Raw genomic sequence first — 288,358 nt, forward strand, 5'->3', positions numbered from 1 at the left:
CAGCCAGTCCCCAAGGCTGTCTTCAACCCTTGAGACTCCCAGCCTGTATCCAAGCCACAAGCCTCAGGATGCCCAGCCTGTCTCCAAGTCTCAAGCATCAAGACGCCCAGCCTGTCTCCAAGGCTCAAGCATCAGGACACCCAGCCTGTCTCCAAGCCTGAAGCCTCAAGAACCCCATCCAGTCTAAAAGCCTTAAGCCTCACGACCCAAAGACTCTCTCGAAGCCTCAGACCTCAAGATCCCCAGCCTGTCTCCAAGCCTCAAGCATCAAGACACCCAGCTTGTATCCAAGCTTCAAGCATCAGGACACACAGTCTTTCTCCAAGCATCAAGCCTCAGGACGCCCAGCCTGTCTCCAAGCTTCAAGCATCAGGACACACAGCCTTTCTCCAAGCCTCAAGCCTCAAGACCTCCAGCCTGTCTCCAACCCTCAAGCCTCAAGAACCCCAATCCAGTCTCCAAGCCTCAACTTTCAAGACCCCCATTCCAGTCTCCAATCCTCAAGTGTCAAGACCCCAAGCCTGTCTCCAAGCCCAAGCCTGATGACCACACCCTGTCTCCAAGCCTCAAGCATCAAGACCCCCATTCCTGTCTCCAAGCCTCAAGCCTCAAGACCCCCATTCCTGTCTCCAAGCCTCAAGTTTCAAGACCCCCATTCCTGTGTCCAAGCCTCAAGACCCCTATTCCAGACTCCAATCCTCAAGTTTCAAGACCGCAAGCCTGTCTCCAAGCCTCAAGCCTGATGACCACAACCCTGTTTCCAAACCTAAAGCATGAAACTTCAAGAACCAAAGCCTGTCTACAAGCCTCAACCTTCAAGCCCCCCAGCTTGTCTCCAAGTCTCAAGCCCCACACCCTGTCTCCAAGCCTCAAGCATCAAGACCCCCGTTCCTGTCTCCAAGCCTCAAGACTAGACCCCCATTCCAGTCTCCAATCCCCAAGTGTCAACACCCCCAGCCCGTCTCCAAGCCTCAAGACCCCCAGCCCATCTCCAAGCCACAAGACCCCCAGCCTGTCTTCAAGCCTAAAGACCCCCAGCCTGTGTCCAAGTCTCAAGACCCACAGCCAGTCCCAAAGACTGTCTCCAATCCGTGAGACTCCCAGCCTGTATCCAAGCCACAAGCCTCAAGCCCATCAACTGTTCTTCAAACCTCAAGACACCCAATCTGTCTCCAAGTCTCAAGACGCCCAGCCAGTCCCCAAGGCTGTCTCCAACTCTTGAGACCCCCAGCCGGTCCCCAAGCCTCAAGCTCAAGACCCCAAGCCTGTCTCCAAGCCTCAAGCCTCAAGACCCCCAGCTTGTCTCCAAGTCTCAAGCCCCACACCCTGTCTCCAAGCCTCAAGCATCAAGACCCCCGTTCCTGTCTCCAAGCCTCAAGACTAGACCCCCATTCCAGTCTCCAATCCCCAAGTGTCAACACCCCCAGCCCGTCTCCAAGCCTCAAGACCCCCAGCCCATCTCCAAGCCACAAGTCCCCCAGCCTGTCTTCAAGCCTAAAGACCCCCAGCTTGTCTCCAAGCCTCAAGTTCAAGACCCCCATTCCTGTCTCCAAGCATCAAGCATCAAGAGACCAACGCGTCTCCAAGCCTTCAGACCTCCAGCCCATCTCCATTCCTCAAGACCCCTAGCCTGTCATCAAGCCTAAAGACCCCCAGCCTGTCTCCAAGTCTCAAGCCTCAAGAACCCCAGCCTGTCTCCAAGCCTCAAGCCTCAAGACCTCCAGCCTGTCTCCAACCTTCAAGCCTCAAGAACCCTAATCCTGTCTCCAAGCCTCAAGCTTCAAGACCCCCATTCCTGTGTCCAAGCCTCAAGCCTCAAGACCCCTATTCCAGACTCCAATCCTCAAGTTTCAAGACCGCAAGCCTGTCTCCAAGCCTCAAGCCTGATGACCACAACCCTGTCTCCAAACCTAAAGCGTGAAACTTCAAGAACCAAAGCCTGTCTACAAGCCTCAACCTTCAAGCCCCCCAGCTTGTCTCCAAGTCTCAAGCCCCACACCCTGTCTCCAAGCCTCAAGCATCAAGACCCCCGTTCCTGTCTCCAAGCCTCAAGACTAGACCCCCATTCCAGTCTCCAATCCCCAAGTGTCAACACCCCCAGCCCGTCTCCAAGCCTCAAGACCCCCAGCCCATCTCCAAGCCACAAGACCCCCAGCCTGTCTTCAAGCCTAAAGACCCCCAGCCTGTCTCCAAGTCTCAAGACCCACAGCCAGTCCCAAAGACTGTCTCCAATCCGTGAGACTCCCAGCCTGTATCCAAGCCACAAGCCTCAAGCCCCCCAACTGTTCTTCAAACATCAAGACACCCAATCTGTCTCCAAGTCTCAAGACGCCCAGCCAGTCCCCAAGGCTGTCTCCAACTCTTGAGACCCCCAGCCGGTCCCCAAGCCTCAAGCTCAAGACCTCAAGCCTGTCTCCAAGCCTCAAGCCTCCAGACCCCCAGCTTGACTCCAAGCCTCAAGTTCAAGACCCCCATTCCTGTCTCCAAGCATCAAGCATCAAGACGTCCAGCGCGTCTCCCAGCCTTCAGACCTCCAGCCAATCTCCATTCCTCAAGACCCACAACCTGTCTTCAAGCCTAAAGTCCCCCAGCCTGTCTCTAAGTCTCAAGCCTCAATACACCCAGCCTGTCAGCAAGCCTCAAGACACCCAGACATTGTCGACAAACATCAAACCTCAGGAAACCCAGCCTGACTCCAAGCCTCAAGCCTCAAGATGCCCAGTCTCTCTCGAGGCCTCAAGACCCCCAGACTGTCTCCAAGCCTCAAGCCTCAAAACCGCCAATCGGTCTCCAAGCCTCAAGCCTCAAGACCTCCAGCAGTGTCCAAGCCTCAAGCGTCAAGACCCCCAGCTGCTCCCCAAGCCCCAAGCCTCAAACACCACAACCGGTCCCCAATACTCAAGCCTCAAGACCCTCAGCTGGTCCCCAAGCCTCAAGACTCAAGACCCAAAGCCTGTCTCCAACCCTCAAGCCTCAAGACCCCCCAGCTGTCTACAAACCTCAATTCTCAAGACCAACAGCCTGTCTCCATGCCTCAAGCCTCAAGACCCCCATTCCTGTCTCCAAGCTTCAAGCTTCAAGATCCAAAGCCTGTCTCCAAGCTTCAAGCCTGAAGACCCCAACCCTGTCTCAAGACGCCCAGCCAGTCCCCAGGGCTGTCTCCAACTCTTGATACACCCAGCCGGTTCCCCAAGCCTCAAGGCTCAAGACCCCAAGCCTGTCTCCAAGCCTGAAGACCCCCAGTTTGTCTCCAAGCCTCAAGTTCAAGACCCCCATTCCTGTCTCCAAGCATCAAGGATCAAGAGACCAGCGCGTCTCCAAGCCTTCAGACCTCCAGCCCATCTCCATTCCTCAAGACCCCAGCCTGTCGTCAAGCCTAAAGACCCCCAGCCTGTCTCCAAGTCTCAAGCCTCAAGAACACCAGCCTGTCTCCAAGCCTCAAGCCTCAAGACCCCCATTCCTGTCTCCAAGCCACAACAGCCCCAGCCTGTCTCCAAGCCACAAGACCCCCAGCCTGTCTTCAAGCCTCAAGCCTCAAGACACCCAGACGTTATCTACAAGCCACAAGCCTCAAGACACCCAGACTGTCCCCAAGCCTCAAGCCTCAAGATGCCCAGCCTCTCTCTAAGCCTCAAGACCCCCAGACTGTCTCCAAGTCTCAAGACTCAAGACCCCCAGCTGGTCTCCAAGTCTCAAGACCCACAGTCAGTCCCAAAGACTGTCTCCAATCCATGAGACTCCCAGCCTGTATCCAAGCCACAAGCCTCAAGAAGCCCAGCCTGTCTCCAAGCCACAAGCCTCAAGCCCCCCAGCTGTTCTTCAAACCTCAAGACACCCAATCTGTCTCCAAGTCTCAAGACGCCCAGCCAGTCCCCAAGGCTGTCTCCAACTCTTGAGACCCCCAGCCGGTCCCCAAGCCTCAAGGCTCAAGACCCCAAACCTGTCTCCAAGCCTCAAGCCTCAAGACCCCCAGCTTGTCTCCAAGCCTCAAGTTCAAGACCCCCATTCCTGTCTCCAAGCATCAAGGCGACCAGCGCGTCTCCAAGCTTTCAGACCTCCAGCCCATCTCCATTCCACAAGACCAACAGCCTGTCTTCAAGCCTAAAGTCCCCCAGCCTGTCTCTAAGTCTCAAGCCTCAAGACACCCAGACATTGTCGACAAACCTCAATCCTCAGGAAACCCAGCCTGACTCCAAGCCTCAAGCCTCAAGATGCCCAGCCTCTCTCTAGGCCTCAAGACCCCCAGACTGTCTCCAAGCCTCAAGACCGCCAATCAGTCTCCAAGCCTCAAGCCTCAAGACCTCCAGCAGTCTCCAAGCCTCAAGGCTCAAGAACCCCAGCAGTCTCCAAGCCTCAAGCCTCAAGACCTCCAGCCTGTCTCCAACCCTCAAGCCTCAAGAACCCCAATCCTGTCCCCAAGCCTCAAGCTTCAAGCCCCCCCAGCTTGTCTCCAAGTCTCAAGCCCCAGACCCTGTCTTCAAGCCTCAAGCAGCAAGACCCCGCTTCCTGTCTCCAAGCTTCAAACCTCGACCCCCATTCCAGTCTCCAATCCCCAAGTGTCAAGACCCCAAGACTGTCTCCAAACCTCAAGCATGAAGCTTCAAGGACCAAAGCCTGTCTGCAAGCTTCAAGCTTCAAGCCGCCTAGTTTGTCTCCAAGCCTCAAGCCCCCCACCCTGTCTCCAAGCCTCAAGCATCAAGACCGCCATTCCTGTCTCCAAGCCTCAAGCCTCAAGACCCCCATTCCAGTCTCCAATCCTCAAGTGTCAAGACCCCAAGCCTGTCTCCAAGCCTCAACACCCCCAGCCCATCTCCAAGCCTCAATACCCCCAGCCCACCTCCAAGCCACAAGACCCCCAGCCTGTCTTCAAGCCTAAAGACCCCCAGCCTTTCTCCAAGTCTCAAGACCCACAGCCAGTCCCCAAGAGTGTCTCCAATCTGTGAGACCCCCATTCCTGTCTCCAATCCCCAAGTGTCAAGACCCCAAGACTGTCTCCAAACCTCAAGCATGAAGCTTCAAGGACCACAGCCTGTCTGCAAGCTTCAAGCTTCAAGCCGCCTAGTTTGTCTCCAAGCCTCAAGCCCCCCACCCTGTCTCCAAGCCTCAAGCCTCAAGACCCCCATTCCAGTCTCCAATCCTCAAGTGTCAAGACCCCAAGCCGGTCTCCAAGCCTCAACACCCCCAGCCCATCTCCAAGCCACAAGACCCCCAGCCTGTCTTCAAGCCTAAAGACCCCCAGCCTTTCTCCAAGTCTCAAGACCCACAGCCAGTCCCCAAGAGTGTCTCCAATCCGTGAGACCCCCATTCCTGTCTCCAAGCCTCAAGCCTCAAGACCACCAATCGGTCTCCAAGCCTCAAGCCTCAAGACCTCCAGCAGTCTCCAAGCCTCAAGGAACAAGAACCACAGCAGTCTCCAAGCCTCAAGCCTCAAGACACCCAGCGTGTCTCCAAGCCTCAAGCATCAAAACCCCCAACCTGTCTCCAAGCCTCAAGCCTCAAGACCTCCAGCCTGTCTCCAACCCTCAAGCCTCAAGAACCCCAATCCTGTCCCCAAGCCTCAAGCTTCAACCCCCCCAGCTTGTCTCCAAGTCTCAAGCCCCACACCCTGTCTTCAAGCCTCAAGCAGCAAGACCCCGCTTCCTGTCTCCAAGCTTCAAACCTCGACCCCCATTCCAGTCTCCAATCCCCAAGTGTCAAGACTCCAAGACTGTCTCCAAACCTCAAGCATGAAGCTTCAAGGACCAAAGCCTGTCTGCAAGCTTCAAGCTTCAAGCCGCCTAGTTTGCCTCCAAGCCTCAAGCCCCCCACCCTGTCTCCAAGCCTCAAGCATCAAGACCGCCATTCCTGTCTCCAAGCCTCAAGCCTCAAGACCCCCATTCCAGTCTCCAATCCTCAAGTGTCAAGACCCCAAGCCTGCCTCCAAGCCTCAACACCCCCAGCCCATCTCCAAGCCTCAATACCCCCAGCCCACCTCCATGCCACAAGACCCCCAGCCTGTCTTCAAGCCTAAAGACCCCCAGCCTTTCTCCAAGTCTCAAGACCCACAGCCAGTCCCCAAGAGTGTCTCCAATCCGTGAGACCCCCATTCCTGTCTCCAATCCCCAAGTGTCAAGACCCCAAGACTGTCTCCAAACCTCAAGCATGAAGCTTCAAGGACCAAAGCCTGTCTGCAAGCTTCAAGCTTCAAGCCGCCTAGTTTTTCTCCAAGCCTCAAGCCCCCCACCCTGTCTCCAAGCCTCAAGCCTCAAGACCACCAATCGGTCTCCAAGCCTCAAGCCTCAAGACCTCCAGCAGTCTCCAAGCCTCAATGCACAAGAACCCCAGCAGTCTCCAAGCCTCAAGCCTCAAGACACCCAGCGTGTCTCCAAGCCTCAAGCATCAAAACCCCCAACCTGTCTCCAAGCCTCAAGCCTCAAGACCTCCAGCCTGTCTCCAACCCTCAAGCCTCAAGAACCCCAATCCTGTCTCCAAGCCTCAAGCTTCAAGCCCCCCCAGCTTGTCTCCAAGTCTCAAGCCCCACACCCTGTCTTCAAGCCTCAAGCAGGAAGACCCCGCTTCCTGTCTCCAAGCCTCAAACCTCGACCCCCATTCCAGTCTCCAATCCCCCAAGTGTCAAGACCCCAAGCCTGTCTCCAAGCCTCAACACCCCCAGCCCGTCTCCAAGCCTCAAGACCCCCAGCCCATCTCCAAGCCACAAGACCCCCAGCCTGTCTTCAAGCCTAAAGACGCCCAGCCTTTCTCCAAGTCTCAAGACCCACAGCCAGTCCCCAAGAGTGTCTCCAATCCGTGAGACTCCCAGCCTGTATCCAAGCCACAAGCCTCAAGAAGCCCAGCCTGTCTCCAAGCCACAAGTCTCAAGCCCTGCAGCTGTTCTCCAAACCTCAAGACACCCAATCTGTCTCCAAGTCTCAAGACGCCCGGCCAGTCCCCAAGGCTGTCTCCAACTCTTGAATCTCCCAGCCTGTATCCAAGCCACAAGCCTTAAGACGCCCAGCCTGTCTAAAACCCTCAAGCAACAGGACACCCAGCCTGTCCCCAAGCCTCAAGCATTAGGACATCCAGCCTGTCCCCAAGCCTCAAGCATTAGGACACCCAGCCTGTCTCCAAGCCTCAAGCCTCAAGCACCCCATCCAGACTAGAAGTCTCAAGCCTCATGACCCAAAGCCTGTCGCGAAGCCTCAGGCCTCAAGACCCCCAGCCTGTCTCCAAGCCTCAATCATCAAGACGCCCAGCCTGATCCAAGCCTCAAGCATCAAGACGCCCAGCCTGTCTCCAAGCCATTCCTGTTTCCAAGCCACAAGACCCCCAGCATGTCTCCAAGCCACAAGACCCCCAGCCTGTCTTCAAGACTCAAGCGTCAAGACCCCCCAGCTGGTCCCCAAGCCTCAAGACTCAAGACCCAAAGCCTATGTCTAAGCCTCAAACATTAAGACCACCAGCCTGTCTCAAAGCCTCAAGACCCCCAGCCAGTCTCCAAGCCTCAAGACCCCCAGCCCATCTCCAAGCCACAAGACCACCAGCTTGTCTTCAAGACTGTCTCCAACCCATGAGACTCCCAGCCTCTATCCAAGCCACAATCCTCAAGAAGCCCAGCCTGTCTCCAAGCCTCAAGCCTCAAGTCCCCCAGCCTTACTCCAAACCTCAAGACACCCAAAATGTATCCAAGTCTCAAGATGCCCAGCCAGTCCCCAAGCCTGTCTCCAACCCTTGAGACTCCCAGCCTGTATCTAAGCCACAAGCCTCAGGATGCCCAGCCTCTCTCCAAGTCTCAAGCTTCAAGACGCCCAGCCTGTCTCCAAGGCTCAAGCATCAGGACACCCAGCCTGTCTCCAATCCTCAAGCATGAGGACACCCAGCCTGTCTCCAAGCCTCAAGCCTCAAGAACCCCATCCAATCTAAAAGCCTCAAGCCTCACGACCCAAAGACTCTCTCGAAGCCTCAGGCCTCAAGACCCCCAGCCTGTCTCCAAGCCTCAAGCATCAAGACGCCCAGCCTGTCTCCAAGCTTCAAGCATCAGGACACACAGCCTTTCTCCAAGCCTCAAGCTTCAAGACCCCAAGCCAGTCTCCACGCCTCAAGCCTCGAGACCTCCAGCTTGTCTCCAACCCTCAAGCCTCAAGACCACCAGCCTGTCTCCAAGCCTCAAACCTCAAGACCCCCAGCCTGTCTCCAAACCTCAATTCTCAAGACCACCAGCCTGTCTCCAAGCCTCAAGCATCAAGACCCCCTTTCCTGTCTCCAAGCCTCAAGCTTCAAGACCCAAAGCCTGTCTTCAAGCATCAAGAATCAAGATGACCGGCGCGTCTCCAAGCCTTCAGACCCCCAGCCCATCTCTATTCCTCAAGACCCCCAGCCTGTCTTCAAGCCTAAAGTACCCCAGCCTGTCTCCAAGTCTCAAGCCTCAAGACACCCAGCCTGTCAGCAAGCCTCAAGCCTCAAGACACCCAGCCTGTCAGCAAGCCTCAAGACACCCAGACATTGTCTACAATCCTCAAGCCTCAAGAAACCGAACCTGTCTCCAAGCCTCAAGCCACAAGACGCCCAGCCTGTCTCCAAGCCTCAAGACCCCCATTCCTGTCTCCAAGCCTCAAGCCTCAAGACCCCGAGCCAGTCTCCGAGCCTCAAGCCTCAAGACCCCCAGCAAGTACCCAAGCCCAAAGCCTCAAACACCACAGCCAGTCCCCAGGACTCAAGCCTCAAGACCCCCAGCCGGTCCCCAAGCCTCAAGGCTCAAGACCCCGAGCCTGTCTCCAAGCTTCAAGCCGGAAGACCCCAACCCTGTCTCCAAGCCTCAAGCCTCAAGCTTCAAGACCCCAAGCCTGTCTCCAAGAATCAAGCATCAAGACGACCAGCACGTCTCCAAGCCTTCAGACCTCCAGCCCATCTCCATTCCTCAAGACCCCCAGCCTGTCTTCAAGCCTAAAGTACCCCAGCCTGTCTCCAAGTCTCAAGCCTCAAGACACCCAGCCTGTCAGCAAGCCTCAAGCCTCAAGACACCCAGCCTGTCAGCAAGCCTCAAGACACCCAGACATTGTTTACAAGCCTCAATCCTCAAGAAACCCAGCCTATCTCCAAGCCTCAAGCCTCAAGACCCCCAGCAGTTTCCAAGCCTCAAGACTCAAGACCCAAAGCCTGTCTCCAAGCCTCAAGCCTCAAGACCCCCCAGCTGTCTACAAACCTCAATTCTCAAGACCAACAGCCTGTCTCCATGCCTCAAGCCTCAAGACCCCCATTTCTGTCTCCAAGCTTCAAGCTTCAGGACCCAAAGCCTGTCTCCAAGCTTCAAGCCTGAAGACCCCAACCCTGTCTCAACCGCAAGACTCAAGCTTTAAGACCCCAAGCCTGTCTCCAAGCCTCAAGAACTACAGCCCACTCCAAGCCTTAAGACCCCTAGCCTGTCTTCAAGCCTAAAGACCCCCAGCCTGTCTCCAAGCCTCAAGCCTCAAGACCCCCATTCCTGTCTCCAAGCCACAAGACCCCCAGCCTGTCTCCAAGCCACAAGACCCCCAGCCTGTCTTCAAGCCTCAAGCCTCAAGACACCCAGACGTTATCTAAAAGCCTCAATCCTCAAGACACCCAGACTGTCCCCAAGCCTCAAGCCTCAAGATGCCCAGCCTCTCTCCAAGCCTCAAGACCCCCAGACTGTCTCCAAGCCTCAAGCCTCAAGACCCCCAGCCGGTCTACAAGCCTCAAGGCTCAAGACCCCCAGCAGTCTCCAAGCCTCAAGCCTCAAGACCCCCAGCGTGTCTCCAAGCCTCAAGACCCCCAGCCGGTCTCCAAGCCTCAAGGCTCAAGACCCCCAGCCTGTCTCCAAGCCTCAAGCCTCAAGACCTCCAGCCTGTCTCCAACCCTCAAGCCTCAAGAACCCCAATCCAGTCTCCAAGCTTCAACTTTCAAGACCCCCATTCCAGTCTCCAATCCTCAAGTGTCAAGACCCCAAGCCTGTCTCCAAGCCTCAACACCCCCAGCCCGTCTCCAAGCCTCAAGACCCCCAGCCCATCTCCAAGCCACAAGACCCCCAGCCTGTCTTCAAGCCTCAAGCCTCAAGACACCCAGACGTTATCTACAAGCCTCAATCCTCAAGACACCCAGACTGTCCCCAAGCCTCAAGCCTCAAGATGCCCAGCCTCTCTCCAAGCCTCAAGACCCCCAGACTGTCTCCAAGCCTCAAGCCTCAAGACACCCAGACGTTATCTAAAAGCCTCAATCCTCAAGACACCCAGACTGTCCCCAAGCCTCAAGCCTCAAGATGCCCAGCCTCTCTCCAAGCCTCAAGACCCCCAGACTGTCTCCAAGCCTCAAGCCTCAAGACCCGCAGCCGGTCTCCAAGCCTCAAGCATCAAGACCCCCATTCCTGTCCCCAGGCCTCAAGCTTCAAGACCCAAAGCCTGTCTCCAAGCATCAAGCATCAAGACGACCAGCGCGTCTCCAAGCGTTCAGACCCCCAGCCCATCTCCATTCCTCAAGACCCCAGCCTATCTTCAAGCCTAAAGTACCCCAGCCTGTCTCCAAGTCTCAAGCCTCAAGACACCCAGCCTGTCAGAAAGCCTCAAGACACCCAGCCTGTCAGCAACCTTCAAGACAGCCAGACATTGTCTACAAGCCTCAAGCCTCAAGAAACCGAACCTGTCTCCAAGCCTCAAGCCACAAGACGCCCAGCCTGTCTCCAAGCCTCAAGACCCCCATTTCTGTCTCCAAGCCTCAAGCCTCAAGACCCCAAGCCAGTTTCCGAGCCTCAAGCCTCAAGACCCCCCAGCAATTACCCAAGCCTCAAGCCTCAAACACCACATCCAGTCCCCAGGACTCAAGCCTCACGACCCCCAGCTTGTCTCCAAGCCTCAAGCCACAAGACGCCCAGCCTGTCTCCAAGCCTCAAGACCCCCATTTCTGTCTCCAAGCCTCAAGGCTCAAGACCCCAAGCCTGTCTCCAAGCCTCAAGCCTCAAGACCCCCAGCTTGTCTCCAAGCCTCAAGTTCAAGACCCCCATTCCTGTCTCCAAGCCTCAAGCTTCAAGTCCCAAAACCTATCTCCAAGCCTCAAGCCACAAGACCCCCGAGCTGTCTACAAACCTCAATTCTCAAGACCAACAGCCTGTCTCCATGCCTCAAGCCTCAAAACCCCCATTCCTCTCTCCAAGCTTCAAGCTTCAGGACCCAAAGCCTGTCTCCAAGCTTCAAGCCTGAAGACCCCAACCCTGTCTCAACCGCAAGCCTCAAGCTTTAAGACCCCAAGTCTGTCTCCAAGTCTCAAGCATCAAGACACCCAGCCCGTCTCCAAGCCTCAAGACCCTCAGCCCATCTCCAAGCCTCAAGACCCCTAGCCTGTCTTCAAGCCTAAAGACCCCCAACCTGTCTCCAAGTCTCAAGCCTCACAAACACCAGCCTGTCTCCAAGCGTCAAGTCTCAAGACCCCCATCCCTGTCTCCAAGCCACAAGACCCCCAGCCTGTCTTCAAGCCTCAAGCCTCAAGACACCCAGACGTTATCTACAAGCCTCAAGCCTCAAGACACCCAGACAGTCCCCAAGCCTCAAGCCTCAAGATGCCCAGCCTCTCTCCAAGCCTCAAGACCCCCAGACTGTCTCCAAGCCTCAAGCCTCAAGACCCCCATTCCTGTCTCCAAGCCTCACGGGTCAAGACCCCAAGCCTGTCTAAAAGGCTCAACACCCCCAGCACGTCTCCAAGCCTCAAGACCCCCAGCCCATCTCCAAGCCACAAGACCCCCAGCCTGTCTTCAAGCCTAAAGAACCCCATTCCTGTCTCCAAGCCTCAAGCTTCAAGACCCAAAGCCTGTCTCCAAGCTTCAAGCCGGAAGACCCCAACCCTGTCTCCAAACTGCAAGCCTCAAGCTTCAAGACCCCAAGCCTGTCTCCTAGCATCAAGCATCAAGACGACCCGCGTGTCTCCAAGCCATCAGACCTCCAGCCCATCTCCATTCCTCAAGACCCCCAGCCTGTCTTCAAGCCTTAAGTACCCCAGCCTGTCTCCAAGTCCCAAGCGTCAAGACCCCCAGCTAGCCCCCAAGCCCCAAGCCTCAAACACCACAACCGGTCCCCAAGACTCAAGCCTCAAGACCCCCAGCTGGTCCCCAAGCCTGAAAACTCAAGACCCAAAGCCTGTCTCCAAGCTTCAAGCCTAAAGACCCCAACCGTGTCTCAACCGCAAGCCTCAAGCTTTAAGACCCTAAGCCTGTCTCTAAGCCTCAAGCATCAAGACGCCCAGCCCGTCTCCAAGCCTCAAGACCCTCAGCCCATCTCCAAGCCTCAAGACCCCAAGCCTGTCTTCAAGCCTCAAGACCCCCATTCCTGTCTCCAAGCCACAAGACCCCCAGCCTGTCTCCAAGCCACAAGACCCCCAGCCTGTCTTCAAGCTGTCTCCAAGCCTCAAGCATCAAGACGCCCAGCCTGTCTCCAAGCTTCAAGCATCAGGACACAGTCTTTCTCCAAGCCTCAAGCCTCAGGACGCCCAGCCTGTCTCCAAGCTTCAAGCATCAGGACACATAGCCTTTCTCCAAGCCTCAAGCTTCAAGACCCCAAGCCAGTCTCCACGCCTGAAGCCTCACGCCCCCAGCGGTCTCCAAGCCACAAACCTCAAGACCCAAAGCCAGTCTCCACGCCTCAAGCCTCAAGACCTCCAGCTTGTCTCCAACTCTCAAGCCTCAAGTCCACCAGCCTGTCTCTAAGCCTCAAACCTCAAGACCCCCAGCCTGTCTCCAAACCTCAATTCTCAAGACCACCAGCCTGTCTCCAAACCTCAATTCTCAAGACCACCAGCCTGTCTCCAAGCATCAAGCCTAAAGACCCCAACCCTGTCTCCAAACCGCAGGCCTCCAGCTTCAAGACCCCAAGCCTGTCTTCAAGCATCAAGCATCAAGACGACCAGCACGTCTCCAAGCCTTCAGACCCCCAGCCCATCTCCATTCCTCAAGACCCCCAGACTGTCTTCAAGCCTAAAGTACCCCAGCCTGTCTCCAAGTCTCAAGCCTCAAGACACCCAGCCTGTCAGCAACCCTCAAGACACCCAGACATTGTCTACAAGCCTCAAGCCTCAAGAAACCGAGCCTGTCTTCAAGCCTCAAACCACAAGATGCCCAGCCTGTCTCCAAGCCTCAAGACCCCCATTCCTGTCTCCAAGCATCAAGCCTCAAGACCCCGAGCCAGTCTCCGAGCCTCAAGCCTCAAGACCCCCAGCAAGTACCCAAGTCCCAAGCCTCAAACACCATAGCCAGTCCCCAGGACTCAAGGCTCAAGACCACAAGCCTGTCTCCAAGCCTCAAGTTCAAGAACCCCATTCCTGTCTCCAAGCCTCAAGCTTCAAAACTCAAAGCCTGTCTCCAAGCTTCAAGCCGGAAGACCCCAACCCTGTCTCCAAACCGCAAGCCTCAAGCTTCAAGAACCCAAGCCTGTCTCCAAGCATCAAGCATCAAGACGACTAGCGTGTCACCAAGCCATTAGACCTCCAGCCCATCTCCATTCCTCAAGACCCCCAGCCTGTCTTCAAGCCTTAAGTACCCCAGCCTGTCTCCAAGTCTCAAGCCTCAATACACCCAGCCTGTCAGCAAGCCTCAAGACACCCAGACATTGTCAACAAACCTCAATCCTCAGGAAACCCAGCCTGACTCCAGGCCACAAGCGTCAAGACCCCCAGCTAACCCCCAAGCCCCAAGCCTCAAACACCACAACCGGTCCCCAAGACTCAAGCCTCAAGAACCCCAGCTGGTCCCCAAGCCTTAAGACTCAAGACCCAAAGCCTGTCTCCAAGCTTCAAGCCTAAAGACCCCAACCCTGGCTCAACCGCAAGCCTCAAGCTTTAAGACCCCAAGCCTGTCTCCAAGCCTCAAGCATCAAGACGCCCAGCCCATCTCCAAGCCTTAAGACCCTCAGCCCATCTCCAAGCCTCAAGACCCCAAGCCTGTCTTCAATCCTAAAGACCCCCAGCCTGTCTCCGCCTCAAGCCTCACAAACACCAGCCTGTCTCCAAGCCACAAGACCCCCAGCCTGTCTTCAAGCCTCAAGCCTCCAGACACCCAGACGTTATCTACAACCCTCAAGCCTCAAGACACCCAGACTGTCCCCAAGCCTCAAGCCTCAAGATGCCCAGCCTCTCTCCAAGCCTCAAGACCCCCAGACTGTCTCCAAGCCTCAAGCCTCAAGACCCCAAGCGTGTCTCCAAGCCTCAAGCATCAAGATCCCCAGCAGTCTCCAAGCCTCAAGCCTCAAGCCTCTACCCCAAGCGTGTCTCCAAGCCTCAAGCATCAAGACCCCCAGCCTGTCTCCAAGCCTCAAGCCTCAAGACCTCCAGCCTGTCTCCAACCCTCAAGCCTCAAGAACCCCAATCCTATCTCCAAGTCTCAAGCTTCAAGACCCCCATTCCAGTCTCCACTCCTCAAGCCTCAACACCCCCAGCTCGTCTCCAAGCCTCAAGACCCCCAGCCCATCTCCAAGCCACAAGACCCCCAGCCTGTCTCCAAGCCACAAGACTCCCAGCCTGTCTTCAAGCCTCAAGCCTCAAGACACCCAGACGTTATCTACAAGCCTCAAGACACCCAGACTGTCCCCAAGCCTCAAGCCGCAAGATGTCCAGCCTCTCTCCAAGCCTCAAAACCCCCAGACTGTCTCCAAGCCTCAAGCCTTAAGACCTGCAGCCGGTCTCCAAGCCTCAAGGCTCAAGACCCCCAGCAGTCTCCAAGCTTCAAGCCTCAAGACCCCCAGCGTGTCTCCAAGCCTCAAGCATCAAGACCCCCAGCCTGTCTCCAACCCTCAAGCCTCAAGAACCCCAGCCCGTCTCCAAGCCTCAAGACCCCCAGCCCATCTCCAAGACACAAGACCCCCAGCCTGTCTTCAAGCGTAAAGACCCTCAGCCTGTCTCCAAGTCTCAAGACCCACAGCCTGTCCCCAAGACTGTCTCCAATCCGTGAGACTCCCAGCCTGTATCCAAGCCACAAGCTTCAAGAAGCCCAGCCTGTCTCAAAGCCAGAAGCCTCAAGCCCCCCAGCTGTTCTCCAAACCTCAAGACACTCAATCTGTCTCCAAGACTCAAGACACCCAGCCAGTCCCCAAGGCTGTCTCCAACTCCTGAGACTCCCAGCCTGTATCCAAGCCACAAGCATCAAGACGCCCAGCCTGTCTCCAACCCTCAAGCATCAAGACACCCAGCCTGTCTCCAACCCTCAAGCAACAAGACACCCAGCCTGTCTCCAAGCGTCAAGCTTCAGGACACCCAGCTAGCCCCCAAGCCCCAAGCCTCAAACACCACAACCGATCCCCAAGACTCATGCCTCAAGACCCCCAGCCTGTCTCCAACCCTCAAGCCTCAAGAACCCCAGCCCGTCTCCAAGCCTCAAGACCCCCAACCCATCTCCAAGCCACAAGACCCCCAGCCTGTCTTCAAGCCTAAAGACCCCCAGCCTGTCTCCAAGTCTCAAGACCCACAGCCAGTCCCAAAGACTGTCTCCAATCCGTGAGACTCCCAGCCTGTATCCAAGCCACAAGCCTCAAGAAGCCCAGCCTGTCTCCAAGCCACAAGCCTCAAGCCCACCAGCTGTTCTCCAAACCTCAAGACACCCAATCTGTCTCCAAGTCTCAAGACACCCAGCCAGTCCCCAAGGCTGTCTCCAACTCTTGAGACTCCCAGCCTGTATCCAAGCCACAAGCCTCAAGATGCCCAGCCTGTCTCCAACCCTCAAGCATCAAGACGCCCAGCCTGTCTCCAACCCTCAAGCAACAGGACACCCAGCCTGTTTCCAAGCCTCAAGACCCCCAGACTGTCTTCAAGACTCAAGCCTCAAGACCCCCCAGCCGGTCCCCAAGCCTCAAGACCCAAAGCCTATGTCCAAGCATCAACCATTAAGACCACCAACCTGCCTCAAAGCCTCAAGACCCCCAGTAAGTCTCCAAGCCTCAAGACCCCCAGCCCATCTCCAAGCCACAAGACCCCCAGCCTGTCTTCAAGACTGTCTCCAACCCGTGAGACTCCCAGCCTCTATCCAAGCCACAAGCCTCAAGACACCCAGACAGTCTCCAAGCCTCAAGCCTCAAGCCCCCCAGCCTTTCTCGAAACCTAAAGACACCCAACCTGTCTCCAAGTCTCATGACGCCCAGCCAATCCCCAAGCCTGTCTGCAACTCATGAGAGTCCCAGCCTGTAACCAAGCCACAAGCCTCAGGATTCCCAGCCTGTCTCCAAGTCTCAAGCATCAAGACGCCCAACCTGTCTCCAAGGCTCAAGCATCAGGACACCCAGCCTGTCTCCAAGCCTCAAGCATGAGGACACCCAGCCTGTCTCCAAGTCTCAAGCATGAGGACACCCAGCCTGTCTCCAAGCCTCAAGCCTCAAGAACCCCATCCAGTCTAAAAGCCTCAAGCCTCACGACCCAAAGACTGTCTTGAAGCCTCAGGCCTCAAGACCCCCAGCCTGTCTCCAATCCTCAAGTGTCAAGACCCCAAGCCTGTCTCCAAGCATCAACACCCCCAGCCCGTCTCTAAGCCTCAAGACCCCCAGCCCATCTCCAAGCCGCAAGACCCCCAGCCTGTCTTCAAGCCTAAAGACCCCCAGCCTTTCTTCAAGTCTCAAGACCCACAGCCAGTCCCCAAGACTGTCTCCAATCCGTGAGTCTCCCAGCCTGTATCCAAGCCACAAGCCTCAAGAAGCCCAGCCTGTCTCCAAGCCACAAGCCTCAAGCCCCCCCAGCTGTTCTCCAAACCTCAAGACACCCAATCTGTCTCCAAGTCTCAAGACGCCCAGCCAGTCCCCAAGGCTGTCTCCAACCCTTGAGACTCCCAACCTGTATCCAAGCCACAAGCCTCAAGACGCCCAGCCTGTCTCCAACCTTCAAGCAACAGGACACCCAGCCTGTCTCCAAGCCTCAAGCCTCAAGCACCCCATCCAGACTAGAAGCCTCAATCCTCACGACCCAAAGCCTGTCGCGAAGCCTCAGGCCTCAAGACCCCCAGCCTGTCTCCAAGCCTCAAGCATCAAGATGCCCAGTCTGATCCAAGCCTCAAGCATCAAGACGCCCAGCCTGTCTCCAAGCCTCAAGCATCAGGACACACAGCCTGTCTCCAAGCCACAAGCATCAGGACAGCCAGCCTGTCTCCAGGCCTCAAGCCCCCCAGCCTGTCTCTAAGCCTCAAGCCTCAAGACCCCAGGCCAGACTCCAAGCCTCAAGCCTCAAGACCACCATCTAGCCCACAACCCTCAAAGACCGCAGCCGGTCCCCAAGACTCAATTCTCAAGAACACCAGCCTGTCTCCAAGCCTCAAGCCTCAAGACCCCCATTCCTCTTTCCAAGCCACAAGACCCCCAGCCTGTCTCCAAGCCTCAAGACCCCCAGTCCATCTCCAAGCCACAAGACCCCCAGCCTGTCTTCAATACTGTCTCCAACCCGTGAGACTCCCAGCCTCTATCCAAGCCACAAGCCTCAAGACGCCCAGCCTGTCTCCAAGCCTCAAGCCTCAAGCCCCCCAGCCTTTCTCCAAACCTCAAGACACCCAACCTGTCTCCAAGTCTCAAGCATTAGGACACCCAGCCTGTCTCCAAGCCTCAAGCCTCAAGCACCCCATCCAGACTAGAAGCCTCAAGCCTCAAGACCCCCATTCCTGTTTCCAAGCCACAAGACCCCCAACCTGTCTCCAAGCCACAAGACCCCCAGCCTGTCTTCAAGACTCAAGCTTCAAAACCCCCTAGCCGGTCCCCAAGCCTCAAGACTCAAGACCCAAAGCCTATGTCCAAGCCTCAACCATTAAGACCACCAGCCTGTCTCAAAGACTCAAGACCCCCAGCCAGTCTCCAAGCTTCAAGACCTCCAGCCCATCTCCAAGCAACAAGACCCCCAGCCTGTCTCCAAGCCTCAAGCCCCAAGACCCCCATTCCAGTGTCCAATCCTCAAGTGTAAAGAGCCCAAGCCAGTCTCCAAGCCTCAAACCTCGACCCCCATTCCAGTCTCCAATCCACAAGTGTCAAGACCCCAAGCCTGTCTCCAAGCCTCAAGCTTCAAGCCCCCCCAGCTTGTCTCCAAGTCTCAAGCCCCACACCCTGTCTCCAAGCCTCAAGCATCAAGACGCCCGTTCCTGTCTCCAATCCTCAAGTGTCAACACCCCAAGCCTGTCTCCAAGCCTCAACACCCCCAGCCCGTCTCCAAGCCTCAAGACCCCCAACCCATCTCCAAGCCACAAGACCCCCAGCCTGTCTTCAAGCCTAAAGACCCCCAGCCTATCTCCAAGCCTCAAGACCCACAGCCAGTCCCCAAGACTGTCTCCAACCCGTGAGACTCCCAGCCTGTATCCAAGCCACAAGCCTCAAGAAGCCCAGCCTGTCTCCAAGCCACAAGCTGCAAGCCCCTCAGCTGTTCTGCAAACCTCAAGACACCCAATCTGTCTCCAAGTCTCAAGACGCCCAGCCAGTCCCCAAGGCTGTCTCCAACTCTTGAGACTCCCAGCCTGTATCCAAGCCACAAGCCTCAAGACGCCCAGCCTGTCTCCAACCCTCAAGCAACAGGACACCCAGCCTGTCTCCAAGTCTCAAGCTTCAGGACACCCAGCCTGTCTCCAAGCCTCAAGCCTCAAGCCTCACGACCCAAAGCCCGTCGCGAAGCCACAGGCCTCAAGACCCCCAGCCTGTCTCCAAGCCTCAATCATCAAGACGCCCAGCCTGATCCAAGCCTCAAGCATCAAGACGCCCAGCCTGTCTCCAAGCCACAAGCATCAGGACACACAGCCTGTCTCCAAGCCTCAAGCATCAGGACACACAGCCTGTCTCCAAGCCTCAAGCCTCAGGACAGCGAGCCTTCCTCCAAACCTCAAGAATCAGGACAGCTAGCCTGTCTCCAGGCCTCAAGCCCCCCAGCCTGCCTCTAAGCCTCAAGCCTCAAGACCCCGAGCCAAACTCCAAGCCTCAAGCCTCAAGACCACCATCTAGCCCCCAACCCTCAAAGACCACAGCCGGTTCCCAAGACTCAATTCTCAAGAGCACCAGTGTGTCTCCAAGCCTCAAGCCTCAAGACCCAAAGCCTATGTCCAAGCCTCAAGCATTAAGACCACCAGCCTGTCTCAAAGCCTCAAGACCCCCAGCCCATCTCCAAGCCTCAAGACCCCCAGCCCATCTCCAAGCCACAAGACCCCCAGCCTGTTTTCAAGACTGTCTCCAACCCGTGAGACTCCCAGCCTTTATCCAAGCCACAAGCCTCAAGACGCCCAGCTTGTCTCCAAACCTCAAGACACCCAACCTGTCTCCAAGTCTCAAAACGCCCAGCCATTCCCCAAGCCGGTCTCCAACCCTTGAGACTCCCAGCCTGTATCCAAGCCACAAGTCTCAAGATTCCCAGCCTGTCTCCAAGTCTCAAGCATCAAGACACCCAGCCTGTCTCCAAGCCTCAAGCATGAAGATACCCAGCCTGTCTCCAAGCCTCAAGCCTCAAGAACCCCATCCAGTCTAGAAGCCTCAAGCCTCACGACCCAAAGCCTGTCTCCAAGCTTCAAGCCGGAAGACCCCAACCCTGTCTCCAAACCACAAGCCTCAAGCTTCAAGACCCCAAGCCTGTCTCCAAGCATCAAACATCAAGACGACCAGCGCGTCTCCAAGCCTTCAGACCTCCAGCCCATCTCCATTCCTCAAGACTTCCAGCCTGTCTTCAAGCCTAAAGTCCCCCAGCCTGTCTCCGAGCCTCAAGCCTCAAGACGCACAGCCTCTCTCCAGGCCTCAAGACCCCCAGACTATCTCGAAGCCTCAAGCCTCAAGACCGCCAGTCGGTCTCCAAGCCTCAAGCCTCAAGCCTCAAGACCTCCAGCCTGTCTCCAAGCCTCAAGCGTCAAGACCCCCAGCTAGTCCCCAAGCCCCAAGCCTCAAACACCACAACCGGTCCCCAAGACTCAAGACTCAAGCCCCAAAGCCTGTCTCCAAGCCTCAAGCCTCAAGACACCCAGCCTCTCTCCAGGCCTCAAGACCTCCTACTATCTCCAAGCCTCAAGACCGTCAGTTGGTCTCCAAGCCTCAAGCCTCAAGACCTCCAGCAGTCTCCAAGCCTCAAGACTCAAGACCCAAAGCCTGTCTCCAAGCCTCAAGCCTCAAGACCCCCAGCTGTCTCCAAACCTCAATTCTCAAGACCACCAGCCTGTCTCCATGCCTCAAGCCTCAAGATCCCCATTCCTGTCTCCAAGCTTCAAGCTTTAAGACCCCAATCCTGTCTCCAAGCCTCGTGCATCAAGACGCCCAGCCCGTCTCCAAGCCTCAAGACCCCTAGCCCATCTCCAAGCCTCAAACCTCAAGACCCCCAGCCTGTCTCCAAGCCTCAAACCTCAAGACCCCCAGCCTGTCTCCAAACCTCAATTCTCAAGACCACTAGCCTGTCTCCAAACCTCAATTCTCAAGACCACCTGCCTGTCTCCAAGCCTCAAGCATCAAGACCCAAAGCCTGTCTCCAAGCTTCAAGTCTGAAGATCCCAACCCTGTCTCCAAACCGCAAGCCTCAAGCTTCAAGACCCCAAGCCTGTCTTCAAGCATCAAGCATCAGGACGATCAGCGCATCTCCAAGCCTTCAGACCCCCAGCCCATCTTCATTCCTCAAGACCCCCAGCCTGTCTTCAAGCCTAAAGTACCCCAGCCTGTCTCCAAGTCTCAAGCCTCAAGACACCCAGACTGTCAGCAGCCCTCAAGACACCCAGACATTGTCTACAAGCCTCCAGCCTATCTCCAAGCCTCAAGACCCCCATTCCTATCTCCGAGCCTCATGCCTCAAGACCTCCAGCGAGTCCCCAAGCCCCAAGCCTCAAACACCACAACCGGTCTCCAAGCCTCAAGCCTCAAGACCCCCAGCTTGTCTCCAAGCCTCAAGTTCAAGACCCCCATTCCTGTCTCCAAGCCTCAAGCTTCAAGACCCAAAGCCTGTCTCCAAGCATCAAGCCTGAAGACCCCAACCCTGTCTCCAAACCGCAAGCCTCAAGGTTCAAGACCCCAAGCCTGTCTCCAAGCATCAAGCATCAAGACGACCAGCGCGTCTCCAAGCCTTCAGACCTCCAGCCCATCTCCATTCCTCAAGACCCTCAGCCTGTCTTCAAGCCTAAAGTCCCCCAGCCTGTCTCTAAGTCTCAATACTCAAGAAACCAAGCCTGTCTCCAAGCCTCAAGCCTCAAGACGCCCAGCCTCTCTCTAGGCTTCAAGACCCCCAGACTGTCTCCAAGCCTCAAGCCTCAAGATCTCCAGCAGTCTCCAAGCTTCGAGCATCAAGACCCCCAGCTAGTCCCCAAGCCCCAAGCCTCAAACACCACAGCCGATCCCCAAGACTCAAGCCTCAAGACCCCCAGCTGGTCCCCAAGTCTCAAGCCTCAAGACACCCAGTCTGTCTTCAAGCCTCAAGCCTCAAGACACCCAGCCTCTTTCCAAGCCTCAAGACCCCCAGACTGTCTCCAAGCCTCAAGCCTCAAGAACCCCAGCATTTCTCCAAGCCTCAAGCTTCAAGACCCCCATACCTGTGTCCAAGCCTCAAGCCTCAAGACCCCCATTCCTGTGTCCAAGCCTCAAGTCTCAAGACCCCCATTCCAGTCTCCAATCCTCGTGTCAAGACCCCAAGCCTGTCTCCAAGCCTCAACACCCCCAGCCCATCTCCAAGCCTCAAGACCCCCAGCCCATCTCCAAGCCACAAGACCCCCAGCCTGTCTTCAAGCCTAAAGACCCCCAGCCTCTCTCCAAGTCTCAAGACCCACAGCCAGCCCCCAAGACTGTCTCCAACCCGTGAGACTCCCAGCCTGTCTCCAAGCCTCAAGCGTCAAGACCCCCAGCTAGTCCCCAAGCCCCAAGCCTCAAACACCACAGCCAGTCCCCAAGACTCAAGCCTCAAGACCCCCAGCTGGTCCCCAAGCCTCAAGACTCAAGACCCAAAGCCAGTCTCCAAGCCTCAAGCATCAAGACGCACAGCCCGTCTCCAAGCCTCAAGACCCCCAGCCCATATCCAAGCCTCAAGACCCCTAGCCTGTCTTCAAGCCTAAAGACCCCCAGCCTGTCTCCAAGTCTCAAGCCTCAAGACACCCAGCCTGTCTTCAAGCCTCAAGACACCCAGACGTTATCTACAAGCCTCAAGCCTCAAGACCCCAGCCGGTCTCCAAGCCTCAAGCCTCAAGACCCCCAGCGTCTCTCCAAGCCGCAGGCATCAAGACCTCCAGCCTGTCTCCAAGCCTCAAGCCTCAAGAACCCCAATCCTGTCTCCAAGCCTCAAGCTTCAAGACCCCTATTCCTGTGTCCAAGCCTCAAGCCTCAAGACCCCCATTCCAGTCTCCAATCCTCAAGTGTCAAGACCCCAAGCCTGTCTCCAAGCCTCAAGCTTCAAGCCCCCCAGCTTGTCTCCAAGCCTTAAGCCCCACACCCTGTCTCCAAGCCTCAAGCCTCAAGACCCCCAGCGTCTCTCCAAGCCTCAGGCATCAAGACCTCCAGCCTGTCTCCAAGCCTCAAGCATCAAGACCCCCATTCCTGTCTCCAAACCTCAAGCCGGGACATCCATTCCAGTCTCCAATCCCCAAGTGTCAAGACCCCAAGACTGTCTCCAAGCCTCAAGCCTGAAGACCACCACCCTGTCTCCAAACCTCAAGCATGAAGCTTCAAGGACCAAAGCCTGTCTACAAGCCTCAAGCATCAAGACCCCCAGTTTGTCTCCAAGCCTCAAGTGTCAAGACCCCCAGCCTGTCTCCAAGCCTGTCTGCAAGAGTCAAGACTCCCAACCTGTCTCCAAGTCTCAATACCACCATCCAGTCCCCAAGCCTCAACACCCCCAGGCTGTATGTATATAATAAAAATAATGAGAGGTATAGATAGGCTGGGCAGCTGGTACCTATTAATAGTGCGAGGTATAGATAGGCTAGACAGCTGGTACCTTTTAATAATGAGAGGTACAGACATGCTGGACAGTTGGTACCTTTTAATAAGGAGAAGTGCAGACTGGCTAGACAGCTGGTACCTTTAAATAACAAGAGTTATAGATCAGCTAGACATCTGGTACCTATTAATAGTGCGAGGTATAGATAGGCTAGACAGCTGGTACCTTTTAATAATGAGAGGTACAGACATGCTGGACAGTTGGTACCTTTTAATAAAGAGAGGTATAGACAGGCTGGACAGCTGGTTCCTTTTAACAAGGAGAGGTATAGATAGGCGAGACAGCTGGTACCTTTTAATAAGGAGAGGTACAGACAGGCTAGACAGCTGGTTCCTTTTAATAAAGAGTGGTATAGATAGGCTAGACAGCTGGTACCTTTTAATAATGAGATGTACAGACATGCTGGACAATTGATACCTTTTAATAAAGAGAGGTATAGATATGCTGGACAGCTGGTTCCTTTTAACAAGGAGAGGTATAGATAGGCTAGACAGCTGGTACCTTTTAATAAGGAGAGGTACAGACAGGCTAGACAGCTGGTACCTTTTAATAATGAGAAGTACAGACATGCTAGACAGCTGGTACCTTTAAATAATGAGAGGTATAGATAGGCTAGACAGCTGGCACCCTTTTATAAAGAGAGGTATAGACAGGCTAGGCAACTGGTACCTTTTAATAATGAGAGGTATAGACAGGCTGGACAGCTGGTACCTTTTAATGAGATGCTGGGTGTGAAGATGCTGTCATAAGAGTTAGTGTTAGTAATTGGTTTATTATTGTCATGTGTACTGAGATACAGTCAGAAAGCTTCAGTTTGCATGTTATCCAGACAGACCGTTCCACAATAAATGCATTAAGGCAGTAAAATGGGTAAACAGAAGGTAGAATATAGAAATACAGAGAAAGTGTGTTGCAGCACAAACAGCCAAGATGCAAGGTATTGTAGATTGGTGTCATAAGGGCACAACTGGGAACGGACACAGACACTGAAGTACTAGGGACAGGACAAGGATACAGGGCGATAGCAAGGACATGGACAGGAAAACCAGGAACCTGGAACAGGACTGGACAAGAGAGCAAGGAGCCTGGGCTTGAACTCCAAGCCAGAGACTGGACAAGGACCCAGTACCTCAGTCTTGCCTGTGGCTCGGACCCCAGAACTAGGCAATGATGAGGCTTGGTAGGCAGGCAGGACGAGGCAGAATTCTACAGGCTTGAAGCTTGAGGCTAGAGGCTAAAGACTTGGCTTGGCTTTGCAAGAGGCTGGAGGCTAGAGGCTGGAGTCTACAGGCTTGAGGCTAGGCAAGAGACGAGGCGAGGCTTGGCAGGAGGCTGGAGTCTTGAGACTAGAGGCGAGGCTGCAGGCTGGAGGTTTGAGACGAGACTAGAGGCAAGGCTGGAGGCTGGAGGTTTGAGACGAGACTAGAGGCGAAGCTGGAGGCTGGAGGCTTGAGGCGGGGTGATGCTGGAGACTTGAGGCGAGGCCTGACAGGCTCCTCCTGGGCAGGGCGCGGATCACCTGGGCAGGGCGCGGATCTCCTGGGCAGGGCGCGGATCACCACCCGACAGAGGCAAGGGACAGGAAGGGACAGAACCAACCCCAGGTAACGGCAAGATGGCCTGGCTTACCTGGGCGGCGGCAAGGGACAGGAAGGGACAGAACCAACCCTAGGTAACGGCAAGACGGCCTGGATTACCTGGGCGAAGGCAAGGGACAGGAAGAGACAGAACCAACCCTAGGTAACAGCAAGACAGCCTGGCTTACCTGGCCGGAGGCAAGGGACAGGAAAAGAGCTAGGAACAGGGTGGCTCCGGGACCAGACAGCAAGATAAGGCAAGGTTACTGGCAAAGCAAGGCAAGATGAAAACTCAGGTGAGGCGAGAGTTACCGGCAAGACAAGGCAAGGCTTCAGACGAGGAAACAGAAGGCAGGGGAAGGGATACGAGGAGTAAGGTCAAGAACAATCCAGCGGCCACGCCCTGGTCTCTGCAGGTATTTATGCAGCCAGCCCCAATGAGCATCAGCTGACTCAGTTAGAGCTCAACAAGACAGAAACAGGGTAGATAGGAAAAACTGGAGCAAGGGTCAATGGACCGGACCGTGAACCAGAATATAGACTTCACGGACCGGACTATGCGAGGGGTATAGATCGGCTAGACAGCTGGTACCTTTTAACAAGGAGAGATACAGACAGGCTAGACAGCTGGTACCTTTTAATAAGGAGAGGTATAGATAGGCTAGAGAGCTGGTACCTTTTAAGAACGAGAGGTATAGATAGGCGAGAGAGGTGGTACCTTTTAATTAGGAGAGGTATACACATGCTAGACAGCTGGTACCTTTTATCAGGGAGGAGAGGTATAGACAGGCTAGACAGCATGTACCTTTTAATAATGAGAGGTATAGATAGGCTAGACAGCTGGTAACTATTAATAATGAGAAGTATAGATAGGCTAGACAGTTGGTATCGTTTAACAACGAGAGGCAGAGGTAGGTTAGACAGCTGGCACCTTTTAACAACGAGAGGTATAGACAGTCTGGAGAGCTGGTACCTTTTAACAAAGAGAGGTATAAACAAGCCAGACAGCTGGTCCCTTTTAACAAGCAGTGGTATAGACAGGCTAGACAGCTGGTACCTTTTAATAATGAGAGGTATAGATAGGCTAGACATCTGGTAACTTTTAATAATGTGAGGTATAGATAAGCTAGGTAGTTGGAACCTGTTTATAATGAGAGGTACAGACAGGCTAGACAGCTGGTACCATTTAATGATGAGAGGTATAGATATGCTAGACAGCTGGTAACTTTTCATAATTAGAGGCATTGCCAGGCTAGACAGCTGGTCCCTTTTAAAATGGAGAGCCAGAGACAGGCAGGACAGCTGGTACCTTTCTATAAAAAGAGTTATAGACAGGCTAGAAGTCTGGTGCCTTTTAATAATGAGAGGTATAGATAGGCTAGACAGCTGGTACCTTTTTATAAAGAGAGGCATATTTTGGCTGGACAGCTGTTACCATTTAATAATGAGATGTACAGACAGGCTGGACAGCTGGTACCTTCTGATAATGACAGGTATAGACAGGCTAGACAGGTGGTACCTATTAATAATGTGAGCTATACATAGGCTGGACAGCTGGAACCTTTTCATAACTAGAGGTATAGACAGGCTAGACAGCTGGTACCTTTTAATAATGCGACGTGTAGTCAGGCTGGACAGCTGGTACCTTGTAATAATTAGAGGTACAAACAGGCTGGGCAGCTGGTTCCTTTTAATATGGAGAGGTATAGATAGGCCAGACAGTTGGCAGCTTTTAACAAGGAGATGTATAAATAGGCTAGACAGCAGGTACCTTTTAATTATGAGAGGTACAGACAGGCTGGACAGCTGGTAGCTTTTAATAATGAGAGATATAGACAGGCTTAAGACAGCTGGTACCTTTTATAAAGAGAGGTATATTTTGGCTAGACAGTTGTTACCATTTAATAATGAGATGTACAGACAGGCGCGACACATGGTAACTTCTGATAATGAGATGTATAGACAGGCTGGACAGCTGGTACCTTTTAATAATGAGAGGTACAGACAGGCTGGACATCTGGTACTTTTTAATAATGAGAGCTATAGATAGGCTAGGCAGCTGGAACCTGTTTATAATGAGAGGTATAGATAGGCAGAAACCTTAGCCGCAACTGCTAAATTAACGGATGAATACGCGTTAACGCACAAAGCGAAGTTTACCCCGAGTAAAAGCTACCAGAAGGGGAGTCAAGAGGGCGGAGAAAGTCCGCCAGAAAAGTCAGAAGGTAAGTCGGGGACTAGTCAGAAGGATAAGGAAGACCGGGAGCAGTTTGGTAGGAAGTCTCCTGGGGTCGTATGCTATAATTGTGGAAAAGCAGCTCACTTTGCGTCCAGGTGCTTTGCCCCAAAGAAGGAGATGGGGAAAGGAAAAACGACGGTTCCGACTGGCTGTATTGAGCTGGCAAACAAACCGCTAGGGGAGAAGAGGTCTGATAAAGTTCAGGAAGAGCGCGAGAACTTTATTTCGGCCGGATTGGTGTCGGTGAAGGAGGGGTCAATCCCAGTTCCAGGACGGATCTGGAGAGACACTGGAGCTTGTCAGTCATTGATCTTAAAGAGTGTATTAGACTTTAGTTCAGAGACCCGGACTGGGGAGGTCAGGGTGATAAAAGGCATTGGGAAAGGGACTGAAGCAGTACCTTTGCACCAGATACACCTAAAAAGCGACTTGGTCTCCGGACCGGTCACGATCGGGGTGAGGCCCGAATTACCGATGGAAGACATGGAGGTCTTACTTGGTAATGACCTTGCAGGCAGAAAGGTGTTCTCAGCAGTAACACTGACAAGCCAGCCTGCCAGCATTGAGGCCCCGCCCATGGACTCACAGGTTTACCCCGTTTGAGCAGTGACTCGGCGCATGTCTAGAAAGGCTGCCGAAGCGAATATAGATTTAGCTGAGACGTTTTTACCAACCTTGTACTGGGGAGGGGGGGGGTTAGAAAGTGAGAAGCAGCGTAGTGAAACGGAAGCTGAGGTAGACTTATCATTAGCAAGAAAGGAATTTATACAGGCACAGGAGCGAGACGAGGAGCTGATGGTTTTGGCGGAGACAGCTCTCTCCGAAGCAGAATTATAAAGGGAGCCAGTGGGCTATTATGTGAAGGAGTGAGGACTAATGAGGAAATAAAGACCACGTACCGTGCCTGCAGATGAGGAATGGGGAGGTGGTACACCAGGTGGTAGTGCCGAAAATTTATAGGGGTGAGATTTTTAACCTGGCCCACAAGATACCCCTCGGTGGACATTTTGGGGTGAGGAAGGCAGTCGATATAATCATGAAAGAGTTTTACTGGCCGCACAGGAGGAAGGATGCTATTGACTATTGTAGATGTGAGCTAGCACAGTTACAGGCTATTGATATGCTAACAGCTTACCACGATCAGAAAACAGACCTAGTCGGTGTTATCACGAAAATTAATGAGGCTAAGGTGCCACCTGATAAGGGGAAAACCCATTTTGAAAAGATAAGTGTGGTGCCGACCAGATGGGAGAACAATAGTTTTGGCCAACTTTGCTGATGAGTTCTTTCACTTAACCCCCAAACAGAGCGAGCCACTGAAGAAGCTAATTAACCGGCACGCAGACGTATGTCCGGACATCCCGAGGTGATGCAAAGAGCTGGGACATGGTGTTGTTGTCACATCAGGTCGGCCTAGTAAGCAACACCCCTATAGGATGATTAATTCAGTGACCAAAGGGCTAAGGAACGCAGAAGAGTATATTGATGATTTAGTGGTCTGGAGTGACACGGGGGAGGAGCACATTGTGGCAGTAGAGGAACTGTTTGAAAAACTGTTTGAAGCCAGCCTGACAGTGAACCTCGCAAAAACAGGGCAGCTGGCTCCGATGCAGGCTAAGGTGCGGGCTATCTCTGAAGTCCCCACCCCGACAGACAAGAGAGCCCTGAGAAGGTTCTTGGGGATGGTGGGGTACTATCGGAAGTTTTGCAAAAACTTTGCGGATATTGCCCTCCCTCCTACTAAGCTCTTGCCAAAAAATGCAAAGTTTGTGTGGGACGACCTTTGTTATATTTGTCCGGGACGGAAACCACTGATAATTTACACTGATCACAACCCATTAGTGTATTTGTCCACTATGAAGGATAAAAACAAAAGGTTGCTAAATTAGAGCATGGTCTTAGAGGATATTAAAATAACACATATAAAAGGAACGGAAAATGTGATTGCTGACTCTTTGTCGAGGTTTTGACAACTTAAAGTTCTCTGTATTAGCCGAACAGCTGATGACCATGTATATTAGTGTGTATCTAATAATGTATTCATGCCCATAATTTTTACCCTGATAAAAATCATTTGAAGGATAAGGGTGTGACGAAAAACCAAGTTATCAGAAGATTGATGCTAATGAGAGAGAGATAAGCGAGACAATGGAGAAACATTCAAAATGCTAATAAGAGAGAAGAGAGAGATTGACGAGAAAGAAACACATTTCAGAATATTGACAGAGCGGTTGCTTTGAACCTGAACTGTTTGAAGTTTGATGCACAGGCGATACCCCAGCAGGGGGATACAAAGAACAGGTCCGCTAAGGCAGGCCACACACCACGAGATCACGAGGTAACGAGACCCTGGAAGAGTGGTGTGCCCCCATAAGTTGATGAGAGTTGGAGGCCAGGTCACGGGAACCGACCATAGACTGACAGGGTGAAAAGGGACGATAGGCGGGAACCTGGTGTGTGTGTCCGCCCTTGCCTGGGTGCCGGCTTCACCGCGGAAGAACGATCGTATCTGGAATGGAGGGGTCACAGTCGGTGATCACAGAAGACATAAAAGGGTTCGCCCGAAAGCTAACTGCGAAGAAAATCAAAGGTCTGTTTGAATCAAAATTTGCATTCTCTCTCTCTCTCCAACAGCACAACAGTGATTACTGCGAACTGTACTAAGCTGAACTGAACTCTGCGTCACTTGAGACTGATCATTTTACCCCTAGACTGCGATAGAATTTGGTTGATTCCTATTACCCTAGTTCTGTGTACATGTGTGTTTTATCATTGCTATCTTGTTGCATTTATATCCTTACGATTAGAGTACTGTGCTACTTATTTCTTTAATAAAACTTTATTAGTTTCTGTTAAACCAGACTCCAACTAAGTGGTCCATTTCTGCTGGTTTGAATAACTTTTAATAACGAGAGGTATAGATAGGCTAGACAGCTGGTAGCTTTTAACAAGCAGAGGTATAAATAGGCTAGATTGCTGGTACCTTTTAATAATGAGGGGTATAGATAGGCTAGACAGCTGGTGCCTTTGTGTAAAGAGAGGTATAGATAGGCTAGACAGCTGGTACCTTATAATAATGAGGTATAGATACGCTAGACAGCTGGTTGCTTTTAACAAGGAGAGGTAAAAATAGGCTAGACAGCTGGTACCTTTTAATAAGGAGAGGTATCGATAGGCTAGACAGCTGGCACCTTTTAACAACGACAGGTATAGATAGGCTAGAGAGCTGGTACCTTTTAATAAGTAGAGATACAGACGGTTGAGACATCTGGTACCTTTTAATAAGGAGGGGTACAGACAGGATAGACAGCTGGTACCTTGTAACAATGAGAGGTATAGACAGTCTGGAGAGCTGGTACCTTTTTACATGTAGAGGTATAGATGGGTTAGACTGCTGGTACCTTTTAATAATGACAGGTCGAGATAGGCTGGACAGCTGGTACCATTAAATAATAAGAGGTATAGGTAGGCTAGACAGCTGGTACCTTTTAATAATGAGAGGTAGAGATGGGCTGGACAGCTGGTACCTTTTAATAATGAGCGGTAGAGACAGGCTAGACAGCTGCTACATTTTAATAATGAGAGGTATAGACAGGCTGGACAGCAGGCATCTTTTAACAACGAGAGGTATAGATAGGCTAGAGAGCTGGTACCTTTTAATAAGGAGAGGTACAGACAGGCTAGACAGCTAGTACCTTTAATAATGAGAGGTATTGATAGGCTAGACAGCTGGTACCTTTTAATAATGAGAGGTATTGCCAGGCTAGACAGTTGGTCCCTTTTTATAATGAGAGGTATAGACAAGATAGACAGCTGATACCTTTTAATAATAAGAGGTATAGACAGATACCTTTTATAATAAGAGGTATTGACAGGCTGGACAGCTGATAGCTTTATACATGTAGAGGTATGCATAGGCTAGACTGCTGGTACCTTTAAATAATGCGAGATAGAGATAGGCTAGACAAATGGTAGGTTTAAAAAATGAGAGGTATAGATAGGCAAGACAGCTGGTGCTTTTTAATACTGTGAGGTAGAGATGGGCTGGACAGCTGGTAGCTTTTAACAATGAGAGATATAGATAGGCTAGACATCTCGAACCTTTTAATAATGAAAGGTATAGACTGGCTGGACAGCTGGTCCCTTTTAATAAGGAGAGCTATAGACAGACTAGACAGCTGCTACCTTTTAATAATGAGAGGTATAGACATGCTAGACAGCAGGAACCTTTTAACATGGAGAGCCAGAGACAGGCAGGACAACTGGTACCTTTCTATAAAGAAAGTTATAGACAGGCTAGACAGCTGGTGCCTTTGTATAAAGAGAAGTAGAGATAGGCTAGACAGCTGGATCCCTTTTATAAAGAGAGGTATAGATAGGCTAGACAGCTGGTACCTTTCAATAATGAGAGGTACAAGCAGGCTGGATTTCTGGCAGCTTTTAATAGAGTGAGGTATAGACAGACTAGACGGCTGGTAGCTTTTAATAATGAGAGGTATAGACAGGCTAGACAGATGGTACCATTTAATAATGAGATGTATAGATAGGCTAGACAGATGGTTCTATTTAATAAGGTGAGGCACAGACAGGCTAGACAGCTGGTATCTTTTAACAACGAGAGGTATAGATAGGCTAGAGAGCTGGTACCTTTTAATAATGAGAGGTAGAGGTAGGCTAGACAGCTGGTGACTTTTACTAATGACAAGTATAGATAGGCTAGACAGTTGGTACCTTTTAATAATGAGATGTATCGATAGGCTAGACAGCTGGTACCTTTTAATAATGAGAGGTATAGCCAGCCTAGACAGCTGGTAACTTTTCATAATGAGAGGTATAGCGAGGCTAGACAGCTGGTCCCTTTTTAGAAGGAGAGGTATAGACAAGCTAGACAGCTGGTACCTTTTAATAATGAGAGGTACCGACATGCTAGACAGCAGGTACCTTTTAACATGGAGAGCCAGAGACAGGCAGGACAGCTGGAACCTTTCTATAAAGAGAGTTATGGACAGGCTAGACAGATGGTGCCTTTGTATAAAGAGAGTTATAGACAGGCTAGACAGCTGGTGCCTTTGTACAAAGAGAGGTATGGATAGGCTAGACATCTGGTGCCTTTTAAGACTGTGAGGCAGAGATGGGTTGGACAGCTGGTAGCTCTTAATACTGTGAGGTAGTGATGGGCTAGACAGCTGGTACCTTTTAACAACGAGAGGTATAGATAGTCTAGAGAGATGGTACCTTTTAATAATGAGAGGTAGAGGTAGGCTAGACAGCTGGTAACTTTTACTAATGACAAGTATAGATAGGCTAGACAGCTGGTACCTTTTAATAATGAGATGTATCGATAGCCTAGACAGCTGGTAACTTTTCATAATGAGAGGTATAGCGAGGCTAGACAGCTGGTCCCTTTTTAGAAGGAGAGGTATAGACAGGCTAGACAGCTGCTACCTTTTAATAATGAGAGGTACCAACATGCTAGACAGCAGGTACCTTTTAACATGGAGAGCCAGAGACGGGCAGGACAGCTGGAACCTTTCTATAAAGAGAGTTATGGACAGGCTAGACAGATGGTGCCTTTGTATAAAGAGAGGTATGCATAGGCTAGACTGCTGGTACCTTTAAATAATGCGAGGTAGAGATAGGCTAGACAACTGGTATGTTTAAAAAATGATAGGTATAGATAGGCAAGACAGATGGTACCTTTTAATAATGACAGGCTAGACAGCACGTACCTTTTAACAAGGAGAGCCATAGACATGCCACAGAGCTGGCACGTTTTAATAATGAGAAGTATAGACAGCTGGTACCTTTTAATAATGAGCGGTATAGCCAGGCTAGACATCTGGTAACTTTTAATACTGAGAGGTATAGCCAGGCTAAACAGCTGGTCCCTTTTTATAAAGAGGGGTACAGACAGGCTGGACAGCTGGCCCCTTTTAATAATGAGAGGTATAGACAGGCTGCTCAGCTGGTACCCTTTAATAATGAGAGGTATAGACAGACTAGACAGATGGTTCTATTTAATAAGGTGAGGCATATACAGGCGAGACAGCTGGTACCTTTTAAAAAGGAGAGGTAGAGACCAGCTAGACAGCTGCTACCTTTTAATAATGAGAGGCATAGACAGGCTAGACAGCAGGCACGTTCTAACATGGAGAGCCAGGGACAGGCAGGACAGCTGGAACCTTTCTATAAACAGAGTTATGGACAGGCTAGAAAGATGGTGCCTTTGTATAAAGAGAGGTATAGATAGGCTGACAGCTGGATCCTTTTTCTAAAGAGATGTATAGACAGGCTGGACAGCTGGTACCTTTTAAAAAGGAGAGGTAGAGACAGGTTAGACAGCTGATACCATTTAATAATAGAGGTATAGACAGATACCTCTTAATAATAAGAGGTAAAGACAGGCTGGACAGCTGGTACCTTTATACACGTAGAGGTGTGGATAGGCTAGACTGCTGGTACCTTTTAATAATGCAAGGTAGAGATAGGCTAGACAGCTGGTACCTTTGAATACTGTGTGGTAGAGATGGGCTAGACAGCTGGTACCATTTAATAATGAACGGTATAGACAGGCTGGACACCTGGTACCTCTTAATAATGAGAGGTATAGACAGGCTAGGCAGCAGGTACCTTTTAACAAGCAGAGCCATAGACAGGCTAGAGAGCTGGTACATTTTAGTAATGAGAGGTATAGCCAAGCTAGACATCTGGAAACTTTTAATAATGAGAGGTATCGCCAGGCTAGACAGCTGCTACCTTTTAATAATGAGAGGTATAGACTGGCTAGACAGCTGGTGCCTTTAAATAATGTGAGGAAGAGATAGACTCGACAGCTAGTACCTATTAATAGTGCGAGATAGATAGGCTAGACAGCTGGTACCTTTTAATAATGAGAGGTATAGATAGGCTAGACAGCTGGTACCTTTTAGTAATGAGAGGTATAGCCAGGCAAGACAATTGGTAACTTTTCATAATGAGAGGTATTGCCAGGCTAGACAGCTGGTCCCTTTTTATAAGCAGATGTGTAGCCAGGCTAGACAGCCGGTCCCTTTTAATAATGAGAGGTATGGACAGGCTAGACAGCTGATACCTTTTAATAATGAGAGGTACAGACAGGCTGGATATCTGGTACCTTTTAATAACGAGAGGAATTGAAAGGCTGGACGGCTGGTACCTTTTAATAATGAGAGGTATAGATAGGCTAGACAGCTGGTGCCTTTTAACAGCTAGAGGTACAGATAGGCTAGACAGCTGGTGCCTCTTAACAGTGAGAGGTACAGATAGGCTAGACAGCTGGTACCTCTTAATAATGAGAGGTATAGCCAGGCAAGACAACTGGTAACTTTTCATAATGAGAGGTATTGCCAGGCTAGACAGCTGGTCCCTTTTAATAAGGAGAGGGAGAGACAGGCTAGACAGCTGCTACCTTTTAATAATGAGAAGTACAGGCAGGCTGGACAGCTGGCACCTTTTAATAATGAAAGGTATGGACAGGCTAGACAGCTGGTACCTTTTTATAATGCGAGGTAGAGATAGGCTAGATAGTTGCCACGTTTAAATAATAAGCGGTATAGATAGGCTAGACAGCTGGTAACTTTTAATACTGTGAGGTAGAGATGGGCTGGACACCTGGTACCGGTTAATAATGAGAAGTATAGCTAGGCGAGACATCTGGTAACATAATAATGAGAGGCATAGCCAGTCTAGACAGCTGGTCCCTTTTTATAAAGAGAGGTATAGCCAGGCTAGGCAGCTGCTACCTTTTAATAATGAGAGGTACAGGCAGGCTGGACAGCTGGCACCTTTTAATAATGAGAGGTATGGACAGGCTAGACAGGTGGTACCTTTTTATAAAGAGAGGTATAGACAGGCTAGACAGCTGATTCTATTTAATAAGGTGAGGCATAGACAGGCTAGACAGCTGGTACCTTTTAATAAGGAGAGGTATAGACAGGCTAGACAGCTGATAACTTTTAATATTAAGAGTTATAAACAGATACCTTTTAATAATCAGAGTTATAGACAGGCTGGACTGGTACCTTTATACACGTGCAGGTGTGGATAGGCTAGACAGCTGGTACGTTTAAATAACAAGAGGGATAGATAGGCTGGATAGCTACTACCTGTTAATAATGAGAGGTATAGATAGGCTAGACAGCTGGTACCTTTTAATAATGAGAGGTATAGATAGGCTAGACAGCTGGTACCTTTTAATAGTGAGAGGTATAGCCCGGCCAGTCAGCAGGTACCTTTTAACAAGGAGAGCCACAGACAGGCTAGAGAGCTGGTACGTTTTAATAATGAGAAGTATAGAAAGGCTAAACAGCTTACCTTTTAATAATGAGAGGTATAGCCAGGCTAGACATCTGGAAACTTTAAGTAATGAGAGGTATAGCCAGGCTAGACAGCTGGTCCCTTTTAATAAAGAGAGGTATAGATAGGCTAGACAGCTGGTGCCTTTTAACAGCGAGAGGTACAGATAGGCTAAAGAGCTGGCACCTTTTAATAGTGAGAGGTAGAGATAGGCTAGAAAGCTGGTACCTGTGACTAATGACAGGTATAGACAGGCTAGACAGCTGGTTCCCTTTAAATAATGAGAGGAAGAGATAGGCTGGACAGCTGGTACCTATTAATAGTGCGAGATAGATAGGCTAGACAACTGGTACCTTTTAATAAGGAGTGGTAGAGACAGGCTAGACAGCTGATACCTTTTAATAATAAGAGGTATAGACAGATACCTCTTAATAATAAGAGTTATAGACAGGCTGGACAGCTGGTACATTTATACATGTAGAGGTGTGGTTAGGCTAGGCAGCTGGTACCTTTCAATAATGAGAGGTACAGGCAGGCTGGACAGCTGGTACCTTTTAATAATGAGAGGGATACATAGGCTAAACATCTGGTACCTTTTAACAACGAGAGGTATAGATAGGCTCGAGAGCTGGTACCTTTTAATAATGAGAGGAAGAGATAGGCTAGACAGCTGGTAACTTTTACTAATGACAAGTATAGATAGGCTAGTCAGCTGGTACCTTTAAATAGAGAGGTATAGATAGGCTAGACAGCTGGTACTTATTAATAGTGCGAGCTGTAGATAGGTTAGACAGCTGATTCCTTTAAATAATGAGATGTACCTATAGGCTAGACAGCTGGTACCATTTAATAGTGAGAGGTATCGCCAGCCTAGACAGCTGGTCGCTTTTTCTAAAGAGAGGTATAGCCAGGCTAGACAGCGGCTACCTTTTAATAATGAGAGGTACAGACGTAATAATGAGAGGTACTGGATAGCTGGTACGTTTTAATAATGAGAGGTATTGAAAGGCTGGACAGCTAGTACCTTTTAATAAAGAGAGGTAGAGATAGGCTAGACAGCTGGTACCTTTTAATAATGAGAGGTATGGCCAGGCAAGACAACTGGTAACTTTTCATAATGAGAGGTATAGCCAGGCTAGACAGCTGGTCCCTTTTTATAAGCAGAAGTGTAGCCAGGATAGACAGCTGGTTCTATTTAAGAAGGTGAGGCATAGACAGGCTAGACAGCTGGTACCTTTTAATAAGGAAATGTATAGATTGGCTAGACAGCTGGTTCCTTTTAATAAGGAGAGGTATAGACAGGCTAGACAGCTGATAACTTTTAATAATAAGAGTTATAGACAGATACCTTTTAATAATCAGAGTTATAGACAGGCTGGACAGCTTGTACCTTTATACGCGTAGAGGTGTGGATAGGCTAGACTGCTGGTACCTTTTAATAATGCGAGTTAGAGATAGGCTAGACAACTGGTACGTTTAAATAACGAGAGGTATAGATAGGCTAGATAGCTGGTACCTTTTAATACTGTGAGTAGAGATGGGCTGGACAGCTGGTAGCTTTTAATAATGAGAGGTAGAGAGAGGCTAGACAGTTGGTACCAAATAATAATAACTAGTATAGACAGGCTGGACACCTGGTACCTGTTAATAATGAGAGGTATAGCCAACTAGACGTCTGGAAACTTTTAGTAATGAGAGGTATAGCCAGGCTAGACAGCTGGTACCTTTTAACAAGTAGAGGTACAGACAGGCTGGAGAGCTGGTACCACTTAATAATGAGAGGTATAGATATGCTAGAGAGCTAGTACCCTTTACTATTGAGATGTGTAGATAGGCTAGACAGCTGGTGCCTTTTAACAACGAGATGTATAGATAGGCGAGACAGCTGCTAGCTTTTAATAATGAGAGTTATAGACAGTCTAGAGAGCTAGTACCTTTATAGAAGGAGAGATATAGATAGGCTAGATAGCAGGTACCAATTAGTAATGAGAGGTATAGATAGGCTAGACAGCTGGTAACTTTTAATAATGACAGGTATACATAGGCAAGACAGCTGATACCATTAAATAATGAGAGGTATAGACAGGCTAGACAGCTGGTAGCTTTTGATTCTGAAAGGAATAGATAGGCTACACAGCCGGTACCCTTTAGTAGCGAGATGTGTAGATAGGCTAGACAGCTGGTGCTTTTTAACAACGGGAAGTATAGATAGGCTAGACAGCAAGAAACTTTTAATGATGAGAGGCATAGACAGTCTAGAGAGCTGGTACCTTTATAGAAGGAGAGGTATATATAGGCTAGATAGCTGGTACCATTTAATAATGAGAGGTATAGATAGGCTAGACAGCTGGTACCTTTTAATAATGAGATGTAGAGATAGGCTAGACAGCTGATAACTTTTAATAATAAGAGTTATAGACAGATACCTTTTAATAATCAGAGTTATAGACAGGCTGGACAGCTGGTACCGTTTAATAATGAGAGGTATAGATAGGCTAGACAGCTGGTACCTTTTAATAATGAGAGGCATGGCCAGGCAAGACAACTGGTAACTTTTCATAATGAGAGGTATTGCCAGGCTAGACAGCTGGTCCCTTTTTATAAGTAGAGGGAGACACAGGCAAGACAGCTGCTTCCTTTTAATAATGAGAGGTATGGACAGGCTAGACAGCTGGTTCTATTTAATAAGGAGAGGTATAGACAGGCTAGACTTTTAATAAGAGTTATAGACAGATACCTTTTAATAATCAGAGTTATAGACAGGCTGGACAGCTTGTACCTTTATAAATGTAGAGGTGTGGATAGGCTAGACTGCTGGTACCTTTTAATAATGCGAGTTAGAGATAGGCTAGACAACTGGTACATTTAAATAACAAGAGGTATAGACAGGCTAGATAGCTGGTACCTTTTAATACTGTGAGGTAGAGATGGGCTGGACAGCTGGTAGCTTTTAATAATGAAAGGTAGAGAGAGGCTAGACAGCTGGTACCATTTAATAATGAGCGGTATAGACAGGCTGGACACCTGGTACCTGGTAATAATGAGAGGTATAGAAAGGCTAAACAGCTGGTACCTTTTATTAGAAACATAGAAAATAGGTGCAGGAGTAGGCCATTCGGCCCTTCGAGCCTGCACCGCCATTCAGTATGATCATGGCTGATCATCCAACTCAGAACCCTGTACCAGCCTTCCCTCCATACCCCCTGATCCCTTTAGCCACCAGGGCCATATCTAACTCCCTCTTAAATATAGCCAATGAACTGGCCTCAACTGTTTCCTGTGGCAGAGAATTCCACAGATTCACCACTCTCTGTGTGAAGAAGTTTTTCCTAATCTCGGTCCTAAAAGGCTTCCCCTTTATCCTCAAATTATGACCCCTCATTCTGGACTTCCCCAACATCGGGAACAATCTTCCTGCATCTAGCCTGTCCAATCCCTTTATGATTTTATACATTTCAATAAGATCCCCCCCTCAATCTTCTGAATTCCAACGAGTATAAGCCTAGTTCATCCAGTCTTTCATCATATGAAAGTCCTGCCATCCCAGGAGTCAATCTGGTGAACCTTCTTTGTCCTCCCTCTATGGCAAGGATGTCTTTCCTCAGATTAGGGGACCAAAACTGCACACAATACTCCAGGTGTGGTCTCACCAAGGCCTTGTACGACTGCAGTAGTACCTCCCTGCTCCTGTACTCGAATCCTCTCGCTATAAATGCCAGCATACCATTCGCCTTTTTCACCGCCTGCTGTACCTGCGTGCCCACTTTCAATGACTGGTGTATAATGACACCCAGGTCTCGTTGCACCTCCCCTTTTCCTAATCAGCCTCCATTCAGATAATAATCTGTTTTCCTGTTTTTGCCACCAAAGTGGATAACTTCACATTTATCCACATTAAATTGCATCTGCCATGAATTTACCCATTCACCTAACCTATCCGAGTCACCCTACATCCTCTTAGCATCCTCCTCACAGCTAACACTGCCACCTAGCTTCGTGTGTGACAAGAATACACATAGATTAAGATGTTAGCTGTCCTGTGTGATCAGCAGTTGGTCTGCCACCTGTCTTCAGGAGAGAGAGAGATAAGGAAAACAACTGAGCAGCATGTGGAGATGTTAATAAAGGAAGGAGAGCTGTCAAGATCGTCTCACCCTTTGAACCCTGAACTGTTTGAAGTGATGGACAGGCGATACCCCAGCAGGGGGATAAAAAGGGACAGATTTGCTAAGGCAGGACACACACAACACCCGAGAAACAAGACCCTGGAAGCGGTGCGTCTCTCACAAGTCGGTAGGAAGTACCGGGCCATAAACGCACAGGGTGGAAAGGCACGATCGGTGGGAACCTGGTGTGTGTCCACCCTTGCCTGGGTGCCAGGTTCAGCGCAGGGAAACGATCGTATCTGGAAACGGAGGGGTCACGGTCAGTGACCTCAGATGACATCACAAAGGACTCGCCCGACAGCTGACTGTGAAGGTCTGTGCGTGGAAGCTGTGTTGAATATTCATTCGTTTTGCTCTCTCTCTCCTTTCCCCACACTGTTCATCTCCCACGGCAGCGATTACTGCGAACTGAACTGAACTTCGCGTCACTTTGAAACTGGTCATTTGACCCTAGACAACGATAGAGCTTGATTGATCCTGTTATCTGAATTCTGTGTACATATATGTTTATCATTGCTGAACTGTTGCATTCATTATCCTTTTGATTAGAGTACTGTGTTGCTTGTTTCTTTAATAAAACTTTCTTAGTTCTAGTAATCCAGACTCCAACTGAGTGATGCATTTCTGCTGGTTTGGCAACCCAGTTAAGGAGTACGTAACACGTGTCATCCGCTAACTTGGAGATGCTGTATTTAATTCCCTCATCCAAGTCATTAATATATATTGTAAACAACTGGGGTCCCAGCACTGAGCCTTGCGGTACCCCACTAGTCACTGCCTGCCATTCTGAAAAGGTCCTGTTTATTCCCACTCTTTGCTTCCTGTCTGCTAACCAATTCTCCACCCACACCAATACCTTACCCCCAATACCGTGTGCTTTAAGTTTGCACACTAATCTCCTGTATGGGACCTTGTCAAAAGCCTTTTGAAAATCCAAATATACCACATCCACTGGTTCTCCCCTATCCACTCTACTAGTTACATCCTCAAAAAACTCTATGAGATTCGTCAGACATGATTTTCCTTTCACAAATCCATGCTGACTTTGTCCGATGATTTCACCGCTTTCCAAATGTACTGTTATCACATCTTTGATAACTGACTCTAGCAGTTTCCCCACCACCGATGTTAGGCTAACTGGTCTATAATTCCCTGGTTTCTCTCTCCCTCCTTTTTTAAAAAGTGGGGTTACATTAGCCATCCTCCAATCCTCAGGAACTCGTCCAGAATCTAAAGAGTTTTGAAAAATTATCACTAATGCATCCACTATTTCTTGGGCTACTTCCTTAAGCACTCTGGGATGCAGACCATCTGGCCCTGGGGATTTATCTGCCTTTAATCCCTTCAATTTACCTAACACCACTTCCCTACTAACATGTATTTCCCTCAGTTCCTCCATCTCACTGGACCCTCTGTCCCCTACTATTTCAGGAAGATTATTTATGTCCTCCTTAGTGAAGACAGAACCGAAGTAACTATTCAATTGGTCTGCCATGTCCTTGCTCCCCATAATCAATTCACCTGTTTCTGTCTGTAGGGGACCTACATTTGTCTTAACCAATCTTTTTCTTTTCACATATCTATAAAAGCTTTTACAGTCAGTTTTTATGTTCCCTGCCAGTTTTCTCTCATAATCTTTTTTCCCCTTCCTAATTAAGCCCTTTGTCCTCCTCTGCTGAACTCTGAATTTCTCCCAGTCCTCAGGTGAGCCACTTTTTCTGGCTAATTTGTGCGCTCCTTCTTTGGAATTGATACTATCCCTAATTTCCCTTGTCAGCCACGGGTGCACTACCTTCCTTGATTTATTCTTTTGCCAAACTGGGATGAACAATTGTTGTAGATCATCCATGCAATCTTTAAATGCTTGCCATTGCATATCCACCGTCAACCCTTTAAGTGTCATTTGCCAGTCTATCTCAGCTAATTCACGTGTCATACCTTCAAAGTTACCCTTCTTTAAATTCAGAACTTTTGTTTCTGAATTAACTATGTCACTCTCCATCTTAATAAAGAATTCCACCATATTATGGTGACTCTTACCCAAGGGGCCTCTCACGACAAAATTGCTAATTAACCCTTCCTCATTGCTCAATACCCAGTCTAGAATAGCCTGCTCTCTAGTTTGTTCCTCGACATGTTGGTTCAAAAAACCATCCCGCATACATTCCAAGAAATCCTCTTCCTCAGCACCCTTACCAATTTGGTTCACCCAATCTACATGTAGATTGAAGTCACCCATTATAACTGCTGTTCCTTTATTAATGAGAGGTATAGCCAGGCTAGACAGCTGCTACCTTTTAACAATGAGAGGTATAGAGAGGCTAGACAGCTGGAACCTTTTAATAATGAGAGGTATAGATAGGCTAGACAGCTGGTACCTTTTAATAATGAGAGGTATAGATAGGCTAGACAGCTGGTACCTTCAAATAATGAGGGGTACAGACAGGCTGGACAGCAAGTATCTTTTAATAACTAGAGGTGGAGACTGGCTAGACAGCTGGTACCTTTTAATAATGAGAGGCATAGATAGGCTGTACAATTGGTATCTTTTAACAACGAAGGGATAGATAGACAAGACAGCTCGTAGCTTTTAATAATGACAGGTATAGACAGTCTAGAGAGCTGGTACCTTTATACAAGGAGAGGTAAAGATAGACTAGTGAGCTGGTACCATTTGATAATGAGAGGTATAGATAGGGTGGACAGCTGGTACCTTTTAACAACGAGAGGTACAGACAGGCTAGACAGTTGGTACCTTGTAATAATGAGAGGTATAAATAAGCTGGACAGCTGGTCCCTTTTAATAAGGAGAGGTATCGACAGGATAGACACCTGGGACTTTTTAAAATGTGGGGCATCGACAGGCTAGACAGCTGGTAACTTTTAACAAGGAGAAATGTAGACAGGCTAGACAGCTGGTACCGTTTAACAACGAGAGGTAGTATTGGCGAGAAAGCTGGTACCTTTTAATAATGAGAGGTATAGATAGGCCAGACAGCTGGTAGATTTTAAGAAGGAGAGGCACAGACAGGCTAGACAGCTGGTACCTTTTAATAATACGAGGAGATAGACAGGCTGGACAGTTGGTACCTTTTAATAAGGGGAGGCAAAGACAGGCTAGACAGCTGGTACCTTTTAATAATGTGAGGCACAGACAGGCTAGACAGCTGGTACCTTTTAATAATGAGAGGTATAGACAGGCTGGACAGCTGGTACCTTTTAACAAGCAGAGACATCGACAGGCTAGACAGGTGGTACCATTTTATGAAGAGAGGTATAGATAGGCTAGACAGCTGGTATCTTTTTATAAAGAGAGGTATAGGTAGGGTGGACAGCTGGTACCTTTTAACAACGAGAGGCATAGACAAACTAGACAGCTAGTACCTTTTAATAAGTAGAGGTACAGACAGGCTAGATTGTTAGTACCTTGTAATAATGAGAGGTATAGACAGGCTAGACTTCTTATAGCTTTTAATAATGAGAGGTATAGACAGTCTAGAGAGCTGTTACCTTTATAGAAGGAGAGGTACAGATAGGCTAGACAGCTGACACATTTTAATAATGACAGGTAAAGATCGCTAGACAGCTGGTACCTTTAAACACCGAGAGGTAAAGACAGGCTGGACAGCTGGTCCCTTTTAATAATGCATGGTATAGACAGGCTGGACAGCTGGTACCTTTTAATAATGAGAGACAAAGAAGGCTAGACAGCTGGTATCTTTTAATAATGATGTGTAAATAGGCTGGAGAGAGCTAGTACCCTTTAATAACGAGATGTGTAGATAGGCTAGACAGCTGGTGCCTTTTAACAACGGGAGGTATAGACAGGCTAGACAGCAAGTACCTTTTAATAATGAGAGAAACAGACAGTCTAGAGAGCTGGTACCTTTATAGAAGGAGAGGTATATATAGGCTATACAGCTGGTCCCTTTTAATAATGCATGGTATAGACAGGCTGGACAGCTGCTACCTTTTAATAATGAGAGACAAAGACAGGCGAGACAGCTGGTACCTTTTAATAATGAGATGTATAGATAGGCTAGACAGCTGGTACCATTGAACAAGGAGACGCACAGACAGGCTTGACAGCTGGTACCTTTTAATAATGATAAGTATAAATAGGCTGGAGAGAGCTAGTACCCTTTAATAACGAGATGTGTAGATAGGCTAGATAGCTGGTGCCTTTTAACAACGGGAGGTATAGATAGACTATACAGCTTGTAGCTTTTAATAATGAGAGGTAGAGACAGCCTAGATAGCTGGTACCATTTAATAAAGAGAGGTATAGATAGGCTAGACAGCTGTACCTTTTAATAATGAGAGGTATAGATAGGCTAGACAGCTGGTACCTTTTAATACTGACATGTATAGATAGGCTAGACAGCTGGTACCATTTAATAATGAGAGGTATAGATAGGCTAGACAGCTGGTACCTTTTAATAATGAGAGCTATAGGTAAGGCAGACAGATGGTACCTTTCAACAAAGAGAGGCACAAACAGGCTGGTACCTTTTAATAATGCGAGGGATAGACAGGCTGGACAGCTGGAACCTTTTAATAATGAGAGGTATAGGTAGGCTAGACAGAGGGTACATTTTAATCAGGAGAGGCAAAGACAGGACAGACAGCTGGTACCTTTTCATAATGAGAGGTATAGATATGCTAGAGAGCTCGTAACCTTTAGTAGTGAGATGTGTAGATAGTCTAGAAAGCTGGTGCCTTTTAACAATGAGAGTTATAGATAGGCTAGACAGCAATTAGCTTTTAATGATGAGACGTATAGACAGTCTAGAGAGCTGGCACGTTTATAGAAGGAGAGGTATATATAGGCTAGATAGCTGGTACCATTTAATAATGACAGGTATAGATAGGCTAGACAGCTAGTACCTTTAAATAATGAGAGGTATAGACAGGCTAGACAGCTGGTATCTCTAAATAAGGAGAGGCAAAGACAGGCTAGACTGCTGGTATCTTTTAATAAGGTGAGGCACAGACTGGCTAGACAGCTGGTACCTTTTAATAATGAGAGGTATAGATGTGCAAGAGAGCTAGAACCCTTTAGTAACCAGATGTGTAGATAGTCTAGACAGCTGGTGCCTTTTAACAACGAGAGGTATAGATAGGCTAGACAGCAAGTACCTTTTAATAATGAGAGGTACAGACAGTCTAGAGAGCTGGTACCTTTATAGAAGGAGAGGTATATATAGGCTAGATAGCTGGTACCATTTAATAATGAGAGGTATAGATAGGCTATACAGCTGGTACATTTTAATAATGACTGGTACAGATAGGCTAGACAGCTGACACATTTTAATAATGACAAGGATAGATCGCTGGACAGCTGGTACCTTTAAACAATGAGAGGTAAAGACAGGCCGGACAGCAGGTCCCTGTTAATAATGAGAGACAAAGACAGGCGAGACAGCAGGTACCTTTTAATAATGAGATGTATACATAGGCTGGACAGCTGGTACCATTTAACAATGAGAGGTAGTGATAGGCCAGACAGCTGGTACCTTTTAACAAGGAGACGCACAGACAGGCTTGACAGCTGGTACCTTTTAATAATGCATGGTAAAGACAGGCTGGACAGCTGGTATCTTTTAATAATGATAAGTATAAATAGGCTGGAGAGAGCTAGTACCCTTTAATAACGAGATGTGTAGATAGGCTAGACAGCTGGTGCCTTTTAACAACGGGAGGTATAGATAGAGAATACAGCTTGTAACTTTTAATAATGAGAGGTAGAGACAGTCTGGATAGCTGGTACCATTTAATAATGAGAGGTATAGATAGGCTAGACAGCTGGTACCTTTTAATAATGAGAGGTATAGATAGGCTAGACAGCTGGTACCTTTTAATAATGAGAGGTATAGATAGGCTAGACAGCTGGTACCTTTTCATAATGAGAGGTATAGATATGCTAGAGAGCTCGTACCCTTTAGTAGTGAGATGGGTAGATAGTCTAGAAAGCTGGTGCCTTTTAACAACGAGAGTTATAGATAGGCTAGACAGCAATTAGCTTTTAATGATGAGAGGTATAGACAGTCTAGAGAGCTGGCACGTTTATAGAAGGAGAGGTATATATAGGCTAGATAGCTGGTACCATTTAATAATGACAGGTATAGATAGGCTAGACAGCTGGTACCTTTAAATAATGAGAGGTATAGACAGGCTAGACAGCTGGTACCTTTTAATAATGAGAGGTATAGATAGGCTAGACAGCGGTACCTTTTAATAATGTGTGGTATAGACAGGCTGAACAGCTGGTACCCTTAAATAATGAGAGGCAGAGACAGGCTGGACAGCTGGAACCTTTTAATATGGAGAGGCAAAGACAGGCTAGACAGCTGGTGCCTTTTAACAATGAGAGGTATAGATAGGCTGGACAGCAAGTAGCTTTTAATGATGAGAGGTATAGACAGTCTAGAGAGCTGGCACGTTTATAGAAGGAGAGGTATATATAGGCTAGATAGCTGGTACCATTTAATAATGACAGCTATAGATAGGCTAGACAGCTGGTATCTTTTTATAAAGAGAGATGTAGATTGGGTGGACTGCTGATACCTTTTTGCAACGAGAGGTATAGACAGTCTAGAGAGCTGGCACGTTTATAGAAGGAGAGGTATATATAGGCTAGATAGCTGGTACCATTTAATAATGACAGCTATAGATAGGCTAGACAGCTGGTATCTTTAAATAATGAGAGGTATAGATGTGCTAGAGAGCTAGAACTCTTTAGTAACCAGGTGTGTAGATAGTCTAGACCGCTGGTGCCTTTTAACAACGAGAGGTATAGATAGGCTAGACAACAAGTACCTTTTAATAATGAGAGGTACAGACAGTCCAGAGAGCTGGTACCTTTATAGAAGGAGAGGTATATATAGGCTAGATAGCTGGTACCATTTAATAATGAGAGGTATAGATAGGCTATACAGCTGGTACATTTTAATAATGACTGGTACAGATAAGCTAGACAGCTGATACATTTTAATAATGACAGGGATAGATCGCTGGACAGCTGGTACCTTTAAACACCGAGAGATAAAGACAGGCCGGACAGCTGGTCCCTGTTAATAATGAGAGACAAAGACAGGCGAGACAGCAGGTACCTTTTAATAATGAGATGTATACATAGGCTGGACAGCTGGTACCATTTAACAACGAGAGGTAGTGATAGGCCAGACAGCTTGTACCTTTTAACAAGGAGACGCACAGACAGGCTAGACAGCCGGTACCTTTTAATAATGAGAGGTATAGACAGGCTGGACAGCTGGTACCTTTTAACAAGCAGAGACATCGACAGGCTAGACAGGTGGTACCATTTTATGAAGAGAGGTATAGATAGGCTAGACAGCTGGTATCTTTTTATAAAGAGAGGTATAGGTAGGCTAGACATCTGGTACCTTTTAATAGTGAGAGGTATAGATAGGGTAGACAGCTGGTACCTTTTAATAATGAGATGTATAGACTGGCTGGACAGTTGGTACCTTTTACCAAGGAGTTATATAGACAGGCTTAGAGAGCTGGTACATTTTAATAATGAGAGGTATAGACAGGCTAGACAGCTGGTACCTTGTAATAATGAGAGGTATAGACAGGCTGGACAGCTGGTACCTTTTAACAAGAAGAGGTATAAATAGACTAGACAGCTTGTACCTTTTAATAATGAGAGGTATAGATAGGCTAGACAGCTGGTACCTTCTAATAATGAGAGGTATAGATAGTCTAGACAGCTGGAACCTTTTAATAATGAGAGATATAGATAGTCTAGACAGCTGTTACCTTTTAATAATGAGAGGTATAGATAGGCTAGTCAGCTGGTACCTTTTAATAATGTGAGGTATAGATAGGCTAGACAGCTGGTACCTTTTAACAAGTAGAGGTAAAGACAGGCTCGACATCTGGTTCCTTTTAATAACGAAAGGTATAGATAGGCTCGACAGCTGGTCCCTTTTAGTAAGGAGAGGCATAGACAGGCTAGACAGCTTGTACCCTTTAATAAGGAGAGATTTAGATAGGCTAGACAGCTGGTTCCTTTTAATAAGGAGAGGTATGGATAGGCTAGACAGCTGGTACCTTTTAATAAGGAGAGATTTAGATAGGCTAGACAGCTGGTACCTTTTAATAAGGAGAGGTACAGACCGGCTAGGCAGCTGGTACCTTTTAACAATGAGAGGTATAGACTGTCTGGAGAGCTGGTACCTTTTTACAAGTCAGGTCGAGATGGACTAGCCAGCTGGTACCTTTTACTAATAACAGGTATAGATAGTCTAGACAGCTGGTACCTATTAATTGTGCGAGGTATAGATCGGCTGGACAGCTGGTACCTTTTCATAATGAGAGGTATAGACAGGCTGGACAGCTGGTACCTTTTAATAATGAGATGTATAGATAGGCTAGACAGCTGGTACCTTTTAAGCGAGGTTGAAATGTCAACTGCATTTTAGGTGAGGGGGTAAAGTTTAAAGGAAATCTGAAGTTTTTTTTACACAGATCTAGGGATGGTGGTGAAAGTGCATAGTGGTGTTTCAGCTGTTAGACAGACACGGGGAATGGAGGGATTTCGATCATGTACAGGTTAATTTGTTCTCATTTTGGTCGTACATTGTGGGCCGAATTGCTGTACCTGTACACCCCTGTCCCATGTTCATTTTTTATTGAACTGGCGACATGTTCACTCGACTCCTGCACGTACGCTTGTGCATACTCCCGTGTGTGTTTCCACCAGTGAATGTATGTGCTCACAGCCGTTGTGTTTGGGAGGTGGTGTAAGTCCCCTGTCGAGTCTGTGCACTCTGCTCCGTGCTCCGGTCCCGGTGGTTCAGGGAGGAGTGTTGAACCCAGCTTGTCGCCCACCACCCCAACTCGGGGCTGCGGCAGTTGCCGTCCGCCTACTCGGTGAAGATGGCGGAGGTGCTGCCAGCGTCTCCTCGGCGCTCAGGTAAGGAGAGCGGCCACTGTCTTCATCGGCCGGCCGGGGCCGGGCTTGGGGGAATGGTCTATGGGTGCGGGCGGTGTCTGCAGGGGTGATTGGTATGGTTGGTACCTAGTTCAGTGACATCCATCAAAGGCAGCGTTACGGCAAGGGCCACTGCAGTTTTCTGCAGGAACTGTTGTGTGGTCGTTCATTACAGGCACACGTTAGGTCATTAGCGGTACACGTATGACAGACATTACTGGCAGGCTCATTGCAGCGCTGGTATTTGCGGAGACTGCCGCGGTCGTTCATTAACGTGACGTGATCGGAATGGTCATTGCTGCATTTTGCAAGGACGGCCATGTGGATGTTCATTACAGGCACACGTATCACAGCCGACTTCACAGGCAGGGTCATCGCGGCTCTGGTGTTTGTGGTTGTATAATGAGGACACGGATAGGAGGCATAGTTATCACAGAGAGCATTACAGACATTTGCAAAGACTCACAATTCGTTCAGTCCGGGGATGGAGGTGCCCGAAGGTGATGTCAGATTTTTAGTCCTCTAGTTCTTGACCTTTCTACCCGGGGGAAAAGATCTTTGGGGTATTTCTACCTTCATTTATGCCTCATATAATTTTATAAACTTCTGTTAGGTCTCAGGTCTCACAAAAACATTTGGTACGTGATACAGGATTATTATGGGTGAAGAAGGTAGATTTCGGCTTGTCAGGTCCTGGTTGCATCACTGTCTGGGATGGGGGTGGGGAGGAGGTGCACTGCACAGGATCTGGAAAAACTGCAGAGGGTTTCAAACTAGGCCAGCTCTATTGTGGGCACTCGCCTCCCCAGCACTGAGGACATCTTTAAGGACCCTCATCACCCAGAACATGCCATCTTCTCGTCAGGGAGGGGGTACATAGCCTGAAGACACACACTCAATGTTTTAGGAACAGCTTCTTCCTCTCTACCATCAGATTTCTGAATGTACAATGAACCAACCCATAAACAATACCTCATTATTTTTGCCCTCTTTTTGCACTACTCATTTAATTTAATTGTCTTTTTAAACTATATTTCTGAAACCCCTTTTTACTGGGTGTCTCTAGAGCTATGGCCAGCAGGCTCAGTGGTTAGAAACACCTTTGTCAGACTCCTTACGTCCGGGGTAGGTATGACCTGGGTCCCGACAAACCTGTGAGGTTGAGATTTATCGCCAGGCCGAGCCCCGATTTGTGTAATGCTGTATAATTTACTGCCCCTGTCAGGAAGAAATAACAAACCATACACTGCATACAATTATAAGGAAAATATATTTAAGAATGTTAACTTATCCAGTTAATACAGAAAAGAAAGAACAAAAGAAGAGTCCATCATAATTAAACAGTCAAATGCGCACATAAGTTGGAGCTCATCTTGAACTTGTCTTTAACTGGTGCGGTGGACCCTCGTTCTGCGTGAAGGCGCACACTAACTTCCAAGTGTTGCTGAAAATGCATCATGAACAAACCCACAGTCCGTCCTCCTGGAAGCAGTCCATCTGTACAAAGCACCTTGTGCAACAAGGACGGCTTCCTCAGCCGCCACTCCTCCTGTCCTCTCCTAGCCCCCACCAAAAAGACTTTGACCCACACCAGTGTCTGTCACAACAACCTCTCCACCCAGCACTCTCGAGAACCTTCTCACAATTCCACCACTCTGATAGGAATGTGGTGTCAGCCAAAGTTGAATAACAAAGCCCCTTAGCTCAGCTCAGGCTGAAAGCGGAACAGACTGCTCTCTTACAGAATGGCTAAATGATATGTCTACAGCATGGCAGTAAAAATCTTAACCATTGCATTTCTTATAGTAATTTATAGATGTCTTTGTTTTGCACTGTATTACTGCTGCACAGCAAATTTTGTGATCTATGTCAATGATGGTAAACCTGATTCTGATTCAAAAGTGTTGCTTCATCAGAAATTTTCTTTGTTTGTGAAAGACCGTTTGAAGCTGAACATATATATAATTTCAGCCTACTTGTATCACGTAGGCCATGTCTGAGGCAGTAAATAAGTGAACAGAATTGACAGCAAGGTCAATGGGCCTTCATCTGAACACCAATTACACTGGACAACAAAGATTTTGCTTCCTGAATACGTTTAGGTGTATCTTAAGAATTTTGGGCTACTGATCATGAAAATCACCATGAAATTTCCCTACCACACACCATTTTGTAAATAAATTTGTGTTTATTATTTCAATTCATAATTCAAGTCAATTAAAATGTTGCCGACAACGTAAGCTGGGAAGTTTCCCATCATGTCCAGGCATGCTTGGGCCTGCTTAGGCGGCACGGCTGCTGCATGGCAGGATGGGTTTCGATAATAATAATTGGGTTCAGGACTGTAAAGATGGAATTTTCTATCACCAGGCACAATAATTTCTATGAAGGATTTTGATATTTAAGAGAAATGCTTCCCAGAATAACTGATGCCAAGATTAAGGAATGCATTTTTGTTGGACCACAAATCAGACAGGTCACCAATGACAGGCAAATTGAAGAATTTCTAGTGGGACCGGAGAAAATCACATGGAAGGCATTCAAAGAAGTTGTTGAAATTTTTCTTGGCGTCTACAGAGCACCAAACTACATGCAGCTGGTTGAAAGCAAGCTTCAAGCATATAAAACCATGAAATGCCACATGTCACTAAAGATTCATTTTCTGCATTTCCATTTAGACTTCTTCCCTGCAAATCTTGGTGCTGTTAGTGACGAGCATGGTGAAAGGTTTCACCAGGACACTGTGGTCATTGAGAAAGGATACCAGGGCAACTGGAATCCATCAATGCTGGCGAATTATTGTTGGATACTTAAGCGAGAAGCCTCAGACACTGAGTACAAATGAAAACCATTCACAAAATATTTTTAACTTAGTTGGACTATTGCAAAGCATCAGCAGCATTATGCAATTAAACACATTATATTCAATAAACGTTACTTTGTTTCTCCAAATTCCTACATGATACAAGTAGTCTGAAATTATATTTGTGTTCATCTTCAAGCAGTCCATCATAAACAAAAAAAATTCTGAGAAAGCAACATATTCGAAAAAAATTGTTGTCAAGTGTTATTAGAGCTATAAGGATTCGAGAATCTCAGTTAAAGCCAGAGATAAGCTCACTTGAGGAATCCACACTCAGTTTGATGTCCTTTTGGTAAAGCATGGTAATTGTACTTTTAGATGTCCACCAATCGAAGAGAGATGATCGACAGAGACTGGCCAAGGAAAGGCGAGAGGAGCGAGACAGATCTTTGGGTAGGTCCGGTAATGTTGCTTCTCAGCTTGTGATGGAGTGTGTGATCAGAGTCAAGGGTGGCCTGAGGCAGCTTCCCAAATCCATAAAGTTGCCATTAATGCTCCACTCTCTGGAGTTCAGAGATGTTCAGCCACCCCGATGAAAGTGAACGTGTTGTCATTTCTATAGCAATAGAACAGAAAGAGCAGAGCACAAGAACAGGCCCTTTAGCCCATAATGCCAAACCAAACTAATCTCTTTTGCCAGCTCATGATCCGTTTCCCTCATTCCCTGCATATTCTTTTGTCCAAGCACCACCACAGTATCTGTTCCCACCAATACCCAGGCAGCCCACAACAGGCACCTGCCACTTTCTGTGCCCCACACAACTCTTTTGAACTCCACACCCCCCCCACCCACCTTATGATTTTATACACCTCTGTAAGGTCACCCCTCAATCTCCTATGGTCCAAGGAATAAAATTGTAGTTCAACCTCTCCCTATAACTAAGGTATTCAAGTCCAGGCACCATTCTCATAAATTTTCTCTGCACTCTTTCTAGTGTAATAATGTCTTTTCTGTAGCATGGCCACCACAACTGAACAAGGAGACGCACAGACAGGCTTGACAGCTGGTACCTTTTAATAATGATAAGTATAAATAGGCTGGAGAGAGCTAGTACCCTTTAATAACGAGATGTGTAGATAGGCTAGATAGCTGGTGCCTTTTAACAACGGGAGGTATAGATAGACTATACAGCTTGTAGCTTTTAATAATGAGAGGTAGAGACAGCCTAGATAGCTGGTACCATTTAATAAAGAGAGGTATAGATAGGCTAGACAGCTGTACCTTTTAATAATGAGAGGTATAGATAGGCTAGACAGCTGGTACCATTTAATAATGAGAGGTATAGATAGGCTAGACAGCTGGTACCTTTTAATAATGAGAGCTATAGGTAAGGCAGACAGATGGTACCTTTCAACAAAGAGAGGCACAAACAGGCTGGTACCTTTTAATAATGCGAGGGATAGACAGGCTGGACAGCTGGAACCTTTTAATAATGAGAGGTATAGGTAGGCTAGACAGAGGGTACATTTTAATCATGGCCACCACAACTGAACATAAGTGTGGTTTCACCAATATCTTGTACAATTTCTCACCAAAGGCTTGTAAAGTCATATAGTCTTCAATGGCGTGCACCTTGGTCGTAACTTTAGTTATTCCTTGCAGCAATGTTGTTCAGTGTTTGAGATATGGTTTGTGCACTTGATCCTGTCTCCTGTGTCGTCAGCCATGAGAGAGCAGCAAATCCTGCAGAAGGAGAGAAAGGCTCGCCTGCTGTATGAGAAGCAGATGGAGGAGCGGTGGAGAAAGCTAGAGGAGCAGCGTCAACGCGAAGAGCAGCGCAGGGTGGCTGTAGAGGAGAAAAGAAGGCAGAGGTTTGAAGAAGATAAAGTGAGTGTCTGTATCATTTATTTTGAGTCTTCTGTTTGTGCAACATGGGAGCAGCCCCCTCTGCCCAATCCATCCATGCTGATGTACCAACCCCACCCCACCAAGCTGCTTCCATTTGCCTGCATTTAACCAGTTTCCCTCTAAACCCTCCTATCTACGTACCTGCATTTGACCCATTTCCTCTAAACCCTCCTATCTACGTACCTACATTTGACCCATTCCCCTCTAAAACCTCCTATCTACGTGCCTGCATTTGACCCATTCCCTCTAAACACTCCTATCTACGTACCTGCATTTGACCCATTCCCTCTAAACCCTCCTATCTACGTACCTGCACTTGACCCATTTCCCTCTAAACACCCCTATCTACGTACCTAATATGTTGGGGAGGATTATGGATTAGTGTAGTTGATGTGTGTGTAACCTCGACTAAGTCCTGCACAGTGGGAGATTTAGGTCACCTTGGATCGAAGGGCAGACCGAGGTTATGAAGCTGGAAAGGACAAAAGGGATCAGGTGAAATATGTTGCTACTGAGCAGCACGTAAGATGCTGGAGGAACTCAGTGAGCCAGGCGGCATCTGTGGGGGAGAGAAGATAATGGGTGTAAGGAGTTGGGGGGAGGGAAGAGCTGCTAAACAATGTGGATCCAGGTTTGGGGGGTGGGGGAAGGTGAGGTGAGGGAAGGAAGATTTAGAATAGTAATAGAGGCTAGGCGGTCATGGGTGGAAGTGACAAAGAACTGCGGATGATGGAAAGGAAGGCGGAGCATGGAACCAAGGTAGGGAGGTAAGTAAGAAGAGTAGGGGGAGGGGTGTGTGGGTTACGGGCAGATGGAGTGGGTGGAGAAGGGGTATGAGATGGGGTGAAATGGGTCTGCGTATATGCAGGAGGAATTGGATGGATCAGGAAGAGAGGGAAGTGTGACAGAGAGCAGTTTACCTGAATTTAGAGATTGGAGATTATTCCACTGGGTTGTAGTCTACCCAGGCAGAATATGAGAAGATTTATGAGAAGATGTTGCCAGGACTTGAGGGATTGAGTTATAGAGGGAGATTGAGCAGACTGGGACTGCATTGACTGGAGCAGGTGAGACTGAAAGTCATCTTTCAGAGGTGTATAAAATTAGGAGGTCTCGGTAGAGTGAATTCACATTCTTTTTCCCTTCTTTGGAGAATCAAGAACTAGAAGGTTTAGGTTTAGGGTGAGGGACTTAATAGGAAACTAAAGGGCATCTTTGTCATCCAATAGTTGACCCATGTATGTAAGCAGCTGCCAGAGAAAGGTGTTGAAGCATGTACATTGACAACATTGAAAACACTTACTGTACTTGGATATGAAAGGTTTTGAGGGATGTGGGCCAAATGCAGGCAAATAGGACTCACCTAGATGAAAACCTTGGTCAGCATGAGTGGGTTGAGTTTCTGTGTGGTTTTATTTCAAAACTCTAAGTGGAAAGGGAAGGGTGGAGAGTGGTAGACAAGATTAAGGAAAATTCTAAAGCATTTTATAAGTATATTCAGGGCAAGCGTGGGACCCATTAGGGGCCGAAGAGGTAACCTGCATGTGAGGCTAGAGGGCATGGGTAAGGTCTTAAATTAATACTTATTTGTATTCACTAAGGAAAAGAACATTGTCGCTGGAGAATTCAGGGAAGGACGCAGTGAGATTCTGGAAAATGTTACCATTAAAAAGGAAGTTCTAAATATTTTAGCAGCATTAAAAGTGGATAAATCCTCAGGGTCTGATGAGATATAATCCCAAACTGCTATGGGAGGCAAGAGACAAAATTACCGGGTGCTTTGAAAGAACTTGCTAAGTCTTCTCTGGCCAAGATGAGGTGCCAGATGAGAGCAAGTATAATACCATCAATGAAGGGATAAATTGGGTAACTACAGGCCAAGTGAATCTAAGTGATAGGGAAGTTACTGGGAAAAATAAATCTGAGGGATGGGATTAATCTACACTTGGAAGAGCAAGAGTTAATCAAAGAAAAAAAGCATGTTTTTTTCAAGGAGATCCTGTCTGACCAATTTCAATGAGTTTTCAGACGGCTAACAAAATGATATAGTTGTTGATATAGTCTACATGGGCTTCCACCAGGTCCCATATTGGGGACCGGTCCAATAGTTTAAGACCCATGGAATTGAGGGCAAGCAGGATCCAAACTGGCTTGGCTGTAGGAGCCAGTGAGTGGTGGTAGAGGGTTGTCTTTGTAATTGGAACCAGTGACTAGTGGTGTATCACAGAGATAATTGCAGGGATATTATTGTTTGTTGGTCTGTTTATTTTGCATTAATAATATCAATAGGAATGTAAGAGATGTGATAAGTAAGTCTGCAGATGACACAAAAATTGGGGATGTTGTTAACAGTGATCAGTATAGTCTTGGACTGTAGGATGTTATTTGATTAGTTAGTAAGATGGATGAATTTAGTGTATTGTGATGCACTTTGGAGGGCTAATAATGTCAGGTCTAATTAATGAACGGTAGTGGAGTATGGAGGAACTGAGGGACCTCGGTGTACAAGTACAAGGCAGCCCAGGTAGGTGGTGATATCGTGGTGAAGGAGGAAAACAGGAGAAACAAGAGGCTGCAGATTCTGGCATCCGCAGTAACAAACCATCTGTTGGAAGAACTCATTAGGTCACGCAGCATCTGCCCAAGGAACTGAATTGCCAACATTTTGAGTGGACTTTGTTACTTGCCTTCATTATCCAGGGCATGGAATGTAAGGGCAAGGCTGTTATGGTACAAAGTTAGGACACACTGCTGGAGTACTGTGTCACCACACTATAGGAAGGATGTGATTACACTGAAGAGGGTGCAAAAGAGATTCACTAGGATGTTGCCTGAATTGAAGAACTTTAGCTATGGAGAGAGATTGGATAGGCTGGGCTTGTTTTCCCTGGAACAAAGGAGGCTGAGAGGGGATTTGATGGAGGTGGACAAAATTATGAGGAGCACAGGCACAGTAGGTAATAGGAAAGCTTTCTCCATAACCTCTGATCAAAATCCTTTGAGAACAGGTTTAAGATCATGGGAAAGAGGTTCAGAGGAATCCGAGGAAGAACTTTTCAATCAAAAGATATTGGCTCTGGATAACACTGAGGGGTGGTGGAGTAGCCACGCTCACAATATTTAAGAAGTGCTTAAATCACTAAGTTATAGAAGGCAATGGGCAGGTACAGTGGTCCGCAGGGAGATGTGAGGCTGTTTCTGTGCTAGATGACTCAATGATTCGGTGACTCTCAGGCCTGGATGAGCGTACTGTTAACACCATCCAGAACAAAATATCTCTCTTAATTGTTCACCACGTATCACCCTAAGGTAGTCAAGAATGCAAATATCATGCTCGGATGAAGTTTAGAGTACTGAAGGAGCGATATATTATGGCAAATGTAGAGAGCAAATGTCAGATCTGGAGTGCCTAGAACTTCAAATAGGCAAAATGCCTGTCAGCCCATCATGTCTGTACTGACCACGACACAAAACTAAACTCTACATCTGTCTGCACATGGGCTACATCCCTCCATTCCCTGCCTTTGTTGGACTAAATCTCTCTGAAACACGACTATTGTATCTGCTTCCATCACCTCTCCTGGAAATTCATTCCAGGCACCTACCACTATGCACATTTCCTTTAAGCTTTCTGGCTCTCACATTAATCCTATGCTCTCTAGTATCTGACATTTCCATCCTGCCTCTTATAATATTATATACTTCTATCAGGTTTCCCCTCAGCCGAAGACACTCCAGAAAAAGTAATCCAAGTTTGTTTATTCTCCTTGTATCTGACACACACGAATCCAGGCATCATCCTGGTGAAACCCTTGCACGTCCTTTCTGAAGCTTCCACTTCCTTCCTGTAATACAGTGCCCAGACCTGCACACTTCAAGTGCAGCCTCACCAAAGCTTTATCCAGCTGCAGCATGACTTCCTGACTTTTATACGCAACACTCAACCATGGAAGGCAAGACTGCTACACGTCTTCTTTACCACCCTTTGACTTGTTTTGCCTCTTTCAGAGAACTGTCGACTTGCACCCCTAGATCCTCCTGGACATCAGTTCTTATAACAGTGCTGTCTTTCATTACAGGATGGTGGGTGGAGATGCGTCTCTACCAAAGGAGGTGTGAGGTGCTCCTTCCCTCCGCTAGCCAGCAGGTCACCCTTAGGCAAGGAGTAGCACCTGCTTAGCCCCTGATCAGGGTCACGTGAAGCCATGGGAGCAGGTGGTGCACCTCCCAAATCCTGGTTATGTGACCACTGACGCCAGGCACACAACCTCGGAAGAGTATTGATAATGGTTGGGTCACCCATCTTGTAAAATCACTGCCCAGAAGAAGACAATAGCAAGCCACTTCTGCAGAAAAATTTGCCAAGTACAATGGATAGAGCAAAGAATAGAAGAGCTTATTGATTAAAAACAGATGGAAGCCCCTACGACAAAGCACATAACGATGACGATGATGATGGTGTTTTTTATTACAGTGTGTGGTTTCTGTCCTTTTGCCCAAGGAAGGATACTTGCCATGGAGATAGTGCTTAAGGGCAAAAGTCTTTCCTGGTCACCCCAGTGATGTGCCTGTGATTCTGTTTTGGAATGGAGGTGCCTTTACCTGCAGCCAACTACTTCTGCCAGCCAGTCTGCTTTGCCTGGCTGCCATTGGTTTAGTAAGGAGGAGGGAAGTGCCGTTTATTGGAAGTGGCTGGTGCATGCTGTCTTCTTTTGCAAAAGTTCAACGGTTGACAGATTACTGCTCAATTTTCTGAGTAACTGCAATATGTCCAGTTAATTTAATGTAGATGCAAGTCAGCAATTGGAGTGAAGAGTGCCATGACAGAACTGTTTCACTGACATCTGGAAGCCTTCCCAATACAGTCACAAACTTACTAAATGCAAAATGATTTGCCTTTCCAAAAATCTGTAATGTGGTATGAACTCTGCATAAGAAAGCCAATGAGGATGACTGGTGAGTCATTAAAACAGAAGAGGCTTACATTGATTATTTATGATTATTTTCCAAAGGGACTTCTGTAGGCAGGGAAATTTGTCAATTATCCGTACTTGTACTGTTCGCCAGTACATCATGTGAACCATCTGTTAACTGATGACTTTAGCTTTCTCGGTAGTGATGTCCTTCCTGTTCCTGACATGAGATTGGGTTCTTACCTGGAGCATTACAAGCAGTATATCCACTCTCCTCTCCTCTCCTATCAGATTCTTTCTTCTTCAGCCCTTTCCTTTTCCCATTGATCACCTTCCAGTTTCTCACTTCATCTCCCCTCCCCCACCCAACCCCTTCGCCCTCACCTACCACCCTCAATCTGGCACTGCTTCTCCTCCCCCACCTCCTTACTCTGGCATCTGCCCCTCCCTGATGAAGGGTCTCAGTCCAAAACGTCAGCTGTCCATCAAACCGTCCATTGATGCTGCCTGACTTGCCGAGTTCCTCCAGCATTTTGTGTGTGTTGCAGTATGTGGAAGGCAGGTCTGCAGCTATGCAAGCACTTGTACCTTTCTCCTCATTCCAGTGTTTTATCGTACTTATTACATTGTGAAATTCACTTGTTGGTGAGCATTGACTTTAAGCTGGTATCATTTGGTTGCACCATGAGTCAGATTTCAGTATCAGCGGGAGTTTTACCTGAAACATTGACTGCTTATTCCCCTCCATTGTTGCTGCCTGACCTGCTGAACTCCTCCAGCTTGTTGCTTGTGTTGCTCAAGATCTCCAGCCCCTGCAGAATCTCTTGTGTCGAGGGGCTTTAGACTTCTCGCTGACTCTGCATTAGTGGGAGAGTGTGGATGTCAAGCAGGGAACTATCCAGTAATCCCAGTCAATGTGAAGGATCTCCTGGAAATGGTTTGGAGGATTAGTTGGTTAGTTACCATCATCCTGCAGAACACAAAACAGTACATCACAGGAACAGGACCTTCGTCTCACTAACTCTGCACTGAACACAATGCCAAATTAAACTACATCCCATCAGCCTGTTCACTTGCCTGTCTATCAGCCTCTTACACACCAACACGCCTGGGAACCTCTTCCTGGCATGTACCGTTCTCCATGTAAAATTAAATTGCCCTGCACACCTCCTTTAAAATGTCTCCCTTTCATCCTAAACAACAGGAATTCTGCAGATGCTGGAAATTCAAGCAACACACATCAAAGTTGCTGGTGAATGCAGCAGGCCAGGCAGCATCTCTAAGAAGAGGTACAGTCGACATTTCAGGCCGAGATCCTTCGTCAGGACTAACTGAAGGAAGAGTTAGTAAGAGATTTGAAAGGGGGAGGGGGAGATGCAAAATGATAGGAGAAGACAGGAGGGGGAGGGATGGAGCCGAGAGCTGGACAGGTGATTGGCAAAGGGGATATGAGAGGATCATGGGACAGGAGGTCCGGGGAGAAAGACGGGGGGGAGTGGGGGGAACCCAGAGGATGGGCAAGGGGTATAGTCAGAGGGACAGAGGGAGAAAAAGGAGAGTGAGAGAAAGAATGTGTGTATAAAAATAAATAACAGATGGGGTACGAGGGGGAGGTGGGGCATTAGCGGAAGTTAGAGAAGTCGATGTTCATGCCATCAGGTTGGAGGCTACCCAGACAGAATATAAGGTGTTGTTCCTCCAACCTGAGTGTGGCTTCATCTTTACAGTAGAGGAGGCTGTGGATAGACATGTCAGAATGGGAATGGGATGTGGAATTAAATCTGTGGCCACCGGGAGATCCTGCTTTCTCTGGCGGACAGAGCGTAGGTGTTCAGCAAAGCGGTCTCCCAGTCTGCGTCAGGTCTCGCCATTATATCGAAGGCCACATCGGGAGCACCAGATGCAGTATATCACCCCAGCCGACTCACAGGTGAAGTGTCGCCTCACCTGGAAGAACTGTCAGGGGCCCTGAATGGAGGTAAGGGAGGAAGTGTAAGGGCATGTGTAGCACTTGTTCCACTTACAAGGATAAGTGCCAGGAGGGAGATCAGTGGGGAGGGATGGGGGGGATGAATGGACAAGGGAATCCAAAATTTTATCCCCCCTTGTTCAATCCCTTCCTACCTATGTTCGTGACACTTCTCACGCTCTTAAACTTTTCGATGATTTTAAGTTCCCTGGCCCCCACCGCTTCATTTTCACCGTGGATGTCCAGTCCCTATATACTTCCAACCCCCATCAGGAAGGTCTCAAAGCTCTACGCTTCTTTTTGGATTCCAGAACTAATCAGTTCCCCTCTGCCACCACTCTGCTCCGTCTAGCGGAATTAGTCCTTACTCTTAACAATTTCTCTTTTGGCTCCTTCCACTTCCTCCAAACTAAAGGTGTAGCTATGGGCACCCGTATGGGTCCTAGCTATGCCTGCCTTTTTGTTGGCTTTGTGGAACAATCTATGTTCCATGCCTATTCTGGTATCTGTCCCCCACTTTTCCTTCGCTACATCGACGACTGCATTGGTGCTGCTTCCTGCACGCACGCTGAGCTCGTTGACTTTATTAACTTTGCCTCCAACTTTCACCCTACCCTCAAATTTACCTGGTCCATTTCCGACACCTCCCTCCCCTTTCTAGATTTTTCTGTCTCTGTCTCTGGAGACAGCTTATCCACTGATGTCCACTATAAGCCTACTGACTCTCACAGCTATCTGGACTATTCCTCTTCTCACCCTGTCTCATGCAGAAATGCCATCCCCTTCTCGCAATTCCTCCGTCTCCGCCGCATCTGCTCTCAGGATGAGGCTTTTCATTCTAGGACGAGGGAGATGTCCTCCTTTTTTAAAGAAAGGGGCTTCCCTTCCTCCACTATCAACTCTGGTCTCAAACGCATCTCCCCCATTTCACGCACATCTACTCTCACTCCATCCTTCCGCCACCCCACTAGGAATAGGGTTCCCCGGTCCTCACCTACCACCCCACCAGCCTCCGGATCCAACATATTATACTCTGTAACTTCCCTCACCTCCAACGGCACATCTTTCCCTCCTCCCCTCCCTCTGCTTTCCACAGGGATCGCTCCCTACGCAACTCCCTTGTCCATTCGTCCCCCCCATCCCTTCCCACTAATCTCCCTCCTGGCACTTATCCTTGTAAGCAGAACAAGTGCTACACATGCCCTTACACTTCCCCCCTTACCACCATTCAGGGCCCCAGATAGTTCTTCCAGCTGAGGCGACACTTCACCTGTGAGTCGGCTGGGGTGATATACTGCGTCCGGTGCTCCCGGTGTGGCCTTCGATATATTGGAGAGACCCGACGCAGACTGGGAGACCGCTTTGCTGAACACCTACGCTCTGTCCGCCAGAGAAAGCAGGATCTCCCAGTGGCCACACATTTTAATTCCACATCCCATTCCCATTCTGACATGTCTATCCACGGCCTCCTCTACTGTAAAGATGAAGCCACACTCAGGTTGGAGGAACAACACCTTATATTCTGTCTGGGTAGCCTCCAACCTGATGGCATGAACATCGACTTCTCTAACTTCCGCTAAGGCCCCACCTCCCCCTCATACCCCATCCATTATTTATTTTTATACACACATTCTCTCCCTCACTCTCCTTTTTCTCCCTCTGTCCCTCTGACTATACCCCTTGCCCATCCTCTGGGTTCCCCCCCCCCCACCTTTTCCTGCTCCCTGGGCCTCCTGTCCCATGATCCTCTCATATCTCTTTTACCGATCACCTGCCCAGCTCTCGGCTCCATCCCTCCCCCTCCTGTCTTCCTATCATTTTGGATCTCCCCCTCCCCCTCCCACTTTCAAATCTCTTACTAACTCTTCTTTCAGTTAGTCCTGACGAAGGGTCTCGGCCTGAAACGTCGCCTGTACCTCTTCCTAGAGATGCTGCCTAGCCTGCTGCGTTCATCAGCACCTTTGATGTGTGTTGCTTCCCTTTCATCCTAGATAGTTATCTTTCCACCAGACTAATATAAACTGTGTTGTAATTTACCTTATTACCCATGGTGTTGGTATATTTCCTACTTCACTTGAAATAGATTTCATCACTGACATCTTGTGATGGAAAAGCTGGCACGTTATTCTAAATCATGCTTTCCTGCTACTTGCTCTGTGACTGTGAATGCTCAGTCCTTCATATTTTCTTCTGAATATGGCTGAGAACATTGCTTAGGGTGCTGCTGTGGGGTCAGTTCCAGTGACGTAGTGAGAGGCAGGTATGTGTTGTGCTGCATCCAAGTGTAGCCAGCTTTTCTCTTTCTTCCCCACCTCCACCTACGGCGCCCCCAACTGGTAAACCAGGAAAATGGCAACCGTGGCAGACAAATACAATGAATCACACAACTGGGGAAATTGGAAGTTCGGTTATCTTTTGGGTTGGTGTAGGGGTGGGGGTGAGAATCTGCTATTTCACAAAAATGCTGACTTTTATGCCCTGTTATTCAGTTATTTAGTTGCATTTAATTGAACTGTGTTTTTAACAGCTGCTATTCAGTAATTATGTTTGGAACCTGTAATGCTCCAGATAAGATCACAACGTAATCACCGTGCCAGATCACAAGGACATCACCGCTGAGATAGCTGAAATCGTCAATTAATTCTATCCTGAACAAAACAGCTCCTCCTTTATAAACCCTGAGAGAGCAGGAAGATTGATGAAGTTGTGTAGAAGTCTGTCAAATGATACAGCAGATATTGATCATGGGCAGAGAAATGGCAGATGGAAATTAATCTGGGCAAGTAACAATTTGGGAGCTGGAAGGAAAGGGGAAAATACACAGTTAACTGTACACGGGGACCTTGGGGTCCAGTATATAGCTCCTGAAAATGGCCGTGAAAATGGATAAGTTGCCTTTATCAGTTGTGGTAATGAAGATAAGAGTGAGGAAGTCATGTTGCAGCTAAATGAAAGTTTTGTTCGACTGTATTGGAATATTGTGTACAATTCAGCTTGTCCTATCACAGGAAGATTGTGGAGGCTTTGTAATGACGCAGAAGAGGTTTACCTGGTTGCTGCCTGGATGAGAGAGAATGCGCTATGAGGAGGGGTTGACAAGTTGGCTTGTTTCCTCTTGACCAGTGGAGGCTGATAGAAGTTTATCATGTTTTCAGAGGCATGAATAGGGTACATGTCTGTACCTTTTTCCCACAGTTGAAATGTCCAGTATTAAAGGGCAAGTATTCTAAACAGGTTTAAATGGTTCAGCACAGACTAAATGTAGCAAAGGGCCTGTTTCTGTGCTATACTCTTCTATAACTCTACGTGAAAGTTCAAAGATGTGCAGGGCAATATTTTCTTCTCAACATGGTGGGTACCAGGAAGAGATGGTGATGGTGGCAGATATGATAGCAATGTTTAAGAGGCACTTAAATAGACACATGAGTTTGCAGGTGTGGCGGGATATGGACCATGAAGGGATTAGGAGTCATTTTGCTAAATTAGTTGGGCACAGCATCATGGGGCCAAGGCTCTGTTCCTGTGTTGTACAATGTTCTATAATCCTTCATACAGATTAGTCAGATGCAGCTGACTTGGATTAGTCAAGGGAAGGACATACCTTACTAACTTAATTGAACTTCTTGGGGTGCCAACAACAAGGTTGATGAGGGCAGTGCATTTGATGTCATCTACATGGATTGTAGCAGGGAGTTTAACGTGTTCCTCAAGGCAGCCTCATCAGAAAGGTAAAAGCTCGAGAGAGAAGGGAAAGTGGAAATTGGATGATAAATTGGCTCAACGCAGGAAGCAGAGGACCATGGTTCTTGTGGCTGAAACGCTGTTAGCAATACGATTCCTCTAGTTTCTATACATTTTTCTCATCTAGATTTAATTACACAGGGCACGATAAGTAAGTTTGTAGATTCCAAATGTGGCTATGTGGTTGTTAGTGGAGGAAAGTAACACTTTATTCGCATTCTGTTATTGATTATTTTCCCCTTGTATTACCTCAATAAACTGATGTGATAGAATGATCTGTATGGCTGGCATCAGAACATTTCTCACTCCATTAAACTAACTTACCACTCTTAATTGGTTATGGTACACATCAACCACAGCCTACCAGTCAACCTAGATGCTTTGCAATTTGCCTACCAGAGCAACAGGTCAACGGCAGATGCCATCTCTCTGGCCCTTAGAACACTTGGAGAATAAAGACGCATACCTAAGGCTCCTTTTCATTGACTACAGCTCTGCTTTTAATACCATCATTCCAAATAAACTGATTCCTAAGCTCCGGAACCTGGGCCTTAGCACTCAGATCTGCATCTGGATCTTCAACTTCTTCACAGACAGGACTCAGGCTGTAAAAATAGGGGACAAGCTCTCCTCTACAATCACTCTGAGCACCGGTGCCCCACAAGGCTGTGTACTCAGCCCCCTGCTGTACTCACTGTACACCCATGATTATGTAGCCAAGTTTCCATCAAACTCTATATATAAGTTTGCTGATGACACAACAATTGCAGGCTGTATCTCGGGTAATGATGAGTTTGAGTACAGAGAGGAAATTAAGAACCTGGTGGCATGGTGCGAAGACAATAACCTATCCCTCAATGTCAGCAAGACGAAGGAATTGGTTGTTAACTTCAGAAGGAGTAGCGGACCGCATGACCCAATTTACATCGGTGGTGCGCAAGTGGAACAGGTCAAAAGCTTTAAGTTCCTCGGGGTCAATATCACAAATGACCCGACTTGGTCCAACCAAGCAGAGTTCACTGCCAAGAAGGCCCACCAGCACCTTTATTTCCTGAGAAAACTAAAGAAATTTGGCCTGTCCCCTAAAACCCTCACTAATTTTTATAGATGCACTGTAGAAGCATTCTTCTAGGGTGCATCACAACCTGGTATGGAAGTTGCCCTGTCCAAGACCGAAAGAAGCTGCAGAAGATTGTGAACATGGCGCAGCACATCACACAAACCAATCTTCCATCCTTGGACTCACTTTACACAGTACACTGTCGGAGCAGTGCTGCCAGGATAATCAAGGACACAACCCACCCGGCCAACACACTTTTCATCCCTCTTCCCTCCAGGAGAAGGCTCAGGAGCTTGAAGATTCATACGGCCAGATTTGGGAACAGCTTCTTTCCAGGTGTGAATTAATTAAGAATTCAACCATCCAATTTACTGTAAATCATAATCATCCTATTCAATCATCTGTTTAATAAAATCTATCCACTCCTTTCTGTATTTCAAAGATGAACTTCAGTAAAAGAGAGTAGAATTAATAGTGTGTTGCCACTACGGTGGGAGAGTTTTAACATCTTCAAGGCAATCAACACTGTTAATAATTCTCTTTAGCTGTTTGAAGATAAATGAGTTTTTCTGGAGATAAAATGGCTTGGTTTTGTTTTGAGCTTAACGTCTGATCAAATAAGTATCTTCAGTGACAGAAACATTTGAGGGGATCTATTTCTCTCTGATCATCTCTCAGAAGATGCAGCATTAACATTTGAGCTACTCTCTGGGTGAAATCAGGAAACTGAAGGTCGGCCTCATCAGCAATAACGATGAGTAAAGAGGAGGTAGAGAGGCTTGTCAAATGGTGCGAGAACTATAGCCTGAGTCTCAACACAGGCAAGATAAAAGATTTGATTGTGGACTTCAGGAAGGTTCAGGCCGACCACTCTCCATTCCACATAATGGATCCACTGTGGAGAGAGTAAAGAGCACAAAATTCCTTGATGTATGCATAATGGATGATCTAATCTGCCCCACAGCATTTCCTCATTAGTCAAGAAGGCACAGCATTATCTACACTTTCTGAGGAGACTGAGGCATGTCCCATTCTAACTACTTTCTACAGGCCTGTCTGGCTACATCACTGTGGCATTGGACCTCCTCCCTATCTGTGACATTTACTGGGACCGTTGTATACAAAGGGCCCAAAGCATTGTTGAGATGCCCACCAACCCATCCCACCATTCCTCTGACCCTCTACCATCAGGAAGGAGGTACAGAAGCATCAGGACTAGAACTGCCAGACTGGGTAACACCTCCCCTCAGGCTGAGAGACTAATGCATGCCCTGCCACCACCGAGGTCTCATCACTAGGACAATGAGCTGTTTACTATTCTGCTTACCTGTGCTGTGCACTGCATGCAATTTCAATTATGTTTTTAAAATTTATTGATGGTAATATTTAGGTTTGTGCATTGTGTGTGATATGCTTTGTGGGTGCACCGTACTCCAGAGAGATGCTGTTTCATTTGGTTGCATAAATGTACAGTTAGATGGCAATGAACTTGAACTTGCAGCAGTCTCTCACACAATGGATAGTGGATGCCCGAAGACCCTTCCTTCCAGGAGGTGGATGCTGGAGGAATACCAGACATTCCAAAAATAAGATCAAAGGACTTTTGAGGATGCAAAATAATGTAGAAACTGAAAGATGGAGTGAAAACAGGAGCTGGAGGAACTGAGCAAACCAAACAGTTCTGGTGGAGGGAAATGGAGAATTGGAATTTCAGTCGAGACCCTTCATCTGGACTGAAAGATAGAGGGGAGCCAGCCCGTGTTAAGAGGTGAGGGGCAGGGGTGGAGAAGGAGCTGGCAAATGATAGGTATATCCAAGTAAGGGGCATGATTGGTAGATAGCAGTAGGGTGTATAGGATTGATAGACTTCTGTTGGGCAAGTGTTTCAAGGAATATGGAGAATGGTAAATGAAGTACTCAAGCCACAAGCTAAGTCTGGCTCAATGGCCTGTAGCTATTCTTACTGCAAACATAAATTTAGTTATCCATTACCAAGGGAATGCTGCACAGTCAGAGGTAACTGGTATTAAATGGGTCAGATAGGTGGAACATTGGCACAGTGATGCAGGTGTATAGCCACTGACTCACAGCTCCAGTGACTCGGGTTTGATATTGAGCTTGGATGCTGTCTTGAGGAGTTTGCAAGTGACTTGGGTTTGATATTGAGCTTGGATTCTGTCTCTGTGGAGTTTGCACATTCTCTTTGTGACTCTGTGGGTTTCCTTGGGTGCTCTGACTTCCTCCCACATCTCAGACATTTGAACTGATCATAGTCATAGTCATAGTCATACTTTATTGATCCCGGGGAAAACTGGTTTTCATTACAGTTGCACCATAATAATTAAATAGTAATAAAACCATAAATAATTAAATAGTAATATGTAAATTATGCCAATTATGATCAGTTAATTGGCCACTGTAAATTGCCCCATTGTATAGGTGGCTTTGGCGGGCTTGGGAGAGAGGGGTTACAGGGAAGTAACTGTGGGAATGGGACTGCTTTGAGAGCTGATGTAGACTTGATGGACTGAATTACAAACATCTGTATTGTAAGGATACAGAGAGCTAGGCGGACCAGAGAGCCTTATCCTGGTTCTGCAAGTGATGAGTTAGGGTGGAATTGGTTTATTGTTGTCATGTGTACTGAGGTACAGTGAAAAGCTTGTCTTGCATACTGTTCACACAGATCAGATCGGATCATTACACAGAGTACCAGGTAAAACAATCACAGGATGTACATGTACAGTGCAGGGAGACAATAAAGTGGAAGATTGTGAGGTAAGGAGTCCATATGATTGTACGAGGGAACTACTCAATAGTCTTATGACAGTGAGATGGAAGCTTTCAAGCTTTTCTATCTTCTGCCGGATGGAAGGGAGCAGGAGGGAGAATGTCTGGGGTCTGTGGGGTCTTTGATGACGTTGGCTGCTTTACTGAGGCAGTCAGAAGTATAGACAGAGGCCGTGGTTTGTGTAATATACTGAGCTGTGCCCACAGCCCCAGCAGCTCCTTGTTGTCACAGGCAGAGCAGCTGTCATCTGAAGCCATGATACATCCGGGTAGGATGCTGTCAATGGTGCATGGACAAGGGTCGACAGGGATAAGCCTAATTTCTTTAGCCTCCTAAGGAAGTAGAGGCACTGGTGAGCTTTCATGACCAAGGGTTTAGCAGAACAGGCTACTGGTGATGCTTATTCTAGGAACAAAGTTGTCAATCCTCTCAACCTCCATGCTGCTGCAGTATACAGGAACAGGTGCACCACACCTTTTCTGAAGTCAATGACCATCTCTCGTTTTGCTGACACGGATTGTTGTCATGACAACGTGTCACTAAGCTCTCTAACTCCTTCCTGCACATGGTTATTCAGTGTGATGGTGTCATCTGCAGACTTTGATATGAAGCTGGAGCAGACTCTGGGAATGCAGTCGCGAGTCAGGGGAGTAGAATAGGGGGCGGAGGGTGCAACCTTGTTTAAAATGATCTTGGCAGAGGTGTTGCTGTTTATCCTTACTGATTATGGTCTGAATGTCAGAAAGTTGAGGATCCAATTGAAAGTGGAGGTCTCCGAGGTCTCAGAGCTTGATGATAGGTTTGCTTAGAATTACAGTACTGAAGGCAGAACTCTAGTCAATGAGCACCAGTGTAACGTCAATACCTTTATTCTCCAGATGCTCCAGAGATGACTTTAGGACAAAGACAATGAGTTCCACCTTATTCCTCTTTCAATGTTAGGTAGATTGCAGTAGGTCAAGGTTGTCTGGGAGAATGGTGTTGATGTGTGCCACAGCCAGCCACTGGAAGCAGTGGTGGATGTCAGAGCCACTCAGATATACAGATGTTGATCCAATAGAAATGTTTAGGTAGCAATCACAATATTGAACTGAACTGAATATGTCCGGACTCTTTTGATGTCTTTGTGATTTGTTGTTTTGTATTCTGTATTCTTTTGCTCTTTTTTTGCCATTTCCCCAATTTGTTCTTTTCGTTGCGAGTTGGGGGTTTGATGTTTTTCTTTAAACTGGTTCCATGGTTTTCTCTGTTTTGTGACTGTCTGTGGGAAGACGAATCTCAGGGTTGTATACTATATTTTTTTTGATAATAAGCGTACTTTGAATCTTTTTCAGGTGTAAATAACCAATAAGATCTAAGCATAAAGGCCAATAGACCCTAGAATTAATCAAGTAATGCCTAGTAGCTAATACATACTGTAAATTCTTCATTTGTATCCTTATCTTGTCTTGGTATGACGGGTGACTTTGGGTCCGAGGCTTGGACAAACAGGAGCTAAGTTCTCAAGGGCCATGTTCAGCTTGGGTGCTTCTACAATGTCTGCACAATGTCTGCAAAATGTCTCTACGATGCACAATGTCTTCAAAATGTCTTTATGATGCACACTGTCCACAAAATGCCTCTACGATGCACAATGTCTGCAAAATGTCTCTACAATGCACAATGCCTGCAAAATGTCTCTACGATGCACAATGTCTTCAAAATGTCTTTACGATGCACACTGTCCACAAAATGCCTCTACGATGCACACTGTCTGCAAAATGTCTCTACAATGCACAATGCCTGCAAAATGCCTCTACGATGCACACTGTCTGCAAAATGTCTCTACAATGCACAATGTCTTCAAAATGTCTCTACGATGTCTGCACACTGTCTGCAAAATGTCTCTGCGATGTCTGCACACTGTCTGCAAAATGTCTTTACGATGCACAATGTCCGCAAAATGTCTCTACGATGTCTGCACACTGTCTGCAAAATTACCCTACGATGCATACTGTCACACTGTCCACAAAATGTCTCTACTATGCACAGTCTGCAAAATTACCCTACGATGCACACTGTCACACTGTCCGCAAAATGTCTCTACGATATCTGCACACTGTCAATGTCAGCAAACCCTTGTCTTGCTGTAACTTCCGGATTCTGGTCAGCAGAGACCTGGTGAACTGAAGAGCCTGTTTCTGTACTGTTCTGCATTCTAAGAGATGGAAGACAATGAAGTTGTTGCTCTTGGGAGGAGGGAAGAGGAGAAAGGCATTGTTTTCCTTGTGGCAAAGCCTATGTATTTCATTCAGCCCTATAAATAAGAGGCATAGATTGAGAGGAAAGCTAAAGACCTTTTCCCATGGCTGGAATGGCTCATACCAGGGAGTGTAATCTTAAGGTGATTAGAGCAAAGAATTGGGGAGGGGGATGTCAAAGGTTTGTTTTTTACGCAGAGAATGTTGAGTTTGCAGAATGCCCTGTCAGTCATGATGGTGGAGAGAAATACATTAAAGGCTTTTAAGAGACTCTTAGATAGGCACATAGATGATAGAAAACTGAAGGGCTATGTAGCAATGAGGGATTAGATCTTAGATCATTAAAAGTTTGGCACAACATTGTGGGCTGAAAGGTCTTGTTGCAGCCAACTGTTCAATTGTCACCTTCTTTACAGTTTAACAATTATCAGCTTGTATTCTATATACAGTAATTAATTATCTATAAGTAACTGCTTAGTGTGCTTCCTGGTGGTTACAGTGTGTATATGCAATTGTTCAGTGTGTCCCCTTTTGGTTATATTGGAACAATTCTCATATTATTCTGGTATGATTCTGGAAGCTTCTCTTGGTATTACATTCTTTGAATAAGAGCTTTCACATTGGTTAACTCTTAATCAATAAGCTAATTAATAACACCACTATCATAGGCCAAATCAAAGATGTGATGAATCAGGATATAAGAGGGAGATTGAAAATCTGGATGAGTGGTGATAAAACAATCTTTTACTTAAATGGCAGCCAAGACCAAAGTGCTGATTATTGACTTCAGGTGGAGGAAGCCAGCCCTCATTGGCAGAATCGGAGTTGGAGAGGGCCAGCAACTTTAAATTCCTCTGAGTTTTCATTTCAGAGGACTTGACCTGGGCCCAGCAGGTCAGTGCCATTTTGAAGAAATCAACTTCCTTAGAAGTTTGTGAAGGTTCAGCATGACATGTAAACCTTTGATAAATCTCTATAGATGTGTGGTGGAGAATATATTGATTGGCTGCATCACAGCCTGGTATGGAAACACCAGTGCCCTTGATGCGAAAACCTTATGAAGAGCAGTAGATACTGCACAGTCCATTATGGGTATCCTCACCAATCAGTACACCTACATAGAGCATTGACACAGGAAAGCAGCATCCATCACCAGAGACCCCCACCTCCCAGGCCATGCTCCCTTCTCATTGCAACCATTAGGAAGGAGGTACAGGAGTCTCAGGACTCATACCACCATGTTCAGTTCAGTTATTGCCCCTCAACCATCAGGCTCTTGAACCAGAGATGATAACTTCACTTGCCCCAGCATTGAAATATTCCCACAACCTACAGATTCATTTCAAGGACTCTTCATTTCATATTCTCAATATTTATTGCTTATTTGTTTAATATTATTTTTTTTCTTTCTTTTTGTACTTGCATGGTTTGCTGTCATTTGCAGACTGGTTGTTTGCCCTGGTGGTGCGGTTTTTCATTGATTCTGTCATGGTTATTGGATTTATTGAGTATGCTTGCAAGAAAATAAATCTCAGGGTTGTATGTGATGATATATACAGTATGTTACTTTGATAATAAATTTACTTTGATCTACAAATTTGAATGGAATTTTCCTTATTTGTGTAGTATTAAAAGAGCTGCACCTCAAGACAAGTGCCATCTTGGATCTTTTGACTTAGCAGACCTCTTAAATAGATTTTTTTTTAAATTATCAAAATACATATATGTCATCACATATAACCTTGATATTCATTGTCATGTGCTTTATATTTTACTGTGTTTACACCGTTTAAAAGAAATGTTTCATTTCTATATACATTAGATGATTATATACATTGTATACATGTATATAGCTAAATGACAATAAACTTGACTTGACTTCTGGGCATAGTCAATAAATCCAGAATGGAATAATAACCATAATAGAATCAGTGAAAGACTGCACCAACTTGGGCATTCAACCAGTTTGCAAATGCAAAAAGAAAGAAATAATAATAAATAATTAAGCAAAAAATATTGAGAGCATGATATTAAGAGTCCTTGAAAGTGAGTCCATAGGTTGTGGGAACATTTCAGTGATGGGGCAAGTGATGTTCAGTGTGCCGTACACAGTTTGTCCTGTCGTTTCAATTTTCCTTTGTTCTAGTAATGTTTAATAAAGCAATCATCTTTCTTACCTTTTTTCCTGACTTGGAGTACAACATCAGAATCCAGTCCCATAGCCTGCACTGTTTTGTGGTGTTCTATATACTCTTGAGCATGTGGTGAGGGGCTGTTTTGAACGAACATGGTTAAAGTGAAATGGTGTCCAACACCAGATGGTCTTCTGACATCCAGGAGACCATGCTCCTCTTGAGTATCTTAACAGCCACGTCCTTTTAAGAGGTAGGTGTGAGAGATTCCACGTCAGATGCCTTAATGAATTGCTGCTGGACATTTGGTGCATAATGGCGGTATGGTTTGAGTAGGGTGAAAGGATGTTTAGAATGTCCTGGGGTTGTGTGTGGTGTCCTGAAATCTGCAGGCTGTTCCAAGAATGAGGCTGCAGATTTTAGTGGGTATGCATGGGAGGGAGTAAAGGGGCTTGGTTAGTTGATGTCATTTTGTTGTGTTGTCGTTGCTTGTGTTCTGCCGAGCATCGTGGGCATGTATATTGGCACTGGAATGTGTGGTAATACTTGCAGGCTGCCCCCAACATATGCTTAGGTAGTCTTGGTCGTTAACGCGAACAGGACATTTCACTGTATGTCTTGATGTACATGTGATAAATAAATGAATCTATCTGTTAACCAACGTTGATTTGGGGTCTCCCGTTATCTCTGGTCAGAGAGTTAGTGCACAAATCCTGTCTCAGTATGTGGACTCACTCTGTGTACGGCACACTGGCGCATTACCTGTAGTGTCCGTGATCGGATCAAATCACCTTCAGATCTTCAAGGTGACTGATCTATGATTTATATAAACTGTCTCTGATAAAATGATGATTAGACATCTTTTGAAAAGTTAATGTTTGCATCAATAATGGAAACACTTATGAGTTTATCTTCACTGGAAAATTAAAAATGCAACCGGATTGGCAGTGCAGTGCAATTGTCTGCTGTAGTTGTGCATAGTCTGCGCAGTTGGCTAGCATTTCTGCTAAGAATTCTAGTCAGCTATTGATCCCTTGCTCTTAGTTCTCTCTCTGGTTCTGCGGTAATGCTTGTCGGAGCATTATTCATGGACAGATGCAGTCAGAATCTCTGATGATGTGCAAACCTATGAGAGCAGGTGTTGCTGATGATGTCAAGTGTGATTTGCATAGTGCTTCAGCATCCTCAGCTATCGTCTACAGCTGGCTGTATTGACATTGTCGGCTGGTTTACCATGGTATATATTCGCTGCTGCTTTTATACCGAATCCTGGCTTTTATCAGTTGAATGCATATGATTTTGCACAACGGCCGTGAGCTCTGAGTTTTTGTTTTAGTTTAGCAGAACTGAATAAGAATGTACTTATCAGCAGGGGTGCGTTACGAACCCACAGGTGGTGATGGGTGTTGTTTGTTTGTTGTGTGATTACCAGGAACGTCACGAAGCCCTGCTGCGCCGCACCTCTGAACGTTGCCACCAGTTCGAGTACTGGCAAAAGCGGTGGTCGTGGGGAGGAGCAGCGCCAACGGGGACAGGAGCCCAGGGACAGGACGGTGAGTTAAACCACACCGTCTGCAATGCAGCTTCTAAAATGACATAGCAGAGTGCTGCGTGTGTGTGTGTGTGTGAGAGAGAAAGAGAGAGAGAGAGCGAGCGAGCGCTGTTCTGGGCCGCTTCTGCTTCCCCTCAATAGAATGTAGCCGCCGCCTTCCGATTTCAGCAAGCAGGTCTCTGTTTCCTCTCCTTTCACGTCCCGCTTATCTCCATATGGAACCCACTTCTTTGCTCAGTATAATATTCCGCTCGATCGTGCAATCTATAGCAATAGCTTTTATTTGGTTCTGGATTTCAGATCATAAAAAATAAGGCTGCCACATAGTATTTGGTTATAAAGGAGGTGGAGAGCTCTTTAAGTGAGAAGATTCATCCAGAGGCAGTTTTTAAAGCAATGCGATTTTGTATGTCCTAAATTCTATCATCTACAAAGATCGGTTTTCTGAAGCAGTTAAGCACTGACTTATTAAACCACACCAGTTTCGGGCATTTACCGAAGATGGGTTAGGATAACTGGGAGCCCTGGCAGCCCTGTGAAGCCGAGTTTGTTGGTGCATTTCCTCTGCAGTGCTTCCCGTACACAAACGGATCGATTTCCCAGGACTGCTTCTCAGTTGCACTGGAGAATACATTGTCTGTTGAATAAACGGTATTGCGCTGAACCGGCAGGGGGGACAGTGGGTGAATTAGAGTTGGGGAGATATAAGATTATAACGTACTGAAAGTCTGGGGCCAGGGTCTGAATTTACTCGCTATGCGCTGTCTGTTGAAGTGTAATTTCCTGTAAGCAATGGATCTGTTCCGCGATTCACTTTATTCCAATTCTGTGTCGTATAGGTGAATCAGAAAATGCCACACCCCTTCCTATAGATCTAGCAGCCAACACCTTTCCTTCAGAGCCCGTGATCTTTGATGCTGCTCCTTCTGCGACTGGTACATGTATTTGGGAAAATTACTATTTACCTTACTGTCTGTGTTAAGCATTTCCCACTGACCAATGGCATACCCACCCAGCACCCCGATGGTTTGCTTTTGTATTGTCAATGCTTAGTTTTCTTTTGGGCAATTTATGTGTGTTTGTCATCGATAGTGTGGGTCTTTCTGGTGGACAAGCTACTTTCCCTGATGCTGGTAACCCTCTGTGCTGTCAGACTATTGTGCATGTATGTGCATCGTGGGAACTTTATTTTAACAGAGAAAAAAAAATCTTGTCCTCTTTTTTTGTGATGACGTAACGATATCAGCGGAACCGATGTGAATGTCCTTGCTCGCTCTCTTCTTGTAGCGGCTGATGGGTTCCCGGCTTCGGCTGTGAACCTTCCCAAGCAAATGGAGTCGCCGGGCCGCAATCTCCTGCCCTCTTTTGCTGCAGAGTTCCCCCTGAAAGGGGCAAGCGATCACGCTCCTGGTATTACTCTTGCCTGCTTCCTCAAAATGTCTCACCCCACTGGCTCCACCGCATTCCTCCATGGGCAGACCACAGGTCATTTTTTAAATGCCCGTCTGGATTTTGATACAGTGTCTGCAATGCGTTTAACAGGTGCTCTGTTCTGGATAGCCTTTTGTTGATAGGTTCCCTCCGAACCTAATAACAGGCCGAGTAACGTTGGTAGGGTGGAGCCACAACGTACAGCACATCGTAGCACTGCCTGTCCCACCGCCCCACTAGGGCCATAGTCATAGTGTTACAGCGTAAAATCAGGCCATTCGGTCCAACTCTTCCATGCTGACTAAATTACTTAACTTGGCTACCGGACCTATTTCAATAAGATTACCCTTCAGCCTCCTACGGGCGGGGGCGGGGGCGGGGGGGAGCCCCATCCTAGCCAGTCTCTCCTTAAAACTCAAAGCCTCCAGTGCCAGTAACATCCTGATGAAACCTCTGTACCCTTCAGATTAATAACATCCTTTTCTATAGCTGGGTGGCTGGAACTGCAGCAATACTCAACGTGGTCTCACCGATGTCCTGTACAGCTGTAACGTGACGCCCTAATTCCTGTACTCAATGCCCTGACATATTGAAGACAAGCATGCCTTCCTCCAGGGAACTAGGCACCTGTACCCCTAGGTGACTCCATTCCGATCTGATTTCACCTCAACTCTACATTCCTGCTTGCTTTGCTTCTCTTAAAAATACTCAAAGACTGCTTCCACCTGCCTGGATGGAAGATGGTGCCAAAGAATTGAGATCCTCTGTGGGAACGAAGATTTTCCTCATTTATTCTGAAGTATTGACCCCTTGTATTTAAGCAGTAGACCAAGTTCGGGCTTGAGAAGCCTCACAAACAGAGCAGTCGTCGGCTCAAATTGGCCATGTCATACCAGAGTATCCTTGAGCTTATCATTGAAGTTCTGTGTGTTCCCTTCATTGATGACCAGGATGTGGTGACACAAAACCAAATCCAAACGTGATTAATATTTGCAAATGCTGTTTTCATGCAGCCCTGTTTACTTTTCGACAAGGTTTTCTGGTACCCATTTAAAAACCTTATTCCCCTCATTGGTCCTTGTGTACAATATGTAATCTCTGGGCAGTGTAGATGAAGAGAACAGAATTAAAGTGGAACCAATTAGTGGGTTTCAGCTGGTGTTACAGAGTAATGTCCTGCCTCAGGCTTCACTGCGCCTCAGAAAAACTAGTCCTGTTTTGGGATACATGTCACATGAACTAATCTTTCTAGGAGCATGAAGTTTACGGGATTGAGCAGTTTTCACTTTCCTTTGAGATAGAGTAGTTTTAGTCAGCTTTGTAGCTGGCAAGCATTTCCAGAGAAAGATGCTTCCTCGGCACCCAAGTCCTCTGCTGAAGAACACAACATTTTCTTTTGCGCTGAATTAGGATGTAAGGTTGAAGAGCCTTGCTCTCCTAGATGAGAGAGGTCGGGGGTAACATCTTTCAGTTGGTTTTTCATTCTGCTGGTGGTAGGGAGCAATGGTTCAATATGGTCCAAGTCAAACTTAAGTTTATTTTCCTGCACAAGTAAATGTATGAAATGAAAAACCTGCAGCAACATCACTGGAAACTACTCACAATACTCCAAGTGAGACCTCACCAGTGCTTTATAAATTCCTAAAATTACATCCTTGCTTTTATATCCTAGTTCTCTTGAAGTGAATGCTAACGTTGTATTTGCCTTCTTCACCACAGCACCAACCTGCAAATTAACCTTTAAAGAATCCTGCACAAGAACTCCCAAATCCCTTTGTGCCTCAGTTATTTATATTTTCTCTCCATTTAGAAAATAATCAACCCTTTCATTTCTTCTACCAAAGTGCATGACTCTACACTTTATGACACCGTATTCCATCTGCCATTTCTTTGCCCATTATCCTATTCTGCCTCTACTTCCTTAAAGCTATCTGCCACTCCACCTATCTTCATACCATTTGCAACAAAGCCATCAATTCCATCATCCAAATCATTGATATATAACGTAAAAGGAATTGGTCTCAACACAGGCCCCATGTGGAACACCACTAGTCACTGGCAGCCAACCAGAAAAGGCTCCCTTTATTCCTACTCTTTGCTTCCTGCCAATCAGCTAATGCTTTGTCCATGCCAGAATATTTCCTGTAATGCCATGGGCTTGTTAAGCAGCCTATGTGGCACCTTGTCAAAGGTCTTCTGAAAATCCAGGTACACACCATCAACAGATTCTACTTGTTATTTCTTCAAAGAATTCCAACAGATTTGTCAGTCAAGATTTCCCCTTAAGGAAACCATGCTGACTATGGCCTATTTTACCACGTGCCTCCAAGTACCCTGAGACCTCGTCCTTGACAATTGACTCCGACATCTTCCCAACCACTGACATCAGACTAACTGGCCTCTAAGTACCTTTCTTCTGCTCATCTCCCTTCTTGAAGAGTGGAGTGTTTTTGTAATTTTCCAGTCTTCTGGAACCATTCCAGAATATAGAGATTCATGAAAGATGATTACTAATGCCTCCATAATCTCTTCAGCCACCTCTTTCAGAACCTTGGGGTGTTTCCCATCTGGTCCAGGTGACTTGTCTACCTTTAGACCTTTCAGTTTCCCAGGAACCTTCTCACTAGTAACACATCTTATGACCCCGACACCCGGCATGTCCACCATACTGCTAGTGTCTTCCACAGTGAAGACTAATGCAAAATACTTATTCAGTTCGTCTGCCACTTCGTTGCCCCCCATTACTACCTCTCCAGCATCGTTTATCAGCAATGCAATATCCACTCTTGCCTCTCTTTTACACTTTATGTATCTGAAGACATTTTTATTATTCTCTTTAATGTTATTGGCTAGCTTACTTTCATATTCCATCTTTATCTTCTTAATGACTTTTTAGTTGCTGCCTTTTGGTTTTTAAAAGCTTCCCAATCCTCTAACTTGCTGTAATTTTTCCTCTATTGTATTCCCGCTCTTTGGCTTATATGTTGGCTCTGACATCCCCTGTCAGCCAAGGTTGTGTCATCTTGCCTTTAGAAGACTTCTTCCTCTTTGGGATGTATATTTCCTGTGCCTTCCGAATTGCTTCCAGAAATTTCAGTCATTGTCATCATCCCTGCCAGTGTTCTTGTCCAAGCAGTTCTGGCCAACTCCTCTCTCTTGCCTCTGTAATTCCTTTTACTCCACTGTAATACTGATGCATCTGACTTTAGCTTCTCCTTCTCAAACTTCAGTGTGAATTTGATCATATTATGATCACTTGTCCCTAAGGGTTCCTTTACCTTAAGCTCTTTAATCAATTCTGGTTCATTGTTCAACACCCAATCCAGAATAGCTGATCACCTAGTGGGCTCAACTACGGGGTGCTCTAAAAAGATGAAGGGTCTCGCCATAGATGTTGCCTGACCTGCTGAGCTCCTGCAGCATTTTGTGAATATTACGCTGGATTTCCAGCACCTGCAGAATCTATTGTGATTTTGCTATATTAGTAGGATAGCTTGAATCACACTTGTCTGGAGTTGCCAGCCAGAGTCAGGTTGAAGCGAGGCACTGAGGTCAATGAGGAAGCAGCAAGGTTATACCTCAGTCAGAGGCAGGTGTCAAAGAAATGGTAATAATGAGGGAATATGTTAACTGCTCTGCTGCTTTCCCTGCTAAACAAATAGCACTTTCTTGAAATTAACTTTCATGTTGGTCTGCTGCTGATAAACAGATGAGACTTGCTTCTTAAAAGCAACAGTAAGGCAAATCTTGCCCTCAAATCAAGACTGGTCAGAGAGTCTTTTTAAGTTAAAGCATCCATGAGCTTCCCATTTGCATTTGGGCCATGCACCTCTAGTTACTGTTTCCTCTCAGGGGAAAGTTCGATTGATCTTGGAGTTGGTGAGAAGGTTGGCTCTGTGTTCTTGATGGCAGTTGTCTACCTCGATGTTTTCATGTTCCATCCCTATGTCATTAATTGGCAGTTTCAGAAGCTTCTCAAATATCATTGAGAGATGGCAGGCCACGATGGCGATTTCAGGGACAATGCTTGTCAAGTATTGGAATTAAAGGCCTCATTATGAGGCAATCAACCATTTTTTGGGAAGTGGTGAACAGATACTCAGCCTGGGGGAACCAAACCCATTTACAGTGTTGCTATTGAGATAATCAATGGAATTAATGTTGTATCTCATGACAAAGATCCAATTCTTGATGTTCTCTTAGTAGTATTGGAAATCATAAGTGACCAGTTATGACCAAAGGGATATCCAGTACTCTTCTGCTGATTAATGTTGTGCTGTGCACATTTTGCATGTCCTCCACAATGGTGCACTAAGAGTCTAGAATAGCATCAGGGAGGGAAGAACCACACTCAACAGTTTAGGAACAGCTTCTTCCCTCTCACATCTCATTTATGAACACGACCTCACCATTCCTCTTTGCACTATTTATTTATTGTGACATAGTCATTTTTATGTTTTGCTCTGTAATGATTGGAGTGGAGCACTCGACCCAGGGCTCCAAGTTGCCAGAGTGCTTCCTGGTGGCTGAGTTCCTGACCTGGTTCCTGTCACGCTCACCATTCCCTGGTATAACCCGGCTTTACCGTGCCGCCTGGAGCTGGAATCTCCTGGGCTTGTTAGCAGGTGGTCCTGGCCAGAAACGGGGTGTCTAGGTGTTTGGAGAGGCAGCCTCTCACATTCATCACTCTCCAAGCATACCCCCTACCTCGCTGGTGGGATCCGGAGTACGTTTGGTCATGGGGGTGATTGGGAAGTGAATGCTGCTGCCTGTGTGATAGCCTGCCCAACCCATCAGCCAGGGAGGTAGAGGTAATTGGAGCAAAGGGCGGGACCTCATCAGTGAGGGGGAAGGCAGGTCACTCACTGCTGAATGGGAGTGGCTCAGGGTGTGTCGGGATACTAGTCCCAGGAATCATCCAGGATTTCCACCTGTTTGAAGTTCAACACCAATGGTCACCAAGTGCCAAAGGTATGTGGGTTGGTAGGTTAGTTATCCACGGTAAATTTCATTACCTCTTGGTGTAGGTTAGTGGCACAGACGTGTGCCTGGGAGAGCCATGGCTGTGAGGAAATCAGGGTCGAGTGCAATATGGATTAGTTACAGAGAGAGGTGGAGAATTGGCAAATGGAGTTTCACCTGGCCAACTTTAAAACTTTGCACCTTGAGAGATCAAATGTGAAGAGTCAATGGACTGTTACAAAAATCCTGAACAGTGCAAATGTATAGAGGGATCTTTGGGGCCAAGGTTTTAACACCCTGAAAATGACTGCAGAGATCAATAGGTTGGTAAAACACTGCTACGTATAATGATCAGACCCAAACCAATTTGAGTGTCCCAGAAATGTGATAATTGTACAGGCACACGAAGTAACTCAAACCTAATTTATCATAAAATAGAAAACACAAATAAACTACACTCAATGTTATACTGTATAGTAAATTGCAAAGATTTCGGGGCTCATGATTTGTAGTCTCCATTTGATTGTCGCTGCCGTCAAGGGAGTTGATTGTCACTGTTGTTGGGAGACTCAAAATCACCCTAGGTCCGTCTAGGCACCAATCAATCACGATCCATCAGTCTTGGTGTCATTCCAAGAAGCGAGCAAAAGTGCCTCAATAAAAGGGGATTCAATCCACAAGCAGAGACAGACACACTCTGATCTTTTGTTCTCATGCCACTGTGCCCACACCAGAAAGTATCCAGCTGCTATTAGCAAACATTTAACAAATCTACAGTACAGACACCTTGCATGCTGCAGGCTCACAAAAGTTAAAGTGTCACTTGGAATTGTTCAGACTTTCATCTAATATTTTTACAAAGTTTAATACATCGCAACACAGGTGCATGGCATTCTTATTAGTCAAGGAGTTGGAGTCAAGAAGTTGGAATAGGTACATCCAGTATTATTTAGCGTCAGTTAGTCAAACATTTGTCTTAGCATATAGTACATATTTTATCTTTCTATGCAAAGAGAAACGTATGTTTCAGCGCCAGGCTCGGGAGCAAAGGTTCCCAAGATCGATCCAGTGACAGACCGCTCCCGAGCGTGCTCTTCATCCGTGCTGGATTGATGTGGAGGATCAAAAACCCAAAACCCAATAATTAAACCACTGCATTGCTTAATAATAATTGTAGCTTTCTTCGGGGCAGGGCCTTTCTCACTTTATCCTTTAAAATTGTTCCGATCGTTGACCGACTGTAGCCTAACAGTTTTCCGATGACCGATGGCATTTCACCTCTTTCCGATCACTTTATTATTTCCACTTTATTTTAAATTGCAATCGTGATTATTTTTGTGAACAGAAACACTGCGGATTCAGAGCTCCACCGCCGGGTCCTAATGTCCACCACACTGAGACAGGTTAAATAAGGTCCAGGGTTCCGCTGGGTCCTAATGTCCACCGCATGGAGACAGGTTGAATAAGGGACTTGAGCATCTGCGTTTTTTGGTATCCGCGAGGAGTCTCAGAACCAATCCCTCGTGGGTAAGGAGGGCCGACTGTATAAGAATTGACCAGTTCTGACGCAAGGCCATGCACCTGTAATGCTAACTGTTTCTCTGTCTGATCTGTTGTGTATTTTCAGCTTCCAGCCTCAGCAAGTTACCTTCCTCTTTCTAACTTTCAGCACACATCCATGCTGTCATTGATGGCTCTATTGTTAGTTTGCTCTTTTGCAACATTGGTACTTTGGTTTTGTATGCACATTACAAATTCTGTTGATCCACATCCTGTAATGATCCATGCTTTCCCATTGTCTGTGGTCTGCTTTTCTCCTGTTGCCTCATTGGACCCAATATTATCATCCACTTGCTAAGAGAGGCCTCATTTGGAGTAATGTGGATGTTACCTTGTTAATCGTATAGTTGAAAAAAATGAAAATTATTATTCAATCAAAGCACACAGATCAAAAGATTTACATTTTGATAGCAAGAAAATAATACTTTCCAGCAAAATACATAAAATTCTGGAGGAACTCAGCAGCGCTTTGGGCAGCATCTATGTAAAAGAGTACAGTCGACGTTTTGGGCTGAGACCCTTCGGCAGGACTGGGGAAAAAAACGATGAGAAGTTAGAGCAAGAAGGTGGGGAGAGGGGACAAAGAAGCACAGGGTGGTAAGAGATAGGTGAAACCAGGAGACAGGGAGGGGTGAAGTAGTGCTGGAAAGCTGATAGGTGAAAGAGATAAAGGACTGGAGAAGGAAGAACCTGATAGGAGAGGGTAGAAGATCATGGAAGAAAGAGAAGGGGGTGAAGAACCAGAGGGAGGTGATGGGCAGGTAAGGAGAAGACGTGAGAGAGGAAAATGGGTTGGTGAAGGGGGTGCAATTTCCAGAGGTTTGAGAAATTGATGTTCATGCCATTAGGTTGGAGGCTACCCAGGCAGAATATAAGATATTGCTCCTCCATCCCAAGTATGGCCTCATCACAGTAGTAGAGGAGGCCATGGACTGGCATGTCAGAACAGGAATGGGAAGTAGAATTGAAGAGGGTGGCCACCAGGAGATCTAACTTTTTCTGATGGATGGAACGTAGGTGCTCAGCAAAGCGGTTTCCTAATTTACGTTGGGTCTCACCGATACCAGGAGGCCACACCATGAGCACCATATGACTTCACAGGTTAAGTGTCTCCTCACCTGGAAAAGCTGTTGGGGCATTGAATGACAGTGAGAGAAGAGGTGTAGGGGCAAGTATGGCACTTGTTCCGCTAGCAAGGATAAGTACTGGGAGGGATGAATGGACAAGGGAGTCGCGTGGGGAGCAATCCCTGTGGAAAGCAGAAAGTGTTGGGGGGTGGTAGGGAAAGATGTACTTTGTTGTGCGATCCCATTGGAGATGGTTGAAGTTACAGAGCGACTGTCAGTCACATTCCCATTCCGACATGTCAGATCTCCTGGTAGCCACTCACTTCAATTCTACTTCCTGTTCTCATTCCAACATAAGAACATAAGAAATAGGAGCAGGAGTAGGCTATCTGGCCCATCGAGCCTGCTCCCCCATTCAATAAGATCATGGCTGATCTGACCGTGGACTCATCTCCACCTATCTGCCTTTTCCTCATAACCCTTAATTCCCCTACTATGCAAAAATCTATCCAACCTTGTCTTAACTATACTTATTGAGGTAATCTCCACTGCTTCATTGGGCAGAGAATTCCACAGGTTCACCACTCTCTGGGAAAAGCAGGTTCCTCCTCATCTCCGTTCTAAATCTGCTCCCCTGAATCTTGAGGCTATGTCCCGTAGTTCTAGTCTCACCTACCAAGAGAAAGAACTTTCCTGCCTCTATCTTATCTATCCTTTCATAATGTTATATGTTTTCATATATTCATTCTTCTGAATTCCAGTGAGTACAGTCCAAGGTGACTCAATTTCTCCTCATAGTCTAACCTCCTCATCTCTGGAATCAACCTGGTGAACCTCTTTGCACCATCTCCAAAGTCAATATATCCTTCCTCAAGTAAGGACACCAGAACTGCACACAGTACTCCAGGTGTGGCCTCACCAGTACCCTGTACAGTTGCAGCAAGACCTCCCTGCTCTTAAATTCAATCCCTCTAGCAATGAAGGCCAACATTCCATTTGCCTTCTTGATAGCGTGCTGCAGCTGCAACCAACCTTTTGCGATTCATGCAGAAGCACTCCCAAGTCCCTCTGCAGAGCAGCATGCTGCAATTTTTTACCATTTAAATTATCATCTGCTCTTTCATTTTTCCTTCCAAGGTGGATGACCTCGCATTTACCAACATTGTACTCCATCTCCAGACTCACTTAACATGTCTATATCTCTCTGCAGACCCCTGTATCTTCTGCACAATTTGCTTTTCCACTCAATTTAGTATCACCAGCAAACTTAGTATACTACACTCAGTCCCCTCTCCAGATTGTCTCTTTGAAAGTCTTCCACTGGCCCTCAACCATCCCACCATATAACCTGTGTTCCCAGTCTACACTAGCCAAATCCTCCCTCATCCCATTGTGTAGGCTGCTGTGATGAGGCCATTCTCAGGTTGGAGGATCAACGCCTTGTATTCCGTCTGGGTAGCCTCCAATCTGATGGCATAAATATTGATTTCTCAAACTTAAAGTAATTGCCCCCACCCCTGTTCATCATTCCCATTCCCATTTCCCTTTCTCACCTCTTCTCCTTACCTGCCCATCACCTCCCGGTGGTCCTCCCCTTTCCCTTTCTTCTGTGGTCTTCTACCCTCTCTTATCAGATACCCACTTCTCCAGCCCTTTATCTCTTTCACTGATTGACTTTCCAGCTCTTTATTTAATCCTTCCCCCTCTCACGGTTTCACTTACCACCTACCACTCTGTACTTCTTCCAGTCCTCCCTCACCTTCTTGCTCCAATTTCTCTTCCTTTTTCTCCAGTCCTGATGAAGGGACCCGGCCCGAAACGTTGGCTGTTTATTCTTTTCCGAAGATGCTGCCTGGCCTGCTGAGTTTCTCCAGCATTTTGTGTGCGTTGCTTGGATTTCCAGCATCTGCAGATTTTTTCATCTTAATGTTTTCCAGCGTTGTTTTGAACATTCAGAACTAAATAGCTGAACTTATGGGCATATAGTGTAGGGATTAGTGACGTGGAGTATGTCATGGGCATCACAAAAATGCACGCTGTGGCTCAGGAAGGCCACGCTAGAGTTTCTGCTGCAGTTCCCACCTCTCATCATCCACCCATCAATATTTCTTCCTCCCTGGTGCTTGTCCCTAAGTGTGTCACCTGGACGACTTTCTGCTGCTGGATTCCACTCTTTGAGTAGAAAAGCTCTTCCAGGCTTCCTGTTAGGGCTTTGGAAATTCAGATAATAATTGCTTGTAGATGGCCCTTCACCATGTACCTTCTTCACAACCAGTCCTTCCATTATTTTATACACCTTTGCCAGCACAGCTTACAAAGAGCTCCAGTTTCATCAGTTCAACCTTTCTGTTCTGGTGTTGCTACGACATCATCAATGCCTCTGTTGCTTTTTCTCAGCCTGAGACTGGAAGTGTACTGTTCTCTCCATGTAAGTCTGAACTGAGTTATTTAACAGCACCAAAGGATCAATTACTTGAGGTGCACAAAATGCTGGAGCTACTCAGCAGGTCAGGCAGCATCTGTGGAGGGGAATAAACAGTTGATGTTTCAGGCTAAGAGTGAGGAAGAAGCCAGAATTAGAAGGTGGGGGGAGAGGATGCTCTGTACACCAGAAGTTTCCTGGTTGTCACTCATTTCAATTTGACTTCCCATTCCAATATGTCAGTTCATGCCCTCCTCTACTGCCACAATGAACCCACTCTCAGATTGGACGAGCAGTACCTCATATTCACTCTTAAGAAGCCTCCAACCTGATGGCACGAATATCGATTTCTCTAACTTCCAGTAATTCCTCCCGCCTTCCCGTTCTCTCTTTTTCCATTCCTCATTGTGGCTGTCTGCTGCCACTTCTCTTCTGCTCATCACGTCCCTGAGGTGCCCCTCCTCTGTCCCTTTCTCCTCCCCTAGATTTAGATTTTCGATTTAGAGATACAGCATGGTACAGGCCCTTCCAGTCACCCCACGCCCACCCAACTACATCCATGTGACCAATAACCAACTGACCCATACATCTTTGCACATGGAAGCAAACCAGAAGACTTGAAGGAAACCCACGCAGTGACAGGGAGAATGATCAGACTCCTCGCAGGCACTGGTGGGAATTGAACTCGGTTCACTGACACTGTAATAACATTACACTAACCACTACACTACCATGCTGCTCCAAAGTTTCAGATCAACAAATCCTCTTCTATCAGATTCCTTGTTCAGCCCTTTATCTTTTCCACCCATCACATCCCAGTGTCTTTCTCCATCCCTCTCTTCCTCACCCACTCACCTCACCTGGTCTCACCTATCACAGCTTCCCCAACCCCACCATCTTATTCTGGCTTCTTCCCCCTTCCTTTCCAGTCCTAATGAAGGTCCAAAACATTGACTGTTTTCCCCCTCCGTAGACGCTGCCTGACCTGCTGAGTTCCTCCAGCATTTTGTGTGTTTTTCAAGATTTCCAGCAGCTGTGAATTTCTTGTTTCTGTTTTACTTGATGCAGCCATCTCCTGCAGATGTAATTTTCCCTCGTTCACATCATCCACAATAGTCTTGATGTTTATTCCTTCTCTCTCTGCTCTAAAGCTTTAACTCTTTAGTGTTCTGTGTCTGCCCTTGTGTTGTCTCAGGAAGCCCTCTCAAGCTCCCTTCCAAACCTACAAGTCCAAGCAGAGACAGACAGAGTCCAGCAACCACTTCCAGCTCACCAAGAGAAGTCAAAGAGAGTCTGGCGTTGGAGATGCAGCAGGCAGTGCAAACAGTAAGAATTCTGACAAATATATAATGTTGGTGTTATGCCAAAATTCCATGATTTCATCTTTTTGTGTGCTTCTCTTATGGAAATGATTTGGTCAATTTCACTGGCAGACTTGAAACTTGGTTGGTGTTGCCTTTGAAACTTTTAGCCCAAAAAGAACTTCAACAGGGCAAATAGGGTACAGCAAATAGTTTATTCATCTAATATCAATTCAATACTATCAGTTGTTTCCTGTCTTCAAAACACTGATGCTGTTTATAAAAAGATAAGAGGATATTTTCAAAACGTGTATTTAATTCTGATCAGGATCTAGGATCATGTAATGACCATTCATTACCTTGAACCCAGATCCTTTATACTATGCATTTCTTCCTGTGTTGCTGCAGAATGTTTCAGACTGCACCAAGGAACTTAGTTCCTGAACTCCATAAATCGGTCTTTTCTGATACAGTATTGTGGTTGAGGCCCTCTGCTGGTCAGGGTCGACCATGCATCCCGGCTGTCTACACGATACGCAAACCAGGACAGTGCAATGTGGAGAGCAGGCTGTTTCCCATGTACCAGATTCCGCCCTCTCCACCACAGTGAAATATTCATAGACTAAAACAAAATCAGAATTATTGTAATGGGGTAATAATAGAGAATTTACTTCCTTTTCTTACTCTCACTGCACCTTTCTAATTGACTGAGGAGCCATTGCCTTTGGCACCTAATGTAATTCTGACTAGTCTGCAAAAGCCTCAGACTGGAAGCTGGGGAAGTTCACTATCCCCCAGTGGGCTCCATAAGGAGTGGATGGAGAGAGATTTGGAAGGGTTAGGGGATGCAGAGAAGATGCTGGAAACAGTGACGTGCAAGGACAGGAGATATGTCCCATTGGGGAACAAGCCAATATTGGAGTCTGAACGAAGTCTGCCATCCAGTACTCGAGGCTTCTGTATTTGATTGACAACATGAAACAATTAATCTGGTTGTACTTCCTTTAAGTGGATCAAGATAGTAAAAGGATTATATTATAGCCCATCCAATAGTCAGCGGGATTTAAAGGAATAAATGTGTAGAGAGATCATAGGCTGTTGGAAGAAACAGAAGGTTGTGATAGTAGGTGGTCTTCACATTCCACATAATGACTGGAACTCCCATACTGTGAAAGGGCTGGATGGGATAGAGATTGTTCACGAAAATTTCCATGATCAGCATATGGCAGTCCCAGTTAAAGATAGTTCACTTCCTATTAGAAAATGAGCCTGGGCAATTAACAGAAATTTGTGGAAGGAAACACTTTGCATCTAGTAATCATAATACCTTTATTTAGAAGGTAATTATGGAAAAGGATCGGTCTGGTCCGCGGATTGAGGTCCTAAATTGGAGAAGGGCCAATTTTGATGGTACCTGGCAAGTGCGCATCGAGACAGGTAGATTTCTGGCAAAGATGTACTTGTTAAGTGGAAGGCTTTCAAAAGTGTTCCAGTCAGAACAAAATGCAGGGATAACTGGTTTGGAACCTTGATTTTCAAACGATATTGAGGCCATGCTTAAGGAAAAGAAGGTACATCACAACTATAGGCAGGTAGGAACAAATGAGAAACGTGAGGAGTATAAGAAATGCAGGAGAGCACTTAAAGGGTGGCATGATAGGGTAGTGGTTAGCACAATGCTTTACAGTACAGGTGACCTGAGTTCGATTCCTGCTGATGCCTTTAAGGAATTTGTACATTCTTCCTCTGGGTGCTTCAGCTCCTTCTGAAGACCAAAGACATACTAGTTAGTGGGTTGGTTGGGTCATCATAATTTGTCCCGTGATTAGGCTAGGAATAAGTTGGGGGATTGCTGGGAGTTGCAGCTCGAAGGGCCAAAAGGACCTACTCTGCTGTATCTCAATAAAAAAAAACTAAGGGGGCTAGAAGAAGGCATGAGGTTGTTCTAGCAGACAAGGTGAAGAATCTCATGGGATACTACAGATTTATCAAGAACAAAGGGACAGGAAGGGACAAAATTGGTTCTCTGGAAGATCAGGGTGGTCATCTATGCATGGAGCTGAAAGAGATAGGGATATCTAATTACTCAGGTGAACTCTAATTACTCTATAGAAGTGATATAAAGTAACCGTGAGGTTTTACACCATACACAGATTACAGAGCAGGAGGTGTTTGCTGTCTTCTGGAAATTAGGGTGGATCAATCCCTAGGGCCTGACAAAGTGTTCCCTCGAACCTGTGGGAGACACTGGAGAGACATAGATGAGGTGCCAAAGGACTGGAGGATCGCTGAAGTTCCTCTGTTGTTTAAGAAAAACTTTTAAAATAAGGCAGGAAATTATAGTCTGGTGAGCCTGACTTCAGTGATTGGTAAGTTATTGGAAGGAATTCTAAGGGACTGGATATTTAAGTATTTGGATAGACAGAGACTGATTAGGGATAGTCAACATAGCTTTGTACATGGTAGGTCACGTCTAACCAGACTTAGAGTTATTTGAGGAAGTTCGCAGGAAAGCGGATGAAGGCAAGGCAGTGGATGTTGTCTGTACTGTAGAGTTCTGTGAGGCTTTAAGATTCATGTTTAAGTATTATCAGCAGTTCTCAATAAAAGGGATCATCCAGGTACCATCTGAAGTTAAGCAGGGAGTTCTCCTTGGTGTTCCTTTCTTTACTTCTCCCTCTCCTAACATCAGAGAGTCACATTGCTGTTTGTGGGGTAGGGTGTAGTTTCCACATTTCTTTAATTACCAAGTGGTTACATTTCAAAAACTTCAAAGTGCTTCAGTGTGTTCCCAAGTTCTCAATATGTGCTAGTTTTTATTGTCCAAAGTAAGAATAGATAATGCTGGGAACACTCAGCAGGTAGGGTAGCATTTTATATCATCATTTAAAGAAACAGGCCCATCCAACCCAGCTGTCCAATTACACCCTTGTGACCAATTAACTACTAACCTGCATGTCTTTGGACTGTGGGAGGAAACATGAGCACCCATATGAAACCTACATGTTCACAGGGAGAATGTACAAACTCCTTACTGACAGCGGTGGATTTGAATCCCAGTTGCTGGGGCTTATGTCCATCCCTACATTACCATGCCTTCTATCTTTAGAAAGAGAGACAGTTAATTTTTTGAATCAGAAACCCTTTTCAAAACTGTCTCTGCACAGATGCTGTGTGATCTGCTGAGTGTTTACGGCATTTCCAGTTTTTATTTCAGGTCCCCAGCATTCTCCTTATTGTGCCAGTTGGAAGCTGTTAAAACTCATTGCTTGAACTGTATTACTGCTTTGAATGAAACACCAGATAATCTATTTCAGAGCTGCTGGTTGATGGATCAGTAATGATCTTGACACTGGGTAGAACACTCCTGAATAAGTTTGTGGTGGTGAGTGAAACAGTTTCTGTCTGGCTAATTTGATTATGTTTGTTTATATGCACATAAAAAGATTCCCCATTAAGTCAAATGTATGCCGTATGGAGTGGTGTTTCTGTTATAGTGAAGTCACTACCTATTCATATAGGGAGACAGGAGCAGGCCTCAAAGGAAGGACGTGCCTGGAACCAGCCGAAAGAAGCAGGGAAGGTCTGGAGATGGAGGGAGAACAGAGGTGGTATTACTGAACTCCCAGAGCTCTAGCATGGCATCCCAGTAACAAAAAGCAAGATGAGAAAATATCTGCAAAGAAATATTTTTATTTGAGCTGTAATAATTTGAAAGTATTCCGCAAGCACTGATGATGAGTCGAGGATACATCATACTTGGGTGGAGTGTTCTGGTGATCATGCCAGCCTCTGTCTCTGTTGGAAGCCAGCAAGGTCACGTTGAATCAGGGCCAGGCTTTTTGCAACACAAGAAGGGTCAATGAGTTTGAACACAAGGTTTTGCAGATGCTGGAAATCCAGAGTAGCGCACACAAAATGCTGGGGGAGCTCAACAAGTCAGGCAGCATCTATGGAGGGGAACGAACAGTTGACGTTTAAGGCCAAGGCCCTTCATAATGAAGTCACTCCAGCACTTGTTGCTCAAGATGGGGTACTTTCTTCTTCCCGGTAACCTTTAGCTTTGGCATGAAAAAGGGAATGTTTTTGATGATAGTTTCATAAGAGTCAGGTTCGACAGGGAAACAGGAGCTTCAACCCAACAGGTCCATGCCGACGAAGATCTAAACAGGTCCCATGCCTGCATTTGTCTCCTATCCCTCAACCTTTGCTATCCATCTGCCCAAGCAAGTGTCTTTTAAATGTTGTTCATCTACCTGCTGGCTCACTCCATATATGGACCACTCTCTGGGTGAAAAACTTGGCCCTCAGGTTCCTATTAAATCTCTCCCCTCTCACCTTAAAGCCTTCCCCTCTAGTTCTTGATTTTCCAACCTTGGGGAAAACCACCATTCACGTTCATCTGACCCATGACCCATATTTCCCTACACTCCAAAAAATAAAGTTCCAGCCTACTCAACCTCTCTCAGTGTGGGCAACATCCTCATAAATCTCCTCTACCCTTTCTAGCTTATTGGCATCTTTCCTATCGTGGGCTGAACAAAGCTGGGTGTAGTATTCCAAATGTGGGTTCATCAACTGTGACCCTGTTCATCAACTGAGGTCACAACGCAACCTCCCAACTGCTATAATGAATGCCCTAAGCCGCCTTTATCACCCTGTCTATCTGCGACACCATTTTCAGGTATCCAGGTACTTGTATTCCCAGATCTACAAGACTTCCCTTGGGCCCTACCATTCACTATGAAAATCCTACCTCATACAAGCTAATCAAGATCCCCTTGTAATTCCTGGTGACCAACTTCTTGTTGACCTTGTTGAATTGGAACCCTTTGCTGACCTTTAATGTACCCATTGATCAGTCCAGAGGTTTGAAGCACCATCCAGATAATGTTTGATAGTGATGTAAGCTTCTGGAAGCAACATAGGCAGCATTCTATCCACAAGAGCAAAAATTTCTCATCTGGAGCCAGCCCTGGAGTTTGGAGAAACCCATGATGTAAATGGATTGTTGAACCTTTGTTCGTCCAACTGCTTACTGAAGGAAAGAATTGAAGGTATATATCTCAGTGACAGTGCGTGAGTAATGTGTCTGACACACAAGTGCATTGACATTGAAATGATCTGCATGAAAGCAGCGACTGTGATCTTATCTGGTGGTCAAGTTTGATCCAAAGTTGACTGTTTCTCTTCCTCTGATCAAAGAGCCTGCATATGAAAGACCAAATTCATGAGGAACCAAGAGCAGGAGAGTTAAAGCAGTTAGGTCTTGGTATTTCCTTGTGAGTTTCACTTTACAGGAATCTAAAAGCAGCTTGCTTAATTGTTAGTTATAGACTGGCTAAAGAGCTAATTAGCAATGGTTCAAAGTAAAAATTATTATCAGAGTACATACACGTCACCACATACAACCTTGAGATTCTTTTTCCTGCAGGCATACTCAGAAAATCTATAGAACAGTAACTGTAAACGGGATCAATGAACAACAAACTATGCAAATATTAATAAATAGCAATGAATAATGAGAGCATTAAATAACAAGATAAAGAGTCCTTAAAGTGAGACCATTGGTTGTGGGAACACTGGAAATAGAATGAGTGTAGTTATACTCTTTTGTTCAAGAGGCTGATGGTTGAGGAGTAGTAACTGTTCTTGAACCTGGGGGTGCCAGTCCTGAGGCTCTTGTACGTTCTTCCTGATGGCAGCAGTGAGAAAAGAGCATGGCCTGGGTGGTGAGGATCTTTGATGATGGATGCTGCTTTTTCTACAGCAACAATTGCTGTAAATGTGCTCAATGGTTGGGAGAGCTTTACCCATGATGTACTGGGCTGAATCCACTACCTTTTGTTGGATTTTCTGCTCAAAGACATTGGTGTTCCCATCCCAGGCTGTAATGTGTCAGTCAGCACACTTTCCACCACGTCTATAGAAGTTTGCCAAGATTTTTGATGACGTACCAAATCTCAGCGGACTCCTGGGGAAGTAGAGGCACTGTTGTGCTTTCTTTGCAATTATATATATATGATGGGTCCACGACAGGTCCTCTGAGATGGTGACACCTAGGAATTTAAAGTTACTGATCCTGTCCAGCTCTGATCCTCCAGTAGTGGCTCATGGACCTCTGGTGTCCCTCTCCTGGTCTACAATCCTTGGTCTTGCCGACATTGAGTGAGAGGTTATTGTTATGACACCATTCAGCCAAATTTTCAATCTCCCTCCTGTATGCTGATTCATCGCCCCATTTGATACAGCCTATAAAAGTGGTGTCATCAGCAAACTTGTATACTGTGCTGGAGCTGTGCTTGGCCGCACAGTCTTAGGCGTAAAGTGAGTAGAGCAGGGGCTAAGCACACATCCCTGTGGTGCACCTGTGCTGATGGAGATTGTGGAGAAGATGTTTTTGCCAATCTAAACTGACTGGCAGGGAGGAAATCTAGAATCCAATTGCACGAGGTGGTATCAGAACCATAGAAACTACAGCACAGAAACAGGCCCTTTGGCCCTTCTTGGCTGTGCCGAACCATTTTCTGCCTAGTCCCACTGACCTGTACATGGACCATATCCCTCCATACACCTCCCATCCATGTATCTGTCCAATTTGTTCATAAATGTTAAAAAAGAACCCGCATTTACCACCTCGTCTGGCAGCTCATTCCATACTCCCACCACGCCCTGCGTGAAGAAGCCCCCCCTAATGTTCCCTTTAAACTTTTCCCCCCTCACCCTTAACCCATGTCCTCTGGTTTTTTTTCCCCTTGCCTCAGTGGAAAAAGCCTGCTTGCATTCACTCTATCTATACCCATCATAATTTTATATACCTCTATCAAATCTCCCCTCATTCTTCTACGCTCCAGGGGATGAAGTCCTAACCTATTCAACCTTTCTCTGTAACTGAGTTTCTCAAGTCCCAGCAACATCCTTGTAAACCTTCTCTGCACTCTTTCAACCTTATTTATATCCTTCCTGTAATTTGGTGACCAAAACTGAACACAATACTCCAGATTCGGCCTCACCAATGCCTTATACAACCTCATCATAACATTCCAGCTCTTATACTCAATACTTCGATTAATAAAGGCCAATGTACCAAAAGCTCTCTTTACGACCCTATCTACCTGTGACGCCACTTTTAGGGAAGTTTATATCTGTATTCCCAGATCCCTCTGTTCCACTGCACTCCTCAGTGCCTTACCATTAACCCTGTATGTTCTATCTTGGTTTGTCCTTCCAACGTGCAATACCTCACACTTGTCTGTATTAAACTCCATCTGCCATTTTTCAGCCCATTTTTCCAGCTGGTCCAAGTCCCTCTGCAGGCTCTGAAAACCTTCCTCACTGTCTACTACACCTCCAATCTTTGTATCATCAGCAAACTTGCTGATCCAATTTACCACATTATCATCCAGATCATTGATATAGATGACAAATAACAATGGACCCAGCACTGATCCCTATGGCACACCACTAGTCACAGGCCTCCATTCAGAGAAGCAATTCTCTACCACCACTCTCTGGCTTCTTCCATCGAGCCAATGTCTAATCCAATTTACCACCTCTCCATGTATACCTAGCAACTGAATTTTCCTAACTAACCTCCCATGTGGGACCTTGTCAAAGGCCTTACTGAAGTCCATGTAGACAATATCCACTGCCTTCCCTTCATCCACTTTCCTGGTAACCTCCTCGAAAAACTCCAATAGATTGGTCAAACATGACCTGCCATGCACAAAGCCATGTTGACTCTCCCGAATAAGCCTCTGTCTATCTAAATGCTTGTAGATTCTGTCTCTTAGTACTCCCTCCAATAACTTACCTACTACTGACGTTAAACTCACCGGCCTATAATTTCCTGGATTACTTTTCAATCCTTTTTTAAACAACGGAACAACATGAGCCACTCTCCAATCCTCCGGCACTTCACCCATAGACAGCGACATTTTAAATATTTCTGCCAGGGCCCCCGCAATTTCAACACTTGTCTCCTTCAAGGTCCGAGGGAACACTCTGTCAGGTCCCGGGGATTTATCCACTTTAATTTTCCTCAAGACAGCAAGCACCTCCTCCTTTTCAATCTGTACAGTTTCCATGGTCTCACTACTTGATTCCCTCAATTCCATAGATTTCATGCCAGCTTCCTTAGTAAATACAGATGCAAAAAACCTATTTAAGATCTCCCCCATTTCCTTTGGTTCCGCACAAAGCCGACCACTCTAATCTTCAAGAGGACCAGTTTTATCCCTTACAATCCTTTTGCTCTTAATATACCTATAAAAGCTCTTTGGATTATCCTTCACTTTGACTGCCAAGGCAACCTCATGTCTTTTTTTTTGCCCTCCTGATTTCTTTCTTAAGTATTTTCTTGCACTTCTTAAGGCCTAAGACTTAGAGTTTACTAATTGGTTTTGAGGGGATGACTCAGAATCAGATCAGGTTTCATATCACTGGCAAATGTTGTGAAATTTGTTGTTTTGTGGCAGCAGTACAATGCAATACATAATAAAACTATAAATTACAATAAGAAATTATATAATATGTATGTACAATAGTACTAGAAAGTTTGTGAACCCTGTAGAGTTTTCTTTACTTCTGCGTAAATGTGACCTAAAATGGGATCAGATCTTCACCCAAGTCCTAAAACTGCTAAAGAGAACCCAATTAAATAAATAACACAAAAACATTACACATGTTCATTTATTTATTGAGAGAAATGATCCAATATTGCATGTATTTAGTGGAAAAAGTATGTAAACTTTTGCTGTCAGTAACTGGTGTGACCCTCTTGTACAGCAATAACTTCAACATAATGTTTCCGGTAACTGTTGATCAGTCCTGCACATTGGCTTGGAGGAATTTTAGGCCATTCCTCATTTTACAACTGCTTCAACTCCGGGATTTTGGTGTGCTTCCTTGCATGAACTGCTTGCTTCAGGTCCTTCCACACCATTTCTATACAATTAGGGTCAGGACTTTGACTCGGCCATTCCAAAACACAGATTTTCTTCTTTTTAAACCATTTTGTTGTTGATCTACTCTTGTCCTTTAGGTCATTGTCTTATTGCATTATCCGACTTCTATTAAGCTTCAGGTGACGGACTGCTACCCTGACATTCTCCTGTGAAATGTTTTGATACAATTTTGAATTCAATGTTCCCTCAACGATTGCAAGATTTGTAATCCAGGGAGCGGAAATCACAGAATCAAATATCACTGTGATGATTGTACGTTCTAGTATCAATTGTTTGGTGACCATAAAGTATAAAACTGTCCAGGCCCTGAGGCAGCAAAGCAGCCTCAAACCATGATGCTCCTTCCACTCTGCTTCACAGTTGAGATGAGGTTTTTGTGTTGCTGTGCAGTGCCCTTTTTCCTCCAAACATAGCAATTTCTGCCAAGATGTTCAACTTTTGTCTCATCTGTTCATAGAACATTGTCCCAGAAGTATTGTGGAACATGCAGGTGGTCTTTTGAAAACTTGAGATGTGTAGCAATGTTCTTTTGGAGAACAGTGGTTTCCTCCATAGTGTCCTTCCATGAAGACCATTCTTGTTCAGTGTTTTTCTTATAGTGGACACATGAACAGAGACTTTAGTAAGTTCTAGAGATTTCTGCGAGTCTTTTGCTGTTACCCTTGGATTCTTTTTCACCTCCTTCAGCATTGCACATTGTGCTCAGTGTGATCTTTGCAAGATGCCCACTCCTAGGGAGAGTAGCAACAGTATTGACTTTCCTCCATTTGTAGACAATTTCTCTTGCTGTGGACTGATGAACACTCAGGTCTTTAGAAATGCTTTTGTAGCCTTTTCCAGCTTCATGCATCTCTATAATTCTTCTTCTAAGGTCCTCTGAAAGTTGTTTTGATCGAGGCATGGTGCACATAAACAGATCTTTCTTGAGAAGAACAGGCTCTGTCAGTAACCTGACTTTGTGTGTCTTTTTTATAGGGGAGGGCACCTCTACAACCCACACCTCCAATCTCATCTCATTGATTGGAACACCTGACTCCAGATAGCTTTTGCCAAAGGCACTACCCCAGAGGTTAACATACTTTTTCCAACAAGTACATGTAATATTAGATCATTTTCTCAATAAATAAATGAATAAGTATAATGTTTTGTGTTATTTATTTAATTGGGTTCTCTCTATCTAGTTTTAGGACTTGCGTGAAGATAAGATGACTTACCTGGGACAAACTGGGACAAGCTGTGGCAGCCGGATCTCTGGCACTGAATCTGGTTCTGCAGTGCAGAAGGAAGGGTGGAAGTAGAGGAGAGCGGTAGTGATAGGGGACTCGATAGTTAGAGGTACAGACAGGAGGTTCTTTGGTCATGATAGAGACTCCCAGGTGCCAGGGTCAGGGATGTCTCTGATCGCGTGCACAGCGTTCTGAAGTGGGAGTGTGATCAGCCAGGTGTCATGGTACACATCGGTACCAATGACACAGGAAGAAAGAGTGAGGAGGTCCTGGAGAGTGAGTATAGAGAAGTTGGTAGGAAGTTAAAAAGCAGGACCTCGAGGGTGGTAATCTCTCAATTGCTACCTGTGCTACGTGCCAGTGAGGGTAAGAATAGGATGCTCTGGCGGATGAACACGTGGCTGAGGAACTGGTGTAGGGGGCAGGGTTTCAGATTTCAGGATCATTGGGACCTCTTCTGGGGCAGGTGGGACCTGTACAAGAGAGACGGGTTACACCTGAACTACAAGGGGACCAATATCCTTGCAGGGAGGTTTGTTGGTGCTAATGGGGAGGGTTTAAACTAGATCTGCAGGGGGATGGGAACCAGAGTGCCAGAGCTGACAGTGGAGTGGAGGTGAAAATAAATGATGTTAAAAGTTCATGCAAAGTCACAAATAGAAGGGTTGTGAGTGGTGGTAATAATCTTCTGAGACGTGTCTATTTCATTACGAGGAGTATTGTGGGGAAGGCTGACGAGCTGAGGGCGTGGATTGACACATGGAATTATGACATTATAGCCATTAGTGAAACTTGGCTACAGGAGGGGCAGGACTGGCAGCTTAATATTCCAGGGTTCTGATGTTTCAGACATGATACAGGCAGAGGAATGAAGTGGGGAGGGTGGCATTGCTAGTCAGGGAAAATGTTACAGCAGTGCTCAGGCAGGACAGATTAGAGGGCTTGTCTACTGAGTCCTTATGGGTGGAGCTGAGAAACAGGAAAGGTATGACCACATTAATGGGGTTGTATTACAGACCACCCAATAGTCAGTGAGAATTGGAGGAGCAAATCTGCAGAGAGATAGCAGACAACTGCAGGAAACAAAGTTGTGGTGGTAGGGGATTTTAATTTTCCACATATTGATTGGGATTCCCATACTGTTCAAGGTCTGGATGGGTTTGAGTTTGTAAAATGTGTTCAGGAAAGTTTTCTAAATCAGTATATAGAGTTACCAACTACAGAGGATGCAATATTAGATCCCCTATTAGGAAACGAGTTAGGATAGGTGACGGAAGTGTGTGTAGGGGAACATTTTGATACCAGTGATCATAATGCCATTAGTTTCAACTTGATCATGGATAAAGAAAGATCTGGTCCTCGGGTTGAGGTTCTGAACTGGAAAAAGGCCAAATTTGAAGAAATGAGAAAGGATCTAACAAGCATGAGTTGGGACAGGTTGTTCTCTGACAAGGATGTGATCGCTAAGTGGGAGGCCTTCAAAGGAGAAATTTTGAGAGTGCAGAGTTTGTATGTTCCTGTCAGGTTTAAAGGCAAAGTGAGTAAGAATAAGGAACCTTGGTTCTCGAGGGATATTGCAACTCTGATAAAGAAGAATAGAGAGATATATAACCTGTATAGGAAATGGAGCAAATAAGGTGCTTGAGGAGTATAAAAAGTGCAAAAAAATCTTAAAGAAATCAGGAGGGCTAAAAGAAGACATGAGGTTGCTTTGGCAGTCAAGGTGAAGGATAATCCAAAGAACTTCTACAGGTATATTAAGAGCAAAAGGATAGTAAGGGATAAAATTTGTCCTCTTGAAGATCAGAGTGATTGGCTATGTATGGAACCAAAAGAAATGGGGGGGATCTTAAATAGGTTTTTTGTGTTGTTACGTACCCTGTAATTGGGTTGCCAAACCAGCAGAAATGGACCACTTAGTTGGAGTCTGGATTACTGGAACTAAGAAAGTTTTTATTAAAGAAATTAAAGACATGGTATTCTAATAGTAAGGATATAAATGCAACAGGTTAGCAATGATAAAACACGCATGTACACAGAACTAGGATAATAGGAATCAATCAAGCTCTATCGCAGTCTAGGGGTAAAATGATCAGTCTCAAGTGACGTAGAGTTCAGTTCAGCTGAGTACAGTTCGCAGTAATCGCTGTTGTGCCGTTGGGGGGGGGGAGAGAGAGAGCGCGCGCGAATGATGATATTCAAATCAGATTCAAACAGACCTTTGATATTCCTCGCAGTTAGCTTTCGGGCGAGCCCTTTGTAATGTCTTCTGAGGTCACCAACTGTGACCCCTCCATTCCGGATACAATCATTCATCTGCGGTGAACCCGGCACCCAGGCAAGGGCGGACACACACACCAGGTTCCCGCCGATCATACCTTCTCACCCTGTGCGTCTATGGTTGGTCCCATGACCGGACCTCCAAAACTCCCACCAACTTGTGGGGGGGGGGGGCACACCGCACTTCCAGGGTCTCTATCTCGTGGTGTTGTGGTGTGTCGTGGTGTGTGTCTTGCCTTAGCGAACCTGTTCCTTTTATCCCCCTGCTGGGGTTTCGCCTGTCCATCAAACTTCAAACAGTTCAGGTTCAAAGCAACCGGTCTGGCAATACTCGGAACTGTGTCTCTTTTCGTTAATCTCTCTCCTCTCTCTTATTAACATTTGGAATGTTTCTCTCTTTGTCTCTCTTATCAGCATCAATCTTCTGATAACTTGGTCTTTTGTCACAGCATATGTATTTACTAAGGAAACTCGAGTCAGTAGAAATAAGGCAAACAAGTAGTGAGGTCATGGAACCTATACAAATTGAAGAGGAGGAGGTGCTTGCTATCTTGAGGCAAATCAGAGTAGATAAATCCCCAGGACCTGACAGGGTATTCCCTCGGACCTTGAAGGAGACTAGTGTTGAAATAGCAGGGTCCCTGGCAGATATATTTAAAATGTCGGTATCTACGGGTGAGGTGCTGGAGGATTGGAGGATAGCTCATGTTGCTCCCTTGTTTAAAAAAGGCTCAAAAATAATCCAGGAAATTATAGGCTGGTAGGTCTGACATCGGTAGTAGGTAAATTCTTGGAAGGAGTACTAAGAGATGGGATCTTCAAGTATTTGGATAGATAGGGACTTATTAGGGAGAGTCAACATGGCTTTGTGCATGGTAGGTCATGTTCAACAAATCTATTAGAGTTTTTCGAGGAGGTTACCAGGAAAGTGGATGAAGGGAAGGAAGTGGATGTTGTATATATGGACTTCAGTAAGGCCTTTGACAAGGTCCCGCATGGGAGGTTAGTTAGGAAGATTCAGTTGATAGGCATACATGGAGAGGTAGTAAATTGGATTAGACATTGGCTCAATGGAAGAAGCCAGAGAGTGGTAGTGGAGGCTTGTGACTAGTGGTGTGCCACAGGGATCAGTGCTGGGTCCATTGTTATTTGTCATCTGTATCAATAATCTGGATGATAATGTGGTAAATTGGATCAGCAAATTTGCTGATGATACAAAGATTGGAGGTGTAATGGACAGTGAGGAAGGTTTTCAAAGCTTGCAGAGGGATTTGGGCCAGCTGGAAAAATGGGCTGAAATATGACAGATGGAGTTTAATACAGACAAGTGTGAGGTATTACTCTTTGGAAGGACAAACCAGGGTAGAACATACAAGGTAAATGGTAAGGCACTGAGGAGTGCAGTAGAACAGAGGGATCTGGGAATAACAGATACAAAATTCCCTAAAAGTGGCATCACAGGTAGATAGGGTTGTAAAGAGAGCTTTTGGTACATTGGCCTTTATAAATCAAAGTATTGAGTACAGGAGTTGGAATGTTATGGTGATGTTGTATAAGACATTGGTGAGGCCGAATTTGGTGTATTGTGTGCAGTTTTGGTCACCTAATTACAGGAAGGATATTAATAAGGTTGAAAGAGTGCAGAGAAGGTTTACAAGGATGTTGCCAGGACTTGAGAAACTCAGTTACAGAGAAAGGTTGAATAGGTTAGGACTTTATTCCCTGGAGCATAGAAGAATGAGGGGAGATTTGATAGCGGTATATAAAATTATGTTGGGTATAGATAGAGTGAATGCAAGCAGGCTTTTTCCACTGAGGCAAGGGGAGAAAAAAAACCAGAGGACTTGGGTTAAGGGTGAAGGGGGAAAAGTTTAAAGGGAACATTGGGGGGGACTTCACACAGAGAGTGGTGGGAGTGTGGAATGAGGTGCCAGATAAAGTGGTAAATGCGGGCTCACTTTTAACATTTAAGAAAAACTTGGACAGGTACATGGATGGGAGGTGTATGGAGGGATATGGTCCAGGTACAGGTCAGTGGGACTAGGCAGAAAAATGGTTCGGCACAACCAAGAAGGGCCAAAAGGCCTGTTTCTGTGTTGTAATGTTCTATGGTTCTAAGATCACATTTTAGGCCATATTTATGCAGAAAAAGAGAAAATTCTACAGGGTTCAGAAACTTTCTAGCACCACTGTGTGTTATCACTGTTCAACAGAGTATTGCGATCACAAGTAAAATGCCCAAGATAATCTCCTATGCATTCGGCCCATTCGGCCTTATTAGGCCAATGGGTCTGTATCTGTGTTAGTTGATGACTATCCATCCCAGACAGAAGTACTGGTGTGCTTGGTATAGGAGCAAGTACAGGCCTAGCTTGCTGTGCACCAACTTCAGTTTTCCCCTCCATAATATTGAGAAAAGAGTAGACAAAATAGAAAATCAGCTCAGTCTGGAGAACTTGGAAACCAGCAGAACAGCTTGCTTTCAATGCCTAATTCTATACACGCGGGTAAAGTGTGAGAACATTCTTCCGCAGCATTACTGAATCTGACAGTGTTCTTGTGATTACACAACATCGCAATGGGTTCTTGCGTAGGAAGTGTGCACCAACCAGTGTGGCACTCGGAGGTCCAGAACTACACAGCCTGGGCTGCCTGCTGGCAATACTGACTTCCCAGTCCCATCTCCCGGAGGCGTTAATTCTATCCACCTCATTTTTCGCTTTGTTTTCCCAAAATATGCCAGCAGTTTTCTGTTTGAACAAAGTTTCCATGAAACAATCTCTATACCATTTTTCACAACGCTATAGTAAATCACAAAGGATCTCGATAGAATTCAGAATCAGAATTGAGTTTGTTATCAGTGATGTATGTAGTGAATTTGGTATTGCACTGTACTGCTGCTGTTAACACATTTCAGTGACAATCACATTGACTGAGATTCTAAATGATTTGAGGGAGGTTATTATACAACAGTGCTTGGCCAATGAATATTTCAACAATTACAGAAATTCTGCATGTTAGAAGTTACTTTCTTTGGTGAACTGGAAAGCAAAACTAATCACCAGTGTGAAGTAATTTCCATGGCCTTCCTTTCCTCCTCTCTACCGCTTCTTTCTGTACTTTGCTGCTGCCCTGTATCCTCAGGTGATAACTTACTGTCAAGCTTCACGCTGTTTTTCTAAATTGCTCTGATTGTAAGAAAGTCCCAATGAAAGGCTTTGCTTTACAAAGAAACTTACTTTCAATGATTGTTTTTAATAAGGGCAGCTGTGTCAGGTAACCTTGGGCAAAGATTATAAGCCCCAATTGAAGTGTAATATTAACAGTTATAAAAATAGAAAATGCAAGTTGGCTGCATCCTGCTAGCATGTTCAGTTTTGATTTCAAAGTTCTAGCATTTGCAGTATTTCTGATCCATAATATTTGTAGGATATTCCAAACAAGTAATTCTGGATGATCTTATTTCCTTTAAGACTTTCTGCATTTTACCATCATCAGTCTATGCATCCATGACCCTTGTAATGTGAGCTACTATATTAACAATTCACAAGTTAATAGGAATACGAATCTTTTATTTTATCATAATCTATTACAAATTTCCTGTTCCTTTTTTGATTTCTACCAACATTTGTCAATTGGGTCCACCTTTATCACACATTTCTCCTTGGTGAGTGTCACTCTGCATACTTCGATGAATGAATTCCCATGAAATGCACAAAATTCTTTTCAGTAACTCTGATTTCAGATTTACAAAGATAGGGTTTAAGCATCAAAGTCAAGTACATTTTCAGAATTACACTGAACTGTCTTGGTACATTATTATAGGAAATTTGTTTGCCGATGGTTTAGTTTACTTGTGTGTGTGAGATCTTTGACTGCAATGAACTGAGAAGTGTCATAGAGAAGTACAGCACAGAAACAGGCCCTTTGGCCCATCTAGTCCGTGTTAAACCATTTAAACTGCTTACTCCCATTGACCTGCACAAGGACCATAGTCCTCCACACCTCTACCATCCATGTACCTCTCCAAACAGTAGAAAAAGCCTGCTTGCATTTACCCTATCTGTATATCTCATAATTTTATATCCTCCATCAAATCTCCTCACAATCTACGTTCCAAAGAATGCAATCCTAACCTATTCAATCTTTCCTTATAACTCAAGTCCTCCAGAGCTACCAACATGCTTATAAATTTTCTCTGCACTCTTTCAACCTTGGTTACATCTTTCCTGTACATTGGTAGCCAAAACTGCACATACAGTAGTACTCCAAATCTATCTGTGACAGCACTTTCAACAAATTATGCAGCAGTATTCGCAGATATTCTTCTACCACACTCCTCTGTGACCTGCTGTTCACTGTGTAAGACCTACTCTGGTTGGTCCTACCGAAATGTAAAACCTTACACTTGTCTATATTAAATTCTGTCTGCCATTTTTCAGCCCATTTTTCCAGCTAATGCAGATCCCTCTGCAAGCAATGTAGCCTTCCTCACTGTCCACTAACACCCCTAATCTTGGTGTCACCATAAATTTGCTGATCCACTTACCACATTATCATTCAGATCATTGATATAGATGACAAATCACAACAAAGGGCCCAGCACTTTGTTGTTTGTCATCCAGTCCCTCAGAATACCTTACAATAAGTTTTCCATAACTGTTGTCAGACTCACCAGCCTATAATTTCCTAATTTATGTTTAGAGCCTTTTTTAAACAGCAGAACAACATTGGTTATCTTCCAATACTTTGGTATCTCTCCTGTCACTGAGAATGATTTAAATATCTCTGACAGGGCAGTTTCTGCATTTGCCTCCTGTAGGATCCAAGGGAACACCTTGTCAGGCCCTGGGGATTTACCCACCCTGATTTGCCTCACTTCTATACACTCTGTGTCCATCTCCCGAGTAAATACAGATGCAATGAAGCATCTCAGATCTCCCACATCTGTTTTGGCTCCACACATGGATTACTATTCTGGTCTTCAGAGAACCAATTTTGTCCCTTAGAATTCTTTTGCTCTTAATATATCTATAGAATCGCTTTGAATCCTCCTTCACCTTGTCTGCTCGAGCAACCTCGTGCCTTCTTTTAGCCTTCCTGATTTCTTTCTGAAGTGTTCTCTTGCATTTCTCATACTCCATAAGCACCTCTTTTGTTCCTACCAGCCTATACCTGCTATGCACCTCCTTGTGTCTCTTAACCAGGGACTCAATATCCCTTGAAAACCAAGGTGCCCTACACTTGTTAACTTTACCTTTACCTTTTACCCTAACAGGCACGAACAAGCTCTGTACTCTCAAAATTTCATTTTGATGGCCTCCTGCTTTCCAAGTACACATTTGCTGGAAAACAGCCTGTCCCAATCCATGCTTGCCACACTTTCTGATACCATCAAAACTGGCCTTTCTCCGATTTAGAATCTCAACCTGTGGACCAAACCTATCCTTTTGCATATTTACTTTGAAACTTAGTGGCATTGTGATCACCAGATGGAGAGTGTTTTCCTACACAAACTTCTGTCACCTGACCTGTAATAGCACATCCAGTATTGCGTACTCTTTTGTTGGGACTTTTACATACTGATGAAGGAAACTTTCCTGAACACATCTGACAAATTCTATCCCTTTTACTGTATGGTATTCCCAGTCAATATGTGGAAAGTTAAAATTATCTACTATCACTACCTTATGTTACTTTCTAAATCCCTCGGACAGTTGGGTAGTCTGTGATACAGCCCCATTAACGTGGTCATACCTTTCCTATTTCTCAGATTCATCCATAATGGATGAACCATAGAACCATAGAAACTACAGCACAGAAACAGGCCTTTTGGCCCTTCTTGGCTGTGCCGAACCATTTTCTGCCTAGTCCCACTGACCTGCACACGGACCATATCCCTCCATACACCTCCCATCCATGTATCTGTCCAATTTATTTTTAAATGTTAAAAAAGAACCCGCATTTACCACCTCGTCTGGCAGCTCATTCCATACTCCCACCACTCTCTGTGTGAAGAAGCCCCACCTAATGTTCCCTTTAAACTTTTCCCCCCTCACCCTTAACCCATGTCCTCTTTTTTTTTTCTCCCCTTGCCTCAGTGGAAAAAGCCTGCTTGCATTCACTCTATCTATACCCATCATAATTTTATATACCTCTATCAAATCTCCCCTCATTCTTCTACGCTCCAGGAAATAAAGTCCTAACCTATTCAACCTTTCTCTGTAACTGAGTTTCTCAAGTCCTGGCAACATCCTTGTAAACCTTCTCTGCACTCTTTCAACCTTATTTATATCCTTCCTGTAATTTGGTGACCAAAACTGAACACAATACTCCAGATTCGGCCTCACCAATGCCTTATACAACCTCATCATAACATTCCAGCTCTTATACTCAATACTTCGATTAATAAAGGCCAATGTACCAAAAGCTCTCTTTACGACCCTATCTACCTGTGATGATACTTTTAGGGAATTTTGTATCTGTATTCCCAGATCCCTCTGTTCCACTGCACTCCTCAGTGCCTTACCATTAACCCTGTATGTTCTACGTTGGTTTGTCCTTCCAACGTGCAATACCTCACACTTGTCAGTATTAAACTCCATCTGCCATTTTTCAGCCCATTTTTCCAGCTGGTCCAAGTCCCTCTGCAGGCTCTGAAAACCTTCCTCACTGTCTACTACACCTCCAATCTTTGTATCATCAGCAAACTTGCTGATCCAATTTACCACATTATCATCCAGATCATTGATATAGATGACAAATAACAATGGACCTAGCACTGATCCCTATGGCACACCACTAGTCACAGGCCTCCACTCAGAGAAGCAATTCTCTACCACCACTCTCTGGCTTCTTCCATCGAGCCAATGTCTAATCCAATTTACCACCTCTCCATGTATACCTAGCGACTGAATTTTCCGAACTAATGTCCCATGCGGGACCTTGTCAAAGGCCTTACTGAAGTCCATGTAGACAATATCCACTGCCTTCCCTTCATCCACTTTCCTGGTAACCTCCTCGAAAAACTCCAATAGATTGGTCAAACATGACCTACCACGCACAAAGCCATGTTGACTCTCCCTAATAAGCCCCTGTCTATCCAAATGCTTGTAGATTCTGTCTCTTAGTACTCCCTCCAATAACTTACCTACTACTGACGTTAAACTCACCGGCCTATAATCTCCTGGATTACTTTTCAATCCTTTTTTAAACAACGGAACAACATGGGCCACTCTCCAATCCTCCAGCACTTCACCCGTAGACAGCGACATTTTAAATATTTCTGCCAGGGCCCCCGCAATTTCAACACTAGTCTCCTTCAAGGTCCGAGGGAACACTCTGTCAGGTCCCGGGGATTTATCCACTTTAATTTTCCTCAAGACAGCAAGCACCTCCTCCTTTTCAATCTGTACAGTTTCCATGGTCTCACTACTTGATTCCCTCAATTCCATAGATTTCATGCCAGCTTCCTTAGTAAATACAGACGCAAAAAACCTATTTAAGATCTCCCCCATTTCCTTTGGTTCCGCACAAAGCCGACCACTCTGATCTTCAAGAGGACCAATTTTATCCCTTACAATCCTTTTGCTCTTAATATACTTGTAAAAGCTCTTTGGATTATCCTTCACTTTGACTGCCAAGGCAACCTCATGTCTTCTTTTAGCCCTCCTGATTTCTTTCTTAAGTATTTTCTTGCACTTCTTATACTCAAGCACCTGATTTACCCCTGTTTCCTATACATTTCATACAACTCCCTCTTCTTCTTTATCAGAGTTGCAATATCCCTTGAGAACCAAGGTTCCTTATTCCTATTCAATTTGCCTTTAATCCTGACAGGAACATACAAACTCTGCACTCTCAAAATTTCCCCTTTGAAGGCTTCCCACCTACCAATCACATCTTTGCCAGAGTACAACCTGTCCCAATCCACGCTTTTTAGATCCTTTCTCATTTCTTCGAATTTGGCCGCCTTCCAGTTCAGAACCTCAACCCCAGGACCAGATCTATCCTTGTCCATGATCAACTTGAAACTAATGGTGTTATGATCACTGGAACCAAAGTGCTCCCTTAATAGACTTCTGTCACTTGCCCTAATTCGTTTCCTAACAGGAGATCCAATATTGCATCCCCTCTAGTTGGTCCCTCTATATACTGATTTAGAAAACTTTCCTGAACACATTTTACAAACTCTAAACCATCTAGACCCCTAACAGTATGGGAGTCCTAATCAATGTATGGAAAATTAAAATCCCCTACCACCACAACTTTGTTTCCTGCAGTTGCCTGCTATCTCTCTGTAGATTTGCTCTTCCAATTCTCGTTGACTATTGGGTGGTCTGTAATACAATCCCACTAATGGATTAGTAAGTATGCAGATGATACTAAGTTAGGTGCCGTTGTGGATGACGAGCTAGGTTTTCAAAGCTTGCAGAGAGATTTAGGCCAGTTAGAAGGGTGGGCTGAAAGATGACAGATGGAGTTTAATGCTGAAAGTTGTGAGGTGCTACATTTTGGTAGGACTAATCAAAATAGGACATACGTGGTAAATGGCAGAGCATTGAAAAATGCTGTAGAACAGAGGGATCTAGGAATAATGGTGCATAGTTCCCTGAAGGTGGAATCTCATGTGGAAGAATCTCATGGTGGTGAAGAAAGCTTTTGGTATGCTGGCCTTTGTTAATCAGAGCATTGAGTATAGGAGTTGGGATGTAATGTTGAAATTGTATAAGGCATTGGTAAGGCCAAATTTGAGGTATTGTGTACAGTTCTGGTCACTGAATTATAGGAAGGATGTCAATGAAATTGAGAGAGTACAGAGGAGATTTACCAAAATGTTGCCTGTGTTTCATCTCCTAAGTTACAGAGAAAGGTTGAACAGATTAGGTCTTTACTCTTTGGAGCATAGAAATTTTGAGGGGGGACTTGATAGAGGTGTTTAAAATTATGAGGGGGATTGATAGAGTTGACGTGGATAGGATTTTTCCATTGAGAATGGGGGAGATTCAAACAAGAGGACATGAGCTGAGAGTTAAAGGGCAAAAGTTTAGGGGTAACATGAGGGGGAACATCTTTACTCAGAGAGTGGTAGCTGTGTGGAACGAGCTTCCAGCAGAAGTGGTTGAGGCAGGTTGGATGTTGTCGTTTGAAGTTAAATTGGATAGATATATGGGCAGGAAAGGAATGGAGGGTTATGGGCTGAGTGCAGGTCAGTGGGACTAGGTGAGAGTAAGAGTTTGGCACGGATTAGGAGGGCCGAGATGGCCGTTTCCGTGCTTTAGTTGTTATATGGTTATAATGCCTCACTAGACAAGTTCTCTAATCTGTTCTGATGGAGCGTTTTCCCTGACTGGTGACGCCACCCCTCTTCCTTTAGTCCCTCCCGCTCTGTCACGTCTAAAACACTGGAACCCCTGAATATTGAGCTGCTCCTTCTGCAACCCAGTCTCACTAATAGCTACGTCATAATTCCAGGTGTCGATCCATGGCCTGAGCTCAAATGCCTTTCCCACGATACTACCTGCATGGAAATAATACGCAGCTCAGGACACGAGTCAACCTTTTGAATCCTGACTTTGAGCTCTTACCACCATCTTCCATAAACTCTCTGCTAACTGTTCTGACACTCTGGTTCCCATCCCCCTGCAACTCTAGTTTGAACAGTACATTGTGAGAATGTGAACTTTGTCTCATTTCTGTGGTTAGTCCTGTTGTTTTTCAGTTCAGTAACAGTCCATAAAATCATTTTGACAAATGGGATAGTTTAAAGAATTGTGGAGATTAAATCTGTATTATTCTTTTTCAATTGCTTGGAAATGAATGTCTGTGAGAGTGGGAGTATAAAATCACTCACAATTATACATGTAGCAACAAATTAGAAAGGGCTTTCTTTCACCAATAAATAGTTTGCAAAAGCAAAAAGTTAAGTAGTGAGAGGCCAGGCCAATCATTAGATCTGTGGGGCAGAGTTGCAAATTATTGAATCTTTGAAAAGGGATAAGTCAGTTTAGGGCAGGAAGGAGATGACAAAGGAGCCATGAAGAATGAGAAAGTAAGTAGCTAACAGTTGCACCTTTCCAATTCCTGACATTTATCTTCCTCCTGTGAGGAAAACTAAACAGTGAGAGCTACACCTATGCCATTCCAACATGAAAATTCTTTCCTGGTCTGTTCATGTTTACAGTGGGATCTGTGTGCGTTGCTACAATGACACTGAACTGAAGGCTAACAGTTTCCCTTGGCTTCTGTTACAATACCATTGTGAAGGAGATATGTGCATGCGGACTGAAGCACATCTGCGAGCCCTGTACTTAAACTAGATTCATGATTCCTGATAACCAGAAGCACAATGAAGTTTCAGCTTGGAGAAATGGAGGGTTAGCTTGGGCTAGCTGAGGCATTTTATAGTGAGCAATTAGTCTCTTTTCGAGCACTGATATCATGTCAATAGTTGTGTAGTTTCCTGTTTTCTGGAAAGTCAGAGTTGAGTTTATTGTCGTGTGTATACACAGCTGCAATGGAAAACTTACTTTCAGCAACATCAGGGGCATGACATTCACAAGTAAAATATAAACATTTGTTACTACATGTATAATTTCTTTCTCCATCTTCTTCAATATTGGGGTTTCATTTGCCACTACCCTCCAACTACAGAAAAAATTCCAGAATGGATTTTGGAAGGATGAGTTAGATTACTTGTTCTGATCATTACATCATGTGTGGAAGTCAGGTTATAAACTATGAATTTGGAGCTTAATTGCTATTGGTCCTTTAATTTTTTCACAAGGGACTGATCAAATTCCCTCCCGGTCACTGTTCCTTTTGAGTTTAAATCTCCTTGCTTTAACACAACTGCACACAATAACAAAATTACACCAATGATGGCAAAATGGAAGTCATGTTGCTGGGATAATAAATTTGGTCATGTCCTGCTCACACTTATAAACACAGTCAGCAAGTTTGATTTTTAAACAAAAAGCCAATGCTGGAATCTTATTTAAAAGCTGCTTTTGATTTTGGAGCTTTCATTAATGATGACAGTGTGCACATTTTTTTTCCTTTTAAAAAAAACTTTTTGATTTCAACAACAAAGCAGAATATATTGAAAATAATGCATAACAAGCTGTAAATGGTTGAATTCTAAATGTTGATGATACTCTGCAGCTCTGACAAAGTCTGTGGAGGGTTCATATCAGTCAGAGAAGCTGAGCTAATGTTTCAGGTCAATAAGTTTTCATCTTATGCATTGTTTCCTCCGTAAACTGTACCTCCATCGACGTTCCTTCCATCGACGGTCCCTCTATAGACTGTGTCTGAGCTGTGAATATCCCCAGCACTTCAGCTTTACAGCATCAGGAACTTTTTAATGCTCTTTTATTATTGTTTTTGGAAGTCATTTAAGGTTTTGAAGCAAAATTAGAATAATTTATTTCAGACTGAGAAAACGAAGAAGGAAAAGAAGCACGCATCCGGTGCAGGATCCAGTACCACATCCACGCTCAGAAGATCTCAGTCTCCAGCGAACATGTCCAAAAGGTCATTGTCACCGGCAGTGAAGTAAGTTGAATCAAAGTTGGCATGCTGCTCAGCCCAGTGGTAACCTTTCCACATCTTTGTCAAATCCCTCTCCAGCCAGTCCCTCAGAGAGGAAGTAAGCCTTCCTTTCGCTACCTCCTGGTGGTGGTGACCAAACCTCGTCCCACCTACCCATGGCAACAGTGTTACCACATCGTTCCAAATTAGATGTAAAGTGCAGTGCAGGTAGAGAAATGAGGAGTTTGGCCACAACAGGGTAGATTTGGAAATGCAGAGTTCCATCTTTATTGTATCAGAGATCCGGACAAGAGTTTGATAACAGTGTGATAGAAGCCGTCCTTGAGCTTGGTGGTATGTGTATCTTCTGCCCATAGGGAGTTGGGGGGAGTGGTGAGGAAGAAAGAATGACTGAGTGTGGGAGGTGTTCTGGTTTATACTGGCTGTTTTCCTGAGGCAGAGGGAAGATTAGGCAGAGTCAATGGAAAGGAGACTGGTTTTCATGATGACTAGCCTATATTCATAACCCTCTGCAGTTCCTTGGGCAGAACAGTGGCCATACCAAGTTGGGATGTGTCCAGACAGGATGCCTTCTATGGTGCATTGGTTAAAAAATATATTTATTTATCTAATGAGATGCAGTGTGGAGTTGGCCTTTCTGGCCCTTTGAGCTAGGCCACCCAGCGACCCCTAATTTAACCCCAGCCTAATCAGGGACGTTTACATAAACAATTAACCTACCAACGGGCATGTCTCTGGACTGTGGGAGGAAACCGGAGCACTCAGAGTATACCCATGTTGTCACAGCGGCAAAATACAAACTCCTTACAGACAGTGGTGGAATTGAACCCGGGTCGCTGGTACCTAACCCGTTGTGCTAACCACTATGCCACAGTGCTGCCCAGTTGGTGAAGGTCAGCAGGGACATGCTGAAATTCCTTCACCGAGTGAGGAAGCAGAATGCTGTTGAGTTTTTGACCGTAGCGTTTGTGTACTTGGACCAGGGCAGATTGTTAGTGCGTTGATCCTGAAACACTCTCCCATTGATATGGACAGGAGTGTGTACTCCACTCAGCATTCCAAAGTAAATTACCAGCTCTTTCGTTGACATTGAGGGAAATGTTGTTGTCTTGACACACATGTCACTAGACTCTCTGTCTCTTTTTTGTGCTGCACTTCTTCGTGGTTTGACATCTACCCTACTATAGTGCTGTCACCTGCAAAATTGTAGATAGAAGGATGTTGGATCAGTGATCAACTGTCTTTCATTTGAAAGGTGGTTTTTCAAATTCCTCCTGGTTGCACTGAAGTAGGAACTTTAGGATTGGCTGGTTCACAAGTGAGAGTGATCACCTGACATCTTCAAAATATAAACAGGTTAACTGCAGCAATTATTCTTACAGGGTTTTTCATCAATGTAACTGCTTAGGTATTTGTTGATATACTTGCTGATTTCCAATAATGCCAGTATTTTGTCTTTATGATGTTCATAAATGCTGGTATTGGCAACTATACTGGGATCCAGATAGAGTAATAATACTCCAGCACTTTGCCACAAATGCATTAAGTGCGTTCAGAGATTTAATATTGCTGAAGAGTTGTTGCTTTGTTTTCTACAGGCACAGTTCAAAAGCTCGGACTCAGTCGCACAGCTCTTCCAAAGAGTTTCCACCATCTCCAACCTCCAGTGGGAAGTCCTCCCCCATGAGAAGACGTCCATCTTCCAACAACATTGCAGAGAGTGGGAAAAAGAGCAGAGAGAAGGGGGAAGTAGCTCGGCAGAGATCCGAGGAGGCAGAGCATGCTGAGGGTGGTACTCCTCCTGCAACGACTCCAGTGAAAGAGCACGAGAGGAGAAAAGCAGCTGTGGGTGAAGGCATGTAGAATGACTACCTGCATTTGTATAGCGCCTTTAATGCAGTGAAAAAATGTAACCCCACTTTTTAAAAAAGGAGGGAGAGAGAAACCGGGGAATTATAGACCGGTTAGCCTCACATTGGTGGTGGGGAAACTGCTGGAGTCAGTTATCAAGGATGTGATAACAGCACATTTGGAAAGCGGTGAAATGATCGGACAAAGTCAGCATGGATTTGTGAAAGGAAAATCATGTCTGACGAATCTCAGAATTTTTTGAGGATGTAACTAGTAGAGTGGATAGGGGAGAACCAGTGGATGTGGTATATTTGGATTATCAAAAGGCTTTTGACAAGGTCCCACACAGGAGATTAGTGTGCAAACTTAAAGCACACGGTATTGGGGGTAAGGTATTGGTGTGGGTGGAGAATTGGTTAGCAGACAGGAAGCAAAGAGTGGGAATAAACGGGACTTTTTCAGAATGGCAGGCAGTGACTAGTGGGGTACTGCAAGGTTCAGTGCTGGGACCCCAGTTGTTTACAATATATATTAATGACTTGGATGAGGGAATTAAATGCAGCATCTCCAAGTTTGCGGATGACACGAAGCTGGGTGGCAGTGTTAGCAGTGAGGAGGATGCTGAGAGGATGCAGGGTGACTTGGATAGGTTGGGTGAGTGGGCAAATTCATGGCAGATGCAATTTAATGTGGATAAATGTGAAGTTATCCACTTTGGTGGCAAAAATAGGAAAACAGATTATTATCTGAATGGTGGCCGATTAGGAAAAGGGGAGGTGCAACGAGACCTGGGTGTCATTATACACCAGTCATTGAAAGTGGGCATGCAGGTACAGCAGGCGGTGAAAAAGGCGAATGGTATGCTGGCATTTATAGCGAGAGGATTCGAGTACAGGAGCAGGGAGGTACTACTGCAGTTGTACAAGGCCTTGGTGAGACCACACCTGGAGTATTGTGTGCAGTTTTGGTCCCCTAATCTGAGGAAAGACATCTTTGCCACAGAGGGAGTACAAAGAAGGTTCACCAGATTGATTCCTGGGATGGCAGGACTTTCATATGAAGAAAGACTGGATGAACTGGGCTTGTACTTGCTGGAATTTAGAAGATTGAGGGGGGATCTGATTGAAACGTATAAGATCCTAAAGGGATTGGACAGGCTAGATGCAGGAAGATTGTTCCCAATGTTGGGGAAGTCCAGAACGAGGGGCCACAGTTTGAGGATAGAGGGGAAGCCTTTTAGGACTGAGATTAGGAAAAACTTCTTCACACAGAGAGTGGTGAATCTGTGGAATTCTCTGCCACAGGAAACAGTTGAGGCCAGTTCATTGGCTATATTTAAGAGGGAGTTAGATATGGCCCTTGTGGCTATGGGGGTCAGGGGGTATGGAGGGAAGGCTGGGGCGGGGTTCTGAGTTGGATGATCAGCCATGATCATAATAAATGGCGGTGCAGGCTCGAAGGGCCGAATGGCCTACTCCGGCACCTATTTTCTATGTTTCTATACCCCAAGTGTCTTCAGACAAGAGTGCATCAATACGGACTGGCCTTTGAAGTGAGATGGGAGTTTAGCAAGGGGAGCTGAAGGTTGTGGTGCAAATAACGGAAAGAAATGAGCACCAGAGGTCTTGGGAAGTTTTGAAATTGGAGCAGGTAGAATAATGAATTCTTCATTTTTTTTTTCAAGATGTAGCTGAGGAAAAGCTAGCATATATTGCACATCCCCAATTGGCCTTGATAAAGTGGTCATTTCAGAGGAGATTGTTCAGAGTTAAGCACAATGTTGTGGCTTGCAGTCACATGGAGAGTGGGTAAGGAAGGCAGATTTCCTTTGTGAACTATTTCCATCTGGTGAAACAGATGGGAATTTTGTGACAATGCATCATTTGATGATCACCATTACTCATGACCAGGATATCCCCAGCTACTGGTGGGATTTGAACCCAGGTTTCTGGATTATTAGTCCAGGTATCTGGTGATATAATCACAACCTCATCATCATATTCCTCAGTGCTGCTTTGCCAATTTGAGGATGCTTTCTTTCGACAGCTGGATTTTGGATGCTTTTGATGGCCGGACAGGTCACATTATTGGTGCTGCTGATATGAAATAGTATGCAATTTAAAAGACAAACTGAAAAGCTTCACTTCAAGCTGAATGAGAAATGCAGTCCTGGTTAGCAGGAACACGTGTATTTCTGTGACTTAAAACCCACTAGAACACTTTCTAGTTTTCGATTTAAAACTAATAGAACACGGAACATTGAACAGCACTGGAGTGGACTGGAGAGGCTTTGAGGAAAGAGAAGCAGAATAAATGGTGTAAAGACAATAAGGTAGAAGGGCTAAAGTGTGTGTACCTCAATGCAAGAAGCATCAGGAACAAAGGTGATGAACTGAGAGTTTGGATACATACATGGAATTATGATGTAGTGGCCATAACAGAGACTTGGCTGGCACCAGGGCAGGAATGGATTCTCAATATTCCTGGATTTCAGTGCTTTAAAAGCAATACAAGGGTGGGGGGAGGGGAGGAGGGGTGGCATTACTGGTCAGGGATACTATTACAGCTACAGAAAGGGTGGGTAATGTAGCAGGATCCTCTTTTGAGTCAGTATGGGTGGAAGTCAGGAACAGGAAGGGAGCAGTTACTCTATTGGGAGTATTCTATAGGCCCCCTGGTAGCAGCAGAGATACCGAGGAGCAGATTGGGAGGCAGATTTTGGACAGGTTCAAAAATAACAGGGTTGTTATCATGGGTGACTTTAACTTCCCTAATATTGATTGGCACCTGATTAGTTCCAAGGGTTTAGATGGGGTAGAGTCTAGTACGGATTCCTGTCACAGTATGTTGACAGATCGACTGGGGGAATGCCATACTAGATCTAGTACTAGGTAATGAACCGGGTCAGGTCACAGATCTCTCAGTGAGGGGAAATCTTGCTTGACAAATCTATTGGAATCCTTTGAGGATAGACAAAGGAGAATCACTGGATGTTGTTTACTTGGATTTTCAGAAGGCCTTTAACAAGGTGCCACACATGAAGCTGCTGAACAGAATAAGAGTCCTTATTATGACAGGAATAATACTAACATGGATAGAAGGTTGCTTTACTGGTAGGAAGCAAAGAATGGGAATAAAGGCATCCTTTCTGGTTGGCTGCTGGTGACCAGTGGTGTTCTGCAGGGTCGGTGTTGGGCACTTCTTATTTTTATGTTATATGTAAATGATCTGGCTGAAGCAATTGATGGCTTTGTGGCCAGGTTTGTGGACAATAAAAAGATGAGGTGGAGGGGGTGGGGGCAGGAAGTCTGCAGAAGGACAGACAGATTAGGAGAATGGGCAAAGAAGAGGCAGATTGAATATAGTATTGGAAGTGTATGGTCATGCCCTTTGGTAGAAGGAATAAGGGCATAGACTATTTTCTGCATGATGCCAGAGCACTGGAAAATTGCAAATATCACTCCATTCCTTAAGAAAGGAGGAAGGTAGCAGAAAGGAAATAAAAGACCAGTTAGCCTAACCTCAGTGGTTGGGAAGATGTTGGAGTCAATTGTTAAGGATGAGGTTATGGCGTACTTGGTGACACAGGACAAGATAGGACAAAGTCAGCATGGATTCCTTGAGGGAAAATCTTGCCTGACAAACCTGTTGAAATTATTTGAGGATATTACACACAGGATAGATAAAAGGGATGCAGTGGATGTTGTATATTTGGACTATTAGAAGACCTTTGACAAGATGTCACACATGAGGCGGCTTACCAACTTAAGAGCCCATGGTATTATAGGAAAGTTACTGGTTAGAGAATTTGCTGATTGATAGGAGGCACTGAGTGGGAATAAAAGGATCCTTTTCTGGTTGAGCTGCCAGTGACTAGTGGTGTTCCGCAGGGGTTGGTGTTGGGACCGCTTCTTTTTATGCTGTATATCAATAATTTAGATGATGGAACAGATGGATTTGTTGTCAAGTTTGTAGATGAAACGAAGACTGGAAAAGGGGAAGGTAGTGTTGAGAAAACAGAAGGCCTTAGACAGATAGGGAGAATGGGCAAGAAAGTGGAAAATGAAATGCAATGTTGTATAATGCGTAGTCTTGCACTTTGGTAGTAGAAATAAAAATGCAGACTATTCTCTATACAGGGAGAAAATCCAAAAATCTGAGATGCCAAGGGACATGGGAGTCCTTGTGCAGAGCACCCTAAAGGTTAACTTGCAGGTAGAGACAGTTGTGAGGAAGGCAAATGCAATGTTAACATTCATTTCAAGAGGTTTAGAATACAAGAGCAGGGATGTGATGCTGAGGCTTTATAAGGCACTGGTGAGGCCTCACCTTAGGTATTATGAACAGCTCTGGGCTCCTCGTCTAAGAAAAGATGTGCTGGCATTGGAGAGGGTTCGGAGGAGGTTCGCTAGTGTGATTCCGGGAATGAAAGGGTTATTATACGAGGTACGATTGATGGCTCTGCATCTGTACTCACTGGAATTTATAAGGATGAGGAAGATCTCATTGAAACTTTTCAAATATTGGAAGGCCTAGACAGAGTAGATGTAGGAAGGATGTTTCCCATGGTGAGGGAGTCTAGGACAAGAGGGCACATCCTCAGGATAGAGGAGCGCCCTTTCAAAACAGAGATGCGGAGAAATTTCTTTGGCCAGAGGGTGGTGAATTTGTGGAATTTGTTACCACAGACAGCTGTGGAGGCCAGGTTGTTGGGTGTAGTTAAGGCAGAGGTTGATAGGTTCTTGATTGGGCATGGCATCAAAGGTTACGGGGAGAAGGCTGGGGAGTGGGGCTGAGGAGGAGAAAAAGAGATCAGCCATAATTGAGTGGTGGAGCAGACTCGAGGGGAGAAATGGCCTGAATATGCTCCTATGTCTTATGGTCTAATTTCTTTAGCCAGAGGGTGGTGAATCTGTGGAATTCATTGCCACGGAGGGATATGGAGGCCAAGTTACTGGGTATATTTAAAGTGGAGGTTGATGGGTTCTGGATTAGTCAAGGCATCAAAGGTTATGGGGAGAAGGCAGGAGAGGGATAATAAATCAGCCATGATGGAATGGTGGAGCAGACTCAATGGGCTAAATGGCCTAATTCTGCTCCTCAGTTTTATCATCTTATTTAGCTAAATATCTAAATCATCCTACCTGCTTACATCATAAATAGGCATCTGTTAGTCTCGTGAGACCATGGATTTGCCCCTTGGAAGGTTTCCAGGGCACAGGCCTGGGCAAGGTTGTATGGGAGACCAACAGTTACCCATGCTGCAAGTCTCCCCTCTCCACGCCACCAATGTTGTCCAAGGGAAGGGCACTAAGGCCGATACAGCTTGGCACCCGTGTCATCACAGAGCAATGTGTGGTTAAGTGCCTTGCTCAAGGACACAACACGCTGCCTCAGCTGAGGCTCAAACTGACGACCTTCAGATCACTAGACCAACGTCTTAACCACTTGGCCACGTGCCAACACTTGCATGATAACTTGGTGTGGAAACGTCTCTGGCTGAGACTGCAAGGACTTGCATCATAACTTGGTATGGAAACGTCTCTGCCAGAGACTGCAGAGTGTGCACTCAGCTCAGTGCATCAGAAAGCCAGCCACCCCTCCATGGACTCTTGGTAAAACAGGCAACATAAAGGCACCCCCCACCCCCCAGAACATTCTCTCCCCCTCGTCTTAATCTACATACAGTATAATGGCTTGACTGACTAACTTGTTTTTCTCTTCCAGACACATCCAGTACAAAGAGTATGGCAGGAACCACTGATCCAGAGGAAGCAGCCAAGCTTCTAGCAGAAAGACGAAGACTTGCACGACTGCAGAAGGAGAAAGAAGAGCAGGAGCGGCGAGAGCAGGAAGAAGCTGAGAGGTAGTGAGCATGCTCCAATGATGCGTACTATCGTTCTTCTTCCTGAAGTCCTGAAGTTTTGCTTTGTGTGGTGTCTTTAAATTGTTAACACACCAAGATATTTCAGGGATGTACAGTTAATCAAATGCAACACTGGAGCACATGAGGAGATATAGAGATAGATGGTAAAAAGCTTGAACATGCATTGATTTAATAGAGAAAAGAGTGAGTGATAAAGAGGATTCCAGAGTGCAAAGTACAACTATTAACTTCAAGGCAGGACAAGAGGCCAGAATTGAGACCTCGGGTCCCTCATGGCCGGAGTCTTGACTACAGAGCTGGGGAGGGGGTGAGATCTCAGAGGGGATTGAAGACAGTTATTGTTTCCACTCTGGTGCCTGCACTCAGCCATTACAAATCACCCTGCCTCCTTCAATTGCAAAATGGCACCAGCAACCACCATGACTAATGGCGACAGTTCTTAAACTACTTACTCTTTTAAATACACTTCTACAGCTAATCCGATTGTGACAGGAGTCTGTAAACTCCTGCAGCTAATCGTTGTGTGACAGGAGCCTGTAAACTTTTACAGCTAATCCGATTGTGACAGGAGTCTGTAAACTTCTACAGCTAATCCGATTGTGACAGGAGTCTGTAAACCTCTACAGCTAATCCGATTGTGACAGGAGTCTGTAAACTCCTGCAGCTAATCCGATTGTGACAGGAGTCTGTAAACTTCTACAGCTAATCCGATTGTGACAGGAGTCTGTAAACTTCTACAGCTAATCCGATTGTGACAGGAGTCTGTAAACTCCTGCAGCTAATCCGATTGTGACAGGAGTCTGTAAACTTCTACAGCTAATCCGATTGTGACAGGAGCCTGTAAACCTCTACAGCTAATCCGATTGTGACCGGAGTCTGTAAACTTCTACAGCTAATCGTCGTGTGACAGGAGTCTGTAAACTTCTGCAGCTAATCCGATTGTGACAGGAGCCTGTAAACCTCTACGGTTGATCTGTGTGTGATTGGAGCCTGTAATTTACACTTTGATAATCTGCCTTTGGGCCACCAAGTGATCTAGTGCTTTGGCTGTCTCCGAGGGAATTTGGCACGGTTGAGAATGGAGTATGTGTCATGAGGAGGGCAAACCTCTGATCTATTACTCACCAATGTCACCAATTAAAATGTCGAACAAGATTGAAATCAAGGAGGATGAGACTGGAAGGTGAGCAGATGTTCAGCTCTCTCTGCTTTTGACGGGTCTCTCTCTCCCTCTTGCTTGCTGCTGCCCCGAAGGTGCAGGCGTCTTGGGTCTCGGGCAAGGCTTGATTGGACTCATTTTTAGGGGACTGCAGTTCATATTAAATGTGCATTTGGTTTCTGGTTACTCCTTTTTTTAATTGCTGCTTTGCATGATTTTGATCAGGGCAATTCGAAGTGGGCTGGCTCTAGCACCAACAATCAACAAAAGATCCAGCGCTGAATTGAACTGAACCGAACTAGACTGAATCAGAATCAGAATCAGGTTTAATCTGACCAGCATGTCTCGTGAAATTGTTGCTATGTGGTAGCAGTATATTGCAATACCTAATCATAAAAACTGTGAAATTATATGTATTAGTTAAATAGTGCAAAAACAAGTGAGGTCATGTTCATGGGTTTGAGGGCATATTCTAGGTGATGGTGATCCTTCATCGCAATGTCGTGCTGCCTTTTTGAGGCCGTGATCTTTGAAGATGACCTGAATGCTATGGAGGCTAGTGCCCATGATGGAGCTGACTAGTTGTACAATTCTGCAGCTTTTTTCGATCCTGTGCAGTAACCCCATCCCCCACCCCCAATACCAGACGGTGATGCAGCCAGTTAGAATGTTCACGGTACTTCTGTAGAAATTTGCGAGTGTCTTTGGTGACATACCTAATCTTCTCAAACTCCAAACGTAGTATAATTGCTGTCATTCCTTTGCAACTGCATCCCTGCATCGAGCCCAGACGTATCGAGTTCAAACGTTAACACCCAGGAATTTGAAACTGCTCACCCTCTCCACTTCTGATCCCCCTATGAGGACTGGTGTGTGTTCCCTCGTCTTACCTTTTCTGAAGTCCGCAATCAATTCTTTGATCTTACTGACATCGAGAGCAAGGTTGTTGCTGTGACACCACTCAACCAGCTGATTTATCTCCCTCCTGGACACCACCTCGTCTCCATTTGAAATTCTGCGAACAATAGTTGTCTCATCAGCAAATTTATAGATGCCATTTACGCTGCGCCTAGTGACACAGTCATGGGTGTAGAGAGGGTAGAGCAGTGGGCTAAACACGCCTCCTTCCGGTGTGCCAGTGTTATTGTCAGCGAGGTGGAGATGTTATTTCCGACCTGCACAGACTGTGGTCTTTCGGTGATGAAGTCAAGGATCCAGCTGCAGAGGGAGGTACAGAGGCCCAGACAGAACATTCCTTGCTGTTCCAAGGATTCTGCAGTTTGATGTTTAATATTCTGTGTGTTATTCGGTTGTTTTTTTTTGCCATTTGCGCGACTTGTTCTGTTTTTGCCCATTTGGGTATCTAATGTTTTTTGTTTAAACGGTACTCTGGTGTTTCTTTGTTTCATGGCTGTCTGTGGGAAGATGAAGCTCAGGGTTGAAAAGTGCAAACATACTTTGATAATAAATTTACTTTGAACTTTGAAACTATGACCACCATTAACTGGAAGGACAAGTTGTAGATGCAGCAAAGCACCAGCAGCTGCACGTTCCTCACTAAGTCATTACCTGTGCTGACAAAATAACTCTCTGTTCTTTGATCATCTTTGGTTCTAAATCATGGAATTCCCTATTTAATAAGATTGTGCAGGGGTGATGGGGTGGAGATACGTCTCTACCAAAGGAGGTGTAAGGTGCTCCTTCCCTCTGCTGGCCTGCAGGTCACCCTTGGGCAAGGTGTAGCACCTGTGTAGCCCCCTGATCAAGGTCACGTGAAGCCATGGGAGCAGGTGGTGAATGGTCGTATGAGCAGCTGGTGCATATCACAAGTTCTGGTTATGCAACCATTGACACCAGACAGACCATCTCTGAGGAGTATGGATAATGGCCGGGGTCACCTGATTTGTAAAGACATTGCCCAGAAGGAGGTGTGGAAAAATTTGCCAAGGACTATGATGGTCATGAAAAGACCGTGATCGCCCATGTCATATGACATGGCACATAATGATGATCACTAACATCAATCTTATTTCAAGCAGCTGAACCATCATCACTTCAGGAGTTGTGCAGTGAGCACACTTTGCAAAAAATATACATATCCCAAATATAAATTTGAACAACAGTGGAAGGGAGTAAAGGAAGTAGCTTTTGTCTTGCTGTGTATAATTCAGCTCATCCTGTGGTGGGTGGAGGGAGTTTTCCTGTTGTTATTTTGTTTTGTTGCTGCTGTTGTGATGTTGCAGGCTGCCCCCAGCACATTCTTATGTTGAGCTGGTTGTTAAGGTTGCATTTGTTCACTGTACGTTTCGATATACATGTAAAGAAATGAATCTGAATCTGAGAAACAGTTTATTGCAGTGGAGGAGTTAAGGGATGTGTGATGGAAAGTGGGAGCCCAAGTGTTGCAAGCAAATGGTGATTTTTGGATGATGTCATCAGTGGCTATTTACCCTAGCCTTCCCTCAGCCCGAAATGCTGACTGTTCCTTTCCACAGATGCTGCCTGCCCTGCTGAGTTCCTCCAGCATTTTGCATGTGTTGTCTAACCCACTTGGCTCTGGGGTGATGGATGAATGGGTTATTGTCCATGCTAGGATATGGGAAAAATCAAAATACGTTTGGTGTTTGTTAAAGGAAAATGAAGGAAGAGTTGAAGAGAATAGAGACTGAAAAGAAGGCACGTTGTGAAGAAGAGGCACGCAGGCTTGCAGAAGAACGAAGACAGCAGGAGTTGGAATGCCAAAGAAGAGCAGAGGAGGAGAGAATGATGAAGGAACAGCAAGAGAAAGAACTTCTGGCCAGGCTGGAGCAGCAGGTTAGTGATGTCATGTTCCATTTTCCTGTTCTTGTTTCTAACTCTGAATGCGGTGGACAGATATGTGTGTCTGTCTCGGCACAAGGATGAAAGAACAGTGCAACATTGATTTTAAACAGACATTACAGTTACAGTAGAGCTCCATCCGGGTAAGGTAAGATGTTTAAAATGTACAGTTTTTTGTCTATGTTACTGGAATAACAATGTAAATTAAAAACCAGTCAACATTTTTAACATGGAATTTAAGCAATAATAAAACTGGTAATGAAAGTGTTCGGTTTCCAGCACTCTCAGGGACATTGCAGTCACAAGCAGAGTGCAGATTTAATTGATGTGGTGTGCCCAGGGTTTGGTGGGTGCTTTTTCAAAGTCAAGCTTATTGTCTGTGCACCTGTGCACTTGGTTACCAGAGGAGGAAATACAATAGACCTGGTTTACACCAACATCCATGGGGTGTACAAGGCTGACACCACCACCCGCTCCGTCACTTACCTGTTATGCTAAACCCTGCATAGAAGCTGCTGCTAAAACAAGTCAAACCAGATCACAGGGAAATCCGGCTCTGGTCCAGCCAGGAGGAGCACCTTCGGCATTGCAGCACATACTGGATTATGTTGAGGGAGGCGGCTGCCTGTGATCATCATAAAAACTTTGAATGTGCAGGTTCCGTGACATGCTGTAAGGCAAAGAGCATTGAGGGTTTCACTGTCGTTAAGGTCATCACCATCTGGGCCTGACTGGGCCTTGCTGAATCAACAGGATGCTGCTCTCAGGTCAGCAAGAGCTGTGCTTTCCCGCCCCATCAGCAAGGTGAATGGGACTACACTCAGAAAATCTACAGTCTTTTCTGTGATACCAGGGACAGGCAGTGAATGTGGCAAGGCATTCGGGTCACACTGCACATCTGTGACAGTGACGCCTCACTTGATAGGTTGAATGTTTCCTACACAGTTTGATGCACTAAACAATGTACAGGTGACGAAAGCCCCCTCCCCCAAGGAGCAGACACTCTGTCTGGCGACAGCCAATGTGAGGAAGATCCTAGTCTTGGTCAACCCTATCTTACACCTGGTCTGGCAGTCCTTTGCTAGGTGCCCTGGCTGCCGGCAAGCAAAACAAACTCTGAGACATCACAGCAGCTGCATCCACTATACCCACTTTACGGATTCTCTTGCCTTTTCTTTGGTCTATCTCACTGGCCCATGAAACTATTTCAGAGTAGTTGGACCCCACCGTTATGCCTAAATCTAAAACTTCCATAAGACCATAAGACAAAGGAGCAGAAGTAGGCCATTCGGCCCATCAAGTCTGCTCCGCCATTTTATCATGAGCTGATCCATTTTATCCTATTTAGTCCCACTGCCACGCCTTCTCACCATAACCTTTGATGCCCTGGCTACTCAGATACCTATCAATCTCTGCCTTAAATACACCCTATGACTTGGCTTCCACTGCTGCCCATGGCAACAAATTCAATAGATTCACCACCCTCTGACTAAGAAAATCTTTTCGCATTTCTGTTCTGAAAGGGCGCCCTTCAATCCTGAAGTCATGCCCTCTCGTACTAGACTCCCCCATCATGGGAAACAACTTTGCCACATCCACTCTGTCCATGCCTTTTAACATTCGAAATGTTTCTATGAGGTCTCCCCTCATTCTTCTAAACTCCAAGGAATACAGTCCAAGAGCGGACAAACGTTCCTCATATGTTAACCCTCTCATTCCCGGAATCATTCTAGTGAATCTTCTCTGTACCCTCTCCAACGTCAGCACATCCTTTCTTAAATAAGGAGACCAAAACTGCCCACAGTACTCCAAGTGAGGTCTCACCAGCGCCTTATAGAGCCTCAACATCACATCCCTGCTCCTATACTCTATTCCTCCAGAAATGAATGCCAACATTGCATTCGCCTTCTTCACTACCAACTCAACCTGGAGGTTAACTTTAAGGGAATCCTGTACGAGGACTCCCAAGTCTCGTTGCATATCAGAACTTTGAATTCTTTCCCCATTTAAATAATAGTCTGCCCGTTTATTTTTTCTGCCAAAGTGCATAACCATACACTTTCCAACATTGTACTTCATTTGCCACTTCTCTGCCCATTCTTCCAATCTATCCAAGTCTCTCTGCAGACTGTCCATTTCCTCAGCACTACCAGCCCCTCCACCTATCTTCGTATCATCAGCAAACTTAGCCACAAAGCCATCTATTCCATAATCCAAATCGTTGATGTACAATGTAAAAAGAAGCGGCCCAAACCCTGATCCCTGTGGAACACCACTGGTAACCGGCAGCCAACCAGAATAGGATCCCTTTATTCCCACTCTCTGTTTCCTGCCAATCAGCCAATGCTCTATCCACGTATGTAACTTTCCCGTAATTCCATGGGCTCTTATCTTGTTAAGCAGCCTCATGTGTGGCACCTTGTCAAAGGCCTTCTGAAAAATCCAAATATACAACATCCACTGAGTCTCCCTTGTCTAGCCTACTTGTAATTTCCTCAAAAAATTGTAATAGGTTTGTCAAGCAGGATTTTCCTTTAAGGAAACCATGCTGAGTTCTACCTATCTTGTCATATGCCTCCAGGTACTCTGTAACCTCATCCTTGACAATCAACTCCAACAACTTCCCAACCACCGATGTCAAGCTAACAGGTCTATAATTTCCTTTATGCTTCCTTGCCCCCTTCTTAAATAGCGGAGTGATATTTGCAATCTTCCAGTCTTCCGGAACCATGCCAGAATCTATCGACTTTTGAAAGATCATCGTTAATGCCTCCGCAATCTCCACAGCTACTTCCTTCAGAACACTTCCTGGTGGGCTGTGCTCAGGCCTTCCTTCCGCATTTTTAGGAAGACTGGGTCGTCCCTCCCTGGATTACCCAACCCTGAATACTCTTCATATGCTCGGTATTTACATTCTGCATAATCCATGGCTGTCTTTTCAGCCCTCTGGGTCACTGCCATTATCGTTCCCCAGCTACTCTCGCCTCCCCCCAGTCACTGCCTCACTTCCCTTTAAAAGAGCGATTCTTTCTTCATTACTGGCACTCCCGGTAGTTGCCCATGTACAATCCTGCACCCCCAGCGCATCCTGTCCTAGATATTCCTTGGGCACTTCACTTTCACTAACACGTGTACATCTTTAGGGTGCATCTGGTGAATTTCAACAATTCCTCGAGCTTGCGCCAGAATTCTGAATTCCCACAGGCAACTTTAAGTGAGGGCCACTCAGACAAGATGCTCTGTTTCTCCCCGGAGATGAAGGGCTTATGAATGGTTGTAATCAAGGTCAAGGGCTGGCTCGGATCATCAGGGTTCTCAACCTGACGTTGCCTGACCTCATGCATTCTGGTAGATCTGTCTGGGTAAAACCTTTCCCTGAGATATCTCCACACTAATTCCCACACTATGCAAAATATAAAACCGCAGAGTATGTACTCCACAATCTGCCACTTTTGAGCACCTGAACTCATGATGCCTGCTGTCTTCCTTTGCATCACACTTGCAAATGCACACACTGAAATGCAGCTCCCTGAACGAGTATACATGCCCCTACTCTGGCGTCTCGAACCGTACCGTTGGTTACCACCTTTTGCAACTGGTGGTCCAAGTCTCACCAAGTTAACATGCAAAGATTCCTCACTTACATAAACACACATGCACACGCACACACTACTTTTACCAGTTCAGCTCTCCACGTTCATGATACCTCGTGTTCCCGTGTACCACCGACCAAACAGATCCAAGTGTGAGTGTTATTTTAGAAAAATACTCACCAATTTAGACTGGCCACACGACGGGTCACGAAGCATCCCACTCCTGACACCAAATGTTGTGGCGTGGATGAAATCACCAGAGAGGCAGAGTCACTGGTAGATACAAAGCAGCTTCTTTATTTGACACAACAAGGTACAGCAGGGGGACGGAGACGCTTTCGGTGGAAAGGTCTGCTAGCCCAATGTGGGCTCGATATTTATATGCTAAGCACAAAGGCAATGCATAGGCAATGCTTCCTTTTGAAGCTACATACAAACATCACACCTTCTGACTTCATCCTTTTCTTCCGATGCTAACATGTCTGGGTTGGTATCCACAGTCTTTAGGAATGCAAGTTTAATCCACAATACATTTATTTGGCATTTTACATGCTAATGTAGAAGACAATTAATATTTATAAAGTATAGATAATACTGTCTTCGAAACTACAGCATCTGGTCAAACTACATCGCCAGAAGCATCTAGTATTCACACCTTTTTAGGAAGCGCATTGTTGTGGTTCAATCCACAGTACTTTGTCAAATAGAAGTCTGGTGGCCAAAGTCATTTAAGTGTAAAGGAATCATCTACCCAAAAAACTCACTCTAACAAACTGCGTTAAAACTTTCCTTCACACTACATTGGACTCCTACTAGTTTGCAAATCACCTAAATAGCAATAGCCTCTGCCCTCTACTCAGTCCTGGAGAACAGTGTCACCTATGTCAGAATGCTGTTTGTTGACTTCAGGATGGCGTTCAATATGATTATTTGTCAGAAGCTGGTGGATAAGTTGTCCTAGTTCCCCTCTGCCCTCTGTAACTGAATTTTGGACTTGACAGAGAGACTTCGGACAGTCTGTATTATCAAACACGATCTCTAACTCCATCATGGTGAGTAACAATGCCACACCCACCCCTCCCCCAGGGCTGTGTACTCAGCTGACTGCTGTTCACACTACTGATGTACAACAGTATTGCTAGATCCATCTTTAACCACACCGATGACACAACAGTGATTGGCCTAATCAGTAACAATGATGAATCAATGTACGGAGTTGGTGGACTGGTGTGAACACAACAAATTGAGTCTCAATGTGGACAAGACTAAAGAGATGATTATGGACTTTAGGAAGGTGCAGGCTGACCACTCCCTACTGCACACCAGTGACTCCTCCGTGGAGAGAGCCAGCAGCACCAAGTTTCTTGGCTTGCACTTCACAAATAATCTCACCTATTTCCTATCCACCACCTCTGTGGTGAAGAAAGCACAACAGTGCCTCCAGTTCCTGAGATTCAGACAAGCAAAGCTCCCCGTCCTCATTCTAACTACATTCTACCAGAGCACCATTGAGAGTGTCCTGACCAGCTGTATCACTGTCTGGTAGGGGAATTGCAAGGCAGCTGACCGCAAGACCCTGCAACAGATTATGAGGACTGTTGAGAAAATCTCCTACTGTCAGGCAGACGCACAACAGTACAAGAACAAGGACAGTCAGGGTGAGCAATAGCTTCTTCCCCTGGGCTGTGAGACCTCTGAACACCCTGCTACTGCTCTGTTCACATCATTTATGACAGTGCCAGTAATATTTAATCATGTGTCATATATGCACTTTGTTAACTCCTACATCTACAGAATATTTTTATTATATGTTAATGTTATTTAAGATTTAAGATATGTTTTATCTTTTACATCCATGGGAGCAAAATTCTTTACGGTGCTGCTCTGTCGCTATGTACAAGCAATAGGGAAGGGAAATGTGGGAGGATATTGCTCAAACACTAAGATTGTATACATAATTATTTTGTATACAGTCAGATAAATATATAGTCGGATACACAGTCAGATAAATATACAGTTGTATACACTGTCAGATCAATGTACAGTCATATGAGTTGCAGTGCAATCAAAGCAAAAAGTACCAAATACTGGACTTAAGGTGTTATACTTAAATGCATGCAGCATAAGGAATAGGGTGGATAATCTTGTCATACAGCTACAGATTGGCAGGTATGATATTGTGGCCATCACTGAGACCTGGCTAAAGGATGCATGTCTCTGGGAGCTGAACGTCCAAGGATACACAGTGTATCGGAAGGATAGGAAGGTAGGCAGAGGGGGAGGCGTGGCTTTATTGGTAAGAAATGATATTAAATCATTAGAAAGAGGTGATATAGGATCGGAAGGTGCAGAATCTTTATGGGTTGAGCTGAGAAATCGCAGGGGTAAAAGGACCTCAATGGCAGTTATTTATAGGCCTCCAAACAGCTGCAGGGATGTGGACTAGAAATTACAATAGGAAATAGAAAAGGCTTGTCAGAAGGGCAGTGTTATGATAATTCTGGGGTATTTTAACATGCGAGTGGATTGGGAAAATTAGGTCGGCAATGAATCTCGAGAGAGAATTTGTAGAATGTCTGCAAGATGTCTTTTTAGAACAGGTTGTTGTTGAGCCCACTAGGGGATCAGCTGTACTGGATTGGGTATTGTGTAATGAACCAGAGATGATTAGAGAGATTGAGGTGAAGGAACCCTTAGGAGGCAGTGATCATAACATAACTGAGTTCACTGTGAAATTTGAGAATGAGAAGCCAAAATCTGATGTGTCGGTATTTCAGTGGAGTAAAGGAAATTACAGTGGCATGAGAAAGGAACTGGCCAAAGTTGACTGGAAAGGGATACTGGCAGGAAGGATGGCAGAGTATCAGTGGCTGGAGTTTATGCGAGAAGTAAGGAAGGTGCAAGACAGATATATTCCAAAAAAGAAGAAATTTTCTAATGGAAAAAGGATGCAACTGTGGCTGACAAGAGAAGTCAAAGCCAAAGTTAAAGCAAAGGAGAGGGCATACAACGAAGCAAAAATTAGTGGGAAGACAGAGGATTGGGAAGCTTTTAAAAGTTTGCAAAAGGAAACTAAGAAGGTCTTTAAGAGGGAAAAGATGAACTATGAAAGGAAGCAAGCAAATAATATCAAAGAGGATACTAAAAGCTTTTTCAAGTATATAAAGAGTAAAAGACAGGTGAGAGTAGATATGGGACTGATAGAAAATGATGCTGGAGAAATTGTAATGGGAGATAAGGAGATGGTGGCGGAACTGAATGAGTATTTTGCATCAGTCTTCACTGAGGAAGACATCAGCAGTATACCAGACACTCAAGGGTGTCAGGGAAGAGAAGTGTGCGCAGTCACAATTACAACAGAGAAAGTACTCAGGAAGCTGAATAGTCTCAGGGTAGATAAATCTCCCGGATCAGATGGAATGTACCCTTGTGCTCTGAAGGAAGTAGCTGTGGAGATTGCAGAGGCATTAGCGATGATTTTTCAAAAGTCAATAGATTCTGGCATGGTTCCAGAAGACTGGAAGATTGCATGTGTCACTCCGCTATTTAAGAAGGGGGCAAGGAAGCAAAAAGGAAATTTATAGACCTGTTAGCTTGACATCGGTGGTTGGGAAGTTGTTGGAGTCAATTGTCAAGGATGAGATAACAGAGTGCCTGGAGGCATATGACAAGATGGGCAGAACTCAGCACGGTTTCCTTAAAGGAAAATCCTGCCTATTGCAATTTTATGAGGAAATTACCAGTAGGCTAGACAAGGGAGATGAAGTGGATGTTGTGTATTTGGATTTTTCAGAAGGCCTTTGACAAGGTGCCACGCATGAGGCTGCTAAACAAGATAAGAGCCCATGGAATTACGGGAAAGTTACATACATGGATAGAGCATTGGCTGATTGGCAGGAAACAGAGAGTGGGAATAAGGGGATCCCATTCTGATTGGCTGCCGGTTACCAGTGGTGTTCCACAGGGATCAGTGTTGGGGCCACTTCTTTTTACATTGTACATCAACGATTTGGATTATGGAATAGATGGCTTTGTGGCTAAGTTTGCTGACGATATGAAGATAGGTGGAGGGGCCGGTAGTGCTGAGGAAATAGAGAGTCTGCAGAGAGACTTGGATAGATCGGGAGAATGGGCAAAGAAGTGGCAAATGAAATACGATGTTGGAAAGTGTATGGTTATGCACTTTGGTAGAAGAAATAAATGGGCAGATTATTATTTAAATGGGGAGAGAATTCAAAGTTCTGAGATGCAACGGGACTTGGGTGTCCTCGTGCAGGATACCCTTAAGGTTAACCTCCAGGTTGAGTCGATGATGAAGAAGGCGAATGCAATGTTGGCATTCAGTTCTAGAGGAATAGAGTCTAGGAGCAGGGTTGTGATGTTGAGGCTCTATAAGGCACTGGTAAGACCTCACTTGGAGTACTGTGGGCAGTTTTGGTCTCCTTATTTAAGAAAGGATGTGCTGACGTTGGAGAGGGTACAGAGAAGATTCACTAGAATGATTCCGGGAATGAGAGGGTTAACATATGAGGAATGTTTGACCGCTCTTGGACTGTATTCCTTGGAGTTTAGAAGAATGAGGGGAGACCTCATAGGAACATTTCGAATGTTGAAAGGCATGGACAGAGTGGATGTGGCAAAGTTATTTCCCTTGATGGGGGAGTCTAGTACAAGAGGGCATGACTTAAGGATTGAAGGGCGCCCATTCAGAACAGAAATGCGAAGAAATTTTTTTAGTCAGAGGGTGGTGAATCTATGGAATTCGTTGTCACGGGCGGCAGTAGAGGTCAAGTCATTGGGTGTATTTAAGGCAGAGATTGATAGGTATCTGAATATCCAGGGCATCAAAGGTTATGGTGAGAAGGCGGGGGAATGGGACTAAATGGGAGAATGGATCAGCTCATGATAAAACGGCAGAGCAGACTCGATGGGTCGAATGGCCGACTTCTGCTCCTTTGTCTTATGGTCTTATATACACAGTTGGATCAATGTACAGTCAGATATGCAGTTGGATCAATGTACAGTCGGATCAATATGCAGTCAGGTACACAGTCGGATCAATGTGCAGTCGTATATGCTGTTGGATCAATGTACAGTCGGATGTGCAATCAGATCAGTGTGTATTGATAATTCTGATGGCCTGGTGAAAGAAACTGTCCTGGAGCCTCTTGATCCTGGCCTTAATGCTGTGGTACCGTTTGCCAAACTGTACCAGCTGAAACGGTTGGTGTGGCTGGTGTCCCTGATAATCCTCTGGGCCCTTTTTACGTACCTGCTGCTGCAAGTGTCCTGGATAGTGGGAAGTTCACATCGCAGGTGTGCTGAACTGTCCACACCACTCTCTGCAGTATCCTGCGATTGAGGGAAGTACAGTTCCCGTACCAGGCAGTGATACAGCCAGTCACAATGCTCTTGATTGTGCCCCTGTAGAAAGTCCTGAAGATTTGGGGACTCACGCTGAACTTCTTCAGCCGTCTGAGGTGAAAGAGGTGCTGTTGTGCTTTTTTTCACCACACAGCTGGTGTATACAGTCCAGGTGATGTGTATACTGAGGAACTTGAAGCTACTCACCCACTCGACTACTGTCCCATTGATGTCAATAGGGACTAGCCTGTCTCCGTTCCTCCTGTAATCTGTTATATCTCCTTTGTTTTGTCGACATTGAGGGGGAGGTTGTTTTCTTGACACCACCATGTCAGTGTTTTGACTTCTGCTCTGTAGCCCATCTCATCATTGTTGGAAATAAGGCCTATCAATGTCATGTCACTTACAAATTTGATGAGCAGATTGGAGCTGTGTGGGGCAACACAGTCGTGGGCGTATAGGAAGTTTGTTGGCGGGGAGGGCTTAGGACACAGCCCTGGGGTGGGGGGGTTTCCTGTATTGAGGGGCAGAGGTGAGGGAGCCCACTCTTACCACCTGCCAGTGATCTGACAGGAAGTCCAGGATCCAGCTGCACAAGGCAGGGTGAAGGCTGAGATCTCTGAGCGTCTTGTCAGGTCTGGAGGGAATTATGGTGTTGAATGTTGAACTGTAGTCCAGGAACTACAAACATTCTCACATAAGTATCCCTCCTGTCCAGTGTGTAAAGATGCTGGGTAGATCTGTGGCTATTGCGGCATCTGTCAATCAGTTGTGTCAGTAGGCAAATTGTAGGGATCCAGTGTGGGTGGTAGCAAGCTGCAGATGTAGTCCTTGACCAGCCTCTCAAGACATTTGCGTATGATGGAGGTGAGTATGACAGGACACCAGTCGTTCAGACATGCTACCTTGGTTTCCTTTGGTACAGGGACAATGGTGGATGTTTTAAAGCAGGAGGGCACTCTGCACTGGGTGAGGGAGAGATTAAAGATGTCTGTAAACACACCAGCCAGCTGTGCCACGCACACTTTGAGTACCCGCCCTGGGTTCCCATCTGGCCCCGCTGCCTTGCGGCTGTTGAAATGTAGCAGTGACCTAAGTAACTCGGCCTCGGAGATGACCAAGTTACAGGTTGTGTCGACGGCTCTCCTCGGGGGTTCAGTGTTAACGACTTCAAAACGAACGTAAAAAAGACTTTATGTACTGTGTGATAAATGTCTTGCACCTTTGTCCCAGAGGAACATTGTTTGTTTTAGCTGCATGCAAGTGTATGTTTGAATGACAATAAACTTGAACTTGCACAGGGCCAGTGAAAAACTTAGACACATAGCCGCAGGTGAACAGCTTTGACAAGAAAAATATAAATCAGGCATACACAATTTTTACAGGAAAGAATACAAACTGGATGAAGAACTGAGTGGTTGAAGAGGATTAGCTCTTCTTGAAGCTGGTACTGTGAGATTTCCGGCCTCTGTAGCGCCTGCCCAGTGAAGATGGCGTGGCGCCAGCTGGTACTGTGAGATTTCCGGCCTCTGTAGCGCCTGCCCAGTGAAGATGGCGTGGCGCCAGCTGGTACTGTGAGATTTCCGGCCTCTGAAGCGCCTGCCCAGTGAAGATGGCGTGGCGCCAGCTGGTACTGTGAGATTTCTGGCCTCTAGCGCCTGCCCAGTGAAGATGGCGTGGCGCCAGCTGGTACTGTGAGATTTCTGGCCTCTAGCGCCTGCCCAATGAAGATGGCGTGGCCTGATGGTGGCGACCTCTGATCTCTTGAGGCAGCATCTCCTGTATTTGCTGCCGAAGGTGGAAGCTGATAGTATAAAGAAGCTCACTTGAGGGGAGTAAAGGTCTGAGGATAAAAACTGTTTCCATGTACCCTCCCTGCAGTATTTAGACAACACTGTCTCTTAAAAACACAGGCTGCTAATTTCACCATGTGAGGGAATTGGAAACTGACAAGCAATTGCTTCTACTGATACTTGTCCATTAAACTCTATAACATTAGTACTTCCAGCTTGCAGTAATAAAATAAATTTATGACTATTAAAAATGCATTTAGTTTTGAAAATCATGTGGGGAAAATAGCTTCGTTGCAAGTCTGAAACTCTGTAGTCCCAAACCCCCTTTCTCCCATTTGTACAATTGTTTTTATAATGCAATTTTTCAAAAATGTGATCTTTGGAATGCAACTGTTGTGTTATAACAGAGCAAACTGGATTCATCATTACTACCAAAATGAGTTTAAATTCCACAGCTGCCGTGTAATGAGAATTGTATTCTCACCTCAGGATTGTTGGATTACCGAGGTGTTAAATGAACCAGTGCACCACTGCCATCCCCTTCGATAAGGGAGAAGGGTCTCAGCCTGAAACAGTGACAGTCCATTTCCCTCTGTATGACTTCCTCCAGCATCTTGTGTTGCTCCAGATTCCAATACCCGCAGTCTCTTGTGTCCCCGTTCTATCTGAGAAATACAAGAGGTGAAAGAGGCTGGGGTCCGAATGCAGGGTTTGACCCGAAATAGCTCCATTCAACCTGCTAGACTGTTTCACCATCACTTATGGCTTCTATTTTCCACCCTTCTACCACACCTTGCTGTGTGCAACTCTCGTGCAGCTTTGACAGAGCCTTCCTGTGAAAACGTTTTTTATTATTTCATTCCTTATAATCCCAGCTCTCAAACTCCTATGATTGTTCTAAGTAATTCATTTGGATTACTTCTAATCTTTCTTAACCACAAGCCATTTAACTTCAGGTACTATCCAGTAATCGTGGAGATCATTCTAATTCTGCATCATCTTATAACATAACATATAACATATAAGGCGCGAGGAAGGTGGGAGGAGAAGATGGTGGCGTGACGTAGCACGCGCAGCGCTCCGGTAAAATGATATCGTATTTGTAAGTAGGATGCCGTGCACAATTCGGATTTGATGGAGACAAACGTGAGAAGCACGGAGGAACATCTGGAGAAACTTCTGAAATGCCCGGTTCGCTGCCACTGCTACTGTGCGATCGAGAATCTCTGGAGGGAAGGCCCCAAAATCCTCGGCTTTGCCTGCTGCTGGCAGCCGAGGCTGGGGTCGAAGCGCTTGGCAGAGATGGTGCTCAGTGTCGGAGGGCTGGTCAGAGGCTCGAAGTTTTCGGACAACTCAGAGTTGGACTGTGGTCGGGCATGGCAGGGAGAGTTTTCTTTCTTCTCCCGTCTGCGTAAGATGTGGGACTTTCGAGAGACTTTAAACTTTTTTATACTGTGCCCATGGCCTGTTCTTCATCAAGTTATGGTATTGTTTGCACTGTTGTAACTATATGTTATAATTATATGGTTTTTGTCAGTTTTTCAGTCTTGGTCTGTCCTGTATTTCTGTGATATCACACTGGAGAAATATTGTATCATTTCTTAATGCTTGACAATAAAAGAGGACTGCGTGTCCTCATAATCTAATAATCTAATCTAATATAACAATTACAGCACGGAAACAGGCCATCTCGGCCCTTCTAGTCTGTGCCGAACTCTTACTCTCACCTAGTCCCACCGACCTGCACTCAGCCCTTAACTCTCCATTCCTTTCCTGTCCATATATCTATCCAATTTAACTTTAAACGACAACATCGAACCTGCCTCAACCACTTCTGCTGGAAGCTTGTTCCACACAGCTACCACTCTCCGAGTAAAGAAGTTCCCCCTCATGTTACCCCTAAACTTTTGCCCTTTAACTCTCAATTCATGTCCTCTTGTTTGAATCTCCCCAAACTCAATGGAAAAACCCTATCCACGTCAACTCTATCAATCCCCCTCATATTTTTAAACACCTCTATCAAGTCCCCCTCAACCTTCTATGCTCCAAAGAATAAAGACCCAACTTGTTCAACCTTTCTCTGTAAGTTAGGTGCTGAAACCCAGGTAACGTTCTAGTAAATCTTCTCTGTACTCTCTCTATTTTGTTGACATCTTTCCTATCATTCGGTGACCAGAACTGTACACAATACTCCAAATTTGGCCTGACCAATGCCTTATACAATTTCAACATTACATCCCAACTCCTATATTCAATGCTCTGATTAATAAAGGCCAGCATACCAAAAGCTTTCTTCACCACCCTATCCACATGAGATTCCACGTTCAGGGAACTATGCGCCATTATTCCTAGATCCCTCTGTTCTACTGCATTCTCAATGCCCTACCATTTACCATATATGTCCTATTTTGATTCGTCCTACCAAAATGTAGCACCTCACATTTATCAGCATTAAACTCCATCTGCCATCTTTCAGCCCACTCTTCTAACTGGCCTAAATCTCTCTGCAAGCTCTGCAATCTTGTCGTCTTGCCATGATAATATTTATTTATTTAATGAGATACATCACTGAATCAGCCCTTTGAGCTGCACCCCCTAGCAGTCCCCAAATTTAACCCTAGCCTAATCAGTTGACAATTCTCAATGACCTACTAACTTACCATGGGAGGAGACCAGAGAAGCCAGAAGAAACCCATGCATACACAGGGCAGAACATACAAATTCCTTATAGCCAGCAGCAGGAAATGAACTGGGGTCTCCTGTACTGTAAAGTGTTGTGCTAACCGTGATGCTACCATGACTTCAGTTTATACAATATAATGAGATAGTTGAGACATGGGTGAAATACTGTTGAGTACAACTAAGGTACAGGAGGAGGAGTCGAGCTTTGATTCCCGTCAGGCAGATCTGAAAGCCGGCTTCTCTTATTTAGAGAGCCACTTAGTGCTCATCTGTGTCCAGGTGCTGGATTGACTAACAGTGGTGATTAGAATTCGATTTTTTTCCCTGAAATTTGCATTGTTTATTAGGCTAGGGTGCGGATGGCTGTAATTTAAGGCTTTGTGTTATTAATATCTCCCTTATTTCTCTGTCTTCAGAGGGAAGAAGCTGAAGTCAAGGCTCGGGAGGCTGCTGAGCGACAGCGGCAATTGCGGGAGCAGGTCATCCTGCAGATTGAACAGGAGAGGTTGGAGAGAAAAAAGGTAAGTGAGGAGAGATGAAGGAGCAAGCTCCTGATACAGAAGGGTTTAAGTTAGAGAAGAATAAAAATTGTCTGATTGACTAACAGACACAAAGTGTGGGAGAAATTTTAAAACGCAAACAACAGGAATTCTATTTGGCGGGTCAGGCAGCATCAAAAGAAAGGAATACGCTGTCAAAGTTTTGGGCTGAGTCCCTTTATCTGGACTGGAAAGGAAGGGGAAAGATGCCAGAAGAAGAAGGCAGGGCTGGGGAAGGAGTACAAGCTGGCAGGTGATTGGTGAAACCAGGTGAAGGAGGTGGGTGGGGGACGGAAAATGAAGTAAGAAGCTGCGTGATGATAAGTGGAAGAGCTAAAGGGCTGAAGAAGAAGGAATCTGATAGGAGAGGATAATGGTCATGTAAGAAAGGGAAGTAGGAGGTGATGGACAAGCAAGGGGAAGAGAAAATGTGAGCAGGGATTTAGAATGGGGAATTGAAAAAGAAAGAAGAGGGAGGGGAGAAATTACCAGAAGTTAAGAGAAATCAATGTTCATGCCATTGGGTTGGAGACTACCCAGATAGAATATGAGAAGTTGCTCCTCCAACCTAAGTGTGGCCACTTTGTGGCAGTAGAATAAGTCGTGGACTGACATGTCAGCATGGGAAAAGAAAGTCAAATTGAAATGGGTGGCCACTTTTTGCTTCACTTTTTGTGGCAAACAGAACAAGGGTGCTTGACAAAGTGGTCTACCAATCTACCAGTCAGGCTTCACTGATGTAAAGAAGGCAGCACCAGTTGCTCCAGATACAGTATCTCTTGATAGATTCACAGGTGAAGTGCTGCCTCACCTGGAAAGACTGTTTAGGGGAATGGTAGTGAGGAAGGATATGTTAGGACAGGTGTAGCACTTATTCTGCTTACAGAGATAAGTGCCAGGAGGGAGATCAGTGGAGAGGAGCAAGTGGACAATGGGGTCATATAGAGAGCAATCCCTGCAGAAAATGGAGAATACAAGGGAGGTAAAGATATGGTTAGTGGTAGGATCCCACTGTAGATGGTGGAAGTTATCTAGAGTAATGTTTTAGGTATTGAAACTCATGGGGTGGTAGGTAAGGACAAGGGGAAACCTATCCCTATCATTGTAGCAGGAGGATAGGGCAAGGGCAGGTGTGTGGGAAATGTGGATGAGGTCAATATCAATGGTGGTGGACGAGAAAACCAGTTTTTTGAAGGAGACCATCTCAGGTGTTTTGGAATGAAAAGCCTCATGCTGAGAACAGACAAAAGGGAATAGCATTTGATTGACTATGTTCTTTTCTTCTAGAGAATAGAAGAGATCATGAAACGAACCAGGCGAAGTGATGCTGGAGAGACCAAGGTAACAAACAAGACCGGTAACAAAACTCCCCCATCCATTCTTCTGAGAAACAACTTTTCCCATCACTGAACATTTTCCCATTCTGGAGAATGGTCTTATCTTTGCAAACCAATATTCTCCAGGAGTCAAAGCCAGAAAATTCAGTGGGATTGTTTGCTGAGCTTATGAAGATACAGAGGGCATTTAACCCATTGAGTTAATTCTAGCTTCTTGGGGAATAATCCCATTGGACCTGGTCTTCATCTCCATACTTCCCTGCAACAACTTCTCTCTTGCTCCTGTCTGTCAACTACCCTTGGATTCTTGTTGGCATTGGGTAATTGACAGCAGCCAGTTAGCGTATCTGTATGTCTTTGGGAGGATGTGTAAAGCCACACGGTCACAGAGAGAACATGCAAACTTCACACAGTGCCCAAGGCCAGGATTGAAACTGTGTCTATAGTGCTCTAATGCAATGGCTGTACTGTCTGTCTCAGTGTGCTGTCTTGTTGGTATCATGTGAAAGGTTGCAGGAAAATAAATGGGAGAATGTAACTAATGGAATTGCTGAATGGGCTGGCATAGGTTCAATGGGATAATGGCCTCTGCCATAAGGACGACACAAACAGCTTCCAAGCTCAAGATAGACCAGTTGCTGAATTTTTTGCAGCAGCACTACCCTTGCTTGGCCTTTCCTCCATCTGATCTCCATGCATGATTTGAATATAATTAAACAAACTGAAAATGCAGTAGAGGAAGTGTAGTTCATTTTGCATTGCTTTGTATATCTATTAAATACCAGAAAATGGAACCTCTGTATAGTCTATGTGGTACTATCACAGATTGGAATATATGCACCCTGATTGTTTTTTTTTGTTACCCCATCTTCCCTTCCCATGGAAGCTTATGGGCAGTCAGAAGTCTGCATACACAAACATAGGCTAGATAGTACTCAGGTTGTGTGAAAGTAAGTTCAGTCAAGGGCTCCCACTCACTATCAGTGATTGGCAATACAGTAATTATCCCTGGCATATCTTGTTACAATTCTCTGTGATTATGAGTGTGTCAGCAAGGTTCCCCTGCTGTACAACCAACACACAGACTCGTTTTGGTCAGGAAGGGACGGTTTCCCTGCTATATAACCGACACACAAACTGGTTTTGGTCAGGAAGGGGTGGTTTCCCTGCTATATAACCGACACACAGACTGGTTTTGGTCAGGAAGGGGTGGTTTCCCTGCTATATAACCGACACACAGACTGGTTTTGGTCAGGAAGGGGTGGTTTCCCTGCTATATATCCGACACACGGACTGGTTTTGGAAGGGACGGTTTCCCTGCTCTATAACTGACACACGGACTGGTTTTGGTCAGGAAGGGGTGGTTTTCCTGCTATATAACCGACACACAAACTGGTTTTGGTCAGGAAGGGGTGGTTTCCCTGCTATATAACCGACACACAGACTGGTTTTGGTCAGGAAGGGGTGGTTTCCCTGCTATATAACTGACACACAGACTGGTTTTGGTCAGGAAGGGGTGGTTTCCCTGCTATATAACCGACACACAGACTGGTTTTGGTCAGGAAGGGGTGGTTTCCCTGCTATATATCCGACACACGGACTGGTTTTGGAAGGGACGGTTTCCCTGCTCTATAACTGACACACGGACTGGTTTTGGTCAGGAAGGGGTGGTTTCCCTGCTATATAACCGACACACAGACTGGTTTTGGTCAGGAAGGGGTGGTTTCCCTGCTATATATCCGACACACGGACTGGTTTTGGAAGGGACGGTTTCCCTGATCTATAACTGACACACGGACTGGTTTTGGTCAGGAAGGGGTGGTTTCCCTGCTATATAACCGACACACAGACTGGTTTTGGTCAGGAAGGGATTGTTTCTCTGCTATTTAACTGACACACAGACTGGTTTTAGTCAGGAAGGGGTGGTTTCCCTGCTATTTAACCAACACACAGACTGGTTTTGGTCAGGAAGGGACAATTTCCCTGCTATATAACCAACATACAGACTGGTTTTGGTCAGGAAGGGGTGGTTTCCCTGCTCTATAACTGACACACAGACTGGTTTTGGTCAGGATGGAATCCACGAGCAGTTCAAGTTGAAGCTACAACCACTTCTGGATAGAAACGGTGGACAGGCAGTATATTCACTATATCCACATCGAGGGACAATTACTCTATCTTGCTTATCCTTCTCTACTTTCAGAGTCTTACTGTAGAAAACAGTAATTTGCTCAAGTTTGTATTGCAAAATAAAACATATAAGGTGACTTTTTTGCTAAGTGGACATGTGTTGTTATTCTTAAGGTAATTGCACATCAGCTTCCTTTGGAGTTAAGTACCCGATTCTCAGAAAGCATGCCCACGTGTTCTCTGTGATGCCCAGCTGTTCCCTGGCAATGGGGACACTGTCTCCAGCTGTTACTGCCAGCTACTGTACTTTCCTCATATCATGTCATAGACTTGTTCACCATGTCAGTTGGCTGGAATATAGATTCCAAATCAGGAGCTCAGAAGGGTGCATGAGAGTAGTGGAAATTATTCACATAATTGGTAGCAATGGTTCTCCCTAGCTGATGGTAGAAAACAGTGGAAATGGGGTTGATCACCTTATTGCCAATGAGATCTAATAGCAACATCAAGAAGAATTCTCACAGAACAAGTGAGGGGTAATTATTATTAAATCTCTTGAATATTTTGCTTTCAGAAAGAAGAAATTAAAGCAGTAGTTGAGCTAACTGAGAACAGTGCAAAGGAGCAACAAACCTTGACCTCCGTGGAACCAGGTAATCTCTGTTTCTGGGTCATTCTAATGTGATAATTCCATTGTACAGCATCATAAAGGAGAAGTTGTGTTTATGGGTTAAGCAGTTTCTTGAACTATTAGTAACGTTGGGAAGAGCTGGATCCATACTTACTTTGCATGGAGCAAAAAATGCTATGTTTTTTATGATTCTTCACTGGACATCAAGGAAGAAATTGTGAGGAATCGTGGTTTCACAGGGTGCTTCCTGTTCTGTAACAAATTCTATTCCTTTGGAGGAAGGGCAGTTTGAAAAGTCTTTTCCTTAGGTAGTTGGACTTGATCCTATTCAGACCATTGGATAAAGGAGTAGAGTTAGGCAATTTGGCCCATTTAGTCTACTTAACCACTCAATCATAGTTGATTTTTCACCCAGAGAGTTGTGGATCTGTGGAATGCTCTGCCTCAGAAGGCAGTGGAGGCCAATTCTCTGGATGCTTTCAAGAAAGAGGTAGATAGAGCTCCTAATGGTAGCGGAGTCAAGGGATATGGGGAAAAGGCAGGAATGAGATACTGATTGTGGATGATCAGCCATGATCACAGTGAATGGCGGTGCTGGCTCGAAGGGCCAAATGGCCTACTCCTGCACCTATTGTCTATTGATTTTTATTTCAACCCCATTCATTCACCTTCTCCCCATTATCCTTAGCAATCATGAACCTATCAATCTCTGCCTTAAGTACACACAGTGACTTGGCTTCTGTGGCTCTCTGTGGCAAAGAATTCCACAGATTCACTACCTTCTGGCTGAAGAAATTCCTCCTCATTTGTTTTAGAAGGATGGATGTCCCTTTATTCTGAGGCTGTGCCCTTGGATGCTAGACTCTCCTACTAGTGGAAACAACCTCTACACATCCACTTTATCCAAGCCTTTCAGTGTCCTACAGGAGATAATCCACTATCAATACAGATGTAGATGCATGAAACACTCCTCATACATTCAGCTTTTTTCTCCTAGGATCATTCTTGTGATCCTCCTCAGGGTCTGAGCGACCAAGATCAGACCAAAGCGCATGACCATACGCTTCCCTACACTATAATCTATCTGCCATTTCTTTGCCCTTTCTCCCAATCTGTCTCCATTGTTTTGCAGGCTCCCTGCTTCCTCAACACTTCTTGCCCCTCCACGTATCATCATGTCATCCACAAACCTGGCCACAAATCTATCAATTCAGTCATTCAAATCATTCACATATAACATGAAAAGAAGCAGTCCCAACATTAACCCCTCAGAACACCACTCATCACTGGAGCTAACCAGAAAAGGTCCTCTTTATTCCCACACTTTGTCTCCTGCCAGTCAGCCAATCTTCTATCCATCTTTCCTGTAATACCATGAGCTCTTATCTTGGTAAGTAGCCTCATGTGTGGCACCTTTTCAAAGGTCTTCTGAAAATCCATGCAAACAATATCCACTGACTCTACTTTTTCTATCCTGTCTGTTGTTTCCTCAAAGAATTCCAACAGATTTGGAAGGCAAACCATGCTGACTTTGGCCTATTTTATCATTTGCCTCCAAGTACCCTGAGATCTCTTCCTTAATAATGGACTCCAACATCTTCCCAACCACTGAAGTCAGGCCAACTGGCCTATAGTTTCCTTTCCTCTGTCTCCCTCCCTTCTTAAAGAATGGAGTGACATTTTCAATTTTCCAGTTTTCCAGTCCTCCAGAACCATTTCAGAATCTAGTGAATCTTGAATGATCAGTACTAATGCCTTCACAATCTCTTCAGCCGCCTCCTTCAGAACCTGGGGTGTAGAGCATCTGATTCAGTTGACCTATCTACCTTCAGGTGTTTCAGCATCCCAAGCACCTTCTCCTTAGTAGTAGCAACTTCACTCACGGTTGTCCCCTGACTCTCTCGAATTTCTGGCAGACTGTTAGTGTCTTAAAAAGTGAAAACTGACACAAAATATTTATTAAGTTCCTCCATCATTTCTTTGTTCCTGATTACTACCTCTCCAGCAATTTGATATCCACTTTTGCCTCTCATTTACTCTTTATATATTTGAATGCCTTTTTCTATCCTCTTTGAATTATTTTCCAGCTTCCCTTCATATATTTTGGTGCAGGTGTGACCTGTACAAAAAGGACGGGTTACACTTGAATCCTAGGGGGACCAATATCCTGGTGGGGAGATTTGCGAAGGCTACTGCGGTGACTTTAAACTAGAATGGTTGGGGTGGTGGGAATAAAATTAAAGATACTAGGAGAGAGGAGGTTAGTTCACAAATAGAGAAAGCTAGTAGACAGTGTGTGAGGGAGGATAGGCAGGGGACAGAGATCAGGAACACTCAGACCAAAGATGTAAGGGACAAGGAAGAAAAAGATAACAAAGTTGTTTGCTCCATTAAAGATAAACAGAGAGTAAGAGGTGGAGAAGTTTCTTAAATGCATCTATTTTAATGATAGGAGCATTGTAAGAAAGGTGGATGAGCTTAGAGCATGGATTGATACCTGGAAATATGATGTTGTAGCTATTAGTGAAACGTTGTTGCAGGAGGGGTGTGATTGGCAACTAAATATTCCTGGATTTCGTTGCTTCAGGTGTGATAGAATAGGAGGGGCAAGGGGGGAAGGTGTCAGAGAAAATATAACAGCGGTGCTCTGGCAGGATAGATTAGTGGAGTCGTCCAGGGAGGCAATTTGGGTGGAATTGAGGAATAGGAAAGGTGATGTTACGCTTATAGGGGTGTATTATGGACCACATAATGGGGACCGAGAACTGGAGGAGCAAATTTGTAAGGAGATAGCAGATATTTGTAGTAAGCACAAGGTTGTGATTGTGGGAGATTTTAATTTTCCACACATAGACTGGGAAACCCATTCTGTAAAAGGGCTGGATGGTTTGGAGTTTGTAAAATGTGTGCAAAATAGTTTTTTGCAGCAATACATAGTGGTACCATCTAGGGAAGGGGCAGTGTTGGATCTCCTGTTAGGGAATGAGATAGGGCAGGTGACAGAGGTATGTGTTGGGGAGCACTTCGGGTCCAGTGATCACAATACCATTAGTTTCAATATAATTATGGAGAAGGATAGGACTGGACCCAGGGTTGAGATTTTTGATTAGAAAAAGGCTAACTTTGAGGAGATGTGAAAGGATTTAGAAGGAGTGGATTGGGACAATTTGTTTTATGGGAAGGATGTAATAGAGAAATGGAGGTCATTTGAAGGTGAAATTTTGAGGGTACAGGATCTTTATGTTCCTGTTAGGTTGAAAGGAAAGGTTAAAAGTTTGAGAGAGCCATGGTTTTCAAGGGATATAGGAAACTTGGTTCGGAAAAAGAGCGGGATCTACAATAAATATAGGCAGCTTGGAGTTAATGAGGTGCTCGAGGAATATAAAGAATGTAAAAAGAATCTTAAGAAAGAAATTAGAAAAGCTAAAAGAAGATATGAGGCTGCTTTGGCAAGTATGGTAAAAATAAATCCGAAGGGTTTCTACAGTTATATTAATAGCAAAAGGATAGTGAGGGATAAAATTGGTCCCTTAGAGAATCAGAGTGGATGGCCATGTGCAGAGCCAAAAGAGATGGGGGAGATTTTGAACAATTTCTTTTCTTTGGTATTCAGTAAGGAGAAGGATATTGAATTGTGTAAGGTAAAGGAAACAAGAAGAGTAGTTATGGAAAGTATGACGATTAAAGAAGAGGAAGCACTGGCGCGTTTAAGGAATATAAAAGTGGATAAGTCTCCGGGTCCGGACAAGATATTCCCTGGGACCTTGAGGGAAGTTAGTGTGGAAATAGCAGGGGTTCTGACAGAAATATTTCAAATGTCATTAGAAACGGGGATGGTGCTGGAGGATTGGCAAATTGCTCATGTGGTTCCATTGTTTAAAAAGGGTTCTAAGAATAAACCTAGCAATTATCGGCCTGTGAGTTTGACGTCAGTGGTGGGTAAATTGATGGAAAGTATTCTTAGAGATGGTATATATGATTATCTGGATAGACAGGGTCTGATTAGGAACAGTCAACATGGATTTGTGCGTGAAAGGTCATGTTTGACAAATCTTATTGAATTTTTTGATGAGGTTACTAAGAAAGTTGACGAGGGTAAAGCGATGGATGTTGTCTATACAGACTTCAGTAAGGCCTTTGACAGGGTTTCACATGGAAGGTTAGTTAGGAAGGTTCAATTGTTAGGCATTAATATCGAAGTAGTAAAATGGATTCAGCAGTGGCTGGATGGGAGATGCCAGAGAGTAGTGGTGGGTAACTGTGTGTCAGATTGGAAGACAGTGTGTAGCGGTGTGCCTCACGGATCTGTACTGGGTCCAATATTGTTTGTCATATATATTATTGATCTGGAAGATGGGGTGGTAAATTAGATTAGTAGGTATGCAGGTAACACTAAGATAGGTGGCATTGTGGATAATGAAGTAAGTTTTCAAAGCTTGCAGAGAGATTTAGGCCAGTTAGAAGAGTGGGCTGAAAGATGGCAGATGGAGTTTAATGCTGAAAAATGTGAGGTGCTATATTTTGGTAGGACTAATCAAAATAGGACATACATGGTAAATGGTAGGGCATTGAAGAATGCTGTAGGACAGAGGGATCTAGGAATAATGGTGCATAGTTCCCTGAAGGTGGAATCTCATGTGGATAGGGTGGTGAAGAAAGCTTTTGGTATTCTGACCTTTATTAATCAGAGCATTGAGTATAGGAGTTGGGATGTAATGTTGAAATTGTATAAGGCATTGGTCAGGCCAAATTTGGAGTATTGTGTACAGTTCTGGTCACCGAATGATAGGAAAGATGTCAATAAGATTGAGAGAGTACAGAGGAGATTTACTAAAATGTTGCCTGGGTTTCATCTCCTAAGTTACAGAGAAAGGTTGAACAAGTTAGGTCTTTATTCATTGGAGCGTAGAAGGTTGAGGGGGGACATGATAGAGCTGTTTAAAATTATGAGGGGGATTGATAGAGTTGACGTGGATCGGCTTTTTCCATTGAGAATGGGGGAGATTCAAACAAGAGGACATGAGTTGAGAGTTAAAGGGCAAAAGTTTAGGGGTAAGATGAGGGGGAACTTCTTTACTCAGAGAGTGGTAGCTGTGTGGAACAAGCTTCCAGACAGAAGTGGTTAAGGGAGATTCGATGTTGTCGTTTGAAGTTAAATTGGATAGATGTATGGACAGGAAAGGAATGGAGGGTTATGGGATGAGTGCAGGTCGGTGGGACTAGGTGAGAGTAAGAGTTCGGCATGGACTAGAAGGGCCGAGATGGCCTGTTTCCATGCTGTAATTGTTATATGGTTTATATGTTATATTTAATCTTTTCTCTCCTTATGGCTGTTTTAGTTCTCTTGTGTTGGTTTTTTAAAATTTTCTGAATCCTCTAACTTCCCACTAATTTTTCCCTCTCCTTTGCTTTTATGCTGTCTTTGGCCTCCCTTGTCAGCCATGGTTGCTTCATCCTCCCTTCAGAATGCTTCTTCACCTTTGTGATGTATTGATCATGCACCTTCTCAACTGTCCCCAGAAACTCCAACCATTTTGGTTCTGCCATCATCCCTGCTAGTGCCTCCTTCCAATCAACTTTAGTATTTCTTTTCTCGTGCCTCTGTAATTCCCTTTACTCTAATATAATACTGAAACAACTGACTTTAGCTTCTCCCTGTCAAACTGCAGGGTGAATTCTATAACATTATGATCACTGCTTCATAAGTGTTTCTTTACTTTAAGCTCCCTAATCAAATTGTTTCATTGTACAATTTCCAATTCAGAATGGCCTTTCCCCTAGTGGACTTGACCACAACCTACTCTAAAATGCTATCTCGTAGGCATTCTACGAATTTCCTTTCTTGTGATTCATCACCAACCTGATTTTCCCAATCTATCTATATATTGAAATCCCCAATGACTATTGTAACATTGCCCTTCTTACATGCCTTTTCTGTCACCCGTTGTAATTTGAATCCCACATCCTGGTTACTATTTTGAGGTCTGTATACAACTAACGTCAGGATCTTTTGACTTTCTTAACTTTAGTTTCTTAACTCTACCCACAGGGATTCTACGTCTTCTGATCATACTCTATGTCACATCTTTCTGTGGATTTGATTTCATTTTTTACTATCTGAGCCACCCCACCTGTCCTTTTGATAAAAGATGTTTTGTTAGATATTAAGCCCCCAACTATGATCAGGCCACAACTCAGTGATGCCCACAATGTCATATCTGTCAATCTCTAACTGTGCTACAAGATAATCTACCTCATCCTGTATACTCCATGCATTCAAATATAACATCTTTGATCCTGTATTCATCATCCTGTTCGATTTTGCACCCATGTTACACTGAACCTCATCGCACTGACTGCCCGTCCTTTCTCAGTCTCGGTACACAACTGCTTCATCCTCAGCCCTATCTTTCTGGTCTCCATTCCCCCTGCCAAATTAGTTCAAATCCTCCCCAACAGCTCTAGCAAACCTTCTCACAAGGATATTGGTCCCCATTGGGTTCAGGTGTAACCTGTCCTTTTTGTACGGACAAAATCCCAATGATCAGAAATCTGAAACCCTGTCCCCCTGCACCAGTTCCTCAGCCACACATTTATCTGTCAAACCATCCTATTCTTACCTTCAGTGACGTTGGCAAAGGCAGCAATTCAGAGATTACTGTTCTGGATGTCCTGCTTTTCAGCTTTCTACCTAACTCCCTATATTCTCTCTTCAGGACCTTGTTCAAATATCTTTTAAATATTGTAACCGTACCTGCACCATCACTTATTTTGGCATGATAAAGTTACCTCACCTCTCAGGTTGTTTTAAAGCTTTTCCCCTCTCACTTCTTGCCTATGTCCTGTAGTTTTTGATTTCATTTCCTTGGGATAAGGTCACCCTCAATCTCCCTTAGTTTCAAGGAGTAAATTCTAATCTATGCCAGCTCTCCCTTTAACTCAGGATCTCCAGGTCTGGCAACATTCTCATATGTTGTCTTTTCACTCTTTCAATTTAATAACATCTTTCCTATAACAGGGTAACCAAAACTGCATGCAGTGTTCCATATGCAGCCTTGCCAATGTCTTGATGAACTGCAGGATAATGTCCCAACTTGTATATAACGGCCTTGCCGGATGAAGGCCAATGTGCCAAAAGCCGCCTTCACCACCTTGTCTATCTCTGGTGCTACTTATGGGGAACCATACACTTGTACTCCTAAGTCCCTCTCTTTTACACAACTCCCCAGGGCCCAACGGTACACTCTGACTGTCCTACCCTGGCCTGACTACACAAAATGTCACACTTTGCACTTATCTGGATTGACTGCCATCAGCCCACTGATCAAGATCCCTCTGTAATTCTTGATGACCTTCTTCATTGTCTACAATACCACCTATTTTAGTGACATCTGCGAACTTTGACAGATGGAGTCAACATTCTGCTCCTTCGATCGATCTTATATCATCTCTCACTATTGCCCTGATCACATCTTTAATTAAGTGTGCTACCCCACCTCTTTTATCTTCCTGCCTATCCTTCTGTATTACCTGATATCCTTGGATATTTAATTCCCAGTCCTCTCCACCCTGCAATCATGTCTCTGTAATAGCTACTAAATCATACCCCTTTATACTGATTTGTGCCAGAAGTTCACTGACCTTATTTCGAATACTGTACTACGGCATTCAAATAAAGTGCCCTTACACTCATAGTGCTTTAAAATCCTGCAATCTTTCTCTCTTTTGCACTTGGCTTTTCTTCACTCCACTCTTGCATTTCTCTTTATTATCTTTTGTTTTTTCTTTATCCACACTTTTATTTTTTACTTTATCCATACGTCTCCAATCTGTTGAACCCACTCCCCTGCTATTTAGTTTAAAGCCCTATCCACAGCCCTGGTTATGCGATTTGTCAGGATCCAGGTCGCATCATGATTCAGGTGGAGCCCGTCCCATTGGTACAGCTCCCTCCTTTCCCAATATTGCTGCCAATTTCCCATGAATTCAAACCCACTTCTCCCACAGCAATCCTTGAGCCACACGTTTAACTCTCTAATCTTCCTGACCCTCTGCCAATTTGCACGTGGCTCAGGTAGTAATCCAGAGATTACTACCTTTTCGGTTCTGCTTTTTAACATAGTCCCTAGCTGCTCAAGTTCCCTCAGCAGAACCGCTTTCCTCCTTTTCCCTATGTCATTGGTACCCACATGGACCATGATAACTGGATCTTTCCCCTCCCACTGCAAATTTCTCTGCAGGTCAGGTAAGATGTCCCAAACCCACGTACCAGGCTGGTAACACAGCCTTCGGGATGCTCTACCCTCACGACTGTTCATTCCTCTGACTGTACTACCCCCAATTACCACATTTCTCTTCTCTCCCCTCTCTTGAATGCCTCCCGGAACTACAGTGTCACAGTTAGGTTGCTCATCCTTCCTACAGCCCCCACTCTCATCTACACAGGGAGCAAGAATCTCAGACGTGTTGGACAAGCTCAAGGGCTGAAGCTCCTCCAGCACTGCCTCTTGGATCCCACTACCCTCCTCACTCGTAGTCACTCCCTCCTGTCCCTGACCACTGACCAAACTTGAGGCAACGAATCTAATGGGTGTGACTACCTCCTGAAACAGAGAATGCAGGTAACTCTTCCCCCTCCCTGATGTGCCGCAGTGTTTGAAGCTCAGATTCCAGGAAATCAACTTTGAGCCTGAGCTCCGCGAGCCGCCGACACTTGCTGCAGATGTGGTCACCAGGAACCACAATGGGGTCCATCAGCTCCCACATCATGCAGCTACACCTGATCCTACATCATCCCCTTATTTAATTAGCTGTAGTTTGGTGAATTTCATTCAACCACTACAAGAGCCCTACCTGCTGCTTATCTGTGCCTCCTCACCAAAGTCTCTTGAGCCAAATCCTCAAGTTCCCACTCCTACACTGGTCCACTCAGATAATGGCTGCTTTACTTTGACTCTTTTATTTGTTCCTGCTCATGAATTGTGAATTGATTGGTCCATCGCTAATGCACCGGGCCCTGCAAAATGCTCCATTTTTTAAACTCTTCTCCCTGGCCTGTGCATATTCCTCTCCCTCTCTCTCCCCCTCTCCCTCTCTCTCCCCCTCTCCCTCTCTCTCCCCCTCTCCCTCTCTCTTCCTCTCTCTCTCTCTTCCTCTCTCTCTCTCTCTCCTCTCTCTCTCTCTCTTCCTCTCTCTCTCTCTCTCTCTCTCCTCTCTCTCTCTTTTCGAATCGATTGGTCCACCACTAATGCGCCGAGCCCTGCAAAACACTCTTTTTAAAAAGTCTTCTCCCCAACCCGTGCAAAGCTCCCCCTCCCCGAATCAATTGGTCAGCCACTAATACCTTGTTGACTGTTACTAGCCATACCTTGTACTCTGACTACATTGTAGTGACTCTGGCACTAATCCTTCAGGCACATCATTAGTCCTAGACTTCCATTCCGAAAAATAGCTTTTCACCATCACTGTTTGCTTCCTACCATCAAGCCAAGCATGTAAACAATTACCTGGGTTTGACAAAGTCAGCATGGATTTGTGAAAGGAAAATCATGTCTGACGAATCTCATAGAATTTTTTGAGGATGTAACTAGTAGAGTGGATCGTGGAGAACCAGTGGATGTGGTATATTTGGATTTTCAAAAGGCTTTTGACAAGGTCCCACACAGGAGATTAGTGTGCAAACTTAAAGCACACGGTATTGGGGGTAAGGTCTTGATGTGGATAGAGAATTGGTTGGCAGACAGGAAGCAAAGAGTGGGAATAAACGGGACCTTTTCAGAATGGCAGGCAGTGACTAGTGGGGTACCGCAAGGCTCAGTGCTGGGACCCCAGTTGTTTACAATATATATTAATGACTTAGATGAGGGAATTAAGTGCAGCATCTCCAAGTTTGCGGATGACACGAAGCTGGGCAGCAGTGTTAGCTGTGAGGAGGATGCTAAGAGGATGCAGGGTGACTTGGATAGGTTGAGTGAGTGGGCAAACTCATGGCAGATGCAATTTAATGTGGATAAATGTGAGGTTATCCACTTTGGTGGCATAAACAGGAAAACAGATTTTTATCTGAATGGTGGCCGATTAGGAAAAGGGGAGGTGCAACGAGACCTGGGTGTCATTATACACCAGTCATTGAAAGTGGGCATGCAGGTACAGCAGGCGGTGAAAAAGGCGAATGGTATGCTGGCATTCATAGCAAGAGGATTCGAGTACAGGAGCAGGGAGGAACTACTGCAGTTGTACAAGGCCTTGGTGAGACCACACCTGGAGTATTGTGTGCAGTTTTGGTCCCCTAATCTGAGGAAAGACATTCTTGCCATAGAGGGAGTACAAAGAAGGTTCGCCAGATTGATTCCTGGGATGGCAGGACTTTCATATGATGAAAGACTGGATGAACTGGGCTTGTACTTGCTGGAATTTAGAAGATTGAGGGGGAATCTTATTAAAAAGTATAAAATCCTAAAAGGATTGGACAGGCTAGATGCAGGAAGATTGTTCCCGATGTTGGGAAAGTCCAGAACGAGGTGTCACAGTTTAAGGATAAAGGAGAATCGTTTTAGGACGAAGATGAGGAAAAAGTTCTTCACACAGAGAGTGGTGAATCTGTGGAATTCTCTGCCACAGGAAACAGTTGAGGCCAGTTCATTGGCTATATTTAAGAGGGAGTTAGATATGGCCCTTGTGGCTAAAGGGATCAGGGGGTACGGAGAGAAGGCAGGTACAGGGTTCTGAGTTGGATGATCAGCCATGATCATACTGAATGGCGGTGCAGGCTCGAAGGGCCGAATGGCCTACTCCTGCACCTATTTTCTATGTTTCTATGAGAAGGTTACATTGATCACAAGCTTCACATCAACTGAAATGCTCTGTCATGAGGAGATTACCAGGTCGATATCCTTCAAACCTCTTCAGAAAAAGAGGCAACATACCATAAAATCATAAGACATAGGAACAGAATTAGGCCACTCAGCCCATCAACTTTACTCCACTATTCCATCATGGATTAATTATTATTCCTCTCAATCTCAGTCTTGTGCCTTCTCACTGTAACCCTTCACTCCCTGACGAATCACACTCAATGACTTAAACTCCATAGTCAGCTATATTTCACAGATTCACCACAATCTGACTAAAGAAATTCCTTGTCATCTCTGTTCTAAATAGATGATCCTCTATTCTAAGCCTGTGCTTTCTGTTCCTGGACTCACTCACTACAGGAAACGTCCTTCCCACTTCCACTCTATTTAGACCTTTTAATATTCAATTGGTTTCAATAAGATCCTCCTTCATTCTTCTAAACTTCAGCAAATACAGGGCCAGAGCCATCAAAAGCTCTACATACATTCGTGGAATCATTTTCATGAACCTCTCTGGATCCGCTGCAATGCCAGCACATCTTTTCTTAAATGAGGGGCCCAAAACTGCTCACAATACTCCAAGTGCAGTCTGATCAATGACTTATAAAGCCTCATCATCACGTCCTTGCTCTTATATTCTGCTCATCTCAAAATGAATGATAACATTGCATTTGCCTTCCGTACCATTGACTCAGCCTTTAGGGAATCCTGCATAAGCACTCCCAAGTCCCTTTACACCTCTGATTTTTTAATTTTCTCCCCATTTGGGAAATATTCTATACCCACTGACTCCTGTGAGTTCCTGGCCATGGCTGCTTGAAGTGGAGAAGAAACTCGAGTCCATGTTTTGGGGCACACAGGTGGTGGAAGGGTCACACCACTTCACAAACTACCCTACCACTTGTCTGGCTCATTCATGTCCTGCCTCACCTGTGACAGATTTTGAAGATGTGCACAGAGTGACCAAAAGATGATCCTCTAGTTCCACCACCCACACCCACCGCCCCCCCCCCCCGCACCACCCTGCCTCTGATGTTCATCCTCCGGGTCGTGGTTCTGAAATACTAGAGGCAGTTCTATTAGGAAAAAGATGAATCCGTGAAAAGCAAACAAACGGTTCCATTTGATATCAGAGAATGTATACAGTATACAGCCTGAAATTCTTACTCTTCACAGACATCCATGAAAGAGTAAAAACCCCAAAGAATGAATGACAGCAATGGCAGAACCCCAAGGTTCCCCTCTCCCCCTTGCATGCGGAAGCAACAACGAGAGTGGACATCAGCAGCTCGCTGTTCCGATGTTACAATCTACCACGTCACTTCTCCGAGTCCCCTGACTCGAGGACTGACAGGCTCTCACTCATCATCAGAGAGAGGGAGAGGATCGCTCGAGTACAGGGCCTTCTTCCAACAGCAGTGCACACCGCCATCTGTCCCGATGTTTTAGTCTCCAGTCAGCGACATCGACAATGAATCGAGTCATCTACGGCAGGGGTCCCCAACCTTTCTTGCACCGCGGACCAGTTTAATATTGACGATATTCTTGCGGACGGGCCGATGGGGGTGGGGGGTGGTGTTCAAGTTCAACAGTGCGTGACAGGGTAATAAGGAAAGGTGCAGCTGACTCATATCGTTTCATATCGCCAAATCATATAGTTTCCTCGTGGTCCGGTGGTTGGGGACCACTGATCTATAGGACAGACCCGCCACCCCCAAGACATCTCTTCCAGGCCGCTTCTGGAGATATCGAAACACCAGGCCACATGGTCAGTCTGAGAACCCACCGCTCACGGAGAACCATAGTTTGAGCGGTAGCTGTAGATCATGGACTCCGATAGGATCCCAGCCACCTTGAAAAGAAAAGAAAAACGTGGAAAGAAAAATAATCTGTTTCATGGACGAACTGGAAAAGATCACCTGGGTCTACGGAAACCTCTGGCGCCATCTTTACAGTAGTCTGAAATAAAAGCAGAAAATACCATACATACTTGGGGTCTGTGGAGCAAGGAGATGCGCGGGACCCGTGGAGCAAGGAGGTGCGCGGGACCCGCGGAGCAAGGAGGTGCGCGGGACCCGCGGAGCACGGGGATGCGCGGGACCCGCGGAGCACGGGGATGCGCGGGACCCGCGGAGCACGGGGATGCGCGGGACCCGCGGAGCACGGGGATGCGCGGGACCCGCGGAGCACGGGGATGCGCGGGACCCGCGGAGCAAGGAGGTACTCGGGACCCGCGGAGCAAGGGGATGCGCGGGACCCGCGGAGCACGGGGATGCGCGGGACCCGCGGAGCACGGGGATGCGCGGGACCCGCGGAGCACGGGGATGCGCGGGACCCGCGGAGCACGGGGATGCGCGGGACCCGCGGAGCACGGGGATGCGCGGGACCCGCGGAGCAAGGAGATGCGCGGGACCCGTGGAGCAAGGTGAATGAGTTATGAGAGGTGCAAGTTGGAATGGGTTCAGTAGCAAAGTCTTCTGATGGCCTGAGAGAACATGGCCCCTTCCTGTCATTTGGAAAGCCTTCTGAGGCAGTGAGTGCCTGTCCCTATTCTGCTGGCTGCAATGGGTTGAGAAGGAAGCCCACTCATCTATTATACAATAAGAAGTGAACTGTAAATGGTCTAAATCAGTGGCTGCAACCTGAGTTTGAAAACAGACACCAGCCATGAGAGCAGAATTAGCATGCGACAGTGCATGTACTTGAAGTTTTATCAGCTGGTGACTACCTGGTGCACACACATGCCTCTATAGATATTGCTTGTTAAGTCCAGATAAGGTTACAGGATGAACTTGTAATGTCCACCACCAAGAGTGGCTTGGTAACACCACATCTGTCCAATTGTTGAAGAACACAGCTGCCAGGTGGGTCTGTGGTAGTTAACCGAGAAAAGGGTAAACCCACCTCAGCATATCCTCACCAATCTGTCTGAGAAAAGGGTAAACCTCACCAATCTGTCTGTGGCAGATGTATCTGTCCATGATAACATTGCTCGAGTCCCTGTGGAGATGGTCCTGTCTTCATATTTTGGACATGCTTTACACTGCAGTCTTATTAAATAGGATAGACAGAGAATAGATCTGAGGAAGGGTCTCAGACCGAAACGTTGACTATTAATTCACTTCCATAGACGCTGCCTAACCAGCTGAGTTCCTCCATCATTTTGTGAGTGTTGTTCTGGATTTCCAACAGAAATTTAACTTTGGAATTTGTAGAATTTCTTGTCTTTGGAATAATTCTGCTGGGAAAATGTACATCACCGTAACCTGTAACCTTTTTCAGTGGGCTTTAATCATCACAAGCACATCTTGCGGCTGGAGTGGCACAAGGTTTAAAAAGAGCTTGGGCCTTCCGCAGGGCTTCAATCATCGTGAGCACTCACTTGTGGAACAGGGTGGTTTAAAAGTAGCTCAGGTCTTTCCAAACTTTTTGGTGGGCTTCAATCATAATGATCTATGAGACACTTGACAATAGTCAATAAAAAGAAGCAAGGCTATTGTGTGAGTGGGCCGGTGTTAGCGTGGTCAGGTTTGGGTAACAAGAGGCAAAGGCTCGAAGTAAGTTACCAGTTAAGTTTTTTTCTTTCTTCGTCTATTAGTAAATAGTTAATGTGGTGAGAATGTGTGCAAGGTTAGTGGTATGTTCTTTGCTTGAGGATCGGGAGACCTCCAGTCTTCCTGATAACTACAAATGCACGAGGTGCATTGAACTGCAGATCCTTACAAACCATGTTGGAGAACTGATGCTGCAACTGAATGACCATCAGCTCATTTGGGAGAATAAGGAGATAATAGATAGGAGCTACACTGAAGTAGTCGCCCCTAAGTGGCAGGAGGCAAGTAGCTGGGTGACTGTCAGGAGGGAAAGGAAACAAGCTGATAGCACAGGTATCAGAAAAGCCTAAAAGAGCTCGGAAGGGTGTTACACTTAGCGTCAAACTAGACATAATTAAGCATTTCGATCACGGTGAACGAAGTAAGGACAAAGTGGGTTTGGCTTGTGGAAGTTGACGAAGATGATGTTGAAGAGGTTTTGGCATCCCATGACCAAGAACTGATAGATGAAGAGCTGATGCAGTTGGAAGAGGAAAGGATAACAATCAAAACCGAATGCAGTAGCGAAAGTGAAGTCGTCCAGGAACTGAACGTGAAGCAACTGCGTGAGATTTTCGCTGCAATGATGAAGTACGACTTTAATTTTGAAAGGGTACGTCGGTTTAGGGCATATTTGTAAGATGGTTTACAAAGAACTGTATGATAGAAAAATGCGCGAGGCTAAGCAGTCAAGCATACTGTCATTTTTCAAGCCTTCCACATCAGCCACAGCTGACAACGAACCTCGACCTTTAACATCAAGACAGGCAGACATAGAAGAAGATGACCTGCCTGCCCTGATCGAAGATGAGATGACACCCCCGTGTCCCACCACCCCAGTGGTCCCAACCCCTGAGTCGCGGACAGATTCGCAGAGAATGCAGGGGAAGCCGGGAGGCACCCAGCAAGTCTTTAAGAAAAAAGCCAAAATAAACAAGCTAATTAATTAGGTGCCGGGCGGCACCTAATTAATTAGCTTGTTTATTTCATTTTTTTTCTTAAAGATGTGCTGAGTGCGTCCCAGCTACCGCTGAACCCCTGCATGCTTCGCAGATCGGTATCGGTTCGCTACCTGGAGGTTGGGGGCCACTGCACCACCCCAACCTCCGACGACTCAGTCTAACACACCATCATCAGTGTGCTCGCTGTCTTCCCGATTCCCGTAAGTGATACTACACTGTACATACATTATTTCTACTTTATATCGGCTGTGTATTTTTACGTGTTATTTGGTATAATTTGGCAGCTTCACAGCTTAAAGGTTACTGGAGAGCGCTTGCGTGAGATTTTCTGCCAGAGTGCTTTGTGAGATTTTCGCTAAGGAGAACAGTGCAGGCAACCGTTGTAGAGAAGTATTTCTAATTTATATAGGCTGTGTATTTATCATATCATTCCTGCTTTTACTATCTGTTTCTGTTATTTTAGGTTTTATATGTTATTTGGCATGATTTGGTAGGTTATTTTTGGGTCTGCGAATGCTCACAAATTTTTCTCATATAAATTAATGGTAATTGCTTCTTCGCTTTATGACATTCCGGCTTACGAACCATTTCATAGGAACGCTCTACCTTCGGATGGCAGGGGAAACCTGTAGTTGGAGGATTAAATAGGCCAAAGTCAGCATGGTTTCCATAGGGAGAAATGCTACCTGACCAATCTATTGGAATTCTTTGAGGAATTATCAGGCAATTTAGGTAAAGGAGAGTTAATCAATGTTGTTTGGTTGGATTTTCAGAAGGCCTTTGACAAGGTGCCGCACATGAGTTTGCCCATGGTATTACAGGAAAGTTATTAGCGTTGATAAAAGATTGACTTACTGGCAGGAGGCATGAAGGTGACAGGGTCCAACCAAGCCTTCTCATATGTGACTTGGCAATTCCAGACCAAATTTGAATCACAGGATGCTTGACAGCTGCGGCAGTGCTTGAATGTTATCCCTTCCTAAAATGCAAAAACCAAGATCCATAAATAACGAGAAGGTTTCGGTCTCAGATGAACTCGATGCTTTTTATATTGGCTTTGAGTGACAGTACATGGAGGCATCTTTACGAACTCCCATAGCCACCGACGATCCTGTGATAGCAGTCTCTGAGGCTGACATGGCAGCATTCTTCAGGAGGGTGAACCCACAGAAAGCATCTGGCCCAGGCAGTGAACCCGGCTGAGTACTGATGACCTGTGCTGACCAACGGCCTGGAGTGTTTACTGACAATTTCAACCTCTTCCTTTGGCATACCGGTGCCCAAGAAGAATGTGGTAACCTGCCACAGTGATGATTGTCCAGCGGCGCTCACACCCACTGTGATAAAGTACTTGGAGAAGTTGGTCATGATGCATATCAACTTCTGCCTGAGGAGTGACTTGGATCTGGTCCAATTTGCCTACCATCACAACAGGATACCAGCAGATGGCCATTTCATTTGCTGTTTACTCAGCTGTAGAATATTTTGAACAATGAAGATGCACACCTTAGGATGTTCTTCACTGACTATGGTTCAGCATTCAAAAATTTCAACCCTCAAAACCAATTACTAAGCTCCAAAACCTAAACTGTCCTGTTAGAACCAATTAATCAGACTGAAGTCTCCCAAGCATTGGCCAGAAAAAACATACCATTCCTAGCTGGAAGGAAAAGGCTCTTGATCCAGAACCTTATTCCTTCAGGACTAAGGCTGTCTGGTCAGTATGTGTACTGTATATCATCCACTAAGCCCAGAGGATGATTAGGGACCGGTCATATACTGATATGCACTTCCACTGTTTAGATTTTTGTTGCAACTCAGGTAAACTGTAAAATGTGTTCTCAATTTCTAATACCTCCTCTTATTTACCCCTCGATCGTGACCCCACTAAGGAGCACCAGGCCATTGTCTCCCACACCATCACCGACTTTATCCGCTCAGGGGATCTCCCATCCACTGCTACCAACCTTATAGTTCCCACACCCCGCACTTCCCGTTTCTACCTCCTACCCAAGATCCACAAACCTGCCTGTCCTGGCCGACCTATTGTCTCAGCTTGCTCCTGCCCCACCGAACTCGTTTCTGCATACCTCGACACTGTTTTATCACCCCTTGTTCAATCCCTTCCGACCTATGTTGGTGACACTTCTCACGCTCTTAAACTTTTCGATGATTTTAAGTTCCCTGGCCCCCACTGCTTTATTTTCACCATGGATGTCCAGTCCTTATATACTTCCATCCCCCATCAGGAAGGTCTCAAAGCTCTACGCTTCTTTTTGGATTCCAGACCTAATCAGTTCCCCTCTACCACCACTCTGCTCCGTCTAGCGGAATTAGTCCTTACTCTTAATAATTTCTCCTTTTGCTCCTCCCATTTCCTCCAAACTGAAGGTGTAGCTATGGGCACCCGTATGGGTCCTAGCTATGCCTGCCTTTTTGTTGGGTTTGTGGAACAATCTATGTTCCGTGCCTATTCTGGTATCTGTCCCCCACTTTTCCTTCGCTACATCGACAACTGCATTGGCGCTGCTTCCTGCACGCATGCAGAACTCATTGACTTTATTAACTTTGCCTCCAACTTTCACCCTGCCCTCAAGTTTACCTGGTCCATTTCCGACACCTCCCTCCCCTTTCTAGATCTTTCTGTCTCTGTCTCTGGAGACAGCTTATCCACTGATGTCTACTATAAGCCTACTGACTCTCACAGCTATCTGGACTATTCCTCTTCTCACCCTGTCTCTTGCAAAAATGCCATCCCCTTCTCGCAATTCCTCCGTCTCCGCCGCATCTGCTCTCAGGATGAGGCTTTTCATTCCAGGACGAGGGAGATGTCTTCATTTTTTAAAGAAAGGGGCTTCCCTTCCTCCACTATCAACTCTGCTCTTAAACGCATCTCCCCCATTTCACGTACATCTGCTCTCACTCCATCCTCCCACCACCCTACTAGGAATAGGGTTCCCCTGGTCCTCACCTACCACCCCACCAGCCTCCGGGTCCAACATATTATTCTCCGTAACTTCCACCACCTCCAACGGGATCCCACCACTAAGCACATCTTTCCCTCCCCCCCCCCTCTGCATTCCGCAGGGATCGCTCCCTACACAACTCCCTTGTCCATTCGTCCCCCCCATCCCTCCCCACTGATCTCCCTCCTGGAACTTATCCGTGTAAGCGGAACAAGTGCTACACATGCCCTTACACTTCCTCCCTTACCACCATTCAGGGCCCCAAACAGTCCTTCCAGGTGAGGCATCACTTCACCTGTGAGTCGACTGGGGTGATATACTGCGTCCGGTGCTCCCGATGTGGCCTTTTATATATTGGTGAGACCCGACGCAGACTGGGAGACCGCTTTGCTGAACATCTACGCTCTGTCCGCCAGAGAAAGCAGGATATCCCAGTGGCCACACATTTTAATTCCACATCCCATTCCCATTCTGACATGTCTATCCACGGCCTCCTTTACTGTAAAGATGAAGCCACACTCTGGTTGGAGGAACAACACCTTATATTCCGTCTGGGTAGCCTCCAACCTGATGGCATGAACATCGACTTCTCTAACTTCCGCTAAGGCCCCACCTCCCCCTCGTACCCCATCTGTTACTCATTTTTATGCACACATTCTTTCTCTCACTCTCCTTTTTCTCCCTCTGTCCCTCTGAATATACCTCTTGCCCATCCTCTGGGTCACCCCCCCCCCTGTCTTTCTTCCCGGACCTCCTGTCCCATGATCCTCTCGTATCCCCTTTTGCCTATCACCTGTCCAGCTCTCGGCTCTATCCCTCCCACTCCTGTCTTCTCCTATCATTTTGCATCTCCCCCTCCCCCTCCAGCTTTCAAATCCCTTACTCACTCTTCCTTCAGTTAGTCCTGACGAAGGGTCTCGGCCTGAAACGTCGACTGCGCCTCTTCCTATAGATGCTGCTTGGCCTGCTGCGTTCACCAGCAACTTTGATGTATGTTGCTTGAATTTCCAGCATCTGCAGAATTCCTGTTGTTTTAATTTTCTGAGGTCACTTTGGCTTCCATCTATTTTTGAATTATTATTTTGTGTGATGAATTATAGATGCTTTTTCACTGACAATGTAGCCATTTGTTATAAAATAGTAATTTCTGGAATCTTCTCAGCTTGGTGGAATGTGAAATCTTTCACTCTAATAAAAATGTACCTCTGCAGATTCTGGTCAGCAATGTGCTCTCTGAGACCTAGTGTAACATCATATCCTTGTTTTCTAGTGGAAGTCAGCACAGCACTGCTTTGTTTAGAAAGCAAGCAGGATGAGATGGCACATTCTGCTGTGACCCCACCTGAAGCTATACCAGACCTGGAAGTGGTGCCAGCAACTGAGCAAATGGATGAGCAACCCAACAGTGTGGATGAGTCTACAGATGAGATACAGTCAATGGATGTCAGGTGGGATGGCTTATTAGCATGGCTCTATTAATAAGGAAAGTAAACTAATAGTTCAATTTCATTTTGTTATGCATTATTCTGGGGATTTCCAATTTAAAATTTTGTGTTCTTTTTCACTTTGGAGAAAACAGTCTATTGCATTTGCACATTGTCTTAAAGTTCTTGAAAAGCAGAAAAACCAGGAACAAGTTTGAAATCAAAATTTGGTGGATCAGGCAGCATCTGCAAAAGGAAATGGGCAATTAACGTTCTGGGTAGAAAGATACAGGAAGTGGAAAGATTAGCAAGTGATTAGTGTGTCTGGTGAATTACGGATGCTTTTTCAGGGGCTCTACCCCTTCCCCTCTATGTACTCCTCTGTCATGATGAAGGATCTTAAGCAGAAATTTGACTATCCATTTCCCTGCACAGGTGAGGCCTGACCCAGAGTTCCTCTAGCATTTTGTATGTTGTTCTAGGTTTTAGCATCTGTAGTTTCTTTTGTCTACAAGTCTTGAATAAAAGTAGATTTTTTTTAGAAGGAATTTTGATTTGCTGGAAAATTTAACTTGGGAAATGTATATATCAATGACACCTGAATAATCAAGCCTATAAAATGTTACATTTTAATATATCGCCATGTTATTCTATCCATTAGCATTTTTTTTACAAATTTAAGAACTTTAGAAATTAGTCATTAGTTTGTATTTATGTAATACCATTCATATATTGAAATGTTTCATAGAATTATTACTGGGTTAAAGTGGATATTAGGTTAGGTGATTAAAACTTGGATATGTGAAAGAGCTTGAGGACCATGGAAGGAAAAGGGGAACTGAGGAGGTGGAAAGCTTTAAGGAGTGAAATCCCTGAAATTAAATGGATTTCATTTAAACAGCTACCAATAGCATAAGAAAGTAGGATAAGAGGTGGGAAAGTGTTGTTGGGCTGTAAAAGCCGCTAAAATATGCAGGATCAAAGCCCTGGAAGAACTACTATCATGCTGAGAAAGGAGTCAACAGATCTAGAATATGGAGCAATCGACATGGTGGTGGAGGAACTCAGTGGGTGAGGTAGCATTGTGGAGGGAAATGTACAGTGGACTGATAAAGGATCTCAACCTGAACTATTAACTGTCCTTTTCCCTCTATAGATGCTGCCTGACCCACCGAGTTCCTCCAATATCTTGTCTGTTGCTCCATAATAAGAATTCTGAGTTTATGGCGCTGGACAATGTCTTAAACTGATTTTGTACATAAGTCAGAAAATGCACAGCATCACTCAATATGGGAACCATACTGCCACTGTACTATAATGAATTAATTTAATAATATTATGGATGTTTTTCTTGTCCATATGTCAGTATTCTTTACCCAGAGATGGCCTATGGAGGCAACAATGAAATAACATTGCCCAGCTCAGCCAATTACAACAAATTTTTTCTGAAGTGTTGCTGTCTCAGAATTTTTTGTGGTTATGATAGACCACTTGAACATGTAATTTCAGACTACTTATATCATGTAGGAATTTGGAGAAAGTAGAAATTAATTTTTATTGAATATAATGCATTTAATTGCATAAACACTCCACTATAGTTCAACTAAGCTAAAAATGTTTTGTTGATGATTTGCATTTGTACTCAGTGTCTGAGGCTTCTTGCTTAAGCATCCAACAATAATCAGCCAATATTGATGGATTCCAGTTGCCCTGATACCGTTTCTTCATCACCGCAATGTCCTGGTGAAAGCTTTCACTGTGCTCTTCACTGACAGCGCCAAGATTTGCTGGGAATGCAGAAAATGAATCTTTAGTGACATGTTGCACTTTATGATTTTGTGTGCTTGAAGCATGTTGTCAACCAGCTGCATGTAGTTTGCTGTTCTGTAGTTGCCAAGAAAATTTTTAACAACATTCTTGAATGCCTTCCATGTGATTTTCTCCGGTCCCACTTTAAGTTCTTTGAATTGCTTTCATTGATGACCTGTTTTACTTGTGGACCAACAAAAATGCCTTCCTTAATCTTGGCGTCAATTATTCTGGGAAATATCTGTCTCAAATATTGAATCCTTCATGGAAATTTATAGCCTTTCTAAAACCTGTCCTGCCCTGACTAAACATGCCGAGGCATGCCTGGACAAGATAGAAAACTTATCAACTTACATTGTGGGTAATATTTTAATTGACTTGAATTATAAATTGAAATAACAAATATTGGCAATTTCTACAAGGGAAATTTTAGGTGATTTTTATGATCAGCAGCCCAAACTCCCTAAGAAACTCCAAAAAATATTCAGGAAGCAAAATCTTTGTTGTCCAGTGTTATCAATTGAACAAGAAAGTCTTAAGAAGACTCTCTCTCCTTCTCCCACCCCACTAAACTATTCATTGAGTGAAACCACTTGAGGTTCAGTACTTGATCAAAGGTAAAAGATGTTATAAACTGATTAGTGACAGTGAGACCAAGGAGTCAACAGTTGACAAAAAATATATCATAGGAAAAGAAAAGAAAATTTAATAATGGGCTAAGGAGGAAGAAGACCTACCACCTCTGTGTTTGTAGTATTAAATTCTTCAGGTTACAGTTCAACAAATTTGGAATAAATTATTTCCAGAACTTTGTTGCAGATACAGATTAACATCTGACGTCTAGCATCTTAGGACGGGAAACAATAAAAGGGAGTTTTTAAGGCAAAAATGCTGAAAGATGTGGCTGAACAAAGAAATCATATGCCACATGCATTCAATTAATTGAAAGTGCAGAGAACCAAAACTAGAGCTGATGTGGGTTGGGTTCCGGCAAGGATAGATATGAGAAAAACCTGGAACACATAGGCTGCATGTCAGATTGGGGCTGACCAGCTCTTTATAAATAAATTTGATTGAATTCAGACCCTTTTTTTTTTACATTAGCACATCTTTAGAAGAGCTCAAAGAAGGAGGAAAGAGTTCATATACTTGAATCATTACTGGAGCTGAGGAGTTTTGAGAAAATTTCTTGTGATTTATGAGAATTGTTCTGAATAAAGATAAAGATAGTGATTAGTGAAAGTCATTTTCACCTGGTTTGGAGTGAGGTTGGATTTGAATTCAATGCAAAACAGACATAACGGGGGTAAGAGAGAAAACAGAGAGATTGGTATATGGAAGGGAAATACCTCTTGTAGAAACAGTCTCACAGAAAGCTATCAGAATGGTTCACAAAGAATGGTTGAAGTAGAGGTAATATAGAAGTTTGCATGAACTTGAGTGCAAACAAGCAGAACACCAAACCAGGATGATGATGCCCATTTGGTATGGATAAAAACTTAAGGAAACTTTACAATCTAGAATGAGGTGGTAAATATTTCATAGAAATCAAATTGAATATATTAATTGTGAGAATAATAATGCCTGCAGATGCTGGAAACCTGAAATAATACTCTGACACATTGACAAAACATATTGATGAAGGTGGTGTGGTGGATGTGGTGTATATAGATTTTAGTAAGGCATTTGATAAGGTTCCTCAGAGTAGGTTCATTCAAAATGTCAGAAGGCATGGGATCCAGGGAAATTTAGCTGCATGGTTTCACATTTGGTTTGCCCACAGAAGGTAGGTGATGGTGGTAGATGGAGTGTATTCTTCCTACAGGTTGGTGACCAGTGGTGTTCTGCAAGGATCTGTTCTGGGACCCCTGCTCTTTGTGAGTTATTTATAAATGACTTGGATGAAGAAGTGAAAGGGTTGGGTTAGTAAGTTTGCAGATGACATGAAAGTTGGTGGTGTTGTCGATAGTATGGAGAATATTATGGTAGATTACGATGACACATTGACGGTGTACAGCTGGGCTGAGAAGTGGCAGATGGCGTTCACTCTGAAAAGATGTGAAGTGATTCACTTTGGAAGGTCAAGCTTGAAGACAGAATACAGGGTTAATGGCAAGACTCTTTTCAGTGTGGAGGAACAGAGAGATGCTGGGATTTACATCCACAGATCCTTCAAAGTTGCAGTATAAATTTACCGGGTGGTTATGATGGCATATGTTCTGTTGAACTTCATGAGTCATGGGATTGAGTTCAAGAGCTATGAATGGCTCTTCAGGATGGCACTGATAAGTGGTGACTCTTTGCACGCAGCCCTGATGGAAATCGTCGGAATTCCCACTTAGGACTGCAGTAAATACTGAAAATAGTCAACAGGTGAGATTACATCTGTGGGGAGAGCAACTGAATGAATGGGTCAAGTGGAAGTTCAAAAGGTCTGACAGTAAATTGTAGACATATTTTATTCTGTAGTATTTTTGTTTCTAGCCCTATGTCAAAGGATGAAGGTATATCCATCCCGGAATTCTCTCCACTAAATGAGGTGAGCCAAGATGTGGAATTGGAGAAGGATCGTAATGAGCCAGAGGTTGTTGAAGACCTCATTGACCTGACAGGATATTCAACCTACAATTTGGTGTCCCAGGATAAGATCAGCTTGGATGACTGTAACAAGAACTTGATTGAGGGGCAGTGCATTTCCACAGCAGAAAATTCTCTTATCACATCGCTGACTAAATCTGTTGAGGAAACTCATATACAGACATCAGCAGGTAAACTTCCTCAAAAGTTAAAAAATGATTGGTGTTAGCATGTATGAAATTTTCTTGTCATCTAATTGGTTAGTTGCTGAGATCAGAATTGGGTTTTGTAGCATTACTATAACTATTTTCAAAAATGATTGATAAGTAGGAATCATCAGAAACACTGGTTATACACTTTAATAAAACAATAAAAAATGCAATATAGATATTATAATTTGCATACAAGTGGAGAATGGAGAACATGCTAGCTTGATTGCTGATGGTGAACTTTAGTAACATGTAAAATCTCCAAAGAACTCTGTGCCTTGTATGTCAGTATCATATACTGTATCTTTTAATAGAGTGATGTAACTATGACAGGTTAATCTCCATTCAGTGAGTAAATGGAGGAAATGCCCTTTACTCCCATAAATTAATTGTAATACCTAGGTTACGATTTTACTGCTAATGTGTAGGGTATTTCATTTAATGGTTTTCTGTAGAAGCAGTGTGTTCTGTTGGTAGTGTTTGGGTTACCATTAAAGATGAGGCTTATGATGTTCAGCTTAGGAATGTCATGTCATCTGATCAGGATTGTGGAATTAGGAGAAGGTTCTAGAGAATACTAGGTAGAGAGGATTTTTGGTGGACACTGGTGTGAGGGTCGAAGTCTTTTTGGTGGGAGCTGGGAGAAGACAGGAGGGAAGGTGGCTGAGGATGCCATCCCTGTTGCACAAGGTGCTTTGTGCTGGTGAATAGCTTCAAGGAGAAAGGAGAGTACTCCCGTGGGGAGCCCGTTTGTTCGAGATGGATTTCGAGAGACATTCTGAATGTGGTGAGTGCTTTCACGCAAACCGTGGGCCCAGCGTGTGAGAGATAAAGACAACTTCAAGATGAGCTCCAACTTAGGCGCACATTAGGACTGTGTTAACTGTAATGGGCCCTTTTTTATTTTTTATTCTTTTTCCTACTAACTATTTGATAAAGCTGAAGTTTGTAAATATACTTTTTTTACAATTTTATGCAATGTATGATGGTATTTCTAGTGGATAATTGCAAGTGAGCAGCACTTACACAGTAGGCGCTCAGATTGGAGTGCAGGTGATTGAAACATCCCGGCTCTCCTGTTCTGGTGGGACCCAAGTCATATTGACCCTAAAAAGTGCTGAATATACACAGGGAGTCAGACAGTATCTGTGGAAGGAGAATTGATGTTGACACAAGATACTGCAGATGCTGGAATCTGATCAAAAATTCTCAATAGATCAGGCAGTATCTGCCTGACTCGGAGTTCATCCAACAGCTCGTTCTCTACATCAAAATTAATGTTTCACGTTGAAGAATGTTAATCAGGACTTGGAAGGAGGGAAAATAAGTGCACTCACTGGAAGATATTATACTAACTTATTTTCCATCATTCCAGTTCTTACCAAAGGTCTTCATCAGACACATTAAAACTTCAAACTTTTCAGAAGATGATGCCTGACCCGATGAATATTTCAGCATGTTTTAATTTTATTTATTCTGATGAAGCTGTGCATCAGTTATAGTATTCCTTTTCTCTTTTCCAAGTACAATCCTAATATAAGCCCTGTCACATCATTTGTTCTTACTCCCATATTGCTCAGTAATTTGCCCTGAGGTATTGTCTACACTGAGCAGAAGAGCCACTGCAGAAGAAGTTCTGATAGAGAGTCATAGAACACTACAGCACAGAAACAGGACCTTCAAAATATTATTCTGCTAGTCTCATCGACCTGCACCTAGACCAAAGCTCTCCAAACTCATTCTATCCATTTACATTACTGTGTAAAATTCTGTGCACATATATACCGAAGACTTTTGCACAGTACTGTAGTAAATTTATGTGTTGGACTGTACTGCTGCAAAAAAAAAAAATCAAATTTCAGGACATATGTGAGTGATTCTAATTCTGATTCTGGGAGTGAGAAGGGAATCATGGTTGGGAAAAGAAGGAAGGGAAAGCAGAGGGTGCAGGAGGCACCAGAGAAATATTCTGTAATGATCAATAAACCAACTGTTTGGTATTAAATTACCTTGCCTGGTGTCTCAGGACTAAGTGTGCCTACACCTGCTTCAACGCCCCTGCCCACCCAGCTATCCATCTCTGCCACCGATCCCACATCCCTCTAGCGTCGCTCCACTATTACCACTCCCAACATACCTTGCTCCTGCCAGATTTACAAACTCGCTCTCCATGTTGACAAATACAGTACTGTGCAAAGGTCTTAGACACTCTAGCTATATATATGTGCCTCAGACTTTTGTACAGTACTGTACTTGTCCAGACTTCTTTTAAATTTTGAAATGAAACCAGCGTCAACTACCTCCGCTGGTAGCTCGTTCCACACTTTCATTACCCTCTTAGTGAAGAAGTTTCCCCTCACGTTCCCCTTAAATATTTCACTTTTCACTCTTAATCTATGACCTCTAGTTCTAGTCTCACTCAACATCAGTGGAAAATGTCTGCTTGAACTTATCCTGTCAATACCCCTCATAGTTTTGTAACAAATCTGTCCTCATTCTCCTGTACTCCAGGAAACAAGGCCCCAACCTATTCAACCTTTCCCTACATTATTCTAAATTTTCTCTGTACTCTTTCAAGCTCATTGATAGCTTTACTGTAGGTAGGGGACTGGAACTGCACACAATGCTCCAAATTAGGCCTCACCAATGTCTTATGTAACTTCTGTGTAACATCCCAACTCCTGTACTCAAAACTTAGATTTATGAAGGCCAATGTGCACAAAGGTCTCTTTATGACCCTAACTACCTGTGACACTACTTTCAAGGAATTATGGATCTCTATTCTTCTGCATTCCTCATTGTCCTGCTGTTTGTCCTCCCAAAGTGCAACACATCACACTTGTCTGCATTAAATTCCATCTGCTATTTTTCCAGCCTGTCCAGATCCCACTGTCCATTACTCCCAAATCTTGGTGGCTTCTGTAAATTTGCTGATCCAGTCAACCACATCATCATCCAGATCATTAATATAGATGACAAACAACAGACCCAGTGGCAATCTCTGTGGCACACCACTAGTCATTAAAATTAATCCACCCTAATTTGCCTCAAGATAGCAAGCACCTCAACCCCTGTATCTGAATGTGGTCCATGATCTCAATGCAGTTTTGTCTCACTTCTATGGACTCTTTGTCCATCTCTCAAGTAAATACAGAAAATCCATTTAAGATATTCCACATCTCTTTCAGCTCCATGCATTGATGATCATGCTGATCTTCAAGAGGACCTATTTTGTCCCTTGATATCATTTTGCTTTTAATATATCTGTAGCAGCCCTTGAGATTCTCTTTCACCTTGTCTGCTAGAGCAACCTCATACCTTCTTTTAGTCCTCTTAAGTGCTCTCTTGCATTTCTTTCTCAATCTTTTTTATTAAGTTTCGAATTGATAAATGTAACAATGATAATGATACAAAGAGATTGAGATTACATTAATAACGGTTAACAGACACAGACTCCGAGTAACATACGTAATTTAAGCCTCCCAATCTCTTAATAACTGAACATGAAAAAAGATTCAAAAAATTTTATACAAAGAAAAAGTCCCCCTACACTGAAAAAAACACAAAAAAACAAAACAAAACAAAGGCTGGGCTGCCATGGTTCATCAGTTAAAATCATTATTTGTCATTAACTCCGCTCCTCTATACACAAACAAAAAGTTACTGAAAAAGATTCGGAAAACGTCAGTTTACATCATATGAAAATGTTGAATAAATGGCCTCCAAGTTTAACCAAAGGATCGATAGTACCACTTCTAATTTTTTCCAAGTTTAAACATTCTTATACTCAAGTACCTCATTTGTTCCTACCTGCTTATACCTGCTATGCACCTCCCTCATAACCTGGGCCACAATATTTCTCAAAAACAAAGGTTCCCTAAACCTGTGAGCCTTATCTTTTATTCTGACAGGAATATACACACTCTGTACTCACAAAATTTCACTTTTGAAGGCCTCACAAACATACCTTTACCAGAAAATAGCCTTTCTCCAATTTAGAGTCTTAACTCAATGAGCAATCCCATCCTTTTCCATAATTATCTTGCAACTATTGGAATGACAATCACTGGATCCCTGCTCACACTTCTGTCACCTGCCTTCAACTTGAAGGTTGAGTTGGTGGTAAGGAAGGCAAATGCAATTTGTTTTGACAGGACTAGAATATTAAAACAAGAATGAGGCTTTTTAAGGCACTGGTGAGGCCTCATTTGGAGTATTGTGAGCAGTTTTGGGCCCCTTATCTAAGAAGGGATGTGTTGGCAGACGAAGTTCATGAGAATGATCCCTGGAATAAAAAGGTTAATGCAGACATCCCACCTCTCCCGGAAGTTCCAGGAGACTCCCGCATATTAATAGCAGCTCCCTGACGCCCGCAAATTATATACAATATCCCAGAAATGAGAGGGAGAGCGGGAGTGGGAGTGAGCATCCTGATTGGTCTCTCTTTGTGCTAAGTAGACCTATTAGTTTTCTCTGTGGGCGGGCTTTACAGTCGACCTCTGTCTCTCCATCAGTTCAATTTCGTGTCCTGCACTGCCATGGCAGAGTGTTTCAAAAAAAGAAAATATAAAACGCACTTCACCCCAGACTACACTAAAGTGTACCCCTGCCTAATAGTGGTCAAAAATAATGACAGTGTTGCTCTGTTTGCAACAATGACTTTTCTATTGCCCATGGTGGGTTAGGACTGTAAAAGCCATGTTGAGGGGAGTTTAACATGTGTCATTCGTTCATTAGCATAGCTAACGTTATTTAAACTAGCTGGCTGGCTGCTAAGGAGCTACTCTATTGATGTCCTACGTGATAAGGCCAAACTCCCTGTAGATGTGCTTGAAGTTGTAATAGAATTAAAAACGACTCCATGAAGTATAACAAGGATGAGGCTTAAGTATGTTTATAAGCAGGGAAGGCTGCTCAAGTATTTCACAGTTCTTTTCAGCAGAGCCACATCACAGTACAAGGAAAGTTTGCAAAAGAAACAGAAAAGCTATTTGCATTAGTATTGAGATTACCAACAAAATACTCAACAAGGAATATAGATATATATGTGTGTGTAAATAGTTTCAATGTGTGTCACATAAATTATTGTGTTATTTCATAATCAAATATCCCGTATACATGCTCCCTTGGAGGTCGACCGGGGGGGGGGTATATGGGGTTGTGGGGGGCGGGGGTGCTACCCCCCTGAAATAAGTTTTTGCAGGGTGGGATGTCTGTTACTGTATAATGAACACATGATGGCTCTGGGCCTGTACTCGCTGGAGTTAGGAAGAATGAGCAGGGATTTCATTAAAACCTATCAAATATTGAAAGGCCTAGATAGAATGAGTGTGGAGAGGATGCTTCCTATAGAAGGCGAGGCTATGTCCAGAGGGCACAGCCTCAGAATAGATGGTTGTCCATTTAGAACAGAGATGGGAAGGAATTATTTTTAGCCAGAGAGTAGTGAATCTGTGGAAATCGTTGTTACAGATGGCCTTGGAGGTCAAGTTATTGAGTATATTTAATGCAGAGGTTGATAGGTTCTTGATTATTCCAAGTGTCAAAGGTTAAGAAACATAGAAACCTACAGCACAATACAGGCCCTTTGGCCCACAAAGTTGTGCCGAACATGTCCCTACCTGAGAAATTACTAGGCTTACCTATAGCCCTCTATTTTTCTAAGTTCCATGTACCTATCCAAAAGTCTCTTAAAAGACCCTATCATATCCACCTCCACCACCGTTGCCGGCAGCCCATTCCACGCACTTACCACTCTCTGAGTAAAAACCTTACCCCTGACATCTCCTCTGTACCTACTCCCCAGCACCTTAAAACTGTGTCCTCTTGTGGCAACCATTTTTTGAAACTTTATCTCATTTGAAACTCAACACGAAGAAACTCAAACTTCAAACAATGGTGACTGAAACAGAAGGAGGGTGAATTTTCTGTGCTTGTCCGGCCACTGAGAGACATGGACGAGGAAATGTATTTCAAATATTTTCGGATGTCAGCAGGTAGATTTGACGATTTGGTTCATCGTCTCCAACCATTTATTTCGCATCAGTGTACGCACAGTATACTCAGAGACTGGCAATCACCTTTCGAGTTTTAGCTTCAGGTGGAAGTCAACAGGCTGTAGCAGCTAGCTACAAACTGGCATCAAGCACAGGGTCCTTCAAAATTTTGGAGGTCTGTAAAGCTTTATGGAAAGCATTGCAGCCAGAGTTCCTTCCCTACCCTTCAGTCGCCCAAATGGCAAGCTATTGCAGCATAGGAGGAAATGCGATGCTACCAAGCGGACCAGTCACAGTTGTTGCGGGCTGCGTCGCCGCGACACGTAGTTACATTTTGGGAGAGGTGCGTCTTAGGCTACAGCGTAGAGTTCGGCGTAGAGTACAGCGTAGGGTATGCCGCTACGCTGTACCTACAGTGTACATTTGACACACAAGTATAAATCAGCTTTTAGTCTGAACCCATCTAACATTGTGCTACTTCTTTGTCAAACACTCCTGAAACTTTTATTGTCCATATCCCTGCAATTTTTGTATAAACCCTCCCTGACCACATTCATGAATCTCTTGGTTGAGATGCTACCTGTCCCTGATTTAGAATCATAGAAACATAGAAAACCTACAGCACAATACGGGCTCTTCGGCCCACAAAGTTGTGCCGAACATGTCCCTACGTTACCCATAGCCCTCTATTTTCCTAAGCTCCATGTGCCTATCCAAAAGTCTCTTAAAAGACCCTATCGTATCCGCCTCCACCACCGTTGCCGGCAGCCCATTCCACGCACTCATCACTCTCTGCATAAAAAAACTTACCCCTGACATCTCCTCTGTACCTACTCCCCAGTACCTTAAACCTGTGACCTCTTGTGGCAGCCATTTCAGCCCTGGGAAAAAGCCTCTGACTATCCACACAATCAATGCCTCTTATCACCTTATACACCTCTATCAGGTCACCTCTCATCCTCCGTCGCTCCAAGGAGAAAAGGCCGAGCTCACTCAAATTGTTTTCATAAGGCATGCTCCCCAATCCAGGCAACATCCTTGTTAATCTCTTCTGCACTCTTTATATGGTTTCCACATCATTCCTGTCGTGAGACGACCAGAACTGAGCACCGTACTCCAAGTGGGGTCTGACCAGGGTCCTATATAGCTGCAACATTACCTCTCGGCTCCTAAGTTCAATTCCACGATTGATGAAGGCCAATACACCGTACGCCTTCTTAACCACAGAGTCAACCTGCGCAGCTGCTTTGAGCATCCTATGGACTCAGACCCCAAGATCCCTCTGATCCTCCACACTGCCAAGAGACTTACCATTAATACTATATTCTGTCATCATATTTGATCTACCAAAATGAACCACCTCACAATTATCTGGGTTGAACTCCATCTGCCACTTCTCAGCCCAGTTTTACATCCTATCAATGTCCCGCTGTAACCTCTGACAGCCCTCCACACTATCCACAACACCTCCAACCTTTGTGTCATCACAAAGGTTATGGGGAGAAGGCAGGAGACTGGGGTTGATAGGGATGATAAATCGGCTATGATAGAGCAGACTTGATGAGCCAAATTGCACAATTCTGCTCATATATATTCTTATCTTATGCTCTCTCTTCTAATAGATGATCATATCACACTCTCTCTAGTTGGGACCTCTGTATATTAATTAAGGAAACTTTCCTGAACCTATTTGACAAACTCTATCCTATCCAGCCTGTTCACAGTATGGGAGTTCCAGTCATTATGTGGAAAGTTAAAACAACCTACTATCACAACCTTATGTCTCTTCTAACAGCCTGCGATCTCTTTACACATTTGCTCCTTTAAATCCCACTGACTACGGGGTGGTGTATAATATAATCCCATTAATGGGGTCATCACTTTCTTATTCCTCATTTCCACCCATATAGTTTTAGTAGGTGAGCTCTGCGCACTAATAACGCCACCCTTCCCCCTTTAATCCCTCCCACTCTATCATATCTAAAACAACAGAACCTCGGAACATAAACAAGAGAAAATCTACAGATGCTAGACATCCAAGCGCGCACACACAAAATGCTGGAGGAACTCAGCAGGACAGGCAGCATCTATGGAAATGAGTACAGTCAACGTGAAGGGTCTTAGCTGGAAACATCATCTGTACTCTTCCACAGATGCTGCCTGGCCTGCTGAGTTCCTCCAGCATTTTTGTGTATGTTGCTTCAACCCCAGAACATTACCAGTTCTGCTCCTCCTGCAACCAAGTCTCATGAAAGGCTGCAATGTCATAACCGGTTGTGCTGATCCATGCTCTAAGCTCATCCACCTTGCCTACAATTCTCCTTGCACTGAAATAGACATAACTTAGGATATTATTTCCACTGTGTTCAACCCTTCAATTCTTTTCATTGTATATCAGCTTAACATCTTTCCCCACTACCAGTCCACTAACTGTTCTGGCACTCTGATTCCCATCCAATTCTACTTAAACCTGCCCCTGGAGCAGCACTAGCAAACCACAAACCTTCCAGCAAGGATATTAGTTCCCCCCACCCTCAGTTTGGTCCATCTGTACAGGTCCCACCTTCCCTGGAAGAGAGCCCAATGATCCAAAACTCTGAAGCCCACTCATCTGCACCATCTCCTCAGCCATGTGTTAATCTATATTATCATCTTATTGAATGACAGAGAAAGATGTAAGGGGCCTAGCTGCCTACTTCTGATATTTTCTTGTGCAAACCCACAGTGTTGATGGGGCAAGATCTTGGTTAAATGGCAAGGAGGTCCATGACAATCAGAGACAAGAGGCTGTTCTCTGCATATACCCTTTGACTACCACTCATCATGAATGCAAAACTCATTATTTCCCACTCTTCTACTCATCTGCCATTTCTCTCCACCCAGTTCCCCTGTCAGTGACCTTTGACTCCTTTCCCCTAATGCCTTCAATATGTTCACTCACTTGTTCCCTCTGTCTTCATTTACCCCCTTCCACATTAATACTTGTTCTGTCCTTTCCTCGCTTGATTCTGACACATCCACATCATTTTCATTGTTTTCCAGTCTCCAGCTGTTTCACTCACAGAATCTTATTGTCAAGCTCCAATTCAACATTATTGTCATGTGAATACAGAAATGCCATGAAAATGAGCACAATGCAGCACAGTACAAGTCCCATGGGAAGATAGCATGGAAGAGGCCTTTGAAAGGAAACTCTCCAAGTACACAGGACTGGTCAGCAACTGTCAGCAGGCTGGATGGAGAGCGAGGTGTCTCCCAGTGGAGGTTGTTTGTAGGGGATTCGCAGCCCGTTCCTTAGTTAGAGCCTTCAGCATTTTGGGCATTGAGGGAGAGAGGAAGAGGAGAGCCATCCGCAGTACCACCGATGCGGCAGAGAGGGCCTCAAGATGGCTGTGGCTCAAAAGAGGGGAGCCATGGAGTCATAAGTAGCTAGCCATCTGGACACAAGCTGGGGTCTGATCAGCCCCGGCCGGGTCACCTGGAGGAGGTTGTATGATGTTGAAAGACCCGAAACACCTAATGATTCCGGGAACATCACTGAAGATGTGTCCAGAAGCATCAGTAGATGTATGTACACAGCAAAGATAAATTACTTACAATTAAATTATCAAATTATATGTAGCTTACATGACAAAATAACCAAAAATAAAGATGATGACATTAGGGCAAATTGAGGGAGATATCAAGAACTCTACTCAGAGGGTTTTCAGTAGAATGCCTGTTTGTCATGTTAACATCTCTGCTGTGATAACACAAGAGAGTGGCAGCATTTTGCAATCAGCTCCAAAGAGAACATTAAAAGGTTCCAAGATGGCACTGGAAATATACAGGTATCTCACGTAACTACCAGATATACATTTTCTGATCTGCTATCACTGCAATCTGCAGCCTGTAATTTTCCTTTAAGAAACACACTTTTGAACTGTCTAAATACACTAGTAATTTTAACATCTGAAAGACTCAGCAAACAACTCTCAGGAACCTGAGAGTCAGGTACCTTACAGCGGACGAAGGTCGGCCATTGCCGTAAGACAGTGCGCAATGGAGGACTTCAATCTAGACTAAAGCGATGGGGTACATGAGTCCCTCTCCCTAGCTTACTCCAAGCCAATGTACAGTCACTGGAGAGCAAGGCTGAGGACCTGAAGACTAGATTGTTCTATTCTCTGTTTCACTGAGACTTGGTTCACCCCCAACACTCCAGAAATGCCACTTCAGCCTGAGGGGTTCTCAATCCACTATTTTCATGTTTTATTGTTTTACAACATTGAATCACAGTGAATTTAATTTGGCTTTTTAACACTGATCAACAGAAAATGGCACTTTCATGTTAAAGTGAAAACAGATCTCTACAAAGTGATCTAAATTAATTGCAAATATAAAACACAAAATAATTAGAAACCATAGAAACTACAGCACAGAAACAGGCCTTTTGGCCCTTCTTGGTTGTGCCGAACCATTTTCTGCCTAGTCCCACTGACCTGCACACGTTCCAAATCCCTCCATACATCTCCCATCCATGTATCTGTCCAATTTATTCTTACATGTTAAAAAAGGACCCACATTTACCACCTCAGCTGGCAGCTCATTCCATACTCCCACCACTCTCTGTGTGAAGAAGCCCTCCCTAATGTTCCCTTTAAACTTTTCCCCCCTCACCCTTAACCCATGTCCTCTGGGTTTTTTTCTCCCCTTGCCTCAGTGGAAAATACTCCAGATTCAGCCTCACCAATGCCTTATACAACCTCATCATAACATTCCAGCTCTTATACTCAATACTTTGATTAATAAAGGCCAATGTACCAAAAGCTCTCTTTATGACCCTGTCTACCTGTGACACCACTTTTATGGAATTTTGTATCTGTAACCCAGATCCCTCTGTTCTACTGCACTCCTCAGTGCCTTATCATTAACCCTGTATGTTCTACCTTGGTTTGTCCTTCCAACGTGCAACACCTCACACTTGTCTGTATTAAACTCTATCTGCCATTTTTCAGCCCACTTTTCCAGCTGGTCCAAGTCCTTCTGCAGGCTCTGAAAACCTTCCTCACTGTCTACTACACCTCCACTCTTTGTATTATCAGCAAATTTGCCTATCCAATTTACCACATTATCATCCAGATCATTGATATAGATGACAAATAACAATGGACCCAGCACTGATCCCTGTGGCACACCACTAGTCACAGGCCTCCACTCGGAGAAGCAATTCTCTACTACCACTCTTTGGCTTCTTCCATTGAGCCAATGTCTAATCCAATTTACCACCTCTCCATGTATACCTAGCGACTGAATTTTCCTAATTAACCTCCATGCGGGACCTTGTCAAAGGCCTTGTAGACAATATCCACTGCTTTCCCTTCATCCACTTTCCTGGTAACCTCCTCGAAAAACTCCAACAGATTGGTCAAACATGACCTACCACGCACAAAGCCATGTTGACTCTCCCTAATAAGTCCCTGTCTATCCAAATGCTTGTAGATTCTGGCTCTTAGTACTCCCTCCAATAACTTACCTACTACCGACGTTAAACTTACCGGCCTATAATTTCCCGGATTACTTTTCGATCCTTTTTTAAACAACGGAACAACATGAGCCACTCTCCAATCCTCTGGCACCTCATCTGTAGACAGCGACATTTTAAATATTTCTGCCAGGGCCCCTGGAATTTCAACACCAGTTTCCTTCAAGGTCCGAGGGAAAAACCTGTCAGGTCCCGGGGATTTATCCACTTTAATTTTCCTCAAGACAGCAAGCACCTCCTCCTTTTCGATCTGTACAGTTTCCATGATCTCACTACTTGTTTCCCTTAATTCCATAGACTTCATGCCAGTTTCCTTAGTAAATGCAGACTCAAAAAACCTATTTAAGATCTCCCCCATTTCCTTTGGTTCCGCACATAGCCGACCACTCTGATCTTCAAGAGGACCAATTTTATCCCTTACAATCCTTTTGCTCTTAATATACCCGTAAAAGGTCTTTGGATTATCCTTCACTTTGACTGCCAAGGCAACCTCATGTCTTCTTTTAGCCCTCCTGATTTCTTTCTTAAGTATTTTCTTGCACTTCTTATACTCCTCAAGCACCTTATTTACGCCCTGCTTCCTATACATCTCATACAACTCCCTCTTCTTCTTTATCAGAGTTGCAATATCCCTTGAGAACCAAGGTTCCTTATTCCTATTCACCTTGCCTTTAATCCTGACAGGAACATACAAACTCTGCACTCAAAAATTCTGCTTTGAAGGCTTCCCACCTGCCGATCACATCCTTGCCAGAGAACAATCTGTCCCAATCCACGCTTTTTAGATCCTTTCTCATTTCTTCAAATTTGGCCGCCTTCCAGTTCAGAACCTCAACCCTAGGACCAGATCTATCCTTGTCCATGATCAGATTGAAACTAATGGTGTTATGATCACTGGAACAAAAGTGCTCCCCTACACAGACTTCTGTCACTTGTCCTAACTCGTTTCCTAACAGGAGATCTAATATTGCATCCCCTCTAGTTGGTCCCTCAATATATTGATTTAGAAAACTTCCCTGAACACATTTTACAAACTCTAAACCATCTATACCCCTAACAGTATGGGAGTCCCAATCAATATATGGAAAATTAAAATCACCTACCACCACAACTTTATGCTTCCTGCAGTTGCCTGCTATCTCTCTGCAGATTTGCTCTTCCAAGTCTCGTTGACTATTGGGTGGTCTGTAATACAATCCCACTAATGTGGCCATACCTTTCCTGTTTCTCAGCTCCACCCATAAGGACTCAGTAGACAAGCCCTCTAATCTGTCCTGCCTGAGCACTGCTGTAATATTTTCCCGAACAAGCAATGCTACTCCCCCACCTTTCATTCCTCTGCCTCGATCACATCTGAAACATCGGAACCCTGGAATATTAAGCTGCCAGTCCTGCCCCTCCTGTAGCCAAGTTTCACTAATTGCTATAACGTCATAATTCCACGTGTCAATCCATGCCCTCAACTCATCCGCCTTCCCGCAATACTCCTAGTATTGAAATATATACACCTCAGAAGATTTTTACCACCACTCACAACCTTTCTATTAGCAGATTTGCTTGAACTTTTAACATCATTTATTTTCACCCCAGCCACACTGTCAGCTCTGGCACTCTGGTTCCCATCCCACTGCAAATCTAGTTTAAAGCCTCCCCAATAGCACTAACAAACCTCCCTGAAAGGATATTGGTCCCCCTGTAGTTCAAGTGTAACCCGTCTCTCTTGTACAGGTCCCACCTGCCCCAGAAGAGGTCCCAATGATCCCGAAATCTGAAACCCTGCCCCCTACACCAGTTCCTCAGCCATTCGTTCATCCTCCAGAGCATCCTATTCCTACCCTCACTGGCACGTAGCACAGGTAACAATCCTGAGATTACCACCCTCGAGGTCCTGCTTTTCAACTTCCTACCAAGCTCTCTGTACTCACTCTCCAGGACCTCCTCACTCTTCCTTGCTACATCATTGGTACTGATGTGCACCATGACATCTGGCTGATCACCCTCCCACTTCAGAATGTCATGCAATCGATCAGAGACATCCTTGACCCTGGCACCCAGGAGGCAACAAACCATCCTGGATTCTCTGTCATGACCACGGAACCTCCTATCTGCACCTCTAACTATCGAGTCCCCTATCACTACCGCTCTCCTCTTTTTCCACCCTCCCTTCTGCACTGCAGAACCAGACTCAGTGCCAGAGATCCGGCTACTGCAGCTTGTCCCAGGTAAGTCATCCCCCCCAACAGTATCCAATGCGGTATACTTGTTGTTGAGGGGAATGGCCACAGGGGAACCCTGCTCTGCCTGCCCTTTCCTCTTCCCTCGCCTGACAGTGACCCAATTTCCTGTGCTCTGCTCCTTTGGCGTAACTACCTCCCTGTAGCTACTATCTATAATCTCCTCATTCTCCCGAATGTCCGGAGGTCATCCAGCTCCTGCTCCAGTTCCCTAATGCGGTTTGTTAGGAGCTGCAGCTGGATGCACTTCTTGCAGGTGTCGTTGTCAGGGACACCGGAGGGGTCCCTGACTTCCCACATCCTGCAAGAGGAGCATTCCAAAATCCTGCCTGGCATTCTCTCTACTCTAAACAATCTGAACAAAAAACTTACCCTGGCCTCTGCCTGTTCTCGCCGAAGCCTGTTGAGCCAAAGCCGTCCCGCTCTGACTGAGTCCACTCCGACAATGGCCGCTACAATGATGGCCGCTGTATATGGTGGTCTGCTCTCCTTTAATATGACACACCAAATCTTCACTGGTGCAGCCAATTGGTTTTAGAAATCACATAATTTGTTAAATGGAGATCTATTTTTGGAGACCTGTGTGCAGTCAAAGTGTTTCAATCGATTGTCGTAAAAATACACCTGTATCTGGAAGGTCCTCGTAAGTCAGTATCCTGGCAAAACCTACACCATGACAACAAAAGAACACTCCAAGCAACTCTGTGAAAAGATTATTGAAAAGCATGTCAGGAGATGGATACAAGAAAATTTCCAAGTCACTTGGAGTACAGTTAAGTCAATCATCAAGAAGTGGAAAGAATATGGCACAGCTGTAAACCTGCCTAGAGCAGGCTGTCCTCAAAAACTGAGTGACCGTGCAAGATGGGTCTACTGAGGGAGGCCATCAAGAGACCTATGAGAACTCTGGAAGGGTTACAAGCTTCACTGGCTGAGATGGAAGAGCCTGCTCATACAGTCACTGTTAACCCAGCCAAACACAGCACATCATCAAAAACACACCATCCCTACTGTGAAGCATAGTGGTGGCTGCATCATGCTGTGGGGATTTTTCACTGCGGTAGGCCATGGAAGGCTTGTGAAGGTAAAGGGTAAAATGAATGGAGCAAAATGCAGGGAAATCCTGGAGGAAAACCTGATGCAGTCTGCAGGATAACTGTGACTTGGGTTGTGATTTGTCCCCAACCATATAGCCAAAGGTGCACAGGAATGGCTTAAAGAAAAATAAAGTTAATTTTCTGGAGTGGCCAAGTCAGAATCCAGACCTCAATCCAATTGAGAATTTGTGACTAGACTTGAAAAGGGATGTTCACTCATGATCCCCACACAATATTACAGAGACTGTAAAAAAAAAATGGGGAAAAAGTGTGCAAAGCTGATAAGAGTCCTCTCCACACAGACTCACGGTTGTAATTGCTGCCAAAGGTGCATCTACTAAATAATGGCTTGGAGGGGTTGAGTAATGCAATCAATTATTGTTTAATAATAATAATAAATTTAGACCAATTTGTAGAAATTTGTTTTCACTTTGACATGCAAAAGTCTTTCTGTTATAAGTGTCAAAAAAGCCAAATTAAATCCACTGTGATACAATATCGTAAAACAATAAAACATGAAAACTTATAAGGGGGTGAGTACTTTCTATAGGCACTGTATTTTCTTTTTCAATCTTTTTATTAGGTTTCAAAATTAAACATAACAAAAATAGTAATGATACATAGAGATCGGGATTACAATAATAAGTTAACATGTACAAGCACAAATTCCAAGTAGCAAATATATTTTAACCTCCCAATCTCATAGAAATTGACCATGAAAAAGATATTAATAAAGATAGAGAAAGAAAACCCCCTAAACTGTATTTTGATAATAAATTTACCTTGAACATTGAAAATATTCTCATTCCTGGTGCAATAGGCGTCCTTCCACGTTTCTAAAATGTAAATTTATAATTGAATAGTTCATTTATATTAAATTTTATATTGAACATTATGGAATTGAACTTCGAATAACTTAAGGGACGTTTTAAAGTTGAGTATTTTTAATTTAGTGCAGGAAAGATATCCTTATAGCTGATGATGTGATTTTGTTCTTTTTCAGAGCTTTGAACACATGGAGCATGGGCTTGATCAGCCCAAGACTACTGTGTCTCTTTACGAAGATTAATGCAGCCTTCGTTAACCAACAGCAATCCTTCATGCAGCACTTCAATCATCTGTATTAAATGCTCTTTTTAATTTAGGAAAAAAAAACAGCATTCTATAAATGTTGACTCTGGTCATAGCAGTCAGTTTAAACATACCCTCGGGTGCTATTCATCCCGCAAATAAATTGAAAGTAAAAACTCACGAATATGATTCATTGTCAAATATGCCTCCTATTAGATGAAATACTACCCATAGTTTCAGATGATTATGAATATCATTGTTATTTATTGAGCTTCTGCAGACCTCTTAATATTCAAGCCTATTGACTGAATTTGCATCAGGAGAGTGATTTAATTGCAGTATGAATGATACTTGTTGCAAAGCAAAGATAAGATTAAGGTAATTGTAATGTGTATTTAGAAAACTCAGGTATTCTTCAGTGGTAACTGAATGTTAATTTTAGAATGTTAACTATGTTTTAGTCTGATTCACTAAGCATTTTGCAGCATATTTAATGGATTTTATAAATGAATTTTCTGCACAACCACAGTCTTTTACAAAAAGATTTGTGCAACTCTTCTCTTCAGTTGCTAACTAACATTGTATTTAAATGCAGCATTATCACCCACAATATCATAATTGGCTCAAAAATAAACAAGTAATTTCTCATTAAATGTACATCATAATGTTCTCTTTTTGTTTGAAGCTTCACTTGTAACTTGCGTTCTTTACACCTTTTGGCAGAGTAATACCAAACACTTCATTGACAGAAACCAGAAAATGATTCTGTTAGTCTATTCGAGATTATTATTGTAGACAGCACTTTCAGCCTTCTGAGTTTTGACCGACAAAGAAATTCTCACAAAGGCTAAATGCTTAAAGATCTAGATAGGATTGGAAAGCTTCCAGGCTTGTCCCAGAATCTTAAGAAATTAAAGATTAATACCTTGGGGGTTGCTGCAAGCAAACATTGAGAACTGTTGCATGCACATAAAACTATTAAAATTATATATTCATTTACTTGTGACTTTTCCCCAATCATTAGTTGCTAAAGAGATAATGCTTGAACTTTGACTCAGCAGGATGGTTGGAAGTAAATTGTCATATTATGTAAACTCCTGGAGCGTCTCCAATCAGAGTTGTCAGACCTACTGGATCTAAAACATCCAGCAGAACTTACTGATTGGCTTCAATCAGTCTAACACTAGATTCACAAAGCCTTCACAAATCAGTCATCAGCTTAAACTCAGGCGAGTGCTAAAAAAAACTCCTACTGGTATATTGCAGCTGAGTGCTAGGTTCACACCAAAGTCAATTATTTATTTTTATTGATCTTGATGTTTTGCTGCGAGAACTACCTGATGTGGATGATTGATTACAGGTGAAAAACAAGGATAGCAAAACTGAACTTTTGCAATTTAAAAAAAGGATTTGTAAACATGTAGCTGACAGCCATATGGTAATAGAATTGAAAATCATTTGCATACTTAAGGGTAGTGTCCTGGATTGTGTCAGTGGGCATAATTACTGTGCAAGACTAGTTTGCAGCCTTGGGAAACAAGCTTGATCACCTGCCTCACATTTAGTCACATTTCCATTTGGAAAGACTGTGTTGCACAATATCAAACTCTGATTATGATCTCTGCAAAGACTATGATTGCTTGTTGCCAAGAAAAGCAGTACATTTCTTTTAGAAAATTAAAATGTGTATGTGGCCAATTTGAATTGCTGGCTTAAAATCTCAAAATCAGCTGTATATCAGCTTCTGTTAGATTGTAAAACGTATTTTCTGGTGCTTATTAACTAAAGAACTAATGTTATTGTGTGTGACATTACACACATATATATGGCCTATTGTTTAATTGCACTAATGGGTCCATTCTGTCAATGGACTGTCAACATAATGGTCTGCATGCCACATTAATCTGCTCAAACGATCTCATTTGAGGATGCCACAATATCTAGCACATCCATTGACGATTTCTGCTTCTGTAACAACTCTGTTAATTCAGTATCTTTGGCCAATATTCAATAATTGTTATGTATCTGCTGATGTAATAAATCTCATAATTTTGAGCATGTATGTGTAAAGCATCAATAAATTTTTATTGTAAATGCTGTCATGTTTAAAATACCTGTTCACAATTTGATGCCTTTAGTGAAAGAAAACTTGGATAATATAACTCAAAAATTATATTCTTTAAACAGAAATAGGAGATAAGCTGATGGTGAAAATTTCTGACAACCAATTTTCAAATGAATACAATGAAAGTCTTGTTTTTTTTAAATCAGACATATTGTTTCACCTCATTCTTGGGATGAGGCTATTGAGTTGCCAACCATGCAAATATGAAGCCTGCTTTTGCAAAACTGAAAGCAAATCTACTTGAGCAAGTCCTAGCCTGTGGAGTCTCCTATCAGAACTACTATGGGTCGTATCCTCTTGATTTAAAGAAAGCTTACCTCTTGTTAGTGTTCTTCAGAACCTTCAACTCCTCCTTTTAGCCTCCTGTTGTTGGCAAAATCCCCACAGATCAAAACACAAAGATCCCCTGTTTCTTTTTGTTCCTACTCCACAAAAGTACCTTTATCTTGAGTAGGATCCACTGATTACCATTTCCTTAGAACTAACCTTTAAACATGTTACACTCACAAGCTCTGTTCTATTGATTGTCTTCTGCATGTATAATTTTGAGTGGCAGGCCCAAGAACAGAAAAGCAATGGCACAGACTTCTGGGAAAAAAAATGATCCAGGCTGTCTGTCTATACCTCGCAAATCTTATGGATTTCTATCAGGTCTCCCCTCAGCCTCCGATGCTCCAGAAAAAACAACCTATTTTTAAGCTCTCTTCATAGCATATGCCCTTTAATTCAGGGAAGAATCCTGGCAAACCTTTGCACATCACTACTGTTAAAGGTTTTTGCCGTTAATAGTGTCCAAACTGCCCAAGTCCCCATGGATCCCTTGTATCTTAATTTTCTGGATGAGTCACTCATGACAGACCTTATCCATCTACAATCCTTGTAGTCGGCATTCATTGCTCAGCCTTCAATAAAGCCATAAGATATAAGGCCATTCCATCATGGCTGATCTATTTTCTCTCTCAGCCCCATTTCCTTGTCTTGGGATCCTGCACCAACCTGATTTTGCCAATCTACCTGCATTTTGAAATCCCCAGGGACTATCACCTTCCTTATCTCCTTAAAAAGGGCAAGTTAGTAAGTCACAAATTGTTTTGCACAAAGCTATGCAGATGGTCCCTAACTAGGTCGTGGTTTTCCAAATCCTTATAAATCCTATCCAAGAATCCTCTCTAACTGCTTCCCTACCACTGACCCCTATTATCTTTATTTCCTGTTAAGTAATGGAACAATAGTAACTACTTGTCTATAGCTAACAGGACATGAAGATAATTGGTGAAGGCCCCAGCAATCTCATCTTTTGCCTGTCTCAATAACCTGGGGTGCATATCATCAGTCCCTGGGGGACTTAATTTCTTTAAGAGACATAACACTGGCCTTTTCTTTGTATCAAAATGTCCCAGAGCATTAGCACACTCCACACAGATCTCACTCTCCTCCAAGTACTTCTCCATGGTAAATACTGACACAAAGTACTGATTTAAGATTACGCCCACATCTTCCGTCTCCAAGCATGTTTCCTCCTTTATCTTTCAGTGGTCCTACTCTCTCCCTAGAAACAGTATGGAAACCATTTAAAGAAAACATCAAACACCCAAAGTGCACAAATGGCAAAAAAAAACAAGTGAAAAACACACAGAATAAATAATGACAAACCACAGACACTTGGAAACAGTCTAGGGACATTCAGTTCAGTTCAATTTAGTGCCAGTTCATTTACTGAGTGCAGGCTGCAGAGCCAGTCCGCCCAATCAAAATCACACAAAGTAGCATTAAAAAAAAGGAGTAACCAGAAACTAGAAACACATGTAACATGAACTGCAGAGTGTAATCTACAATCCGCATCAATTAAACATCGCCAAGACCCAAGACTCTAGCACCTTCCTCTGGCAGCAGTGAGCATAAGGGAGAGAGAGAACAGACAAACACAGGCAGATGGTGCTGAACACCTGCTCGCCTTCTACTCTCATCCTCATTGATTTCAATCTTGCTCTACACATTAATCAGTGAGAAATGAAGTTGATCATGGACTTGTACCCCCTCTCTAGGCTGCCAAACTCCCTCCAAACCTCACCGAACTCTTTCAGAGACAGCAAAGTGCCAGATTGCTCAATTGGCCCAAAAAAACACACCATCAAAATGTAAATCATAGGTTCTAATTGCACTCACCTTAGTAATAGAATCACATTTGAAAGAAGTAGTAGTAAAAGAAGTAGTTTTGTGAACTGTCTGAAGGATGTCACCTTTAGTCACATTGTTTGCTGGTGCCACCTTCAAACACATCTTTCCTAGAAAAAAGCTGTACACAGTAATTCAAGTGCAGCCTCACCAACAACTTGTCCACACATTCATCTGTTCTGTAATATCCCAATTCCTATATTCAGTGTCCTGAATGATGAAGGCCAGAATCCTAAACACCTTTTTCACTACCTTGAATACCTGTGACACTGCTTTCAATGTGTTATATCGTTGTACTCCTAGGTCCCTCAGTTGAAGTATGCTCCCTAGTAACATTCATAGCGTAAGTTATGTATTATCAAAGACCTGTGCTGGTTTGACTTTCCATGTTGCATCCCCTCACACTGATCTGTCTTGAAATCTATTTCAATTTTCCACTCCTCAACACACTTCCCTAACTGATCAAGATCCCCCTGTAATCTACAATAAACCTCACCATGAACACCTCCTAATTTCATGTCATCCACAAACTTACTAATCAAGCCATGTTTATTTGTATCCAAATCATTTGAATAAATAATGGATAACAAAGGTCCAGTACTGACCTTTACAGCACACCAGTAGTCATCAGCCTCCATTCTAAGCAACAATCCATAACCACCATATTCTTTTTCCTGTCAAGAACCGATTTTAAGTCTAGCTCTCCCTGGATTCCATGGGATCTAACCTTTCAGACCAGTCTTACTATGCAGGATCTTTTCAACGATCTTGATAAGGTCCATAGAAATAACATACAGTACTCTATCCTCAACTAACTTTTTGGTTAACTCTTCAAACAAAAAAACTCTAAGTGATTTGTTAAACATGACTTCCCAGACACATACGTAGCTATGCTGACTCCTAATCAGATTGTATCTATCGAAATGCTGGTAGATACTGCCTCTTAGAATTTCCTCCAGAAACCTTTGCAGTGATGTCAGGCTGACCAACCTGTAGTTCTCTGGCTTGTCTTTCCTACACTTCTTAAACAACAGAACATTAGTCACCTGCCAGTCTTCAAGAATTTCACTAGTGGCTAGTGATGAGGCAAATATCTCCACAAGGGCCTCCGCAATTTCTTCTCTAGCCTTCAGCAAGGTCTAAGGATGCACTCAGTAAAGCACTATAAGGCTACAAATACATCCTACTTGATAACAGGAATGTTCTGCAAAGCATCTCCCACTTATTTCCCTTATCATTTGAGCAATTTCTCCCCTGTAAACACCAAAAAGAAATATTTGTTAAGAATTTCATCCATCTCCTCTAGCTCGGGACATAAACAGCCCTGCAGCTATCTAAGGGAACCTACTGTATCCTTTTACTCTTAATTTAACTACAGAATTTTTTGGGATTTCCCTTAATCTTGCTTGTGTTGGATCTGGAGATGATAGGATCCAAAGGTTGTTCAGAAGTCAAGATTGCATAAAACTTGCGGTTCTGGCCATTTTATTAGGTGTTCATAACACAGAGTAACAGTGAGAACTCACTCTACTGTAAAGAGAAAGAACAAAGAAAGAAAAATAACAAAGAACTAGTGGCTATCCTATACTTAAAACTGTCTCAGATTAGATTGATAAAGGCCCATCCATTGATAAAAAAAATCACCTATAAAATAGTCACATTTAGTGGTGTGACACGGGCTGCAGAGAAATTTATTAAAAAATACATAACTAGTTATACGAGTTACTGAAATCTCCCTGACCAATTACACAAAGCATGATTATACAGTATAAAAATATAAGCAAGCATAAATAAAGTTAAACTTCAAGAAAAATAACAATTTTGGACTCTGATCAACATTCCCACCACCCCCTCTCGATTCTAAATCACCCATTTAGAATCATTACATCTAAAAATCAAAGGTAGTGAAACTTCTGGTACCTGCATTGAGTAGAAAACAATCAAAAATTTATAGCAAACTTCAAAGGGTATTCACACAATAATCATACAGATGGATTATCCTTATGAGTAGGTGAGTTTGAGTTTGAGCAGCTTTATTAATGATGGCCCTTATACAAGTAAATAAGATGTAAACTATGATAATGAACATTGTAAACCAGAATATCAAGAAACCCCACCTCCAAGCTTTGATTTGATCTATTCAAAGAGGGGTGCTTATGTGAGAATGCTGTTCTTGGACTACAGTTCAGCATTCAACACAATAATTAACTCCAGGCTCAACAAGAAGCTCAGAGACCTCGGCCTTCACCCTATCTTGTGTAGCTGGATCCTAGACTTCCTATCAGATCCCCAGCAGGTAGTAAGGTCATCTCCATCCCTCTGACTCTCAACACAGGTGCCCCACAGGGCTGTGTCCTAAGCCCCCTCCTTTACTCCCTGTATACCCATGACTGTGTTGCCACCCACAGCTCCAATCTGCTAATTAAATTTGCTGATGACATTACACTGATTGGCCTAATCACAAATAATAATGAAGCAGCCTACAGAGAAGAAATCATCACCCTGGCACAGCGGTGTCAAGAAAACAACCTCTCAATGGATCATCAAAACATCAATGGATCTGGGTTTGAGAGGGTGAACAGCTGTAAGTTCCTCAGCATACACATCACCTACGATCTCATGTGGTGCGTACATACCAGCTTGTGGTGAAAAAGGCACAAAAAAGAAGAAGTTTGTTATAACCATAGAACAATTACAGCACGGAAACAGGCTATCTCGGTCCTTCTAGTCCGTGCCGAACTCTTACTCTCACCTAGTCCCACCGACCTGCACTCAGCCCATAACACTCCGTTCCTTTCCTGTCCATATATCTATCCAATTTAACTTTAAATGACATAATTGAACCTGCCTCAACCACTTCTGCTGGAAGCTCGTTCCACACAGCTACCACTCTCTGAGTAAAGAAGTTCCCCCTCATGTTACCCCTAAACTTTTGTCCTTTATCTCTCAACTCATGTCCTCTTGTTCAAACCTCCCCCACTCTCAATGGAAAAAGCCTATCCACGTCAACTCTATCAATCCCCCTCATAATTTTAAACACCTCTATCAAGTCCCCCCTCAACCTTCTACGCTCCAAAGAATAAAGACCTAATCTCTTCAACCTTTGTCTGTAACTTAGGAGATGAAACCCAGGCAACATTTCAGTAAACCTCCTCTGTACTCTCTCAATTTTATTGACATCTTTCCTATAATTCAGTGACCAGAACTATACACGATACTCCAAATTTGGCCTTACCAATGCTTCATACAATTTCAACATTACATCCCAACTCCTATACTCAATGCTCTGATTAATAAAGGCCAGCATACCAAAAGTTTTCTTCACCACCCTATCCACATGAGATTTCACCTTCAGGGAACTATGCACCATTATTCCTAGATCCCTCTGTTCTACAGCATTCTTTAATGCCCTACCATTTACCAAGTATGTCCTATTTTGATTAGTCCTACCAAAATGTAGCACCTCACATTTTTCAGCATTAAATTCCATCTGCCATCTTTCAGCCCACTCTTCTAACTGGCCTAAATCTCTCTGCAAGCTTTGAAAACCTACTTCATCATCCACAACGGCACCTAACTTAGTATCATCTGCATACTTACTAATCTAATTTACCACCCCATCATCCAGATCATTAATATATATGACAAACAACATTGGACCCAGTACAGATCCCTGAGGCACACTGCTACACACTGTCTTCCAATCTGACACACAGTTATCCACCACTACTCTTTGGCATCTCCCATCTAGCCACTGCTGAATCCATTTTACTACTTCGATATTAATGCCTAACAATTGAACCTTCCAAACTAACCTTCCGTGTGGAACTTTGTCAAAAGCCTTACTGAAGTCTATATAGGCAACATCCATCGCTTTACCCTCGTCAACTTTCTTAGTAACCTCATCAAAAAATTCAATAAGATTTGTCAAACATGACCTTCCACGCACAAATCCATGTTGACTAATCAGACCCTGTCTATCCAGATAATTGTATATACCATCTCTAAGAATACTTTCCATCAATTCACCCACCACTGACGTCAAACTCACAGGCCGATAATTGCCAGGTTTACTCTTAGAACCCTTTTTAAACAATGGAACCACATGAGCAATAGGCCAATCCTCCGGCACCATCCCTGTTTCTAATGACATTTCAAATATTTCTGTCAGAGCCCCTGCTATTTCCACACTAACTTCCCTCAAAGTCCTAGGGAATATCTTGTCTGGACCCGGAGACTTATCCACTTTTATATTCCTTAAAAGCGCCAATACTTCCTCTTCTTTAATCATCATCCTTTCCATAACTTCCCTTCTTGTTTCCTTTACCTTACACAATTCAATATCCTTCTCCCTAGTGAATACTGAAGAAAAGAAATTGTTCAAAATCTCCCCCATCTCTTTTGGCTCTGCACATGGCCATCCACTCTGATTCTCTAAGGGACCAATTTTATCCCTCACTATCCTTTTGCCACTAACATAACTGTAGAAACCCTTTGGATTTATTTTCACCTTACTTTCTAAAGCAGCCTCGTATCTTCTTTTAGCTTTTCTAATTTCTTTCTTAAGATTCTTTTTACATTCTTTATATTCCTTGAGCACCTCATTAACTCCAAGCTACCGATATTTATTAAAGATCCCTCTCTTTTTCTGAACCAAGTTTCCAATATCCCTTGAAAACCATGGCTCTCTCAAACTTTTAACCTTTCCTTTCAACCTAACAGGAACATAAAGATCCTGTACCCTCAAAATTTCACCTTTAAATGACCTCCATTTCTCTATTACATCCTTCCCATAAAACAAATTGTCCCAATCCACTCCTTCTAAATCCTTTCGCATCTCCTCAAAGTTAGCCTTTCTCCAATCAAAAATCTCAATCCTAGGTCCAGTCCTATCCTTCTCCATAATTACACTGAAACTAATGGTATTGTGATCACTGGACCCGAAGTGCTCCCCAACACATACTTCCGTCACCTGCCCTATCTCATTCCCTAACAGGAGATCCAACACTGCCCCTTCTCTAGTTGGTACCTCTATGTATGGCTCCAAAAAACTATCTTGCACACATTTGACAAACTCCAAACCATCCAGCCCTGTTACAGAATGGGCTTCCCAGTCTATGTGTGGAAAATTAAAATCTCCCACAATCACAACCTTGTGCTTACTACAAATATCTGCTATCTGCTTACAAATTTGCTCCTCCAGTTCTCGGTCCCCATTAGGTGGTCTATAATACACCCCTATAAGGGTCACAACACCTTTCCTATTCCTCAATTCCACCCAAATAGCCTCCCTAGACGAGTCCACTAATCTATCCTGCCAGAGCACCACTGTTATATTTTCTCTGACAAGCAATGCAACACCTTCCCCTCTTGCCCCTCCTATTCTATCACACCTGAAGCAACGAAATCCTGGAATATTTAGTTGCCAATCACACCCCTCCTGCAACCACGTTTCACTAATAGCTACAACATCATATTTCCAGGTATCAATCCATGCTCTAAGTTCATCCACCTTTCTTACAATGCTCCTAGCATTAAAATAGATGCATTTTAGAAACTCTCCACCTCCCACTCTCTGTTTATCCTTAATGGAGCAAACAACTTTGTTACCTTTTTCTTCCTTTTCCCCGACATCCTTGGTCTGATAGCTCCTGATCTCTGCCCCCTGCCACACACACCGCCTACCTGCCTTCTCCATTTGTGAACCAACCTCCTCTCTCCTAGTCTCCTTAATTGGATTCCCTCCCCCCCAACCATTCTAGTTATGGGCCCCTAAATCCTAAGAATTTTCTACAGGGGCATAATTGAGAGCATCCTGACTGGCTGCATCACTGCTTGGTACGGGAACTGAACTTCCATCAATCGCAGGACTCTGCAGAGCGGTGCGGACAGCACAGTGCATCTGTGGATGTGAATTGTGTAAAAAGGGCCCAAGGGTTCATTAGGGACCCAAGTCACCCCAACCACAAACTGTTCCAGCTGCTACCATCAGGGAAACGGTACCGCAGCATAAAAATCAGTGTATTGACTAGCTGCATTTCAGTCTAGTATGTCCCAATGAGACAGGGAAAGGATGGTAGGGTACAGGAACCGTGGTGTACAAAGACTGTTGTAAATCTAGTCAAGAAGAAGAGCTTATGAAAGATTCAAAAAACTAGGTAATGATGGAGACCTAAGGCAAGCAGGAAAGAGCTTAAGAAAGAAATTAGGAAGGCTAGAAGGGGCCATGAGAAGGCCTTGGCAGACAGGATTAAGGAAAACCCCAAGGCATTCTACAAATATGTAAAGAGCAAGAGGATAAGGCGTGAGAAAATAGGACCAATCAAGTGTGACAGTGGAAAAGTGTGTACGGAACGGAGGAAATAGCAGAGGTACTTAATGAGTACTTTGCTTCAGTATTCACTACAAAAAAGGATCTTGGTGATTGTAGGGATAACTTACAGCGAACTGAAAAGCTTGAGCATATAGATATTAAGAAAGAGGATGTGTTGGAGCTTTGTGAAAGCATCAAGTTGGATAAGTCACCGGGACCGGACGAGATGTACCCCATGCTACTGTGGGAGGAGAGGGAGGAGATTGCTGAGCCTCTGGCAATGATCTTTGCATCATCAATGGGGACAGGAGAAGTTCCGAAGGATTGGAGGGTTGCAGATGTTGTTCCATTATTCAAGAAAGGGAGTAGAGATAGCCCAGGAAATTACAGACCAGTGAATCTTACTTAACTGATTAGTAAGCTGATGGAGAAGATCCTGAGAGGCAGGATTTATGAACATTAGGAGAGGCATAATATGATCAGGAATAGTCAGCATGGCTTTGTCAAAGGCAGGTTGTGCCTTATGAGCCTGATTGAATTTTTTGAGGATGTGACTAAACACATTGATGAAGGTAGAGCAGTAGATGTAGTGTGTATGGATTTCAACAAGGCATTTGAGAAGGTACCCCATGCAAGGAGAAAGTAAAGAGGCATGGGGACATGAGCAAGGGGACATTGCTTTGTGGATTCAGAACTGGCTTGCCCAAAGAAGGCAATAGTGTAGACAGGTCATGTCCTGCATGAGGTCGGTGACCAGTGGTGTAGCTCAGGGATCTGTTCTGGGACTCCTACTCTTCATGATTTTTATAGGTGATCTGGATGAGGAAGTGGTGGGTGCGTTAGTAAATTTGCTGATGACATAAAGGTTGGGTGTGTTGTGGATAGTGTGGAGGGCTGTCAGAGATTACAGTGGGACATTAATAGGATGCAAAATTGGGTTGAGAAGTGGCAGATGGCATTCCACCCAGATAAGTGTGAGGTAGTTTATTTTGGTAGGTCAAATATGATGGCGGAAAATAGTATTAATTGTAAGACTCTTGGCAGTGTGGAGGATCAGCGGGATCTTGGTGTTTGAGACCATAGGACACTCAAATCTGCTGCGCAGGTTGAATCTGTGGTTAAGAAAGCATATGGTGCACTGGCCTTCATCAATTGCGGGATTGAGTTTAGGAGCCGACAGATAATGTTGCACCGGTCAGACCCCACTTGGAGTACTGTGCTCAGTTCTGGTCGCCTCACTACAGGAAGGACGTGGAAACCATAGAAAGGGTGCAGAGGAGATGTACAAGGACGCTGCCTGGATTGGGGAGCATGCCTTATGAGAAAAGGTTGAGTGAACTCTGTCTTTTTCCCTTGGAGCGACAGAGGATGAGAGGTGACCTAACAGAGGTGTATAAGATGATGAGAGGCATTGATCGTGTGGATAGTCAGAGACTTCTCCCCGGGGCTGAAATGGCTAGCATGAGAGGGCACAGTTTGAAGGTGCTTGGAAGTAGATACAGAGGAGATGCCTCGCGTATGGTCATTTACTTTGGTAGAAGGAATAAAGTCATAGACTATTTTCTAAATGGGGAGAAAAATCCATAACCGGAGGTGTAAAGGGACTTGATAATCTTTCCCTAAAGGTTACCTTGTAAGTCGAGTTAGTGGTGAGGAAGGCAAATGCAATGCTAACATTCATTGAGAGGACTAGAATATAAGAGCAAGGATGTGGTGCTGAAGCTTTATAAGGCATTGGTCAGACTGCACTTTGAGTATTGTGAGCAGTTTTATGTCCCCTATTTAAAAAAAGATGTGCTGGCATTGGAGAGGGTCCAAGAATGATTCCAGGAATGAAAGGATTAACGTATGAGGAGCGTTTGATGGAATGGGCGTGTACTCACTGGAATTTAGACAAATGAGGAGGAATCTCATTGAAACTTACTGTATCAAATATTGAAAAGCCTAGATGAAGTGGATGTGGAGAGGATATTTTCTATAGTAGGTGAGTCTAAGAACAGAGGGCACAGCCTTATAATAGAGTGACATCCATTTAGAACAGAAATGAGAAGGAATTTCTCTAGCCCGAGGATAATGAATCGGTTGAATTCATTGCTACAGGCAGCTGTGTAGGCCAAGTCATTGAGTATATTTAAAATAGAGGGTGATAGGTTCTTGAATAGTCAGGGCATCAAAGGTTATGTTAAGAAGGCAGGAGAAAGGGGTTGAGAGGGATAATATATCAGCTGTGATAGAATGGTGGAGCAGACTTGATGGGCCCAGTGGCCTAATTCTGCTCCTATGTCTTATGGTCAAAACTTTATCCAAGATAGACTCAGAGTAGTGACTGTGTAAAAAACATGGACTTTGAACAAAATCCCAAACCATGGAACTTACATTGTGTTTGCTTTAATTTGTTTTACCATCTCTTTGTTTAATTTTATTCTTGTAGCACGTTAATACTGTGCAAAGTAACCTAATTTTTAGGCACTTCACTTTGGCATAAATAAGTTTACTTGTTCGTCAAAAGAAATAATTTATGTCTTGCCTAACAAATCCTTTGAAGATGAAGGGTCCTGATGAGGAGTCTCTGACTGAAAGAAACATTGCTGTTTTATTCCCCTCCATAGATGGATTCTCAATATCCCTGGATTTCAGTGCTTTAAAAGGGATAGAGAGGGTGGAAAAAGGGGAGGAGGGGGTGGTATTACTGGTCAGGGATACTATTACAGCTACAGAAAGGGTGGGTAATGTAGCAGGATCCTCTTTTGAGTCAATATGGGTGGAAGTCAGGAACAGGAAGGGAGCAGTTACTCTACTAGGGGTATTCTATAGGCCCCCTGGTAGCAGCAGAGATACAGAGGAGCAGATTGGGAGACAGATTTTGGAAAGGTGCAAAAATAACAGGGTTGTTATCATGTAAACAACAGGAATTCTGCAGATGCTGGAAATTCAAGCAACATACATCAAAGTTGCTGGTGAACGCAGCAGGCCAAGCAGCATCTGTAGGAAGAGGCGCAGTCGACGTTTCAGGCCGAGACCCTTCGTCAGGACTAACTGAAGGAAGAGTGAGTAAGGGATTTGAAAGCTGGAGGGGGAGGGGGAGATGCAAAATGATAGGAGAAGACAGGAGGGGGAGGGATAGAGCCGAGAGCTGGACAGGTGATAGGCAAAAGGGGATACGAGAGGATCATGGGACAGGAGGCCTAGGGAGAAAGACGGGGGGGGGGTGACCCAGAGGATGGGCAAGAGGTATATTCAGAGGGACAGAGGGAGAAAAAGGAGAGTGAGAGAAAGAATGTGTGCATAAAAAGGAGTAACAGCTGGGGTACGAGGGGGAGGTGGGGCCTAGCGGAAGTTAGAGAAGTCAATGTTCATGCCATCAGGTTGGAGGCTACCCAGACGGAATATAAGGTGTTGTTCCTCCAACCTGAGTGTGGCTTCATCTTTACAGTAGAGGAGGCGGTGGATAGACATGTCAGAATGGGAATGGGATGTGGAATTAAAATGTGTGGCCACTGGGAGATCCTGCTTTCTCTGGCGGACAGAGCGTAGATGTTCAGCAAAGCGGTCTCCCAGTCTGCATCGGGTCTCACCAATATATAAAAGGCCACATCGGGAGCACCGGACGCAGTATATCACCCCAGTCGACTCACAGGTGAAGTGATGCCTCACCTGGAAGGACTGTTTGGGGCCCTGAATGGTGGTAAGGGAGGAAGTGTAAGGGCATGTGTAGCACTTGTTCCGCTTACACGGATAAGTGCCAGGAGGGAGATCAGTGGGGAGGGATGGGGGGGACGAATGGACAAGGGAGTTGTGTAGGGAGCGATCCCTGCGGAATGCAGAGAGAGGGGGGGAGGGAAAGATGTGCTTAGTGGTGGGATCCCGTTGGAGGTGGCGGAAGTTACGGAGAATAATATGTTGGACCCGGAGGCTGGTGGGGTGGTAGGTGAGGACCAGGGGAACCCTATTCCTAGTGGGGTGGTGGGAGGATGGAGTGAGAGCAGATGTACGTGAAATGGAGGAGATGCGTTTAAGAGCAGAGTTGATAGTGGAGGAAGGGAAGCCCCTTTCTTTAAAAAATGAAGACATCTCCCTCGTCCTAGAATGAAAAGCCTCATCCTGAGAGCAGATGCGGCGGAGACGGAGGAATTGCGAGAAGGGGATGGCGTTTTTGCAAGAGACAGGGTAAGAAGAGGAATAGTCCAGATAGCTGTGAGAGTCAGTAGGCTTATAGTAGATATCAGTGGATAAGCTGTCTCCAGAGACAGAGACAGAAAGATCTAGAAAGGGGAGGGAGGTGTCGGAAATAGACCAGGTAAACTTGAGGGCAGGGTGAAAGTTGGAGGCAAAGTTAATAAAGTCAACGAGTTCTGCATGCGTGCAGGAAGCAGCGCCAATGCAGTCGTCGATATAGCGAAGGAAAAGTGGGGGACAGATACCAGAATAGGCACGGAACATAGATTGTTCCACAAACCCAACAAAAAGGCAGGCATAGCTAGGACCCATACGGGTGCCCATAGCTACACCTTTAGTTTGGAGGAAATGGGAGGAGCAAAAGGAGAAATTATTAAGAGTAAGGACTAATTCCGCTAGACGGAGCAGAGTGGTGGTAGAGGGGAACTGATTAGGTCTGGAATCCAAAAAGAAGCATAGAGCTTTGAGACCTTCCTGATGGGGGATGGAAGTAAATAAGGACTGGACATCAGGGTTGTTATCATGGGTGACTTTAACTTCCTTAATATTGATTGGCACTTGATTAGTTCCAAGGGTTTAGATGGGGCAGAATTTGTTAAGTGTGTCCAGGATGGATTCCTGTCACAGTATGTGGACAGGCTGACCGGGGGAATGCCATACTAGATCTAGTACTAGGTAATGAACCGGGTCAGGTCACAGATCTCTCAGTGGGTGAGCATCTGGGGGACAGTGACCACCGCTCCCTGGCCTTTATAATTATCATGGAAAAGGATAGAATCAAAGAGGACAGGAAAATTTTTAATTGGGGAAAGGCAAATTATGAGGCTATAAGGCTAGAACTTGCAGGTGTGAATTGGGATGATGTTTTTGCAGGGAAATGTACTATGGACATGTGGTCGATGTTTAGCGATCTCTTGTGGGATGTAAGGGATAAATTTGTCCTGGTGAGGAAGATAAAGAATGGTAGGGTGAAGGAACCATGGGTGACAAGTGAGGTGGAAAATCTAGTCAGGAGGAAGAAGGCAGCATACATGAGGTTTAGGAAGCAAGGATCAGATGGGTCTATTGAGGAATATAGGGAAGCAAGAAAGGAGCTTAAGAAGGGGCTGAGAAGAGCAAGAAGGGGGCATGAGAAGGCCCTGGTGAGTAGGGTAAAGGAAAACCCCAAGGCATTCTTCAATTATGTGAAGAAAAAAAGGATGACAGGAGCGAAGGTAGGACCAATTAGAGATAAAGGTGGGAAGATGTGCCTGGAGGCTGTGGAAGTGAGCGAGGTTCTCAATTAATACTTCTCTTCGGTATTCACCAATGAGACGGAACCTGATGATGGTGAGGACAATATGAGTGAGGTTGATGTTCTGGAGCATGCTGATATTAAGGGAGAGGAGGTGTTGAAGTTGTTAAAATACATTAGGACAGATAAGTCCCTCGGGCCTGACGGAATATTCCCCAGGCTGCTCCACGAGGCGAGAAGAGATTGCTGAGCATCTGGCTAGGATCTTTATGTCCTCGTTGTCCACGGGAATGGTACCGGAGGATTGGAGGGAGGTGAATGTTGTTCCCTTGTTCAAAAAAGGTAGTAGGGATAGTCCGGGTAATTATAGACCAGTGAGCCTTACGTCTGTGGTGGGAAAGCTGTTGGAAAAGATTCTTAGAGATAGGATCTATAGGCATTTAGAGAATCATGGTCTGATCAGGGACAGTCAGCATGGTTTTGTGAAGGGCAGATCATGTCTAACAAGCCTGATAGCGTTCTTTGAGGAGGTGACCAGGCATATAGATGAGGGTAGTGCAGTGGATGTGATCTATATGGATTTTAGTAAGGCATTTGACAAGGTTCCACACGGTAGACTTATTCAGAAAGTTAGAAGGCATGGGATTCAGGGAAGTTTGGCCAGGTGGATTCAGAATTGGCTTGCCTGCAGAAGGCAGAGGGTGGTGGGAGGGAGTACATTCAGATTGGAGGATTGTGACTAGTGGTGTCCCACAAGGATCTGTTCTGGGACCTCTACTTTTCGTGATTTTTATTAACGACCTGGATGTAGGGGTAGAAGGGTGGGTTGGCAAGTTTGCAGACGACACAAAGGTTGGTGGTGTTGTAGATAGTGTAGAGGATTGTCAAAGATTGCAGAGAGACATCGATAGGATGCAGAAGTGGGCTTCCTTGTGATCGCACCAATGTGCTAGGGCCAGGATAGGTCATCTGATATTTTAATGACCAGGAATATAAAGCTGCTGACCATGTCCAATGATGATCCACTATCATATATGGGGCATGTTCATCCTCCTGAATATCTACTGAGATTATGGCATCTGCATTACTCTGCCTAGAAACTGTAAGCATTAGCACCCATTTTAGTGTGCAGAAACAAGCATAGAACACATCAGCCAGTTTTCTTGAGAAATCATAGCCAATTTGAAATTGGACCAGGCAATGGAATGTATTAGTCAAATCTAATGATTTTCTAACACCAGCCACATACTTAATTAAGGCTCTGTTCATTACAGGTCTATTTCCTTCTTTTCTAAGTAAATTGGAGCTTTAGATTCAGTGCAAACGAAGAGCACATCTTGCCACTTTGCTTTATTGTTGGAAAATCCACAGTGCCATATCTTAAAAGAGTGCTTTTTTTCCAGCATTTACTGGCCAAGATGCACATTGTTACACTGCTAGCAGCACTCCACACTGGAGGGGTGGTTATGGCATCGCTGACTGCATAGGTTGGGTTGAGGCCCTCAGGACAAGGCAAAAAATCTATACATTCGTGAACAGCCTCCTCCTGCAGTGTTCAAAGACATCCTTTTCTACCAGAACATCTCTGATGAACAACATATTTGCATATTCAGGTGTTCCTAGGACTGTAACCATAGAAATAAATAATATTCTAAAGGAAGACATTCAGCCTATTAAACATAGGAACAGAATCAGCCAATTCAGTCGATTGAGTCTGCTCCACCATTCAACCATGGCTGATTTATTTTCTTTCTCAACTCCTCCCTGGACTATTTCACTGATGGAATTAAAATCACTTTAATCACAGAACATCGAAAAGTACAGCACAGGAACAGGCCATTTGGCTCACAAGATTGTGTTGAAACAGCTAAAAAGCAGATCAAAAACACCCAAACACTAATCCCTCTTACCTACACCATATCCATATGCCACCACGTTATCAATCTGCGTAGCCATTGTGAAGGAGCTACGAACTTGGATCCCAAGATCTCTCTGCTCAGCAACACTGTTAAGGATCCTGCCCTTACATTTGCACTACCAAGGTGCAACAACTCAGATTTGTCTGGGTTAAACTCCAACTGCCATTTCTCAGCTCATATCTGCAACTGGTCTATATCATGTTGTATTCTTTGCCAGTCTTCTACACTATCCATAACTCCACCAATCTTGGTATCATCTGCAAATTTACTAATCCGCCCATCTATATTTCATCCAGGTCATTTATATACAGTACAAACATCAGAGACTCCCAGCACAGATCCCTGTGAAACTCCCCTAACTCTATATACTCACTACATAGGACCTATCACCTTTTCTGCCTATGCCATTGTGCCAATAGGCACCGTGACCTCTGCCTGCTCCCCTTCCACCTTGAGAATTTACTCTTGCATCTGGGAGGCAACCCACTAGCCTGGTGTCTCTTCTGTCCCTTAACTATCAAGTGCCCTATAACTACCGCACTGCCTAACCTTACCCTTCCCTGCTGAGGCTCAGAGCTGGCCACATTGCCACTAGCCTGGTAGCTGCTGCTGTGATCTGACAGGTCATTATCCCCAGCAGTATCCAAAGGGGTATAATTGTTGCTGAGGGGGATGGTCACAGGGGAAACCTGCACTGACTTCTTAATCCCCTTACTTCTCCTGGTGGTCACCAATCTTCTGTCCAAAGTCTGTATTCTGGGTGTGACCACCTCTTCAACAGTCTCATCTATATCTTCAGCCTCCCGAATGATCCTGAGTACATCCAACTCCTTGACCTGGTCAGTCAGAAGCTGTAGTTGGGTGCACTTCCCATAGATGTAGTCATCAGGAAAACTGCTAGGTATCCCAAATTCCCATTTCTGACAGGAGGAGCATTCCATCCTGACTACTCTATACCAAAAAAGAAAAAACCCTGCCTCTTTACTTTGCCTTCACTTGTTCACGCCGCAGCCTGTTAAGCCAAAACCTTCACACTCTATTACTGGCACACTCTGACAATGGCTGTTCTACTTGACCCTACCCTTCTTTTATTTGCAGCTGAGGTTAGGACTCTGATGCCAACATTTTCCGCACCTATGCAAGTCTTGCCCGAATTTGCTCCTTTTATCCTCTCTCCTAACTTCCACAGGGCTCCAACACTAAGATACAGGGTTCTCGCCTGAGCTGCCGAATAAAGATATGCTCAGCAGAGAACCTTTTCTAGTGGCTAGAGCAGCTCTGTCATATTTTCCAACTGGCTGCTCATTGCAAAGGAACATACAGGCATTTTGCTCATGAAGAACTCATTTTTTTAATATTTGCTTTTATTTGTATTAAGTGGCATCTCAGGTACTGCGAATTTCCCAGCATTAGCTGTGGATTGCTATGATTATGATTCATACCCACGAGCGCAGATACCCAATGATCCTGGAAATCAAGGTCCATGTTATATTATGCTGACTACTGACACCATTGATCTCCAATTAAATCCATTGAATATAGACATGAAGCAGCAAAAATACAAAATCCATTCTGAGAGACATCAAAACATCAAAGCAAAACAAATCAGACTCTCCTGCAGGTAAAATGTTGTTGTTTGCATCACTCCAGGAGAGCCTTACAGCTAAAGCTTCGAATATGATCAGCTCTTCTTGGATAATTGGCTAAGAGCTGGATTGATAGCAAAAGCTAGCATGGGATTTGTTAAAACAAAATTGACACTAAATAAAAACAGAAAATGTTGAAGAAGCTGAAATGCTTCAAGTTTCACAGCATCTGGTAAAGAAGTGGTTTGCATTTTGAGTCTGCCGCACCGCCAATTTATTGATCAGTACTCAACTGATATTGCCCAACACAGCCATTCAGCAAGAAGGTGACTGTAAACTCCTGGCACAGAACAGAATCCAACAGGTGGTCTCAGCCTTCAAGCAACACGTCAGCTCTGCCTCCATTTGGAGGCCCACCCACACCATAAACATGGCCAGCAATTGCCTGTGGTTTCTGCCCCTTGCACACCTCTTCTCCGCTGGTGCATCTAAATGTCCAACAGCACAATGTTCATCAAAGCCATTGCGGACTCTTAACGCTCCATTTCCATGGCAACCTTCGTACGGATTTCAGGACTTTAGCAAGGGCTCCGGTGCAGCTAAGGTGGTAAATGCCTGGGCAGAATTGGCACCATCCTCCAACCCTGGAACTGCTAACTGTATTTTGGTCACGTGTAGAATTAATTTTATTGCTGTATTAGAAATCTATATTTTTAATGTAACATAAATTGTATTAATATTTTTATAGCGAAAGCTTGGATAGGGAGAAAAGACTCCAATGTAGAATGTCAACATTTGAGGGGCTGAAGGGCTTCATGCTTTGTGGTACTTTCGAAATGACCCATAAGCCACTCGGCCCCTCAAGCCTGTCCCACCATTCAGTATGATCACAAATGATCTGTGCACTAGGATATCTCCCTCCCCTGTGGCAGGTCCACAAGGCACTTAAGCTGTTCTTTTAACCATTTATCTACCTCTTCATGCAATGCTGCAAGTGATTTGGACAGATAATCAAATTGTTAATCTGTTCAGGAGCAGGGAAGACAGTGAGTGCAACCCTTTTCTCATTTGCAATCCCGAGGAATGGGCCAATGGGTTGTGGTGTGTGGAACTTGCATGTTTTTATAGAGCCCAACATCTCCGTGCTGACCAAAATGCATTGCTGAGTTAATCCCATTTGCCTGCACTTAAACCAGGTGAGGGGGAAGGGGGAATGAAGTAAGAAACTGGGAGGTGATAGGTGGAAGAAGGTATGAAAATGAAGGAAGTCAATAGGCGAGGACAGTGGACCATGGGAGAAAGGAAGAGGGACACTGGAGGGTGATGATGGACAGGTGAAGATGGACAGGTGAAGAGAAGGGATTAGGTGAATCACAGTGGGGAATGGGGAAAAAAGGGAAAGGGAGGGGAGAAATTGATATTCATGAGATTAGGATGCAGACTACCCAGAGGGGAAATGAGGTGCTGTCCCTCTAACCTGACAGTAGAGGAGGCCAGGCCCCAGGGACCGACATGTCGGAATACGAAGTCAAATTGAATTGTGTGGCCACCGAGAAATCGCCCTAATCGACGTCAGGTTTCACCGATGTCAAGGATGCTACACTGAGAGCTGCTGATACAGTTGGCAGGTGACTCGTATGCCCCTTTCTGACTGAAAAGCGGTGATTATATGTTGATTCTTCTGTGGGAAAATTAATTTGCATGAATCACTGTTTAAACCCCGGGACAACACGCTGCAGGAACGCTCAGGCAAACATGGCGACACAAAAGCTCAGTAGAGGAGCGGCGTGAGCGACAGTGCGCAGGCGCCGGCCACTCAGGACAAGCATGCGCCAACCGCTCGCCGCGCGGCCGCTCTTGAGCGTGCGCAGAGCCGTGACGTGACGTGACGTGACGCAGAAGAGAACAGAAGTTATCGCCGTGCGTCGGTTGTGGTTGGTGTTTTAGCCGAGCTGGTGGCGGCAGTCCTCACAGGATTGGATCCGGATTCTCCCCTTCGGCAACTCTTTCAATTCAGCCGGCACTTGGTACGTTAGTGTGACACATGTTGGTAAATTAACTGGTTTCATTCGGAGGGGAGAGCTTTTGTAGTATCGGAATCTGTCGCTAACCGCCAGACACCCGTTCCGTCGGTGCGCGAGCCCTTCTGAACGGCCTTGTGGACGCGCATGCGTGGTAGGTGCTTCTAGTGGGGGGGGAGGGGAGGGGAGGGGAGGGGGGGGGGCCGGAGAGAGAGAGTCCGTCAGGTTTATTATCATCGGCTGATGTCAACTTTGCTAACTTTACAGCAACGGTACCTGATAAATAGAGAGAAAATAACTGAATTGCAGTAGGTATATATGTGTCTTAAATGTACAAAAATCATTGAGATGGTGTTCATGGGGTCAATGTTCATTTGGAAATTGGATGGCGGAGGGGAAAAAGCTGTTCCTGAATCACTGTGTGTCTGCTTCATAGGTTCTCCCATAGATGAATGGGCTGGCAATGTGTTAAGCGAATCAAGGGTTCGCACATGAATGGACAGGCCGGGAGAGGTGTAGAGTGGGATCAGGGACTCAAGTGGTTGGGAGGGATCAGGTTGGGCTGGAGAATGTCACCACCTACCAGTTGAATGAAGGGGTGAGACTGGAGAGTGGTGGCGGTGGTGTATTGAATGGGATCGGGTTTTCTCAGTGGTTGTAGGGTTGAGATCAGGGGTGAAGGATGAAGTGAATCTTGATTTCCTGTGGTGTTGAGTGGTTTGATTCTTCATTGCTTCTCTAAAGTAGGCCAATAGTTATGGGGTAGTTGGCGATGAGGGCTGCTGGGGTTACAAGTTTTGGTTTTTCTCCTGGTGGATTAGGGCAGGGTGGTAAACTGTGTTTGAAAATGGATGTTGGGAAGTTAGTGGTCCTATTTTGTGCTTTTTGGGACTGCTTACTGAGGATTCAGTAGGGTTCATCCGTTGGGTTCAGTGGGATTGTCAGCCAAGGCATGTGAAAAGGGTTATCCATTGAGGAACAGGCAGTAAAATGAATCAACCATATTTTGGATTAGGCTTTAAAATGCAATTTAAATTGTTATTTTTCTTACAGTTTATCTTCCTATATGTTTGTATAATCACTTGTTTGTAAATTTTGGTGGAATTTTAAATTCTTGTTTATAAGCTTGATAGGCCATAACACTGTAAATCAAGACTGTCCTTGTTCAAAATGCTTATCCTGCACTTTGAATATTCAATAAAATAACTGTAACCATAAGATTTGTGTATCATTCTTGACTTCCTGAAGAACCTTATAGACAATATCGTCTCTAGATCCAACACGTGTGCTTGTGTGTGTTGGGCATGGCATTATTGCTATCATTTCCAATAATTTTTATTGAATTTTGAATGTGGGAAATTATTTTAATTATCACCCAAAGGAAAAAAAAATTACATGCAGTTGCAAATGTCAATAAAATTCCTATTCCTTTCTGTTAAATTCATTTTTGTGATACCATAAAGTAATAAGTACTTGTCAGCAAACTTGCTTTCCAAAGTTGGTTAAATATTTGATTATAATATGTTTTATCTTAATCACAAGGTTCCTTGTTGCCAGGCACGATGGTTCGCTCAAGGTCAAGATCCCCAAGATGGAAGCACAGGTAAGAGATTTAAGCATTTTGAAAATGCAGTTGTTCTACCCTTCTCAAAGAGCAAAACTGACTGGATAGAATTTAATATAAAATTGAGCACAGCAATTCTTATTATTACTTTTCAATAAATTACTGCCTTTTTTTAAAAAAATATGGTCGTGATAGAGACGTATGGATGGTAAATTACCTTCCAAGTGCCAGAGTCAGGAATGTGAGACATGCACCAGTGAGGGTAAGAATTGGATGATTTGACCGATAAATGTGTGGTTGAAGAATTGGTACAGGGGACATGGTTTCATATTTCTGGATCATTGGGATCTCTTCTGCGTAACATATGACCTGTACATAGGCTTCCAATTATACCTGAACCCGGAGGGAGGGGGGCAACCAATATCCTTGTGGGCAATTTTTCTAGAACTGTTGGGGAGGTTTTAAACTATTTTGACGGAGGTGTGGTACAATTTGTAGAATGCCTATGAAATGTAATGGCCTTTTTAAGATCAGCTTGTGGGTGAGCCACTAGGGGATCAGCTATCCTGGATTGAGTGTTTAATGAACCAGATTTTATGAGGAAGCTTAAAGTAAAGGAACGCTTGGGAATCAGTCATTGTAATATGATAGAATTCACCCTGCAATTTGAATGGTAGAAGCTAAAGTCAAATATGTCAATATCAGAGTGGAGTAAAGGGAGGCATGAGATTGATGCCAAAGGTGATTGGAAGGAGACACTAGCAGGGATGATGCAGAACAGCAATGGCTGGAGTTTCTGGGAGAAATTCAGAAGGTGCAAAATAGATATTTTAAAGGCAGAATGATGCAACTGTGGCTGACAATGGAAGTCAAAGCCATCATGAAAGTGAAAGAGAGGACATATTTTAAGGCGGAATGATGCAACTGTGGTTGACAATGGAAGTCAAATCTATCATGAAAGTAAAGAGAGGACATATAATAAAGCAAAAAAATGGTGGGAAGTTGGAGGATTGGGAAGCTTGTAAAAACCAACAGGACAATTAAAAAAAAAAAATGCCTTAAGGAGGAAAGGATGAAATACGAAGGTAAACATGCCAATAATATCAAAGAGGATACAAGAAGCTTTTTCAAATATATGAAGAGCAAAAGAGGCGAGGGTAGATATTGGATCACTTTACTGTGGAGGACCCCAGCAGTATGTCAGAGTGTGACTGCAGTTGCTAATACATCTACGTGAAACATTGGCGGAGGAAAGCAGCCTCAATCATCAAAGGTCCTCACCACCTAGGCCATGCTTTTTGCTCACTGCTGCCATCAGGTAGAAGGCACAGGTGCCTCAGGACTCGTATCACCACTTTCAAAAACAGCTACTACCCCTCAGCAAGTAGGCTCTTGAACAAAAGGGATAGCTACGCTTATTTAAGGACTCAGTTATATTGTTATTTCAGGCTTGTTATTTATTGCTATTTATGTATATTGACATTTATATAGTTTGTTTACAGTTACTGTTCTATAGAACTGCTAAGTATACCCACACAAAAAGAATTTCAGGGTTGTATCTGGTGACGTGTACTCTGATAGTAACTTTTACTTTGAACTTTGAGGGAGAAGGTGTTTGGGAAACTGAAAGGTCTGAAGGTAGATAAGTCACTTGGATCAGATGAACTATACCCCAGGGTTCTGAAATAGGTGGCTGGAGATTGTGGAGGCTTTCCTAAAGATCTTTCAAGAATCACTAGATTCTGGAGTGGTTCCAGAGGAGTGGAAAATTGCAAATGTCTTGCCACTCTTCAAGAAGAGAGGGAGGCAGAAGAAAGGAAATTATAGGCCAGTTAGCTTGACCTTAATGGTTGGGGAGATTTTGGAGGTGATTGTTGAGGATGAAGTTTCGGGGTATTTGGAGATGCATGGTAAAAGTTAGCATGGTTTCCTTAAGGGAAAATCTTGACCAACAGATCTGTTGGAAATCTTTGAGAAAATCACAAGCAGGATAGACAAGGAAATTGGTGGATGTTGTGCACCTGGATCTTAAGGATGGCTTTTGACAAGATGCCACACATCAGGTTGCTTAGCAAGATAAGAGCCTATAGTATTGAAGGAAAGATACTGGTGGATAGAGGACCGGCTGATTGGCAGGAGGCAAAGAGTGGGAATGAAGGGAGCCAGTGAAGGAGATTCTCTTCATAACCTCCCTGCCCCTCTCCCCCATGACTTAACAATAATCTATCAACCTCTGCTTAAATACACCCAAAGACATGGCCTCCATAATAGTGGCAACGAATGAGGTGGAGAGGAAAATGGATCAGCCATGATCAAATGGCAGAGCAGACTCTGAATGGCCTAGTTCTCCTCCTGTGTGTTATTGTCATATGGTCTTCTTCCCTTCTGAATTACATGATGTCATGCAATATTGTTTGGTTTGCCGTTCAAGTGCACTGCTTGCTTTGGAATTTAAAAACACAAATTTCTGGCATGATTCACATGCAATCAGAAAATGTCATGTTAGTGTGCATTAGCTTTTCATATAGAACTGTGGATTTGTTGCACAGTTGAACAGTTGTCTGTGGTATATTTGGGTTCAAACTTTCTAACCTTCATATCAAAAACAATAAGTTGTGTTTTTTAAGTGAAATGTTCTATTGCTGTATTTCAGATGAAGTGTAACATCTTCCTAGTAATGATTTGGGCTAAAAGACCCAATTTTCTCTTCCCTTTCACAGAACACTTGTTATCTTGGAATCTGCAAGGACCATTCTACAGTATAGAAAACTCATCCATTATTTAGTCATAGAGCCATAGAAGAGTACAGCGCGGAAACAGGCCCTTCAGCCCATCTAGTATATGCCAACCCATTAAACTGCTTGCTCCCTTTGACCTGCACTGAGACCACAGCCCTCCAAACCCCTACCATCCATGTACCTATCTAAACTACCCTTAATCATTGAAATTGAGCTGTCATGCACCATTTGTGCTGGCAGTTCATTCCACACTGTCACGACCCTCTTGAGTGAAGAAGTGTCCCCTCATTTTCCCCTTAAACTTTTCACCTTTACCTTTAACTCATGACCTCTTGCTGTAGTCCCACCCAACCTCAGTGGAAAAAGACTGCTTGCATTTAGCTTATATATACCACTCATAATTTTTTGTACCACTGTGAAATCTTCCCTCAAACTTCTGTGTTCCATTAAATAAAGTTCTAATTGTTCCAGTCTTTACTTTAACTTGGGTCCTTCAGACCTAACCACATCCTTATAAATTTTTTCTGTACGCTTACAATATTATTTACATCTTTCCTGTAGGTAGGTGGCTGAAACTGCACACAATATTCCAAATTAGGCCTCACCAATATCTCGTACAGTTTCAACATAACATCCTATCTCCTGTACTCAATACTTTTGATTTATGAAGGCCAATGTGCAAAAAGCGTTCTTTACATAAGAACATAAGAAATAGGAGTAGGCCATCCGGCCCATCGAACCTGCCCTGCCATTCAATATGATCATGCCTGATTTCTCCGTAAACTCAGCTCCATCTACCTGCCTTTTCCCCATAACCCTTAATTCCCCTACTATGTAAAAATCTATCTAACCATAGAACCATAGAAACTACAGCACAGAAACAGGCCCTTTGGCCCTTCTTGGCTGTGCCAAACCATTTTCTGCCTAGTTCCACTGACCTGCACACGGACCATATCCCTCCATACACCTCCCATCCATGTATCTGTCCAATTTATTCTTAAATGTTAAAAAAGAACCCGCATTTACCACCTCGTCTGGCAACTCATTCCATACTCCCGCCACTCTCTGTGTGAAGAAGCCCCCCCAATGTTCCCTTTAAACTTTTCCCCCCTCACCCTTAACCCATGTCCTCTGGTTTTTTTCTCCCCTTGCCTAAGTGGAAAAAGCCTGCTTGCATTCACTCTATCTATACCCGTCATAATTTTATATACCTCTATCAAATCTCAACTCATTCTTCTACGCTGCAGGGAATAAAGTCCTAACCTGTTCAACCTTTCTCTGTAACTGAGTTTCTCAAGTCCCGGCAACAAGCTTGTAAACCTTCTCTGCACTCTTTCAACCTTATTTATATCCTTCCTGTAATTTGGTGACCAAAACTGAACACAATACTCCAGATTCGGCCTCACCAATGCCTTATACAACCTCATCATAACATTCCAGCTCTTATACTCAATACTTCGATTAATAAAGGCCAATGTACCAAAAGCTCTCTTTACGACCCTATCTACCTGTGACGCCACTTTTAGGGAAGTTTATATCTGTATTCCCAGATCCCTCTGTTCCACTGCACTCCTCAGTGCCTTACCATTAACCCTGTATGTTCAATCTTGGTTTCTCCTTCCAACGTGCAATACCTCACACTTGTCTGCATTAAACTCCATCTGCCATTTTTCAGCCCATTTTTCCAGCTGGTCCAAGTCCCTCTGCAGGCTCTGAAAACCTTCCTCACTGTCTACTACACCTCCAATCTTTGTATCATCAGCAAATTTGCTGATCCAATTTACCACATTATCATCCAGATCATTGATATAGATGACAAATAACAATGGACCCAGCACTGATCCCTGTGGCACACCGCTAGTCACAGGCCTCCACTCGGAGAAGCAATTCTCTACTACCACTCATTGGCTTCTTCCATTGAGCCAATGTCTGATCCAATTTACCACCTCTCCATGTATACCTAGCGACTGAATTTTCCTAACTAACCTCCCATGCGGGACCTTGTCAAAGGCCTTACTGAAGTCCATGTAGACAATATCCACTGCCTTCCCTTCATCCACTTTCTTGGTAACCTCTTCGAAAAACTCCAATAGATTGGTCAAACATGACCTGCCACGCACAAAGCCATGTTGACTCTCCCTAATAAGTCCCTGTCTATCTAAATGCTTGTAGATTCTGTCTCTTAGTACTCCCTCCAATAACTTACCTACTACCGACGTTAAACTTACCGGCCTATAATTTCCTGGATTACTTTTCGATCCTTTTTTAAACAACGGAACAACATGAGCCACTCTCCAATCCTCCGGCACCTCACCTGTAGACAGCGACATTTTAAATATTTCTGCCAGGGCCCCTGGAATTTCAACACCAGTTTCCTTCAAGGTCCGAGGGAAAAACCTGTCAGGTCCCGGGGATTTATCCACTTTAATTTTCCTCAAGACAGTAAGGACCTCCTCCTTTTCGATCTGTACAGTTTCCATGGTCTCACTACTTGTTTCCCCTAATTCCATAGACTTCATGCCAGTTTCCTTAGTAAATACAGACGCAAAAAACCTATTTAAGATCGTCCCCATTTCCTTTGGTTCCGCACATAGGCGACCACTCTGATCTTCAAGAGGACCAATTTTATCCCTTACAATCCTTTTTCTCTTAACATACCTGTAAAAGCTCTTTGGATTATCCTTCACTTTGACTGCCAATACAACCTCATGTCTTTTAGCACTCCTGATTTCTTCCTTAAGTATTTTCTTGCACTTCTTATACTCCTCAAGCACCTTATTTACTCCCTGCTTCCTATACATGTCATACAACTCCCTCTTCTTTATCAGAGTTGCAATATCCCTTGAGAACCAAGGTTCCTTATTCCTATTCACTTTGCCTTTAATCCTGACAGGAACATACAAATTCTGCACTCTCAAAATTTCTCCTTTGAAGGTTTCCCACCTACCAATCACATCTTTGCCAGAGAACAACCTGTCTTAATCCACGCTTTTTAGATTCTTTCTCATTTCTTCAAATTTGGCCTTCTTCCAGTTAAGAACCTCAACCCTGAGACCAGATCTATCCTTGTCTAACTGTATTTTAAGTATATTTAGTGAAGAAGCCTCAGCTGCTTCCCTGGGTGGAGAATTCCACAGGTTCACCACTCCCTGGGAAAAACTGTTTCTCCTCATCTTCATCGTAAATCTTCTCCCCTGAATCTTGAGGCAATGTCCCCTGGATCTAGTCTCACCTACCAATGGAAACAACTTTCCTACTTCTATATTATCTATCCCTTTCAAAATTTTGTATGTTTCTATAAGATCCCCTCTCATTTTTCTGATTTCCAGAGAGTATAGTCCCAGGCGACTCAATCTCTCCTCATAGGTTAACCCCTTCATCTCTGGAATCAACCTGGTGAACCTCCTCTGCACTGCCTGTAAAGCCAGTATATCCCTCCTTAAATATGGAGACCAGAACTGCACACAGTACTCCAGGTGCAGCCTCACCAATACCCTGTATAGTTGCAGCATGACCTCCCTGCTCTTGAATTCAATCCCTCCAGCAATGAAGGCCAACATTCCATTTGCCTGTTGTACCTGCAAGCCAACTTTTTGTGATTCATGCACAAGCACACTCAAATCCCTCTGCACAACGGCATGCTGCAGTCTTTCACCATTTAAATAATAATCTGCTCTTCTATTTTTCCTTCCAAAGTAGATGATCTCACATTTTGTATTCCATCTGCCAGACCTTGGCCCACTCACTTAACCTATCTATATCTCTCTGCAGACTCTCCACATCCTCTGTACAATTTGCTTTTCCACTCAGTTTAGTGTCATCAGCAAATTTTGCTATGCTACACTTAGTCCCCTCTTCCAAATCATCAATGTAAATTGTGAACAGCTGCGGGCCCAGCACCAGCCCCACTTATCATCACTGCCAATGGGAGAAACACCCATTTATACCAAATCTGCCTTCTATTGGTTAACCAATCCACTGTTCATGTCAATACACTTCCTCCGACTCTATGCATCCATATCTTATTTATGTCTCTTGTGCTGCACCTTATCGAATGCCTTCTAGAAATCCAAGTATACAACATCCATCTGTTCCCCTCTATCCACTGCACTCATTACATCCTCAAAAAAAACTCCAGTAAGTTTGTCAAACAGGACATACCCTTTTTGAACCCTTTCTTTATGACCTTATCTGCCTGTGATGCCACTTTCAATAAATTATGGACCTGTATTCACAGATCTCTTAGTTCTACAGCACTCCTTAGTGCCCTACTGTTCACTATGCAAGACCCACCCTGGTTGGCCCTACCGAAGTGCAATACTTTGCACTTGTCTGGATTAAGTTCCATCTGCCATTTTCCAGCTGGTCTAGACGCCACTGCAAGCCATGATAGACTTTCCTCGCTGTCTACTACACCCCCAATTTTGTTGTTATCTGCAGATTTGCTGATCCAGTTAACCATTTTATCATCCAGATCTTAATATAGATAACAAATCACAACAGACCCAGCACTGATCCCTGCAGCACTCCACTAGTCAAAGGCCTCCAGTTGAAGAGGTAACCATGTACTATCACACTTTGGCTTCACCCACATAGCCAATGTCTAATCCAATTTACTAGCTTATCTTGAATACTGAGTAACTGAACCTTCTTGATCAATCTCCCATGCGGGACCTTGTTAAATGCTTTGTTGAAGTCCATATAGACAATATCCAGTGCCTTGTCTTCATCCACTTTCCTGGTAACTTCCTCTGAAAACCATGACCTTGGTTAGACATGCCATACCACGCATGAAGCCATGCTGATTATCATTAATCAATCTATTTCTATCCAAATACTTGTATATCCAGTCCCTCAGAATAACTCCCAATAACTTTCCCAACACTGATGTCAGGCTCATCAGTCTATAATTCAAAGTTGCTGGTGAACGCAGCAGGCCAAGCGGCATCTATAGGAAGAGGTGCAGTCGACGTTTCAGGCCGAGACCCTTTGTCAGGACTAACTGAAGGATAGTTAGTTAGTCCTGACGAAGGGTCTCGGCCTGAAACGTCGACTGCACCTCTTCCTATAGATGCTGCTTGGCCTGCTGCGTTCAACAGCAACTTTGATGTATGTTGCTTGAATTTCCAGCATCTGCAGAATTCCTGTTGTTTCAGTCTATAATTTCCTGGTTTATTTTTAGTCAGTCTTGAACAGTGGAACAACATTGTCTATCCTCCAAGCCTCTGGTACCTCAACTGTCACTAAGAAGGATTTAACTATCTCTGCTAAGGCCCTGGAAGTTTCTGCACTTGCTTTGCGCAGGGACTGAGGGAGTGCGTGTCAGGCCCTTGCGATTATTCTGCCCTAATTTGCCTCAGGGCAGTAAACACCTCCTCCTCTGTAATTTGTATAGGGTCCATGAAGTTGATGACAATTTGCTTCACTTCTATAGACACTGCGTTCATCTGTTGAGTAAATGCAGATGCAAAACATTTATTTAGATCTCCCCCCCCATCTCTTTTGGTTCCATACATGGATTACCGTTCTGATCTTCCAGAGGACCAATTTTGCCCCTTGCAGTCCTTTGCTTTCAACATATCTGTAGAATCCCTTAGGATTCTCCTTCATCTTGCCTGCAAGGGCAACTTCATGCCTTCTTTTAGCCATCCCGATTTCTTTCTCAAGAGTTCTCTTGCATTTCTTACACTCATTAAGCACCTCATTTGCTCCTACATGCCTATACCTGCTATGCAGCTCCTTTTTTTTTAAACTTAAACAGGGCCTCAATATCTCTTGAAACCAAGGTTCCCTACACATGTTATCTTTACCTTTTATTCTGACAGGCACATACAAGCTTTGTTTCACAAAATTTCATTTTTAAAGTTCTCCTACTTATGAAGTACACTTTTGCCAGAAAACAGCTGTACCAATCTACACTTTCCAGATCCTTTCTGATTCCATCAAAATTGGCCTTTCTCCAATGTAGAATCTCTGTCTGCTGACCAGATCTATTGTTTTGCTTAATTACTTTAAAACTAAAGACATTGTGATCACTAGATGACAAGTGTTCCTCTACACAAACGTCTGTCACCTGCCCTGTCTCATTCCCTAATAACAGCTCCAGTATTGCACACTCATTGTAACTTCTACATACTGATGAAGAAAAACTTTCCTGAACACATTTGACAAACTCCATCCTATCCAGTCCTTTTCAGTATGGAATTCACAGTCAATCCGTGAAAAGTAAAAATCACCTCGTAGAGCAACCTTTTGTTTGTTTTTTTTTTGCAACAGTCTGTGATCTCCCCACAGATTTGTTCCTCTAAATAAAACCATAAGACACAGGAGCAGAATTAGGCCAATTAGCCCATCAAACCGTCCACCCATTCTATTATGGCTGATCCCTTATCCCGGATCCCACTCAAACCAATACACTTCTTCTCGTCATATCTTTATTGCCCTGACTGATGGGAAACTATCAACTTCTGCCTTAAATATACCCTCGGACTTGGCCTTTACCACTGTCTGTGGCAGAGCATTCTGTAGATTCATTACCCTGGCTAAAAAAAAAATCCCCCTTACCTTTGTTCTAAAACGGTACATCTCAATTTGGAGGCTGTGCCCTCTGGTTCTGGATACTCCCACCACAGGAAACATCCCCTCCATATCCACCCATCTAGTCCTTTCAACATTCGGTAGGTTTCAATGAGACCCTCCCCCACCCCCCATATTCTTCTGAGTTCCAGTGAGTACAGGCCCAAAGCTGCCAAATGCTTTTCATATGGTAACCTCTTTATTCCAGGAATCATCCTCATGAACCTGCTCTGGACTCTTTACAATGACAACACATCCTTTCTGAGATATGAGGCCTAAAACTGTTGACTGTACTCTGTGTATGGCCTGACTAGTATCTTATAAAGGCTCAGCATTATCTCCTTGCTTTTATATTCTATTCCCTTTGAAATAAATACAAACATTGTATTTGCCTTCTTTACCACAGACTCAACCTGTAAATTAACCAGCTGGAAGTCTTGCACAAGGACTCCCAAGTCCCTCTGCACCTCTGATGTGTGAACCTTTTCCCCATTTAGGTATTAGCGTGCATTGTTGTTCATTTTACTAAAATACATTATCATATATTTCCCAGTACTGTATTCTATCTGCCACACTTTTGCCCACTCTTCCAATTTGTCTAAGTCCTGCTGCAATTGCATTGCTTCCTCAGCACTACCTATCCCTCCACCTATCATCCGCAACCTTTGCCACAAAGCCATCAATTCCATTATGCAAATCATTGACAAACAATGTGAAAAGTAGCAGTCCCAATACTGGCGCCTGAGGAAAACCACTAGGCACTGGCAGCCAACCAGAAAAATGCCCGTTTTAGTCCTACGTTGCCTCCTGCCTATCAGCCATTCCTCTGTGCAAGCCAGTTCCTTTCCTGTAACACCATAGGATTTTATGTGGTTCAGCAGCCTCCTGTGCAGCACCTTATCAAATGCCTTCTGGAAATCCAAGTAAATGACATCCACTGCATTTCCTTTGTCCACCCTGCTTGTTACTTCCTCAAATAACACTAACAGATTTGTCAGGCAAGATTTCCCTTTACAGAAATCATACTAACTTTGACTTATTTTATCATTAGTCTCCAAGTACCCCAAAACCTCATCCTGAATAATCAACTCCAATGCTTTCCCAACCACTGAGGTTAGGCTAACTGGCCTATAATTTTGTTTCTTTCGCTTCTTAAAGAGCGGAATGATATTTGTAATCTTCTAGTCCTCCAAGACCATGCCAGAATCAAGTAGGCATTCAACAAGTTCCCTCTCTTGTGATCCGACACTGGCCAGATCTTCCCAATCCCCTTGCATGTTGAAGTCCTCCATTGCAATTGTGTCATTACCCTTATTATGTGCCTTTTCCAACTCCCTTTGCAATCTCAATCCTACACCTATATGTGATTCCCATTTTTTTTTTACCCTTGCAATTTCTTAACTTCATCCGTAAAGGTTCAACATTCTCTGACCCTATGTCACCTCTTTCTAAAGATGCAATTCCATCTCTTACCAACAGAGGCACACCACTGCCTACGTTTCTGACCTGTCCTTTCGATACAAAGTATATCCATTGATGTTAAGCTCCCATCGATGGCTTTCTTTCAGCCACAACGCAGTGGTGTCCACGTCATACCAACCAATCTCTAATTGCCCTCCTGCAACCAAACCTCACTAATGGCTACAATATCATAATATCAAGTGTTGATTAATGCCCTGGGCTCATCTGCCTTTCGTGCAATATTTCTTGCATTGGAATATGCACAGCTCAGGACATTAATCAGACCATGCTCAACCTTTTGGTTCCTGGCATTGTATGAGGTCTTACAATATCTGTCTCTGCAACCTCCACCCACTGTTCTAGCACTCTGGTTCTCATTCTCCTACAACTCTAGTTTGAACCCCATCATGCAGCACTAGCACACCTTTCTGCTAGGATATTATCCCCTTCCAGTTCAGGTGCAAACTGTCTCTCTGTACAGGTCCCACCTTCCCTGGAAGAGAGCCCAATGATCCAAAAATCTTATGCTCTCCCTCCTATACCAACTCCTTAATCATATGTTAAACTGCGATGAGGTGGAGGATAAATGCGTGGCTGAGGGATTGGAGCAGGGGGCAGGGATTCAAGTTTTTGGATCATTGGGACCTCTTTTGGCGCAGGTGTGACCTGTACAAAAAGGACGGGTTACACTTAAATCCTAGGGGGACCAATATCCTGGCAGGGAGATTAGCGGGGGCTACTGAGGTGACTTTAAACTAGAATGGTTGGGGGGTGGGAATCAAATTAAAGCGGCTAGGTGTGAGGAGGTTAGTTCACAACAGAGGGATGGGAACCAGTGCAGAGAGACAGAGGGGTGTAAAGTGAGCGTAGAAGCAAAAAGTACAAAGGGGAAAAGTAAAAGTGGCAGGCCGACAAATCCAGGGCAAGCATTAAAAAGGGCTAAGAGAGTTGTAAAAGAGCGCCTGAAGGCTTTATGTGTCAATGCAAGGAGCATTCGTAATAAGGTGGATGAATTGAAAGTGCAGATTGTTATTAATGATTATGATATAGTTGGGATCACAGAGACATGGCTCCAGGGTGACCAGGGATGGGAGCTCAACGTTCAGGGATATTCAATATTCAGGAGGGATAGACACGAAGGAAGGGGAGGTGGGGTGGCGTTGCTGGTTAAAAAAGAGATTAACGCAATAGAAAGGAAGGACATAAGCCGGGAAGATGTGGAATCGATATGGGTAGAGCTGCGTAACACTAAGGGGCAGAAGACGCTGGTGGGAGTTGTGTACAGGCCACCTAACAGTAGTAGTGAGGTCGGAGATGGTATTAAACAGGAAATTAGAAATGTGTGCAATAAAGGAACAGCAGTTATAATGGGTGACTTCAATCTACATGTAGACTGGGTGAACCAAATTGGTAAAGGTGCTGAGGAAGAGGATTTCTTGGAATGTATGCGGGATGGTTTTTTGAACCAACATGTCGAGGAACCGACTAGAGAGCAGGCTATTCTGGACTGGGTTTTGAGCAATGAGGAAGGGTTAATTAGCGATCTTGTCGTGAGAGGCCCCTTGGGTAAGAGTGACCATAATATGGTGGAATTCTTCATTAACATGGAGAGTGACGTAGTTAATTCAGAAACAAAGGTTCTGAACTTAAAGAGGGGTAACTTTGAAGGTATGAGACATGAATTAGCTAAGATAGACTGGCAAATGACACTTCAAGGATTGACGGTGGATATGCAATGGCAGGCATTTAAAGGTTGCATGGATGAACTACAACAATTGTTCATCCCAGTTTGGCAAAAGAATAAATCAAGGAAGGTAGTGCACCCGTGGCTGACAAGAGAAATTAGGGATAGTATCAATTCCAAAGAAGTAGCATACAAATTAGCCAGAGAAAGTGGCTCACCTGAGGACTGGGAGAAATTCAGAGTTCAGCAGAGGAGGACAAAGGGCTTAATTAGGAAGGGGAAAAAAGATTATGAGAGAAAACTGGCAGAGAACATAAAAACGGACTGTAAAAGCTTTTATAGATACGTAAAAAGGAAAAGACTGATAAAGACAAATGTAGGTCCCCTGCAAACAGAAACAGGTGAATTGATTATGGGGAGCAAGGACATGGCAGACCAATTGAATAATTACTTTGGTTCTGTCTTCACTAAGGAGGACATAAATAATCTTCCAGAAATAGTAAGGGACAGAGGGTCCAGTGAGATGGAGGAACTGAGCGAAATACATGTTAGTAGGGAAGTGGTGTTAGGTAAATTGAAGGGATTGAAGGCAGATAAATCCCCAGGGCCAGATGGTCTGCATCCCAGAGTGCTTAAGGAAGTGGCCCAAGAAATAGTGGATGCATTAGTGATAATTTTTCAAAACTCGTTAGATTCTGGACTAGTTCCTGAGGATTGGAGGGTGGCTAATGTAACCCCACTTTTTAAAAAAGGAGGGAGAGAGAAACCGGGGAATTATAGGCCGGTTAGCCTAACGTCGGTGGTGGGGAAACTGCTGGAGTCAGTTATCAAGGATGTGATAACAGCACATTTGGAAAGCGGTGAAATGATCGGACAAAGTCAGCATGGATTTGTGAAAGGAAAATCATGTCTGACGAATCTCATAGAATTTTTTGAGGATGTAACTAGTAGAGTGGATAGGGGAGAACCAGTGGATGTGGTATATTTGGATTTTCAAAAGGCTTTTGACAAGGTCCCACACAGGAGATTAGTGTGCAAACTTAAAGCACATGGTATTGGGGGTAAGGTATTGGTGTGGGTGGAGAATTGGTTAGCAGACAGGAAGCAAAGAGTGGGAATAAACGGGACCTTTTCAGAATGGCAGGCGGTGACTAGTGGGGTACCGCAAGGCTCAGTGCTGGGACCCCAGTTGTTTACAATATATATTAATGACTTGGATGAGGGAATTAAATGCAGCATCTCCAAGTTTGCGGATGACACGAAGCTGGGTGGCAGTGTTAGCAGTGAGGAGGATGCTAAGAGGATGCAGGGTGACTTGGATAGGTTAGGTGAGTGGGCAAATTCATGGCAGATGCAATTTAATGTGGATAAATGTGAAGTTATCCACTTTGGTGGCAAAAATAGGAAAACAGATTATTATCTGAATGGTGGCCGATTAGGAAAAGGGGAGGTGCAACGGGACCTGGGTGTCATTATACACCAGTCATTGAAAGTGGGCATGCAGGTACAGCAGGCGGTGAAAAAGGCGAACGGTATGCTGGCATTTATAGCGAGAGGATTCGAGTACAGGAGCAGGGAGGTACTACTGCAGTTGTACAAGGCCTTGGTGAGACCACACCTGGAGTATTGTGTGCAGTTTTGGTCCCCTAATCTGAGGAAAGACGTCTTTGCCATAGAGGGAGTACAGAGAAGGTTCACCAGATTGATTCCTGGGATGGCAGGTCTTTCATATGAAGAAAGACTGGATGAACTGGGCTTGTACTCGTTGGAATTTAGAAGATTGAGGGGGGATCTGATTGAAACGTATAAGATCCTAAAGGGATTGGACAGGCTAGATGCGGGAAGATTGTTCCCGATGTTGGGGAGGTCTAGAACGAGGGGTCACAGTTTGAGGATAGAGGGGAAGCCTTTTAGGACCGAGGTTAGGAAAAACTTCTTCACACAGAGAGTGGTGAATCTGTGGAATTCTCTGCCACAGCAAACTGTTGAGGCCAGTTCATTAGCTATGTTTAAAAGGAAGTTAGATATGGCCCTTGTGGCTACAGGGGTCAGGGGGTATGGAGGGAAGGCTGGGTTCTGAGTTGGATGATCAGCCATGATCATAATAAATGGCGGTGCAGGCTCGAAGGGCCGAATGGCCTACTCCTGCACCTATTTTCTATGTTTCTATGTTTCTATGAATAATCTTCGTATTTTTGGCCTCACTAGCATGTGCAGGAGTAGCAACCCTGAGGTCACAACCCTGGAGGTAACTTAGCACCGAACTTCCTTTGCAGAATCTCATCTTGCTTCCTACCTATGTCATTGCTACCTACATGGATTATGACTTCTGGCTGTTCACCCTACCACTTAAAAATGCTGAGGACTTAATCTGAAATGTCCTGGACCCTGGCACCCGGGAGGGAACATGCATCCAGGAATCTCATTTTCATCCAAAGAGCCTCATTTCTGTTACCCTACCTAACAAATCCCGTATCACCACAGCTTGCCACCTCTCCTTCTACCTTTCTGAGTTACAGAGTCAGTTTCATTGCCAGAGACCCGACTGCTGTGACTTTCCTCTGAGGTCATCCCCTGTCAACAGTATCCAAAGTGAGGCGGATGGCCACAAAGGTACTCTGGACTGGCTATTTAACCCCTTTCCTCTTGCTGTCTGTTTTCTGTGTCCTGCACCTTGCGTGTAACTACCTCCATATGTCTCTCAGCCTCCTGAATGCTCTGGAGTTCATCCAGTTCCAGCTGCAACTCTTTAATGCAGTGGGTTAGAAGCTGTAACTGGATGCACTTCTCGATATTGTAGTTGTCAGGACCCTGGAGGTCGCTCTGCCGTCCTGCAAAATGCGATCCCACATTTTGGCATCATTTTTTAAAACCTTGGGTGTAGGCAATTAGTTATGGGGGGAATTTATTAATCCCATTAATTTTGTCTGATGTTTGTTATACTGTATATTCAAAAATGTATTTCTTACTCCTTTCTAATCCCTTGTTTTCCTACGATTTCCATGTTTTTTGTGACTACTATAAAATGGACAGAGTATCCACAAATTCCCTTTGCAATTTTCTTTCTTTCCATTAAAATTGCCTCAGTTTGCCAGGTTTAATTTTGTTTTCCGTTATTGTTTTACCTTGTTCTATCTCAATGATCTGTATGAACAGTATGCAAGACAAGCTTTTCACTGTATCTTGGTACGTGTGACAATAATTTACCTGTTGAGAGGTACAGCATGGAAGAGGCCCTTCAAGCCCTGTGAACTACACCGCTCAGCACCCAACCCTGATTTAACCCTAATCTAATCATAGGACAATTTACAATGACCAATTAACCTAACTGGTATGTCTTAGGATGGGGATGAAACCACAGCACCCATAGAAAAACCCACGCATTCCATTGGGAGGACACCAGGATTGAACTCTGAACTCTGATGCCCCGAGCTGTAATAGTATCAAACTACCCACTATGCTACCACGGTGTTGAAATGATCAGCCAGTTCCAATTCAAATAAGCTATAATAGTGAAGTTTTATGATGAGGTAGAAGCTGTTCTTGAATTGTTGAGTATGTGCTTACAGGCTCTTTTTCTCCTTCCTGACAGTTTAACTAATTGTCATGTTCTGTCTGGTGAAATTTAGTGTGGATGTAGTGGGCTGAAGTTGTTTTGATTGTACAGCATGCAACTCCATACAGACACTGGTAGCCAGGATTGAACCTGCATTGCTAGAGCTGTGTGCTAGCAGCTCTACCTGCTTTGTCACTGCTATACAAGCAGGAGAAAAAAACAATATTGTAAAAGTCAAGGGACCGGGAAAAGCTAGAATCCAAACGCATGCATTGTAGAAAGTTGGTGTACAAGTTCAGCAAACAATTGACAAGATACTGCTTTCCCAATAGTGCCGAAGAATTATAGTGAAGATGTCTCTAATGTTAAGTTGGGTCTTGGTGCAAACCACATCTGGAGAAAAGTGATTGGTCAGTAGATGACTTAATGAAGAGTAAACGTGAGTCAGATAACCTTAACTTAATTTTATACTCTGTGCTGGTTCTTTTTGATTTTCCAATTTCACTCTAAATTTATTAATTCCTTTCAATAATATGGAACAGTACAGCCCAGCAACAGGCCCTTTGGCCCTCAATGTTGTGCTGAACCAGGTATAAAAGAAAATCAAATAAACCCTAAAAGTTAATACCTCCTACCTACCCAATGTCTATATCCTTCCATCATCTTCGTATTCATGTTCCTATGTAAACGTCTCTTAAAAGCCTCTTAATGTATTTGCCTGTACCGCCATACCAGGCAGTGCATTCCAGGCAACCACCATTCTCTGAGTTGAAAAACTTGCCCCTCACATCCGCTTTGAACCTACCCCTCTCATCTTCAATTCAGGCCCTCTGGTATTAGATATTTCTGCCGTGGGAAAAATATACTCCCTGTCTACTCTGTTGATGTCTCTCATAATCTTATAAGCCTCTATCCGATCTCCCCTCAGCCCCCGCAGCTCCAGAGAAAACAACCTAAGTTTGTCCAGCCTTTCATTATAGCACAAGCTCTCCAAGCCAGGCAGCATCCTGGTGAACCTTTTTTGCCTCTCCAAAGCCTTAACATAATTCCTATAGTGGGGTGATCAGAACTGTATGCAGTACTCAGACATGGCCTAACCAGAGTTCTAAAAAGTGGCAACATAACCTCCTGACTTTAGAACTCAGTGCCTTGACTAATAAAAGCAAGCATTCCATTAGCCTTCTTAACCACTTTATCGACCTGTGTAGCCACTTTCAAAGACCCCAAGATTGTTCTGTTCAGCAGCACTGTTATGGGTCTTGCTCTTAATAGTGTACTGTCTCCTTGCATTTGCCCTACCAAGGTGCAACATCTCACATTTATATAGGTAAAACTCATATCTCTGTTCATATCTGCAACTGATATGTATTGCGCTGTATTCTTTGCTCGTGTATACTATCTACAAATCCACCAATCTTGGTATCGTCTGCAAACTTGCTAGCTCATCCATCTACATTTTCATCCGGGTCATTACAGTACAGCAGAGGTTCCAGCACAGATCCCTAATCACTAATTACAGACCTCCAACTTGAACAAGTCCCTTCAGCAATTACCCTGTGTCTTCTATGTGCAAGCCTGTTATGAACTCAAATACCCAATTCGCTGCAGACCCTAAGCCTTTTAATCTTCTGGTTTAGCCTTCCATGAAGGAATTTGTCAAACATCTTACTAAAATCCATGTAGACAACATTCACTGCTTTACCTTCACCTTGTCAAAAATAATTCAATCAAGTTGGTAAGACCCGACTTGCCCCGCACAAAGCCATGCTGACTCTCCCTGCACCGACTGCTTAATCTCTCCTGGTGGCCACCCAGTTATTGACTGAGGTCAGTACTCTGGGTGTGACCACCTCATCAAGAGTCTCAACCATAATGTCTTTAGCCTCCCAGATGATCCCGAGTACATCCAACTCCAACTCCAACACCTTGACCTGGTCAGTCAGGAGCTGTAGTTGGGTGCACCACATGAGGAGCATTCCACCCTGACTATGCTATACTTAAGAAAAAACAACAACAAAAAAAAACTTTACAGTCAACAAGAAAATAAAGCTTGCCTGTGCCTGTTCTCACTGAAACTTGTTAAGGCAAACCCTTCTCACTCTTAACACTGGCGCACTCTGCTTGACCCTACCCTACTTTTGTTTGCTGCTGAGCGTAGGCCTCGGCCTCTGACACTGACACTTACCATGCCTGCACATCTGAAAGTAGACCTGACTTCCCTGAAGCTGCTCCTTTCGTATTCTGTCTCTCCCAACCTTCAGTAGGGCTCTGACACAGACACTGCGCCTGAGCCACCAAAGAGGAAGATTGTTCTCTCCTAATATTAACATCTAAATATTAGAGCCCTCTGGGTTGAGACTGAGTTATTTAAGGCAACCATTAGTCTTGCGAGACCATGGATCTGCGCCTGGAAAGTCTTCACTCTCCAGGGCGCAGGCCTGGGCAAGGTTGTATGGAAGACCAGCAGTTGCCTATACTGCAAGTTTCCCCTCTCCACGACACCAATGTTGTCCAAGGGAAGGGCATTAGGACCCATACAGCTTGGCACCAGTGTCGTCGCAGAGCAATGTGTGATTAAGTGCCTTTCTCAAGGACACAGCACATGTTGCCTCGGCTGGGGCTCGAACTCACAACCTTCAGGTTGCTAGTCCAATGCCTTAACCACTTGGCCACGTGCCCACAGAGATTGAGTTAATAGATGGAATAAAGTTCACTTTTGTGTTATGAAGTTATAGCTACTGGGGTGTCTCAGAGGATGGTGCAGGTTAAGAGGACCAAGTTTGCTAATGTAAAGCTCAATAGTCATTGAAGTTTATCAATATATTATGCCTTGCCTTCATCTATATCATGGTTCACTTAGTTATGTAATTGATTTTCTTCCATGATTGAATAATTTACTTTTGAGGCTTGTCTGAGGTCTGCCCCTGACAGTATTGTAAGTCTACATTTACATAGCAGTATTGCATATTGCCTGTGCTTGATTGCATGTAAAATTTTGTAATCTTTAAAGAAACACTGGGTGCGGAAGGTAGCCAAGTAATGCAAACATTGGCCCAAGTTTTCATCTCCATCATACATGACATTAGGTGATGGTTTGTGGCAGATATACTTCTTTATTGTTGATTACGAGAAATAATTTTGCATGATTATCAGGTGTTAGCAGAGGCTTGTGTGCTTTTGAAAGGCAGTCATTCTGCCTCCAGGTTCTCTGGATGGGCTGGTGAAACTTCCCAAGACACACTTTTCAGCTCTACATTCCTCAACTGTTTTGTCAGTAAACTTCCCTCCAGTGTGAGACTAAAACCTCATGATGTGCCTTTTTATGCTAAGATTTGGGTAGGTGTACCTGCGATTTAAGTGTCAGGAAATGGCAATCAAAAGAACCCAATCAGCCTCTTCCCAACAATTGGTGCCATTGTAGAGGCCATCACAGATCAAAAACTCAACTGGACCAACTTCACAGCTTCCAGAACACATTCAGCAGCATAAAATTTGCCTCCTGTTTCTGAAAAGCCTCTCCAACTACTTACTGAATGCTTTGTACCTTGAATGGAATACTCTCTGCTAGTTTCATTGGCTGTAGCCAAAGCAAATCTGAGGTGCAAAGCATCAGTGTGGGACAATATGTAAACCTAAATGTGTCCCTTCTCTTTCATTGAAGTTCTGGACTAGAAGATGTATTGCAGAAAGATTCCAATGTTTGATTAAATCAGTGTCGTCTTCCACACCAAAGGACAAATGGGAAAAGGAGTATTCACCCAGCTAGCGATATGCATCTTCCTTTCTTTGTTATTGAATACATCTTGTTGCACTATATAGGAACAAATTCACAATTCAAGAAAGCAGCATCTTCACAAGGGCTCTGAATGATGATTTCATTGACAAAATGCAATTGCAAGATGCTGTTGGATTTTAAGAACATCAGGTACAGCAGGTCCACCCCATCAGCGAGTTGCTGGATAGTGGCGGAACCGGACTTGCTGTGAACCATATTGCCTGCTAATCCACCCAAGGAGGAAGGTGTCAGACTCAATGCACGAAAGAGATGCGCTGTCCAACATAGAGTGTAAGTCATTGTCTTGGATGTTATTCTTATAAATGCAAGACCCTGTTGGACATTAGTATTGAAGAAAACGGCAAGTCTGGTTCACTGTCTGTTGGTGAGAACAATGGCGGGTGAGTGCATGGGTTCATGAATTGCGCTGGGCCCACGTGCAGATGCCAGAGGCAGTGTGGCGTAGGTGGGTTGGGGATTGGCCCAGTGCTACCATCCAATGTTCTCTCGGTGAAAGGCGAGCTGGATTGCATTAGTCTGCAACTGCATTAACATCACGTGTACTTGCAGAATCGTGGTTCTGAGACAGCCCCACCATGACACTCAGGGACTGGAAGATTTTTTTTTTGTGATTGTGTTTTATTGCTATCGTAATTGTATGTGCTTCGTGCGACTGTAGGAGGGACAGTTTCGTTTGGCTGTGTTCATGTGCATGATTGAATAATAATTAAACTTGAACTTGAAGTTGCATTCCTCAAATGAAGGCAACCTTTTATATTTAAGTTGCACTTAGATTGCACAAATTTGAAAGTTGCAACTGAAGTAGATATCTCCATGCTTGTTTCTGTAATTGCTGTTTGAGAACTCTCAAAATTGAAAGTGTTAAAATTCAATGGCAAATCCTTTGTTGGTTCAGCTGTTATTTTTCTCTGAAGAAATAGTGCAACAATATTTTTGGATCTTGTCTGTGTGGTTGGTGTGAAACAAAAACTTCAGCCTTAGAGTTTGGCACCTTTGATCATGTGCTCTAATTTCCTGTTGTGGCAGTTTATTTTGTGTGTTAGCCAGTGGCTCCAACTTTGAATTATATGTTTAAACACATGTCATGTATTCAGAAGAAGCATTAGAATTTTTCTCTTTTGAGTGGAGCAGAAAAAGTGTTTTGATTATTCCACTTTTATATGGCAGTAACTATTATTGTTGAATATATTCTTCCCAGTGATTGCAACTTCAAGTTAAGTAATGCTGCCCAGTAAAAATGTGCAGGCTTGATTGACAATAACCATCTGGGTATGAAAATTGCAGACATTTGACCAATTATCAAATCCAAGTCAAGGATCATAGTCCTTAAAATTAGTTTGTGCTGTTGGTATTTCCAATAAAACCTATTACCTTGTTTTAATGTTTCTGGATTTCAATTGCATCATTATCATTTTTGGTATGTGATTGTATAGTATAACCCAAAAGTGAGAATTAATCTTTCTGCTAAAAAGAACTTAAAAATGGAGTGAGGGACTTCATTTTTGTTGTATTTTTAAGTTGTACCAAAATATCCCATCTTCTCCAAATCATTGTAGGTTAATCTCGCCAGACTGTGGACGGAGCCAAGAATACAATGTTGTGAGACCATTTTATCCGTCGCATAATAGTGAGTCAAGAGGATTCAGTCAAAGCTCAGGAAGACCTGCACAGTGGAGGGGACAACAGGATAAATGGAATGAAGCAGGCACTGCAGAATCAAGATCAGAAGTTGCACAATATGGTAACATTCATTATAAAGTTTTTGAGTATAGACAACCTTCCCCAATTGCAAGAAGAATGGAATCTGATCATGCGTTAGGGAGAAATTTTTACCCAGAGGAGAGAGAAGAAAATCGATCTCATACCCTTCTTTCAAGATCTGCTGAAGAAAATCCATACCATGATCATGATGAGCGTCATGAGAGCAGTGACTGGCACCATGAATGGCATCATGGTCACAGTGATCGTCACCATGGCCACAGTGAACGTCACCATGATCGTGATGTATGGCGTAATGACCACGACGACCAGCATTATAATCAGAGTGCAGAAATCTTGACTCGTTACAAATTGTCTGATGAAAAGTCAAAGACTGTTAGAGGTGATTCACAATCCAATTGTTATGATCGACCTAGTACCACCTCTTATGCCGGTGCAGAAAAGTGGCGTGACCCTGAAGGCTTTAGAAGTCACAGTTTACATGAGGAAAGGCACTCAAGTTCTTTACGGTCTCTTGGAAGACGGTCTGAAGAGTTTCTGGAAAGGAGCTCCTACCAGAAGAGGTATTGGGATTGAACCATTAAGGATATTATGTTTTGATATAGAGCTTCAACGTTATAAATTGTTTTTCATTTTTAGTTGAGGGTTTGAAATTGGGAAAACCCTTTGTCCTAATCTGAAAGTAAGAACATAGGTTTATATAAATGATCAACTCTTTAGTTGTTTTGAAATAGAGCAAATTGGTGGCTACAAGCTATGCCTTGGCATAGCGCGGTGTGGCTTTCAGAAGGATAAAGGGTTAAACTTGTAACCTGGCAATTCACTGCTTTCAAGGCATTGCTCCCAAATGTACTTCAAATAATCAGAATGTAATTCTCCTTCTCTTCTCTACTGCAAGTGTAAACTGCTTTATGTCAACACAGGTATCCTGAGGATAATGATGTCAAAGGGTACAGAGAAGCATCTGGAAGAGGCTGGGTGCCAGGAAAGCTTGAGGCAGTAGATCATGAACAAGATTTAAAATGGAGAGGAGAGAAAATGCCTCATAATAAAAAACCCTACACTTCTGCATTATACAATGACTCTGAAAATGCACGTATTAAAGATGTGTCAAGAAACTGGTATAGTGACAGTGATCGCTTTGAAGAGTTTGTGCAAGTAAAGAGTGGGTTTGCACATTCACAGAAGTATCCTGAAATGCACTCATCTTCTGAGCACCACCATAGCTTTTCTAGTGAAAGACAGCAAAGATACTCAAGTAAAGATAAAGAATATACGACTGGCTCCTTGAGTGCTAAAGAGGTGAGTCGTTTTCACAGTAGCAGCCGGAGGTCGGGTACTGATGCAAACAAAGAGGGTCACTACTCTGCGTCGAGCAAGTATCTTGTTCCTGAGCATTACTCCGACAGGTTTCCACGAGCAGGCAAGAAAGAAGTGAGCCCCAGATATACAGCAACCTCGGCCACCAGGGGGCGAGTGGAAAGGAGAAAGGAGTTCGGAAGCCGTCCTAAGGACCAGCGTGATGATACTCGCACTCCTAAGCGATCAAACCATGGGTCTTATCACATGGAAGCTTCACACTGTGTTGCTAATAATGAGAAAGACCATACAACTGAATCCTTGACCATCAAGTTAGACATGAAGAAGACTGTGAACAAATACAGGTATTGTCCTACATTCTTTGATCACATGAGGCTGAATAGAGAAATTTCATGCTCCTTTTAGTACCTGTCTAATGGCTTGAATTTTTTCTAAGTACCTTTCTTTCCTCACAGAAAGCAGACTGTTACCAAATGAAAATTGAAATGGAAAATCAGAATGCAAACTATGCCTTCGACTGTACTTGATACAGGAAAGCTTATCATACCTTAATTGATTTTTCTAATTGGGACGCTAGAAGCTCTCATTTTTTTAATTCCAAAAAAGTTCTACAGAAGCCGTTATTCTCCACCAAAAGAGAAAAGTCGGAAGAAATTCATGCATAATAAGGAACATCAGCATGTTGCCTTTTCCTGAATGTTTACCAAGCAGTTGGATTCTAAGCACTAAGAATTTTATTTGCATACAGAAAATATAATTGTTGTGCAATCAAGCAATGAAAAACACCAAAGGATAACATATATATTTGGCTTCTTCCAGTCTCTCCTTGCATAATGGCAGCCCTTTTGGATAAAGAAGCCCAACTCAATATAAAAAGTAACTGAAGATCTCTTGAATATCAAGCAGTTTTGCTTCTACAGGTTTTGATAGATTGGGCAACAGCTCTGTCCAACTTACAAAATAAATGAAAAATCTGTGCTCTTAAAATAGCAGATATTTGGTTTCGAGCTAAATACTCTGTCCAGAGCATATCGATGCAACTGGGCCCAGAACGAGGAACGACCCAAATGTTTGGACAATCTGAAGATAGTGCCAGATGGATTGAAAAAGCAGGGTGTCAAGACCAGAGGCAAAGGTCGGGTCAGTTCTGCACACTCCACTGTGATGTTTACTTCACTCTTCACTGCACTGAGGCTGTGGCCTGCCCCAGGCACCACAACATTTACTCCGCTGTGTGCTAAGCTGAGGCTGTGGCCTGCTCCAGGCTTCGTGTCTGAGGGCTTATTTTCATTCTAAATGCTACTTGCTTACTTTATTGCCTGCATGGTTTGTTTTTTTTCTCTTGCACATTGGGTGTTTGTTGGTCTTTTTATGGGTTCTTTTGAGTTGCTTTGTTTTGTGGCTGCCTGTAAAGAGACAAATCTCTTCAAAGCAAAGAATTTTTAATGTTGCCTGAATTACGTTCTATGTTTGATCTTTCTATTTCTCCTCGTGATCTATTTTATTGGTTATCAAAGAAACTGCGTGATGTTGGATAAATTTAGTTTTGTCATGATCCAAATGAAGACTACAAAGGGGAAGCCTATTTTGAAAAATTTCTGGAACAGACAGCAAATTTGTGTAGCAGTCTAGTGCAACATCCCCCTTGCCATGCATTACAATGGACTTGTACTTCAATACGAGGATACAGTAAAATTAATAAACCTTAATTTTGCCAATGAAATGGCACTTTCAACAAACAAGAGTTCTTTACTTAAACCAGAATTTATATTGTGAAATTATTTGTGAGAGAAAGGAGCAACCTATGAATTGTTTTATTCAAATGGAAGTACTAAATGGAACTTGCATTTCTCAGACGCATCATAACAACCTTCAAGACTCGAGCAATTGAGGAAATTTTTTCTTTGACTTTGTAAATCAACTGGTATTTTATGCAGTTCAGAAAATAAATCCAAAACCGTACTACTGATCAAGAGTTCATATTCAGCATCAATGCCTTTGAGTCAGGATTGCATAGTTGTTTCTCTTGATGTGGATCACAGCATGAAACCTGTTTCTTTAAAGATAACTTCTGTGTCTGCTCCTTACCCAGATTTCAAGCTATCGTTTACTGAAGTATTTTCAAAGCAAGCAAGATGATAGGAGCTAGGTATTTCAAAGTGAAGCCTCCAAATTCAGAATGGTGAATCATATTTAACTGAAGTTTCAGTTCATGGCTGAATGTACAGATGTAAAGCACAATGGCAGACGAATTGAAGAATGTATCCAGCTGATTTTGGAACTTAAAAAAAGCAGGAAGGTGGAAGGCATATGATTTGCACTGTACATGAAGAAACTAATGTTGGCTTTATATGTTCCTCTACCCATGCTATGCTATGCTATACCTCTGAAGTGAGATTCTGGCTATCGATTCCGTATTCTCTCGCTTACTTCATCAGATTTGTGTACTGTACTCTTGTTAATGGAATTGCAAAACATTTTGAAGAAGAAAATTAAAATGTCTTACACAGCAAGGGCATGCACCAGAAGAATTCAGTGAAAGAACAACTTGCCTTCCTGATAGCATTGTGGTGGCTGCATAGAATAACAGTTAAATTGTTGATCAGTCTTAGCCATTTATGTCAAACTTTCCACCACCGGACTCGTATGTGATGATAAAACATTGAACAATTTAGCACAGCACGGACCCTTCCACTTGTGCCAAGCAATATAAACCTACTCCACAACGAATCTTCCTTCCTACACAGCCCACAACCCTCCATTTTCTGATATCTATCTGGTTATCTAACATCCTTATTGTATCAGCCTCTACCATCACCCTCAGCAATGCATTCCAGGCACCTACCGCTCTCTGTTCAAAATGAAAACCTTACCTTTGACATCTTTCCTGAATTTTCCTCCATTCATCTTGAACAAATATCCTCTGGTATTGGCCATTGGTGCCCTGAGGGAAAAAATGCTGGCTGTTAACTCTGTCTGTTTCTCCCACAGTCTTATACACCACCATCAAGTTGTCGGTCATCCTTCATCGCTCAAAAGACAAAGCTCATTTAACATTTCTCCATTAGGTATGCTGTCCAATCCAGCAACTTGTGCAGCAACTTTGAGGGATCTATGTACTTGGGCCCCAAGATGCCTCTTGTTCTTGCACAATTTGCAGACTTAATAACCCAGCTCTTCATTTCTTCATCCAAGTCATTTTGAAACTCAGAGGAGGCGTCCCAGAACAGATCCCTATGGAACACCACTACTAGTCACCAACATTCAGCATGCATTAGCTTCATCTGCTGTGACGCTGCCTTCTGCGGGCAGGCCTTTACTGAATCTATGCACCCATTCTTCCGTGGATCGCATGCCTGTTGATTTTCGAGATGAGCCTACCTTGTGCAACCATGGTTGATCAAAACACCAGCAGTGGAGAAATTTGGATAACATGGGATCTAAGGTCAGCTGTTTCTCCCAAGCCAGCAATAGTTTTTTTTTCAAAATACTATTTTATCTTAAAATATTCCGAAAGAAATCAACTTTTCATTTGAATGATTCAAACAAACTTTCCTAAAGCCTGTTTTAATGATTTACCAGTCAAATACTGAAGTAATGTTTCAGCAGATGACCTCTCTGCACTTGTACATCATGCCGTTGGATTCTGTCATCTGGATAAAGCTGTTATACATTAATCCTAGCTGCCTATGTGTCAGTGTTTACAGGAGGATTCATTGTTAAATACAAAGTGAACATCTGAAAATTCTACTCAGTTGATGGAAAACGAGCCTGCATTTTTGTCACATTAACTTTGATACAGTGGAAAGAAGCAGATGAACACCAGTTTAAAATGGAAGATTACTGAATTAATCAAAGCTGTTCTGAGGAACATTCAAAAACATTAGTAGCACATGAAAGTTGAATTTTAATTCCTATTCAATGGAGTATTCAGTGTGAAATTTCTTTATATTCAGCCTCAGTTTTACATATTAAATAGTGGCATTTTCTGACACAAGTTTAACTAATAAAATCAATGTGTTTATTTTCTTGCACAATCAATTTGAAAACAAGTAGAAACTCTCTTCTTTAAATGGCTTGTTTGTGTAGTCATGTTAAATTATGTAGAATGTGCAGGAGTTGTTTAACAAGAAGACTTTAAGGAAACCACGTCCAGATCACTATACAAGGTACGAAAATGATTCTTAAAGTTTGCATTTTTTTTGACTAACATGAGTGACAATGTTTGAAAAATTATAGATTTTTGCAAGAAGTTGTACAAGTGCTTGATTAAAGAAACATTAAATTTATTTAAGTTAATTAGGATTATGGTAAGAATTTTAATTGGAATCCCAAAGCTATCAAGTTGAGAAATTTAAACTTCCAATAAGCAGAATATTGTACAGGGTTTCTCCCTGTGCATCCTATAAAAAGGATGTTACACAGGTTGGCCTGTGTTTTAGCTGCTTAACTTATCCTCTTTCTTTTGGCACTAACTTCTTGCCAATTTTACTGATCCTTAATTGCTGACAACATTTTTCTCGATGCTAGCTGTAGGAATAAGAAGAGACAAGTTAAGGTGGTCCAGGCAGCTGATTTAGCTGAGTCAGCCCCAGGCTGCTTGGTAAATCATTATTTTTTCCAGAAATAAGCAATTTCTGGGCTGCTCTGTAGAAGACACTGATAGAGTAAAATTTAAGGGCCTCGATCGCATGCTAGTGGCTCTTCTCCGTCAGTGATTACTGAAATAATCCTTAACTAGGCGATTAACTTGGTTAAGAAATATTGAAGTTTGAAATAGTCATGTGCGTTCTTCAAACAAGTAGCACCGCCTGAAACTTTTAATTTTATAGAAATAAATTTAAAAAAAATTAATTATGAATTTTTATATTTGTGTGTGTGTGTATATATATATATATTTTTTTTATTTATTTGTATGGCTGCTCTTGGTCAGTCATAAATATTTAGCTGTGAATTTGTATTTGGGATTCCTCCAGGCCTGCGTCAAGCCATTCTTCAGAGAGACTAATGTCTCGGGATTTGGTTAGTGTTGGCAAGAAACGAGATGAGTTTCATCATGTGTTTGAGCATATGGGTTCATCATTGAAGGCTAACCCGAATATCTCTTCAGGAGAATTTGCCCAGGAGATAATCACTTTGGTGCACCAAATTAAAGGTCGGACATGCATTATTGCATTGTTTTTAAAAATTTGTTTGCAAGAAGTGGTATTGAGACAGTTCCATTTAATGGTGGCACAACTGTTGGTAATTGATGGCATTACTGATTAAATCCTTAAGATACTGCATAATAGAAATTATTCTTTCATCATAATGTGTGTGTTCTTCAGAATTGTTATAAAATTGCATTTTAGTTTTGGTCCTGGTTGGTGATTGAATACTGCTAGGTGAAACAGATTAGAGCTGGCGCTTTAATCCCATTCCCATAGGCACCAATCCAACGGAAACTTGGAGCAATTGAAGTGTATTTCTGAATGGCAGATTTTAGGTGGATCTTTTTTTCATTGATTTGTTCAAAGAGTAGAGATTAAAGTGAATAATGCCTAATCTTTTGGATCTATGCTGTCTATGTCCATTGCGCTGTCAAGGCTGCAGAGGAGATTCACCAAAATTATGATGGTGATTTTATTTAAAGGTTGCTCTGCCAATAATAAACACTGCAGTTTGAGCACACATTTTAGATGTAAGTCTTGACTCCTATCTTGACAGTCCTGCAAATCTTTACATTATAAAAAATCTACTGCAGACTACAATAAGTAATATTTTCTGTACGCTGCAAATATTTAGTAAATGGATGGCAATAGTACGTAGAAAAATTTAAATGTGAGGTTGCTAATGATAGGTGAATTGAGACTCAGTGAAGATATCTGGGTGAGAGTTGAAAGCTATAAGGATAAAGGAATAACATTGGATGTATGTTATAGCCCCCCCCCCAACACACACACACCCAATGCTGATAGTTTAGTAAATACTCCTTCAGAATATTGAAAAAGCAATTTCTTTGGGTGATGTTATAGTTTTGGTTGACTTTAATTTCTCAAATATTGAGTGGGAGAACCCAGTAGATTATAGTAAAGTGAATTCATCGAGTTGTTGAATGATTGTTTTTTGACCCAGCCTGTTAATACACCAATAAGAAGGGAGGCCTGTCTAGATTTGATTTTCTGTAACAATCGGGATAGAATTTTAAGTTCAGAAGTTGTTGAGCCTTTAGGAACAAGTGATGATAACATTGTTAGTCTTGAAGTTTTTTGGGAGAGTATATCAATAAAAAACTAAGCCATTAAATTGAATTTCAAAAAGGCAAAGTTCGAAATTCTTTGTCTACAAAAACTTCAGAAGGTAAACTGGAAGGAACTGCTTGACATTGAGTCAGTTGAGGAACAATGGGATCAATTTAAACAGTTAATTCATGCACTTCAGGAAAAGTGCATACCCAAGGTCAGGAGAAGCAATAAAAACCCATAAATCAACTACATGGATGAATAAAGATATTCATAAAAATTATTGAAAAAATGACAGCTATATAAGGAATACAGAAAAAAATAGTAATGATGTTAACCATAGGACATATGAATATATGAAAGCTATCATCAGGAGGGAAATTTGGATTGCCAAAAGGCAGGTTGAGAAGGATATTGCTGATTATGCTAAGGGTCAGAGCCGTCTCTATTTCCTGAGGATGCTGAGGTCCTTTAACATCTGCTGGACAATGCTGAGGATGTTCTACGAGTCTGTGGTGGCCAGTGCTGTCATGTTTGCTGTTGTGTGCTGGGGCAGCAGGCTGAGGGTAGCAGACACCAACAGAATCAACAAACTCATTTGTAAGGCCAGTGATGTTGTGGGGATGGAACTGGACTCTCTCGTGGTGTCTGAAAAGAAGATGCTGTCCAAGTTGCATGCCTTCTTGGTCAATGTCTCCCATCCACTACATTATGTACTGGGTGGGCACAGGAGTACATTCAGCCAGAGACTCATTCCACCGAGATGCAGCACTGAGCGTCATAGGAAGTCATTCCTGCCTGTGGTCATCAAACTTTACAGCTCCTCCCTTGGAGGGTCAGACATCCTGAGCCAATAGGCTGGTCCTGGACTTATTTCATAATTTACTGGCATAATTTACATATTACTATTTAACTATTTATGGTTCTATTACTATTTATTATTTATGGAGCAACTGTAACGAAAAACCAATTTCCCCCAGGATTAATAAAGTATGACTATGATTGATCCTGAGGGATATTTTCAATGCGTTAGTAGTGAGGGTAAAAAGTCAAAGAGGAAGTTAAGGGTATTAGGAATAATAATAGTAGAGTGTTAAGTTATGCAGAGAAGAACATGGCGGATATACTTAACTCATATTTTGCTGAAGTATTTGCCTATGAAGATGTTAGCAATATGTCAGTAAGTGTAGAGAAAAATAAAGGTTTTAAATGACTTGGAGTTCTTAGAAAGTGAGGTCCTCCTTCAGCTGAAAAGGCTGAAAGTTAGTAAATCTCTAAGGCCAGGCAACTTGTATCCAAGGGTACTTAAAAGAGGTCTGTGGTTATATACAAACACCTAATAGGTATTTTTCAAAAGTCACTGAAGACTGGTGAAATCCCTAAGGACTGGAAATGGGCTAATGTTGTCCCAGTATATTAGAAGGGTGACTGCACTGACCTTGGTAACTGTAGACCAGTGAGCTTAATGTGTATTGCAGGCAAGATAATGGAAACAGTAATAAAGAATTAGCTGGCAAAATAGCTGATAAGAACAGGCATGTTAGCAGAAAGCCTACATGGGTTCAGAGAGGAAAATTGTGTTTTACTAATATGCTGAAGTTCTATGATGAGGCAACTAAAAATTATGAAAACAATAGAGTACTTTATATAATTTACTCAGACTTTCAGAAGGCTCTTGACAAGCTACCCCATGAGAGGATAATAATCAAATTACAGTAGGTAGGAATTCAGGGTAAGGTGTGTAGTGGGTGCAGAGTTGGCTCAAAAATTAAAATACGAGTTATGGTGAGAGGATCATTTTCACACCTAGAAGATGTTAAAAGTGGTTCAGGAGGGCTCAGTTTTGAGGCAGCTGCTGTTTTTAATTTACATTAATGATTTGGGTTACAAATAAATGGTGAAGTTTGACGACGCAAAATTTGAGGAGAAGCTGAAGAATCAATACAGTTAGCAAAATCAGTACATTTAGATCTAAACAAAATTCAGATGTGAGCAGATAAGTGGCAAGTGAAATTTAAAGTAAGTAAATGTGAAGTATTACATATAGGAAGTAGAAATATTAGATATAAATATACAGTGGAGGGTCTTGAGTTAGAAAGTACACTGAATGAGAAGGATTTGGGCTGCCTGGTAGACTCATTGCTATCAACATCTTGACAATACACAGCAGTGATTAGGAAGGCTAATAGAATGTTGGGCTATATAATACATTCAGTGGAGTTCAAGTCAAGAGATGCTCTCCTTCAGCAATATAATGCACTTGTATAATTTTGGTCTCCATTTTGTGTGAGGGATGTGAAGGCACTGGAGAGAGTCCAGAGAAGAGCGATTGATGCAGGTCTGCAGGTTATGAGCTGTGAAGAAAGATTGAAAAAATTAAATCTTTTTAGCTTAAGTAGACATAGAATGAGAGGAGACATGATGGAAGTGTTCAAAATCAGAAGTAATCCAATCACAAACTAGAGAAAATCTTGTGGGAATGCCTTCCCCTTCACCATTCCCCATCCCCTTTACCCCCTCTCACCTTATCTCTCTTCCCCCCCCCCACCTTTTAATTCTACTACTCATCTTTTTTTCTCTGGTCCTGCCAAATGATCTCAGCCCAAGACATTGACTGTACTTTTTTCCTCACAGATGTTGCCTGGCCTGCTGAGTTCCTCCAGTATTTTGTGTGTGTTGCTAGGGGTATAAGTAAAATGAGTGCCAGCTGCTGCTTCAAAATTAATCCATCATTGAGGACATAGACCCATAGGTGGAAATTGGTTAAGGGGAGATTTCAGACTAACATCAGGCAGCATTTCTTCACACAGCGAGTTGTGGACACATGGAGCAAACTACTTAGTTGTGTAGTTCAGAGTAGTACCTCAGAGACTTTCAAATCTAAACTCTAGTTATGCTGACACATTATGTGAATGGAGCTGGGTAAGTTTTGTTGGGCTAAAGAGCCGGTTCTTGTCAAAAACTTGCTAATGTTCTAGTAGCAATGGTCTAAATCATCAATCACTGGCTATAAATACTGCTTGCTCAGTATCCTGTGACCACTCAGACATTTATGACCTTGACCACTTCAAGAGTCTTGTTCATGACTATGGAAATGCCTGCACTTCCTACAATCAAGTCTCTTATCACTATAACTCCTGTAGCCTTTCTCCATCCCTGTTGTGCAGCAGAGACAACTTGTGATATCACAAACTTGACTATTGCTTTCTGCTGAGAAGACGTCCCCTCCAGCACTATCCAACATGGTGCATCTGTTTGAGAGGGGTTGAGTCTCTTGCACTGCCTTTGTAATGCTTTGCTAAACTTGCAATGTCCTCAGTTTTGTGAATGCTGCACAGGGAGCATCTACATTATCTGTACAAATGGTTCTGAATACTGGAAGTCGCGATAATTTGCCACTTAGTACAGGAGGGTCACGTCACAAGTCCAAGATGTCCTGTTGTGTTCTCAAACTTGGGAGTATTGAATTGGCTGGGGATATTCCAATTTAAACAGAAACTACTGCAATACAAAGCTCCTAAAATAGCTGAATAAAAGTGGAAACTTCACAGCTGATGGAACTCTTCAATCTCTGCTCTTTTTCTGCTCTCCATTTCTGCTCTTTGCTTTTACTTTGTGAATGAAAATAAACCATAAGACACAGGAGCAGAATTAGGCCATTCAGCCCAACATCTGCTCTGCCATTCCATCATGGCTGATCCTGGATCCCACTCAACCCCATACATCTGCCTTCTCGCCATGAAGCTGTGACCGATCAGGAAACGATCAACTTCCATCTTAATTATACCCCCGGACTTGGCCTCCACCACTGTCTATGGCAGAGCATTCCACAGATTCACTACTCTCTGACTAAAAAAATTCCTCCTTACCTCTCAGTTTTGGATACCCTCGCCATTGGAAACATCCTCTCCACGTCCGCCTTATCTAGTCCTTTCAACATTCAATGAGATCCCTCCCCTCCCCACCCCACCCCACTTCTGTGCATTCTTCTAAATTCCAGTGAGTAAATGCCCAAAGCTGCCAACAACTTCTGATATGTTAACCCCTTCATTTCCTGGAATCATCCTTGTGAACCTTCTCTGGACACACTCCAATGACAGCACATCCTTTCTGAGATATGGGACCCAAAACTGTTGGTAGTATTCCAAGTGCGACTTGACTAATGTCTTAAAAGTGTTTTTCAGTTATGTAAAGGATAAAAGAGAGGTGAGAGTTAATATTGGACCATGGAAAATGATGCTGGTGAGGTGTAGTAATGGGTAACAATGAAATGACAGCTGAACTTGATAAGTACTTTGATTCAGTCTTTACTGTGGAAGATACTAGCTGCGTGCAGGAGGTCTGTGAAGATTGCAAATGTCACTCCACTCTTCAAGAAGGAAGAAAGACAAGAAAGGACAGTTAGCCTCACTTGAGGCTGCTTAATAAAATAAAATTTTGTGTTGTTACAGGAAATATATTGGCATGGATAGAGGAATGGCTAATAGGCAGGAGGCAGTGAGTGGGAATAAAGGGGGCCTTTTCTGGTTGACTGCTAGTGACACGTGTTCCTGAGAGGTCAGTATTGTGACAGCTGCATTTCACCTTGTTTGTCAATGATTTAGATAGTGACATTGATGGCTTTGTGGCCAAGTTTGTGGATGGAGGGGTAGGTAGTGCTGAGGAAGCAATACAATTACGGCAGGACTTGGACAAATTGGAAGAATGGGCAAAAAAGTGGCAGATGGAATACAGTGTCGGGAAATGTATGATAATGCATTTTGGTAAAAGGAAGAGCTATTATCTTAAATGCAGACTATCTAAATGGGAAGAAAATTCACACATCGGAGGTGCAAAGGGACTTGGGAGCCCTCGTGCATGACTCCCAGAAGATTAATTCTCAGGATAAGACTGTGGTAAAGAAGACAAATGCAATGTTAGCATTTATTTCAAGGGGAATAGAATATAAAAACAAGGAGATAATGCTGAGCCTTTATAAGACACTAGTCAGGCAGCATTTGGTGTCAACAGTTTTGGGCCACTTATCTCGGAAAGGATGTATTTCCATTGGAGAGAGTCCAGAGGAGGTTCATGAGGACTTTCCTGGGAATGAAAGGGTTAACAGGAGCATTTGGCAGTTTTGGGCTTGAACTCACTGGAATTTAGAAGAATGCAGGCGGATCTCATTGAAACCTACCGAATGTTGAAAGGGCTAGATAGGGTAGATGTGGAGAGGATGTTTCTTATGGTAGGTGTATCCAGCCTCAAAACTGAGAGGCGATCTTTGAGAACAGAAGTAAGGAGGAATTTTTTTAGCCAAGAGTGGTGAATCTGTGGAATGCTGTGTCTCAGACTGCAATGCAGGCCAGGTCCATGGTTATATTTAAAAGGAAATTGATAAGATTCCTGATTGGTTGGGGTATCAAGGGATATGGTTTGAGGGCAGGTGTATGGGAGTCAAATGGGACTTGGGATCAGCCACGATGAAATGGTGGAGCAGACTTGATGGCCTAATTCTGCTCCTATGTCTTATAAAGCCTCTCCTGCTTTTACGAGGGATGATTGATAAGTTCGTAGCCTAAGGTAGAAGGAGTTAATTTTAGAAAACCTAGCACATTTATTTTTCAACATAGTCCCCTCCTACATTTACACACATAGTCCAGCGGTCGTAGAGCAGACAGATCCCTTCTTTGTAGAAGTCAACGTCTTGGACCTTCAGACAGTGGACCACAGCAGGGGTGATTGATAATTTCGTGGCCTAAGGTAGAGGGAGATGAGTTATTAACTTCAAACTTTCTGCATAATCACTCAAAGAGTTGAACTGCATGTGCATGTAACGAGAGTTGTATAACTCATCTCCTAAACACAAAATAGTCTGCAGATGCTATTGTCAAAGGAACACTCACAATGCGCTAGAGGAACTCAGCAGGTCAGTCAGCATCAGTTGAAAAGATTAGTTGACGTTTCGGGCCGAAACCCTTCATCAGGACTGAAGGAAGAACTTTGGGGAGGGTTTGAAGAATGCTGGTAGTTGAAAAAAACAGTAATTTTTAAGACAAAGGGGTGGGGGTGGGGGAGGGGAAGCAGGGAGGTGATTGGCTGGAGAACAATAGTAGAAGGAGGCGGAACTATGAGGGAGGTGATGCAAAATAGGGATAGAGGAAGGGAGGGGGAGGGAATTACCGGAAGTTGGAGAATTCTATGTTCATACCAAGGGGCTGGAGACTACCTATACGGTATATGAGGTGTTGCTCCTCCATCCTGAGTTTAGCCTCATCATGGCAGTAGAGGAGGCCATGGATGGACGTATCTGAATGGGAAGCAGAGTTGAAGTGGGTGGCTACCGGGAGATCCTGTCGGTTGTGGCGAATGGAGTGGAGGTGCTCGACGAAGCGGTCCCCCAATCTGCGTCGGGTTTCACCGATGTAGAGGAGGCCGCACCGGGAGCACCGGATGCAATAGATGACCCCAACAGACTCACAAGTGAAGTGTTGCCTCACCTGGAAGGACTGTTTGGAGTCCTGAATGGTGGCAAGAGAGGAGGTGTAGGGACAGGTGTAGCACTTGTGATTACAGGGATAAGTGAGTCGCGGAGGGATCGATCCCTGCGGAAGGCGGAGAGAGGTGGAGAGGGAAAGATGTGCTCAGTGGTGGGGTCCTGTTGAAGGTGGTGGAAGTTGCGGAGGATGATGTGCTGGATCCGGAAGCTGGTGGGGTGGTAGGTGAGGACAAGGGGAACTCTGTCCCTGTTGTGGTGGCGGGAGGATGGGGTGAGGGCCGAAGTGCGGGAAATGGAGGACCACAAACTTGCCAATCACCCCTGCTATGGACCACTTTCTGGAGGTCCAAGACGCCGACTTCTACAAAGAAGGGATCCGTATGCTCCACAACCGCTGGACTAAGTTTGTAAATGTAGGAAGGGACTATGTTGAGAAATAAATGTGCTAGGTTTTCTAAAATTGACTCCTACTGTAGGCCACGAACTTATCAATCACCCCTCGTATATTCTACTCCCCTTGAAAATAATGCAAATATTGTATTTGTTGTCTCAAACTGTAAATGAACCTTCTGGGAGTCTTGCACGAGGACTCCCAAGTCCCTCTGCACCACTGATGTTTGAATTTTCTCCTCATTTAGTTAATAGTCCACACGATTGTTCCCTTTACCAAAATGCATTAACATACATTTCCCAAAACTGTTTTCCAACTGCCAATTTTTTGCCTATCCTTTTCAATTTGTCTCAAGTCCTGCTATAATCATGTTGCTCCTGAGGAATAGCGTATACCCAACTGCTGATCATCTGCTCATGAACACCTCCTCAGTCACCAAAGCCTGCGATTTGAGACCACTGCACTTTGTCAAAATCCACTCTGCAAGTGTTGTTTTTTGCTTTGGCTTTTAGTTTTCATCTCAGGTACTTCTAATCCAGACGGTATACCTTAATTGAATTTTCCTTTTTGACACCAGATTGCTGGACTACTGCAAAACATTGCAGTAAAAGTTGCATTATTTCATCCTGTAATAAAGATTTCTAGTCATTTTCTGTACTTGCATGATTTTCTGAGATTCATGTACTGGTTTGTGCAAATCTGTTTGAATGCATTTACTAGTCCTCTTTTTTTAATATGAAAACAAGTCCAGCGTGTGGTTAAAAACTGCCCAGTGGATTATCGGTACCCAATTGCCCACCATTGAGAACATGTACCATAAATGCTGCCTGGGCAGGGCGAAAAACATTATCAGGGATGCATCTCACCCTAACTATGGGCTTTTTACTCTCCTCCCATCCGGTAGGCGCTACAGGAGCCTCCGCTCCTGCACCAGCAGGCACAGGAAGAGCTTCTTCCCTGAGGCTGTGACCCTGCTGAACCTCACATCACAACGCTAAGCAGTATTGCACCCATATTGTACTGTCTCAGTACTTTTATATTTGTGTGCTGTAACACTTTTTATTCGCAGTTATTTTGTAAATAACTTTGCATTTCTGGTTAGATGCTAACTGCATTTCATTGGCTTTGTATCTGTACTCGGCACAATGACAATAAAGTTGAATCTAATCTTTTCTATTTGCATCATAATAGATAATTGTGCATTTTCCAAATGTCACCTCTACTTCCTATTGCCACCTGACTTTGCATTGTTGGCAAACATAAATATTACACTCATTTCATTTATGGTTGTTGGGAGATGGTTCGCTTCATTTCAGGATAGAACTTTGCATTATTAAATTTTTAATGAAGCATTTCCGTTAAGGCAATGCAGGATTGAGGTATATCATGATCTTAATTATCTTGTGTAAATGTCCCGTGGACAGATTAATGCTTAAAATTTGACTTTTCCCACTGAGCCTAAATGATGACTATAAATGATTGATTTCTGTTACAGAAGATCATTTTAAGTCTTCCGAGATAACATTACATGACCGCTTTTCAAAGTTACAAAATGCACAAAGTCCACAAAAAGAGGAGCATCATCTGGTTCCCAAGATTCACAGGTATTGTCATGAGAAAATTTCATGAATTAAACAAATTTGTTTTATTCCTTAAAGACATCTTTTTGTTTTTTCCTTTCTAAAAAAGACGGATTGACATGTCATTGGCAGACTTGCACAACCAAGAAAGGAAACCTATTGGAAGAAAGGTATTGTGCTTTATTTAATGTGATCCCTATAATTCCAGTTATGTTATATGGCTCAGAATGTTGGACAATATCTAGTAACATGAGGAAACGAAGTGTAGCAGCAGAGATGTGGTTTTTGAGGAGGATGCAAAGAATATCATGGACGAAACGAATATCTAACGAGGATATCATGAACAGAGCAAACACAAAAAGAGAAATACATGAGATCATGAAAAGGCAATGTAACTTCATTGGCCATGTGATTAGGAAAGAGGAGTTAGAATGCACGGTAATTATGGGAAAGATTGAAGGGAAGAAAGCAAGAGGAAGACAGAGGAATGATGATGGAGACAGCAGCTAGAGAATTGGAAATGAATACCAATGAATTGATCCACTCCGAAACAGGAGTGTGTGGCACATGGCAGTCAAAGCTCAAACTGGGCATGGCACCTGATGATGATAATTCAAGTGCGTCCTGTATTGTGAGAAGCTTCTCCATTGGCTGATTCCAGTCCAAAACTATGAATGCCTGCAAGAAAATTAATCTCTGGGTAGTATATGGTGAGATAAATATACTTTGATAATAAATTTACTTTGAATTGGGTATTGCATTCAAGTAATCTATTTAGATTAGATAAGAAAGATTAAGATTCCCTTTTTGTTTCATTGATTCACTGCTAAAATAATGAAAGAGGTGACTTTTTAAAAATCTTAAATATTCCAACATTATTATGTCCGTCTATCATTTGGTTTTCTCCGGGACCCATTCCATGAAAATTTCATATTTGTACCTCAAATAATGGCTTTTGTGTACAATGTTGTCATTCCACTGTTGTACTAATTTGTATCGGCTTGGAGTAGTTTATTGTCATATACACTGGGGGGCAATGAATGTTTTGTTTGCATGAAGCACACGGAGTAAACAGAAAACACCATAATAATATGCTAAGTGTGAAATGGTGTAAAAAGAAATTAAGGGTGACAATTATAGAATAACCAGGTGAGGTATTTCCTTTTACACCCTTTCCCAATACTGCATTTAAACAATCGATTACTGAGATGAGCAAGATTATGAAGCACCACTGGGAAAGGATGTAAAAAAAATGATTGGTTTGGAAATCTGATAGCAGTTGTGGCAAAGCTGTTCTTGGCTTTCAAGCTCCTTTATCTTCTCCCCAGAAGGCAGACGGGAGGAAAGGAAAAGGACGGGTTGACTAGCATCCTTGACAGTATTATTGCCCTTCCTGTCAGGTCAAATTGATAATATGCATCACTTCTCAATACACCTTTCAGGTTGAAGACCTTTACTCAGTTCAGGTTTCCAGCAATTACGTAAGTCTACGTTCGTTAAGTATTTCATTACAGGTTTGTTTCCTGAAATGAGTTTGCAAATAATTTAACCTAGATCAAAAATTAAACCAGAGGCCATGAATGAACGAGGAGATTTGCAGACTGCTGAGGGCTAAATCTGTGGTATTCAGGACTAATGATCCAGACCCCTACAAGACATTAAGTACAACCCATAGTGAATCATCATAAGTGGTAAAAGGCAATTGTGTGTGCAGTTGGAGACACAATCATATGCACAACTGTGGCAAGGTTTGCTGCAGTTGGATGTTCCCACCCACTTCAGAAGGGCATTCATTACACTAGCTCCCAAGAAGAGCAGGGTGAGCTACCTAAGCAACTGTTGCTTGATAACACGTGTACTGAGTGCTTCGAGAGGTGCCACAGCAAATGAAATCTCACTACCTCTCCATTTGGCCTTTGATTTAAACCCTGGTCCTTTGTAGCTGTGTCTGCAACCGAATCCTTGACTTCAGTGCTGATCAATAACAACACAAACACACTTCAAGGATGCATGCTTAGCCCACTGCTCTACTCTCTCTACACTTTTGACTGTGGTCAAATGCCATCTATAAATTTGCCGATAACACCACAGAATCTCAAGTGGCAACAAGGAGGCATACAGGTGAAGGGTAGATTGGTTGGTTGAGTGTTGTTGCAATAACAGCCTTGCACTCTCAGTGACAGTGAGATCAAGGAATTGATTGTGGGCTTCAGGAAAGGAAGTTGTGAAAACTTACACCAGACCTCATTCAGCAGTGGAAAGAATGAGCAGTTTCAAGTAGTTGAGCATCAACATCTCAGGGGATCTGTCCTGGACCAACATATTGAAGCAGTGACAAAGAAGGCACGCCAGTGTATATACTCTATTAGGAGTTTAAGGAGATTTGGTATATCAGCAAAGACTCTAGCTTAAAATTCTACAGAGAATTTTCTGACGGATTGCATGACTGCCTTGTATGGATTCTCCAGTACACAGGATTGCAAAAGGCTGCAGAAGGTTATGGACATTATTAAGCATCCTCACCATGCAGGACATGTAGTCTACCATCCAGGAGGAGGTACAGGAGCCTGAAGATGTACACTCAACATTTTAGAACAGTTCTTTCCCTATGCCACTGGTTTCTCAATGGTCCATGAACACTATCTTACTATTAGTCTCTTTGCACTAATTATTTTATTTCTTATTGTAACTGTAATTCTCTCACCGCTGCTTGTACATAGACTTGGCTCGGTAGCTAACTCTGCTAACAGCCACGTAAATCAGCGGTGAGAAGGCCATCTTTCATAAGCAGTATGCATCTTGGGTCAGTATGATTTGGGGTTCAATGAAACAGAAACGTCGGGATGTTCCGATGTTTTAAAAAAACACCTCGAGTTGAGCGAAAGCTGTGTAAATACTGTCCAAACAGCATTATCAATGCCCAGAAATAAGATCGTACAGCAGTATAAAATTATAAGACAGTGTATTTACCAATTTTCAACTTTATCAAACAATTAACTGAGAAAGAGAAAGAAAAATAAAAGGGTCCATTACAGTTAGACCACTCTAAATGTGCACATAAACATTGGAGCTCCTTTCTGTTGTAGCTGGGTGTATCACTTCACTCATGGCACTGAATTCCCATTATCAACCACAGATAGCACTTTCTTTTGAATCCTCTGCCTCACAAAGCACCCCTTGCAATCAGGCAACACACATCAAAGTTGCTGGTGAACGCAGCAGGCCAGGCAGCATCTCTTGGAAGAGGTACAGTCGACGTTTCAGGCGGAGACCCTTCGTCAGGACTAACTGAAGGAAGAGTTAGTAAGAGATTTGAAAGTGGGAGGGGGAGGGGGAGATCCAAAATGATAGGAGAAGACAGGAGGGGGAGGGATGGAGCCAAAAGCTGGACAGGTGATTGGCAAAGGGGATACGAGAGGATCATGGGACAGGAGGTCCGGGGAGAAAGACGGGGGGGGGGGACCCAGAGGATGGGCAAGGGGTCTAGTCAGAGGGACAGAGAGAGAAAAAGGAGAATGAGAGAAAGAATGTGTGTATAAAAATAAATAACCAATGCCCTCGTACCCCATCTGTTATTTATTTTTATACACACATTCTTTCTCTCATTCTCCTTTTTCTCTCTCTGTCCCTCTGACTAGACCCCTTGCCCATCCTCTGGGTCCTCCCCCCCCGTCTTTCTCCCCGGGCCTCCTGTCCCATGATCCTCTCGTATCCCCTTTGCCAATCACCTGTCCAGCTTTTGGCTCCATCCCTCCCCCTCCTGTCTTCTCCTATCATTTTGGATCTCCCCCTCCCCCTCCCACTTTCAAATCTCTTACTAACTCTTCCTTCAGTTAGTCCTGACGAAGGGTCTCGGCCTGAAACGTCGACTGTACCTCTTCCTAGAGATGCTGCCTGGCCTGCTGCGTTCACCAGCAACTTTGACGTGTGTTGCTTGAATTTCCAGCATCTGCAGAATTCCTGTTCCTTGCAATCAGGTGTCCTTTTCGGAGAGATACTCCAGATGTCTTCCCTGGTGCTCTTCTCCGCACCTAACGCCAATTAACCACAAACCAGAATATTGTACTTCAGAAAACTCTTACCAGCCGGACACTGCTTTTATAGAAAACTGCTAAAATAAAATTCCTCTAGACATAGCTTATGATTTCTTTTATTCTGTGCATTGTACAGCTGCCACTATGAGTTTCTTGATATAGCAGCAAAGTTAGGCAATTCAGCCCATCATCTGCACCACTGTTCCATCTTGACTGATCCCGGATCCCACTCAACCTCATACAGCTGCCTTCTCGACATACCCTTTGATACCCGGACCAATGAGGAAATTATCAATTTCTGCCTTGAATGTACCCACATACTTGGCCTCCAATGCAGTCTGTGGCAGAACATTCCACAGATTCTCTTAATACGCATCCGTTAGTCTCATGAGACCATGGATTTGCGCCTTGGAAAGTTTCCAGGGCGCAGGCCTGGGTAAGGTTGTATGGAAGACCAGCAGTTGCCCATGCTGCAAGCCTCCCCTCTCTGCGCCACCAATGTTGTCCAAGGGGAGGGCATTAGGACCCATACAGCTTGGCACCGGTGTCGTCGCACAGCAATGTGTGGTTAAGTGCCTTGCTCAAGGATACACACGCTGCCTCAGCCAAGGCTCAAACTGGCGACCTTCAAATCACTAGACGAACACCTTAACCACTTGGCCATGTGCCAACACAATTCACTACTCTCTGGCTAAAAATATTCCTCCTTACCTCTGTTCTAAAAGGACACCTTTCAGTTTTGAGGCTGTACCCTCTAGTTCTGGATACCCCCACTATAGGAAACATCCTCTCCGCATCCACCCTATCTAGTCTTTTCAATATTCGGTAGGTTTCAGTGAGATCCCCTGCGCTCCCCTGACTTCCAGTGAGTACAGGCCCAAAGCTGCTAAATGCTCCTCACATAAACCCTTCATTCCCAGAATCATCCTTGAAAACCACCTCTGGATCTCTCCAATGACAACACATCCTTTCTCGGATATGGGGTCCAAAATTTGACAATACTCAAGTGCTAACTGACTGGTGTCTTATAAAGCCTCAGCAATATCTCCTTGCTTTTATATTCTATTCCCTTTGAAATAAATGCCAACATTGCATTTGTCTTCTTTACCATAGACTCACTCTGTACATTAACCTTCTGGGAGTCTTGCACAAGGACTCCCAAGTCCCTCTGCACCTCTGATGTGTGAACCTTCTCCCTATTTAGATAGTAGTGTGCATTATTGTTCCTTTTACTAAAATGCATTATCATACATTTCCCAACACTGTATTCTATCTGCCACATCTTTGCCATTCTTCCAATTTGTCTTAAGTCTTGTTGCAATTGCTTCCTCAGCACTACCTATCCCTCCACCTATCATCCGCAATCTTTGCCACAAAGCCATGAATTCCATTATCCAAATCATTGACAAACAATGTGAAATTTAGCAGTCCCAATACTGGCCCCCGAGGAAAACCACTAGGCACAGGCAGCCAACCAGAAAATGCCCCTTTTATTCCCACGCTGCCTTCTGCCTATCAGCCATCCCTCTATCCATGCCGGTATCTTACAGTAACACCATAGGATTTTATCTTGTTAAGCAACCTCAAGCAATATCACCTTATCAAATACCTTCTGAAAATCCAAGTAAATGACATCCACTGCCTCTCCTTTGTTCACCCTGCTTGTTACTGGCTCAAATAACTCGTAACAGGTTTGTCAGGTAAGATTTCCCTTTACAGAAACCATGCTGACTTTGACTTATTTTATCATTAGTCTCCAAGTACCCCAAAACCTCATCCTTAATAATCGACTCCAACACTTTCCCAACCACTGTGGTTAGGCTAACTGGCCTATAATTTCCTTTCTTCTACCTTCCTCCCTCATTAAAGAGTGGAGTAACATTTGCATTCTTCCACCTTAAGACCTTTCAGTTTGCCTCAGGTTCTGTTAGCTGCATAAGTCTAGGGAAGACTTATCTCTAGCCCCACCAAGCATATGAGATTGAGGTGCAAAACTTCTTGTTTGGATGGATGCTAGGTGATGTGTTACCCTGTTACAAATCAGTACCATGAAAGAACAGACAGTACACCATATGCAATTAAACAGTTTAGCTTTATAATTCTTAATTTGACTAAAGGGTTAGTTAAGTAATACAAAAAGAAAAGGGCCCATTTTAATGAAATGTCTAACGTGCTCAAGTTGGAGCTCACGGTTTCCTTCCGCTGGTCCTCCATTTTATTTCCCCGGGCTTCGCCGATGCCCGGCCCCACTCCAAATTCATTTCTTTCTGGTGTCTACGACCTCTCAGGCACCTTCTCTCCCCATTTTCCGCTGAACAACAGACCCAGATCACCTCGGTCTCAGGCACACAATAAGAGAAAAATGCTCCACTGGATGGCACGCATTCCAAAGCCCATGTTATCTCTAGCTATAACCCACATACTGCTTCTACAGAAAAACCATTACATTAGCAGTGCTTCTACTGAAAGACCATTACATTAGCAGTGAAACCTTTCCCAGGGCGTTACATATGTATGAGAGAGGAGCTGGCCAAAGTTTATTGGAAGGAAGGGGCTACTACTGGGGATGATGGCAGAACAGCAACGGCTGGAGTTTCTGGGAGCAATTTGGAAGGCACAGGATCTCTGCATGCCAAGGAAGAGAAAGGATTCTAAAGGCAGGATGATGTAACTCTGGCTGACAAGGGAAATCAAAGACAACATTAAAGCAAAAGAGCAAGATAGTAGAGCAAAAATTATTGGGAAGTTAGAGGATTCGTAATTTTTTTTAAACCAACAGAAGACAATTTTTTAAAAACACCTCAAGGGGGGAAAAGATGAAATATGAAGGTAAGCTAGCTAATAATATCAAAAATAATATGAAAAGTTTTTACGGTGTTACGTACCCCGTAACTGGGTTGCCAAACCAGCAGAAATGGATCACTCAGTTGGAGTCTGGAGTACTAGAACTAAGAAAGTTTTATTAAAGAAACGAGCAACACAGTAATCGAAAGGATAATAAATGCAACAGTTCAATGATGATAAACACACATGTGCACAGCATTAAGATAACAGCATCAATCAAGCTCTATCGTTGTCTAGGGGTAAATGACCAAATTTCAAAATGACTCAAAGTTCAGTCCAGTTAGTAGTTCAGTTCGCAGTAATCGTTGCCATGGCGATGGACAACGTGCGGGAAGAGAGACAGATAGAACAGGAACAACTCATCATTCAGCACAGCTTCACTCACAGACCAGCGAGATTGCTCACGAGCAACTTTTGGGCGGGTCCTTGGTGATGTCACCTGAGGTCACCGACTGTGACCCCTCCTCCAGATGCGGTCGATCCTCTGCAGTGAACCCGGCACCCAGGCAAGGGCGGACACACACCGGGTTCCCGCTGATCGTACCTTTCCACCCTTGTCGTTGTCTGGTACTTCTCACCCACTCGTGAGAGGCGCACCGCTTCCAGGGTCTCGTTACCTCGGGTGGCGTGTGTCCCCGTCTTAGCGAACCTGTCCCTTTTTATCCCCCTGCTGGGGTATCGCCTGTCCATCACTTCAAACAGTTCAGGGTTCAAAGGGGGGGAGCCGCTCCAGACAGCTCTCTCTCCCACATCCCTTCATTACACATCTCCAGACGCTGCTCCATTGTTCCTTATCTCTCCTTCCCCTGAGGGCAGGTGGCAGACCAACTGCTGATGCCACTGATGCTAGCCCAGGCCAGCAAACATCTTAATTTTATGTGTATTCTCGTAACACTTCCCCCCTTTAAGGATTTTTACCGGGAGGTAAAAATTACAAACATGACTACATTATTTGATACATACACAATGTACATCTTTATCAGCCATTTGGCTAACACAGCGAGTTTGAAGCTGTCAACACCTTGACAGACAGTCATCACATTTTCTGTTCCTTTTACACGTGTTATTAATAATCCCTTAGACCAGGCTCCAACTCAGCAAACTTCATAGTGGCCAAAAACACTGATGAATTGCGACCAATGTAACCTCTTATTTGGTTTTGTCCCGGACCACAATAACAAGGGTCGTCCCATTCCGACTCAGTTTTCTCTCGCAAGGGCTTAGTAGGAGGGGAACGGGTATTGACCGCAGAGTTATTGCAAATCTTCCTGCAGTACCCCACCATCTCCAAAAGCCTTCTGAGGGCCCTCTTGTCTATCGGGGTTGGGAGGTCAGCGATAGCCTGCACTGTAGCTTGCATCGCTGCCAGCTGCCCCTGTGTCACCACAATTTCCAGGTAAGTGACCCTCGTGTGGCCAAATTCATTTTTTTCAAGGTTCACTATCAAGCTGGCTTCAGACAGCCGTATTAAATTGCCAATACACACCTCTGTGGTCATCAGTCCTTTAGTCACGGAATTACTCAATATATATGAGTGTTCTTTACTGGGCTGCCCTATTGTAACAGACATAACCCAACGTCCCAGTTCTTTGCATTTCCTCGGGACAATCAAACACATAGGTGCGAGTCGTTTAATTACTCCTTCTAAAGATTCGCTTTGTTCGGGGATTAAGGGAGAGACCTTATCAGTAGACCTGGCCAAAACAATAGCCTTCTCCCATCTGACCGATCCCATCCTAATCTTTTCAAAATGGTTCTTTTCTCTTATCAGGGGGCCCCTAGCTTCATTGATTTCCACGCTAACACCGACTAGGTTTGTTAGCATATCAAAAGCCGGTGACCGTCTCAGTTCGCGTCGGTCATGATCAATAACATTTTTCCCCCTGGGCAGCCGGTAAATCTCTTTCATGATTCCACCAACTGTTTCCTCCAGCACCGCAAAATGTCCACCGGGGGGTACCTCGTGGGCCATGTTAAAAACCTCATCCCCATAGCTCTTTTGCACCACCCCCCACTCCTCATCTGCGGATGCTGTACTTGATTTCCCTTTCTTCCTTAGCACTTCCTCATCCGCACAATAGCTTGTCAAGGCTGTGTCAGAGAGAGCGGTCTCGGCAAAAACCATCAGCCCCTCGTCTCGCTCCTGCGTCTGCACAAATTCTTTCCTGGCTACTGCTACGTCCGTCCCAGCTCCCTCACTACCTCTTCTCTCACTACACCCTGTCTCATACAAGGTTGGCAGAAATGTTTCAGCCAAATTCACCATCGCGGGCGGGGCCTCCATGCTGGCAGGCTGACCCGTCAATCTCACGACTGGGAACACGATTCCTCTGGCGATGTCATTACCGAGCAAGACTTCCACGTCTTTCATCGGTAATTCGGACCTCACCCCGATCGTGACTAGTCCAGAGACCAGGTTGCTCTGTAAATGTATCTGGTGCAAAGGGACTGACTCTGTCCCTTCCCCAACACCTTTGACCTCTACCTCCCCAGTCTGGGTCTCTGAGCTAAACTCTAATACACTCTTCAGTATTAGTGACTGACACGCTCCCGTGTCTCTCCAGATCCGCACTGGAACTGGTTTTAACCTCTTTTTCACTGACACCAGTCCGGCCGAGATAAACCTCTCGCGCCCTTCCTGGACTTTTTCAGACCTGTCCTTCCCTAGCGGTTCGCTTAACAGCTCGATACAGCCATTCAAAATTTCCGCTTTTCCTTTCCCCGTCTCCTTCCTTGGGGCAAAGCACCTGGACGCAAAGTGTCCGACTTTCCCACAATTATAACAGACGACCCCAGGAGACTTCCTACCAGACTGCTCCCGGTCTACCTTATCCTTTTCACTAGTCCCCGGCTTACTTTCTGACTTTTCCGGCGGACTCTCCCCGCCGTCCTGACTACCCTTCTGGTAGCCTTTACTCGGGGCAAACTTCATTTTATGCATCAACGCATACTCATCCGCTAACTTAGCAGTTGCGGCTAACGTGGCTGCCTCTTTCTCATCGAGGTAGGGTCTCATACCCTCAGGGACACAACCTTTAAACTGCTCAATCAGAATCAGCTGCAGCAGTCTGTCATAATCCCCCTCTACCCCTTTCGAGGCGCACCAACGCTCACAATATGTTTGCATCTCACGAGCAAACTCCAAATACGTGCGGTCCCACTGCTTCCTCGCATTCCGGAACCTCTGCCGGTATGCCTCCGGGACCAACTCATAAATCCTGAGGATGGCCTCTTTCACCACCTCATACCTCTGGGCATCTTCCGCGGACAAAGCTGAGTAAGCTTCTTGGGCCTTCCCTTTCAGTACACTCTGAAGTAAAACAACCCACTTATCCCTCGGCCAGTCCTGACTTATAGCCACTTTTTCGAAGTGGAGGAAGTACCGATCCACGTCGGTATCATCAAATGGGGGAACCAGCCTAACCTCCTGGGTCGCCCTGAACCCTCCACCTTGGTTCGGCACGAGCCCCTGCTCGGCCCTTATCCTTAACTTTTCCAGCTCAAATTCCCTTTCCCTCTGTTTCTCCTCTCTCTCCAACTGTCTGTCCCTCTCTCTCTCTTCTCTCTCCAACTGTCTTTCTCTCTCTTGCCTTTCTACCTGCTTCTCTTCGTGTTCTAACTGCCGTACCCGGAACTCGTGCTCGAGTCTCAGTTTTTCAAGCTGTACCTGTACCGCGTCTCCAGCAGGTTTTTCAATAGACACCTCCCCCAGCTCACCTTGGGGAAACACTCCTTTAGATACATAGTGCTCTACAATAGCTCTGTGTATCTCCTCTCTCCTCATTGTCGACTTCACCTTAGCAAGATTCACCCGTTTGGCCACAGCTATCAATTCCGATTTCCTGGCATCCTCTAATGCCTCCAAGGTCGGCGCCTTTATAAATTCCTCAACCTCCATTTCTGCTGTTTGTCTTTTCTTTCTTTCGGGAATTTTAACCCAATCAATTTACTCCGTCCCAAATTTAGCGTTCAAAATCGCGGACGAGAACCCCACTTATGTTACGTACCCCGTAACTGGGTTGCCAAACCAGCAGAAATGGATCACTCAGTTGGAGTCTGGAGTACTAGAACTAAGAAAGTTTTATTAAAGAAACGAGCAACACAGTAATCGAAAGGATAATAAATGCAACAGTTCAATGATGATAAACACACATGTGCACAGCATTAAGATAACAGCATCAATCAAGCTCTATCGTTGTCTAGGGGTAAATGACCAAATTTCAAAATGACTCAAAGTTCAGTCCAGTTAGTAGTTCAGTTCGCAGTAATCGTTGCCATGGCGATGGACAACGTGCGGGAAGAGAGACAGATAGAACAGGAACAACTCATCATTCAGCACAGCTTCACTCACAGACCAGCGAGATTGCTCACGAGCAACTTTTGGGCGGGTCCTTGGTGATGTCACCTGAGGTCACCGACTGTGACCCCTCCTCCAGATGCGGTCGATCCTCTGCAGTGAACCCGGCACCCAGGCAAGGGCGGACACACACCGGGTTCCCGCTGATCGTACCTTTCCACCCTTGTCGTTGTCTGGTACTTCTCACCCACTCGTGAGAGGCGCACCGCTTCCAGGGTCTCGTTACCTCGGGTGGCGTGTGTCCCCGTCTTAGCGAACCTGTCCCTTTTTATCCCCCTGCTGGGGTATCGCCTGTCCATCACTTCAAACAGTTCAGGGTTCAAAGGGGGGGAGCCGCTCCAGACAGCTCTCTCTCCCACATCCCTTCATTACACATCTCCAGACGCTGCTCCATTGTTCCTTATCTCTCCTTCCCCTGAGGGCAGGTGGCAGACCAACTGCTGATGCCACTGATGCTAGCCCAGGCCAGCAAACATCTTAATTTTATGTGTATTCTCGTAACAACGGATATATAAAGAGTAAAAGAGAGGTGAGAGTAGATATTGGACCGCTGGAAAAAAAAAGAGTAACGGGACAGGGAAATGGTGGATGAACTGAATGAGTGTTTTGCATCAGTCTTCACTGTGGAAGACATTTGTAATATGCCAGAAGTTCGAGATTAGATTAGATTATGAGGACACACTGTCCTCTTTTATTGTCATTTAATAATGCATGCATTAAGAAATGATACAATGTTTTTTCAGAATGATATCACAGAAACACATGACAAACCGACTGAAAAACTGACAAAAACCATATAATTATAACAATAGTTAAAACAGTGCAAAGCAATAACTGTAATTTGATAAGAACAGACCATGGGCACGGTAAAAGTCTCAAAGTCTCTTGAAAGTCCCGTCATCTCACGCAGACGGTGAACCTCCAATGCCGCAAACTTGCCGATGCAGCATCCTGGAAGCATCCAACCACAGTCCAACTCCAAGTCCGTCTGAAAACTCCGAGCCTCCGACCAGCTCTCTGACACCGAGCATCATCTCTGCCGAACGCTTCAACTCCAGCCCTGGCAACAGGCAATAGGCAAAGCCAAGGATTTGGGGCCTTCCCCTCCTGAGATTCGTGACTGTACAGTAGCAGCGGCAGCAAAGCGGGCATTTCAGAAGTTTCTCCAGGTGTTCCTCCGTTCTTCTCACGGCTGTCTCCATCAAATCAGGATTGTGCATGGCCCCCTAGTTGACACATATCGGCCGCGTTGAGAGTGTCAATAGATTAGATTAGATTACGAGGACACTCAGTCCCCGTTCATTGTCATTTAGAAATGCATGCATGCATTAAGAAATGATGCAATGTTCCTCCAGAGTGATATCACACAAAAACAGGACAAACCAAAGACTTAACACTGACAAAACAACATAATTATAACATATAGTTACAGCAGTGCAAAACAATACCATAATTTGATAAAGAACAGACCATGGGCACAGTAAAAAAAAAAGTCTCAAGTCCCAATCGACTCCTATAGTCCCCGATAGCAGGCAACAAAAAGGGAGAAACTCCCCTGCCATAAACCTCCAGGCACCAACAACTAACTCCTGCCAATGCATTGGAAGCACCCAACCACAGCCGACTGAGTCCATCCGAAAACTTCGAGCCTCCGACCAGCCCCTCCGATACAGCCTCCCGAGCACCATCCTCTGCCGAGCGCCTTCGACCTATCCCGGCCGCCAAAGCAAGCAAAGCCGAGGACTCAGAGGCCTACTCCTCTGGAGACTCCGGACCTCATAGTACCAGCGGCAGCAAAGCGGGCATTTCAGAAATTTCTCCGGAAATTTCCTCCGCGCTGTCATGTCTGTCTCCATCAAATCAGAATTGTGCACAGTACCCTACTTAACAAATACAGATATCATTCTGGAGCGGCCACTTGCGCTGCGTTGCGCCGCCATCTTCTCCTCCTCCTCCAACAGACAGAGGTGAGTGCAGATTACTAGGGAGAAGGTGCTTGAGAAGCTGAAAGGTCCAAAGGTAGATAAATCACCTAGACCAGGTGGCTTGCACACCAAGGTTCTAAATGAGGTAGCTGAAGAGATTGTAATAATTTTTCAAGAATCAATAGATTCTGACGTTCCATTCATTATTCAAGAATGGTGGCAGGTAGATGAAAGGAAATTGTAGGCCAGTTAGCTTGACCTCAGTGGTTGGAAAGATGTTAGAGCCGATCGTTAAGGATGTGGTTTCAGGTTTCTTGGAAGCACATGACAAAATAGACCAAAATCAACATGGAATCTTTAAGGGAAGAAAATCTTGCCTGTCAAATCTTTTGGAATTCTTTGAAGAAATAACAAGCAGGATAGACAAAGGATAATCAGTGGATGTTGTGTACTTCGATTTTCAGAAGGCTTTTGAAAAGGTGCCACTATGAGACTACTAAAAAAAGATGAGCCTGGGGTATTATAGGAACAGTAATAGCATGGATGGAGTATTTGCTGATTGACAGGAGGCAAAGAGTGGGAATAATGGGATACTTTTTGGATTGGCTGCCAGTGACTAGTGGTGATCACAGAGGACTGTGTTGGGACTGCTTCATTTTGTGTTGTATGTCAGCAATTTGGGTGGTGAAATTAATGGCATTGCAGAGTATATGAAGCTAGGTGGAGGAACAAGTACTATTGAAGAAGCAAAGAGGCTACAGAAGGACAATCCAACTGGGCATAGAGGTGACGGGGTCAGGGAGTGTATGGTCACGAACTTTGCTTGAAGGAATAAAAGCATAGTCTATTTTCTAAATGGGGAGAAAATTCAAAACTCTGAGGTGCAAAGGGATTGGGAGTCCTCATGTAGCGTTCCCTAAAGGTAATTTGCAGGTTGAATGAGTGGTGAGGAAGGCGAATGCAACCTTAGCATTCATTTCATAAGGACTAGAATATAAAAGCAAGGCTGTGGTGAGGCATCACTTGGGATATTATAAGCAGTTTTTGGTCGCTTATTTAAGAAAGGATGTGCTGAAGTTGGGGAGGGTTCAGAAGACATTCAAGAGAATGTTTCTAGCCTAGATAGAGTGGATGTGCAGAGGATGTTTTCTTTGGTGGGGGAATCTAGGACCAGAGTGCACAGCCTCAAAATAGAGGGTTCTCCATTTAGAACAGAGATAAGGAGGAAATTTCTTAGGGGGTCGCAAATCTGTAGAATTTGTTGCCACAGGCGACTGTGAAGGCCAGGTCACTGGCTGCATTTAAGGCAAAGGTTGATGGGTTCTTGATTAATTGGGGCATGAAAGGTATGGGTAGAAGGCAAAAGGATGGGATTGAGGGAGAATGGATCAGCCATTATCAAATGGTGGAGTACACTCAGATGGCTGAATAGCCTCTTAAAGTCTTGTGGTCTTGTAAGTAATTGGATGCTCCTGCAGTTTTAAACTGAAAAGTCTGCAACAATATTAGTCCTTTTCCTAGAAAATCCTGGTTTGGAATTTAAAGGTTTGTTTAAAAATCTTTATGATAACAATGAAGGATTGTTTTCTGTGGCTGATTGTATTTTAACTTGTGTTTGCCTTTTAATATTCAGACAAGCACATGGGTTGCAGTAAATCCAGATGATCTTCGCCATGACATAGAGAGGAGGAGAAAGGAAAGGTTACGTGGCAAGTATGAGGAGTCCTTTCAAAATGTGGAGCACAAGTTGCTGTCTCACAGGTGACATGGATTAGTCTTTTCCAGATACTTATTTCCTCATCCACCCTTGAAGCCAGAAATTTAATATTTCCCTTTTAGTCTATTCACTGTACAGATTTTTGTTTTCAGTGAATTCTAAATTAAGTATAGTTAAGACTTAGCCTTGCAGTGGAAATGTACTACCTGAGGTCATTCTGTGAATTGCCCTTGAAATGCACAAAGACAGTGCAGAGTTTATTTTTAGTTTCTGGGCCTCCCCAGTGGTAGAGCTGATACTGTCAACACTTGGGACAATGAGCATGGAACATGCCAGCACAAGATAGCAGAGTTGAAGGACCTGAACTATATGCTCTATTAAATTTGGTAATGGTAGACTTGGTAGAACTGGTATGCTGTATTTCCTTCTCAAACACATTAAGGATTTTTGATAGCTGCACTGCATTTTGAATTTGCCCATTTCCTGACTTTTATCACCCACAAACACTGCCATGAATTAACAGCAAGGTAAAACTTAGATAACCTGCTGTCTGTGTATTGGGAAATTTCAATGGTTTGACGTAGAGCTTAACTTTAACAAAGGTACTGATTTTCAGTCTCCCTTCTCACTAGGGCCAAGGTTCTGCCGTCCCTGAAACTTATTGGATTCACTAGAAAATTTATTCTTCTGTCACACACATGTGTACACACACAGTTAACTTAAAGTGTTTTGTGTTAATAATAACCATAAGACATAGGAGCAGAATTAGGCCATTTGGCCCATTGAGTCTGCTCTGTCCTCCTCTGCTGCCTGTGGCAATTAATTCCACAGACTCACCAAACTCTGGCTGAAGGAATTCCTGCTCATCTACATTCTAATCGATGGTAACATTGCATTTGCCTTCTTCACCGCCATCTTAATCTGCAGTTAACCTTTAGGGAATCCTAAAAGGTAATAGAATTCCTTCTACCAAAGTGCACTTCCCAACACTATTCCATTTGTTACTTCTTTGCCCAACATCCTATTCTTTCTTGAGTCTCCCTGCTTCCTCAACACTGCCTGCCCCTCCACCTGTCTTCGTATCGTCCACAAACTTGGCCATAAGGCCACCAATTCTGTCATCCAAATCATTCACAAACAACATAAAAAGCAGTAGTACCAACACTGGCCCCTATGGAACACCACTAGCCACTGGCAGCCAACCAGAAAAGTTCCCTTTATTCCCACTTTTTGCCTCCTATCAATCAGCCAAATGCTCTCTCTATCCATGCTAGTGTACCATGGGCTCTTATTTTGCTAAGTAGCCTCGTGTGTGGCACCTTGCCAAAGGCCTTCTCAAAATCCAAGTGCACAACATCCACCAATTTCCTTTTGTCTATCCTGCTTGAAAAAAAGAAAAAAGAAATTCCAACAGATTTGTCAGACGGGATTTTCCCTTAAGAAAACCATGCTGATTTTGCCTTGTGCCTGTAAGTACCCCAAAACCTCATCCATAACGATCGATTCCAACGCCTTACCAAGCATTGAGGTCATGTTAACTGGCCTATATTTTCCAATCCTCCAGACCAATGCCAGTATCTAGTGATTCTTAAAAGATCATAATTAATGCCTCCACAATCTCTTCAGCCACCTCTTTCAGAACCCTGGGGTGTAGTTCACCTGGTCCAAGTGACTTGTCTACCTCCAGTCTTTTCAGTTACCCAAGCAACATCTCCCTAGTAATGGCAACTGCATTCACCTCTGCCCTGTGACACTCAAATTTTTGGGATATTGTTAGTGCTTCTACAATGAAGCCTGATGCAAAATACTTAGTCTGCCGTGTACTTGTCCCCCATAACTACCTCTTCAGCATCATTATTCAAGTGGTCCGATAGCAACACTCGCCTCTCTTTTACTTTTTATGTATGTGAAAACACTTCTGATACTATTGGCTAGCTTATCTTCATATTTCATCTTTCCCTCCTTATGGCTCTTTTAGTTGCCTTCTGTTGTTTTTTAAAAAGCTTCCCAATCCTCTAATTTCCCATTACATTTTGCTCTATTAAATTCCCTCTTTTTTGCTTTTATGTTGGCTTTGATTTCCCTTGTCAGCCATAATTGTGACATCCTACCTTTAGAGTACTTCTTTTGGATGTACCTATCCTGTACCTTCCAAATTGCTCCCAGAAACTCCAGACACTCCTGTTCTGCTGTCATCCCTGCTAGTGTCCCCTTTCAATCAACTTTGGCCAACTCCCCTCTCGTGCCTCTGTAGTTCCTGTTACTCCACTGTAATACTGATACATTTGACCTTGGCTTCTCCCTCTCAAATTGCAGGATAAATTTTTTCTGCACGTATATCAACTGCCCCGTCACTCAGTTTCCTGCCAAATTGGTTTAAAACCTCCCCAACAGTTCCAGCAAACCTGCTCACGAGGATATTGGTCTTTTTCTTGTTCCAGGTGAACCTGTCCTTTTGTACAGGTCACCTTCCCCAAAGAGATCTGAATGATCCGGAAATTTGAAACCCTGCCCCTTGCTCATCGGCCACCCATTCATCTACCGAATCATTCTATTCTTATTCTCACTGACACATGACACGGGCAGCAATCCAGAGAGGTCCAAATTTTCAGCTTTCTACCTGGCTCCCTAAACTCTCTTTTCAGTACTACCTCCCTTTCCTACTTCTGTCATTAATGCCAATATGTACTAAGACACCTGGCTGCTCACCCTCCGTCTTTAGAATGACATGGACCCAATCTAAGGTGTCCCTGACCCTGGCATCTGGGAGGAAACATACTATCTGGATATCTCTATCATGTCCACAGTATCCTGCGTCTCCCTCCTTCCCTTCTGAGCTACAGCTCAGACTTGATGCCAGAGAATGACCATGGCTTCCCCGGTAGATCTTCTCTCTCCTCCCCCCCCCCCCCCCAAACAGTATCAAAAACTATCTACTTATAACAATTCAACTGTCTGCAAAATGTGCTGATCTGACACTACTAGAGACCTGCATGTAGTGAATTAACAGTTTTCTGGAATCTGTATTCATCCTGTGAGGTTGTTTCCAAAATATGACCAACTGCAAGCCTCCATTGAACTTTTATGTTCAAAACCAGAGACTGTCTGATTTATTTGAACAGTTAAACTGTATGTTTACTAATCTTTTTTTAAAATAAATAAAACTGGGCCATCATCATGTTTTATTGTATAGTTGTGTTGCTAATATGAATTTCAGTTCCCAAAATTTACAACTTTATTTTAAAATAGATCTGCAAGGAGTGAGAAACCTCGTTCATCTACTCAAGTGAAAACATCAAGAAATCCACATGTTAAGGAGCCGACAACTGGGTTTGTGGAGCATCGAATGAGAGTAGCAAGAAAGCCCATCGCGGTCAGTATTTTTTTTCCCCCAATGGATTAACCATTTAGTGGTTTCTGTCTTCAATTGACCGATAACATAAGAGATTAGAGCTATGCCCCATGTATTGGTGCTGCACAGTTGAAAGTATTTTGAAACTTAGTCTTTGTGATGTTTCTATAAATTGTGCTCATTTAGCATGCATCCTGTGCCCTAGATCTAATGAGCAATTAGATAAAACATTATAACAAACCTGATTGTAGTGTGGAGGGTTGTCTTGAGGCCTCAGCATGATAATGATCAGCTGGAACTTTGGGCAGAACAATGTCAGAATTAAATTCCATCTGCCAGGTGTAAAGTGATGCATTTGGGAAGATTAAGAATAGCACAAAAACAGTTGATGGCTGGCCCCTAAGGGAGTGTTAATGAGCAGCGGGACTTTTGGGTACAAGTTCATAGATCCTTAAAAGTTGTAGTACTGGTAGATAGGGTAATGAGAAAGGCATATGGCTAATGAAAGCATCCCATGGCATTGAATACAAGAGCGAGGACATCATGTCACAACTTTATATAGAGCATTGGTTAGATGTTGCATTGTGTACAGGTTTGGCCACCACATTAAAGGGTGTATTTTCATTAAAGAAGGTCCAGAAGAGGTCTATTGAAATGTTGCCTATATTGGAACATTTTGTTATAAGGAGAGATTGGATAGGTTGGGTTTGTTTTACAGAGTGAATGTAGAGAAGCTGAAGGCTGGCCTAATAGAGGGGTACAGAACTATGAGGGAACTGGACCTAAGGATACAGAACGATGAGGGGGGCTAGATCTTTTTTGCTAAGTCCTGGGTATCTAAAATAAGAAGGCATAGGTATAAGGTGACATTTTAAAGGGCATCAAGAAGAACTATTTTACTGAAACCTTGAATCTCTCAAAATCTTGATAAGCATTTTAATCAGACTGCTGAAGGGTCTTGGCCCGAAATGCCAACTATACTCTTCATAGATGCTGCCTGGCCTGCTGAGTTCCATCATTTTGTGTGTGTTGTCAGAAGTAATAATTGAAAGTTTAAACCCTAATTTATTCAGCCTTTGTATTTATGACATTCTGGAGTTTTTATTCTTTATAAAAAGAAGAATTGGTAGTTAACTGCAAAATGTTCAAAGCAATTATCTTAACAACCACAAAGCATTAATACGATTAGTATCAACCTTTATCTGGACCTCTTTTCGAAAATGGTAGGTAATTAGCTGAAATTGTTTAGGAACAACCAGCACTGATTTGTGTTTATAGCTTAATGTGTAATTTTTTTCATCAACAAATGTTTTGAATACAATTCAAGTACCTACAGTTTCAAACTTTTCAACAATTCTATCCTCCCTGAATTTACTTAAAATCTTCAGGACAGTTTTAATTTATTTGGTATTTCATTCCTCATCATTACCTCACAATTTTAATGCATAGTTCTGGGATTGCATAAGATTTTTGAGAAATAAAGCCAGGGTCTTTTGTTAACACAAGAAATTCTGCAGATGCTGGAAATCCAAAGCAATATACAAAATTCTAGAGGAACTCACTAGATCAGGCAGTATCTATGGAAATTAGATTTGATTAGATTATGACGACACGCAGTCCTCTTTTATTTTCATTTGGTAATGCATGCATTAAGAAATGATACAATGTTTTTCCAGAATGATATCACAGAAACACATGACAAACCGACTTAAAAACTGACGAAAATCACATAATTATAACATAGTTACAACAGTGCAAAGCAATACTGTAATTTGATAAGAACAGACCATAGGCACGGTAAAAGTCTCAAAGTCTCTCGAAAGTCCCATCATCTCACGCAGACGGTGAACCTCCGGTGCCGCAAATTTGCCGATGCAGCATCCTGGAAGTATCCAACCACAGTCCGACTCCGAGTCCGTCCGAAAACTCTGAGCCTCCGACCAGCTCTCCGACACTGAGCACCATCTCTGCCGAGCGCTTTGATCCCGGCAACAGGCAATAGGCAAAGCTGAGGATTTGGGGCCTTCCCTCCAGAGATTCTCGATTGCACAGTAGCAGCGGCAGCGAAGCAGGCACTTCAGAAGTTTCTCCAGGTGTTCCTCCGTGCTTCTCACGACTGTCTCCATCAAATCAGGATTGTGCATGGCCCCCTAGTTAACACATTGATATCATTCGGAACGACTGCGCACGCTGCGTCACGCCGCCATCAAATGAATAAACAGTTGAAGTTTTGAGATCCTTGTTTGGGACTGGAAAGTAAAGTGAAAGTGCCAGAATATAAAGGTTGGGGGCGGGGATGGAAGATAGCTTGAAGGCGATTATGAAGCTGGGTGAGTTGGAACAATGAAGGGCTGGAGAGGAAGGAATCTGACAGGGGAGGAGAGTGGACCATTGGAGAAAGTGAATGAGGAGAGGACCCAGAGGTAGGTGATAAGCAGATGAGAAGAGTTGCCAGAGTGGGGAATAGAATAAGGGAGAGGGTTTTTTTTCCATCAGAAGGAGAAATCAATTCTCATGACATCAGATTGGAGGCTACCCAAGTTGTTGCTCAAGATGAGGGTAGCCTCACCTTGGCACAAGAGGAAGCCATGGGCCGACATGTTCGAAAGGGAATGGAAATCGCAATTAAAATGTTGGGCCACCGGGACATTCCACTTTAGGTGGATGGAGCAGAGATGATTGAGAAAGTGGTCTCCAATTTACAGTGGGTTTTCTCCAATATGGAGGAGGCCACATTGGTAGCACCGCACACAATAGATGACCCCTGCAGATTTTCAGGTGAAGTGTTGTCTCACCTGGAAGCATTTTTGGGGCCCTTAATGGAGAGGAGGAAGGAGGTGAATGGTCCGGTGTAGCATGTTGGCTGCTTCTGGGCATAAGTGCCGGGAGGGTTATTAGTGGGGAAGGACAAATGGACAAGGGAATTGCGGAGGGTGCAATCCCTGTGGTCGGGGGGTGAGGTAAATATGTTTGGTGGTTGGATCCATGGAGATGGCGGAAGTTGCAGAGGATAATGTGTTGGATGCGGAAGCTCATGGGGTGGTAAGTAAGGACAAGAGGAATACTATCACTGTTAAGGCAGTGGGAAGATGGGGTGAACGTAGATGTGCAAGAAATGGAGGAGATGTGGGTGAGGGCAGCATCAATGGTGGAGGAAGGAAGCCCCCTTATTTGAAGGAGGACATCTCTGATGTCCATAAGACCATAAGATATAGGAGTAAAATTAGACCATTTGGCTCATCGAGTCTGCTCTGCCATTTCATCATGGCTGATCCATTTTTCCCCTCATTCTCCTGCCTTCCCTCCCATCCAGATCTCTTCACGCCCTGACCAATCAAGAAATTATCAAACTCTGCCTTAAATATACATAAAGACTTGGCCTCCAAAACTGCTGTGACGACAAATTCTACAGATTCACCACTCCAGCTAAAGAAATTTCTCGTCATCTCCATTCTTAAAAGGATGCCCTCTATTTTGAGGCTGTCTCCTCTGGTCTTAGAGGGGACTACCATAGAAAACATCCTTTCCACATCTACTCTATCAAGACCTTTCCAGGATATGTGACCTATAATCCTGGAAAGGAAAGTCGCATCCCAGGAACAAGTGCAGCAAAGGGAAAGGAACTGAAAAAAGGAGTAGCGTTTTTACGGGAGACATGGGAAGAGTGAAGATAATCATGGGATTCGGTAGGTTTATAAAAGATGTCAGGTGACAGTTTGTCTCCAGAAAGATCAAAAAAGGAGGGGGGGGAGGTGCCAGAAGTGGACCAAGTGAATTTAAGGGTAGGGTGGAAGTTGAAGGGAAAGTTGATGAAATTGACCAGCTCAATATGGCCTTCATGATGGTGGATAGAAGTGTTATAGGGACTGGACATGCATGGTGAAAATGAGGCAGTCAGGGTTAGGGAGTTAAAAGTTAATGAGGAGATTGAGAGCATCAGAAATGACATGGGTGTAGTTGGGAAGGGACTGAACCAAGGGAATAGAATAGAGTCGAGGTATGAGGTCACAAGTTCAGTGTGGCACGAGAGGACAGCGACATTAAGCCTACACAGACAGTCTGGTTGGTGGATCTTGGATAGGAGGCAGAAGTCGGCAGTGCAGAGTAAGGGAACTATTGGAGAGTCTTTTGTGGAAGTCCTTTGAAAATTATGTTTTGCTTCCAATTTTCCTTTCATTTACTGAGAAATCAGAAAGTTCTTGTGTGCCTCTATTTTCTGACTTTTTCAATTTCTGAAACCATATTAAATTTTTTTTTTGTTATTCGCATGCATGTAGCTGGTACAGGCATACTTAGATGTATAATCTAATGATTTTAATTATTTAAGTTATTCACGTGTCAGCTTCCTTCATGGTATCAATTTTGTTGAGCTCACAATATCATTGATTTATATAGAATTTCTCAAAGGAATATACATCTGGGCGAAAGAAGTTTTACAATATTGAGTCGAAGTATCGACATCTATATGGTGTTGGTTTCGGACGTAGTAATCCAAGGTTATACACCAAACATTTCAAAGAAGGGATACTGAGAAAAAGAAGATATGAAAGAGTAAGGATTTCTTCTGATTTTGTTTTTTTTTAACCCGATCAAAATGTTACCTAATTAATTATATTTGCAAGCTGTTGATATTAATATTTGCTACATACTTTTCATATCTTTGTGTACTAATTTCTTTTTTCTATCTTTTGGCATACCTTTCCCAAAATAAAATCTTAGATCACTAATCTATTTCTCGTTTGGCTTGTTTGGTTTTTAAAGATCCCTAAGGTTCAATCAATCTAGACTGTACTTTCTCATTTCTTAGTACTTGTGTCTTCAGAACGAAGCACAAATGAGCTTTCAAGTGCATTTTGACTGCAGAAATAATGCAAAATATAATCCCAATGTTGAGAACAAGTTTTACAAGTTTCTCCTTTAAAATTTCAGTGCTTCAGCTTCATTCTCTCATAAGTTTCCTGTGTCTGGTTATGTGGTGGTCAACTACTTGTGACCATCATTGGTGTATTGGTGAAACTTAATTGAGAATATGAAAATTAGGTTTGCAAAAGTATGTTCACTGGATATGGATATTATTGGCATTTTCTGTTCATTCCTAATTAAACAGTAACATTGATTGATCTGGGATCACAAGATACAGATAGCAGATTTCCTTCCCAAAAAAACTAGTGAATTTGAGACTTGTAATAATCTGGTGGGTTTGAGGTTTCTGCACTGATGGAAACTTTTAATTTTGGATATTATTCAATTCTGTGAGATAAGTCAGTAACACAATCCTTTGAATCTTTAGTTGTATCTGAAGGGAGCAGTTTGAACAGCGTAACACTAGTGAATTACTTTCTCTTTTGTGCCCACGGCTAATGGCAAGAATAGTGATGACTTGTAAATGTTCAGAGCTTTGCAGGACAGTCAATGTTTTTTCTTCTTTCTCTGTAATGGTGTTCATTTTTAGTTGATGCTAGGATTGAGAGCTACATGCAACATTAACTGACTTCTTGCCTCTAAAGTGTGTTTTAAATGGAGCAGTTGTTCCCTGTGATATATCTTCAGGATGGGTTCAGTTAAATTTAGCTTGTGCTTGAAATTTTTCTTTTTGTGTAATTTACTTTTTATTGAAGTTCATCATCAAACAAACATTTCCATAAGATGTTTCAGATACTGTACATGTATGTAATATATTCATATTTGCCACAAATCTCCACATATTTATCTGAGGTATACACTTATAGAAAAGAGAGGAAAGAAGGAACAAGCAAAAGGAAAAAACTATGTACAAGTAGGGAGTGATTTTTTTTACAACAATATTCATTGATTTGTGAGAATAAAATCAGGCCTATGAGGTGTTATGTAGTTAAACCATTTTTCCCATGGATGGAAATTACAATGGACATTTACAAAATGGAGAAGCTTGAATTTTTTCTTAGTGATTTCCAGGATTGCTTAAGTGTAGTCCTGGATTTATCTTGTAATTATTTAATCTTTTTCTAAAACCTCATAGTGCACTGACACACAAATTCAGAACAATGTCTTCACATATGCAGTCCATATATTCACCAATGTAAATGCAGTGACACCAACAGCCTGTCAGCCTCTATTTCAAATAAATTCTAGAATGACGTTTTGAAATTCTGCACAGAAGTGCAGGGAAGATAACACTTACTATCCTTTCCCTCTCCTCTTCCCCCTCCCTCAAAAAATGACATCAAGAAATTGAAGGACTTTTTGATTCTAACTAACTGTTGATTTTTTGTTTCCTTTTTGATCAGGAATTACCCAGCAGTACCACGGACAAGTAATTGACCAGGAAGTGGAGGAGTTCAATTCTATTTATGAAGAAAATCTCCAGAGGCTGACTTCAGTTAGAATAAATCCTGATGCCCCGAGCAGCTTGCTGTGAATCCTATTTGTTCATCTTATTTCACAGTAGTTAGTGGAACTTACAACACTTAAAGTACACTGAGTAATCTGGACATTAGTGAAAATAGTTTAATAGTACGAGTTAATGTATTCTAATTATTTCCCCCCACTGCTGCAGGTTAAGTTGCTGTGAGCTGCACGTTGTTTAAAAACGATAAATATTGTGATGAAATATCAATTTACTCAAATGTAATCAAGAGTTGAAAATAGGTACATTTGGAGTGCTAGGGTTGATCGACAACTAATCAATAATTGGTGTGTGGAGTTGTTGTAGGTCATAGTTGAAAATTAAATGTGGATCTTTGTGTACTTTCCACTTGGCTACAGTGGACTGACCATAAAAATGCTTGTTGATTATTGATGTAGTTGTCTGAATAAAAGTTTTTTATATCAATTTTTTTGGCTGGTTATGCTCTCATGGTTGTGCTGTTCATTTGATCATGCAGTTTCACGTGCAAATAAACTGTTGATATTTATTTGAAATATTGTTGCTTGTATTTAGGTTCTTTCCCATTTTATTGAAATGGGAATTGTCCTCTCTGTACAATTGTATGCATGATTAGCAAGTAATTCAATCAAAAATTTGAAATTGGAGATGCCAAAAAAGTGATCAAAACAAGACTGCTAATCCAGCAAAACATTGTGCATTGCAACAAATATCATAAAAGGGCAAGAATATTTATAGGAAAAAATAAACTGGCAGATCTTTATGATCTTAAGTCCCATTCTCAGATTGGTTCTGATCTCTTTATTTGGACACCATTGTTAAACTTTACTTAAACATAGTTGGCAACAAGTTCAGTAATGAGTCATTTGGAAGGACTTGTTCATGTTAAACACATATGTTCTTCAACTGACTAAAATATCAAGAATAATTTTTAAAAATTTGACCATCTATATCATACTTAATTGTTATATAATTTGACTACTTTGAATTTACTATTTTGTGCTTGGAAGAATTTTACTTATATTTTTACCACCCTTGGAACTTTTGCGTGTCAACTGATTGAACCACCTATTTTATGAATTGCTTTAGGTTTTGTTAGCTTTAATTTTAATTGTTAAGTAACCATTGCAGCCATTTGTGGAACCTGTTTGGGAAAACTGCATTGTGGCCTTTTTGGAGATGTTCTGACCTTTCATCCATAACCTCTTAAAAACCATTAATTGTCTGTCAAGGCTGTCAGCTTTATACTTCTGGGCGATGCTGAAACTTGTCAAAACATTTATGAAAAGTCTGTGTAAGCTCTTCTATATGGTGGGATTGGCTTCAAAAGTTTACTGGTGGATTACCCAGCGTTTTAAATAGTCATGTAACATTGAAGCAGTTTAGAAATTCTAACTACTTTGTTGTTTTCCATACTTGTATAAGTAGGTGAGTGACTCTCAGATTTCAACCACAGATCCTATTTAATAATCTACCCATTTGGCTAATACATGACTCTTATAGGGGAGAATCACTTCTTGTATCTCTTTATGCATATTCCTTTGCTAGCTTTTGTGGGTTATCATTTCAAGTCTGTTTCCTTTCATGTAAATGTAATTTTGTTAATTGCTTTCTAACAGTTGACTAGGCATGGTAAAGTTTTACTGTAAATTGTTTTAGCATTGAACACTGTTAATTGCAGAACGTGTCAAGAGCTGATTTAAGTTACTGAAATATTACCTTTTATTTCACTAGAACAGCCACATTTATTATCACTGCTAATAGTTCTGTTGCTTTTACAAACATATGTATGTGTTATTTAACCCAGATTCATTGCATTAAAGTTCTTTGTTGCTTAAATATGTCTTTGCATTATTTAATTTCCCATTCATGCATTTATTACTGCTTCATTAAGTCTATTAGATACAGAAGCAGAATTAGGCTATTTGGTCCATCAACTCTGATCCACCATTTCATCATGGCTGGTCCATTTAACTCTGTCTCATTCTTCTGCCTTCTTTCCGTATCCCTTGATGCTCTGACTAATTGGGAATTTATCAGCCTTTGGCTGAAATATACCTAATGACTTGGCCTTCACAGCTGGCTGTGGCAACAAAGTCTGCAGATTCACCACTCTCTGGGTAGAGAAATTACTCCGCTTCTGTGTTGGAAATGGACATCTCTATTCTGAGACTAAGCCCTCTGGACCTTGGTTCTCCCACCATAGGAAGTATCCTCTCCTCATCCACTCTATTGAGGCCTTTCAACATTTGGTAGGTTTCAATGAGTCCTCCCCCCCCCCATTCTTCTGAATTCCAATAAGTATAGGCCCAAAGCCATCAAACACCTCATACAAGTCTTTCAATCCCTGAATCGTTTTTGTGAACCTCCTTTCAAACCTCTCCAATGTAAGCACAGCTGTCTTAGATAAGAAACCCTGAACTGCTCATATTGTTCCAAATGAGGCCACACTAGTCCCTTATAAAGTCTTGACATTACATCCTTTTAAAATGATAACATTGATTTCAAGAGGACTAACATTTCATTTGCATTTCTCACCACTGACTCAAACTGCAAATTAACTTATAGGGAATCATGCACAAGTACTCCACAAGTCCCTTTGCACCTCAGATTTTTGGATTTTCTCTCCATTTAGAAAATAGTTGATGCTTTTATTTCTGATACCGAACACAATGACCACACACATCCTAACACTATTGCATCTGCCACTGCTTTGCCCATTCTTGTAATCTGTTCAAGTCCTCCTGTGGACTCCCTGCTACTTCAGCACTATCTGCCCCTCCACCTATCTTCATATCATCTGCAAACATGATCACAAAGCCATCAATCCTGTTATCCACATTATTGATATATAATGTAAAAAAGAAACGATCCCAACATAGACTCCGAAGGAACACTACCAGTCACTGACAGCCAATCAAAAAGACTCCCTTTATTCCTGCTCTTTGCCTCCTCCCAATCAGCCAATACTCTATCCATGCTAGTATCTTTCCTGTAATACCATGGACTGTTAACTTGTGTGGCACCTTGTCAAAGGCCTTCTGAAAATCCAAGTACACAACATCCATTGATTCTCCTTTGTCTATCCTCCTTGTTGCTTCATCAAAGAATTCCAACAGATTTGTCTGGGAAGACTTTCCCTTGAGCAAACCAGGATGACTTAGGCCTATTTTATCATGTGCCTCCAAGTACCCCAAAACCACATCCTTAATAATCAAATCCAACGTCTTTCCAAGCACTGAGGTCAGACTAACTGACCAATAATTTTTCAGTACATGCCATAATCTATTGATTCTTGAAAGATCATTACAAATACCTCCACAATCTCTTCAGTCACCTCTTTCAGAAGCCTAGGCTGTAATTCATCTGATCCAGGTGATTTATCTACCTTCAGACCTTCCCTTCTCCCCAAGCACCTTCTGCCTAGTAATTACAACTTTACTCACTTTTGCCCCCTGACTGCTTGAACTTCGAGCATACTGTTAGCATCTTTCACCATGACAATTGATGCAAAATACTTGCTCGGTTTCTCTGTCATATCCTTGTCCCCATCACTACCTCTCCAGCATAATTTTCCAGCAGTCTGATACCGATTGTAGCCTCTCTTACTCTTTATATATCTGAAGAAACTTTTGGTATCCTCTTTAATATTATTGCCTAACTTATTCCATCTTTTCTTTAGGACTTCTTTAGTTTCCTTCTGATATTCAATAGCTTCCCACTAATTTTTGCTTTATTATACGCCATGTCTTTGGCTTTGACTTCCCTTGTCAGCCACGGTTTCATTGTCGTGCCTTTAGAATAATTCTTTGTATCTATCGTGCAGCTTTCAAAATCCTCCTAGAAACCAGCTGTTGCTGCTCTGCCGTCAGCCCTGCTGGTGTTCCCTTCCACTCAACCTTGGCCAGCTACTCTATACCTCTGTAATTCTCTTTACTTCTCTGTAATATTGATACATCTGAACTTAATTGCTCCCTCTCAGATTGTAGGGTGAATTCTATCAAATTATGATCACTGTCTCCTATAGGTTCCTTTATCTTAAGCTCCAATTAATTCTGGTTAATTGCACAACATCCAATCCAGAATAGCTGCTCTTAAAAAGCCATCTTGTAGGCATTCTACAAATCTCCTTGGGATCCACCACCAACCTGATATTCCCAAACTGCCTGCATATTGAAATCCCCATGACTATCGTATCATTGAATTTTAGACATGCATTTTCTATATCCCATTGTAATTTGTACCCCACATCATAGCTGCTGTTCAGAGGTCTGAATATTACTCCCATTAGGTACTTTTTACCCTTGCAGTTTCTTAACTCTATCCACAATGATTCTACACCTTATGATACTATCTCCATTCTTTTGAAGCATTTGATTTCATTTGTTTTAACCAACAGAGCCACTCCACCTTCTGCCCACCTGCCTGTCCTTTTGATACAAAGTGTATAGAAACATAGAAAATAGGTGCAGGAGTAGGCCATTCGGCCCTTCGAGCCTGCACCGCCATTTATTATGATCATGGCTGATCATCCAACTCAGAACCCAGCCTTCCCTCCATACCCCCTGACCCCTGTAGCCACAAGGGCCATATCTAACTTCCTTTTAAACATAGCTAATGAACTGGCCTCAACAGTTTGCTGTGGCAGAGAATTCCACAGATTCACCACTCTCTGTGTGAAGAAGTTTTTCCTAACCTCGGTCCTAAAAGGCTTCCCCTCTATCCTCAAACTGTGACCCCTCGTTCTAGACCTCCCCAACATCGGGAACAATCTTCCTGCATCTAGCCTGTCCAATCCCTTTAGGATCTTATACGTTTCAATCAGATCCCCCCTCAATCTTCTAAATTCCAACGAGTACAAGCCCAGTTCATCCAGTCTTTCTTCATATGAAAGACCTGCCATCCCAGGAATCAATCTGGTGAACCTTCTTTGTACTCCCTCTATGGCAAAGATGTCTTTCCTCAGATTAGGGGACCAAAACTGCACACAATACTCCAGGTGTGGTCTCACCAAGGCCTTGTACAACTGCAGTAGTACCTCCCTGCTCCTGTACTCGAATCCTCTCGCTATAAATGCCAGCATACCGTTCGCCTTTTTCACCGCCTGCTGTACCTGCATGCCCACTTTCAATGACTGGTGTATAATGACACCCAGGTCTCGTTGCACCTCCCCTTTTCCTAATCGGCCACCATTCAGATAATAATCTGTTTTCCTATTTTTGCCACCAAAGTGGATAACTTCACATTTATCCACATTAAATTGCATCTGCCATGAGTTTGCCCACTCACCCAACCTATCCAAGTCACCCTGCATCCTCTTAGCATCCTCCTCACTGCTAACACTGCCACCCAGCTTCGTGTCATCCGCAAACTTGGAGATGCTGCATTTAATTCCCTCATCCAAGTCATTAATATATATTGTAAACAACTGGGGTCCCAGCACTGAGCCTTGCGGTACCCCACTAGTCACCGCCTGCCATTCTGAAAAGGTCCCGTTTATTCCCACTCTTTGCTTCCTGTCTGCTAACCAATTCTCCACCCACACCAATACCTTACCCCCAATACCGTGTGCTTTAAGTTTGCACACTAATCTCCTATGTGGGACCTTGTCAAAAGCCTTTCGAAAATCCAAATATACCACATCCACTGGTTCTCCCCTATCCACTCTACTAGTTACATCCTCAAAAAATTCTATGAGATTCGTCAGACATGATTTTCCTTTCACAAATCCATGCTGACTTTGTCCGATCATTTCACCGCTTTCCAAATGTGCTGTTATCACATCCTTGATAACTGACTCCAGCAGTTTCCCCACCACCGACGTTAGGCTAACCGGCCTATAATTCCCCGGTTTCTCTCTCCCTCCTTTTTTAAAAAGTGGGGTTACATTAGCCACCCTCCAATCCTCAGGAACTAGTCCAGAATCTAACGAGTTTTGAAAAATTATCACTAATGCATCCACTATTTCTTGGGCCACTTCCTTAAGCACTCTGGGATGCAGACCATCTGGCCCTGGGGATTTATCTGCCTTCAATCCCTTCAATTTACCTAACACCACTTCCCTACTAACATGTATTTCGCTCAGTTCCTCCATCTCACTGGACCCTCTGTCCCTTACTATTTCTGGAAGATTATTTATGTCCTCCTTAGTGAAGACAGAACCAAAGTAATTATTCAATTGGTCTGCCATGTCCTTGCTCCCCATAATCAATTCACCTGTTTCTGTTTGCAGGGGACCTACATTTGTCTTTATCAGTCTTTTCCTTTTTACATATCTATAAAAGCTTTTACAGTCCGTTTTTATGTTCTCTGCCAGTTTTCTCTCATAATCTTTTTTCCCCTTCCTAATTAAGCCCTTTGTCCTCCTCTGCTGAACTCTGAATTTCTCCCAGTCCTCAGGTGAGCCACTTTCTCTGGCTAATTTGTATGCTACTTCTTTGGAATTGATACTATCCCTAATTTCTCTTGTCAGCCACGGGTGCACTACCTTCCTTGATTTATTCTTTTGCCAAACTGGGATGAACAATTGTTGTAGTTCATCCATGCAACCTTTAAATGCCTGCCATTGCATATCCACCGTCAATCCTTGAAGTGTCATTTGCCAGTCTAGCTTAGCTAATTCATGTCTCATACCTTCAAAGTTACCCCTCTTTAAGTTCAGAACCTTTGTTTCTGAATTAACTACGTCACTCTCCATGTTAATGAAGAATTCCACCATATTATGGTCACTCTTACCCAAGGGGCCTCTCACGACAAGATCGCTAATTAACCCTTCCTCATTGCTCAAAACCCAGTCCAGAATAGCCTGCTCTCTAGTCGGTTCCTCGACATGTTGGTTCAAAAAACCATCCCGCATACATTCCAAGAAATCCTCTTCCTCAGCACCTTTACCAATTTGGTTCACCCAGTCTACATGTAGATTGAAGTCACCCATTATAACTGCTGTTCCTTTATTGCACACATTTCTAATTTCCTGTTCAATACCATCTCCGACCTCACTACTACTGTTAGGTGGCCTGTACACAACTCCCACCAGCGTCTTCTGCCCCTTAGTGTTACGCAGCTCTACCCATATCGATTCCACATCTTCCCGGCTTATGTCCTTCCTTTCTATTGCGTTAATCTCTTTTTTAACCAGCAACGCCACCCCACCTCCCCTTCCTTCGTGTCTATCCCTCCTGAATATTGAATATCCCTGAACGTTGAGCTCCCATCCCTGGTCACCCTGGAGCCATGTCTCTGTGATCCCAACTATATCATAATCATTAATAACAATCTGCACTTTCAATTCATCCACCTTATTACGAATGCTCCTTGCATTGACACATAAAGCCTTCAGGCACTCTTTTACAACTCTCTTAGCCCTTTTTAATGCTTGCCCTGGATTTGTCGGCCTGCCACTTTTACTTTTCCCCTTTGTACTTTTTGCTTCTACGCTCACTTTACACCCCTCTGTCTCTCTGCACTGGTTCCCATCCCTCTGTTGTGAACTAACCTCCTCACACCTAGCCGCTTTAATTTGATTCCCACCCCCCAACCATTCTAGTTTAAAGTCACCTCAGTAGCCCCCGCTAATCTCCCTGCCAGGATATTGGTCCCCCGAGGATTTAAGTGTAACCCGTCCTTTTTGTACAGGTCACACCTGCGCCAAAAGATCCTAACCATAATTCAGTGACTTAATTACAGATAGATGTTCATTCCTGTCCTTATCATTGAGTCCTCCTTCCCTACTCAAACAAGGGTACAATGTTAACAAACTCTCAATGTCTCTCTGTAAGCCAAGGAGAACTGGTAATGAGCCTGTCTTAGCTAACTGCTGAAGACAGAGTTTACTTCAGTTCAAAAATTCCTCTTCAGTCCCAATTATTCTTTTAGCCAGAGGTTACATAGGTTCAAAATGTTTTTTTAATATATATATCCCCAAGTCCTCACTGTGACTAAACACTATTTGAAAGTCACACTTCAACTTAAGCTTGAACTAGAGCTGCAACTTGATGACCTTTGGCCCATACAGGAGAGTGAGGAAGTGAGCTACAGGTTGGTAGTCACCCCTAGGTTGCAGGAGACAGGTAATTGGATGACTGTCAACAGGAGAAAGGGAAATAGGCAGCCAGTACAGAGTACCCCTGTGGCCATTCCCTCTATCATAAGTAGATTGATTTGGAGTTAAGAAGCTGGTCTCTCGAGTTTTATTCAGATTCAAATTTAACATTTGGCGTCACGAACAGGATCCCAATAGATGGGCTGAGTAAGCGGCTGGACCACTCTGGAGATTGCGGAGACCAACTGGGCGCCCAATAGGTATTTTACCTTTTGTTGCTCTCCATTAGTTCCTTTGGAGGCATGGTCCCTTGCCCAAGGCTGATCACATAACCTTGACGGGATTGGGAACGAATCTGCTGGGAGACTCGTATAAGGTAGGCAAATTTTATTAATTGAGCAGGAGGCAGTACCGGGTAAATTTTACTAAGAGGGCAGCAGGCATTCGTGCCGGATCAATTTTTTATTTGAGCAGGAGGTACCAAGCCAGGTAAATTTATCTGATTTATTAATTGAGCAGGAGGTTTTGTGCCGGGTAAATTACTTAGAGAACAATTGCAGTCGATTGAAACGAGTGGGCCAGGAGCAATAGACAATAGGTGCAGGAGTAGGCCATTCAGCCCTTTGAGCCAGCACCACCATTCACTGTGATCATGGCTGATCATCCACAATAATTTTTCTGCCTTCTCCCCATATCCCTTCACTCCGCTATCTTTAAGAGCTTTATCTAACTCTTTTTTGAGAGAATCCAGACTATTGGCCTCCACTGCGCATTCCACAGAACCACAACCCTCTGTGTAAAAAAGTTTTTCCTCAACTCCATTCTAAATTGTCTACCCCTTATTCTTAAACAGTGGCCTCTGGTTCTGGACTCCCCGCAACATCGGGAACATGTTTCCTGCCTCTAGTGTGTCCAATCCCTTAATAATCTTATATGTTTCAATCAGATCCCCTCTCATCCTTCCAAATTCCAGTGTATACAACCCCAGTCGCTTCAATCTTTCAATATATGACAGTACCGCCATCCCGGGAATTAACCTCGTGAACCTATACTGCACTCCCTCAATAGCTAGAATGTCCTTCCTCAAATTTGGAGACCAAAACTGTACACAATATTCCAGGTGTGGTCTCACCAGGGCCCTGTACAACTGCAGAAGGACCTCTTTGCTCCTATACTCAATACCCCTTGTTATGAAGGCCAGCATGCCATTAGCTTTCTTCACTGCCTGCTGTACCTGCATGCTTACTTTCAGTGACTAATGAACAAGGACACCTAGATCTCGTTGTACTTCCCCTTTTCCTAACTTGACACCATTCAGATAGTAATCTGCCTTCCTGTTCTTGCCACCAAAGTGGATAACCTTACATCTATCCACATTAAACTGCATCTGCCCACTCACCCAACCTGTCCAAGTCACCCTGCATTCTCATAACATCCTCCTCACATTTCACACTGCCACTTAGCTTTGTGTCATCTGCAAATTTGCTAATGTTACTTTCAATCCCTTCATCTAAATCATTAATGTATATTGTAAATAGCTGTGGTCCCAGCACCGAGCCCTGCGGTACCCCACTAGTCACTGCCTGCTATTCTGAAAAGGACACATTAATCCCTACTCTTTGTTTCCTGTCTGCCAACCAATTTTCTATCCATGTCAGTACCCTACCCCCAATACCATTTGCTCTAATTTTGCACACTAACCTCCTATGTGGGACCTTATCAAAGGCTTCCCGAAAGTCCAGGTACACAACATCTACTGGTTTTCCCATATCCATTTTCATAGTCATATTCTCAAAAAAATTCCAGAAGATTAATCAAGCATGATTTCCCCTTCGTAAATCCATGCTGATTCGGACCTATCCTGCCACTGCTATCCAAATATGCCACTATTACATCTTTTATAATTGATTCCAGCATCTTCCCCACCACTGATGTCAGACTAACTGGTCTATAATTGCCTGTTTTCTCTCTCCCTCCTTTCTTAAAAAGTGGGATAAAATTAGCTACCCTCCAATCCGCAGGAACTGATCCTGAATCTATAGAACATTGGAGAATGATTACCAATGCTTCCACAATTTCTAGAGCCACCTCCTTAAGTACCCCGGGATGCAGACCATCAGGCCCTGGGGATTTACCAACCTTCAGTCCCATCAGTTTACCCAACACCATTTTGTACCTGATGCGAATTTCCTTCAGTTCCTCTGTTACCCTAGGTCCTCTGGCCACTATTACATCTGGGAGATTGTTTGTGTCTTCCCTAGTGAAGACAGATCCAAAGTACCTGTTCAGCTTGTCTGCCATTTCCTTGTTCCCCATAACAATTTCACAATATGTGTGAGAGTTTTCCAGACAAGGAAAAAGATTTGCGAATGTTGAGTGCAGTGCTGAATGGGAAATTGGGGAACAAAATGTGGCCACTGGGCGGTGGGGGGGGGGGGGTGGATCCTGGGATATTACCTCATGACAACAAGCTGTAAATTTGAGATGGAAAAAGAACTGTGGAAATTGTTGATAAAGGAATGGAAGGAAAAGCCAGATGTAAAGTGGAACAATACATTATTAGCAAGTTGGAGGAATAATGCGTGTGACAAAGGGATAGAGGTATGTACTGCAGAAGGAATGCCAAAAAGTTGGGAGACGCTGAAGGCGGAGCGTGAATAGGTGGATGGGCACCGAAAGCGAGAGCAGGGAAAACAACGTAAGCAAACCAAGGCTGACCTAGATAGGAGAGAAGGGCAGGAATGTCAGTCTAGAGTTCGAACTAATCGGGAAACAAGGGATCCCGAACACATGTCTGGCATACCGACCCTGTTTGAGGACAGTGACCGCAATGAGGAGTGGGCACCCATCGTAAACCCCCCCCCCCACCTTACCAGGGGCCAAGATCACCCAGTGCTCCCGAACCCCAATCCTCCCAGTATTCAGATATGGTGGCCGCCCGGGTGAAACAGCGGTGGCAGGGACTTGGAGGTCCCTATACCCTGAGATCCATAAAGGGAATACTGAGGATTATTCCGAGACGGGGAGGGAAGAATGCAATAAAACCCCAGAATTAATGGCTCCACCAAGACAATTGCCCACCCGAATGCTGCCCAGTCCACGAGTAGCGGAGGAGGGACTGTGATTCCTGTGTATGCACCCTGGATGCCTCAAGAAATGATAATGATCATGAATCAGGCCCCAGATAGAAAAGAAACCAGCACAGTTTGCTCAGTATGTCCGCAATTCTATACAAATGTATAATGCGACCCCACTAGATTTATTCGGTCTCTGCTGCATGATTCTCTCATCTGATGAAGGACAGAAATGGAAAGCAGAATTAAGATACCAAACCCATCAGGAGTTACAGGCGGGAAACCATAATGAGAATGAACAGGGAGACCAGATTATTCAAGCCTTGGAAAGGGCTCTCCAGCAACCTGTAAACATCACTAAAGTACTTGAATGCAAACCTAAGCCTGGGGAATCGGGACCAGACTTTTGGGAGCGATTTGTGGCCTGCCACGGCACTTTCGCAGGAGACCAGGCCTTTAATAATGGGAATTCATCCCCCCCCCCCCCCCAGTTAACACTGTACTGCTCCAATGCTTACCAGCTAAGTTAGCCAACATGATTAAAACAAATAATATGGATTGGTCTGATAATGACCGAAATCGAATTCGACGAGCTTTGACATATTATTGGGACCCGGCTTTCGAATCTCGATCAACCCCAAAGGGAACTAATATTAAAGGTGAATATGTTCGGCGGGGAGAAAGACGCAAGCGGGTTATATCTCGGGATCAGAACTGGGATCATTTTCCCGACTGGCCGTACCCTGATAACCCGGACTCTTATTGGACAGGACCCAATAGAACGCTAGCCCAACGGCTTCCACCCAACCGTCAGGATTCTAGGAATGGTTGGCCTGCTATCACAGACAGGCGATGGGTATTGGGGACCCAACCCCGGACCAAGTGGGGTGTGCTTCAATTGTGGGCGCCCTGGGCATTGGAGGACAAGGTGCCCATGGGAACAAAAACCTACCAAGGGACAGGTGGGGACAACAACCTGTTTAGAAATTGACAAGCAAGGATGCTCCCTACCATGAGTACCACCCCTCAGGAAGAGCCCAATGTAATATTGCAAGTTGCTGGAATTCCAGTTCCGTTTATGATTGATACGGGGGCAACCACATCCACTCCCGATCAGGAAATAGTATCGGAACAGATTCCAGCTATCGTACGCTACAATCACTCTGTCTGGGTTCAAAGGCACGGAATGTACGTATTCACGTACTCAGCCACTGCAGGTGGAATTCCAGGGGAACCAGTGTGAGGTTTCAGTTACAGTCACCACCATTCTGGGGTGTAATCTAGCAGGGAGAGACTTGCTCTGTCCGTTGGAAGTCAAGATTCTATGCACAGACAAGGGTATCACCCTGGGACTAGTGAACAACCGACAGCTTCCCCAGTTTCCGACCCTCCAGTGGTAGGCACTTAATCTGGACTCCACTTCATTTGAACCCCCTCTGCCAGCGGTCGACCCTCATGTGACCCTGTGCTATGACCCTACGGGGTGCGCCACTGAGGAAAGCTAATATTATGCACCCCTTGAGGGACAGAAGTTCCCAGTCACGGTGATTGGAGAGGTTAAAGGAAAAGAGGGCAGTGTATTACCGGCCAAAGTTCCAGATTTTCTTTGGCAACAGACAGGACTGGTGGCTCCCCATATCACTGTTAGGGTTTGCTCTGGGTTCAAGCCAAAAAGCCTAGGGTTCCTTGCCTACACCCTGACGAAACAAGCCTCCAGCTCCAAGGGAGACTGGCAAGACTTGCTCGCGGGCCAACTCCGATACTGAAAGGACTCTGAGGTGAAGACGGGACATCTGGTAAGACACTCTTTTAATATTGACACAATCCAAGACGTTGTACCCCATCTCTGGGCAATTTCAGGCCATGAAGTTAGCCGCACCAACTGCCCCCCTGTCCAAATCACCGTGAAAGAAGGACAGACTCTCCCATCTATTCCGCAATACCCCCTCAAGCCCGAGGCAACATTTTATGAGGATGGAATCTCTTTTGTGGATCCAGCAGGGAAACAATGTTCTGGCTGTGCGATAGTGACGGACAGTGAAATAGTTGAGCAGGCCTCTTTGGAAGCAGCTGTCTCAGCCCAGAAGGCTGAGTTCTGACTCATGCCTGTATCCTAGCAACAGACAAAAGTGCGACCATTTACACAGACTCCCACTATGCATTTGGAATTGTACATGGCTACAGGGCTCTTTGGGAACATCGGGGATTCCTGACTTCCTCTGGCCACGCCATTAATAATGCCACCTTTGTAAACAACTTACTCACCACTCTACAGCTACCTCGAGTTTTGGCTATTATTAACTGTGCAGCTCACACCCGCATGTCTGACCGGGTCACTAAAGGCAATGCTTCAGCGGATGAGACAGCGAAGAGTGCGGTACAATCTTGGTTAGTTGTAGTCCCCTCGGGTTCCCGTCAAGCATACCTCTGTAACTCAAGGAGAACGGGTTTGCCAGACGTGCGAGAGGTACATACTTTCAGGGGGACGCCTCTGAGGAGGAGCGCAAACTGTGGTCCCAGGAAGACCCCGACCTAGGTTTTTGGATCACCCCAGCGGGACAGGTTAGTGTTCCTACACAGGTTTTACCAATGTTGGTCGATTATATACATAATTGTACACACCTGGGAAAGGAGGGAATGGTTGGTAACCTGTACCCTGCACACTGAGTACGACTCCCTTGCCAGGTGGACCTTTTTCGTGTCTACAAGTTGATTTTATTGAATTGCCTCGAGTACATTGCTATAGATACTGCTTAGTTATTATAGATGTGTTCAGTAGATGGATTGAAGGTATTCCAACTACCAATGATACTGCTACGACTGTTGTGAAAGTATTATTACAGGAACTAAATCACAGGCACAGCCTGCCAGAGATGCTGAGCTCTGACAATGGCCCACACTTTGTGGCGAAAGTAAATGAAGGGGTATGTAACAAACTAGCTATCAAGCAACAATTCCACTGTGTACACCACCCACGGGCCGCTGGCACAGTGGAGAGAGCCAATGGCACTCTGAAGAGTTTGGCAATAATAAAGTATAAGTATAAACTGGCCAACTAACGGCGGAGACTGGACTCACTTGTTTGAAGGTCCTACCGCTAGCCCTATTCCACATGAGGGTTACTCCACAGGGGAAAACAGGGCTGTCACCAGCTGAAGTCATTTATGGACGGCCCATGAGGACATCCTGAGGACCAAAATCTTGTGTACCATTACTCCCAGAAAGTCTACCAGCAAAAATGGATATGCATACCCTGGGGGAAGAGATGGGGAAATATATATCCCAACTAACCAAAATTTTCCAAGCATTACATTCACAGGTACAGCAGGCTTACAAGGAAGAGAACTACCCCACAGAGAGGAGTGACTATCCCACCCTAGAACCTGGGGATTTTGTCCTGGTCAAGAACTGGGATTGAGGGAAACTCGGACCTCGGTGGAGAGGACCATATCAGTGTTACTGACAACTCCCACAGCTGTGAAACTGAAGGGGCAATCTCAGTGGATACATCGAACAGACTGCAAACGTGTTACTGAAGGAACTGAGAAGGACTCTCTCGGACTAAAGGAAAATGTATTGGCTGATAGTGGTGTCCGTGCTTATGCCTTTGAGAGGGTTCACCCCAGCATCCGGGAGCCCCCATGTCAACACCTTTCTGTCTCTCTGTCAAACAGGTAGAAGTAGGGGCCTGCTGGGTTTGTGTCGAAATTCCGCAGCATGGTAGAACTATGATTCCAATGTCAGTAATCCCGCCCAACCAGAGTGAGGAACTCTCAGCCTGGGCTTTCTCAAATAACACCCAGGGAAGTGAGGCGCGGAACTGTAGTCCAGTCAGAGGTGACTGTGGCTGTCAGCGTTTTGAGGGATGGTATCTTAGGCCCCCACCAAAAGGAACCTCATATACTGGGAAACATGCATCCTGGCCATACCTGCAGGACCCCAGCAGCGGAATAGTAAATGCCACCTGTTACTGTAACTTCCAGAGAGGGGAAGATGCATTTTTTTCTGGGAAATAGCAGCTGTACCACCTATACCACTGCAAACCCTCCCCAACCAGTAAATAGCACCCACTGGGTGTGTGGAAATTGGGCCTATATATGACTCCCAAGGGAAACTGCCAGCAGAAAGAATCTGCAAAATCCCAGCAAAGGGTGGACCGGCTGTTGTTGCCGAGCATATTTAGTACCCCATCTGAGAGTCATGGCGCAGCTGCAGGATCACCCCCATTGAAACAGGCAGTGGAGAGGTATAACTGAGACTGAGCAACTTTAGATGATCCCTTTTCCCTCCTATGGAGTAGCCAGGAATTCACAAGAGATGATCAGTTTGGCTGCAGCACTTGAGCTGGCAAACAATACTGCAAGGGCCCTGACAGAAACACAGGCCCAAGTAACAGAAATATCCACTGAAATGATTGCAATCCGGCGAACAGTCCTACAGAACCAGATGGCCCTTGATTTCATTCTGGCAGAAAAAGGAGGAACATGTGCCATTATAGGGAAAGAATGCTGTACCTACATACCCAACGAATCTAGTAACATGTTGTCCCTTTCTGAGCCTGAGCATATAACACAGGAAATACAAAAGATTCATAACGTAGGACCGTAGGACAGAGGTTGCATGGGTTTAGCAGCAGGACAGGATGGCGGTCGATTGGGAGTTTTTTCGGGGATATCGGTGGTATGCTAGGCTATTGCATTATGGAAGTATCGAACTTATTGTAATTGCTGTCATTCTTGTATTGCGATGCTTGTGGCCACTGGTGGCTAGCTGCTTCAGCCGTGGGATCCGATTGTAACCTTTGGGACCTGAGAGTTATCATGAAATGATAAAAAGGAGGGAATGAGGAACTGGGGATATAAAAAAATCATTTTGAACCTATGTAATCTCTGGCTAAAAGAATAATAGGAGCTGAATAGGAATTTTTGAACTGAAATAAACTCTGTCTTCAGCAATTAGCTAAAACAGGCTCATTACCAGCTCTCCTCAGCTTGCAGAGAGACATTGTGAGTTTGATAACATTGTAGCCCATCCACTTCAAGGATTGACATGTTGTGCATTCAGAGGTGCTCTTCTGCACACCACTGCACAAACATTGTTTGAGTAGGGAGAGGAGGACTCACCAATAAGGACAGGAATGAACATCCATCTGTAATTAAGTCAGGGCCTAGCAAAAGGAAGAACTGATAAGGACTGGACAGCACATCCATCTATAATTAAGCCTTGATCTAGCAGACTCTCTTATCTGTAACTAAGTTTTGCACCAACAGACTTGGTGGGTGCACCAGTTCAAATGACATCTTACAACAGTAATGTATGGGGCTTACTACGTATAAATATACAGCTGTAACCAGAGAGAGTGGGCTCACTTGTCGGATGGTGGCAGTACTTACGTGCCTTCCCTTTGACAACTGGGTCTTAAACTCCTGCAGGAGGGTGCGCAATAAACTGTTGTAACTATAAGAAGCTGGCCTCCCGAGTTTTATTCAGATTCGACTTTAACAACAGCAGAAATTAATACATTTAATGTTTAGTATACACTCAGTGGCCACTTTATTAGGTGCATCTGCACACTTGGTTGTTAATGCAACTATATAATCAGTCAACCATGTCACAGCAACTCAATGCACACACATGGTCAAGGGGTTCAGTTGTTGTTTAGACCAAACATCAGAGTGGGGGAAGAAATCTGGTCTAAATGACTTTTACTCTGGAATGCTTGTGGTTTGTGTATTTCAGAAGCTGCTGGTCTGAGATCTCCACGCACAGTCTCAAGTTTACAGAGAAGAGTGCTCGACCCAAAAAAAAATCCAGTGAGTGGCAGTGCTGTGGGCAAAAAAACCCTAGTTAATGAGAGAGGTTAGAGGAAAATGGCCAGAAAAGTTCAAGCTGACAGGAAAGCACAGTAACTCAAATAACCACACGTTACAACAGTGGTGTGCAGAACAGCGCCTCTGAATGAACGACATGTCAATCCTTAGAGTGGATGGGTTACAGCAGCAGAAGACCACCATCATTCATTGGCCACTTTATTTGGTGCAGGAGTTAATTTTTTTAAATATTGTGATGCCACACATGACGCTGCTAAAGAAGGTAACAGCCCATGGAAAGATATTAGCATGGACAGAAGATTGACTGACTGGCAAAAGGCAACAAGTGAGAATAAAGGGGGCCTTTTCTGGTGGGCTACCAGTGACTAGTGAGTGGGACTCACTACAGGGAACTGCTACTTTTCATGTTATATGGCTTTGTTTCCAGGTTTGTGGATAATACAAAAATCGGTGAAGGGGTAAGTAGTATTTGAAAAGCAGGGAATCTACAAAAGGATTGGGATAGATTGGGAGGATGGGCATAGAAGTAGCAGATGGAATACAGTGTAGGGAAGTGTATGGTCATGCACTTTGGTGAGAAGGTATAAAGGTATAGACTATATCTTTATTATACCCTTATAGACTATACCTAAATGGGGAGTAAATTCAGAAACCAGATGTGCAAAGTGACTTGGGACCCTAGTAAAGGATTCCCTAAAGGTTACCTTGCAGTTTGAGTCAGTACTGAGGAAAAGTAGCATTCATTTAGAGGGAACACTCACAACACGCTGGAGGAACTCAGCAGGTCGGGCAGCATCCGTGGAAACGATGAGTCAACGTTTCGGGCCGGAACCCTTCGTCAGGACTGTAGAGGGAAGGGGTAGAGGCCCTATGAAGAAGGTGGGGGGAGGGTGGGAAGGAGAAGGCTGGTAGGTTCCAGGTGAAAAACCAGTAAGGGGAAAGATAAAGGAGTGAGGGAGGAGAAGCAGGGAGGTGATAGGCAGGAAAGGTGAAGAAGGAATGGGGGAAAACATAATGGGTAGTAGAAGGAGGCAGAACCATGAGGGAGGTGTTAGGCAGTTGGGGGAGGGGGCAGAGTGACATAGGGATAGAAGAAGGGAGGGGGAGGGAATTACCGGAAGTTGGAGAATTCTATGTTCATATCAAGGGGCTGGAGACTACCTAGACGGCATATGAGGTGTTGCTCCTCTAACCTGAGTTTAGCCTCATCATGGCAGTAGAGGAGGCCACGTATGGACATATCCGAATGGGAATGGGAAGCAGAGTTGAAGTGGGTGGCTACCCGGAGATCCTGTCTGTTGTGGCGGATGGAGCGGAGGTGCTTGACGAAGCGGTCCCCCAATCTGCGTCGGGTTTCACCGATGTAGAGGAGGCCGCACCGGGAGCACCGGATGCAATAGCTGACCCCAACAGACTCACAAGTGAAGTGTTGCCTCACCTGGAAGGACTGTTTGGGGCCCTGAATGGTGGCAAGAGAGGAGGTGTAGGGACAGGTGTAGCACTTGCGATTTCAGGGATAAGTGCCGGGTGGGAGATCCGTGGGGAGGGACATGTCGATCAGGGAGTCATGGAGGGACCGATCCCTGTGGAAAGCGGAGAGGGGTGGAGAGGGAAAGATGTGCTTAGTAGTGGGGTCCTGTTGAAGGTGGCGGAAGTTGCGGAGGATAATGTGCTGGATCCGGAGGCTGGTGGGGTGACAGGTGAGGACAAGGGGAACTCTGTCCCTGTTGTGGTGGCGGGAGGATGGGGTGAGGGCCGAAGTGCGGGAAATGGAGGAGATGCGGGTGAGGGCATTATTGATGACGGCAGAAGGGAAACCACGATCCTTAAAGAAAGAGGACATTTGAGATGTCCTGAAATGGAAAACCTCATCCTGGGAGCAGATCCGGCGGAGACGGAGGAACTGGGAATAGGGAATGGCATTTTTGCATATGGCGGGGTGGGAAGAGGTATAGTCGAGGTAGTTGTGAGAGTTAGTGGGCTTGTAGAAGATGTCAGTGGACAGTCTGTCTACAGAGATGGAGACCGAGAGATCGAGAAAGGGGAGAGAAGTGTCCAAGATAGACCAAGTGAATTTGAGGGCTGGGTGGAAGTTTGAGGTAAAGTCGATGAAATTGACGAGCTCAGCATGGGTGCAGGAAGCAGCACCAATGTAGTCGTCAATGTACTGAAGGAAAATTTGGGGAGCAGTACCAGAATAGGTTTGGAGCACAGACTATTCCACATAACCAACGAAGAGGCAGACATAGCTAGGGCCCATGCGAGTTCCCATAGCTATACCCTTAGTATGAAGAAAGTGGGAAGAGCCAAAAGAGAAGTTATTGAGTGTGAGAACCAGTTCCGCCAACAGAAGGCGGGTAGTGGTGGTGGGGAACTGGTGGGGTCTATTATCCAGAAGGTAGCAGAGGGCTTTGAGGCCTTCTTGATGGGGAATGGAGGTGTATAGAGATTGGACATCCATAGTGAAAATGAAGCGGTCGGAACCGGGGAACTGGAAGTTATTGAAGAGGTGGAGGGCATGGGATATATCCCGGATGTAGGTGGGGAGGACTGAACTACGGGTGACAAAATGGAGTCCAGGTAGGCAGATATAAGTTCGGTGGAACAGGAGCAGGCAGAAACTATGGGTCTACCGGGACAGTCAGGCTTGTGGATCTTGGGGAGGCGGTAAAACCAAGCGGTACGGGGTGTGGGAATTATGAGTTTAGCAGCTGAGGATGGAAGGTCTCCGGAATTGATAAGGATGGTGATGGTACGGGAGACAATGGTTTGATGTTTTTTGGTGGGGTCCTGTTCCAGGGGTTAGGGTTGGGAGGTATGACTATGTGGGCATCACTGAGTCATGCCTGAAAGTTGGGGGCTTAAATCCAAGATTACACAGTGTATCAAAAAGACAAGCAGATAGACGGGGAAGGGGTTGGCTTTGTTGGTAAAAAAAAAAGAGAAATCAAATCCTCAGAAAGAGATGACATAGGATCAGAAGATGTAGAATCCTTGTACGTAGAGTTAAGAAACTGCAAGGATAAAAAGACCCTGATGGGATTTATACACAGGTCTCTGAATGGTAGCCAGGAATGGAGGTACGAATTACAAAGGGAGATAGAAAAGGCATGTGAAAAGGGCAATGTTATGATAGTCGTGGGTGATATCAATATGCAGGTACATGGGAAAATCAAGTAGGTATTGGATTCCAAGAGAGAGAATTTGTAGAATGCCTATGAGATGGCTTTTTAGAGGAGCTTATGGTTGAGCTAGGAGAAAGGCAATTCAGGATTGGCTGTTGTGTAATGAACCAGATTTGATTAGGAAGCTTAAGGTAAAGGATCCCTTAGGAGACACAGATCATAATATGATAGAATTTACCCTGTAGTGTGAGAGGGAGATGCTGAAGTCAGGTGGGTATCATTAGTCAAGCAGAGTAAAGGGAACTACAGAGGCATGAGAGAGAAGCTGGCCAAAATGGATTGGAAGGGGACCTGAGCAGGGATAATGGGAAAACAGCAATGTCTGGAGCAATTCGGAAGGTGTAAGATAGATTCATCCCAAAGAGGTATTCGAAACGGAGGATGAGCCAACTGTGGCAAACAAGGTAACTCAATTACAGCATAAAAGCAAAATTTAGGAATTTAGTGGGAAGATAGGGAATTTGGGAGCTTTTAAAAACCAGCAGAAGACAACTAAAAAAGCAATAACAAAAGAAAAGAAAGCCAATAATACAGGATACCAAAAGATATTTTTCATATATATGTAAAGTTTAAAAGAGAGGCGACAGTGGATAATACCACTGGAAAATGACGCTGCAGAAGTGGTAATGGGGGACAAAGAAATGGCAGACAAACTCAATGAATATTTTGTGTCAACCTTAACTCAGGATCTCCCAGTGGCCACACATTTTAGTTCCACATCCCATTCCCATTCTGACATGTCTATCCACGGCCTCCTCTACTGTAAAGATGAAGCCACACTCAGGTTGGAGGAACAACACCTTATATTCCGTCTGGGTAGCCTCCAACCTGATGGCATGAACATTGACTTCTCTAACTTCCGCTAATGCCCCACCTCCCCCTCGTACCCCATCCGTTATTTATTTTTATACACACATTCTTTCTCTCACTCTCCTTTTTCTCCCTCTGTCCCTCTACCCTCTGACTATACCCCTTGCCCATCCTCTGGGTTTCCCCCACCCCCCTTGTCTTTCTCCCCGGGCGTCCTGTCCCATGATCCTCTCATATCCCTTTTGCCAATCACCTGTCCAGCTCTTGGCTCCATTCCTCCCCCTCCTGCCTTCTCCTATCATTTTGGATCTCCCCCTCCCCTCCCACTTTCAAATCTCTTACTAACTCTTCCTTCAGTTAGTCCTGACGAAGGGTCTCGGCCTGAAACGTTGACTGTACCTCTTCCTAGAGATGCTGCCTGGCCTGTTGCGTTCACCAGCAACTTTGATGTGTGTTGCTTGAATTTCCAGCATCTGCAGAATTCCTGTTGTTATTCAGATAATAATCTGTTTTCCTGTTTTTGCCACCAAAGTGGATAACCTCACATATATCCACAATAAATTGCATCTGCCATGAATTTGCCCACTCACCTAACCTATCCAAGTCACCCTGCATCCTCCTCACAGCTAATACTGCCACCCAGCTTTGTGCCAACCGCAAACTTGGAGTTGCTGCATTTACTTCCCTCATCGAAGTCATTAATATATATTGTAAACAACTGGGGTCCCAGCACTGAGCCTTGCGGTACCCCACTAGTCACTGCCTGCCATTCTGAAAAGGTCCCGTTTATTCCCACTCTTTGCTTCCTGTCTGCCAACCAATTCTCCATCCATATCAATACCTCACCCCCAATACCGTGTGCTTTAAGTTTGCACACTAATCTCCTGTATGGGACCTTGTCAAAAGCCTTTTGAAAATCCAAATATACCACATCCACTGGTTCTCCCCTATCCACTCTACTAGTTACATCCTCAAAAAATTCTATGAGATTCGTCAGACATGTCTATCATGGCTTGCAGTGGGATATGGACCAGTTGGAAAAATGGCAAATTGAATTTATTGCAGATAAGAGAGAGGTGTTGCACTTTGGTAGGGTTTTCCACAGTGAACGGTAGGACACAGAGGAGTGTGGTCGAACAAAGGGAGCTGGGAATACTGGTCCATAAGTCGTTGGAAGTGGCGGCACAGGTAGATAGAAAGCTTCTGGCACCTCGGCCTTTATAAATAAAAGTATTGACCACATGGTGTTGAAGTTGTATTTAATATTGCTGATGCCTAATTTGGAGTACTGAGTGCAGTTTTGGTCACCTACTTACAGGAAAGCTGTAAATAAGGTTGAAAGAATATCCAGAAAATTTACAAAAATGTTGCTGGGACTGGAGGACTTGCTTTATAAGATAAGATTGAATAATTGGGACTTCATTGCTTGGACTGAGGAGAGGTTTGATAGAGGTATAAAAAATTATGAGAGGTATATAAAGTTATGAGGGGTATAAATAAGGTTAAATAAGGCTTAAAGTTATGAGAGGTATAGAAAGTTATGAGGTTAAATAAGGCTTTTTCCACTGAGGTGGGGTGGGACTACAACCAGAGGTCATGGGTTGAGGGTGAAAAGTTATCTCCAAATTAAAGCCGTTGAATATAGACATGAACCAGCAAAAATACAAAATCCATTCTGAGAGACATCATGGAGGTAAAATGTTGTCTGCATCACTCCACGAGAGCTTTACAGCTAAAGCTTCGAATATGATCAGCTCTTCTTGGATAATTGGCTGGATTGATAGCAAAAGCTAGCATGGGATTTGTTAAAACAAAATTGACACTAAATAAAAGCAGAAAATGTTGGAGAAGCTGAAATGCTGCAAGTTTCAAACACATATGGTAAAAGAAACAGTCAGCATTGAGTCTGCACCTCTGCTAATTTATTGACTGGATATTGCTCAACTTACTGAGATTTTCTGTTTGTGTTTCAGATTTTAATAGCATTTGCAGTTTTCATACTGTGTCTAAACAATCCTGAAGCTGAAATTTACTGGTGAACTTCCATCGGAACTAAAGCAACTAATGGTCTTCTGGATCCGCTGCAGTGAACCCTGGTGCT

General features: G+C 44.3%; 2 protein-coding genes and 1 long non-coding RNA gene across 8 annotated transcripts; 2 read left to right on the plus strand and 1 right to left on the minus strand.

Moving 5' to 3' along the window:
• The first annotated feature begins 47,831 nt into the window (after positions 1-47,831).
• Positions 47,832-182,184, plus strand: LOC134348219 (MAP7 domain-containing protein 2-like). Of its 5 annotated transcripts, none has more exons than XM_063051260.1 (16): positions 47,834-48,093; positions 51,293-51,367; positions 52,578-52,802; positions 73,102-73,222; positions 74,061-74,156; positions 85,859-85,989; positions 109,871-109,992; positions 111,588-111,844; positions 117,568-117,706; positions 121,520-121,700; positions 135,555-135,659; positions 136,965-137,018; positions 139,719-139,797; positions 159,420-159,597; positions 163,867-164,150; positions 180,023-180,158. In XM_063051260.1, exons 2-16 carry the CDS (start codon positions 51,293-51,295, stop codon positions 180,028-180,030), a joined length of 2,055 nt encoding a protein of 684 aa, XP_062907330.1. In that variant the 5' UTR covers positions 47,834-48,093; the 3' UTR covers positions 180,031-180,158. The 5 variants fall into 5 exon arrangements, with proteins under 5 accessions (XP_062907333.1, XP_062907330.1, XP_062907332.1 ...); XM_063051262.1 differs by having other exon boundaries at positions 52,639-52,802; XM_063051263.1 differs by lacking the exon at positions 163,867-164,150 and having other exon boundaries at positions 47,832-48,093; positions 180,023-182,184.
• On the minus strand, positions 151,756-184,443 carry LOC134348221 (uncharacterized). Its single transcript, XR_010018377.1, has 4 exons — positions 184,382-184,443; positions 179,802-179,855; positions 156,039-156,162; positions 151,756-152,480 (listed from the first exon to the last, which is right to left on the minus strand). It is a non-coding gene; the product is annotated as an uncharacterized LOC134348221 (long non-coding RNA).
• A 17,047-nt stretch (positions 184,444-201,490) lies between these two features.
• Positions 201,491-267,164, plus strand: LOC134348218 (BCLAF1 and THRAP3 family member 3-like). Of its 2 annotated transcripts, XM_063051258.1 has the most exons (11): positions 201,491-201,645; positions 203,182-203,242; positions 224,571-225,296; positions 225,657-226,397; positions 231,030-231,208; positions 240,639-240,747; positions 240,833-240,893; positions 255,517-255,644; positions 258,850-258,973; positions 263,348-263,503; positions 265,219-267,163. In XM_063051258.1, the coding sequence occupies exons 2-11, from the start codon at positions 203,202-203,204 to the stop codon at positions 265,246-265,248; spliced, it is 2,295 nt and encodes a 764-aa protein (XP_062907328.1). In that variant the 5' UTR covers positions 201,491-201,645; positions 203,182-203,201; the 3' UTR covers positions 265,249-267,163. The 2 variants fall into 2 exon arrangements, with proteins under 2 accessions (XP_062907328.1, XP_062907329.1); XM_063051259.1 differs by lacking the exon at positions 263,348-263,503 and having other exon boundaries at positions 265,219-267,164.
• Positions 267,165-288,358: the final 21,194 nt, after the last annotated feature.

This window comes from Mobula hypostoma, chromosome 6 (genome assembly GCF_963921235.1).
Source record: "Mobula hypostoma chromosome 6, sMobHyp1.1, whole genome shotgun sequence".
Taxonomy (NCBI): domain Eukaryota; kingdom Metazoa; phylum Chordata; class Chondrichthyes; order Myliobatiformes; family Myliobatidae; genus Mobula; species Mobula hypostoma.

Bases quoted from the DNA above. Each gene is read 5' to 3' on its own strand.
- LOC134348218 (XM_063051258.1), top strand. From the start codon at position 203,202: ATGGTTCGCTCAAGGTCAAGATCCCCAAGATGGAAGCACAG. The intron at 255,645-258,849 runs GTGACATGGATT...ATTTTAAAATAG, and splicing joins CACAAGTTGCTGTCTCACAG to ATCTGCAAGGAGTGAGAAAC. The intron at 263,504-265,218 runs GTAAGGATTTCT...CTTTTTGATCAG, and splicing joins GAAAAAGAAGATATGAAAGA to GAATTACCCAGCAGTACCAC.
- LOC134348219 (XM_063051260.1), top strand. From the start codon at position 51,293: ATGTCCACCAATCGAAGAGAGATGATCGACAGAGACTGGCCAAGGAAA. The intron at 74,157-85,858 runs GTACATGTATTT...GTGTTGTCTCAG, and splicing joins TGCTGCTCCTTCTGCGACTG to GAAGCCCTCTCAAGCTCCCT. The intron at 117,707-121,519 runs GTAGTGAGCATG...TGTTTGTTAAAG, and splicing joins GAGCAGGAAGAAGCTGAGAG to GAAAATGAAGGAAGAGTTGA.